This window comes from Carcharodon carcharias, chromosome 14 (assembly GCF_017639515.1).
Source record: "Carcharodon carcharias isolate sCarCar2 chromosome 14, sCarCar2.pri, whole genome shotgun sequence".
Lineage (NCBI taxonomy): Eukaryota > Metazoa > Chordata > Chondrichthyes > Lamniformes > Lamnidae > Carcharodon > Carcharodon carcharias.
The window spans coordinates 142,248,948-142,514,600 of record NC_054480.1 but is presented as its reverse complement, the minus strand read 5'-3'; the positions used below and the strand labels follow the sequence as shown (position 1 = coordinate 142,514,600).

The following is a 265,653-nucleotide window of genomic DNA, read 5'->3' as shown; positions in this document are numbered from 1 at the left end:
TTGTTCCCAGTCCGACCCTCCTGTCCTTGGCCTTGCTACAATTTTCCAATGGAGCTCAAGTCAAGCTCGAGGAACTCAGTACATTATCTTTCAACTGGGCACGTTACAGTCTTCTGGATACCACCACCCATAACAGTAACCTATATTTATGTAGCGTCTTTAGTGTAATGAAACACCCCAAGGCGCTTCACAGGAGCATTATAAACAAAGTTTGACACTGAGCCATGTAAAGCCATATCAGGTCAGGTGATCAAAAGGTTGGTCAACGGGATAGGTTTTAAGGAGCGTCTTAGAGGAGGAATGTGAGGTAGAGAGGCAGAGAGGTGTAGGGAGGGAATTCCAGATCTTAAGGTCTAGGCAACTAACACAGAGGTGATAGGTGAATGGGATAGTGTGAGTTAAGATACAGGCAGCAAATTTTTGGATGATGACCTCGAATGTGGAAGACCAGCCAGGAATGCACTGGAATAGTCACGTTTGGAGGTAACAAAAGTATGAATGAGAGTTTCAGCAGTAGATTGGCTGAGACGGGGCAAAGTGGGACGATATTGCGGGAGTGTGAGTAGGCATTATTAGTGATGGCATGAAAAGAAGTTGGAAGATCATCTCAGGGTCAAATGTGACACCAAGGTCGTGAACCGACTGGTTTCATTTCAGACTGTTGCCAGGGAGAGGGATGGAGTCAGTAGCTAGGGAATGGAGTTTGGAGCAGGGATTGAGAATAATGTGGTGTAGGTACACACACAGTCCTATTAGGAAGTGAGTTCTGGGATTTTGACCCATTGATAGTGAATGCACAATGATTTTGTTCTAAATCAGGGTGGTGTGTGGCTTGGAGGGGAACTTTTAAGTTCTGATTTGCCCATGCATCTGCTGCTGTTCTTCTTCTAGATGGTGTTAGGAAATAGAGATAGTTTTGTAAATCTGAACCTAAGCCAGTTTATGAAGTCTGTAACTAGACACGAATACTGTTCTTGACAATATGTCACAGAATGCGGCATTACAGATTTCTGCTTCCTACCCATTAACCCAGGCCCAGGTTTTCGCTCCCAGGATGCGTGTGCAGAGATGGGAGAATGGCCACCCACAGTTCTGAGTTTCATTCCAGGGGTATGGACTGGGTTGGAAGTCAGTCCTGCCACCTCTCTTTTGTGTGCAGAGGTTGTTGTCGGGTGCGGAGACGGACTAGTCAGAATGCCTGCCTCTGTACTCCAGTACTTTGTTTGCCATTTAAAAAATGATGAAAACAAAAAACAGCTCTCCAACCCTTGCCTTTCCCTCACCCCCCCACACACTCCCCATGCTCCATCCATGCCAACTTATAATATCCCATGCCCCACCCACCCTCCATGGCGCCTCATACCCACTATACCAGCCCATGCCCCTCTACCCAACTCCCATGGCTTCTCATACTGCCTATGCCCCCAACATCCCCATGGCCTTTTATAGCCCCTATGCCAACTTGGTGCCAACTCATGCCAACCCATGACCCCCACTCACAACCCTTTGCTTTTACCCGTACCCGTGCCAACTGCCGGGTACCCTTTGATAGTTCTTTGACAAATTTACAGTTCTTTGACAGATTTGACAGTTCCAATGCATTTGTGCACTTTTTATGCAAAAATCACGTTTACTTTTAAGAATCCAAAAGGGTGCCTTACCTCCCCCAAAGTATGCCCTACCTCTCCCAAAGGTGTCCTGGGGCCATATCCAAAGTGGTCCCTTACGTCTCCAAAGGGGTACCTTGGCTATCGAAATGAATCCACCATGTTCAGACTTCCTCTTACTTGGTCTAATCTGCACACCCCAGGTTTCACAGTCCTGGTCTAGCAAAATCATACTTCAGTGGAGGCAGCTAGTGATATAAATGGCCAGCTGCCTTCGTAAACCTCACGGACACAAACCCCAGCCTGACCCCAGTCCTGCCCCCACAAAATAGGAAATGGCATATTCAGGGCCAGCCACTTATGAGATTTTTGCCATGACAGAGAGCCTTTCCATTATAGTGAAAGCCTGGGCCCCAGTGTCAAAACAGTCTCTCTTTATAAGTGCTCTAAGCACCTAATTAAATAATGCCCTTCATGCATGTATCTTAACACTATATTTAACATAACATGAACATCCATTTCTTGGTGATTATGCAGATGTGCAATATTGTTTAATTAATGAGTTCTCAGCAATGAATCAGACTTCATAACATAAATGATTAATCTGAAAATTATTTATTAGTGATCACATCATATCATAGTGAATAAAGCATGTGCTGTTGTCTCTACAGTGCAATGCAAAGCAACAAGCTGCAACCGAAGAGGTACATGTGTTGAATTGGCTGATGGTTTTAGGTGCACCTGTGACCATGGTTTCAGTGGCAACAATTGTGAAAATGGTAAGAGCTGGAGAAATCAACCGGCAGTAAGTATGTATTCCAAAAGAAAATCCAGGCACACTACATCTCTTGTTGTTTGCTGGAATGGGATTCCATATGTGCTGGTGGCTTTTCGGTACCTTGTTCAAGTAGATATTCACCATGAATTGATAGCAGATTGGCTGGCTGGCAGAAAGCAGAGAGCTTGCATAAATGGGCCTGTTTCTGATTGGCAGGGTGTGACGAGTGGAATCCGACACGGGTCTGTGCTGGGGCCTCAAATTTTTAAGATTTAGATCAATGACTTAGATGAGGGGAGTGAAGACATGGTAGCTAAACTTGCAGATGACACAAAGATAGGTAGGAAAGTATGTTGTGAAGAGGACATGAGGAGGTTGCAGATGGATATAGATAGGTTGAGTGAGTGGGCAAAGATCTGGCAAATGGAGTTTAATGTGGGAAAATGTGAAGTTGTTCACTTTGGCAGCAAGAACAAAAAAGCAGAATATTAGTTAAATGGAGAACAACTGCATAATTCTGAGGTGCAGAGGAGTTCAGGTGTTTTAATACATGAGTCACAAAAAGTTAGTATGCAGGTACAGCAAGTAATTAAGAAGGCTAATGGAATGATATCCTTTGTTACGAGAGAGATTAATTATAAAATTAAGGGCGTTATGGTTCAGTTGTACAGGGGCATTGGTGAGACCTCGAATACTGTGTGCAGTTTTGGTCTCCTTATTTAAGGAAGGATGTAAATGCGTTGGAGACGGTTCAGAAGAGGTTTACTAGATTGATACCTGGAATGAGTGGACTGTCTTATGAGGAAAGGTTGGACAGACTGGGCTTGTTTCCACTGGAGTTTAGAAGAGTGTGGGGTGATTTGAAGGATACAAGATCCTGAACGGACTTGACAAGGTGGATGTCGAAAGGATGTTTCCTCTTGTGGGTGGGTCCAGAGCTAGGGGGCACTGTTTTAAAATTAGGGGTCACCCTTTTAGGACAGAGATGAGGAGAAATTCTCTCTCAAAGGGTTGTGAGACTTTGGAACTCTGCCTCAGTAGGTGGTATAGGTGAGGTCATTGAATATTTTTAAGGCAGAGGTAGATGGATTCTTGTTAGGCAAGGGAATCAAAGGTTATCGGGGTTAGATGGGAATGTGGAAATCGAAACACAAGAAGATCAGCCATGATCTTATTGAATGGTGGAGCAGGCTCAAGGGGCTGAATGGTCTACTCCTGTTCCTACTTCTTATGTTCTTATAAAAAACTTTCTTGATATTGACAATCTCTTGGACTATGAGCAGTTTGGTGGTCGAGCCTTATCCTATCTTCTTTGACATCCACATAAGCACATTCTCCAACAAGGCCTGGAATCTCTGGCTGATTTTTCCTTTCCCGAGCCTGGGAAATCCCCTGATGAAATGCTGCCATTGATTTCTATCCGTATTATATTAATAGTAACGCTTAACATTTGCCTGTCGTGTAAGGAAGTGTAAGTCAATTTCGAGGCAGTGACTGCTGAGCTGCTGAACCACGACTGACCTTAAGCAACAGTCAGCTGCCGTTTTCCAACTGTTGCTCTGGCTAACTCAGCACAGCCCCCTGAACGAAATGGATGCTTTTGATCTCCGTAGCTCAGTTTCACAGGGACAGAGTCTTTGCTCATTGAGGTAGTGCATCTCTTTTAGGTGAATCTCGATCACAAATCCAAAATTATTTTCCATTTGCAACTATTGCAGTCTTTCCTGCTTTTTAAAAAAAATATTCCTTCACAGGATGTGGATGTGGCTGACTCTGCCAGCAATTATTGCCCATCCCTAACTGCCCTTGAATTGCCCTTTAGTTAATAATGTTAGCTGTTATATATTTTCTCAGGCTTCTAATTATGTAAAATAGCTTTCCAAAGTCCGAGGGGTCCAGAAAGGGTCCCAGAGAAGTCACAAAGTCCCCAAAGTTTCTGTTCCTATGTCATTAGATTTTTGCATTTCCTCATGTTAGTTCATTTGCCTGTATATTAATGAATATTTTCTGGAACAATAGCATGATTTTCCTTTAAGTAATTAGCACTGTCATTCAGAAGTTACAGTAATTGTGATATGTGAGCTGGTAAGGCTGCAGACCAGGAGAAGGAGGTTAAAGTTCATGAAAAGCTGAAAATTCATAATTAGTGCTGCAACACTGAAAAGATAGTGAGCGGAGTGTGAGGCTGTACAATCATGACAATTAAATAGAAAAACAGAAGCATGATACTTACCCTACACAATACTTCACTTTCGCTATATTTAGAAGACTGAATGGTCTCCTCACATAGTGCAGGGCTCTGGAGGGCTAACGTTAATACCAAGTCTCGGTTTTACCAGGACAGCCTCAATGCTGGGTCATTGTTCATTACAGTAATGAAACCTCCAAGACCAGAAGTTTTCACCTGGCATACAGGCGTGCACCCTACACGCTCGAGTGTAAAACGAGGCACGATGATGTCGGTCAAGTGTCCTGATGTCACGCGCAGTCGCGCGGTATTTCGGTTGGTGGGTGTGTTTGGGAGTCGGCAGTGCGCCCACCAACCATTAACAGGCCTATTAAGGCCATTAAAGTAATAATCAAATGCAATTTTTCACTGCCCGTCCAACCTTACGGTTGATGGGCACACAAATCGACAAGGATTTTTTTGTGAAACCTCATCCGCAGGCGGGAGGAGGTTTTCAACAGGAATTTAAAACAAATTAAAATTCTTGGAAGTAATTTTTAATACGGCCCTGTTCATTTGACTGAGTCACACGTGGGGACATGTTTTTAACATTTTTAAATTCTTTATTTATGTTTCTGAAATTCTTCAGCTCTGTGCCTTTGGGGAGCTGTCACAGCCCACATCGGCACACATGCACAAACTTCCCCGCTCGCCTCCTCTGCCCTCACCCCAGCAGCACTCAGCATCAGCACACGATGCTCACTGGCACCCGCCCGGTGAGGTAAAAATTTTGCCCCAAGAGAATATGATTGAGCTCTTTAAATTAATGTAGGAAGTACATTCTGTTCAGATGAACTGATTATTGAAGCTGGTCAGATGGGGAGTGTGGTGCTGGTTGGGAGAAGATGGGGCCGTGGGAAAACTCGAGGCATCAGAATCAGAAGAGAGTTAAGTTAAACACCAGGAAGTTTCCTTTTCACATTGAATAATTAAACTCTAGAACACATTGTAACAACCCTTCCTCGCAAGTTCTGTCGAAGGGTCACGAGGACTCGAAACGTCAACTCTTTTCTTCTCCGCCGATGCTGCCAGACCTGCTGAGTTTTTCCAGGTAATTCTGTTTTTGTATTGAGTAAGGTTTTGTTTGATGCCTTCAAACGAGATCTGGATGAGTTTCTGTGAGTGGAAGATATCTTGAATTATAGCAGGTAAACTGTGCCAAAGGTGACCAGTTGTTAAGGTCTACTGGAACTTGTCTGATTTTCTTGGGGATCAGAGAGGAATTTCTCAGAATCCTTTCTCTTCCCCTGAAGTGACTTAGGGTTTTTACTCCCCTGAGCATGACTGGGGTTTGGGTTGATGTGTAATTGGCTGCACCATATCCGGACAGAACAGGATGGAATTTTCTTGTCCTACATTTCTTGTGAACATATTGGTAGCTTGGGCATGGTAACATTTTCTATTTAAATTACTATTCTGGAAAGCTGCTGGAAGATAGAATTCTACAGAGGTTCATCCCTACTGACCAGTGAATTAGATTGTGAAAAGATTGAATATCTGGTAATGGATGCACTACACCTTATTTCCAACCGGCATCTCATTGACTGGAGTCAGAATAAATTCACACTTTGGCAATTGGAATTGACTGCAAGGCTTTATCAATGAATGGACTTCCTCCCCTACGAAGATTTTGAAACTTAAAATGAGATTCCATGGGATAAAGAATATTGGCATGTGGTGAGGGTTGAGCAGTGGAATTCTTCCACTTACAGGAGAGGCCATTGACTTCATGGGCATGTTGAAAGAATACATCTGAGTGAACTTGAAGTTTTAATGCAGCTACATAAAGTATTGAAAGCTTTGTTGTTGCACATACAGTGTATACTATGCAGCATACACTATACAGTGTTGTAATGTTGTTTGTTGTCTCATGAAGAGGTCTAGAGGCTTCTATGGTTGAACAATAACTATTATTAATAACACATAACTATATACATATATATATATATATATATGCAGGATACAGTCTTGACTAGGTGCTATCATGCCAAATTCTACCAAGCTCATCGCTACACTCTACTACTCCTCATTGCTACACTCTACTACTCCCATGTGACTCCCTGCATCATAATGTGGGTGGTACTGCTTCTCCCTTCCCACATTAACCCTTACAATCCCAAACACCCTAATACTGCATACAACATACAAGGTGCACATGCAGCATTTATTTCTTGGAATCATAGAATGGTAACAGCACAGAAGGTGGCTATTTGATCCTGTGTGCCTGTGCTGGTTTTCCGCAAAAGCAACTCAGCCAGTCCCACTCTCCCACAATATTTATTTCCTGTAATACATTTTCTGCCACTGTTACGCTTGTAACATGCTATACCTGTCAAACTTAAATTTTTCTGTTGTGTCTTCATCATTGAACCTCCTCGCTAGATAGTTCTGTAGTACATATTTTGCTTTGTACTTACCTGTGATTGGCTGGAGAAGGTCATATGGAACATAACGAAAATGACAGACAGCAAAACAGTAGCTGGTTTACCAAGCTGCCCCCTTCAATTATGTTGTATCTGAACATCATAACTTTTACTTCTTCCCACCAAACAGAAGTCAATGTGAGGGGAAAAATCCCTAGCTAATTCAAGAAAGGTGGGGGAGGGGTTGTCACAGAAAGGATTCTGGGAACCTAGAAGACGTGAGTTCCTGAAGTGCTCAGTGACCTTGAGGCACCATTACCCAATGCACAGGAGTTCATCCGTTCTGAAAATCTGTGGTGAGTCCACATTGTACAAACAATTTGTTCCAAAGTCCTCTGTGAAAAATCCTCCTAACAAACTGATTTGAATGTTTATGTAATGTGCATGTTCTCCCGATCCTATCAAATCCAAAGAGTCATTCCACACGGTCAAAGCCTAGTTCCTTCATTCTAGTAAATATCTCAATTGAAATTCCCCAGGGTAAAGGATGAGATGGCCAAGCCTATCACGATAACCCAGGCTTTTAAACTATATTTTAAGACCCCAGTGTGAACATTTTCCAGGATCTCTTTATCAGCCATCTTGTAGGGGGACCAAAACTGGACACAAATTTTAAACAAGGGGCTCAATTCTTTTGGCCCATTAGCAACAGGCTGGAAGGAGGGAGGGCTGGCAAAATGGTGGGGGAGAAATCGAGAGGGGGGCGCAGCATCATGCCATATTTCCTTAAATGGCCAAAAAAGGGCCACTTGGTGCCTCCATGGGCATTTTGCCTGCGATGGGAGGGTCTGCTGCCACTTGGGGAGCCTACCAGTTAAACCCTGGCAACCTCCTAGGGGTTCCGGGTGGTGCCCACCTCTATGGGCACTTCATGGCCCATGGAGGGTCCCACTGGTGGCAAACATGGCAAAGGCACCACCGGTGCACCAGGAAACCCCCTCCGGAGCACCTGGGCCTGCCTGTCTAGCTAGCTTTCCCCAGCCACATTACCTTTCTTTGAGGCACCCTCTCCCTAGAACTGCAGCCTTTGCAATGACCACAGCTAGGAGTGGAGTTGCTGAGTCATCAGATCTCTGATTGGGTGGGCAGCTCTTGGGAAAGGTTTGCTGTCCTTATTTGGAAGGTAGCCTCGTTGGCAGCCTCCCAATTGACCAGTAGTGGGAAAATGCTGCCCAAGGTCCCACTGCTCACTGAAGCAGAGTCACCATCTGCTTTTGGCCCTGGCGGTGAGTCTTCCAGGTAAGTGACAATATTCAGCCTAAGGAGGGCTATAGTGCATATTGGCTTACATTCAATTATGTGAGATTTATAGTCTAACGTTCTATTTGTTTTTGTTACAGCCCTTAGTCACTAATCCTCAACATTCATAATCATAGTAAAGATTTATTTACTCATATAACACCTGGAACTACCCATCACAAAATGTTGGAACTCTTGATATTGTAAACATGCTCAGCAGAAGCCACACCCACTTGCATTACACTACGCATATCCATGTTAAATGCCATCTGGCAGACTCAAAGTTAATGCTTGTGCTAATGTCTCTACAGAGAAATGCAAAGCAACAGCATGTTACAGAAGAGGTACATGTGTTGAATTGGCTGATGGTTTTCGGTGTATATGTGACCAAGGTTTCTATGGGAACAATTGTGAAAATGGTAAGAGCTGGAGGAAAAGCTGGCAAAAGATTGTAACGTCCTGAGGACACTGAGACTTACTGAAGTAGAATGCTGTATGTGACTGTGCCCTTCTGCCTCCTTGTTCAAACGGAGATTCTTCATGAGTGATTTATTGATATTGGCAAATTACTGTGAATAGTTAGTTCCACAGTTAAGCAATGTCCTGCCTTTATCTATCCACAGGTATACGTTCTGCAGCAGAACCTGGAACCCGGTTGATTTTTCCCTTCTCTAGTCCAGACGTGTGTCAGGAGTGTACACATCTGACATGCTGTATCTGTCAAACTTGAATGTTTCTGTTCAGTCCTCCTCGTTGAGCCTCCCAGCTAGGTGGTCCTGTGATACCAATGTTGCATTGCACTTTGCTGTGATTGTCTAGAGAGGATCACATGAGCATAATGAAAATGACAGCCAGCAAAAAAGCTGGTCTAGCAAACCTGTCCCATTCAATTACATTGTAACTGAGTGTCATGACTTTCTGCTCCCCACTTACCAGAATCATAAGATCATGGAATAGAATCAGAGCGGTTATAGAACACAAGGAGACCATTCAGTCTGTTGTCGTATAGTCATAGAGTTTTACAGCACAGACACAGGCCCTTCAGCCCATCATGTCCATGCCAGCCATCAAGCACCTATCTATTCTAATCCCATTTTCCAGCCCTTGCCCTGTAGCCCTATATGCTATGGCATTTCAAGTGCTCATCTAAATATTTCTTAAATGTGGGTTCCTGCTTCTACCACCCCCTCGGTCAGTGTGTTCCAGATTTCAAACACCCTCTGGGTGAAAAAAATTTTCCTCAAATCCCCTCTAAATTTCCTGCCCCTTACCTTAAATCTATGTGCCCTGGTTATTGACACCTCCGCTAAGGGGAAATGTTTCTTCTTATCCAACCTATCTATGCCCCTCATAATTTTGTATATCTCTATCAGGTCCTCCCTCAGCCTTCTCTGCTTTAAGGAAAATAATCCCAGCCTATCCAGTATCTCTTCGTAGCTGAAAAGTTTCAGCCCAGGCAACATTCTGGTGAATCTCCTCTGCACCCTCTCCAGTGCAATCATATCCTTCCTATAATGTGGTGGACCAGAACTACACACAGTATTCCAGCTGTGGCCTAACTAAAGTTTTATACATCACATACATAACCCCCCTGCTCTTCTATCCTTTGCCTCGGCTAATAAAGGCAAGTATCCCATATGCTTTCTTAACCACCTTATCTACCTGTGCTGCTGCCTTCAGGGATTTATGGACATATACACCAATGTGCCTCCGATCTTCTGTACTTCCCAGGGTCCTACCATTCATTGTGTATTCCCCTGCCGTGTTTGTTCTCCCAAAATTCATCACCTCACACTTCTTAAGATTAAATTCCATTTGCCACTGCTCTGCCCATCTTACCAGTCCATCTATATGGTCCTGTAATCTAAGGTTTTCCTCCTCACTATTTACGACACCACCAATTTTCATGTCATTTGCGAACTTACTGATCGTACCTCCTATATTCACATCTAAATCATTAATGTACACTACAAACAGCGAGGGTCCCAGCACCGAACCCTGCGGTTCACCACTCGTCAAAGGCTTCCAATCACAAAAAAACTTTGACCATCACCCTTTGCCTCCTGCCACTAAGCCAATTTTGGATCCAATTTGCCAAATTACCCTGGGCTCTTAACTTCCTGACCATTCTCCCATGCAGGACCTTTTCAAAAGCCTTGTTGTGTCTGTGCTGGCTCTCTGAAGGTTGCAATTCCCTAAGTGCACTCCCCCCTCTTCTCTCCATAACCCTGCCCATTCTTCTTTTTCAGATAACAATCCAATTCCCCCTTGAATGTCTCAATTAAACCTGCCTCCATCACAGTCACAGGCAGTGCGTTACAGACTCTAACCACTCACTGCATGAACATTTTCCTCAGGTCACCATTGCTTCCTTTGCCAATTACCTTAAATCCGTGCCCTCATTCCAACAATGGGCATAGTTTCTCCTGATCGCTTCTGTCTCGTTCTCCTCATGATTTTGAAAACCTCTCTCAAATCTCCTCTCAACTTCCTCATCTCCAAGGATAACAGCCTCAACTTCTCCAACCTATCTACAAACTAGGAACTGAAGCTTCTCATCTCTGAAACCATTCCCATGAATCTTTTCTGCACCCTCTCTAATGACTTCACATCTTTCCTAAAGTGTAGTGCCATCCATTCTGGATGCTATACTCCAGTTGAAGCCAAATCAGCTTAACTTCCTTGCTTTTGTACTCTATGCCGCTATTGATAAGCCCAGGATGCCTTATCCTTTATTAATTGCTCCCTCAACCTGTTCTACCACGTTCCATGATTTATGCACATAAACACCCGGAACCCTCTGCTCCTGCACCCCCTTTAGAATTATACCCTTTATTTCATATTGTCTCTCCATATTCTTCCTACTAAAATGAATTATTTTACACATCGCTGCATTAAATTTCATCTGCCACTTGTCCGCCTATTCCACCAACCTGTCCAAGTCCTTTTGAAGATCTACACTATCCTTCTCATGGTTCACGATACTTCCAAGTTTTGTATCATCCACAAATTGTGAAATTGTGCCCTGCACACCAAGGTTTAGGTCATTAATATATATCAGGAAGAACAAGAATCCTAATACCAATCCCTGGGAAAGTCCCCTATAAACCTTCCTCCAGTCCAAAAGCCTTAACCAGTATTTTGCTTCCTATCACTCACTTGATTCCATCTCCATGTTGACACTGTTCCTTTTATTCCATGAATTTATTCCATTTATTCTTTTCTCACATGTCTGTTGTGTGGCACTTCATCCAATGCCTTTTGCGAGTTGATACACATGATATCAACTGCATTACCCTCATCAGCCTTCTCTGTTACCTGATCAAAAAACCCACGCATGTTAGTTAAACATGATTTTCCCTTAACAACTTGGTGCTTTTCCTTAATTAATCTGCATTTGCGCAAGTGATTAGTAATTTTATCCAGAATTCTTGTTACTGGAAGCTGAGGTCAATCTGACTGGGTTGCTGGGCTTATCTTTACACCCTTTTTTGAACAAGGGTGTAAGATTTGCAATTCTCTAGTCTATGGCACCACCCCTGAGTCTAAGGCAGACTGGAAAAATATGGCCAGTGCCTCTGCAATCTCCACTCTCACTTCTGTCCGTATCCTTAGAAATTTCTCATCTGGCCCTGATGCCCTATCAACTTTAAGTCCAATTCTTGCTCCTTATCAATTTTAAACCCTTGAAGTGTCTGAACTACCTCATGTGATCTCCTGTGAGGGAAAAATCTAAGCCAATTCAGGGAGGTGAGTGATGGGGAGGGTCAGATGCCAAGGCGAAGTTTCTGGAAAGTTCCCCTCTGACGCAGAAGGGGATCAAAATGAGTTTCAGAAGCTAACAGTGACCTTGAGACGTTTTAGTTAAGCCACAGAGATGTGAGCCTCAACCAGGATTCCATCCATTTCGAAAATCCACGCACACTGCACAAACAATTTGTTCCACAGGTCCCCTGTGGAACAAAGCCTCCTGATACTCAACCTAGTTTTTTGCTTTTGTAGCAATAAGTATGTCCTTGGCTAGTGTTTGGAATTCTCTTCCACACAGAGAGCAGTGGAGGCTGGGTCATTCGATATATTCAAGGCTGAGTTAGACAGATTTTTGCTTTATAAGGAAGTCAAAGTTTATTGGGGGGCGAGCAGGAAAGTGGAGTTAAGGCCACAATCAAATCAGCCTCGATATTATTGAATTGTGCAACAGCCTTGATGGACTGAATGACTTACTCCTGCTCCTATTGCTTATGTCCTTAAGGCTTTCCCTAACAGTCGATCCAGATGCTCACAGTCTAGATTCTTCCAGTGAATATCTCATTCAGAATCTCCCCCCAAAGTGTACATTTTTCCAGAGTGAATGTCCAAGCTCTCCAAGCATACCAGGGCCTTTAAACCTGGTGTCAATCTAATCATTGTAGGGCTTATTTCTCACTCATCGTATAAAGGGGCCAAAACTGAACACAGTTTTCTAGATGAGGCGTAACTAAGGTATTGAACAAAGACACAATGGGCTGGATTATACACTGATGGGTGGGCCCTGCACCCCTGGGTAAATGCCAGTGGCAGGTCAGCCTCCACTTTGTGCGGTCACCCTGCTTTAATTTATCAGGCAATGGCAGGTCATCCATCCAACTCATGGCCTCATGGAGCTGCCGACCAATCAGAGGCCAGCAGCTCTGCACCACACCAGGATCGGTGGCCACTGCAGGTATTGCAGGAGGCTGGGGAGGAAGGGAAACCATGGTTGCCACGAAACCCTTGATCTCACTGGGGATGGATTGGCAGACCTGACCAGGGGGGGTGGGGTGGTGTGTTGAACTTGGGGGAGAGGTGGGAGGGGGAACAAGAGGAGGCAAAACTGTGGGTGTGGGGTGTGGAGGTATGGGTGTTGGGGTAGGGGGGGTTCTTCCAATTGGGACAGGGGGCCAGGGAAGGAGGCACACCGCCTCCCTCCACCCACTCTTTTCACTGATCAGCAGCGGGCAGGGTTAAACCCACTGGGCTACACATTGGGCATAGATCTCTCCAACTCTCCTTCCGCCCATCAAATGAGGGTGCCCTGCTGCGCACTTCAATTTACAGGCCCACTCACCTGTTTCCCACCCACAAGTGGCTCAGTGAAATTCAGCCCTTATGGTGCTTTTTTTTCCCCCATTGGATTATCTGAGCTACACATCTTAATGCTCTATTTGTGTTTGCTATAGACTTTCACCACAGATCGCAAACACTTATCATCATAATAAAGCTTTATTTAAATACTGATTATAAGACCAGGGACTATTTTCCACCCTAAATATTTTGGTTAGCAACTCTGTATGGAGAGCTTCTTTAGTAGAAGCCCTACAAACACTCATTATACTACCCTTGTCCATGGGCAGCATTTTATGTCCCCTCACAGGCGGATTTGTAACTGGGGGGTAAAGGTAAAATTTCTCAGATGGCCTTCCCACCATGTTTCCCCCCCCCGCCCACTTCAATCTCTCTGCAATTTTACACTTGGGCGGGCGAGGCCTAGGCCAGCAAGACCCCCCCTTGCATCAGTTAAGGCCCTTAAGTGGCCAATTATTGATCACTTAAGAGCCATTTCCTGTCCAGCCTCAATTTTCAGATTGATGGGAGGAGTTCAGGAGCTGGGGAGATGCCCGAAAATGTGTTTAGGCCTTGGGCAGGAAGTAGAGGGTGGTGGGGAAGAGGGGGCATCCATCCATCAAAAGGTCTGACCTGCGGGGACACCCTTTCCCCCCTCCAGCCCCCGCTCCTCCCACCCCATCCTCTCTAACAACACCCCCAAGCCCCTCTTGCCTGTTCTCCTGGGGCCTCACTTCCCCTCCCTGTCCTGAGACCCCTCACTTACCTGGTCCTCAACTCCCAGGGCTTAGGATCCGGGCCTGCACGCAGTGCCAGTCTTGTTGACTGCAGCCTCTGGCGCTGTAGGGATTCGAGATGGCCGGCAGCACTCTGAGGCGAGACTTCCTCCCGAGCGAGGAGCGGAAGTCCAGTCTCCAGCCAATTAACATTCGTTTGGAGCCTGAAAAATGCTGCAGGGTGGGCAGCATTGGCAGAAATGTGTTCTCTGCCGAATTTCCAGATTGCAGGAAGGGAAACCTCGCCATCCTGAGAATCCTAGCCTGTGTTAAATGTCTTCTGGCAGGTGTGGGCCCAGTGTTAATAATTGCACTAATGACTCTACAGAGAAATGCTAAACAACAAGCTGCAACAGAAGAGGTACATGTGTTGAATTGGTTAATGGTTTTCGTTGCATCTGTGACCAAGGCTTTTATGGAAATAATTGTGAAAATGTTAAGATTCAGCAAAAAAAAACCATACAAAAACAAATGTTACTCAAGAATATAATCTCCCGAGGTTACTGACATTTTCTGGAGTTGCACTCCATATGTGCTTGTCGTTTTCTACTTCTTGTTCAAGTGGACAGTTCTTCATGAATGACCCTATTGGTTGATATTGACAAATGTTTGTAATACAAACAGTTTCACAGTTGAGCTGAATCCTGCCTTTATCTGTTTCCAGATTTACATTCCCCAGCAGCTCCAGGAACTCTGGCTGACTTTTCCCCTCTCAAGCCCAGGAACCCTTGAGCTCAGTTGCAGTGTCCAACTATTGTTCTGTAAACTCAGCACAGCCCATAAATAAATGGGATCTTTTAGCCTCCCTAGCTCAGTATCACACTGGGCAGAGTTTTTGCTCATTAAGACAGTGAATTAAAGTAATTTTAATACGTGTAGATCACAAATCCAAAATTATTTCCCTTTTGCAAACATTTCATTTATTCTGGTTAAGCTAATAATTTTAGTTTTTATATTAAGATATAGGAAAACACGACAAAACCCCTTGAGCCTGTTCTGCCATTCAATATGATCATTACTGATCTGTGACCTACCTTTGCCCCATATCCCTCAATCCCCTTGGTTAATGAAGGTGTTGTACATATGCCTGTTTGCTGATTAAGGCAAATAGGTTTCCAAATTCCCTATGAATCCAAAATGGATCCCAGAGGAGCCACAATGTCCTCAAATATCTATATTCATATATCATCCAACTTTTGAATTTATATTAGCTCATTTGCCATATAGTAGTAAATATTTTCAGCAATAACAGGATATTGATTAACGTAGCTAACAGTGTTATTCCGAAGTTACAATAATTCTAGGCATGGTAGAGGCTACCCTCTAAAGACTGCAGACCAAGAGAAGGGAGGGGGGACAGTTGAAATTCAAAAAACACTGAAAATCCACAAACAGTGCAGCAAGGCTTTGGAGAAAGTGAACATGTTGTGAAGATGCACAGCACAGTTATTCCCTTCAACACTTCTGTCACATTCACGCATTGGACATATTGGGAAAGATTTTCACCGCAGGCCTCTGGACCCTGCTGCAAGGGTCAAATGGGGATCAGAAGCCCACACTGTGTGTGAAAACAGAAACCCTGTGGTGATGTTCCCTGTATGGGCCAATTAGTGGCCAGAGGGCCGGCTCGGTGTCCAATTAAGGGCAGTGCGCAGGCTTTGAAAACTGGATGGTAGGAGGTTTGGGGTGTCAAAGCCCACCTGTTGCCAGGAAGCCACCTCCAGGCAGCTGGGCTGTTCCCAGATGCATCTGAGTGCCTGGAGGTTGACTGGAATTTCAATGGGCCTTGACTGGCCTTTAACTATCACTAAGTGGCTACGCGCTGCTTGTAAGCAAGTAGCCCGGCTGTTCCCACACCCCACCTCCAGAAAAATTGCTCGGGGTCAGGATGGAGCCAGCAAGTGCTAGCTGGGAGAATGAACTTTTGTACTGCCACCTCCGTGCTCACCCTTATCGGGGGCTAAAAAATCCTGCCCCCTATCTCTGTCAGACTTGAATTTTTCTAGTCAATACTCCTTGTTGAAGCTCTGAGCTCAGTGCCTAGATCTGTGGTACGTATATTGCTTTGTACTTGCCTGTGATTGCCTAGAGAGGATCATGTGTAAAATGACAAGCAGCAAACAAGTAGCTGGTCTATCAGGCCTGACCCATGTTGAGGATGAGCATCATGACATTTTACTGTTCCCCATCCAGCAGAAGTCATGTAAGCTTCTGGAAGGGGAAAAAAAAATCCCTAAGCCAATTCTGGATGGAGGAGCAGGGGAAATGTTGGAGGGGAGATTCTGAAAAATTCCTTTCCCACACAGAAGGGATCTAGTGACCTTGAGACAGATTAGCCAACAGACTGATCTGAGCCTTAGCCAGGAAGTCATCCATATGCCTTTTCAAAATTTGTAGTGAATCGCCACACACTTTACAAACTATTTATTCCAAAGGTCCTCTTGCAAGGGAAAAAAGTCTCCTGACATGAACCTAGTTCAATGCTTTCATAGCTAATGTGCACGTCCCTGCTTTTCCCTACCCATCTCATTCAAAGAGTTGATCCACATGGTCATTGTCTGTTCCTTCATTCTAGTAAGTATCTCATTTGAAATTCCCCTGTGGTGTACCCTTTTCCAGGTGAAAGGACTGAGATCTTAGCCTGATAATCTAGGCCATTTAAACTATGTATCAATCTAATGACCCCATTTTGAACCTTTTCCAAAGACTACCACCCACCATCTTATGGGACCAGAACTGAAGACTTAATCAGTATCTTGATCAAGGCCTTTATAGTGCATTTTTATACTGAGTTATACACTCTATTTGCTTTGGCTATAGCTTTTCACCATTAATCATGAGCATTTATGATCATGACAAAGATTTATTTAAGACCCATATCATAACCCACAGGACACTTCCCCTTCCAAAAAAATCTTTAGTTATGAATCTTGCACAGTGTGAACATGTTTGGCAAAAGCCTTACCAGTATGTATTACACCAGACTTGTTAAATGTTAAATGCCATCTGGCAAATGTGGACCCAGTGTTAATGCTCATGTTGCCTCCACAGAGAAATGCAAAGCGGGAAGCTGCAACAAGAGAGGTACTTGTATTGAATTGGCTGATGGTTTTAGGTGTATCTGTGACCATGGCTTCTATGGAAACAAATGTGAAAATGGTAAGTGCTGAAATGTATATGTTCAAGAATGTAATCTCCTAAGGACTGACCTTTGCTGAAGTAACATTCCATATGTGCTTATAGTCTTCTGTTTCCTTGTCCAATTGGACATTCTTCATGAAAAACCTTGATATTGGCAAATTATTGCACTGTGAAGAGTTTCACAGCTGAGCTGTATCCTGCCTTTACCCAGCATCCACTGATATGGATCCTCCAGGACATCCTGGAACCTTGGCTGATTTTTCATTCCTTTAGCCCAGGCACATTGAGATCAGTTGCGGTTTCCAACTATTGCTTCATATGAGATCAGCTTATGCACAAAATGGGATCTTTTGGCCTCCATAGCTTGGTATCATAGAGGCCTGGATTTTCACAAGGACAGAAAGCCTCCACTCATGTCTAATTTGGTGATCCAGGTGTGTGAAACATGATGTGTGCTGGTTAGACCTGGTAGGAGCAAGTCTGAACTTTGTGGAGTCCTTTGGAGAGGTGGGGTACCTATTGAAGAGGTAGGGTACTCCTTTGGATATGGTCTCAGCACATCCTTTGGGGAGGTCAAGCACCCCTTGGGATTGTTAAAATTAGGCATGAACGTGCATAAAAAGTGCATAAAATCATTTGCTGTCAACCTCACTGGGGCTGTCAAAAGTGTCAAGATGAACTGTCAAAGGCAACTGTAAAGCTGTCAAGTCATTTAAAACTCCTGCCTTTTAAAACTTGAAAAAAATGTTTTAGTATGTTTAAAAAAAGTAATTGCTTGCTATTTCACTCTGTCTGTTGACATAAGACTGAAAGGTACCAGTAGCGGATTAGTGCTGCATGACTGATTTTGAAACCTTCTGTTATCACAGTAGAGTATCTTCCATTTCACAGTTTGATTAACAGCTCCAAGTGGTTATAGAATCTTTGAAGTGGGGCTATGCATTCCAATGCTTGTTTTTCATAAGGGATTATGCCCTTGAATGAAATGTTTGTTTTTATAAGGATGTTGCTGAAGGAAAGTAAATGTAGTAAATCATTTTTTTATGAATGAGTTTTTAAAAATAAAGTCTGCAATAGACACCCAGAACTTTATTCTATTTACTGTCAGCATGGGTCCAGAGGTCTGCCCATGGTGGATACCGGTTGAGTTGGCATGGTAGTTGTAAGGGCAAAGGGTGATGGGTGAGGGATTGGCATGAGTGGGCACTAAGTTGGCAAAGGGGCTATAAAGAGTCGTGGGAATGGGTAGAGGGGAATGGGTTGGCATGGAGGGTATGAGGGCCATGGGAGGTTGGGTAGAGGGCATGAAGTGGCATGGGTTGGCATGAATGGAACATGGGAAGCATGTGGGCGAGCGAGGAGGTGTGAGGGGGGTGGAGGTCTGTAGGACTGTTCTTTGTTTTGTTGCTTTTTAAAAAGCCTTGCACACAACACCAGAGCACAGAGCATTCCACCCAGACCGCCTTCCCAGTTGGCAGCTGCTGCACTCATTCCGGGAGCAACATGCCTGGCTCCCAGAGAACCCTGTCTTAAAAATCCCAATTTCTGGGGCACTTTCTCCCAAGTCAGATTTGTGGAACTGGAAAATGTCCTGACTCTACGCCCCTGACTTGGAGTGAAAATCCAAGCCAGATTCTTTACTCATTAAGACATAGAGAATTATGTGATTTAAGTGAGTGTGGATCACAAATCCAAAAATATTTCCCATTTTCAACCATTGCATTCATTCCCACTTAAGCCAATAATTTTAGTTTTTATATATTTTCCCAGGATTACTGATTACAACAGATAGGTGTTCAACCTCTCTAGGTGGTTCAGAAGGTGTCTCAGAGTGTGTAGAAATGTCCTCAGGTTTCTATTCATGTGTCATTAGACAATCAGTCGGGTATTTATTGACTTCCTTATGCATCTCTTTCAAAGCTGTATACTAATAAATATTTTCTGCTACTGTAATTTCATTTACCTTTGGCTGGCTAAAACTGAAAAGTATTACTCAGCTCAGAGGTTGATAGATTTTTGGACACTATGGAGATCACAGGGTATGAGAAAAGTGGGGGAAGGTGTAACTGAGGTAAAAGATCTTATTGAATGTCGGAAGGGAATGGCCTATTCCTGCTTCTAATTCTTAAGTGTTTTTAGATGTTAAGAGTGGATTTCCTGGTATGTCTCAAATTTTAACGGTGGCCGCATAGTTTGAAACTCATTTATTTACAACACAAATTCTAATGCATTACAAAACAAACCTTTATTACACAAAACACTCTGCATTCAACTCTTTGCTTTTCAGTTAGATCATGCCCAGTCATTGCAAAACCGGACTATAGCTCAGTTAAGTGCGAAGGATTACGTGGAAAGAACCATTTCCGATCCGTGTGCACATTTACTTGTGATCAAGGGTTTATTCTAAATGGGAGCATTTCAACAACCTGCCAAGCATCTGGCTCCTGGACAACATACAATACGAGCTGCCAAGGTCAATGTGCTAGTTTATTAAAAGCAAATTTGATAGAGCTTATCGTTAAACGTTTTTGAATAAGTTCCTGGTTCTTTCAAAGTGAATTTTTGTACAAGCTCTGCCATTTTTGACGCAATATTGTTAGCAATTTTGGCACTGTGTAAGGGTACCATTTCTTAAATTGAGGCCCGAATGCGTATTGAATTCAGAGCTTTATACAGCAATAGTGATATCGTACCATTGCAGTTTCTGAATATTAGGTGATCTCCCATGGAGATGCACCTGAGGAAATGAGTCCAAGTGCAGTAATCAAGTCAAGGGATAGTGGATGGGGTTGGAGGAAGAAGGCAGATGAGAGGAGAGAGAAGGGAGAAAGTGGGAGAAAGAGGGCTCTTAAACCTACAATTTTTTGACTCAGAGGCTAGAACGTTACAAACTAAGCCAGAGTTTTGAACCCTTTTTGGTGAGGATATCTTCACTGCTCTTGATGTCCAGTGCCCGGGATGTTATTAAAACCTTACCTTAGCATGAACTAAGTCCTAGTTCATTGGCTGTCATGTGCCTGCATACGATCCATGTCACTGAATCTTTCGAACGTGCTTACTCAATTATTTGATCAGCTCACACTCAAACATTTCCCAGCAGTTATAAAGTTGAATACATTTGTCAGCTTAATTTATAAGTAACTAGCAAATCACAAATTACACAAATCATTGTTTGCATGTGCTTTCTTTCGCTTATCACGTCAGGATGAACAGAGACAATTAAACAGATTTGCTATTTGTAACAAGTTTTGCTTCTGCCACAACAACAGCTGCATCTAGCATCTTACCCCATCATCACATCTGTAACTCAGGCAAAAACAACTTATGAACGTATGAATTAGGAGCAGGAGTAGGCCACTCGGCCCTTCGACCCTGCTTCCCCATTCAATGAGAGCACGGCTGATCTGATAGTAACCTCAACTCCACATTCCCGCCTACCATCAATACCCTTTCAACCCCTTGCTAACTACCTCTGCCTCTTCCCAGCAGCCGCAATGGCAGCTTCTCACGCTGTATCGTTCTAAACCCACCATATTAATTGTGCACTCTCGAGAAACCTGCCATTTCAATGGCAAGTGGGCTCTGATTCACCTGCCATGCTGTCACCATGCCATTTCATCACACCAGGCACCATATTTAAATCACAGTTGTGCTCAGTGCTTCCAGCCCACGACTGCAGCAAAGAAGACATGGCCTCGAAAGGCAAGAAGACTGCAGCCCTCAAGCACCTTTTGGATGCCATGGAGGCCCCCTGTGATGCCCTCTACCCCCGCTCTGGCTGCAGGAGGGGCAGCTACATTACCATTCCGGCTTAGTAGGCAATGGCAGTGGCGAATCAATGCCAATGCTGCACAGAAGACGTTGGCCATCCAATGCAGGTAGAGGATGAATGATCTCATCTGTGCAGCCAGGGTATGGCAGCCATCTCACCACTTTAAACTCACACACTCAAACCCATCACACATTCACTGGCATCTCACTCACTGCCAGCTCAAGGGACATCACCACTCACTCTCTCACACACACTCTCACATGTCCATCTGGCCTCATCTTCTCTGGTGACTGCCCCTTCAGCCCTTACCATCTTGAGGCCTCTTGCACAGATCAACATGTGCCCCCCCACCCCACACATCCTGGGATACCCTCCTTCCCCAGTACATCTCTTGTCCTGCAGCCCCTTCCCTTGCCTGAGGCCACTTCTTCCCCTTCCTCGGGCAAACCCTAGCCCTGCTGCTGTTGGATATCCACCCAGACATGGCTGATCTGGTAGGTAGACACCTACCCGTGAACCCCCCTAAAAGTGATGTGGTGCTGTGTGTGAAGCCTGGCGCTGATGACTGTGAGTGCTGCCCGAAGCAAGGTAGGCAAACAAACCTTGAAGTCCCGAGCGAAGTGCAGCTCGCCAGGTGCACGACTTATACATGCTCATCTGAAACACATCGCCGTGTTTCCCACTGAGGTGGGCAGGCGATCCAGAGGGGAGAGGAGGGTGGGGGGTGGGGGGGGGTGGGGGATAAGTCAGGCAGGCAGGCCTTATAATGATATGCTGATTTATTACAATGAGGTTCCCGGCGCTCGATGATAAGGAACACAGCCTGCCATTGGCTAGCTGGCTGAGCGGACAATCGCAAACTGGTTTCACAATGTCATGAAACCGATTTTTGGCCTTCTCACCATATTGTCCGCTCACCCCATCGGACACACCCAATGCCAGTGGTCACGGAAAATCCTGGCCCTTATTTTTAACTAGTGGCCTCTAGTACTAGATTTGCCCACAAGAGGAAACATCCTCTCCCCACATCTACCCTGTGAAAACCCCTCAAGATCTTATATGTTCCAATTAAGTCACCTCTTACTCTTCTAAACTCCAGTGGATACAAGTCTAGCTTGTCCAACCCTTCCTTGGATATTAGTCTGGTAAACCTTCTCTGAACTGCTTCCAAGGCATTTACATCCTTTCTTAAATAAATAATACCTATACATTACCTAAATGAACTAACTAAATAAACTAGATTGCATAATATTTTTATATTGTCCTTGTCCAACTTCGCTGCTGCCACCTTGAATTCAAGGACTTTGTCTTCATTTTCAAATCTCTTTAGGGTCATAACTCTACTACATGTGTGAGGCTCTGGATGTCTGTTTCCCTTATTTTCCCAGCTCTGTTATCAGAGATCAACCATTCTTTATTACATGCTGCCCACAGGAATGCTTGTGTTAAACCACTGTCACATCATCTCTCTCAACTCCTTCAGAAGCTTCTTAAAAACATCTGTTTTAATCCAGCACGCCAAGCAACAAGGGATAGAACTGGAGCCTAATCTTTAGAAGCCTTTATTTACAGAGTTGCACATTATAATCATGCACCTCCAAACCCAGCCCAACACAGTTTCAGCCTGCTCCTATATATATATAGAAGCACCAGCGAATCCTCAGTTAATGCCAGTCACCTGAATATAATTAAACACTCACTTAATATATTATTAAAATTTTTCACTATATTTGTGGTTTCCTCACCTTACTTGATCTCTATAGCAGTTTGGTTCAGTGGTAATATGCACACCTGAGAAAGCAGTTTGAACGTTCAAGTCTCTTACCCGGACTGGAGCACACAATCTAGCCTGACACTACATAGCATTAGATAGGATACAGCACAGAAACAGGACCTTCAACCCATAGCCGGTATTTATGCTCTCCTTGAGTCTCTTCCAGCCTTTCCTCATCCAACTCTATCAGCATAGACCCTTGTCCCCTTCTCCTTCATATACATGTCTGGTCTCCCCTTAAATGCATCTATACTATTTGCTTCAATCGCTCCTCGTGGCACTGATCTCCAGATTCCCACTATTCCCTGGGCAAGGAATTCTCTTCTACATTCCTTATTTGATTTCTTGGTGACTACCTTATACTGATGGCCTTCCAACAAGTGGAAACATTCTCTTTGTGTCCACTCTATCAGAACCTTTCATTATTGTAAAGACCTCCTGGTTGGTCACCCTTCAGCCTTCTCCTTTCAGCCTGTTCACCCTCTCCTGTTAGGCGTACCCTGCCCCCCACCAACCCCCTGTTCCTGGTATCAATCTTGTAAAACATTTTTTCATCCTCTTCAGTGCCTCTATCTTTGTTTATAATACTGTGACCAGAGTTATACACAACAATGCAGGGGTAGTCTGACGAAGGTCTGATTACAGTACAGTGGTGAAGTGTAACATTGTCAGATGAAATATGAACCGAAATTATGGACGAAAAAATCCTTCAGTGCTATTCAAAGAAGAGCAGGGATTTATCCTGGTAAGCAGGCCAGCGTTCATCCTTCAAACAAGAGTACCCAAAACAGATTAACTAGATATTTATCAAATTTGCTGTTTAGGCACAAATTGGCTACAGCATTTTACTGCAAAATGCCAGTGACAACATTTCAAGATTATTTTGTTGGCTGTAAAACACTTTAGGACGTCCAGATGATGTGAGATAAATTGAAATTCCTTTCTTTGTGACCGCTAGATATTCTCTTTCTCCTCCTTGCTAAATGCCACAAGATATTCTCCCAAGTGAGGGAAGCTATACCAGTATAAGTTGTTGAGGAGACAACGGTGACATGAATGAAATGGTTACCTTGTCATCAATCCTGGGCATTCATTGTCGCCTTTATCTTGCTGAATGCTCCAACTCTGTTGATTTACATAATTTTGTCTTTTTAAAAGAAAAAAATGGACTCTTATTGAAAATAGTTAGTGAAACAACATGAGATTCTTGTGAGAACACTGTGCAAGCTTGCTGCAGATAAACTTTGATTGTTTTAAAAGCGACCAGATTCTCAAAGCCTTTAAACTGTCTCACCCAAATTTCTGAAATAGCCAGGACCTGCTGAACACTTTTTGAACTGGGCTTGACACTGCACAGGAGTTATACTGCAGATGCTAACCCAGCTAATGCCACATTAAATTTATGTTTCATACAATGTCAAGCTGAAGAGGCAAACCTTCCAGGGAATCTCTCACACACACGTCTCTCCGGAGCCCAGATCAGAACCCAACTTCAGAGTTATACTATCATTCTTGTGTTGATGCTAATTTATCTTCATGCTGTCAGGAATGTAACTCAATAGCTGCCTCTGAGGATAACTGTGCAATCAGCTTGTCACTGGAGTCTTTAAAAAAGTCTTTAATGAACTACGAATTAAAGAAGTAGGGCAGGATTTTCAGGTCGTCGGGCAGGCCTAGGAGTGGCCGAGAAATGGTCCCTCTCCCCAATCAGCCCCTGACCACAATTTCATGCTGGCTGGCCAAATTAACAGGGAGCTGCCTCAGGGAGCTTGAAGGATATTAAAATCAAAAATAAAGATTCTGAAGATGTGCAAAATGTCTTCCCACACAGGACTCACTGACATGAACATAAACGTCATAAAAATGATGTCCAGAAATTTTTTTTTTAACATTAGTATTGGAAGCCTCATCCCGCCTGTGGATGAGGTTTCCTAAAAAATCCAAAGGCCGCCTGGTCAATTCGCCCGCCCACCGCCAACCATAAGGTTGGATAGACAGCGAAAAATAGGTTTAAATTAATTGATTAATGGCCTTAATAGGCCTCCTAATTGTCGGCGGGCATGCTGCCGACCAAAATATTGTGCGCTGTTTTACACCCGATTGGGTTGGGCGTGTGTCCACCTGCAGAATGTAAAATCCTGCCCGTAGTGTTTATTAAAGTTTCATCGAAGGAAAACATCGCAAAGTAGTTAGACTCGGCTGCCTCTCGGAATTCTTACAAAAAACAACTCTCTGATGTGACCACCACCTCTTCTCCAATACAGACTACGCAAACAATACCAAGAGTTCTATACGTACGCACTTCTGGAAGCACCCAGCTTCCTCAAATTTCACTACACGGGGCTAAAAAAAAATTGTGCTAGTTCCCGTTTGCTTCACTTTTTTATAGAGCAGAAAGAATGTGGTTGCTAGCTAGAAACAGTTCAGATTTTCCACCTGATACCAAGAACCACATTGCACCAAGACTCCCAAAGTATTAAGAACTGAAACATGAAGCAATACAATTTATTAAAGGAGGTTCCTTGAACAGATGCTTGGCTCCCACATAACCACTAATGCATATCATTAGAGCTTTACTAATGAGAATATTACCATTAGCACCAAAATATTATCTGTACACTGTATTAAGCAAATAGTATTAAAACATAGGTATTCATCAATGCAACAGCACAAAATCCCTACCCTGGTGATCCCATGTAACGAAGGCCTTTGGCAAGAAAGAGTAGAATTAACATGTCCTGTGCTTGAGAAAAGCCTTCATCGGCAGAAACGCTCCATTTGCAGCCTACATTGTTGATGTGCTTGCTGACCTACATTGGCTTCTTGCTTTGGCAGCATCTCAATTTTAAAATTCTCATCCTTGTTATCAAATCCTTCCATGGCTTCTCCCGTCTTAATCTCTAATCTATTCCAGCTCTACAACCCTCCGAGATCTCTGCTCCCCAGCCTCTTGCGTGTCCACAATTTCACTCATGACATCATCGGTGGCTGTACTGCCTTCCCCTAACTAGGTCCCAAGCTCTGGAACTCCCTCCATAAAACTCTCCACCTCTTTACATCTCTCTCCTCTTTTAAGATGCTCCTTAAAACCTACCACTTTGACCAAGCTTTGGATACCTGCTCTAATAACATCTTATTTGGCTTGGTATCAAATTTTGTTTAATGACACTCCTATGAAGCGCTTTGGGTATTGCTGTGTTAAAGTTGTTTTTGTGTGCAGCAGTTGTTGCCACTCATCCATGTTCCGCCATTCTTTATATAAAAGTTTCATTCAACAGTTTCAAGATCTGGGAACATTGGTAATGAGTTTGCAGACACAGTGTGAACAAAATTACTCATATGTAAGCATTTATCTAAAGTTATGAGGGTTTTACAATATAATTTTAAAATAAAATGGTGCCACTTAGCAGCAATGAGAAAATATGAATACATAGCTCACATTCAGTTCTTTTAGTTAGTTGCATGTGGACATCAATGGGGTAATGTTAGCATCCCAAAATGGGTAGATTTGGGCTGGATGAGAAATCAACATGCAAAATACTTTAAATCTGAACCAAACGCACGTTGAACCCACATATTTATAGTTTTAATGGAGTCAAGATAGGGGGTTGGAAGACCATCCATCTCCTGGGAGGCAGATCGCTCATTTTAATGTTTTAATGAAACTGCACGCCTCTTTAACACTTGTTGTCTGGATTTCATGGGCCTTGAGAAACCTGGCAGCTGAAGGGTGGGTGGATGGAAGAATTAACTGTTTGTGGACCAGGAGGAGCAGGAGTGCTTCATCCCTGCCCCAACCCACCAGAGAAAGCTGTTAACCTCCAAAAACAACAATCGATGCCCACCCCCTTTGCAACCTGGTGCCACCCTGATGTCCTCCATGGCCTGTGATCTCATGCCCCCTTACTCCATGTCCTCCCCAGCTTGTGCTCCCTTCTGTTTCCCCCCACTCTGATCTCCTCCATGGGCCCTTGCAACCTTCTCCCTTCCTCCAATGATCTTCTCCAAAGGCCCCACCCCCCCCATCACTGACCCCTAATCTTACTGTGCATCCCAATTAAGCACTAACCTCCAACCCATGGCCTCTCCCTCCCTCCCCTGCGGCCTAATGCCATCTGATTGGCTGCGGCTGGGAAACGGATTCCAAACATGGTAATCAGATTAACCTGAGCATAACCTGACCAAAACCCACCTGACGACAAAACGGCTCGCAAGCCCACCCCACCCACTCATAAATATCGGGGCCTAAGCAAGTACCATTTTAGTGGCGTTTTATTTTCTTCAGTTTCAATATGATTTATTTCATATAAGCTGTAACACATACCAGAAAGAGTTGTTTTTAATTGATATTTACTGACTAACTTGTTCCTTCATAGCAATTACCTGTACACCCTTGAAGAAACCAGAACACAGCAGTGTCAATTGCTCTGGACCCTATGGCGAGAAGCATTACAATGCATCTTGTTATTTTTCATGTGATGATGGCTACACTCTGGAGGGGGATCCTAAAACCATCTGTAGGGAATCGGGAAACTGGAACACGCATGATATACAATGTAAGTATTATTTAAACGTTGATACTTGCCATTTATGCTCATTGGAAGCTGGAATAACCTTACCTACCGGTTGTACTTGTGTACATTCTTTAGCAAACCAGTAAAGAATCAGACGAGGAATAGGACTAAGTTCAACTTTCTTCAGCATATCAGGGCCAGGCCTGCATTAGTTCCATAGAGACACTTGGAACAAGAGGTGTGCCAAGAACTACTGGTGAAGAGGAGGTTGACCACAAATGGCCTTGGGCCATGCTCTGAAGACCAGCTAACTTCAGACATGAAGCCATCAACAAACACCATTCCCCTCACACAGATACAATCTCACATTTATTAAAGACAAAAATAAATGAGAAATATTGGTGTAATTTAGCTACAAACGCAAAATATAAAGTCTCTGGAATGAACACTTTTGAAACATAACATTTGATACAATGAATAGCAAAAAATCTGTAGATGCAAGTTTAATTGCAGCTAAACCACCAGCCCCCCCCCACCCCACCACCCCCACACCCCCACACCAGACCCCAACCCCCCTTCTATTTATCTCATTTTTTAGTTGCTTAGGAGTTGCATCAACATTCCCTGAATGAGAGAGTGGTAAAGGTGACTTATTACCAGTGGCACCGTTGCCTTGTTCACATGGAGCTTAGCAAGACCACTGTAGCACAACATGGGTGTCAGTATTTCCTGTTCACATGAAGAGATGTCAAGTCTCTAGTGTTTACATTGCCAGTCAGTTCTTACCATGAATTTACTGAATGGGGAATCACAGGCACTAACCCAACATGTTTCGTATAATTTTCCAAATATGGAAACATCCCATATTTGAAAAATTTGGGCAACACTTCCTTAGAAAATTAACCCACTGTACCATTGCCTGACCTAGTTCATCATATGTAACAATTCATTCATCTAAGACTCTCATTTTCTGTGTTGTGTCTCTCTAGGCACCGTTAATCACCGCAAACTAATCCTAATCATTGTTCCCGTGGGAGCAGTAGCAGCAGTTCTTTCAGCCCTGGCAGTGATCTATCGGTGCCTGAAGAGAAACCATCAAGGTAACACTCTGATACAGTAATCGTCATATAACCATTATCATAACACTTAACATATCGCCTTTTATTCCAAGACTTTATACATTAAAAACTGACCGTTACAGCAGAAAATACTGGAACTCCAGAACAGACTGATCGTCATCGGGAAAAGAGACGTTAATGTGGATAATTTAAACCTAACTCCCAATGGGTGAGATCAGGTGGAACTCTGGAATTCCCCCCTCACTCCCCACCCACCCAGCCCCAGCCAAAGTTATTTACTTTAACACAAGATAAAACCACAAGGTAAAGCCAAATGTTGTTGGCTTCCCGACAGACAGCCTGGGTTAAAATTCTCCCCAGTATTTCAGACATGCTGGCCTGACACATTAAACTTCATTCATTTAGATGCTAGCTGACTTTGTCTGTACGCATATCAAATATTCTCTGTTTTTCCTTTTAGATTTCAAGAATTTTTTTAACTCAAGTTATTATTGCAAGTTTGTGGAGAGAAGCAAAGCTATGTTTTTTTTTAAATCGGGCATTTAGCTCAGCGAGCTTCTCAATGTGGTGATTATAATGAAGCCAACCTTCTGTGAGCAGAGGAAACCTAATTTGTAGCTGACTTTCTGTTGGTGACATTCTACTGCATTTGGGTTAATTATTTTGGGGAAAGATCCAATAAATCCAGCATTGATGCTAAGCAAAGAATCGGTTTGGAAATTTACCTTTTATTTATGCATTTGATTTATTTTAATTTTTAATTTATTCATTCACGGGTTGTGGCCACTTGTGAGAAAGCTAGCACTGCCCGTTTAATGGCTTTTGAGAAGGTGATGGTGAGCTGCCTTCTTGAACTGCTTAAGTCCTCATGGTGAAGGTATGATCACGTTGCTAGTTGCAGGAGCTGCGATATAGCTCCAAGTTAGGATGGTTTGTGACTTGGAGGGAGCTTGGGGGGGGCGATGGTGTTCCCATGCACATCCTGCTGTTGTCCTTCTAGGTGGTAGAGGTCATAGGTTTGGGGGGGTGCTGTCAAAGAAGATTTGACGAGTTGCTGCAGTGCAAATTGTAGATGGTACAGACCTCTGTCGCGTTGTGTCAGGGGTGGAGGGAGTGAATATTTAAGGTGGCATATGGAGCACTGGTCAAATAGGCTACTTTGCCCCAGATGATATCAATCTCCTTGAGTGTTGGAGGTGCACTCATCCTGGAAAGTAGAATTAGCGTAACATGAGAGCCTTGATTTTACTGATTATCAGTCAGTCAGGCATAAAGTTTAAATTTTATGTGAAATCATAAGTAGCAGCAATGGAGGAGGATCTGTGATATACCGGTATGTGCCTGTAGTGATCAGCTGATCAACCGTCCCCTACCCCCCCATTGCTGTTTACGGGTTATGAAGTTAGGTGTGTGAGATGGAGCCAATTAAAACCAGAAGGTTTGTGAGACAGTGGAACAATAAAATAAAAATAAATGTTTGCAATCAAGACAGAAATAGAAAAGGGAAGAAAAAGAAGCAAGGTGACAACAAAGAGATAAAAATAGGTAAATGATGAAATAGCGAAGTTTAAAAAAAGCTGTTACAGACAGCCCTAGCTTAAGGTGAAAGGGGAAGAGAAAGGTACATCTGTCGATGGACAGGTGCTCACTTAGCTTGAGAAGTGCAAACCTCATAATTGATTGTTATTAGTTAAACCCGAGGAAAAAAGAGTCAAACCATTATGGTCAAGCACCAACATAGTTGAGAAGAAGACACTTGGACTGCCCTTCCATCTGGTTTTACACAATAAGAGACAGATGGTGTCATATGTGCAACTAATGGGCAGATTAGATTAATCTAATCGATTAGATTAATTGAGGCTGCTTTGTAATTTACCTCTTTGTATATTTCTATTTCCTCTATCTCAGTCCATGCTTAGTCCTCCTTCCTAGGGGAAACACGTTTGAATTCAGCCTTTGAATTCTGCACAGTTGCTTTTAATGTCAGGTAAGGTATTTTACCACCGTAGCAGCAGCAATGTGTACCATCTATAAGGCGCACTGCAGGAATTCACCAAGGCTCCTTAGACAGCACCTTCCAAACCCACGACCACTATCATCTATAAGGACAAGGGCACAGATATATGGGAACACCACCACCTGGAGGTTCCCCTCCAAGTCACTCACCATCCTGACTTGGAAATATATCGTCATTCCCTCACTGTCGCTGGGCCAAAACCCTGGAACTCCCTTCCTAACAACACTGTGGGTGTACCTACACCACTTGGACTGCAGTGTTTCAAGAAGGCAGCTCACCACAACCTTCTCAAGAACGATTAGGGATGGGCAATAAATGCTGGCCCAGCCAGCGAGGCCCACATTCCGTGAATGAATTTTAAAAATTCTACCACCATGACATGCCTCATTTAGCAGTCTAGCCACCAGTGGCATCCTCGGAGGATAATGCCTTTTAATGTTGTTTGTGATAGGAAATTTGAACTCAGGCTACCTGACCTCAGAGGCATATAGCTTTCAGAGCTATTGTAGCCTAATTGCTTTGCACTGGATTAGCCAGCGACAGGTATGCTCAAATCCTATCATGGAATGTTTTGTGATATTAAATTGAGAAACCTTGTCATTTCTGGGGTCTAATCGGAAAATTGTCATGAAAGTTGTGAACACACCTAATTCTCATACTCCTGCCATCACTAAGATTGTCTATTTCTAAATCCATGACTTTGCCTGTCTCGGCACACCTGCTGATGAAAACCTCTTCATCTCCAGACTTCACTATTCCAATCCACTCCTGGCTGGTTTCCCACATTCTACCCTCCGTAAACTCGAGGTCATTCAAAACTCTGCTTCCCATCACCTTAACTGAAAGCAAGTCCCTTTCCCATATTACCCCTGTGCTCGCTGATGTACATTGGCTCCTGGTCAAGCAACATCTTTATTTTAAAAGTCTCATCTTCATTTTCAAATCCCTCCAGGGCCTCACCCCAGCCTGTCTCTGTAAGTTCTCCCTGCCCCACAACCCTCAGAGATAACTGAGTCCCTCCAACTCTGGCCACTCGAGCATCCCTGATTTTAATTGCTCCATTATTGGTGGTTGTGCCTCAGTTAACTAGGCCCTTAGCAGTGGAATGCTCTCCCTACATCTCTCCACCTGTCTACCTTTCTTTCCTCCTTTAAGACCATCCCTTAAAAACTACCTCTTTGATCAAGCTCTTGATTATCTTACCTAATTTCCCCATATAAGAACGTTGGACCATAGGCCATTCAGCCCTTTGAGCCTTCTCTGCCATTCAATAATATCATGGCTGATCTGGTTGTGGTCTCAACCCCTCCTTTCTGTCTGTGCCCCCATAACCCTTGACTCCCCTTGTCTATCAAAATTCTATTTAATTTTTCCTCCAATAAATTCAATTACCCAGCTTCCACTGCTTTCTGGGGAAGAGAATTCTACAGACTAACAGCCCTCTGAGAGAAAAAAAATTATCTTCATCTCCATCTTAAAAGGGAGACCTCTTATTCTTAAACTGTGTCCCCCTAACCCTAGTCTCTCCTACAAGTGGAAACATCCTGGTATCCAGCCTAACAAGCCCCCTCAGGATCTTATATGTTTCAATAAGACCACCTCTCATTCTTCTAAACTCCAGTGGGTTATAGCCCCAACCTGTGCAACCTTTCTTCATAGGATAAGCCCTTCATCCCAGGAATGAGTCGAGTGAACCTTCCCTGTGCTGCTCCTAATGCAATGATGGGCAAAATTTTTACCTCAGTGGGTGGGCGCGCACCCAACCCGCTCTAGCGTGAAACGTCGTGTGTTGGCATCGGGCGAGGGTCCTGACGTCAACATGCAGTCACGCGATACTTCGGTCTGCGGGCGTGCGCCAGAGTCAGCAGCGCGTCTGCCAACAATTAAAAGGCCTATTAAGGCCATTAACAAGGTAATTAAAAGAAATGTTTCACTGCACGAGCAATCTTACAGTGGGCGGGGCAGGCGAAAAGACCAAGTGGCCTTTGCATCTTTTAGGAAACCTCATCCATGGGCGGGATGAGGTTTCCAACAGCAAATCAAAATAAAATAAAAATGTTAAAACTAAATTTATAACATGCCCTTGCTCATGTGATAGGGTCACATGAGGGGGTATGTTTTATAACACTTTTAATTTCTTTATTTTTTGTTCTAAATTCTTCATCTCCCTGAAGCATCTCTCTGTGCCTCAAGGAGAATCGGAAGCATGTCTAAATTCGCGCTCTCCCCCGCTCACACTCCTCGCCCCACTTGCACAGGCAGTGCTGGGCACTGCCGCTTGCGTTTCACACTGGGCAGGCCTTAACCAGTGTGGAATCCCCAGCCGAGCCTGCCCGAAAAGGGCTAAATTCCATCCCATTTAAATATTCAGGAAGGCGGGCGGACAGCGAAATCAGCTGTCCGCCCGCCAACCTGCCAATGGCCAATTGAGGCTATTGACAGGATCATTAAGCCAATTAAAGACCCTGCCGTCCAACCTTAAGGTTTCATGTCGGTTTTTAAAAAGCTTAATAAAGTTTTAGTCACAATTATTAACATGTCCCATCTCATGAGGGGGACATGTTAATAATTTTTTTATTATTCTATTTTTGAAGTTTGAAACACTGTCAGCAATCTCCCCGAGACAGCACTTAGCCTCAGGGAGGTGTGTGCTCTTTCTCACGTATGCGCGAAAGACCACACTCTGACAGTTGGGGAATCCCTCCCCCCCCCCAGAACAGGGACCACTTCCTGTTGTGCGGCCCGCTGGGTGGGCCTTACTTGGCCCGCCCATTTAAAATGGCAGCGGAGCCTGTTTCGGCTGCGGCAATCGGTTGCCTGCCCAACGCCAAGCCGGTGGGGCCCACATAGGGCAAGATTCTGCCCTATGTCTTTTTACAAATCAGGAGACCAAAACTGTACACAGTACTCCAGATGAGGTCTCACCAATCCCCTGATAGCTGCAGTAAAACTTCCCTACTTTGATACTCCATTCCCCTTGCAATAAATGCCAACATTCCATTTGCCTTCTTAATCACTTGCTGTGCCTGCATACTAACATTTTGTTATTCGTGTACCAGGACACCCAGATTCCTCTGTACCACTGAGTTTTGCAATCCCTCTCCATTTAAATAGTACACTGCTTTTCTATTCTTCCTACCAAAGTGGACAAGTTCACATTTACCCACATTATAATCCATCTGCCAGGTTTTTCCCCACTCACTTAACCTGTCCATATCCCTTTGCAGATCCTCTACCTCTTCTTGGCAACTTACCTTCCTACTTATCTTTGTGCCATGGACAAATTTAGCTACCATACATTTGCTTCCTTTATCTAAGTCATTGAAGTAGATTCCATAGCAAATAGTTGAAACCCCAGCACTGATCCCTGTGGCACACCACTTGCCACAGATCACCAACCCGAAAAAGAACCATTTATCCCTACTCTCATTTATCCTCTATCCGTGCTGACACGTTACCCCCTACACCAAGTAATCTTACCTTGTGTAGTACCCTCTGATGTGGCACCTTATCTGGAAACCCAAGTACACCACATTTACAGGTTCTACTTTATCCACCTTACCTCTTCAAAAACTCTAATCAAATAGTAAAACGTGAATTCCCTTTCACAAACCCATGTTGACTCTGTCTGATCGAATTACGATTTTAGATGTCTTAGTGCCATATTTTATCTCATATTGTTCCTGTGAAGTACCTTGGGACGTTACATCACGTTAAAGTCACTATACATCCTTGATGATGTTGTTCACAAATGCCCTTAAGAGATGGGAACCTGTCACCTCTTACTGTTCTTACAGTTGATTCCAGTCTCATACTATGTGAATGACTCTAACGCCCTTAAGTTAAAAATTCTGCATTGTCATTCACAGCTCAAGAGTAATTATCTTAAAAATTAGGCTTCTAAATAATGTATCACATTCAGTTCATGTGGAATGTTGTCAGGTTTTATGTTCTACTCTGCCTCCTTCAGGTGCCATGCCCTAAGTGAGCATTGGTAACCATAGATAACCATGATTGTGCTTGGCAACGTACTGCAGTGGTTTGCCATTGCTTTCTGCAGTGCAGCTGACCAGAAGACTCACCCACTCTTACCACCTACCATCAGGCATATTGGAAAGATTTACAGGCTGATAATCTAGCTTTGTGGCCGCATTATGAAAGCACCTTCCACGACCATCAAGTCCTGAAGTGAGTGTTGAACCTGGAGCTTCTAGGCCAGAGGGAGGGACACTACCCACTGCACCACAAGACCTCCCTTCATGTGCTCCAGAGATAAAAAAAAGCAAATGTTCAAAATCTGAAATAAAAGTCGATAAGTCTGGGGGTCTACAGATAATCAGTGTTTGAAAGGCTAATGTTTTGTATGGGACACTTTATCTGTCTACGTAGTCCTGCTGTTTGCAAAGAGTTTTAAGCAACAAATTTAACAACCTCCAGTTATATTGTGACTTAAATACTGAAAAAGGTGTTTCACCGGTGTGTGAGGAATATGGATGGTGAATCAACAGAGAACATATGAGGAGGGGCGGCCAAGGCTTGGTTGAAGAATGGGTTTTAAAGGCTTTAATGAAGGAGAGATAAGATTGGAAAGATGGACCTGAATCTTGCGCTTGTCGGACGGGTGTGATCAGAGGGCCTGGAGGAGGACACGATAGGAGCTTTCGCCTGCGATCAGCCCTTGAACGCGATTTCACACTGGCTGGCCAATTTACCGGCTCAGCGCTGCCGAGGGGGCGGGTGGGCAGAGGGCCGGTGTCAAGAAGAGTGAGGGTGCGGGCGGGCGCTCCCTGAAGGCTGACAGCTGCTGTGGAGTGGCCTGAGGGAGCTGCGGTACTGTAAGAGTGAAATGAGGTCAACAAACTGCTGCAAACTGGGTCAATTCAAGCGCCTGGCAGCAGACCACACATCCCTCAAACATCTTCTTTTTATTTTAGTTAACCCCGGACGTTTTATCCCACCCTGGGTGGTGTTTGAGGCGAAGACGTGAGGGTCGCCTGACCGATTGGCCTGTCCAACCCACGTAAAATCGCTTGACAGTTGGGCTCCTTAATGGGCTTGATTGCCTGGTTACTGACCAGTGGGAGTGCTTCTGACTCCCGCCCGCGCCAACAGGATGCATGCCCACCATCTCCTCGTGCGATTTCAGGCGATCCCAGGTTGGGCACGTGGAATTGTTTAGGGAGAGAAACTTGACAGTGGGGGCTCAGGAGGCTGAAGGAAAGGGGGGAAATGCATAGAAAGTCAACCAGGGTCATGGTGAGTTTGCGGGGGAGATTCTAAGATCGAAGGAGATTACAGGGTTAGTGAAAGGAGACCTCGTGGAGGAACCTAGAAGCAAAGGCAAGAGTTTTAAACATGAGGGAGGAGGGTTCCTGGTAGATCACTGAGGATGAGGGCAATGAGTGAGTAGGATTTGTTGTGAAATAGGATATAGGCAGCAACATGTTACAGGTTATAGGCAAATCCACTACGATAATCTTTTTCTACTTTTTCATTTTCTTTAGAACAAAGTACTGGTGATGACCTGTGAGTATTGAAACTATGAATATCCTTCAGTACCTTACTTTTGGCCCACAGTTCCAGACAGAGCTATTTTATAAGTGCTCACGACATTTTGTGGGATAATTGTGGATGCTGAAATGGTGGTCGTTTTTGTAGCAGAATTATGGTGATATAATTCAATCACAAGCACAATTGATGTAACTGGGGCTGAAGAAAATCATAGAAATGTTGCCCTGTTCTGTAAACTGAAGAAATGATGTGCTCTGAAAATGCTGATACAAATCTAACTAACAAGTTATGAATTTGCATTTCCAGCAATTTCGGACAAAAATATATTGCAACCTGGAGGGTGAGGTACATGACGCTCCAACACGTATGGCTCCAATAACCTTTGGGCCATTGTATTAAAAAACATGTTGTTTTGTAATTCCAGCGGATTTAGTCAATAATTCGTGAGTCTGTAACCAAATGTGTGTGACTAAGTGGCTGGGGAGCAGAAGGCAGTGGCAAACCACTGACAAAACTGCCAAGAGAAGAGGGCATCAGCAGACAATGCCTGAACACTGACAGAAGTTTAATTTCACCAGTCACTGTGATCCAATGCAGATTAAACCTGTCAGATGTTAGTCATGAGAAATGTGAACCCAATAAGGGCGATTCCAAATTGGGCGCTACCAACGCAGGGAGCCCTTCCCAGGAATCCCCTGTCATGTATCCCCTGAGTATCTGGGCATTAAAACGAATCAATGGAAAATTATGGGCCGTGTGCCTGCAGTTTTCTGCTATATATTCTCTTCTGCGAGTACCAAATTGCAGAATCACTCTTTATATCATTACCAAGATGTCTGACCTCAATTCCCTAAGAACTTATAAATTCCTGTCGGTGAACAAAGGCCTCAACCAATGATTTTAAGCAGCAGAGAAAATAAACGAGCGAATTGAGCAGCCCTATGATAGCACTAACAGCAATCTTCAACAGATAATATGCACATGCATACACAACCTAATATGAAAAGGAAATTAAGATTTCAGTAGTTGCTCCCATATGAAAATCTCTGCCAATTGAATGGACCCAACGTGTCTCAGAGATATCCAATCAGCATCCTTGTGTCGTTCATTAATGTGGGGATATCGCTTCATTCCCCTCTTGCCATGGAGTTTGGATCATGATATGTGGCATATTAATTTCCACAAAATATTGGACTCTCAGAAAACTAATAAGTCCAAGGGTTTTATGGCATAGTTACAAATCCCCAATGATTTAATTCTATCCAAGGAAAAGCAAAGGTAATGAAAAACTGCCCCATTACAAGTGGAATTTCTTCAACAGCATGACAGCTGTCATAAAAATGGCTGGTTTCTACGCAGCTAAAGTATTGGAGGCTGCAGTTTTGGATAGGATACTGTGCTCCATTCAGCACTCCGTCTGCAAACGTTTCTTCATTTCCCTTCCACAATAAGAATTCATAAGTAAATCTTTATATGTCCAGATTTTAATTCTAAAATTAGAATACATTTCTGGTTTATTTTGAGAATTTTGAAACTGTCCTATGTATTTATTTTAAAAATGATATCAAATAATGTAAGATTAAATAATCCTAGCAGCCCTGTACAATTACAGCAAAAATCACTGAAAATACTGCTCTGAAAGTTACGTAGGACTCACAAAGTTAAACAATTTGTTACAGCCCTGGAACCCCACCTTAGGTTTACTTTCGTATATTCAGCCTGATCTCTGGTACCTTGGGCTACGTTTCTTTAAGAGCCTGAATAGTGAACAGTAGCGGGCTATTTAACTGTGAAGCCATCAGAACCAATTCTTGTAATGATGTCTGAAAGCATGTATGTTAGGATAGTGGTCAGAAGCGGGAACTCTAGCTGATTGTTCTCTTGAACAAAAACTAAAGTACCTGGAAAAACTCAGCAAGTCTGACAGCATCTGCGGAGAGAGATACGGTTAAATTTTCGAGTCTGAATGACTCTTCATCAGAACTAAGGAAAAATAGAAAAGAGGTGAAATATAAACTGGTTTAAGGAGGGGTGGGGTGGTGGTTGGGACAAGAGAGCTGGATAAGAAGGCCAGTGATAGGTGGAGATAGCCAAAAGATGTCACAGACAAAAGGACAAAGAGTTGTTGACGGTGATGATATTAGCTAAGAAATGTGCTAATGGGGTCATTAAGGGTGAAAAGCAGCACAAGCAAGGTACAGATAGCCCTAGTGGGGGTGGGGTGGGGGGAAGCGATCAAATAGGCTAAAAGGTAGAGATAAAACAATGGATGGAAATACATTTAAAAATAATGGAAATAGGTGGGAAAAGAAAAATCCATATAAATTATTGGAAAAAGGGGGGATTGGAAAGGGGGTGGGGAAGGAGGAGAGAGTTCATGATCTAAAGTTGTTGAACTCAATATTCAGTCTGGAAGTGCCTCACACCTTCCTCTCCCTTCCAGAACCATGATAGGGTCCCCCTTGTCTCACTTATCATCCCACCAGCCTCCGCATTCAAAGGATCATCCTCCTCCATTTCCGCCAGCATGATGCCACCACCAAACACATCTTCCCTTCACCACCCCCAACGGCATTTCGCAGGGATCGTTCCCTCCGAGACACCCTGGTCCACTCCTCCATCACCCCCTACACCTCAACCCTCTCCCATGGCACCTTCCCATGCAACCTCAGAAAGTGCAACACCTGCCCCTTTACTTCCCCTCTCCTCACTGTCCAAGGGCCCAAACACTCCTTTCAAGTGAAGCAGCATTTCATTTGCACTTCCCTCAATTTAGTCTACTGCATTCGCTGCTCCCAATGTGGTTTCCTCTACATTGGAGAGATCAAATGCAGACTGGGTGACCGCTTTGCAGAACACCTTCGGTCTGTCCGCAAGCATGACCCAATCCTCCCTGTCACTTGCCGTTTCAACACTCCACCCTGCTCTCATGTCTGTCCTTGGCCTGCTGCATTGTTCCAGTGAAGCCCAACGCAAACTGGAGGAACAGCACCTCATCTTCCGACTATGCACTTTATAGCCTTCCAGACTGAATACTGAGTTCAACAATTTTAGATAATGAACTCTCTCCTCCTTCCCCACCCCCTTTGCGATCCCCCTTTTTCCAATAATTTATATATATTTTTCTTTTCCCACCTATTTCCACTATGTTTAAATGTATTTCCATCCATTGTTTTATCTCTACCTTTTAGCCTGTTTCGATTTCCCCCCCACCCCACCCCCACTAGGGCTATCTGTCCCTTGCCCATCCTGCTTTCCACCCATAATGTCGCCATTAGCATATTTCTTAGATAATATCACCACCGTCAACACCTCTTTGTCCTTTTGTCTATGACATCTTTTGTCAATCTCCACCTACCACTGGCCCTCTATCCAACTTTACCTGCCCCTCCCCCCCACCTTAAACCAGCATATATTTCACCTCTTTTCTATTTTTCCTTAGTTCTGATGAAGCATCTTTCGGACTCGAAACGTTAACTGTATTTCTCTCCGCAGATGCTGTCAGACCTGCTGAGTTTTTTCCAGGTATTTTTGTTTTTGTTCTAGATTTCCAGCATCCGCAGTATTTTGCTTCTATCTGATTGTTCTCTTCTCTTGTCTCAGGCTTTGAGAGGTTATAATCACTGCCACTGCCCTGGCTGGGACCAGTTAATTCAATACAGACTGGGGGATCAGAACTGGTACTTTTTCAGAAAGTCCCATTCTTAATTGTAAATAAACAAAAAGCAAAACATTTATTTCATGGAACTTTTTACTACAGAACAGTTGTTATTACTGATTCTGTGCACTGTACAAGGGTGGAAATGAGGCCTTTGCTGAAATCTGCAAAGCAGTTGACAACAGCTACTTATATTATCGTTGTCAAAACTTATGCTGGTGCCATCTCCTGACATGTTAAGGTTTGCTAGGACCACTAGCCGAGAAAACCCATTTTAGACAGGTTTTCCTTCATATACCTGTTTGTGAACTCCAAAGTCTTCCTTGGGCTCCACCTAAATCCATGAGACCCAGATGTTGGAAGGCAATGCCACTAATACAGGTTTTGCACAATGTAAAAAACATCTTGCCACAATCAACTGAAGTTATATACCAACTTTAACATGATAACATGTCCCAACACACTTCAAGCAGTAGGAAGTGGCAACCAACCAGGAGCATCAGACTTGGCAGAGATGTATACTCGATTATGTAGGTTTTCAGGAGATTCGTAAAGGCAGATAGATAAGTAGCAAGGGTGCGAGTCCCTGAAAATCAAACTGAGGTGACTGAAAATTCTGGTATTGTGAGAAGAGGAGACGCACAAATGCCATCTCTAAAATCGCTTTGTTTGCTCTACTGTTCAGTTTGGAGAAAGCTCTGGCCTATCCTTGACTTGGAATGAGATAGGCAACCTGACAGCCCAGAGTCTGTTGTGAAATTAAGGGTGATGGTGGAGAGGCAGTAGTGGCTATTAACATGCGTATGGATACTGACCCCAAACCTGTAGATTATGTCTCCCGGAGACTGTATATAAATTAGGGGAGGTCAGGGCTGAAGATAAAACCTGGCTGACTCCAGAGGTGACCATATCGGCTGAGAGCAAAAGCGATTGCTGGAGATGTGTTGTCTGTATAGGCATCGGCAGGAGTGGGATCACTGGGGACAGGTGATCAGTGATGGTGAATTTAAAGAAGTAAAGGAGGGACAACGCGTCATGCTAATAATCACAGGAGATGCCTGGTGATTTTGACCAGGATAGTATTGGAGCCATGAGCAGCACAGAAACAGGAATTCCCAAAAGGGAGATTTTTTTTTTTAAAAAACGGGACATGAGTATCACTGGCTAGGCCAGCAATTTTTGCCCATCCCTAATTGTACTTGTTCAAAGGGCATTTAAGAGTCAACCACATTGCTGTGAGGTTGGAGTCATACTTAGGCCAGACCAGGTAAGGATGGTAGATTTCCCATTAGTGAGCCAGATGGTTTTTACAACAACAATCATTTCATGGTCATCATCACACCTTTAATTCCAGATTTTTTAATACTTTGGATTCATATTTCACCATCTGCCATAGATAGAATTTGAACCCAGGTCCCCAGAGCATTACATGGGGTCTCTGGAATACTAGTCCAGTGACAATACCACAATCTCCCTATGTGCTGTATTATGATGCATTTAAGGACCTGGCAAAGAAGATATGCAAGAGGACCAAGTGTTTCCTTTGATGATATAAGTGATGATGACTGTTTTGAAACGATGTCTATTTAGAAGAAGCCATTGATGATATTAATGAACATCAGGCCATGGAGAGGCAGGGAAATGGTCAGCAGTAGGATGCAGGGCAGATTGAAAGAGTAGCTGGTGGCTCGCAAACAGAATATGTCTGCTGAAGCTGGGGAAAGATAAAACAGGTGATGTGTGATCAGGTCTGGGGTGAGGGAAAAACTGTGAGTGTGGGTGGGGGGGGATGCTAGTGGGGTTATGAATAGGCAGAAGTCTTGATCATTGAAACCAAAACATCCATAAGGTTCTCATATGCCTCTAGAGATGAGATTGGAGAGGGTGGGGAGGGTGAAAAGGGTTTGAAGAAATAGAACCATAGAACCATAGAAAAGTTACAGCACAGAAGGAGGCCATTCGACCCATCTTGTCCATGCCAGCCCGAGGACACCCAAGTACCTTTTCTAATCCCACCTTCCTGTACCCAGTCCATAGCCCTGCAGTTTACAGCACTTAAGGTGCAGATTAAAATGAGTTTAGAGTTTCTGCCTCTACCACCAACTTGGGCAGCAAATTCCAGACAACCACTACCCTCTGCGTAAAAAAAGTTCTTCCTCATGTCCCCCCTACACCTTCTGCCACTTATCTTGAATCTGTGTCCCCTGGTTCTAGAATTCTCCACCAAGGGAAACAATTTTATCCTGTCCACTCTATCTATTCCCCTCATAATTTTGTACACCTCAATCAAGTCACCTCTCAGCCTTCCTTGTTCTAAGGAAAATAACCCCAACCTATCCAATCTCTCCTCGTAGCTACACTTTTCAAATAATTGGTCATTGAAAAAAAAGGGAGTCTAGTATTGTCTTTCTCCTCAAAGATGATATTGAATTAATAGGAGGAATTTTCATGTGACCGAAATGCCTACACAAGATTGGAGGAAATTCTTAAACTTGAATTTTGTGTGCATTTATTAGAGAAAAAAATAATTAAACTTCACAATCCTTTTTTCTAGCTCAATGCAACAAAAGACTTTGGCGTATGAAAATCAAGGCATATATGCGCTACCAACTCTGTGTCTGAATAATGAAACCCCACGAGATGAAATGTATGTCAACAATCTCAGCGTGGATCAGGATATGTATAAGAACTTAGAGTAGGTCACAATTAATGATACAATTAAACAGAAAACCTTTTCCTTTGTTGAAATGTGTGACATTAAGTTAGTCTTTTCACAACAATAGTGAGCTACAAATTAGTGTTGCATTTGCAGATGCTTAATGTATTCAAATGACATTTCGCCCACTGTACTTAGTGGAGACATTAACCCATTTAAAGCAAATAATGGCTCTACACCTTTGTTAAAATAACAAACTGAGGAACGTGCCATGAACGTGTTAAGTATTTGAGTGCCAATATCAACTCGTAGTAATCTAGGCTATCACATGCAATTAAACTGAAAAGACATTGGGAAGAAAAACAGAGAAACAGAAGCAAGAGATACTCTGTAGCAGCTGGCATTTTATTTTAAAACTAAATACATTTTCTCTCTCCGCCGATGCTGCCAGACCTGCTGAGTTTTTCCAGGTAATTCTGTTTTTGTTTAAGGTTTTACAATAGCTCATCACAGCACTGTTGGTGTGTTGATATAATTCTGGATGCATTATTACAGATACATCATAAAACCAAAGTCCAGTTCCTGAAGGTGATACAGTTCTATATGTATCATAGGTCAGGATTGAAGATTCCCAGTCTTACTAGAGATTTCACATCATGAGATATGGGAACAAAAAAAATGGGATATGATTGCTGCTTCTCCTATTGGCTCAGTTGCATACTGCAGTGAAAAATTACACCTTACAGTGAAAGGAAGTCCCAGATTCAATCCTTAGTCTACTCTGGGGACAGTACAATTGAGCTCACTGCCTTGCTTTCAGGATTTCAAATTTGACTCATGCACCAGAGAGAAAAAGAAACTCACATTTACACAGCACTTTTCACAACCACCTGATGTCTCAAAGCCTTGTACAGCAAATGAAGTACAGCCACTGTCATAATGTAGAAAGTACAGCAGCCAATTTACACACGACAAACTCCCACAAACAGCAATATGCCAATGATCAGATAACCTGTTTTGTGATATTGATTGAAGGATAAGTATTAGACAGGGCACCCGCTCTTCTTTGAAACAGAACTACAGGATCCTTTTCCTCACCCAAGAAACAGCACCTGCAACTGTGCAGCATTCCCTCAGTGCTACACTGAAGTGTCAGCCTTTATTGTTATGGTCAAGCCCCGAATCAGAGCATTATGACTCCGAGACAAGATTGCTACCAGCTGAACCTGAACTGGACTGAAAGAGAAGGTAATCAGCTTCCCATCTAGTCATTCATATAGGAAAGTGCACATGTTGGGTCAGCAGCTGAGTTAGACTGTTAGCCCTTTCTGAGCTCATGAAGGATGAATATTCACCTCGATGAGATGTTGGAGGGTGCCTCAGTTCCCTGTCGAATTTAGTCAGGCTCCTTTAGAAGAAAAGAAATGGAGGGTGGAACATGGGCATAAAAGGAGGAGAAAAATAACCCAGCTGCATCTAAATAAATGGAGGGAGGGAACAACTAACTCAATCATTTTAGGATTTTTACCGTGTCAGGCGGGTGGTCCTGGGAGAGGTCACAAAGCCGACCTCAGCCTGCGATCGGACCCCGACATCAATTTCACGCTGGCTGGGCAATCAACGGGCAGCTAGTGTAAAACACACGCCGCAACTGTCAAATGAATCACCTTTGGCATCCAACGCAAAGAGTGCCTCGAATTCATCCTGACTCACTTGGGCCACTGCATCATCATAAGGGTTCCACTCTGGGTCAGATGTAACGCTTTCAGTTACAGAATCATCTCTCCACAACAAATCGTCTTCCGGATTCACTGATAGTCCTAATTATTGAATTTATTGAAAAATGAGGGATTGACTTATACCCTGGGTATCAGCCTGAACATCCGTTTTAGCCCCCCAAAAATGGGGTTGTCTAGCATGTTGGATCGACTTCGAATCCACAATCTATGGTACATTTCTTATTACCTCATTAATCACATTTGAATCTTGTTGAAGTTTGGAAAGGGCTATTCCAAGTATCACTGCCTCATTGGTGAACGTATCCAAAATTGGTACACCAAGATCTGTTAGTATCTGCAAAATGATACATATACAATGCAATAGGAATATGAATTTTTTATTTAAATGTAGGCATCAAGGTTCCAATGTACAGATCTACACACCCTATCAGGACGGATTGTTTGGACACCTCTAACTTAACCTACTTTCTCACATCCTGGTTTCAAACTGTGTTCCTTTAAAATTTATCATCTAAAAATCACCCTTCTATAAAATTGTCTGCACAATTGATCATATGTCTCATTTCCTGTTTTGTGTGACCTATCTCATGTGTACAAAATTGACTGCTGCATTCGCCTGCAGAACAATAGTTATGCCAACACCAGCATAATTCTGAGGATCATCCCACCGCATTAAGATGCAGTCAGTAAAGAAAAAGGTGTAGTACTGAACTGTAATAAGAATACATATAATGCTGAAAACATTATTTTAAAATGACTAATATTGTAACAAATATAATAGAAATTGAAACTGGGGCTGTGAAAAGCTGATTTAAGTCAATGTGGGGTCCCCAAATGTCATTTTGTTTTATATATTATCACATCAGGATCTTACTGTGCTGTGCCCTCCAGTGATTAATTGTAGTATGATTGAATTGGCAATTTATTGTTAGTGTGGCTTTGATTTTATATTGCTTATTAATGCTGTAAGAAGAGTGTTCTTTGCAATTAGCAACGACAATCTATTTGGCACAAAGTAGTGGGGTGAAATTTTACGGCAGTGGGATTATACTGTCCTGCCGAAGTCAATGGACTTTTGAGCGGCTTGCTGCATTTTACTGTCCCCCCCACCCCCCCCCCCCCACAACTGTGACAGGGCCAGAAAACTCATGGCTCATTTTATTTGCTGTAGTTTTCTATCTTTGTACAAACCTTTCTAATAACATTTCTGGAAAATCCTGTGACTCTCTTTGCCACTGTGACCAGTTATCAGTTTTTGCTTAAGCTGTTTTTCCTCACCCGATAGGTTAGACAACTGGCGTTTTCTCCTTTTTAATTGGCCGCCTTCATAGCTCAGCAATTGTTTTTTGCAAAATCTTTCTCCCGTTGTATTCCACCAAAATACCTCTCCCCGCTCACAAGGGCCAAAACAAAATCCTGTCAGATTACATTATAGTCCCTGTCTACACACTCCAGTGTGCTTCATATATTCCAGGCTTGTCAGTTCTCTTTCATACCCGTTGAAGACTGAGTTTAACTCAATTTGTGACAAGTAAATGCAAGTGATAGCAGGTTTTAAGTTAGGAGGACATGTGTATAGACTAGGCTCGCAATCCCTTAAACACAGAAGATTAAGGAGTGATGTGATTGAGTTTTTTTAAGATGATCAAAGGAATTAATAGGATACATAGGGAGAAGCTATTTCCTCTGAACAACGAGGTATAAATTAGAATTAGAGCTAGGATGTTCAGGGATGATGTTTGAAAACACCTCTTCACAAAAGGTATAGTTGAAATCTAGGACACTCTTACCTCCCAAAAATTTGAGGCTAGATCAATTGAAAATTTCAAAACTGATGTTGGCAGATTTTGGTGAGCTGATGACATTAGGCTTGTGGAACTAAGGCAAGTAGGTTGGATCAAGATGGCCTAATTGCCATGGTTTAAATTGCATGACAAAGGCTCGAGGGCTGAATGGCCTCTTACTGTTTCTACATTTCTAAAACTGTAAATGTATAATTTGATCAAACTGCAGGATGTATTAATGACAAAGATTGTTCCGGTTAAAACTCAGAAGTATTTAAAAAAGCTGTCAATTGCCCAGTTCCAACCATTAACTACCCAAACCATACTTAATGCCTTAAATTTATCATCCATCCCACTTCCCCCATAGCTTGCCTGTGACCAACTGTATAAAACAATCGATATATCTTTGACTAACAGCTTAATCTTGATGCGTTATTTTACATGAACTCAAAACAGATTTTTGTTTTACATTCTTTTCCTGTCAAATTTACTTCTTCCTCTCCTGAAAACATTAACATCTTGCTGGGTGTGATTTCATGGGTAACAGAGATCCTCCAACTACTCAGCAGGCCAGCTGTTTCTGTATTTATACCAGGAGGGAAGCTGAGTCTGTAAGACACACTAGCAACGTAATCACTTGCACGGATGGGGCCATGTGATATGACCATGAGGTGTCAACAACAAAAGTACGATGAGGTTTTTCACTTAATTTCCTCTGTACTGATTGTTGGTGCAGCTACTTCATACCCCTAATCTGAGAAAAAGAAAGAATTAGGCTGGAACTTCCATTAATTGCATTGAGACAACGTCCATCCCAAGTCTGCATCAATAAGTGTCCATCAGCAGCACTGGCTGGTTCCATCGAGATTGTCAAAAGTAACATCACCCAGGCGGCTGGGACACACTGGAATATGACAAAAGACCCGTGGATTGATCGTTCAATTTATTTCAATTAATTTTGGGAGATGGTAAAGGGTTTTACTTTCTGAAACAGGTATATTCACTCCTTTTTAACCCCTTTGTTCATTCAGGGTTGTGCTGTGCTGTATTTTCCTGTGTGTGTTTCTTGTTGCTTTGATTGTTCATCATTATTTGAAAATAAATCCATTGCTTTAGTGGAGCCTGTACCCCACCAAGTGGTCTTTTATAACATCTGATGTGGCAGAAGATGGTAGCGGGCACCTTCTGGATAAACAGTTTAGGGTACTGTGTTGCTGATAATCCAGCAAACGACCATATATCATCAGTGTTCTGACTGAGCACCGACTATTGTGCTGCCAAAACATCTCTGGACCTTTCATTCATTACTGAAACCAGTCATTATCACAAGGTTGTTAGAATTCCCAATTGCTCAGCCTTGTAAGAAAACAGGCTGTTTGGCAGAAAAATGTCCTGCTGCTCCAGGTGCACTGCCCATGATGGAACTGCCAGTGCTGGCATACTCGATACTGGCAAAGGATGAAGCCTGTTCGGTGTTGGCTGATTTTCTATCTTACGGCAAATGGCACAGAGCACTTCATGGGACAGCCTATTTATTATAATTGGACCTGATGCTTGCACACAGCTTGTGTACAGGCATCGAGCACCTAGTTCACTGGCTGTCCTCACAGGGGCACGATTTGTGCCCGAAGCCTCTGTACCTGATAATATGGGCAGCAGGTATTCGGTGCCACCACATTATCTGTCCGTGTGTGTTTCAAAGAATCTGGCGAGATGCAAGAATCATGAGTGCTCCCTTTGGTTCAAACAATGAGATCAGATTTTATAAACTGTAAATATGATTCTTGTCCTGTCAGTTTCTGATCAACCTTGGCTTCTATGTTTTATTTTATCTGCACATAAATTTGGACTCCTTTTTTGTACATCTTCTGCAGTATGTGATTTACTGTAATTCGGGGATATTTGTTAGTGGACAATGTTCACCAGAACATAGTGATAGTAAAGAAGGAGGCTTTAGTTCTTAAGATGCTGTCAAGTGGCCATTTACATGAGGAAATGTTTTGGGGGAAATTCTCTAACAGTAACTCTTACTGATGCTATAAAGGCAATTGGCAATTCTATGATAATGACTAGCTTCAAGGCAGAAGCTGTACAATAATGAGCGAGAAGCCCAGCGATGTGGTGGCAGTATATTAGTCTGTGCTCAGTTAGATCACTGATGATACATATTCATTTGGCATCTGATACAGGGAATGACGGGAGTAGAACAGAGCTGGGCTCATACTTTGCTGCTGATTTCACTTCAGAAACGGTGACAAGATATCATCTTGCAAGTATGCTGCATTCCCACAATGAGCATATCACAACTCGGTATTGTTGCTGATTCAGGCCTGCACAGGGCAGTAGTTGGCTATCTGAATGCCAAGTCACGTGCAAGGTCACCACAGGATCTTCAGTCATATTTAATTGTTCAATTAGGGATCACCCTGGGGGAGCTACACGAGTTTTAGAACAATGCATTAGCTCACACAGCAGATGGCTTACACTGCATGCACCAGTATGCCAATAAAATAGAGCACTTCAGTTATTAGTTAAAGCCAATCATTACTCTCAAGCCACATACCCTAGGTGTAGAAATGCAACTATGCACATAGCAACAACAACACATTCCATTTCTATTGTGCCTTTAATACATTAAAATGTCCCAAGGCGCTTTACAGGAGTGTTATCAGAATTTGATACCGAGCCATACAGGGACACTGTCATAAAAGTAGAGAGACAGAGGTAGAGAGGCAGAGTAACTTAGGGAGGGAATTCCAAAGCGTAGGGGCCTAGACAGCTGAAGGCATGGCCAAAATTGGGACGAAGGAAATTGGAGAGGTGCAGGAGGCCTGTGTTGTACCAAAGCAGAGTTCTTGCTGGATAGCAGGGCTGGAGCTGATTACAGACATTGGGTGGGGTGAGGCCGTGAAGAGATTTGAACACAAGGAGAGAATTTCGGAATCAAGGTGGTGCTGCAGTGAGAGCCGATGTAGGGTCTGAGAGCTTGGCCGTGCTGGGGAACTTGGGTGCAAATTAGGATACGAGCAGCTAAATTTTGGATGAGCTCAAGTTTATCGAAGGTGAAAGACGGGAGAATATCCAGGAGACTATTGGAATAGTTGAGCCTGGAGGTAGCAAAGGCAAGGATAAGGGTTTTACCAGCAGATGGGTGGCATTACAGAGGTGGAAACGGGTGGTCTTAGTGGTGGTGTCAGAAGCTCAGGTCAGGGTCAAATGAAGTTGCAAACAACTATTAAACTGTTCATTATTTAAAATAAAAGATGAAATAAATGAGTGATAGAAGGGAGAATAGGTGTTTCCCTCTCACGCTGCAGAGGAAATGGGGTAAATATTTTACAGAGAAAATGATTGAAGGATGTTAGGGATGGAGCAGGGTAAAGTGTTTTTTTTAAAGTTTGGAACCAGTTAAATGAACACTTTTCTTTTAAATAAAAACAAAAAATAAAAACAAAAAAACTGCGGATGCTGGAAATTCAAAACAAAAACAGAATTACCTGGAAAAACTCAGCAGGTCTGGCAGCATCGGAGGAGAAGAAAAGAGTTGACGTTTCGAGTCCTCATGACCCTGCGACAGAAGTAGTTCTGTCGCAGGGTCGTGAGGACTCGAAACGTCAACTCTTTTCTTCTGCACTTTTCTTTTAAAGTTTGGAACCAGCTAGGTAAATACTTCAATCCTTGCACGTTCTACATTGTTACAATCCAACAGATGTCTCGAGTCAGCTTTGACTGCAGGTTGCAATGCCATCACCTGGTAGAAAAGAGAAATCCTGTTAATTATATATTTCCTAATAATTCTATTTTACAAGGAACTTTCCATTTTGACCAGTGACAAGGCTCTCATCACTTTTATCTATAAGCAGCTTGAAGCTTTGAAAAACACCTGACTCTTGACCCCATTTTAAATGCCCATCCTCAACCTCACTCTGTTGATAATACTGACATTAAATCCATCTCCTGAGCAATGTAGATTTCATCTCTGAAAAATGTCCTAAAAACGTGAGTTAAAATTAGTAACCATTTGCGCAATAGAATTTTCTCACATACCAAAAGATTTTTAAAATTTCTAAATTTGGGCAAAAGGTGATTTTCAAGGCTCTAGGGTAGATCGTCTTCCTCTGTAAATTAAATCTGATTCTTTCTTGAACGAAAACTGAAATTAATATTCAGAATTTTATTTTCATTTAAGAAAACTTAAGCATTTTAATAATTACTGGGATTTTTTAACAAAACACTAATGAGTTCTTTTATAACATTATATTCTGTGATGAGAATAGATTTAATTTTCTAGACATTCATGGCTCTTGAAACCTGGAATTATCCTTATTTTCTATTTTGGAACCTTTTCTGTTATTTTCTCCTATAAGTAGGATGTTAGTATGTGATCGCAATTATCCATAAGCCGGTCCTGCTCACCCTTTATAACTTGTCTCTGACTTCCATGGACATGCTTGATTGCTGTACTTAGAGCTCCCCCCGGTGGTTTTGTTTGTTAAGGCAGAATCACAGAATTGTTAAGAGCACCAGAGGATTGTTAGAATTGTCGGAAGCACAGAATTTGGTCCATCTTTTTTGTGCTGGCTCTCCATAGGAGCAATTCAGCGAGTGTCACTCCCCTGCCTCCTCACTGTAACCCTGCGCATTCTTCCTTTTCAGGTAATATTCCAATTCACTTTCGAATGCCTCAACATCACCACACTCTCAGGTAGCGCATTCCACCCACTATCTGGAAACGTTTTCCACATGTCGCCATTGTTTCTTTTGCCAATTACCTTAAATCCGTGCCCTCTTGTTCTCGATCGTTGGGCCAAAGGGGACCGTTTTGCCCTATCTTATCTGCCCAGACCCCGCATGGGGCAGGATTTTGAGGTCATCGGGCGGGGGGGGGGGGTGGGGGAGCGCTCAGAGAAAGCTCCCTGAAGACAGAGAGATGCCTCGGGAAGCTGAAGAGCTCTCAAAACAAAAATAAAGATTGTTAAATTCTGAAAAAAAACATGTCCCCCCAGAGGACTCACCTGCCTGAACATAGAGATAATAAAAATTGTGTCAGGACATTTTTATTTTTAAATTAATGTCGGAAACCTCAAAAATCCAAAGGCTACCTGGCCAATTCGCCTGCCCGCCAACTGTAAGGTTGGATGGGCAGTGAAAAACTGATCTTAATTTAATACATTAATGGCCTTAATAGGTCTCCTAACTGTCAGCAGGCGCGCTGCTGACTCTCACATGCAACCGCCGACTGAAATATCGCGCAAGTGCATGATGACAGGGGGACGTTCGCCCCAAGTCACTAAGTGGTATTTTACGCCTGATCGGGTTGGGCGTGTGTCCACCCACGGGAGGTAAAATTCTGCCCACGATTTTGAATTCCTCCATCAAATCTCCTCTCAACCTTCTCTTCTCCAAGGAGAACAGTCCCAGCTTCTCCCAATCCGTCTACATAACTGGAGTCCCCCATCCTGGAACCATCCTCGTGAAACTTTTCTGCACTCTCTCCAATGCTTTCACATCCTTCGTAAAGTGTGGCACCCAGAACTGGAGGCAGTACTCCAGTTGATGCTGAACATACAAGTTTCACAAAACTTTCTTGCTTTTGTACTCTATTCCTCTATTAACAATGCCTAGGATGCTGAATGTTTTATTAAACGTGCTCTCAACCTATCCTGCCATCTTCAAAGACAGTGAATAATTGTGTAAGGCCCACTGTGGATTGACTGCCTCTGCACTGAGTTAACTGTTCTGGGCTGGATTTGAGGTGGCAATTCTACAATTACCTCAGTACCTTGGACTGGGAAGGGGGAAAAAAACATCAGCCTGGGTTCAGTTCCTGATTGCTACCCAGTGACTCTTGTAACAAGTGCATGAGTGTGGATACTGAGAACGGGACCCTGTTATATAATCCTGTTGACGTTGTTTAGACTTCCACATGTAGCATGGCTACTCCTTCAAAGAGTTAATATCCTTCAAAGAGTTAAACCTTCAGTAGGAGAGAAAAAAAAAGAGAATTAATGGAACAAGAAGGAAGGAATTCAGCCAAATACTGGGGTATCTTTTTATTCAATGTGTGGCCAATGATTACATTTAAATTAGTTACTTTCTTCTTTCTGTAATCACATTAAATACCAATATATAATATGTATAAATACCAATATATAATATATATAAATATCAATATATAATATATATAATATATAACTACCAATATATAATATATATAATATATATAAATACCTATATATAATGTATATAATATATATAAATACCAATATATAATATATATAATATATAATAACTTTTAAATCTCAATGTGAATTCCTCTTACATTTCACCTCAATTCATGGATCTCTTTTAATGTTAACCCCATCCCCTGAATGCTCCTTGTTCCCTTACAATTATATAATTATATAATATTCAATCAGTTCTATTGAAGGGTCATGAGGACTCGAAACGTCAACTGTTTTCTTCTCCGCCGATGCTGCCAGACCTGCTGAGTTTTTCCAGGTAATTCTGTTTTTGTTTTGTATATAATTGCACGTTCTGTTTTTAACGGCTTTACCAAGATCATTTGTAATTGTTGCAAAAAGCGGGGATCTCAGGATAAAAGCCTCAGGTAATCTTCTGATGACAACTTCATGAACTAATCATTAATAAATATTAGAGTCCATTTTTCTATATAAATACAGAAAATGCTGGAATCTTTGCTCAGCGAGCTGGAACATTAACTCTGTCTACACACACATGCTGCCTGACCTGTTCAGCTTTTCCAGCGTCTTCTCTTTTTAAGTTCAGACATACAGCATCTGGAATATTTAGCTTTTCCATTTCTCACACTACCAGCATATCTCCTGAGCACTTGCTGAATTTGAGTCAGGGAATACAGCATCATGCCATACAACGCAGCGGTGTATTATTACCAGGGCCACAGATTGTGACTGAACAAATCCAGTTCTTTTCCATCAAATCAATAATCTGTGATGGGGAACTTGCTGCAAGAAATCGATTTTGTGACACAGGAAGGAAGTACGCACAAGACTGTTAATCTAACAAAGAACATTTACATAAGGACTTTCCATGCTCCAGGAATATGGTGAAACTTAGTTGGGCAAGAAGAATAAGTCATGAGGGCGGGGCCCTTGGGTTGTCACAAGAAAAGAGAGAAGTAAGTGGCACATTCCAGTCTCATTACTCAGGAGGCACATAGAACGTTGGTGTGGCTGCTGCCATTTGGATAAAGGTGATGGTGTTAGATTAAATGTTGGAATGGCCATATATCTAACATCCGGGACTGGTACCATCTCGAGGGCAATTAGGGATGGACAATCAATGCTGGCCTAGCCAGCGATGCCCACATCCCACGAATGAGTAAGAAAAAAATCTGAGCGTAGATACTGGGGGAAATATAGAGTGAAATGGGAGCCCGCACGCCAGAACACGGAGCCACAGAGAAAAGAAGGTAAATGCTGAAAACGAGTCAACACGAAGCACATTTTTTTTCTCAGTAAAACTATTGGCTCCTGCCAGCTGGTCCCATCGAACTCCAAGGTGAGAATTTTTCTCCCCGTCGGGTAGGCCGATTGGGTGTGGGCGTGTGCGGGCACGGAGCTGATCGCTGCCCGCTATTGGCTGCGCGCTGCCATTTTACGTGGGTGGGCCAATGAAGGCCCCCGGATGTGCTCAGCGCTCCCTGTGACGGACAGTCGGGGGTGGGGGTGGGGGTGGGGTGGTGGGGTGGGGGTTGGGGAGGTGGGGGGGGGAGACAGTCGGGGCCTGCGCTCTCTCTCTCTCACACACGCACGGGAAAGAGCGTAGAAATCTCCCTGAGGCTCGGAGCTGCATCGGGGAGACTAATATGCACGTGAGTAAGTGAAAAAAAAATTAAAAATATTATTCAGACAAGACCCCTCATGTGACAGTGTCACATGAGCTGGGACATACCTATGAATTTTAATTACAAATTTTATTAAAGTAATAAACCCTTCGTGAAGCCTCATCCCGCCCGTGGATGAGGTTCCATGAAAAGTTTGAAGGCCGCCTGGGCTCTTCACCTGCCCCCTCGCCAACCTTCAGGTTGGACAAGCAGCCCCAACAAGTACTTTAATGAGTTGATAAATGGCCTTAACAGGCCTTTGACAGTTCGGCGGGCTCGCAGCATCGTTTTATGCGTCGATGTGCGGGTCCCACCATCACACGCCGACCAGAAGATTCTGCCCCAAGTTCCGTTGTCACGTGGTGAACCGTCTGCCTAATGGAATGGCGGTGAGAAATGATACAACGCCTGTTTATGTTCAAGGAATAAATTATACTCAGAACATGTTTCTGTCCCTTTTGTGATGTTCTTTACCGGATTTTGGCCTGAATTTAATGTTTGTCGTGTGGGCGGGGGACAGTCACGATGTGTCACTGGAAAAAAAGTACCAGGGAAACTAATGGGGCTAAAGGTCGATAAGTCCCCTGGACCTGATGGGTTGCATCCTGGGATATTAAAGGAAGTAGCGACAGAGGTAGTGGATGCACTGGTAGTGATCTTCCAAGAATCCTTAGTTTCTGGCAAAGTCCCAGAGGATTGGAAAACTGCTAATTTAATGTCCTCATTTGAAAAAGGAGGGAGACAAAAAAACAAGTAACTAGAGGCCACTTAGCTTAACATCTGTCTTTAGGAAAATGTTAGAGTCTATTACAAAGGATGTCACAGTAGAGCATTTGGAAACGTACGATGGCCAGGATTTTGGTGGGCTAGGCACACTGATGTGTAAAATGACGCCTGGTGATGTCAGGCCTCTGTCCCGATGTCACCGAGCATCATTTAGACCTTTCATCCGGCCGGCATGCTCCAGAGGTGGCTGTGCACCTGCTGAACTGTCAAAGGCCTGTTAAGGCTTTTAGGGAACTAATTTAAATAATTAACAGGGCTGTCCGTCCATCCTTAAGGTCGGGGAGGGGCAGGTGAAGAGCCCAAGTGGCCTTTGCATTTTTCAGGAAACCTCATCCATGGGGGTGATGAGGTTTCCTGAAAGTTTTATTAAATAAATGCATTTTTTTTTCACCGTTCATAAACATGTCCCAGCTCATGTGACACGGTCACATGAGGGGACATGTCTGAATAATTTGAACCTTTCTTTATTTAAACCTTTCAGTACGAACTTAATCTCCCTGAGAAAGAGCGCAGGCCCCAACTCTCCCTCCGCCTCCCACCCACACAGGTAGCACTCAGCGCTACCGGGCCCTGCGTCACGCTGGGAGGGCCTTAATTGGCCCGCCCACGTAAAATGGCGGCGCACCGTCGATTGCGGGCAGCGATCAGCTCCGCAGCTGCCCACGCCCACTCCCAATGGGCCCGCCTACCCAATATAATTAAGTAGAGTCAGCAAGGCTTCAGGAAGGGCATGGAGATTGTGTACCCTGCTGGAGGGACCACCTCAGAAGAGGAGGAGAGGGCAAGAAGGGAGAGGAGGTCAGTGGCCCGCAGGCGCTAGCTGGGGTCTGCTCTCAGGGTCGAGGGGCACAGCCCACAGTCGGGGTTAAGGGCCCGACAGGCGTTGCAAAGGAGAAGGGGTCAGGAGAAGGCGCCAGTACCCAGCTGGTGGGGTTTACAGGCAGTGATCCAGCTGCCTGGACATGACAGAGGTTCAGTGCCAAAGGAGGCGCCGCCCCTCCCAGGAAACAGTCCCCTCTCCGTCCGACCCCGGGATAGCCTTAAACTGTGTAGGCAGCCACCCAATGCCAGTGGCTCTGAAGGTGACAGTAGCCCTGAACGTTTATGCCTCGGTTTCATCCCTGGGGAGTCTGTGGGAGATCCATGCGGAGTGTTGAGCACACAGCTGCATCACACAGCTGGATTAACTGGAGGTGTGGCCTTCCCTCCTGCCTATCGGGGGGGGGGGGGTCAGGCGATTGTTCTTGGAGATGCCGACCAATGAGATCTCAGCGTGGCTAATCCAAGGGGGCGTGTCTTCCTAGCCAAGGACGAGGTTCAAACACGTAACAGCTGAGAAGCTCTCTGGAATAAAGTTATCTGTCTCATGTTGTCCGGGACATCAGATTTGGCGATGAGGGTAAAATAACTCCAATGCTGCCCCTCACCTTGTACATGTGAGGACATCAGATCCTAAGAAAAGAAAGGAAATTACACTCACCATTCGTGCCTCCCTTCAGCAGGATCGACCTTAACGATGCGACTAGGGGAGGCTGGAGCCAGTGTGTAGAGCACTTTGGTTTTTATTTTGTGGCGAACGAAATGACCACAGAGGAGAATCAGAAGGCAACCCTTTTGCGGGTATGTTATAGTGAGACAGACAATCTCACACACAGCCTGACAGCCCTGAACACGCCCAATGCTAAGTCCTTTAATGAATTAGTGGACCTCGTGAAGACGCATTTTCAGTTGAAGTGATCTGTAATAATGCAAAGGTTTAAGTTTAACTCCAGACTAAGGGCCCCGGGAGAGTCCATCGCAACCTATATAGTGCAGCTGAAGCAGTTGTCTGAGAACTGCGACTTCGGAGACACACTCAGTGATATGTCACAGGACCGGTTAGTTTATGGAGTTCACCATCACGCCATTCAGCGCTGTTTATTGCAGAGGTCAACATCGATTTGAAACGCGTCCTGGAAATAGCACTCACCACGGAAAGTGCTGCAAGAGACTCGCAGGCTTTACAACAGGTACAACATGGCGCTGTTCATCATGTGGGGGCGGGAACCTACCACCAGGCGTAGTGCAAAAACCAGAGACGCAGCAGCGAAGTGAGAGACAATCTCTACTGCTGGAAAGATGAAACGACCCAGTGGCGACTCTGAGGTTAATCTGTTATAGATGTGGGGGTAACCACACACCGGACACCTGCAGATTCAAGGAGGCAGAATGCCATTACTGCCATAGGAAAGGCCATGTCACAGCAGTAAAAACTGAACCTAATCCCATCACAATCCAAGTGAACGGAAAGGCACTAATAATGGAGGCAGATACGGGACCCTCAGCCACAGCGGTGGGAGAGCATACATTTAAATACCTAAATGAAGGTACCCAGCCACTGAATCTGGAGCGAACAACGACTCAATTGAAGACATACACTGGAGAATCCATACAGGTAAAGGGCATCGGCACATTACCTGTGTCCTATAGGCAACAGGGAGCAGTGGATCATAGTGACAGGTGAAGGACCTCGTCTTCCGGGCCAAGACTGGTTACAAAGAAATGAGCTCAACCAGTCTGAAATATTTCACTTGAGAGCAGGAGGAGTTCCTGAACAGTTAAGTAAATACAACAGTGTATTTCGGGATGAATTAGGAAAGTTAAAAGGTTTGCAAGCAAAAAATATATGCGGATTCTCAGGCAACGCCCTGTTTCTTTAAGACCAGACCTGTGTTTTATACCCTAAAGGAGAAGGTGGATGCAGTACTGTGCCGGTTAGAAAAGCTGCTGTGTCTCTGGTTTTTGTGCTACGCCTGGCGATAGGCTCCTGCCCCACATGATGAACAGCACCATGCTGTACTTGTTGTAAAGCCTGAGAGTCTCTTGCAGCACTTTCCGTGGTGAGTGCTATTTCCAGGACGCACTTCAAATCAACGTTGGCTTCTGCGAGTAAACAGTGCCGAATGGCGTGATGGTGAACTCCACAAACTAATCCAACCTGTCCAATTCTCGGAATGGGAAGTGCCCATAGTCCCTCTGGTGAAACCTGACCAAACTATATGCATTTGTGGGGACTAAAAATTGACCGTGAACGAGGCAGCCAAACTAGATAACTATCCTATCCTGAGGACAGATGACTTGTACACAAAGTTAGCTGGAGGCAAATCCTATACCAAACTGGACATGAGCCATGCTTACCAACAGTTAGAGCTGGATAGCACATCTAGAGGGTATGTAACCATCGACACACACAAGGGTCTGTATCAATATATTCGCCCACCCTTCATCTGCGTGTGCAACCTTCCAAAGGACAATTGAGAGTCTTTTGCAAGGGCTTCCCCAAGTAGTACTATACTTAGCTGATGTTCTGATCACAGTGTCAACTGAAGCCGAACACTTGGCCAACCTGGAGGAGATGCTAAGAAGATTGTTGGAAGCCGCTGTATTATTAAAGAAGGAGAAATGTACATTCCAAGTGCAGGAAGGTAATTACCTGGGTCACCAGGTGGATGCCATGGGTTTGCATCTGGTAGAAGAGAAAGTTAGGGAAATTCTTTGTCCTCTCCGTCCAGTGTAACTGAAATCAAGACTTTGCTGGGCATGATGAAATATTATAGCCGCTTCTTACCAAACTTGTCAACCGTGTTAGCACTGTTCCATTTGTTGTTAAAAAAGAATCTCGTTGGTCATGGGATTCACAACAAGAAGCAGCCTTTGTGAAAGTTATGAAGCTATTACAGTCATCACGTTTACAGGTACATTACAACCCATCAAAAGAATTGGTATTAACATGTGATGCGATTCCTTATGGTGTGGGAGCTGTGTTGTCACACAGAATGGAAGATGGATCAGGAAGGCCAATTGGCTATGTCCCCAGAACCCCCTTTACAGCCGAGAAAGGTTATTCACAATTAGAAAAGGAAGGTTTATCAGTGACATTTGGAGTGAAGAAATTCCACCAGTATCTGCATGGACGACATTTCACCATAGTGTCAGAAATAAACCATAAATGGGTTTATTCAGTGAGGATAAGGCCATTCTACCAATAGCCTCAGCAAGAATTCAACATTGGGCTTTGATATTATCTGTGTATGGGTATACCTTTATGCACCGTCCTAACTTACATGTTGCAAGTGCGGATGCTCTCAGTCACCTTCCGTTACCAGGTCGCATTGTACATGCTCCAGTGCCACAAGAAGATGTGCTTGTGCTGAATTTCTTGGATTCTTCGCCTATACGTGTGAAGCAAATTAGGAATTGGACAAACAAAGATCCAATTTTGTCGAAAGTCCGAGACCTTGTATTGCAAGGGTGGTCAAATTCACCGGTGTCTGATGAGATGAGACCATTCCAATGCCTGAAAAAACGGAGTTAAGCTGTCAAGTTGGGATCTGGTTGTGGGGATCAAGGATTGTCGTTCCTTCACAAAATAGAGAACCACTCTAGACAAAACTTCACAATGCGCACCCAGACATGTTGAAGATGAAAATGCTTGCGCGAAGCTATGTCTGGCGGCCAGGCGTTGACAATGACATTGAAAGCATGGTCAATGTCTCCATTGTCAGCAATAACAGAAGTTACCTGTTTCAGCTCCACTGCATCCGTGGGAGTAGCCTGGTTGACCCTGGGTTAGACTACATATTGATTATGTAGGACCATTCTTAGGTATGTTTCTATTGATCGTAGATACGCGTTCTAAATGGATGAATGTGTATTAAGCCAGATCTCCGGCATCAAGCGCAACTATTGAAAAGCTATGTCATTGAAAAGCTATATGGCCTACTGGAGGTCATCGTTTTGGATAATGGTACAGTCTTTACCAGTACAGAGTTTCAGAGATTCATGAGTTTAAATGGAATCAGACATATAAAAACAGCACCATATTATCCCTCATCAAATGGTTTAGCTGAAAGAATTCAGCAAACTTTCAAATCTGAAATGAAGAGGTTATCCAAATGTACTCTAGAAATTCGACTTTCCCACTTTCTTCTCAATTATTGTAAGATGCCTCATTCAATTACAGGTTCAACACTGTCAGAATTATTGATGAAACGCTGCCTACGTTCAAATTTAAGTTTGGTGTTTCCAAACTTAGAGGGGAAGGTAAAGAAGAATCAGGGTAATCTAAAATTGAATCACGATGTTCATGGAAAAGCTTGATCAGCCTTCCCTACAGCCTGTCAGGAGTCATGTGATTGTTCTTGGAGACTCTGACCAATGAGCCCTAAGCATGGATAATCCAGGGGGGTGTGGCCTCTAGTTGAGGACCTGGTTCAAGCATGTAGCTTCTGAAAAGCTCTCTGTAATAAAGTTATCTGATTCAAGCAGAAACCTGTCTTACTTTAGGAGATACAGTTTTCGTGAGGAATTTTGGAAGTGGGCCTTGCTGGGTTCCTGGTACAACTGTCTCAGAAACTGGTCCCTTGTCCTTCCAGTTAGAGGTGGAAGACTGTATTGTTCAAAAACATGTGGATCATTTTAGGATTGGAGACGCATTCCAAAAACCAATTATTCTGCCTGTGATTAACGTTGAACCATTAATGCCTGAGGTGCTAGATCGACTAAGAATAGACATGCCTGATGTCTTTGTAGAGTTGTCTAACCCTGAAATGTCACTTTCTAATGATCATCTGGTGCTGCAGTTCCTGATCATGTCGATCTAGTGGAAGAACCTCAAGAAGTAGAGTTACGCCGCTCTAACTGAATAAGGAAGCCACCTCAGAGACTTAATCTTTAATCGCCTGACTTTTGTTGTGGGTTATTCAAATGTTCTCTGTTAATAGGAAATGTAAAAAAAACTAAAGGGGAAAGAAATGTAGTATTGAAGGTATAGCCTTTACTACTGACGTGATTGTTCTTGGAGAATCTGACCAATGAGCCCTAAGCGTGGGTAATCCTGGGGGTGGGGCCATGGGGCCAAAGGAGGCGTGGCTTTCTAGTTGAGGACCTGGTTCATGCATGTAGCTTCTGAAAAGCTCTCTGTAATAAAGTTATCTGATTCAAGTAGAAACCAGTCCAGTACATCGTCATTACAGCTGATGATTAAAGCATTATTCCAGAGGGTGAACACCTTCATTCAATAAAAAGCAGATGATGTCAGCCAGGCAAAGCGAGCCAGAGGATTTGCTGTAATAGCAGGATTTCCAAGACTCCAGGGAGCCATTGACTGCGCCTCTAGGGGAGCTGGGTGGCTTTGTAAATAGAAAGGGATTTCAAGCTCTGAACTTTCAGATTGTGTGCGACCACAAGCACGAGATCCTGCAGGTTCGTGCTAGGAATCCTGCAAGCTCTCACGACATATACTTCTTGCATCACTCCCAGCTGCCAAGGCTCTTCATAGCCCCGGCATGGTTGGATGGCTGGCTACTTGGTGGGGGGGGCAAAGGGTACCCACCCAAAAGGTGGCCGATGACATCACTCAGACATCCAAGGATGCCTGCTGAGGGGAGCTAGAACCACAATCATGCCTCCACAAGGGCAATCATTGAGAGGACATTGGCCTACTCAAAATGCAGTTCCACAGATGAATCCAGCACTGAACCGAAGGAGGAACCTGATCAGCCACAGGGTGTTGAATAGGATCCAGAAATGAGGATGCTTATGGGAGCCAGGGAGGCCTGAATTGAAAGACTTTCCAGTAGGATACAAAGCTAGGAGTCAAAATGATGGCAGACAGATGCATGGAGCTGCATAGTTGTATTGTCAGAGGCCTAGGGTAATGCTCTGGGGACCAAGGTTTGAATCCCTCCACGGCAGATGGCGAAATTTGAATTCAATTAAAAAAAGTCTGATGGTGACCATAAAATCATTGTCGATTATTGTAAAAACCCATCTGGTTCACAAATGTCCTTTAGGGAAGGAAATCTGCTGTCCTTACCTGGTCTGGCCTACATGTGACTCCAGACCTACAGCAATGTGGTTGACGCTTAAAAATGCCCTCTGAACAAGGGCAATTATGGATGGGCAATAAACGCTGGCCTAGCCAGTGACACCCACATCCCATGAATGAATAAAAAAAACATGAGGCTTATTTGAACATCTCTGCTCCCCAGAAATGTATGGGATACCAGCAGAATCACGAGGTACCTCATCCACCTCTCAGATTGGCAGTGACCTGCTGAGATCACTGCCAGTGTGTGAGCTCGCAGGTCTGAATGCAACCCCAGAAACCCCTGATTGAGCTCCTGGAGCTGGTGTCCCATGAGAGTTGCCATTCTCTCCTTGGAAGATGCTGTGCCTTCAGAGGTCTGGGTTAACGCAGTGCTCGCACTCCACATGGACTCCCCCAAAACAGAGACCATGGCACACCGACCCTCAGAGATCTCTGCCGGATCTTCACGTGCATTCCCCTGAACATCCAACATCTGCAGCCTGATGGACGGCTCCAAAGGATCATCATCTGCCTCGGACTCAGCATCGTCCTGGTCTCCAGCAATTCTCCTGCAGCTACCCGAGTGTGACATGCCTTCCCGTGTGCACTCCCATCTGATCCAGAATGCTCATGCCCACCAAGGTGCCTGTATCTACGCTGGTGCATGGTGCAGAGAGAGGATGTGACGCAGTTGCATCTGGCTGCAGGTCATCCTCTGATGTCAAGGGAGGGTCCTCCGGGTCCTTCTCCAGTCTGGAGGCTGAACATCTGGAGGGAGAGAGAACATATGTAAGTCTCGAGCAGCATTAATGATTTAGAGTGCATGCAATCTGGTTGCTTCTCACAATGGACATCTTGTTCAGCAAAGACTTCTGAATGGACGAGCATTAGGGATTAGTGGATTTCATCTGTCAGGCTTACAACCACTGCCCCACGTATCTCATACCCTCCCTCAATCTCTTCCTTGTCCACTGGACTCTTATCGTCCTCCGACACTCCTGCCTCTCCACGACCAGTGCACCTGGTTCCATGTTCAGGAGCCATCTCCAGGGTCTGCTCCTCTGCCTGACTTAGCAACGCAGATCAGGGACACCACCACCTGTCCATCCTCGCTCCTGTGCATTGTGATTCCTTTTCTCCTGTAAGGGCAATAGTGCTTTCAATAGTTCCCCCCTCCACATGCCAGATCATTCCATCCTCCCCCCATCCCCCATAGTCGCAGGATTAGGTGCCCATCACATTGCGGCACTTCACCCTTACATACCTGCCAGCCATCCTGTCTACTCACATGCAGTCTTTGAGGGGACAGGAAGGTGTGCCAAATTATGCTCGGGTCTTCACGCCCAGGAGCCCCAACAAGTGCTGTCACACACAAACGCATCTCTCCATGGTTATATGAGGACTCAATACCCACACAGGCAGAGCGCAGAAGGTCATTGAACCTCTTCCTGCACTGCATCCAGGTCCTTCTGACTACATCACGGCCACTGAGCAGAGTTACCACCTCTGTCCATGTCTTCTTAGTTATGTGTGGCGGCCTCCTCTTTCTGTCTCATGCAGCAATATCTCCTGATGTGCACTCAAGCCTCCAGTAGAACCCACAGGCACTCATCCGGAAAGCAGGGGTCCGATTGGCTCAGGCCATTTCCAACGTGCCTGGGTCCAGAAGATATTGCTAATGTTTCAGCCACACTTTCCTGCACAGTTTATCAATACAGTTGTCTGTCCCTTTAACGGCCTCTCTCAGTACACTTTTCATGCTGGCCAGCAGTGAATTGGCCACCCAGCATGAAATCGCTGTTGGGAGCCGATCGTGGACAGGAGCAGATTTCACATCCGCTTCTGGTCCCATTGATCGTGCTCATCCAACAATCCTAAAATTCAGGCCATTATTATTATATTCTTTTTATCATGATCAGAAGGTAGGAAGGAAAATATATAGATCTATGTCATTCTGGCTACTTTATTACCCAGCCATTTGTCCATTTTTAAAAAGTAACGTTTATAAAGTGGCTACAGATGACTATATGATGGTAGTTCTGGAAGTTTCTGGGCAATTTAAAAACGGGCAAAGGCTAACTCATCAAACTCCTGGAGCGTAACACTCCTAGCATTGTATAAACATTTCAGCCAAGCCAACACAAGGGATTAGTAGATGAGGCGTCTCCACCAGCCAGTGCTGGACAAAGGCAGAGCTATTGGGACTTCTCATCGCCAACATTGTGCTAATGGTTCTACAGTTACTTGCTCAAAACACAATAGGTTTTAACAAGGGGACCTTGTTAGCTGAATAGCTTGACCTGAAACCATCCTGTCACCTGACCAAGACTTGAGCTGTTTGAATTGCCTTAATTATGCAGCTTTTGGGCTCCATCTTCAGTCACTGTTTAGCCTCAGAAGAGGAGCAGGGCTCCAGGCTGGTAGCCTGCCTCATTCTACCAGTTACCACCTCACAGGTAGCAACAGAATGAGCTCTGCCCAGGTTTAAATTGCCTCGCCCTCATCTACACTGTGTTCTACTGGAACATTTGAACTTCTGTATCTGTGCCTATAAGATGAATTCATCTCCATGTGCCTTCTTCTATTGTGGAAGTCATCACTTCTGGAAAAGGCGGATCACCCTACAATTTATGTCAGTCTGCTAACCTCTGAAGGAATACACCATCGCATTTTTTGATACTAGACTCACATGAAACCAGAATTCTTATTTTTGCCTGTGGTCTTTGTCCTCAAGCCCTTTCTTTCCCTTATCCCTTTTTTATTGTGCGAGTGCAAAAAGGGTGGCATTGCTAACCCCCTCCCTGCATTTTGAGTGTGTGTGAAATAAGCTCACCCTCTGATTTTACCCTGTCTTGAGTTTGCTGTGGGGTTATTAATAGAGGATTGGATCATGCCAAAACTGAAGGGGGAAATCAAAAATCAAAAACTCCTTTCTGTTTACGGACGGGTAGTGGATGGAGAAAGCAGGATTGTTCTAAATTAAGTCCCCTCCTGTCTATAACACTTTACTAATATCCTCCTGTTGTTTCACAACTGGCCACTAGGAGATGTTTACAAATCCTCCTCAGTAAATGGCCACTGAACCTGTCCTCATCGCATGCCTTCCATTGTGATGTAGTTGGGAATGTATTCATCCACCTGAGACAGCAGACAGGGCTTTAGTTTAATGTTGTAACAGAAAGACAGCATCTCAGAACATGAGCCCAGATTTTTCTGCTCAAGACTCTAGAGTGGGGCTGAATCTAAAATTTTCTGAGTCAGAATCAGAGACAAGATTGCTACCAACTGAGTCACAGCTAACCCATTTTTTTGTAAAGGACATTAGTGAACCAGATTAATTTTTAAAACAACTGATGATAGCTTTATATTCCAGGTTTATCAATTGAATTTGAGCCCCACCAGGTGCCATGGTGGGATTCTGAGCCAAAGCTCCCTAAACATTGGCCTGAGCCTCTGGATTACTAGCCCCAGTGACATTACCACCTCCCACATGCCATAGTTGGGATAAGAACTTCCCATTTTAGTACAACCTCAAATTCAGAATTAGTGGTGCATTGTGCTGTTGCTACAGTGTCCTCTATCATTGTGATACACCATTTAGGGCCCTGTACAAGACTGCAATTCTTACCAGAACATTTTTAAAAAACATTTTGCTGACCTTACTGATATGTGTAATGTGGCTATAGGGTTAATAAATCTACAGGACATAACTGGAGAGGAGCAAGGCTCAAATGATGTGTTCACAGCATTGAAAAGGATTGGCTGCAGTGTCTCCAATGGTTTAATGATGTAGGCATAAGCTAGCGATGCTAATTTCCTTATATGGGACCAACATAGACCAGAAGGTCTCAGGTTCAATAGCTGGTCTAAATGGAGTTACCTAGTTACTCCGAAGTCTTCATTGCCAGCCTGATGGTAGCATAATGGTACAGTTACTGAGCAAATAATCCAGTAATAAAAACAGAAAATGCTGGAAACGCTCAGCAGCATCTGTGGAGAGAGAAGCAGAGATAACGTTTCAGGTTGTGACCTGTTATCATAAGTTTCATTAGTAATCCTATCGCCTGGACTAATGCCCTGAAGTCCTGAGTTCAAATAGCACCTGGAGGAATTTAAGTTCAATTAATCAATAAATCTGGACTAAAATATTCATCTGGTTATTAATACCGGATTGTCATAAAAATCCCTCTGGTTCACTGATGTCCTGTAAAGGAGGAAATCTAACTTTATCTGGCCTGGCCTACACATGACTCCAGACCCACACCAGTGTGGTAGACTATTAACTGCCCTCTGAAAGGCTGAGCAAGCCACTCAGTTTTAGGTGGCTCACCACCACCTGCTTGAGGGCATTTAAGGGTGGACAATAAATACCGGCCTCACCAATGACACTCACATCCCAAGAAACAATTGAAGAAAAGTAAGCGAACCCAGAGTCATTGTGGTCACCGACCGTAATGAGATTAATGAGCAGTTAATCTGTTTATTTGAGTAGTGGCGATGAGGGAGGAATGTTAGCCAAGACCCTGGGAGAACTCTCTATTCTTCATTTAATATTGCCATGGAATCTTTAAGGTTCATCAGAAATTTGGCTTAATACCTGAATATCTGAAGGGTGGCTTTTAAGCAAAGCAGCACCGCCTCAGTTCTGCTTCGAAATGTCAGACAAAATTATCTGCTAGGGTCCTGAAGTGGAGCTTGAACCCATAAACGTTTGAGGTGAGAGCTTGACCAACTGATAACGCTAAGTAAATAATGTTGTTGTCACTGTCTTGTGCCATTGTAGCTAAATTGTTACAACAGAATTGTTACAGCGCAGAAGGAGGCCATTCAGCCCATCATGCTCTCCAAAGGAGCACTTCAGCCATTCCCCCAACCTTTCCCCATAACCCTGCAGATCATTCATTTTCAAACAATTATCTAGTACCCTCTTGAATGCCTCGATTGAATGATTATGCCAGTGCATTGCAGGTAAAATAGATTGAAGTGAATCACGCCCTTCAAAAGTAATCTGCTCAGTTAATAGTTATAACATGGAGAGGCGGGGTTCATAAGATAGGTCTTTTAGTTTCTGGACACAGCTGAGCTGCAGTTGGTGTTATGGTGAACAGACCAAGAGGTTTCCGCTGAATTTGAACTGCAGTGATATTTAATTTTTCTGCACAGTAAAAGAATTTATCATAATACAACTCCGCAATCTGATATTGAAATTGTAGAGCCCAGTAAACATTACATATTGGACTGTCATTGCATTACATGGTAGTGCTCCCAAGGTACATATTCAGAAGCCACAGCACTGCCTCTTGGACTTGTCCTTCTGCCCTTAATTATCTGACTGCTATCTAGTTTTGATATTCTACATGTAAGGTTTTGCTATTTCTTCTCTCTGCTCCTGAAGGCACTGATACCTGCTGGGCTAATTATATACACGTAGCGACAGTCATTTGGCATCTCGCGGAAGTGCCTGGACAGTGAGTTTCAGCAGGACATTCGACACAGGAGGGCATCACGATGAGGCTGATTCTGCCCTTACTCCATGTCCACACATCCAGTAGGGGGAGTTGCTGGATTTGCTGTGAAGAGGAGATACTTTAGCTGAGCTTTTCCTGTGCCTGACCAAGGGACTCTGATGCTTGCTGCAGGACTCCTACCATTCTGCTTGCCGCGAGCAGCTAGCTAACTCAACAGAGACTGGGGAATCAGCACTTGGGATCTTTCTCAGTCTCAGTTGCTTTTCAGCCAAACCTTTGGGGCAAGATGTTAAACTGTGTGGTCGGAAATTGTGACACGAGGGATGTGAGGTAGCGATCCACAGGAAATTGGATATAAAGAGAAAACACCGCAGGGCTGTGGGCAAAGAGCAAGGGGAGTGGGATTAACCGGATAGCTCATCCAAGGAGCCAGCGCAGCGGCGATGGGCCGAGTGGCCTCCTACCGTGCTGTGCGCTGGGCTACTGAACGTAGCTTTCTGCTAGCCTCCGTGATATCCACTGCAAGACGGTGGTGACTGCAAGTGGAATGAATGTGTCTGTGTGTGTGTGTGTGTGTGTGCAGCTCCCCGGGTACCTGACAGCACCAAACATGAGGTGGAGTGCAATGCACAGAAATATGACATGTTACATGCATGTCTCAGTTTGGAAACCAATGAGATGAGTGGCTGGGCGTCACATGGGTGCTCGGAGAGGAGAGAACAAAGTAACGGAATGTGGTCACTGTCACCCAGCTCCTCTCGCTCTCTGCACGTTGACTGATCGCTGCGGTTTTCAGTGCGACGCGAGCGAGCAGCGAAGTTTCCATGGAATAAAACCAGCGGGACAGTTTGTCAGAATCGCTGGTGGTGAGTGGAAAGTGGTGGTGCTGGGGGGGGTGGGGTGGCTTGGGGGGGGGGGTCTGCTGCATCGGACCGTCCTGGAAGGGGAGGCGAGGAAGCATTTTATTTTGTGATTGTTTTTTTTCTTTTTAAAAAGAAAGAGAGAGAGAGAGAGAGAGATACCTCTTGCTGTTCACAGGGGGACAAAAAATGTTCTCTCGTAAGAAAAGGGAATTGATGAAAACGCCTTCAATATCTAAGAAGAACAGAACAGGAAGTCCTGTACCGCACAACACATCTGTAAGTGGCAAGCATCCTCTCTGGTTCAGAAGCATGTATTTAAATGATCTTCGGGAGGTTGCAAAATACACAGCGCTTGCAGTTATTTAGCTGTCAGGGCAGGACAGGTCCTGAGCGGAAAGTCATGAATTGGCTGAACTGAAAACCTTTCCACTCGGGTTAACGCAGATAGCAAACGTTTGAATATTGAGCCTCCTCTTATGTATTTGTCTGTCTGCCCGTGAGAGAGGAAATTCTGTCGAGCTGCTTTTTAGTAAGACTTTTTTTTCGCATCACGTATGTGTATGTAAATATATGAGCGAGACAAGTTTAAGAGGAGGATGCTGAGTAAGCGAAGCGCTGGGAAAAGCAGTTACAGTCCTTATACTATTGGACTGAGGGGAAAGAAAGCGAGATCAAAGTCTGGCCTGGATGTGCTTCCCAATCGCCCAAAGGTATGGCTGACGGTAGGTTGAAAAAAAAATTTGGGAAGATAAATTTATTTTTGAACAAGAAACTTAGTAAAGTTGCCTCTCCCCTCCCCAACCCCACTCTATGTGATCCCTCACAAGTAACTGTAACTGTAACTCGCAGCATGTGGCGCTTGCATGATAATCTCACTGTGAATATCGACAATTAAATACTGCGCCTCTTTAGTTGCCAATGATGTTCCATTAACATTTGAAGCTGCCTACAAGCAGCTCCTGTCATATTGCCAACGTTCTCACCACTCCACAACTATTAGCTGGTAGAGTGGACCGGGTGTGCGCTCAGAGGCTTGGACCAGACGTTCAATCTTCGGTGGCACTGCCTATAAATCGGCCAATTAATCACCAGGAAAGATTTCCGACCCATCAGGTGATGCTTCAAGCAGTACCAGCAGCCAATGGCACGTAGCATCTGGCACTGACAGACCACCAGAACGTTCATTTTAGGTAACACAAAAAAAATAGGTGGAGTCAGTTCATAAATTGCATTAAAAAATTTTTTTTTACATTTTATCTATATTCTGTACTGATGGCAAGGGTTACAATGCAAGTGTTGTGGGTGATGGCATAACCAGTTTAATAAGTTTATAAAGTAGATTAAAACTGTGAAATTTCAATTCAGATACTTGAACGTTGTGGTGATGTAATATTTATATTTTAAAAAAACTTTCAAAGAGTAAATGGAAACGGTGTCAGGAATCTTTACTCTTACAGTTCATCTGTTTATCGTGTACTTTATGTTTATTTCTTTAAGCAGTTATGATATATAATATTTACCAAAAGGGAAGGAAACAAGGCCAAGATATGAACTGTGGGAGGAAATAGATTCATGCTGTCATCATACTGCCATCTCAACATATGTCCTTGGTCTAACCATAAGTTAACAAAAGACATCAGAGGAATTGTGACAAAAGAATTATTATTCACATAAGCAGACTTTATGACATTGTTTTTTTTCTTATTCTATGTAATAGTTGCAATTTTATCAAATACGTGTAAAGGGGTATTGTGTGCCAATGGCTTGGCAGGAAGATGCACTGCTTGTATGCCACTAATTACTTTAGTTTTATATTCTTGCTTTGCTGAATTAAGACTGAAGTCAGGCTGTATTACCATTCACCTCAGCACCTCTGGGCTAAGGGAGGGAAAATTTAGATAGGATTCTTCCTATTGAGTCCTAGCCTTACTGGAAAGTGTACGTGGTTGAACATTGAGGATTGGTTTGGGCCCACCTCTGGCATCTACACATTCTTACTGAAACAGCTTTATAAAGAACAAGTGTATGACAAATCTTGATCCAGTTCCTAAAGCACAAATTTAATTCAGCATTGACAGGCACAGCATTAGAAATTCCATTTAAGACCAACCACAGTGTACTAGCATAGAGAATGTAAAGATGCCAGAATGGTTCACCAGATGATGCTACTTTGATTTGGAGGCTAAGGTACATTGTTAGGACAGTATGTTGGGGGCTTTACTCTTCACCTAACAGTGCTGCATCATATCTCAAATTGTTTGAAGGTGACACTTGATGCCCTAAATCCTCCAGCACTAACATTCCCCTCTCGGGTTATAATTTGAAGAAAAACAATTATCTCTGATATTGATTGAATTTGTTAATATGGTGATGAATATCAAAGATAGCAAACATTTGCATGTACGTAGAAACAAAATATCAATGGATACAAAACTGGGAAAATAAACATAACAATGGCAGTAGACATAGTTGAATGTTCAATAGAAACTGGCACATGCATTGGGACATTCAACTGCTTTAAAGAAGCTTTCAAATAAATTCCATTTCTTTTATGTATATCAATGGGAATTCATTTAGGAAGGGGGAGGATCAGCCACAGCTCTGGCTCCTGATCACTGTCACCTGACTTCTGCTGGAAAGGGCGAATGAGGTGTAGATCACATTAGAACAGAGTCAGGCTTTTCTCTGATTAGCTCTTCTTCGTATCCAAAACAACAACCAACACGCATTGTGTAGCCACATGCATGAAAAGAATAGTTACTGGGATGAGGTAAGGAGAGATCGCTGGCATTTGTAGCATGAGGAAAGTGAAGAAGAATGTGGGGCTGGGGGCAGAATTATTTTGTTTACCTCAGTTGCCTGACCATTTCATTCCCAGGCAATTTGCCTTAGCTTGAACATACTCTTTTCCATATTCTTGCACAGTTCTTAGCCAGATTGTTGGAGTAGCATTTGGGGAGGGAGCAACTACCATCCTAATTTTTGCCTCCCTTGAATAATTCTTCTTAACCTAGGTCACAGGACCTCACTTGCGGGTGTTAAGGAGGCCCTCAGCCTTCAAAGGCAGAAGCAGGAGCCACATTTGCCCAGTTGGAATCCAGTGCAAATGTTCAGTTTTGGACTCCTACATTTTACGAGATAAGAATACTAAATGCTACCAAATTGACATGATCCTACTCTCTTCAGTGCTGTTCCTCATGCCCTGCTCATGGAGGAATTCTGGCCACTGTACAGAACTCCTACCTGAACGGGACAATGTGCAGTGCCTGGAATTCCTCCAATTTGCAGTAGGACTGGGGTTACAGTAGCACTGAAGGGAAAGAGTAGAGGGGAAATTTGTGGCAATGAAGAGTAGAGGAAGGGAAAATGAAGTATGAGGCAGTGAGGAAGTGATAGTAGAGAGGAATTGATGGCAATGAAGAGGAAAGGAAAGAAGGAAACAACAACGAAGAGAAGATGGAGGGAGGAGAAAATCCTCAAGAAAAGGAGATGGAATGGAGAAAGGAAGTGAGGGAAGGCTGAAGCTGGGGTTGGTGTTTGGGGTAGGGGGATGGGGAAAGGAGAGAAGCTGGGAGCAGCACTTTGGAATTTTAGGAGCTGGAAGAGTGTCGTCATTAATTGGGAGGGAATAGGTAGGGAGATTGCCAGCATGACTTGGAAGAAGAATAGTATCAAAATGTGATAGAATGGCAAGGTGGAGAGGAACTGGGCCTGGATAGGGTAGAATGCCTCTGTGATCTGAGGCAGTGGAGAAAGTTGAATGTGGAAAACTGATTGTTGAGGGAAATTTTGGGATGATCTGGTTTGCCCGATTTAAGTTGCAAATAGGAACATAGGAAATGGGAGCAGGAGGAGGCCACTTGGCCCCTCGAATCTGCTCTACCATTCAACTAGATCATGGCTCATCTTCTACCTCAACACAATTTTACCCCACCAACTTCATAGCCCTTGATATCTTCAATGTCTAAATATCTAGATATCTAAATGTTACTTGGTTTTTCCTTTCTAACAAATATAAAGTATATGGGTGCTTAAAATAGCCAGAATGTACAATTTCTTCTGTAAGGGGTTATTTGATGAGAGTATGAAGATGAGTGCTAATAGGATACACCTGTTTGAAAAGCTGGTTTTAACACACAATTCTGACCCTAATTGCCAATTACCATCACTTGATCTGCCAGAATGTACTAAAGCAAATGCTGATCAGAAGCTATTTTCATTGAGGAGTTAAAACTGAAGGTGTGCCATGTGCTGTCTGACCATAGCAGCAGGTTTAAGGCTGGTTCAGGGACCTAGTGAGAGGCTGCATGTGTTTTCAGATGGTAGTGGAGGTACTGGTGGAGGAGTTCCAGAGAGGATGTGCTCTACCCACAGTGGGGAACAGGTTCACTTCACCTTCCTGTCTCTCCTATGACTTTCTGCTGTAGCACTTGATGTTGCTGTGCCTGGACTCATGTCCTCCTCCCATCCCCGCTGCAGACCATGAAGTAGGGGGTGGGGGGAACTCCCAGAAAATTTCCCATGACCAAGCACTCCCTTTCTCCTAGTGACTCACAGCAGTCGTGCCTTTTAAGTGAAATTCTCAGAGAAACTTCCGGAATAAATGTTGATGGAGTGCAGGTGAAGTTTTGGCAAGGTGTCCCAGAAAGACAGCCAATGATTTCAAAAGTTGTCTTCAAACCTTCAGCCGCAGGCAAATGGTAATAGATGATTTACCTTTAAGTAGCACTAGGAATTCTCAGCATTAATTTGTTTACTCTCAATCAGCTGATTGCTGTTGGGAGAGGGTCTTTTTTTGCCCTAATAATGGCTTTATTTAATTTGAAATATTATTCATTCATTTACAATGGAATGCTGGTCCAACACAGGGTAGAGTTCAGACATTATATCCAATCAGGCTTCTTTGGCCATTGACCTCACCAACATAAAACCACATCACAATTTCCATGGCCACAAGAGTTTTCCTCAGGGCATCCTTTACAGTTGTTTGTTTGTAGCTCCCAGCCTTAAATGATGCCACAAAACCCTTGAAGCTTTCAACAGCCACTGGCATTTCTCTAGGAGTTGGAGGAGTCAGCTCCACCTGAGCGTATTTCCAGAAGGTAGCCAGACGTGGTGTAGAGTCATTAGCAGCAGCCAGTCGGTCACCGTGTTCTGCACCAGCCACCACGTTCTCTCCGCCAGAGCTATCCACCCAAACGCCTCGCAGCTTGTTAATGAGGGCGAGTGGGCACTTGAAGTGGCAATCAGCCTCTTAACATTTCTCCAGGCAGCCTTTCTTACAGCAAGCCTCAAGTCCTTTACTAAGGTGGCATCTTACACTAAATGTGGGTTTAACTGGTGTTACGGCTGACACTCCCATTTTGGCACCTCAAAGGTTCTTTACTGCCTGAAGAAGCCACCAAAATTCACCCACTCAAACTTTCTGAGAGAACTTGCCTCCTGGTTCCTCTTTCCGAAATGCATCACCAGTTTAATCCCTTCAACATTTGATATTTTTCCCCTTCCCACTTTCATACCTTATGCTGATTTGCCCTCTATTACAAGCGAAGGCATGTTGGCTACACCTGCCCCCTTAACTGAAAAGTAGTAACTCGTCTTTACTTTTTATAGGTTTATAAAAAGAACTGATCTTCTCTTGTTAACCATTTGAGGGTTGTGTAGCAAGTTATTGAAGCTATCGCAAGTTTTCGAGGTTGGCATGTGTGTAATTGTACCCAGTAGTATTCTTGTGTTCTCTGCTACAAAGTGCAATAAAATGAAATACAAAAAGCCAATGTTACAGCAAGGTACACAGAGACAGGAAATCAAGATCACTGAAGTATGCTGGGTTTGATATACCAAAGCAAAGTTGACACCTTTTAAGGGAATAAACTTTGCCACTTGGCTTATCATGAGATGACAAAGAAATTACATTTAAAAATTAGTGGAATTTTCCAACAAAACTGCAATCTTAGGAGGAATTGCTGTTATGAGTAATTCACATTTTCAGCACCTGCTGTGATGTAAAATTTTGTCCCCTTTCGATGTGAAGTAGATTTGGATCTTCAAATGGAAGCATCATCCTGGATAAACACTTTTAATAAATGATAATGAGTTTCTTCTCAAAAGAACTGCAGAAAATATATTTATGATCTATTTTGCCTGAGACAGGTATGAGTTTACTGTGCTGGCAAAGCAACCAGCGAAAAGTAATGGCAACAAGTCTCGAACACAAAGAGGCATGGTGTATATGGTAGGGTGCATCTGCGACTGACCCTCATTATATTGAACAAGGATCAGAAAATTCCTCATTTTTGGGTGTGAATCCCAGTGACACGTGGCAGTTTGAAAAGTTAAGCGCTAGGGGAGCTTGCACCTGCACTTAAAATTTTTCTCTCCTAGGTATCATTATCTTTTAAAGGCAATTCAATGTTATTAAAACAAAAGGGAGAAAGGTTTATTCACAGAACAAGTTTTATCATAGAAGTGTGCTTGCATGAGACTTCTTTAAGCAGCAATATTAGGTGTAGATCAGTTAAAGATCATTAACTTATGTTACCGTATTATATAGTTGTGGATAATTTGAAGATACTCAATGTCTCTTTGTGAAATATACACCCTGGGTCGATATTTGAAGTGAACTTGGCAACTGGTGCTGATTAGTAGGGGTGCATTACTCAGTGTCATGAGTGGGTTTCAGACAATAATGTGTCGATGTCAAAAGGCACCAAATATTTGGACTACCAGGCTCTTGTGTCTTAGTTAGCTTTCAAACTTTATACTTTAAAATGTTTTTCTACGCTTTTGAAAACAGGAACAGAGGAGAAAACCGTTGCTAAGGCATTGCGACATTACAGCTGTGGAAATATGAAAAACATTGCCACAGCTGCCAACTCACATGAGGATGAAAATACAAAAATACAGAGCACACGCACGGCAATGGGAAAGTGATAGTGAAATGGAACTGGGTGTAACTTAAAATACAAACTCTGTAAGATAATGGGATCTGCAGCTCTCCAGTGGTTCAGTGAGTAAGAGAATCATCAGCTGGAATCTAATGGCTCTGTTGTGGCGGGGTCGAGACTGTAAAATGCTGTGAGCCACCCTAAACTCCATTGACTTCGGCGAGACCATAAAATCCCGCTCGCGTAAAATTACGCTCATCAGCTCTGGTTCTGAGCCATATGGGACCAGGCAGGTTCTATGTTCAGTCCCTCTGTGCTGAGTTAGCTGAAAATTGTTGAGATAACAATAGGGGCATCAAAACTGGGCTCAATGCCTACCGACTAGGGGGGGAGACAATGCACTACTGTCTCGATCATTACCTAAAGATCCATGCTGCATGGGTATTCGATGAGGACAAGATTGGGCTCTACTTTGATGGGTGGCTCTCACGATCTGCACTCATGCGTAAAGAGTTTCTTTTTGGGCGAGTTCCAGAGGCTGCTGACACTCCTGGAATTATTCACCAGCATGAGCCACTGCCCTCAAGAGAGGTGGGAGGAATATTGGAAAGAAGGATGCTCTCATTTACAAGACGTTCTACCTATCAGCTAGGTCTTTAGGGTTTGAGAGCCATTAACAGAAATACTTACTTACTGGGAATGCAAATGAAACTTGAAGACCCCATAATAGGCCTGACACCAACAGGCAATGAGCATACAATTCACACATTCGACATCACCTGACAACAGGAATTTTTAAGCTTCTATAGGAGAGCTTCGACCATTATGATATATAGAATTACCTGTCATTAATCCTGTGACTGTGGATTCTGACCACCAAAAGAGAAGACTTTTCATTGCAGAATTAATGTTAAAATCCAGCTGGTAAATCACTGCACTATTTAGAGTCCTCCACCTTTTCAGAAAGAATGACAGTGTGGGACTATAAACCGAACTGCAAACAAGCTTGGCAAATGAACTCCTTTCGCTCTCTTTCTTTAATAAAGCTGGCCGGAGGTTTAGCTGATTTTAGGCCCTCTGAACCCACCAAAGGTGTGTATAATGAGCCACCTAGCAGTTACAATGAAGGTACATTTTTGCTATTTAAGTCAGTGCTGGATACTCATAATCAAGTCGCAATTTTAAGAGCCCAGTATGATTCTACATTTGGCCACTAATTACCCAATAAACCTTATATGATTTGGAAACATCCTGCAAGACATTTAAAAAAAAAGTATAGAAATCATTTTTGATCATCCAACATTTGGATAAGGATTTCTAGAATAACGCAAGTACAAAGAATCAGTTGAAAGGAGTTGATCTAGGAATCAACAATGAAGCATGTGTATATGTGGGGGCATTTGAGTTTGATTTGAGGTCATCTATTCCTCTACAAACTCATTAGATTATTTTGCCTACTGGGTCTGACACAATATTGTCGTTTTTTATTGCTTAATTTAGTTCCATCAGTCTGCAATCTAAAAGTACCATATTCTGTATTTACTTCTCCTCACAGTGCTTTCCTGGTGCAATTTTAGTCCAACTGTGCAAGTTCAAGGTTTATTACCTGTTTAAGACAGGTTTCACTGAGTTAGCACAAACCCAGGAGTATAGCACAAAACTGCATTTTCTCTGCCCTATGTGTAATAGTCACGAAGATTTGCAATGGCTCCACCTTTATTCTGAGTAGTATCAATTGTCAGTTCCTCTTTCTACCAAACACTGTGTATTACCGAATTAAAAATCCCAAGAAACTTTAGTTGCTGTTTACGTTTTGCGACAGGGACTAACATGCGCTGCCTGTTGGCAGTGACTCAGGACGCCTTCTGAGCAACCAACCTTTAACCCCTTCACTGATGGGACATCCAGCAAGATTCCAGTTTCTCAAGCTGCTTATTTTAAATGATGTAATTTAGTTCACACACATTGTGGTGATGAAACCTAATATACAATAGTGAAGCCACTGATATGCAGGAGTAACCTCATTATTTTAATATTAACCCTAAATGACAAAAATAAACACTAAGCAAGTTTAATTAAATATAAATGATTCTACATCTGTCTTCCCTTTCTCCATGTTTTGTTTCCAATTTCTATTATTTTAGGGTAGTCCAAGTCACTGTTGACAATTGACCAGTCAACCTGGTTTCTATTATTTTATTATTTGATATTTAGTCTAGGCTAATTTGTATATACTAACAATTTTCTTTTTAAAAATAAATATTGAATCCTTTGCTTGTCTTTCTCCCCTCTTAGCTCTCAGCATCCATTTTGCAGGTAGAGGCAATCTTCTGAAAATTGGGCTATAATTGGCTACAAAACAGTTACAAAGGCAGCCAGTTAAAAAAACTGACAATCTAAAGATTGGTTTAGTCATTTTAAAACACGGAGCTGATGGTGGCACCCGCCACCTAGGCATGGCCAGACAAATAAACTAGTCTACAGTCCGCTAAGAATTAAATACTGCCTATGCACATATAAGAAAAGAAGGTTATGCCACCATTTGAGGTTTTAAAGTGGATGGCAGGGTCACCTTAGATCAGGATTGTTTGTGTTCTCTTTCTTGTTGACTTCACTCTTATTTGAGGAATTTCTTCAAAAAGTTGAAAAAGAATCTGCACTTGATGATTTTTTTTTCCCCCTTGGTAAATTCAGGTAGCATCTTGAGCACTGTCCCAATGAAGACCAATGGGTTTTACACTCCGCGTGGTGGATATGTGGAATAGTTGGCACCAGTTAAAAAACTTAACACTGTGTTGCTAAGAATGAGTAGGGTAAATGTTTTGGCCAGAACGAAATTGGGAGACTATAAGAAAAGGTGCGGACAGAAGTAGTTGATTGAAAGTGATGGCTCCTGGCCCACTGAGACTACAAGTATCTATATGTCACATGCCAAAAGATTAGCTGCAATTCTGGAATTTTGCTTGATTTAGCTTCAGGGACAGTGAGAAACCTGGTGAGATATTTTCTCTGGAGATCGGTTGAGTTGCATTGAGTCTGTTATAGAACAGTTTGCACGTGGTCTTTCAAAATATCCAGACAGCTGTGGGAAGTTGGCAGAGGGGAGAGTGAAATGGCAAGATCTTAAGGTGCCTATTGCCAAACTATTCATGGTGTCTGACTTGGAAGAAATTAGTTTGACAACTCAATGACTTTGTTCCATCTTTTGTTATGCTGTTATGCTTTATATATATTAAAATTATGAACTGATTGTGTCCATTAGTTGACATTATGGGCAGAATTTTTCCGTTGGTGAGTTGGGGGTGGGGCTCGCTCACCGATGCAGAAATGACACGGGATGACATTGGGGTGAACCCCCGACATCATCCCGCCCCATTTAAATATTCAGGAAGGTGGGCGGACAGCTCAATCGGCTGTCCGGCTACCGACCTGTCAATGGCCAATTCAGGCCATTGACAGGGTAGTTAAATCAATTAAAGGCCCTGCCCGTCCAACCTTAAGGCTGGCGGGCAGGCCAGGAGCTCCGGCCGGCTTCTGATAAAACATGAAGCCTCCTCCACCAGGTTTCATGTCGGTTTTAAAAAACTTTAATAAAGTTTCTGTGATATTTATTAACATGTCCCATCTCGTGTGACATTGTCACATGAGGGGGACATGTTAATAATTTTTTTATTTTTCTATTTTTAAACTTTCAAAAACTTTCAGCGATCTCCCTGAGGCTGCACTTAGCCTCAGAGACATCTGCACTCTTTCGTGCGCATGCGTGAAAGAGCGCACTCTGGCAGTTGGGAATCCTCCCCCCGCCCGCACAGGAAGTGCATAGCGCTTCCTGTCGGGCGTCACGCTGGGCGGGCCTTGATTGGCCCGCCCACTCAAAATGGTGGCGGGGCCCCTTTCGGCAGCGGCAATCGGCTGCTTGCCCGCCGCTGAGTCGGTGGGGCCCACTTGCCCATCAAGGGCAAAATTCTGCTCTATATTTCAGGATTAAGAAAGAGGTCCAAAAGGAAAACTAGATACAGTATTATGTAAATATTGGCTGAAGAATATGCTTTATTGTAGGCAATAAAAATATAAAGGTCGGTCATTTGTTTTGGTATTTTTGGTATAAAATAGTGAATGTAGCTCCTTTATTCAAAAAGGGAGGGAGACAGAAAGCAGGAAACTACAGGCTAGTTAGCTTAACACCGGTCATTGGGAAAATTTTAGAAACTATTATCAAAGAGCATATCAAAGAGTTATAGCAGGGCACTCAGATAAATTCATGGTTTTGTGGAAGGGCAATCATGTTTAACCAATTTATTGGAGTCCTTTGAAGAAGTAACAGAAGTGTGCTGTGGGTAAAGGGAAACCAGTGGATGTGCTGTACTTAGATTTCCAGAAGGCATTTGATAAGGTGCCACATCAAAGTTTACTGCAGAAAATAAAAGCTCATGGTGTAGGGAGTAACATATTGGCATGGATAGAAGATTAGTTAGCTAACAAGAGACAGAGAGTAGGCATAAATGGGTCATTTTCTGTTTGGCAAGATTTAATGAGTTTTGTGCCACAGGGATCAGTGCTGGGGCCTCAACTTTTTACAATTTATGTAAATGACTTGACTGAAGGGAACAGCGGTATGGTTGCTAAGTTTGCTGATCATCGAAAGATAGGTAGGAAAGTAAATTGTGAAGAGGACATAAAAAGGCCACAAAGGCATATAGATAGGTTAAGTGAGTGGGCAAAGATCTGTCAAATGGAGTTTAATGTGGAAAAATGTGAAATTCCCCATTTTGGCAGGAAGAATAAAAAAGGAAACAAAATATCTATATAGTGAGAGATTGCAGAGCTCTGAGATGCAGAGGGACTTGAATGTCCTAGCGCATGAATCGCAAAAGGTAGTATGTAGCTACAGCAAGTAATTAGGAAAGCTAATAGAATGGCATCATTTATTATGAGAGGAAATGAAAACAAAAGTAGAGAGGTTATGCTTCAGTTATACAGGGCATTGGTGAGACCACATCAGGAGTACTGTGTATTTGGAGTATTGGTTTCCTTATTTAAGGAAGGATGTAAATGCCATTAGAAGCAGTTCGGAAAATGTTTACTAGACTAATACCTGGAATGGACGGGTTGTCTTATGTGGAAAGGTTGGGCAGGCTAGGCTTGTATCCATTGGAGTTTAAAAGAGTAGGAGGTGACTTAATTGAAACATAAAAGTTCCTGAGGGGCCTTGATAGGGTGGATGTGGAAAGGATGTTTATTTTTGTGGGAGAATCTAGAACTAGGGGGTCACTGTTTAAAAATAAGGAGTCATCCATTTAAGACAGAGATGAGGAGATTTTTTTTCTCTCAGAGGGTTTTGAGTATTTGGAACTCTCTTCCTCAGAAGGCGGTGGAAACAAACTGAATATTTTTATGGCAGAGCTAGATAGATTCTTGATTAGCAAGGGGTTGAAAGGTTATAGGGGTAGGTGGGAATTTGGAAGTTGAGGTTACAGTCAGATCAGCCATGACCTTATTGAATGATGAAACAGGCTCAAGGGGCTGAGTGGCCTACTCCTGCTCCTAGTTTGTATGTTTGTATGTTTTCAATTATTTTTAACATAATTAACATAAAGAGGAACATTCATATCAAGTTTATATGATGCACAAGGCTGCTTCTATTCATAGTTCTGGATCCCAGTACTGTGGATCCATCCTGTTTATAATGTGGAGCAGACTTCAGCAGTAGAAATGCCAAGGCCACCAGCTTGTACAGGTGGACTGAATGTCCGCAGCCAAAACAAACGGTGGATGGCACCACCAGTAGGAGTCATTTACATTGCCAGACTTTAACCATGCCATTATTGTGCATTTACCTGCATCATTCATCTAATTCCTTACACACTGAATGCTTAGCGTCCTGCCATTAGTGACGGCAGGGAAGTGGAGATGGAAGTCACATGTACAAGGAAGTAAAGATGGAAAATTACAGTAACGTGAATTTTCCAGATAAAAAGAGGAATGCAGATTGGGAAGTGTGGGTTTACATCAAAACATGCCTCCCAGCTGTCCTTGTTTGTGCTTAATCGGATTCCTGTCTTTCAAATATCATAGTTTACAATTCTTTCCTATTCCTTTTTTAGGAGCTGCCTCGTAAAGATGCTATTGAGATACCTGCCTTGCAGACCAGCACCTTATCTGAACTATCTGCTGGGAACACCTCCATGACAAAGCTCAGTAGTAGCCCGAGTGCTGTCAACACTCTCAAGCGGCCAACCACACTGAGTAGACACTCCAGTGCTGCTGGTTTCTCAGTAGTAGGCTCTGGGACATGGGGATACAGCAAAGGGTATAAATCCTCTCCAGCGTACAGTACCAACTCAGAAACCTATGAGGGACCAGAGGTGGAGGAGATCACGCAGTTGCTATATGACGTGGCTAGGTTTGCTGAAACCGTGGAGAAACTGAAGGACATTGTGTTAGAAGGTAAGTGGAGACCTTCAGAAATCGGAAGAGTACATGAACACTGGGCCTTGGCAAAAGGCAACAATAACACATGTAGTGCAGTTAGAGAATGGAAGCCGAAGATAAACCGACTCATTTTTGAAGACGGAATTTTAATCAGGAAATATTATCAATGCTCAGCATCTACAATATCTGCTAAGAGGTGGGGAGGAAGTAAGCAAATTGCCTATTTGCTGGAGTTAGTTCTGTGATCTTTATAAACACATTTTGGATAATTTTGATTTTAAAAGATAGTGTAAAATAGGCAAGATCATCTGTTAAACACCTTTCCCTATTTTCACTCCATTGAACGCAGTCTTGCATTTATCAAGATTACTGGGATTGTCTGTTTCACTGGCCATTCTATTGTCATTTCACCCATTCTACTGTCCAGATAAGCATTAACCACTACGAATTATTCTTACTGATTAATATGGACATCCTTAATGTTTAAATGTATAGATTTCGATCTGATTGAATTGTCCTTCTTTCCATGTCCAATGGTGCTGCAAGGCCGGCTAAAAATTGGCAATAAAAACAAGCTACAATTACACTTCTTTCCTCTTTTTCTCTCTATCCCTGTTTGTGTCTCCTGCATTCACATAAATACCATCTGTACCACTCGTGGTTTGGCCTCTGTAATGCTGGTTTTGAAGATAAAAGCACAATCGCCAAAGTAATGAGATTAGTAAAGAATAGAAGCCTAGAGAACGGAAGGGAGATGTGGCTGCTTGAATATGAATCCATTTTGACAGGTTTTGAAATTCAGTAAATTCAGAATCTCACTGCACTGGAGAAAAAGGGGGCGAGGTTGTGTGTGTGTGTGTGTGTGTGTGTGTGTGTGTGTGGGTGGGGTGGGGGTTGTCAGTGTGGGCCAGGGTGGTTCTCTTACCCAGAATCATGCTTTAACTTACTTCTATACTTGGCCTGCTGGCCTGCCCCAGTTTGGCAGCATACCTGGGTATGAAAGTCAACTAAGGTTTAAATTCCAATTGAAATCTCCCAAATTAATTTCCATAATATTTAGCTGAAATTTATTGTGGAGTAATGATGAGGCTCTTGCCCCAGGGGTGGTTTACTGAATCTGAAAACTCAAAAACTACATTAAATCACTTTCAGGGACATCTTCCTTTCAGCATTGACGTCACAGTTCCCCAAACTTCTGCTCTTTACTCATCTCCTTACTCTATGAAGAGTTGTGGTTTGTTTAAAAACTCTCCCTCCTCCAACCATCTCTTAGATAGAAAGGCATGTCATTCCAACTTGAACTGTGAATATGCTGCATTGTCATAAAGCAGAGCCCAATTTTGTACTTCTTCTTGAGCCCACACATTCTTTATGGCATTTGAATTCACTGATTCACTGCTGACACAAACAGAATCTCCCTAAGATGGATTAGTAGTTCTCAACTAATACTGGTATATAGTAGAACCAATGTCATCCAGAGGAGAATTTAGAGAGTGGCCTCTATAGAGGCTACCCTTCAGTACAAAGTGTACTACAGTATAAATAAAACATACTGCATAGTTTCTCCATTGGAATGGGCCTTATAAGCCCAGTGAAATATGATACAAAGTCCACAGAAAGTTTGCCTTTGCTTGTCTCTAGTCCTTTTCCTATGAACTGCATTTGAGCATAGTGGAAAGTAAGGTGCCTAATGATGTGTTCCTACATAAGGAACACATACAATAGGTATTTCTGAGTGTTCAGAAAATGGACTATACAATTTTTACATTTCTAATCACTTTTAACTTTCACAGCATCAAGGTAACCACGTCCTAATTATAATTTATGCATACTTCAAACAGTGAGGCTTAATATGTAAATCATGTGCATGCTTATAATTGGGTAGTCACAGACTGCAGGAGAATGTCTGGTCCTGTAGTTATTTATGTCTCTCACTAGGCAAAGACAAGTATAATAGGACTTGTACCATGTAGTTAACTTCAGTAAGACTAGTTGCTAGTTCCATATGGTCACAAGAATAATTAATACTCTACTATACTATAGAGTGGCTTTCCTCTTCAAATTTGATGGCATGACTTATATTTATAGAAGCTAATAGTGGAAAATAGTCCTACGTATAATTACAGTGTAAATATCTTAAATAGATTTTGCCTAGTTAATTTCATTTTTGAGAGCCTTTGCAACTGAATTCTGACAGACACATAGGGAAAAATATTCCCGTCTGCGAGGTGGGGTGGGGCCTGCTCGCCGACAGGTAAAATGACGCGGGGTGAGGTCAGGCGAGCGTCCCAATGTCACCACCGTATGTCAATTGGATTTTCAGTTCGGTGGGCGCACAGCCAAACTTTCAAAGGCCTATTAAGGCCATTTAAAACCTAATTAAATCAATGCAATGAGCTGCTTAAGGTTGTCGGGCAAGGGAAGAGCGCAGGCGGCCTTCGCATTTCTCCTGAAACCTCATCCACGGGCGGGACGAGGTTTCACCAAGTGTTGTAAAATCTAATAAAAATTTAGACATTTATTTTTTGACATGTCCCAGCTCATGTGATAGTGTCACATGAGGGGACATGTTTTAAAAGCGTTAAAAACCTTAATTTAAAACCTTAGCACTGAAAGAAATCTCCCTGAGGCACCTCCACACCTCGGGGAGAGCTCTGCGCTATTTCACGCTCATGCGCAAAGGAGCACAGGGAACCTCTCAGGGAATTCCCCCCTCCCCCACCCGCACAGGGAGTGCTCAGCGCTTCCAGGCGAGCGTCACGCTGGGCGGGCCTTAATTGGCTTGCCCACGTAAAATGGCGGCACGTCCCTGATCGGGGGCGCCGATCGGGGTCGCGCCCACCCTGGCACAACCCACCCCCCACCCCCCAACCGACGGAGGTAAATTTCTGGCCATAGGCCCAAAAATTTCTGGCCTGGATAAAGGGCAGAGAGCATGTGGATCAGCTGTCTGTGGCTAGAATTTGGGATGGAACATGGTTACACTATGTTATTTCTGAACTCCAGCCATTTTCTGGTAAAGAGAAGCAGGTGGTGAATCCATATGCACACCCCCATGTCAAGAGGTTCCCAGGCTATCATGGAACTGCCATCCTTTACACCCTTAACAGGGTTCGATCAGCAGAATTTATGCCTTTTGAGGCCTTTTCGAAGATCCCAAACCCTGCGGACAATGTTCCACTTTCTAGAGCCAACTGCTCCTAAATTTATTTTTGCCTTTGTCCTAGAAATGCCGGAGGGCACCTCAGGCAAAGGGGCTGTGGTAATAAAAGCAGAAAATGCTAGAAAGACTCAGCAAGTCTGGCAGCATCTTTGGCAATCAAACAGTGTTAACTTTTCAAGTACAATATGACTCTTCGTCAGAAGTGGCTGTGGTCTGTTTTCTTTATAAAATTAGATCGAGGTAAGTGCTGCTGAAGGGCCCGTGCTGGCAGTCAACTCCAACCATACAAATGACCCCCTTCCCTGCAGTTTGGGTCCATAGGCTCTTCCAAGAGCGGACTGGAAATCCTGTTTGCTGCTCTTGTGCCATGGAGTGACCTGCTCCAAAGAGTTTCAGGCACGTTATATGTGCTTCAAAGTGTATTTGAGTGGAAAGAAATACTTGGTTTGGTGATACCTGATTATGTCTCAAAGTCTTTCATATGCTGTGATCATTTTGAATTGGAATGAGTGTATAGCATTGTGCACAGGAAGGAACAATAGATGAAATAAATACTCCATGGACTTTGCCGGAATGGCTAAACAAGGCTGCTTCACACTCAAGATATCTAACCCACTGTGAAGCAACGGCCAACAGAATCCTTAACTCCATTGCAAAGACAGACTGAAAGTTGGAAACAGTCATGCTGAAACAGAATAGTGCTGTGGTCAGGCCATGTCTTGACTAGTGTGTCTATTTCTAGTCAACAATTAATATTTAAATTCTGGAACTAGGAAACTAAACCTCAGCATCGTAGGGTTGAGGTGTGAGAAACCATTGAAAAAACATTTCAGTCTTGGAAACAGTGATCAGATGTGATCTTGTGTAAGAGAGTGAACAGTACAGAAAAAGTAGAGCAAAAAGTAACTTCAAAGTTAACGGTGGGAATAGGACAAAAAGACATATGTTCAGACAGGCCCTAATAGCAGGAACTTCTTTTTCATACAAATGATGGACTTCTAGCTGCTGAAAAGCAAGTAATCTCATTCCTTTGTGTTGCTTGAACGAGGATTGTTCATCAAGGCGCCATTAAAATTCCCTGGCTTCTTCACCTAATTCCATAGACTTTTCAGTGTCCAATGTGCAAAGAGGGAGTCAGTTTGACATCTCATCCAAAGGAAAACACCTTAACGACGTCGCTCTTGCTCAATACTCCATTGGTGTCAGTCAGTATCATGTGCCCAAGTCCTGGAGTGAGACTTCAATCCATGACCTTCACCTCCAAGGTGAGAGTGCTAACAGCTGGTGATGTTAAAAAGCAACTTTTAAGATTCCTTCGACCGCAACTCATTTAATCCCCCATTCACCCACCCAGTGTGAACAGTAATGATGGAGAACAATAGATAGAAAATGCTACTTTAATGCAAAAGTGTCTCCAGGTAAGGCCTAGCAATGCAGGGTGTCCATTTGCTAATTGAACGCCAAAGTTAAAGTGCCCAAAATTTTGTGTGTGTCATTTTTTTTGTCCTCTGTATTACACATCAATCGCTGGCTACTGGTGGCTCAGTACACAGGGAGCTGCCATTGTTGCCAGCTATCACTGTTGCCAACTCTGGTTGGACATATTCCTCAGGGGGATTTAAAACATGACCTCCCAACTCCAATAGCCCCGCCCACTTAGGCTTTCTTCCCCAATTTGCCAGTATTTTTTATCATTCATAAATGAAAGTGTTCAGAGAAAATGGAAAATAATATTTAATTTCTTTTACTAGCAGCATGATTTTTCTCCTGAACTTCTCACAGCAATGTCCAAGATATTAATTTTTAATTCCTGGAGACTCCAGGACAATCCTAGAAGGTTGGCAACTCTTCTATATGGATTCAGAGAATGTTATAGCCTCCTTCAGAAGGAGGCCAATTGACTTATCGTACCTGTGCCAGTTCTTTGCAAAAGCCACCCAATTAATCCCACTGCCCTGCTCTTTCCATAAAGCCCTGTAACTTTTATTACCTTCAACTATTTAGCCAATTCTCTTTTGAAAGTCGCTGTTATACCTGCTTCCAACACTTGTTCAAGCATCACATTCCAGGTTACAACAACTCTCCGCTTAAAAAGAAAACAGTATCCTCATGATGCCTCTGGTTCTTGTGTCAATCACCATACATCTCTGTGTGCTGTGCATAGTAAGATCCCAGTTGATTAAACCACATATTAGTGGCCACAGAGTTGACTTCCTCCCGGTGTTAAGACTACATGTATCACAATAAAAGACTCGTTCATCTACTTAACAGGTGGGTCTTTATACTAAAATGGATGACCCCAAATGTGCCAACTAACTGACAGTTTTCCTTCTTCATCAGTTCTTTCTGCAACAGAACAGGACTTATTGGTGTAAGAGAGCTCCTGTTAATATACCGGGTCTAAATGTAGGTTTTTGTACAATGTGTTCAGGATTTTCATCATCAAACTAACCCTTTGTCTGCTGCTCTTATTTGCATATTCCTTCTTTGAATATTGGGGAGTATTTCTGCTACTCAGGAGATGTAGTGGATTGATAAAGTCCAGTGAAGCATTTCTTGAAAAGAAACTAGTAGAATTTAAGAGTTAGACTTTTCTTTTACCATCAGAAATAGGAAGGGTGATGGCTGTCCATGAAGCGTTTGCTTATTGTGGCTCTCTGCTGGGGCGAGGACTCAATGATAAGCCTCTCCTCAGGCCCCTTAGCTCAGTACAAGGTCTAAAAATCTAAAGCCCTGTTTTGGGGACCTTTCTGCCTCTAGACCAACATCCTGTGTCACTGAACTGCCCTTTTTCTTTTAAAAAAAAGTTTTAATCTATAAGTGATGATTTACATTTTTAATGGCTTAATAGTGAAGTGTTTTCGATGATTATGAAAATGCTTGGATCTCGAGCAATGGCAAATGAGTACCCATTAGCAGCAGTAATTTAGAATTTCAGCACTGTTCTTGGTGACGCTGGTGAAAATCTGTCCGCAGGAGGCTGTCACATCATGACTGGAAGGTCATGCCTCACTCCACAAGGGGCACCTAACCTAAATCTGCACTAAGTGCACATTGAAGGCAGCAAGGGGCTTCACAATTGAGGTCGGTCCTGGGAGCTTAGAGCGCTCTAAAAAGTGATCAGATTGCCCAAGGTAAGATTTTTAAAGCAGGGAATTGTTACTAGGAAAATCATGGTGCATCCTGAAGATAATTGAAGTGAGATATATCGACTGCAAAAAATTCTGGGATAATTTCTAGCACTTTCAGTCCAAAGTGTCCTCTCTTCCCTTAAATGATGTTTTTCTACTTGTGACAGCATTAACTTGCACAATGGTGACCTTCAGCTTCCTTTCAGCAAACTCTGTGGTATGCCACAATGAAACAGGAAATTCTCCTTTCTTCACCCAGTCTGTTAGCTATACAATAACCAGTTCTGAAGCAAACATCTTACCTAAATGTTCTCGAACTCTGATAGCTATTTAAAAATTCTAGATCACACTGGTGTATCTTGAGTATTTTGGCCTGGAACATTCTACTGGGGAAGGGAAGACTATGTGCCACAAGATGATAATATTCTTGTGGAGAGTTGTCTTCGTTAAGACAGTTGAGACATAAAGTATACTGATTTTTGATTGGGTTTTGTTGCACTTTCACTTCAGGGCCTAATGCAGATCAGAATGGTGAGTTGAGCTCTCTGCGGACTGTAAGAGTGCAAAGTGAAATGCGTTCAACCTGGTTCCTAGTGTGTGTTTAACCAGCTGCGCAATTGGAGACTTCCTAAATTTGAAGCTGCAGTCAGTGATGGCAAAAGAATGGCTGGTGTGAGAATTGGAAATGCCAGCCTGACGATGGAGGGAACTTTTCTGAGATTGGGCCTTAGATGTACTGTTGGGGTTAGTTTGGAGACAGCACGTTATTATTATTTTTTAAATTCATTCATGATGTGGGAGTCGCTGGCCAGGCCAGCATTTATTACCCATCCCTAGTTGCCCTAGTTCAGAGGGCATTTAATAGTCAACCACATTGGTGTGCCACATGTAGGCCAGACCAGGTAAGGACAGCAGATTTCCTTCCCTAAAGGACATCAGTGAACCAAATGGGTTTTTACAACAATTGCCAATGGTTTCATGGTCATCATTAGACTTTTAATTCCAGATTTTTATTGAATTCAAATTCCACCATCTGCCGTGGTGGGATATGAACCCGGGTCCCCAGGGGGTCTGGATTACTAGTCCAGCGACAATACTTAATGATGCCTCCCAATGTACTTCATATAAACTTTAGACAAAAGTTGGAGAGCAGCCAAGTGGTTTTAGCAGCCCCAGTTTTCACAAAACAAGCATCTCCGTTTTGAGAACTTGTACATTTAAAAACTATATTTTTGATCGATCTTTAACAGCCCTTTAACTCTCAAATATCAATAAATCCTACTGAGTGATTTCCCGTCACTATTGTTCATTACGCCACACCTCCGGTTACTTTATTGGAAGATTGGCATCTGCACAGTCAATGCAGATTAAGTTGTAATGTTGGTCTGAAATTTCCCGGTTGGATGGGAATTCTGACATCGGCCTTAATTCAAGGTCGTGAACCTGGAATTGGCCATGGTTGGGTGTCTCCCTGGATCTTCCTGGAAGTGGCCAATTAAGAAGCTGCCTATGGGGGACACATCCAATTAAGGATGGCAGGCAGATCAGGGAAACAGCAGGCCAAACATGAGGGCCACAGCAACCCCACCAGGGATTATGAAGCGGAGAAGAAAGCTGTCTGACCATCATTGTAGAGGGGTGTCTCCTCCACAGGGATGATTTACAGCCACGACTAAGGATTGCTGATTCCTGTGGCTTCAGGTTTCTAATTTAGCAGGGAGTAATAGTTTTTAAAGATTCATTCATGGACTATGGGTGTCGCTGGCAAGGCCGGATTTTCATTGTCCATTCCTAATTGCCCATGAGAAGGTTGTGGTGAGTCGCCTTCTTAAACTGCGTTAATCCATGTGGCATTGGCACTCCCTCAATACCGTAGGATATTGACCACATGACGATGAACGAATGGTGAAATGGGACAGAATTTTGAGCCCCTCCACCCTTCCCTTGCAGCTAGTTTGGCAGCAGGGGGCATTTAATCAGGCAGGACGGTTGTGGGACCCTGCCTCCACCCCGATTAAGTCCTGGGCGGGCAGGCCCCTGGCTGCCCTCCTACCCCGTCGCCAACTGACGCCCTTAAGGAGGCAATTAATGCTGGTGGTGGGTGGGATCTCCCCATGTGGAGAGCATGACAAGCAGACTGCAAACCCTTGTTCCCCAAATTTGGAGGCACTCAGTACCTGATCAAGGGACCCACATTGGGGAGGGGCAGGGGGTAATGCAGAAAGCCACCCACCCTACCCTTGCTGCTGGCCCCCTCTCCCGCCTGCCCCTTAACCACCCCCCCCCCCCCAATGCCCCCCACAACCTGCCATCAGTCACTTGTGGCCTGGGATCCAATGCTGATCCTAGGCCTGGGGTGGGTGTAGTACTGGCAGCAGCCACTGCCTCCCTGGTGGCACCACTGAGTTCAGAAGATACAAAACCAGCAAACCTGGGGTGCAATTTTATGGCCCTGTTACAGTGGGGTGGGGTGGTGGGGGTGGGGGGGGGTGGTGGGGTGGGATGTTGGTGGCGGGGGGGGGCCATAAAATGGGGCAGGATCCCACTGGCAAAAAATTCTGCCCCTGTAGTTAGTTGCTGGGATGATAAAATACCAGGTTTGTGCTGTATTCTGCTCACATGGCACTCCCATTGGAATTCATTAACCACACACAGGTAAATAAGATATTGACAGATGATGTTGATATGGGGGCTTTTGGAAATCCTATTACTGAGATCTCATTAGCCATCAAGTTACTGTAGGTTTTTAATTGGCAACTTTTTTTTGTATCCCGTGGCAACGATTTCCTTTCTTCTATGAGACTGTACACTCCCACAAGTCATCAGTTCGGTGGAAGCTTGTGGTATTTGTGCCTTATCTAACTAGTTTGGTTTTAGATGTCACTTTCTGCTGGCACAGTTGTTATAGAGTGGAGCAACAACTGTTACTTAGATGTTCCTAGTTTCGCTGCAAACTCCTGGTGTAAATTTACTGCACAGTGGCAGAGACTGAAGTAGCATAAATGATGGAAAGTTATTTCCTGTAATCTGAGGGAAACTCCCATGTCTTCTCATTATTTTTTTCATTGATATAGACTGGCAAGAGAGCCCTGATGTGAAGCCGTATTGTATTTCTCTCCAACAATGTTCTCACCTCCTCTTCTCAAGGTACTGGGTACTGCTTGTTGCCGTCCTACAGTTGTCAGGCACCAGCAGCTCCCCCCTCTAGTTGGACTATCTTTATGTATGAGCACAACCAATAAGAATCAACAGGGCCATTTGACCATGGATATTAAGAAAGCTGAGCTCAATCTAGCTCTGACTGACATTCCCATGGATATGAGGACAGATTCCATCTCCCACTCCATATGCTTTTGTACAGAGCTGGGATAGGCAGGAAGGAAGAGTCAGCCATTCCACCAATTCCCCATCACCCAGTGCTGTATCCATATTTAAAGTTCCAAACTGCCCTCTTGGAGCAGCTTGGTCACCCAGCCAACTCCCTTCCTCAGTTAAAGCTGAAATGGGCAGATTGGAGGCAAGCTTGGAGGCTTTAACTTACTCGACCCAAACCCAGCTATTAAGTTAAATTTCAACCCAGAGATGGGAATGGAAATTAAACAACAGATTATCTGTGGCTGGAGTAATTGGAAGAAATGCAGTGGAGCGTTGTGTGATGGAGAAGTATCACTGAAACGGAAAAGAGGAATCTACAAAACAGTTGTGAAATCAGCCTTGTTGTATAGTGTAGAAACTTGGGGTACCATCAAGAAGAGAGGAACAATGAATGGATACTAAAGAGATGCAGATGCTAAGATGGATGTGTGGTGTAATGAGAAAGGACAAGATCAGGAACCAGTACAACAGGGGGTCAATGAAGAGTGTGGCGAATGGGCCAAGGTGACCTTTGCATTTTTTACGAAACCTCATCCACAGGGAGGATGAGGCTTCCAATGGTAAGAAAAAACTCAAAGAAATTTTTCTACTTCATTTTAAACATGTTCCCCCTTCATGTGACTGAGTCACATGTGGGAGTATCAGAGGAAGTAGCCGAGAAGAGATTGAGCTGATATGGTCATCCGTTGCTGGGAGAGGACGTGTGGTGAGGCCTTGAGAGAGCTCACCTCATTAAAACCTCTAAAATCCCTCAGCAGAACCTCCTGCCAGGTAAGTGAGAGACCTTGGGAATGACCTTTTCAAGGTTTCCTCTCTGTTCTTGGCTGTTGTAGTCTCCAAAATCCATATGCGGCTGAGCCTTTCTGACCCAGGCTGTGGTCCCTAACATTAGAAATGCTCCCTTTGACAGATGCGACACTTGACACTACCTGCCATACCTGACTGACTGGGGAACCTGAAAGTGGGGTGCTAATGCCATAGCTCAGTAAAAGACACAAGGCAAAGCCCACTGCAGCTGTCAGTCGGTTCCTGGCTAGGTTTGGCAGGGACTAAGAATCGAAAATTCCACCCAATGTGTTTTTGATGCAACTTGATTGCCTGGAAACCCGATTATCAGCAGGGTAGAGGCTGGTTGGCCCCATTTGAAAGGTGTGTCACAGAAATGTTTGAATGTGTGTTATTAATTTTATAAAAAGTTAAATGCACAAAATTAAAAGGTAAGACATGAAAATATAAGATGGCAGGATGAGGGAATGTATCTATATATTCACCAACTAAATTTCTTATTGTGTATGTTGATAGTTTAGGATTTATTTTTACAATAATAAGCTTGTCCTGATGCTGCAGTAACTTTATTAGAATATGTTTGTAACTGTACACTATCGTATGGCGTGAACTGAAAATATATAACAAAATGACTAGAGCAGAGATACCAAATTTCTCTAGGCCATTTCTCTTATGGCCTCAGAGCAAAGGATATTGAGTGGGTCCGGTGAGCTGCTGCTATTTTAAACAGCAAATGCTCAAGATAGCCTCAAAATACTGTCAAACACTCACAAGTTCACTGAAGCATTCAAATAAAATCAAAAGAAATCCAACAAAAAGATAGCAACGTTGTTATGCCCTTTCTCGCTAATTATTTGAATGGAACCCTGACTGCAAGACATTGGGACTAAATTAGATAGTCCCAAAAATGCGTGTGGGATTGCAATGTGCCATTAATAAATGCTGGTGAATTGCAATTCCTCACTGTATTTCTGCTGAGAACATTTCTTTCCCTCCTCCTCCTCCCTCTTTGAGAAGCTTGTCCTACTCTGCTCATTCTCCCAATCATACTGTATTCCAAGAGAATGCCTACTAGTAATCCATGTCTTGGGGCAACTGGTTTGTACAGAAGCTTTGAACTCAGCAAAAAGTCCTTCAGTACTTGCCACACCATTCCCAGTAGACTTTTGCAACTCGAAGCAACAAACACTTATAGCATTTGTAGCAACAGCCAAAACAAGTCAACCAGCAGATGACCTGTAAGTAGTTGATGATCCCTTTAAACAGTATTGGCAGGGTTCCTCTGGCTGCCTAACACATGTTCTGCTGTGTGGGTTTAAGAGAGGTTGTTGGCTGGAGTGTTGAGTTCCAAAATGGCAGCACTGGCATCAAATCAGTGTTGTCTACTCTGCATACTTCTGGTGGATGTTCACTATTTGCTTGCTAATACCTACACCAACATGGTGCCCAGTGAGACTTGTCTCACACATGTGCATGCGTGCCGCTGACACCATTTTACAGCTCTAAGGACATTTATATAGCGTTAACTGTATCCCTCTCCGCAGATGCTGTCAGACCCGCTGAGTTTTTCCAGGTGTTTTTGTTTTTGTTCTAGATTTCCAGCATCCGCAGTATTTTGCTTTTACTTAAGTTCAATTTCCAGCCCTGTCCCTTTAATTTCACCGTAAGTCTACAATCCTCCTCATTGGGAAAGTCACAGGTTCTTTTCAAATAGGAATGAGTTGCAAAATGCAGCAGAATTACAGAACTGTCTGTTCCAATAGGGGATTTGAAATTATTATGACTGAAACAACCATACATGAAGCGTCCACAAAAATAGAGACAGGATGAAGAACTCGCTGCTTTAGATCAAAGAGCCACTGCCACCTTTTCTCAAGAATGCTGTGGGATGGTGTGAGGTAAATGGAAAATTAAAAAATCCCGGTGATATCTAGAATAGTTTTCAAATCCTTTTAAATATATATATATATATATATATATAATTGGAGGAAGAATTGGATCTGGTTTTACCCATTTTCTGAGTGTTAAGTGGGGGCAACCATGAAATTTTTGTGGAGTTTGTGCTGTATATCCCAAGGTGGCCTGAAATATGTCCTATTCTAAACTTGCCTCAGGTAATCCCTGCAGCTACCTTTAAAATGCACTAGACCCTTTGCATATGAAGAAAAAGAAATAAGAGCTTGCACTTACATAACGCCATTCACAACCCCAAGATGTCCCAGAGTGCTTTTTGGCTGATCAAGTACCTTACGAGTGTGGTTACTGTTGTAATATAAGGAAACACAACAGCCAGTTTGCGCACAGCAAGACCCCACAAACACCGATGGAGAAATGAATCTGTTTTTGGTGATGTTGGCTGAGAGGCGCATGTTGGCCAGGCCACTTGGACAATGCCCTGTTCTTGTTCAGAAATACCATGGGATCTTTTACACCGGCTTGAGAGGCCAGTCAGTCCCTCAGTTTAACATCCGACCTGAATACGCTGAATAGAGTTGTCACATGTTCTAGGGCTTGCTCTGAAATTAATCAAAAACTAGGTGGAGTTTGCACCACACATTCGCCAACTAGTTTTTCATGTTCTACAGCAGTTTTTCCAGCAGTCCAGTAAAGCTGTCTGGTCCTGCTGTGGGACTGGCAGGTAAGTTTCATTGGGAAGCATAATCACGGTCTGCAGCTCACCAGTGTCATGGTTATGAGCCCCGAGGGCCAGTTTCAGGAGGTCGTTGTCCCAGGTCATACTGGCACACCTTGCAGTCACGCTGTCAATCTCCCATCTGTAGTCGAACACTAACCAATTACTCCTCCCTGACTTGCCATGAACAATCCTACAGGACATGCTGGTGTAATGTAGAAAATGATAGCTGGGAATTAACACAAAACTAAAGGTTCAGACGCTAGTTTTAAAATACTCAAGTATCACTTTTGCAGCTGAAGAGGCCACCTAATACCACCATTATGATTACATTTGCGGGTATGCATTGCGCTCTCTCAAAGGGTGTTGCTAGATTTAATGTTGAATTTTTCATTTTTTTTTAAAGTGTCAGCTTTTTTCCCTTCAAATTCATATTCAAATTTAGCAATGTTTTTGTCAGTAATAATTCTGCCAATATTTTATCCTGATCAATTTTGTTTCACACTTTTTCAAATAATTTTTAATCAAATAATCTGCTTTGCAAAAAAATTAAATGGCACAAACTCAGGTACTTTATTAGTTGCATTTGATTGGGATTGCTAACATGACATGGAATAGACTGGTTTTTCAGAGTTTATTGTAAGGATATTTATAACAATAATCCAGGCTGAATTTATTTTAACAATGCAAAAGACAGCAGAAATCTGAAATAAAAACAGAAAATGTATTCAGTGTTAGTGAAGGAAACAGTTAACTCACAAGGAGTTCAATTGCTAATTATCAGTTAACAATCTAAGTACCAAGTTGGATGTATAAAAGGGATAACATTCCCTTTAAGGGCAGCTTTTTAATTTAGTTTATTTGGTTTAAATCAAAAGAGTAAAAGAGATAACAGGTGAGGCAAGTTCTCTCTATAGAGAGTTCTATGCACCAGAAATAAAGTTCTCTCTGAAGGAGTCTGTCTTGGTCTCGGTCTTTATTGCCACTGGAGCTTAGAAGTGGTAGCAGAGTATGGCTGCTGCTTGTATGTAAAAAGATTGGAAACTCTTTTTGGACAAAAGTCTGTATTTGGAGTTAACTTTGAGAAGAGTAGTTTGGAGTAACTTTGGAGAATGGCTGAATCAAAATGTAGAGTTTCTGGGTATGATTAGCCACCAATGTTTTCTGAGATGAACCGTATGAGCAACGGAGGAATGAAGTAACTATGTGGACACTGGTTACGTCCTTGCCAAAGGAAAAGCTAGGAATGGCCTTGGCACCTTCGTTGCCATACAAAAGCAAAATAAGATGCAAAGTATTTTCGGAGTTGGCGTTTGAGCATTTTGACACAGATTAATGTTTGGAAACATTAGGTTTTATGGATAAGACCTAGCAGAAGGATGACTTATTAAGTTCTTATGAAGTGTGGTCAGATCTTGACAAATTCAGAAGGTTGGAGGATAATTCCATAGAAGATTACACAATGGAATTCAGTAGACCATATGCAGATTGCAAAAATTCCATCTAGAAATTCCCCAATCAATGCTGGCATTTAAGTTACTAGACTGTGCCAGAGTATCAAATATGGACAGACTTCTAGTTTTGACAGGAGTTAAATTTGCAGAAAGACACACACTGCTAGAACAGATGTCAGAAGCTCTAAAAAAAAATTCCTAGGAAAACATTCCTTTCTGCAGTGTTCATGGTGCAAATGGGTCATTTGGCGGTAAGACAGACAATGGAGGATACAGTGTTAACGGGATGGCAATATCGTTTAGAAACAGGACACAGGCATCAGTATGAAAGGAGATTTCTAACTAGAAACAATGGGGACAGAAATACCTGGGACAATTATGGTAGGAGAAAAGAATTGGGGAATGACAACAAAAGAATGAATCCCTGAAATGCCCAGGGTGTAGTCAATCTGTGTTTCCGATGCGATTCAAGATACCATAATGCAATGAACTGTCCTAAATGATACAATAAGATGTTCAAAATTAAAGATGAGACAGAAGACTCAGAAGAAGATGGAGATATTGACCAAAGGGAGGGCATTGTATTAGTTACAAGTAGTTTCAGCTCAGTGATAAATGTCTTGGTGGCAGAGCCCTTTAACTGTGCGGTGCTAGATAGTGATGCATGTCTACAGTCTGTGGAATAGAGTGGATAAAATGCTACCCGGACTCTTTAAATGACAAGGATTGGAATAAGGTTAAAGAATTTGAGAGTTCCACCAGTTTTAGAGTTGGAGATGATAATACCCTAAAATATTTTAAAAGGGTAGTGATGTCCTGTAAGATAGCTGGAGTCTATCATTTCATCAGCACGGATGTAGTGTCTAGTGAAATACTGTAACTGTTGAGCAGACCATCAATGAAGAAAGCGCAAATGAAGCTGGACATGGAAAATGACAAGGCTAATGTATTTGGAAAACCTGTGGTTTTACAATTTATGCAATCTGGACACTATTGAATTCCTTTTATGAAGCCTAATTTTTCTACTAAGGAAATTAAGGAAGTGCTAATAGCATCGGGGGATAAGAATTTGCAGGACAAAAAGCTAATTGTGTTAAAATTGCATTAGCAGTTTGCCAACCCTTCTTCCCAAACATTAAAAATTTTGCTAGTGGATGCAGGAATAATGGATGGAGAGTACACTAAACTTATATCACATCTATTGCTTATCTCCTCTACATGTAAGAAATGCAGGACACCGTCGTGGCCGATAGTGAATCTACCCTTAGTGAGGGATTTAAAGGTGTAGGATATTTTATAGATTTGGCAACAAGGTTTAGCCAGTCAACAATCATATACAGCAAAGAAAAGAAAATAAGGGGACCACCGCAAAATTCGTCACTGATAATGGGGGTGGACTTTGCTAACAATGAGTTTTGGGATATGTGCAACAACATGAATATAATAGATATGAATACAGCAGCAGAAGACCCTTTTAGGAATGGAGTGTATGAAAGGAATCATGTGGAGATGCTTCGTAAAATATTGGCAACTAGACCAATCTGTAAATTAACATCAGCTGTAGCATAGGCTGTCCATGCCAAGAATTCACTGTAGATGGTTGGGGGCTTTAGTCCATATCGGTTGGTTTTTGGTAGAAACCCAAAAATTCCTTCAGTCCTGAGTGATCATCCCTTAGCTTCGGAGGGAACTATGATTTAGTTTTACCTTTTCTGAGCATTAAAACGCACTACATGCAAGTAGAAGAGTGTTCCTTAAAAGGGCTTAACAATTGGAAAGGCCCGGGTAGATGGTAAAACAGTCATTTTACAGTATGAGAACCAGACTATTCTGGTACACTCATCGAGGTTAGTTGGCATGGATTAAAAATATGTGGGTCTGAAGAAGGGTTAAAGGAAGGGATGAGGAACCATATACTTCTCATATCCGTATGTTGCATGATTGTGAGGACCAGGTTGCTGAGGTTGACAGGGTATCTGAAGATGGACACAGTGATTCAGATGAACATGATGAGGCGATTTGTTCCAAAGCACAACTACCAAAAACCGGCACTAAAGTTACATACTTGCCTGAAGGGACTAGCCAATGGAGGGGTGTGACGATTGTAGGTAGAGCAGGGGAGGCCACTGGAAAATATAAAGACTGGTTAAATGTATGAGATAAAGGACAGGAGGTTAGGCCTATTTATTGGGAACACGAAGTACAAAAATGGAAGGCATGAAAACGCAGTATCAGTTCAGACATTGGGCCTGGGAGTGAACATGCCTCTAGGAAGAGATCACGAACTGTTGAAAGAACATCTATAAATGGGAGAAGGAGATCAAAAAATAACAGTCCAGAATGTGATAGAGGCCATAGCTTAACGAGGTCAAGGAATATGGCACAGTCTGGTAACGCTACTAGGAGCAGAAGCCCATATGATCACAAAGTCTTAGTGGCTTCAAACAAATTAGATGATAAACTAATAAAGGATACCAAACAGCAAGAACTCAATTGGCCAGGCAAACAAACAAGTCCAGACATCAGTTTTGATGTTTTAGAATTGAGCACGAAAATTAATGATCCCAAGGTTGATTCAAGCAAATAATGGAGCAGTATATATGTTTTGAAATTCCCACCTTTGGGTGATGTTAGGAAAATGAAACTTATGTTTAGTAACACGTCTTATGCAAACCTTTGTGATGGATTTCTGAGTGCGGGAGGATTTATAATATTTCCCATGGTTGGAGGGGGGTGAAAGTAAATGTTGCCATTTGGCAAGGAGAGTTGTAAAAAGTACATTGGCAGCAGAGAAGCAGAGACTTTCGTCCTTGTTGAGGCAGTAGATATGGCATTCTTTATATGAAAGAGACTGGCAGAAATTTTAAATGAAAAAGAGTATTCAGGAATGGTACCTATTGAATGTCTTATAGACAATAAATCACTTTTTGGGAAAACGTTCACTCTACAAAGTCCATTTCATGAAAAGAGATTGCGAATTGACCTTGCAAGCTTAAAACAGATGCTAGAGAATAAGGAGATTGTCAAGATCAAATGGATTGTCAGCAGCCACCAATTGACCGGCTGCTTCATCAAAAGAGGAGCGAGCTCTAAAAAGTTACTGGAGATCCTCAAGGAGGGATGTCTTTTCCTTTGAGAAGACAAAACAGGAATATTCTTTTTGAGTGGACATTTCTATCCATGTGGTTTTGTTAAGGAGGGGGGAATAAGGTGGGTTTATTGAATGAAAAATGTATATTGATGTTTGTGTTATGGAAGAGAAGATCCATCTTTATTTTTTTTTTGTGATTATATAAATTTAAGGGTTACTTTCTTCATAAGAGGGGAAGCTGTTGGGGAATGAAACAGTTAACTCACAAGGAGCTCAACTGGTAATTATCAGTTAACAACCCAAATACCCATTTGAATGTATAAAAGGGATAACAGGATAACCTTCTCTCTGGAGAGAGTTTTATATACCAGAAATAAAAAAAAGGAGTTTGTCTTGGTCTCAGTCTTTATTGCCGAACAGCTATTGGAACTTAACACTCAGGAGGTCAGGCAGCATCTGTGGAGAGAGAAAAACAGAGTCAAAAGCCCAAATCTATTTTGTTTTGTTGTCATCTTTTAAAACACAAGGGGAAGAAAAGTTGAGTGTACTTGTGGTTCAAAGTACTCCTTGTTATTGTAGCCGAAAATAATAGTTTCCCCATAAATTTATTTGATGTACTGGTAAAAATGTTCGATATATTGATGATATAGAGAACTTTTTGGGAAAATGTTCACTCTACAAAGTGCGTTTAATGAAAAGAGATTGTGAATTGACATAGTGGTATCTCCCTCCCTGCACAGTGTCTGGGCAATGTCACGGTAAGTAGAACTTCCTAGGCATCCTGGAATGGTTCCATAACAAACAGTGGGAGTGCGGCATTGAACCAGTCTAAAAGCCACGGAAGCTGGTTTTGAAGTCTCTTTTCTCCCCCTCATATTTGCTATTTGCTCTGGAGCTGGTACGCAACGCTCCCCTACCAGGCATGGTATTTACAAAAATTTCAAAGACCTTCACAGGGAGTCTATAATTTTGCTGAACACAAAGCATTCTGCTTTGACATTGCCCAATATTCATTTTAACCCTTCGAGTGCCACAGTTGAATTTCTCTGAGCTCTGTTGGAGGTTAAGACGATTAACAAGTTTATTCAACAGCAGCTTCACGTTTAAGAATGGGTTTTCTCATGAGACCTGATCAATCTTTAGAATCAATCCTGTTGATTGGATGAAAAACTGACCTCCAAAGTTAGGTTTCAGCCAATGAAAGCTCCTTTTAGGTAAAGGTGGGGAGCAGGAAGATGGAAACAATTTAGAATGAAATGAAATATGAAAGGCAGTTTATAATAAGTAGAATATGGTATTTCGGTTGGAAATAAAGCCAAATTAAAGTTTTAAAATTAGGGAACAAAACAGAGCAATTAAACTTTGTTACTGTAATATTAACACTTTTGCAGCTTCTTGGTATATGGGCTAAAAATCAAACAAAATAAAACAATGTAAGAATATCCCTGAAAGTGCCAGTAGCCTAAGGGTTAGTAGCAAAACAGAGGTACATAAACAGGAAAATACGCAAGTTAATTATGAGACCCTTTACTTTTAAGAATTTCAGTTACTTACAATGGGAATGGCCCAGCTGGTTCGGTGGGATCCAAATAGCGAGTGTAATTTTTAATAGAACTTGTGTCAATGAATAGAATCAATATTAGTGCATCGGCTTAAAAATGAATCATTGAGATCTTTCTTATTGTTGCTGCATTTCACTCCAGGGAGCAGACAAGGGATGTTTGTCTTTCAGATCAGTGCTTAAATATGGTTAAAATAAATGGGAATCCAGCAGTTCTATGGATTTTAAGTTCATATTTCTGTTTCAGCAGGATTTAAGGTGGCCATGAGAAACAGAATGCTCTGTTGTTTAATCACTCATAACTGATTTTATTTTTCTGATTCTGGTCACCTTTCCCCTCTTCTCTTGAAGGAGTTGCATTGCGCTGAGATTGGCTTTCATAGCTTCTGGCAACCTCTCAGCACACTGCCGAAGTTTCTATTTTCACGTGCAAATGTAGACAAAGGTTGCGGTATTTAACGCAAGTGACGGGGGACTCCCCCCCCCCCCCCCCCCCCCCCCCCCCCCCCCCCCGCCGGCTGGAGAGCCGGCAAGATCCCTGCTTCGTCTCCTCCAAGAAGGCCTGCTGAGTTAGGTGCCCATCAGTCACTTAAGTGGGCAGCGGCAAACCTTCCCTGGGATCAAGGATCTCAAGTGTGGCTCTCAGCAGACCACCTCTTTCCCAATGCCAAGTCCTTAAACAAGCCTGGGAGCCTGAAAGCAACCCCAACAGATCCAAGGGCCTCAATTGGCAGCAAGGTGAGAAGGCCACCCACCAGCATTCCTGCCCCACACTTAATCTGGGCAGAGACAGGAAGGTGGTGGGGTCCCCACCAGGCATCCTCCCAGCCAATTAAATGCCGCCCCCCCCACCTCCAAACTCACCTTGGGGGAGGGCCTTAAATTCCACCCAGAATATCAGCTGGCTATTTAATTGTGGGAGGCATCACACTCCATCCCAATCCCACCCACACTTTTGCATCATTTGGTCATAGATTAATTGAATGTTACACACAGAAACATGTCATTCAGCAAAGCAAATTTGGGCAGTTATTTTCTAACCTACATAGGTCACTCACTGTAAACTTATTCACTCTCCATTAGCTTTAATGTTCCTCTTTTTCAACTATGTAGTTCCCTTTTTAAAGCACTTAAGGTTTCTCTTTCAGCAATGGTTTGTGGCAGAGAATTCCACATCCTATGAACCCCCTGATAAAGAATTATTTTATCACCTCCCCTTTAATTCATTGTCTTAAGCTTGTGTCCTCACATTTACCATCTGATCAGACAGTGGAAATGATTTATTACTGCTAAGTGTACCTTCTATACCTTGAGGACCTCCCAGCAGGTGACCTGGAGCTGCAATATAAGATTTTATTCCTTTCACTCATCCAACCCAGTGGTTGCTACAGCTGAGATCAGGCAATGTAGTGGAGATTGGGAATGAACCAGATCTTTATATGCCACCACCACTCTGGCGAGTGGTATAATTGACACTGAAACATTAATCCTGTTCCTAGGAAATGCCCTACCATAGGGTCTAACATGTTTGACATTTCTAATTTCCCATTATATAGTGAAGTGACACCATCCAGAAAGAGAAGGCTGCTCATGATGCTTCCAAATGCAGCCATGATGTAATGGCTGATGTTAATACGTTGAAATCACTCATGGAATGACCTGATTAATTAGTGCTAGGAGTGAAAGACGTCCAATGTTATAAAGATAAGTTGTTTACGAACTGTCTTTTAATATGGGGAGTATGAGAGGAGAGCTGGTATGTGATTTTTATCATGAGTGGACAGAACTGATTACTCATTCATCTCTTCATTTCTTATTATCTTTGCATAACATAGGTACCAAAATCATAAAGTCATTTACAAATAATGGGTATGAAATGTCGATGCCCTGTATACACACTGGATATTTTCTTCCCTCACAGTTGCAATGATTAAAAATAAATTGAAGGGCAAGTTGTCTCGAGGGATAGATTGAATAGCAGTTCGATTAAATCACCTGATGTTGCCATTTTGACTGTATTTTCCCATCAAATATGTCTTAAAAGCTATAATATTAATCACAACATCAGAAAAAAAAAATTGCTGTTCTCCTCATAAACATTTTTCTCAGTCTGCTTGTACTCCTTGCCTGGGTTAATAATGGTGCCATCCATTTACCATAATCTGAACACTCTGTTGGCAGCTTGGGGCAGCTGTGGGTTGTGGCACAATAAGGACACAGAAAGAATCTTGTAACTCATCCGAGATGGATCCATCGAGTCTTTTGAAGTTCTCAGAGTTGAAGACCAACTTAACTATGTTCCACTGTTCACAAGTTGAACAAGTGACAGACATATGCCTGTGCATTCATAACATTATGAATCTTCTGAGCCTTCTAACGCAACAACTTGAAATTCTATAGCACCTTTAGCGTAGCACAAGATCCCAAATCGCTTCATAGGATTGTTGTCAATCAAAACTTAATGCTGAGCCGCAGAGGGCGATACTATGATAGATGAAACCCTCATCCATGCCTTTTTACTATTAGGTTTAACTAGAATTAGTATTTATGAAAAAAGAGACTTTTTGTCTTGCACTCATCAGGACAGATTAACAAGAATACCAAATTTAGAGGGAACAACAATTTTTACTGCATGAGCTCCAGTAGATCTCATGCAGTATAAATTGTTGTCCTTTCTAGATTTGGTATTCTTACGAATCTGGCCTGATGAGTGCAAGACGAAAAGCTTCAACAACCTGTCTCTCTTTTCAGCAATACTCAACTTCTGTACCACCAAATGACTATTAGCTAGAATTAACCCAACAAAGTTAATTACGGGGATGTACTATCTTAGAAGAAATCCACTGAAGGATGTGAAATGAGTCAACACTTTGACGAAAATAGCAAAGGATTTCGTGCAAGTTTCTTAAAGCATCCATCACATGGAGTGATTGTAACCTAACTGTCCACTCAATCTGTTACTTGGTGGAATGAATCGTCCAAGAAAAGGAAAGCAATCCAGATTTAGTAATGGCATTTAAGATTCAGAACTAGGATTTTTGAACTGTTGAACTCTGGGTTTTCATCCAGTTAAAGATTATAATTAAGAATTGAAAATGTGCACTTGGTGTCCAAGGTTAACTTTAAGAAATAGTGCGCCAATGGTTCATGTATAGAACAGGTTTGTGTTTCTAATGCAGTGAGCCACGTGCAGATTCTATATTCATTTGATATAATAAATAACCCCTAAACTCAAGAAGGGAGCGAGGCAGAAAACAGGAAACTATAGGCCAGTTAGTTTGACGCCCGTCGTGGGGAAGTTATTAGATTCAATCATTAAGGAGGTTATTGCTGGGCACTTAAAAGAGATCAAGAAAATGGGGAAGAGTCAGCATAGTTTTATGAAAGGAAAATCATGTTTAACCAATTTATTGGAGTTTTTTGAAGGAGTAACATGCACAGTGGATAAAGGGGAGCCTGTAGACGTACTGCACTTGGATTTCCAGAAGGCATTTGATAAGGTGCCACATCAAAGATTATTACAGAAAATAAAAGCACATGATATAGTGGATAACATATTAGCAAGCATAGAAATGGCTGGCTGGCTGGCAGAAAGCAAACAGTATGCATGAATGGGTTTTTTCCGATTGGCAGGATGTGACGAGTGGCGTCCCACAGGTGTCTGTACTGGGGCCTCAACTTTTTACAATTTACATCAATGACTTAGATGAGGGGAGTGGAGACATGGTAGCTAAATTTGCAGGTGACACAATGACAGGTAGGAAAGTATGTTGTGAAGAGGACATGAGGAGGTTGCAGATGGATGTAGATAGGTTGAATGATGGGCAAAGATCTGGAAAATGGAGTTTAAGGTGGGAAAGTGTGAAATTGTTCACTTTGGCAGGAAGAACAAAAAGCATAATACTACTTAAATGGAGAACGGCTGCATAATTCTGAGTGTAGAGGGATCTAGGTGTTCTAGTACATGAGTCACAGAAAGTTGGTATGCAGGTACAGCAAGTAACTAGGAAGGCTAATGGAATGCTATCCTTTATTATGAGAGGGATTGAACATAAAAATAAGGGTATTATGCTTCAGTTATACAGGGGTATTGGTGAGACCTCGAATACCGTGTGCAGTTTTGGTCTCCTTATTTAAGGAAGGTTGTAAATGCATTGGAGGCGGTTCAGAGGAGGTTTACTAGATTGATACCTGGAATGAGTGGGCTGTCTTATGAGGAAAGGTTAGACAGACTGGGCTTGTTTGCAGTGGACTTTTAGAAGAGTGAGGGGTGATTTGATTGAAGTATACAAGATCCTGAACAGCCTTGACAAGGTGGACATTGAAAGGATGTTTCCTCTTGTAGGTGAGTCCAGCACTAGGGGGCACTGTTTTAAAGTTAGGGGTTGCCCTTGTAGGACAGAGATGAGGAGAAATATTTCTCTGAGGGTTGTGTGATATCGGAACTCTCTGCCTCAGAAGGTGGTGGAAGTGGGGTCATTGATTCTTTTAAGGCAGAGGTAGATAGATTCTTAGGCAAGGGAATCAAAGGTTAGATGGGAACGTGGAAATCGAAACACAAGAAGATCAGCCATGAAAAAAGTGCTGGAAAACTCAGCAGGTCTGACAGCATCTGTGGAGAGAAAGACAGAGTTAACGTTTCGAGAACTGTTCTGATCATACGGACTCGAAACATTAACTCTCTCTTTCTCTCCACAGATGCTGTCAGACCTGCTGAGTTTTTCTAGCCCTTTTTGTTTTTGTTTCAGATTTCCAGCATCTGCAGTATTTTGCCTTTAAGATCTGCCATGATCTTATTGAATGGCTGGACTGGCCAAATGGTCTACTCCTGTTCCTACTTCTTATGTTCTTATTCCTTTCAAACTCTGCTGAAAATTCAGAACCGGAATTGTCATCATTAAGCTGCTAAAGGTCCAAGCAAAGCAAAGGGGGAAGAGGTGAAAACAAAGCAGTCAGTGTTGCTGGTGAACAAAGTGGCCAAAAAATAGGCTTGGCTGTTTGAGGAGCCAGTTAGTAAATGTTCTTCTGACAGGTTGTACTTTGGTTATTGACTTCAGCTGCCAATATTTTGGCATGTTTCCTCACTTAATATCACTGCGCTGAAGCATAACCGTGGACTGGGAGAGAGTCTGGTCAAGATGACAACATTTCCTGTTTCTGCACTATTTTTGCAAGCACCGTTTCCTGTTTACCCTCTTATAGAGTGTTGCGCATCGACAGTTGTCAGCACATAGATAAGCATTTACAGTTACTGCTGAAGAAGAAAATGCTTAAAGAAGCTTCATTGATGAAACATTGTTTAATGAGAATTATTTTCAATGCATTTCACACCTAATGAAGTAGAATTATCAATGCTAAGGTAGTAATTTAGTTCACACCAATATAAACAGGAAGTCACTCCCTTCCTTTCTAAATTTGAATTTTAAACTTTCATCGCATTGTAGCTAGCAAGACGAGGGATGTCATTGCTGCCGATGGCCCTTGGAACAATGTCCAATCTTTTACACTTGTAAAATTCTTCTGTCCAAATATGTACTTGGTGTGGATTTGATTTATAAGAAAGATTTCTTGGCATCTCATCAATAGGTTTAAGAGAGCATGAGTCTGACATCTTAAGCTTGTTTTAAACAGGTCATGATGGTACTCAAATGGGACGTGAAGATTGAATGCATTACTCTACTAAAGAATGTTACCACTGAGTGAGATTGGCAGTTTAACAAATTGTACCCAGTGTTATGTTTTAATCTTGTGTTTCCAGCAGGTTTGTGAGAGACTTGAGCTAACTGTGGTTAAAACAACCAAGAGCACCTATGTGGAAGTGGCCAATTGGCCCTCCAAATAAACACCTTCTTGTGGAAATATAGCTGAACCAACATTGCATTCAAGAACGTTCATAAACCATTATATAAGTTATTTGATTTCTAAATTTGTTTTAATGTTATACCAATTAGGAGTCAATACAGAAAGATACTTTTATTTCTTTTTAAAATTCAGTTATAAATTCAGACATGCATTCCACTATGATAAATTCCACTATAATAAATAATAATTCCACTATAATAAATTCAGACATGCATTCCACTACAATAAATTCCACTATAATAAATAATAATTCCACTCTAATAAATTCAGACATGCATTCCACTATATGTATTTCTGAATTTGGGTCATTGCTCAAAATTAGTTTTCGGAGTTACTTCATTTAAAAGAATTCAGCAATGGAAAAAACTTGCAATTTAATTTAACATGCAAGAACATTGACCAATCATCTCAGGGCCATTGGCTTTCATTGGAACAGGATGCACTGAACAAAAACATGCAGAGGACAATTTTCAGAGTAAAAGGCAGATCCTTGCTCACCCTGGTCACATGTTTCTGGTGATCACAGGCCCACTGATACTGAAATTTCCATTGTTTATTGTCAGTTGATGGAAAATCATGGGTAGCATCCTTGAGATTTGTCCTTTAGTATGGTCAGTTGAAGGAGTTCCATGCTGGCAGTGCAGAAAATTGGCCAGAGTGTTTTGCATAATGCATTTGGAAAATAGGAAGAAGTGTATTGGGAGGGTGAATTACTAAATGTGCTACAGGCTCTCTTTAGAAACAAACCCCAACCTACATAAACTTCAGAGTTTTTTCACCAATTCATAAGCAACAGACATGTTCAAGTGATGTTGAACTTTCTTTCCTATGCTTGTACTGGTGATTCAGGTGTCCTTAGGTTCCTACACTCCAATTGGATTAAGGACGTTGATGTTCAATATGATGCCATCAAGTTATTGGGCTTGCTTTTCCCTTCCCTTTCAAATTTTCACATAACTTGTCCCCACATTGTATTCTATATATAACATATATAACGTATTTGAAGAGAACTGTGAGAGACTAATTTTGTGAAGTGCTTTTAAAGAGCCAATACAGACATGATGGACTGAATGTCCTTCTTCTGCGCTGTAAGATTCTATGATTTAAAAACTGGCCTTATGTGGGCTTTGGGGTAAGATAAGGATCAACACATGATACAATTTCTATGCAGAATTCTACAATATTCCAGTATTTTTTCTACTCTAGTTTACAACAAGTTGTCCTTATAATATCCAGGGAGTTTATAATGGAGCTAAAAAAATAATAGTAGTTAAAGTCCATCAACAACAATACGGCAAATTATCCTGTTAGGTTGTAAGGTATGTTGACAATTGAAATATTTCAGAATACTAAAAGAATCCAAGAGGTAGGAAAGAAATATAACTTATAGTGCAAGACACAAACTAATGCCCTGAAAGTTGCACAAATGAAAGGAAGGGGTTAGGCATCCTCCAGTAATCCTCCAATGCCTAATGAACAAAGATTTACTGCCATCTGGAATCACTGATAGAATGGCGTCAGTGTTACTAAAACATATACGTAATATAATGTTATGTTAGCACAACATAAGACAACAGCTCTTTATATTGATGAGTTACGCCATACTGGAGCTGCTCACTAGCTCACTTTGCAGGAAACTATTCTTTGTTTTCAATAGCTTTATGTACAACGAGGATTCAAATCAGGCAAGTTACCCCAAGCCTTTGAATAAACACAGTAGCCCCTTATTAGGACATGCTGGGATATGTTGCGACTCTGACCACAACTCGCATACGGCATCCAGTTCCAGTCACCACACTGTAGGAAGGATGTGAGGGCCCATGAGAGGGCACAGAGGAGATTTACCAGAATGGTTCCAGGGACGAAAGAATTTAGATACAAGATTAGGGTGGAGACCTGGGTTGTTCTCCTCGGAGCATCAGAGATTTAGGGGATATTTGATAGACATGTACAGGATTAAAACAGGTTTATATAAAGTGAACAAAGAAAAGCTGTTCCCATTAGCTGATGGCACAAGGACAAGGTGACACAGATTTAAGGCTTTGGTCAAGAAGTGCAGGGGAATGTGGGGAAGAATGTTTTTACGCAGTGAGTGGTCATGCCTGAAACTCACTACCTATGAGGCTGGTGGAAGTGGAGACGATCAATAATTTCAAAAGAAAATTGGATGGGCATTGAGGGAAGTAAGCTTGCAGGACTATGGGGGTAGAGTGGAAGGATGAGACTGGATGGCTCTACAGAAAGGCAGCATGGACTTGATGGGCCAAAGAGCCTCCTTCTGTGCGGTAATGACGAGGATAATATGTATACTTTAAGGCTCACTCACTACCAAATGTGAAGTGCCCTGAACAAAATTCTTGCCTAGGCTGACTTTCACTGCAAGGTTAACTAAGGTACCGATTGCACAGCTGGAAAAAAAACTTTTGTTCTGCTTGAAGAACCACATTGGAATTAAAGATATGGAAAAAGCTGTCATGCAAAATGCCCGACCATTTATGAAAGGAAAATAATATCTTGACTCCCTTTCCTTCTAAGGACTGCAGTCACAAAATATATATGAAGGATGAAATTGTTTGGCCCAGCCTAGTTCATAAATCCTGAAATTGCCAGTTTCTCCCCCCAGATTATTGTATCAGGCGATCTTTCAAATGATTCAAGGTTTTTTTCTCCTCTAACAGTCAATCAGGAGCCCTGTCCACCTGTTGTTTTTAGAGTGTAAAGCTGTTCCTGATGTCAAACCTAAATTTGTTATTCAGTGGTTTAAACCTGTGGCCTTTTCCCCCATTGTTATAGTTTAAATTTTCACGTTTACCATTCCATGCATTCATATACATACATTTATTACAATGTGCCATTGTGTGCCAACCAGAGTGCTCCACACTTTCAGTAGTAGTGGGTACAAGGAGCCCACATCTATTGCTTCACAAAAATTGCATCTAATCAGCACTTGATTACATTTGGTAGTGAGTGAGCCTTAAAGTATTCATATTATCTCGTCATTACAGCACAAAAGGAGGCTATCTGGCCCATCAATCCATGCTGCCTCTCTATAGAGCAATCCAGTCTCATTCCTCCACTCTACTCCCATAGTCCTGCAAGTTTACTTCCCTCAATGCTCATCCAATTTTCTTTTGAAATTATTGATCATCTCACTTCCACCAGGTGTCTCTGTTTTAACACCTCTAGACAGCTTAAATTATGGTCACCAGCGATTAGGACCATAATTGCATGCAAAATCTATGCATGTCTTATTAGCACTGCACCCATTTTGTGCCTATTTTCACCCTTTGGTCTCCTATGATTTTTTTAAAGGGAGAAGACATAACATCTTTTCCATATTCCATAGCATTTCCTCCATTATGAAGTATTTTTCTATGACTCCCAAAGACACCATTATAAGAGGGATTACTGGATCAACAAACCTAAGGCAGCAGGTTGTCTATCTATTAGCATTCTTAATGCTTGCACAATTGTAATGCAAGCAAGAGCCCTGCAGTGATACATGGTATGTGACGAAGATGCTTGACTGATGACCTTTCATCCAGGCAGAATATGAGACATGATGTAACATCCTTGCATATTTGGAAACACATGTTGAACTGGTGACGGACAATCAATATTCTTGCATGTCAGCATCTGGGTAAGGACAAGATGGTGGAGAATATTTCTTTCACTAATTTTAGCAAAAAAGCATAAACCAGCACCTTTACCACTATCAATATTGAATGGAGAAAATTCTAAAATATATAGATCTGAAAGGACAAGGAACAGTTCCTAGTATTTCATAATTTTGAGAAATAATTTATTTTGACATGCAGTTATCTGGAGTGATCTTTATATTAATGGAGTTAATAAGACAGCCTCAGTTTTTGGTGGTGAACTTCTCACCTCATGAAAAGAAGTCTTTTTGGAAAAGTAGAATTGCTTAAATTGCTTATTTTCTGTGGGTAAAGAAATGAAGGGAAAGCCAGCCTCCTGTGGACAAAGCATTTTCCTTTCGATTGTCTCATGGGGAGCTTGTAAAATTGAACTGCAACAATTGACCATTCCGATGATCTTATTACTGTAAGGACTGCTGTGAAACTCCTCACTAAATCCAGAGTCCTGCAAAGAAAAACTGTCATAGAATCAGAGCTTCATACCTCACAGGAGGAGGCCATTTGGCCTGTTGTGCTGTGACTGCGTCATAATAGGAAAACTTCACTAGTTGAAAAAATACACATCAATCAATATATCAGATTTGCTGACTTCAACTAAAGTTGCTGCTTATAGTAACAGGAAACACAAATCGGGAGAAACTAAACCACAGCAGTTACCAAATGAGAGGAAAATTACTTAAAAACCCTTCTTATGATATGCTTCAAAGGTTTATATTGACCTATGTGGCATTTGTGGTCAAAAAGATTTCACATATTAAGAGCATCAAGTGCCTCGACCATAAATAGAGCTCTTGTACTGGTCAAATATTTCAGTAATATTTTTTCATCCTTGCTTATAAATCTGTCTCCAGACGGAGACACATCCTAAACTTCAAATTTCTGTTCCAGTGACACATTGTGAGTATAGTTCTTACCATGGCTGACACTACCATCACTATTCAAGATGCTCCTTCCTGTGTATAGTGAAGTGTCCTTCATTCTGTGGAAAATGTTCCTTTGGGGCAAATCATAACCTGTACTAAAACTCACCAGGCTTCTGAACAAGCTTCTGAAGCTTAGAAATTCAGGGAAGGTTCAGGTTTCTGACTAGGTCCTGATGGGCTTTAATTTGATTTCATACTGAGCCCAATGCATAAGTTTGAACTTTCCTATTGCTCTATGGTCATATACTGTTGACAGACACATGGTGCTGTCAGTACCTGGTGATACGATCAAACTAGGAATGAAGGAGACTGGATGTTGTAATGGATTGGAAAATTGTCCTGAGTGCCTGTAGGATGCAATAGTTCACCTTTTTTTCCCCAGGGTTAGGGAAAGAAAATTCAGCTGTAGCAACTTTGTTTATAAGATATTAAGGGGAACAGATAGGGTAAATATCGAGAAACTGTTGCCACTGGTTGGGGAGTCTGGGGCTAGGGGGCATTGTCTAAAAATTAAAACCATCCTTTTCAGGAATGAAATTAGGAAACATGCAAAATTATATCACTGCCACTTCACTGTTGCTAGGTCAAAATCCTGGAACTCCCGCCCCCCCCCCAAAACAGCAACATTGGTATACCTACACCTCATGGACTGCAGTGGTTCAAGAAGGCAGTTCAAAGGCATCTAAGGATGGACAATAAATGATGGCCGTTCTAGCGATGCCCACATCCCATGGACAAATAAAAAAATGTTTGAAAGTCTCTTTGCAAAGGTATTAGATCAATTGTTAATTTTAAATCTGAGATTAACAGATTTTTGTAAACCAGAATGATTAAGGGATATGAGACAAAGATATAAATATATATGGAATTAGGTTGCAGATCAACCATGATCTCATTGAATGGTGTTTCAAGTTGAATATTCTACTCCTATTCCAATGTTCCTATGCTCCCGATTGCTACCAGAGATTCCTAAAGGAAAGTGCAAATATAGAGATGTCAAGTGACAAGATGATCCCCATAAAACTTAATGGTGGGGATTTTCAGGTCCTGCTCTTTCATGTCTTGAGTCTATGGCCAGGATTTCCCAGTTGGCAAGCGGGGAGTGGGGCCCGCTCACTGATGCGTAAACTGACGCAGGATGATGTCGGGCAGAACTCCCAACGTCACCCCACCCCATTTCAATTTTCAGGTTGGCAGGGGCTCAGCACAATCAGCTGAGGCTATTGACAAAGTAATTAAAGTACTTAGCTTTTAAAATTTTTAATATAAGTGTTAATGAAAGTGGTGGACATGTCCCAACTCGTGTGACAGTGTCACATGAGGGAACATGTCAGGGGAATTTTTTTTTCTGTTGTTAACATTTTAAAATTCGGTGCTGATCAGAGGTGCACATCCATGCGCCTGCTCCTAAACTTCCACCCCAACGGGGGGAAAATTCTGCCTTATGAGTTCACTAGTCAAGTAAACTCGAATCGCACACCTTCATATACACTTGTTAGTTGATGCTTGCTATCAGCAATGGAGAGAGACCAACATAAGAACAAACTGTGATTGTTTATTGCAACAGAAGGCAAAGCACTAAATCCTTGTGTACGCCCACAACCACCTCTAGCTCTAGACTTAGTTAACCAGTAGCCTGCACTGTACAGTGATTGGTCGGTACTATCACATGCTTAGTCCACTTGCATTCTCTTAAACCTACATGGTAGTCCACTTTACCACACACTCGAAGTTCTTGGACTTTTGGCTGGTCTGTTGCGTGTGGGACCGGAAAATCCTGGCTTACTGAAACTGACTCATATGGAAAAGGGACAATTGGCGTAAATGAAATTGTAACCGAGCTGGAGAGAGAGAGGGAGGAAAACTGGCAAAATATAATTTTTTAAAAATGTAATATTTCCATTTCAGTTCTGAAACCTGAGTTTGAACTCAACTCAAACAGCTGAGCAATAAACTTTACATCTCTTGAATCTTAGGCCAATTCCTGACAAGTATATGTCCCACAATGCAGTTTGATACTAATTGAAACTAAATTAACAGTTTTATTTATAGACAGGTCTCCCCCATGGCTCAGCTGGTTGAAATAGTAACTGAGCCATTCAGTTCCAAAAGGTTCCAGATTCTATCCTTGATCTGTGGTTGGGATTCCAAAATTAGGGAATGGAAAATGGACAACCAGGTGTCTTGCTCCTGACCACTATTCCATGATTGCTGGTGGAACTTTGCATGAGAACAGGAGTAGGCTCAGCCATGATACACCCTGCAGTTCCATACTCCTAACACTATCTTGGCACATGTCACATGGGTAAGGTATTGGGGAGAACTGAATCCAGAAGGAACTCAGGGCTGAATTTTCATTTGTGGATCCTGAGTCTCCTTCTTTTTCTTCGGCTGTCCCTTGGAGTCGTGTACAACTTGCCTCCATGCTAAAAATGAGTTTTCAGATGACTGAAGAGTCCAATGCACAACCTACATTCTCTGTTGCAGATGGGGCAGACGGTGGTAGGGGGAATGGGTGGGGCTAGGGTGCCTGGGTTGCCATGCGCTCCTTTCACTGTCGACGCTTGGCTTCAGCTAGCTCTTGGCGATGAGACCGTGGAGTTCAACTCCTTCCCGGATGCTTTCCCTCCACTTTGGACGGTCTTGGGCCAGGGATTCCCAGATATCAGTGGGGATTTGCTGTTTTTCAAGGAGATTTTGAGGGTGTCCTTGAAGTGTTTCCTTTGCCCTCCTGGGGCTCACTTACCATGTTGAAGTTCCAAGTAGAGCGCTTGTTTCAGGAATCTCGTGTCAGGCATGCAGACGATGTGGCCGCCCAGCGGAGCTGATTGAACATGGTCAATGCTTCGATGTTGGGGATTTTAACCTGAGTGAGAACACTGATGTTGGTGTGCCTATCCTGCCAATGGATTTGCGGGATCTTGCAGAGGCAGCGCTGGTGTTACTTCTCCAGAGTTTTGAGGTGCCTGCTGTACATTGTCCATGTTTCTGAGCCATATAGGAGGACGGGCATCACCACTCTGTAGACCATGATCTTGGTGCCTAGTTTGAGGGCCTGATCTTCAAACACTGTTCCTCAGGCGACCGAAGGCAGCCCTGGCACACTGAAGGCAGTGTTGAACCTCGTTGTTGATGACCACCCTTGTTGACAGTAGGCTTCCAAGGTGTGGACAGTGGTCCACGTTGTCCAAGGCCTCATCATGGATTTTGGGGGGCAGTGCAGGTGGAGGGGTCAGGCTGGTAGAGGACCTTTCCTATTGCCAGGGGGAAAGGCAGGTTTGGAAACTCTCTCATGCCGGCAGCAGGACTGAGGGGATGATTTTTGAGGAAGTGGCCAATTAAGGGACTGCCACTAATTAAGGACAGAAGGTGGGCTCCCAAGACTTGTGGACTAATTGGAGCTAATGACAAAGTGGCAGCCCACCAGCAGAGGTGGGAACTGGTGATGTAGGTATGCGTTATCATTTGTTATCAAGTGTTACCGTTTATTGCGAGGGGAATTGAATACAAAAGTAGGGAGGTTATGCTTCAGTTATATAGGGCATTGGTGAGACCACATCGAAGTACTGTGTACAGGATTGGTCTCTGATTTAAGGAAAGATTTAAATGTATTGGAAGAAGCTCAGAGAAGATGTACTAGACTAAAACCTGGAATGGGTGGGTTGTCATATGAGAAAACATTGGACAGACTAGGCTTGTATGTGCTGGAGTTTAACAGAGTAAGAGGTGACTTGATTGAAACATATAAGATCCTGAGGAGTCTTGACAGGGTGGATGTGGAGAGGAGTTTCCTGTTGTGGGAGAATCTGGAACTAGGGGTCACTGTTTGAAAACAAGGGGTCGCCTGTTTAAAAGAGAGCTGAAGAGAAATGCTTTCTCTCAGAGGGTTGTGAATCTTTGGACCGGTCTTTCTCAAAAGGCAGTGGAAGCAAATCTTTAATATTTTTAAGGCAGATGCAGATAGATTCTTGATAAGCAAGGGGGTGAAGGGTTATCGGGGGTAGGCAGGAATGTGGGGTTGAAGTTACAATTAGGTCAGCCATGATCTTATTGAATGGCAGGACAGGCTTGAGGGGGCCATGTGGCCTACTCCTGCTCCTAATTCAGATGTTTGTTTGTGAAAGAGAAGGCACCTCAAGGTAAAGGCACCATCTGAAGACTTTATTAAAAAGTCTACAAACCAAAATGGCCACAGCTGCCAAGCCGTCAATGTGGTGGGGGGAATGTTGTTTGTGGGAGGGGTGGTGTGAGCCTTTAAAATTACGCTGGAGCATTGGGACACCACCTCCGTTCATTCGATAGGCCTTAATAGGCCCTTTGATTGCCCCAATAGCTTCACCACTGCCTGTTGGGAGGTAACTGTCAGCCCACCCTCCCTGAACCTGCCTCGACCAAAATAGCCAGAGGCAGAAGCATGGTAACAAAATGGCACTCTGCTCTTCAATGCCAATTTCCTGGCCCTCCCACCTCTGGACCCGCCTCTGATGCAATTCGAAAATTCTGCCGCCAGCATCTTCAAACTCAAGGCGTGAAGGAAAACAATTAAGAGAGAAACTGGGGAAAAAGAACATTTTTTAAAAATTATGCGATGAGTGGGGTCCAACAGGGGTCCGTGCTGGGGGCTCGACTTTTTACAATTTACATCAATGACTTAGATGAGGGGAGTGAAGACTTGGTGGGTAAATTTGCAGATGACACAAAGATAGGTAGGAAAGAATGTTGTGAAGAAGACATAAGGGGCCGAATTTTGAAGGGGGCGGGGCCCGCTCGCCGACGTATAAACTGATGCGGGATGATGTTGGGCGGAACTCCCGACATCATCCCACCCCTTTTAAATTTTCAGGAAGGCGGGGGTGCAGCAAAATCAGCTGTGGGCCCGCTAACCTGTCAATGGCCAATTGAGGCCATTGACAGGATCATTTAAACAATTAAAGGACCTGCCCGTCCAACCTTAAGGTTGACGAGTTGGCTAGGACCCTCGGCGGGAATTAGAAAAAATATGAAACCTCATCCAGTGGCGGGATGACGTTTCATGCAGGGTTTTAAAATTTTTAATAAAGTTACTCTGTAAATTATGAACATGTCACATGATGGGGGGACATGTTAGGGAATTTCTTTTTTTCTATTTTTAATATTTTTCCAAGTGGAAGCGATCTCCCTGAGGCTGCACTTAGCCTCAGGGAGATATGCGCTTTATCGTGTGCATGAGTGAAAGAGCGCACTCTCGCTTTTAGGGATCCCCCCCCCCCCCCCAGCTCATACAGGGAGTACATAGCACTTCCCGTCGGGCTTCACGCTGGGTGTGCCTTCATTGGCCCACCCATGTAAAGTGGTGGTGGGGTCTGCTTCGCTGGCAGGGATTGGCTCCCTGCCCGCTGGAGATTGGGTCAGGACAACCCACCCACACACCCAACAGGCAGAAAATTCTACCCAAGGAGTTTGCAAATGGAATATAGACAGGTTGAGTGAGTGGGCAAAAATCTGGCAGATGGAGTATAAAGCGGGAAAAAGTGAAGTTGCTCACTTTGGTAAGAAGAATGAAAAATCGGAGTATTACTAAACGGAGTACGACTGCAGAATTCCATAGTGCAGAGGGATCTAGGAGTTCTTGTGAATGAATCACAAAAAGTTAGTATGCAGGTACAGCATGTAATAAAGAAGGCTAATGGAATGCTATCCTCTATGAAGAGAGGAATTAAACATAAAAGTAAGGATGTTAAGCTTCAGATATACAGATGAAACCACACCTCGAATACTGTGTGCAGTTTTTGAGTCTCCTTATTTAAGGAAGGATGTAAATGCGTTGGAGGCATTTCAGGCATTTCAATTACTAGATTGATACTTGGAATGAGTGGGCTGTCTTATGAGGAAAGGTTGGACAGACTGGGTTTGTTTCCACTGGAGTTTAGAAGAGTGATTGAAGGATACAAGATCCTGAATGTTCTTGATAAGGTGGATGTGGAAAGGATGTTTCCTCTTGTGGATGAGTCCAGAGCTAGGGGGCACTGTTTTAAAATTAGGGGTTGCCCTTAGAGGAGGGAAATAAGGAGGAATTTTTTTCTAAGGATTGTGTGACTTTGGAACTCTCTGCCTCAGAAGGTGGTGGAGACGGGGTTATTAAATATTTTTAAGGCAGAGGTAGATAGATTCTTGTTAGGCAAGATTATCGGGGTTAGATGGGAATGTGGAAATCGAAACACCAACAGATCAGCCATTACCTTATTGAATGGCGGAGCAGGCTTTAGGGACTGAATGGCCTATGTCTGCTCCTATTTCGTATGTTCATGATGATTAGTGTGGTCAGGGGAAGAAAAACAGTCTGCTGTATCATGAGCTGCCTGGTCGATGGGAGAGTGAGTACATCGTCAGTCAGAGTAGAGGGAGCTGTACTTTGCATTTAGCCTTCCTATATCTAATGTGGGAGCGCTAGTTGCTCACATGGGGCTTCCCTAAGTGGGAAAAAGTTCTATTTTCCGGCACTGACGTCGTTTAAGTGAACTAACTATTCTTCTAAAAATATTTATAAATTTAAAAAAGGAAGGTTTGGGTAGGGACTTTCAGAATAATCAGGTGCCGACTATTTATTGTTCTACAGATACATTTCCTATTTAGTCAGGAAATGTCAATTATTGCTTGGTTATAATAAAAATATATAGTGTGAAGGAGGAAATAGTCTAATGTTACTATTGAGTTTAGAGCTGGACCTGTTCAAAGAAACAGAATTCTGTCTATCTTTATAGCTTGTCCCTGATATATGACCATGTTAATAAAATATTATTGAGCTATACTTGTTAAGTTTTAAGGATATATCCTTCAAGAATAATGTCTGAAACTGATATTCAGTAACTATTTCCATGCACTTCTTGCCAAATTCAGCACTTAGCTAATCTTTGTCATTTTGGAGCCTAATAGAACCAGTTTTATTGATGTTCTTTTGCTTTTTAACTGTTGGGAAAATGTATTTCTAATTGTAGCTCATGAATGAGCTAAAACCTGGGTTCTAATGCACTGTATGGGTGTGCATGTATATGTTTCAATTTTTCTTGGGTGGACTAATGTTGGATTGGACTGACCTGTAAAGATATGGGTTCCACTGTGACTTGCAGAGGAAGCTGTAAAGGGAAGTCCCATCAGGTATCTCCTTGCTGATTATTCATTTTGATGGAAGCCTCAGAGGGGTTTGACATGTGTTATGTGGAATGAAACTGTGCAGTGAGGCTAAAACACGATTATTTCCTGCAGTCACTCTTATTAATCTACTGAATCATATTTTTTGCTAGGCAATAAGTCACATTTTTGTGGAGGAGACATTCATCAGTCAGGTAAATAATGTCCCTCCAGGAGGAACTCACATTGGTTTCAGGAATGGAATTTTCCTCCCTTTCATGACAAATGAAGGTGAAATTCCATCCAGGAGCCAAACATTGGAAAGTTGAATTGATCCCAGGTCAGGGAATTACTGACCCTGACGACAAGCATCACTTTACTGCAGAATTGGAGATGCTGATAGGACCTGTACAGGTCTTCAACAAACCTCTTCACTTCCAATGATAGAAGCTGCTATCAATTGTAGCACAAGTAACTCCCTGTTTAACAAAGATGTGACTGAGAAATCCATGTACTCTGCATGTTCCAGCAATTATCTGGAAAAAGAATCCCTTGTAAAACTAAAACTAAAATATTGTACACTCCTGTTTATGAACAATTTAGTTTGAAATCAAAAGAAGCTTGAGTCTAGTTTTGAAGTGATTAAACAATGTGATTGATGGTGGATTAGCCCTTTCAAGTTTCAGCAATATTTTCTGCCTTAGCCATTGTACTAAACTAATGAGTTACGTACAGTACATTAAAGTAAGTAGTCTCCAAAATGTAACACGTATTTTAAGCACACGGAACACACAAAGGTTAAATAAAGAAGGTTCCTTTATTCCATCAAAACTGTAAACTGTCAAGGGAAAGCACAATTCCAAGAAACAACTATTTGCAGAGAATATTCACCGCGATGCTCCAGCTCTCTTTCCTAGTCGGGGCTGTGCTCCTCAGCGCAGCACTTGCCAGGCGTGTTCAGGTTTGCCCTGCTGCCCAGCTTCTGGCTGCAGCCCTGCTTCCTGCTCTCTCCATGAGCAGACTCGGGGATGCTGCCAGTCAGTCTGACCAGGCCTCGAATCCCCTTCCTGGCTCTTCAGTCACCCTCAAAGGCTCCAAGCTGCCCTAGGCTCCTGCCAAACCGCCACTCCCAAGTTCTGGCTGTTTTCTCCCTCACCTCACGCCCTCTGGCTCCGCCTCTCTTGTTAAAGAGACTGCTCATTGCCCCAGATGGGGTGGACCAGTTCCCCTGGCCGGTGCTGTCCCCCACCATCACCACCTGCTGCCAGAGGTCCCACTACAAAAGTGATCAGGAAGTTTGGAAACAAAATTGATACGTTTCACTATTTTTACTCTACATAGTTCAGTGATAATTTTGCAAGATTACCCTCCCGGTGTTAATCATGGAATTTACCCCATAGCATTATGGCCCAATCTCACATTTCTGTCTAGCTAGCCTTCATGCAGCCCTTCATTTTCACTGTGGTGGCTAGAAATCCTCCCGTGCAGCAACAACATTATCAAGTGGCAACCCACACTTGGATACTAATTTTAATGTAAAACAAGATCTAAACAGACAGGGAAGCCAACGCTGGACCATAGAGAAATAGGTTCAGTCTGAGGTCCAAAAGACTGGCTGAAAATTTGTTTTTTAAAAAAAAGAAAGATTTTAAAGGTAGAGGAGAGGAAAGTGGAAGAACAGAGGCGCCTTTCAGTGGCTTAGACCAAGGTGACAGAGAGGTTCCTCCACCAGTGGCGGGGTGAAGGAGGTGGGTGGGGTGGGGATGATGTACAAAACGATATAGATGGGTTGGTGGAGTGGGCGGTAAAGTGGCAGGTGGATTTTAACATAGAGAAGTGTGAGGCCACACACTTAGGGAGGTCAAACAGTTACATGGATTATAAAATAAATGGGAATATACTAAGAGCGGTAGATGAAGTGAGGTACAAGGACACAGGTCCCTGAAGGCAGCAGCTCAAGTAGACAACGTTGTAAAGAAGGCATATGGGATGCTCTCCTTCGTTGGCAGAGGTATAGAGTATAAAAGTAAGGATATAATGTTGGGATTGTATAAAAAACTGGTGAGGCCACAACTGGAGTATTGTGTGCAGTTCTGGTCACCACATTACAGGAAGGACGTAATAGAGAGCGCAGAGGAGGTTTACAAGAATGTTGCCAGGGTTAGAAAAGTGTAGCTACGAGGAGAGATTGGATAGGTTGGGGTTATTTTCCTTAGAACAAAGAAGGCTGAGAGGTGGCTTGATTGAGGTGTACAAAATTATGAGGGGAATGGATAGAGTGCACAGGATAAAATTATTTCCCTTCATGGAGAATTCTAGAACCAGGGGACATAGATTCAAGATAAGTGGCAGAAGGTGTAGGGGGGACATGAGGAAGAACTTTTTTATGCAGAGGGTAGTGGGTGTCTGGAATTCACTGCCCAAGTTGGTGGTAGAGGCAGAAACTCTAAACTCTTTTAAAGAGTACCTGGATCTGCACCTAAAGTGCTGTAAGCTGCAGGGCTATGGGCCGGGTGCAGGGAGGTGGGATTAGAAAGGGCACCTGGGTGTCCTCGGGCTGGCATGGACAAGATGGGCCGAATGGCCTCCTTCTGTGCTGTAACATTTCTATGGTTCTACGGTTCTAAAAGACCAGAGTTGGCAGACCAAAGGATGCAGAGGGTGAGATAAAAGGTTGGATCACCTTGCTGGCCTTGATGGAGGAGCTAACGTTTAAGACTTAAATTTAAAAACAGGCAGTTAGTGTATGTCGACGAAGATGTTGGTGATGGGCCAGCAGGATTTAGTGTAAGACCAGAGTAGGCATTTTGGACAAATTGGAGTTTGTAAAGGGTGGTAGATAAGGGAGCATTGGAACAACGGACCTGTAATGTTAAAAGGGGTGTGTTATGTAGGCGGGGGGGGGGGGTGCAGAGTTTCGGGTAGGAAACATAGATGTCAGGGTTTCCCCCACACGCCATGAAATTTTAACTCCACAGCATGTGCCTTTTGTCCTTGACAGATTGTTCACCCCGTGATCCCATGACATACCCTGATTGACAGGCTGTCCTTCCATTCTAGTACGGAGGAACGCAGAGCAGGCTGTTAAGGGCAGGCAGGCCCCATCCATCAACCAAAGGTGGGGGCTTGGGGGTGGGGAGTTGGCAGGGGGCCAGGTGTGTGCCTGATCCTGGAGTTGGGGTGGTGGTCCAACCCCTACTGCAGGGGTCTTGGTATGGGGTTGAAGCCTGGCTGCGAGGCTCTTCAGCTCCACTTGACCCACAAGAAGTGCCGTTTAAAAAATCTGTCCTCACCGCCCTTCAGCTGCTGAATTTCCCTGGGTTGGGGAAATGCAGCTGGCCATTATTGAACCTGCAAATTAACTCAGAGGCTGCCAGCCTCATTAAAACGTTTAAATTGTCAACTTGCTGCCTGGGAACAGGTTGCTCCTCCTTGTCCTGCCTCCAAATAGCCAAAAAAATATTTTGTGGTCAGGTTTCAAATTATTACAATACTAACATCTGACCTAAACCCAACTCACCTGTTTTTGGCTGTTAAAATCCACCCCCCATGGTGTCTAGATATGATTTTCAAAATGGTAAGGGTTTTAGCTGCAGAGGAAGTGCGATAATTTGTGCTTATGGAAATAGGTGGTCGTGCTAATGGATAGGATGTGGGGTTTAAATTACAGCTCAGAGCTAAAGGGACACCAAGGTTATGAACTGTATAATTCTATCTGAGTGAGTAATTTAGGAGGGAGATGGAATTAGCAGCAAGAGAATTCATGGCTTTTTTTATTGGGAACCAGAAATTATTGCTTTGATCTTCCCAATGTTAATTAGGAGGAAGTTGTGGCTTACCCAAAACTTGACATTGGTCAGACAGCCTGACAGCACACGTATGATAATGGTGATGGAGAGATTCAGATGCTGTTGCTAAGAGATAGCATGTAGATGATGGAAAGGAGGGGGCCAAAGATAGAACCTTGTGGAACTTCTGGATGTGGGAAGAGAAGCCATTTCTGGGTATGAAATGGCTGCATTCAGAAAAAATATGAGTGAAATAATACAAAGGCAATCCCATGGAGCTGGGCGAAGATGATAGAGGATACTGGTGTGATCCAGCGTATTAATGTAGTCAAGGAGGACAAAGGAGGACAATGAGCGCAGCCTTACAAGATGTTTGTAACGTTGACTAAGATCCATGTGGTAATTGCGAGCAGGGTGGAAATTAGACAGGAGGGGCTTAATTTTCATGCCTCCATCCATGGCAGGATGGAGGCAGTGGGTTTAAAAATGATGGGTGGGACCTGATTCCTGCCAATCAAAGTCAGCATCTGCTGAGCCAGATGGTCATCTGATCAACCTGCTTCAAAGATTTCAATGTATTCAGCCCTAGAGCCTTTGTTTGCACAGTTGTGATATGGATCCCATTTTGAATGTTTGACGGAGCTCCAAACCTCACTAACGGATTCTGTAAGGGTTGTTTACACAGCTGTGAGGGGACTTCGAGCTTTGTTTTATTGCTGGTTTGATGAGCTGTGGAAAAAATTATGTTCATTTGAAGTGCTTTTTGAATGCCTGCTTGTTTATTTTGATAGTTTTATGAGCTCTTAATGGATTTAGGCCTTTTTAACAATGGGAGTTTGAATAGATGCTTTTTTATTTGGACAGTTTCGTGAACATTTCAAAGCCTTCCAAGTGTTATTATAGGGCTCATGAGTTCCGCCCATACTGGGTGAGTGGGTACGGAGTATGCATGGTGGGGGGGTTGCATGGAGGAGCTTGGGGATATGAGGGATATTGGAGATACGAGGGGTTATGGGGGTGGGTGGGGGAGTGAAGTGTTGAGGAACAAGGCCTAGGGTGCTCAAGATTAATTTACAGGACTGGGACAATATCCCAGTGAATGGAGGCAGGCTTCTAACCTGCCAGCCTCAGTATCTGTTCATCTCTGATGCCACCTCTGGCCTGCTTTAGGAGGCAGTTGTATGGACTCCAGCCCGTCCTGGCTACCCCACTATGAAAAAAGCGTGGACAGGCATTGTCGGGCAGGAGGCAAGATAATGACTTCGAGAAATGGCCTGACTCATGATCCCCACTTCATGGATGAAAATCCGGGTCGAGGAGGGAGAGATAGGGCAGGATTATCCCCTCCCCCGAGAGAGGCAGAAAGGTTTAGGTAGGGTATCCCAGAGTTTAGGGCCTTGGTAGCTGAAGGCATGGCTACTAATAGTCGGGCGGTTAAAATTGGGGATGCTCCAGAGTCATAAATTAGAGGAATGCAGTTATTTCAGAGGGCTGTGGGGGGGTGGCTTGAAGAGACTACAGAGTATCTAGGTGTTGCTTAACTGGGACTAGCATGGGGGATGATGAGTAAACAGGAATTGGTATGAGTTAGGACACAGGCAGCAGAGTTTTGGATGACCTCGAGTTTATGGAGGGTAGATTGTGGCAGACTGCCCAGGGGTGTGTTGGAATAGTCAAGTAAAGACATGGATGAGGGTTTCAACTGCATTCACTTGGAATCGCGTGTAATGATTGAAGCTGAAAATAACACTGACATCTGAGAAGACTGACTCATTGTACATCACAATGAGATCTCTTCAATGCTTGGCAAAGAAGTTGTCATAAAACAAAACAGTCTTGTTTTGATATGGAATCATTTTTTGAAACCTTTTTTTGGTTTAAAGTGAACATATTCCATATGAACAGTTTATATAAAGTTCAGCAGTGTGGTATTGAATGCTTTTATTTGTCATTATGTGAATGATTCAATCCGATTCAATCCAAGGGTAACATACTGTGGTCATGTCCAACTGTATTATCTGCATTGACATCATCGTGACTTGCACTACTCACTGCTGGTCAATTACGGTAATGAGGAAGCCTTTTCATAAGCAAGATACATAACAATGACTTTAGATAGTGACTGGCTCCAAATCACCATTAGTATATAATATGGAATATGATTTTGTGGTTCTCACAGGCTTAAGTATCTCCTCCAAATGGACATTCTTCATATATGAGCCCAAATGGTGAATGTCAGCAGAAAATTCACCTTTGGGAAGCGTCAAAGTAGAGCCTGCTTCTGTCTTCAACTCACACCCATACACACAAGCCCTTCTCAGGAATGGGTCCGTGGATAGATTTCTTTCCTAACTGTCCTAGGGAAATTGAGACCATTTGTAAATTCCCACCCCTCTCACTTGCCAAAACCAGCCAGGTCACTGCAGGTTTGGGAACAAACGTTCTGTTCCCCAGGGTATTGTACCAAACCATTTAACCACTGAAGCCTTGAATTTCTCAATTAAAGACAAAAAATGCCGGAAACGCTCAGCAGTCAGGCCACATCTGCGGCAAGAAACAAAGTTAACATTTCAGGTGGAGGATCCTTCATCAGAATCAAAATGGCCCATCATCGAGCTGAAGTGGTAACTCTGTTTCTCTCTGTCACAGATGCTGCCTGACCTGCTGAGTATTTCCAGTATTTGCCATTTTCCATTTTAGATTTCCACCATTGGCAGTATGTTGCTTTTGCATTAACCTTGAATTTTGGTTTGCAATTTTAACCGATTAAAAATCTTAAGTTTAAGTCCTGAACACATGAAAAATATATTCCACAAACAGCTGTGGTCAGGAGATTGGTGGCAATGCCCTGACGCATTTCAAGGTGAGTTATACTGCTCACTGCGCCACTGACTAGGAGCTCCTCATGTCTGCTGCCTGCGAGGGCTCAAATCTGTCTTTGTCAGTTGTCTTGGTGGCTAACCAGTGACCATCCTCAATGGCAATGTTGAGTGAGGTTGGTGGGGGGTGGGGAATGGTGGGTGGTTGACTCAGTCAAGTTGACTCCATGAGAATGATGTTGGGTGTTCAGAACCAAGTCATCCCTCTGTTGAAAAATGTGTAATGCAGGTAGGCCAGCTGTACTCCAGAGATCTGTTGATATTGAGCCAGCCAGGTCCATTAATAGTAAAAGCAAAATACGGCGGATGCTAGAAATCTGAAACAAAAACAGGAAAAGCTGGGAAAGCTCAGCAGGTCTGACAGCATCTCTGAAGAGGGAAAGAGAGTTGACATTTCGAGTGCGTATGACTCTTCTTCATTAATGATCTTGGGTAGGCCTGTCACTGGTTGCGGGATTATTCCCACTTTGCTCCAGATAATCTTGCAGATTAAAGTCTAACAGTTAGACAGGTCCTGGTTTGACAAGCTGCAGGAACTTTACCGCTGCTTTGCTCTAGTAAGCTGCATGGTTTTGGCTGGTCGTGCTCAAGCAGTACCCCTTTGCACACTTGGCGGTTCCTAAATATTGGCCACTGTGAACCAAAATTCTTTGGGCTGGTCATCTCCCTACAGAGAAGGGGGTGTGCCCACCATATTGTCAGCAGAAGACCATCAGTTTGGTATTGACGTTTCTCAATATCCACAATTGCAGACACTGAAACAAAACAATTGGTTTTCACATGTCAGACACCTGTCCGATCAAACTAAAAAGCCAATAAAAAAGACATACGAAAGAAGATACAGATTATGAAAATATAATTTTGATATTGTGTAATTTTTTTCATTCATTCATGGGATGTGGGCTTCGCTGGCTGGGCCAGCATTTATTGCCCATCCCTAGTTGCCCTTGAGAAGGTGGTGGTGAGCTGCCTTCTTGAACCGCTGCAGTCCATGTGGCGTAGGTACACCCACGGTGCTGTTAGAGAGGGAGCTCCAGGATTTTGACGCAGCAACAGTGAAGGAATGGTGATACATTTCCAGGTCAGGATAGTGAGTGGCTTGGAGGGGAACTTACGGGTGGTGGTGTTCCCACCTACCTGCTGTCCTTGTCCTTCTAGATGGTAGTGGTCATGGGTTTGAAAGGTGCTAACTAAGGAGTCTTGGTGAATTCCTGCAATGCATCTTGTAAATGGTACACACTACTACTACTGAGCATCAGTGGTGGAGGGAGTGAATGTTTGTGGATGTAGTGCCAATCGAGTGGGCTGTTTTGTCCTGGATGGTGTCAAGCTCCTTCAGTGTTGTGGGAGCTGCACTCATCCAGGCAAGTGGAGCGTATTTCATCACACTCCTGACTTGTGCCTTGTAGATGGTGGACAGGCTTTGGGGAGTCAGGAGGTAAGTTACTCATCACACAATTCCTAGCCTCTGACCTGCTCTTATAGCCACAGTATTTATATGGCTAGTCCAGTTCAGTTTCTGATCAATGGTAACCCCCAGGATGTTGATAGTGGGGGAGTCAGTGATGGTAATGCCATTGAACATCAAGGGGCGATGGTTGGTCATTGCCTGACACTTGTGTGATGCGAAAGTTACTTGCCTCTTGTCAGCCCAAGCCTGGATATTGCCCATATCACGCTGCATTTGGACATGGGCTGATTCAGTATCTGAGGAGTCGTGAATGGTGCTGAACATTGTGCAATCATCAGTGGACATCCCCATTTCTGACCTTATGATGGAAGGAAGATCATTGATGGAGCAGCTGAAGATGGCTGGGCCCAGGACACTACCCTGAGGAACTCCTGCAGTGATGTCCTGGAGCTGAGATGACTGACCTCCAACAACCACAACCATCTTCCTTTGTGCTGGGTATGACTCCAACCAGTGGAGAGTTTGTCCCCTGATTCCCATTGAGCCCAGTTTTGCTAGGGCTCCTTGATGCCACAATCAGTCAAATGCTGCCTTGATGTCAAGCGCAGTCACTCTCATTCCACCTCTGGAGTTCAGCCCTTTTGCCTATGTTTGAACCAAGGCTATAATGAGGTCAGGAGCTGAGTGGCCTGGCGGGACCCAAACTGGGCATCAGTGAGCAGGTTATTGATAAGCAGGTTCTGCTTGATAGCACTGTTGATAACCCCTTCCATTACCTTACTGATGATCGAGAGTAGACTGAAGGGGTGGTAATTGGCCGGGTTGGATTTGTCCTGCTTTTTGTGCACAGGACATACCTGTGCAAATTACCACATAGCTGGGTAGATGCCAGTGTTGTCATTGTACTGGACCAGCTTGGCTAGGGGTGCGGAAAGTTCTGGAGCACAGGTCTTCAGTACTGTTGCTGGAATATTGTCAGGGCCCATAGTCTTTGCAATATCCAGTGCCTTCAGCCGTTTCTTGATTTCACGTGGAGTGAACCGAATTGACTGAAGACCGGCATCTGTGATACTGGGGACCTCCGGAGGGGGCTGAGATGGATCATCCACTCAGCACTTCTGCTGAAGATTGTAGCAACTGCTTCAGCCTTATCATTTCCACTGATGTACTCATTGAGGATGGGGATATTTGTGGAGCCTCCTCTTCCAGTGAGCTGTTTCATCATCCACCACCATTCGCAAGTGGATGTGGCAGGACTGCAAAGCTTAGATCTGATCCATTGCCTGTGGGACAGTTTAGCTCCGTCTTATCACTTGCTGCTTATGCTGTTTGGCATGCAAGTAGCCCTGTGTTATAGCTTCACCAGGTTGTCATGTTTTTTAATATCATGTAGTTAGTGTTTTTTTTTGTTAAAAGTACCTCATTGTTCGATCCTCAACTTGGACATGAACAAGAAATGCTCCATGTTCCCGTTTTCCTCCACTTTCACAAGGTTGTGTTCCACCAGACCTTCTTCCCCCTGACAGCAGGTATCACTGACATAGTATCCTCTTTCAATTCTCCTTATCACAGGAAGTAAGAGCTCAGTGCTATAAATTGGTCTTAGGCTAAATATAAGGGCGTAGTCTTATTTTCGTGCCACTTAAAAAAGAAACTTGAATATAAACATGAAATATTCTGGGGGATAAAGAGCCGCTCTCGTGTCTTTAAAGAAAACAGAATATCCAAAACACAGTGGTGGAGTTGGTTGTGCTCTCTTTGCAAAAACAAGACAGTTTCCTCTTTTTAATTGTTAGATCCCTCCTACTTTAACGATATCAGTGTAATTTCTTCCTGTAAAACCAGATTGAACGTCATTAAATGAAATGGTGCTGTCCCATTTTAGTGTCTCTACACCTTACACATTTGTTATGAAATGTCTTTGCATATTACTTTTAAAATTTAAAACAAATGGTTTAACATCTCTGACAAAATAGCGGGCAAAAGAATTTCCCAGTAACAAAACACTCAAGAATGGTTTTGACTCCTAGTGGACTCCAGAATATAAATGCAGAGAGTCAAACAGGCTTCAATGCCTGGATGAAGTTTAAATGCATTGAGTGTAGACTGGGGAAAAGAACGTGACATGTTGTGGCAGCAGTAGGGTTGGGGTTCATCTGCAGAAGATGCCAGTGCATTCCACCGATATGACCAATGCGATTAGTATTGTAACAGGGACTTCAAATTATTAAAGATAAAAATAAACCGCATTTGCCAGACATTTGAATGGAGACTGAAAATGCTGGAAATACATAGCACATCCTTCAGCCTGAGGGTCTCCACCCAACAGAGGAATGTTAACTGTTCATCTGTCCTGATCACAAATCATAATTTCAGCCTTTGTTATAGCATCACAAGGCAGATGTTAATTGAAATCCAGAGGGTTATAAATCACTGTTGACTGGAATTCTCTGTAGCTGGCACCATAACCTGCTTCCTTCATCAGAACTGCACGTTACCCTGTTGTTTCCCTTTTATAGATGTTTTTGGGCCAGCTGTGTATATGGCGCATGTTGCACTTTTATTTCAAATTTCCAGTTTTTTTTCCAAAAAAAATTCTTTTAATTCCTTCATAAACAGCTGGACAACTATCTGAGGAAAATAAAAATATATTGCATTTATATAGTGCCTTCCACGACCACAACATCCCAAGGTGCATTAAAGCCAATGAAATATTTTTGACTGTGGTGACTGTTTTAATGTAGGAAAGGTTAAAATTATGGAGCAAGTGTTGAAGTAATTCAAGAGTATGATTGTTCCTATGCTCTTGGCTGTCAATGGGGTAGTCCGGAGACATAGAAATTGATAGATTGCCTGGAGTTGTGACAGATTATCTCTTTTCAGTATCAAATATTTTGTTAAGAATTTTCCCTTTGGAGGTTATACTGGCAAGGTAGAATTCCAGACAAATTGTACATGGCTTGTGGAAGGAACAGGTTTGATTGACTTTTTGAACTTTCTTATTCCATACTTTAGATAGTCTAAGAAACAGAAAGTCTTCAAACTATTTCACGGGAGTTCCTATTTCTGACAGATTGAGGATTTATGAGGAGTTGCCTATGTGATCTCAGCATGCAATAAATAATGAAGTCTGGAAATTGTAATTCTTGAATAAAATACATAAAGTTCAGCTCTCTTGATAGGTTAATTCATTTGTCAGTGGGGAACAGAGCCATAAGAATTATGTTATGTCCAGAGGTCTAGCCCTAGTCTATGCCAAGTTACTGACGTTAGCCACAATAGTGATAGGGGTGCTACAATTGGCCAGCCTTAGAACCCCAGTTCTAGAAATGGGAGGCCAACCAGAGTTCATATTCCAGAGACTGCTGTCCAGTGACTCCTTTTGGCAAGTAGATGTGTTGGACATTTGGCGAATCCAGGTTTCGGCTTGCACCCCATAAAGTAATGCTTGTTGCTGTCTATTTTGCTGGGCTGACTCTTGAAGAGTGCAGCTGATGTGTATGGAATCCAGCTTGAGTCACCACCTTTGAGACAGGAGGGCTGAAGGGATAAAGATAGAGCAACATCAGAGGTCTGCAGCGTGTTAGTCTGATGTTCCAAACACAAATATAGTTCACTCTAGTGCAGCAGTTGAGATACTATTTGGACTGCCATTAGTCTACCCTTGTCAATCAGGTATTCATAAAGAGCTGTTACGTTATGTGACAGAAAATATTAGCTGTATTTATACTTTTATTGAAGCTCAATAGGGAACTAATAGTCGACACTTATTCTAACTGATCCATACTTTACAACATTGCTCTTCAAAAGTACTACATGAAATGTTACAGGCCTTGTGAAGTTCTGAGGTTGTCAAAGACACGATATAAATTTAAATCCTTTCCTTCTTTCTTAAGCAGACAATCTTACCCTGGCGCACTGCATTTGTGCAGAGTATAATGTTTCCAGGCAAGTATAGCTTCCATCAAATGTCCAGTTTGTCAAGTTTTAAGGTACTGGAATGACCTATAATGCTGCCACCTAGTGTCACTGCTCCAGCCTGAGCAGAGCAAAGGCAGCAACTAGAGAGACTCCAGTGAATGAGAATCATGTATTCTCACTCCAGGCCATGCTAGGTTTATGTTATAGCGCTTGCTGTCAAGAGCAGCCTTGACATTGGCAGAAAATCTGTAATACAAGTGAGGAGGAGTGAATTTCTTCTGTGTAGCACAGTGTTCACATGAAGAGATGTTTCTTCCACACAATGACCATTGCTTCCAGTGGCGCGAGTAGCCATTTTCCCTGAAGTATGGCTTTGGCCTCCTTATGCAGGTGAACACAGGGTTTCTTGTATTGTTGTCTACACAGATCTTCCTGATATTGGGTAAAGGTCCACAGCCAGATACGTCTCAACCATTGCAGGGAGGAGAATTAGCAAAGGAAGACTGCTTCAATTCTGTTGAGAACGAGTGTAAATAAAACTAACTGTGATCTTAGACTGATAGCAGTCCAGGCAGCAGCAGGTGCATTATAACCGCTGAGTTAGGGAAGTGGTGGGAAATCAGGGGACTCTTGCTCCTCATTGCTAGTCAGCAATTCACCCGACAAACTATGCATGGCTATTGAGTTCAGGACAGATTGAGTTTAAATAGTTTGCTGACGGACCTTGCCACAGCCAGCACGAGAACACAGCCACTTGCACAAAGTAGTATAGGATTGCCCATGGAACCCCTGGGAGCCAAATCCCAGCAAACCGTTTAAATGTCTTTGGGAGAGGAGGGGAGAAAATTGGTGGAAAAGGTTAGTAAGAACATTTCTTTTAATCACTAAAAAAAGCAATCGGCAGGGTTCATCTCGGTTTATCAGGCCTTCAGAAAGGCAAATGGAGTGCAACCTTTGCTGGGCACTAAGTAGAGGAAATGCAGGAAGGAAATAATGGATTAAAAAACTTTTGCATAAAAATTGTTGGGTGTTGATTGCTGCAATAGCTTTTTACAGAAGCCAAGCTGTCAGGAGGTGGTGGTTAGATTGTGGCATCCTCCAATTAGTGACGCATGAACCTAGGCTGCTACTACTGCTGAACCTGTGAAAACAACACATGTGTGTCTCTGAGACTTAACAGTAAAAAAAGTTGCCATTTCACAAAATGGGTGGGGGCATGGGGGATAAAATTCTTAATGCTGTACTGCTGGTTTTGAAGACCCCTTCAAAGTACCCTCTGACCCTAAACTTCTCATGGGTGTTTTTTTTTGAATTTTGATTAATGGAATTGTTCAAAAAAATCAGGTCATAATGGACACATGGTGGGAAGGAAGTGGGATTGGTTGGGACGGTTGGGGGGGTGGGGGGGTGGGGGGAGGGCGGTGGGGGGGGCGAGGGGGTGTGGTTGGTGGGGTGTTTTGGGGTAGGTTGGAAGGGTGGGGAAAGGGTAAGTGATTCCTGTTGTTGTAACTGCCCACACTGCCTGGGTTCCACCAGGTTGGGCCAGTTCACATTGGAGCCTTTCAACCAGCGATTAACAAACAGCGAGCTGATCACTTGCATCAATATGCTGACAGTATGACACTATTTTTGAATCATGATACACGTACTGACAGGTTGCATCGGTCTAACAGGCCTCATGAAGTCAAGGGTCTTTGAAGATGAAAATCCAGCTTCAGGTTGATTGTTAATGATTGAAGGCTGACAGGAAAAGTCCATTTTTTTTTTGAATGGCTAATTTAAAGATCCCCAGCCTGTGGTGTTTATGGAATATATCATTGCCTGTCATGGTTAATGGTGAATGTTAACTGGCAGTTACTATTCCTTAGCTGATATAAATCATCAGTGCCTTCACTGCAGGTGATCCCAACATTTCTGCTGCACATTCCAATCAGTAATTTACAAAGAACAGTATCGTCCAGTTAGATTCAGAGTGATGACTTTTGAACGGTGAGGGATTATAACTACACCATTTCCTCTTCAACCTATCTCATCCTGTACATCTCATTTCCTGTAGCCGACCTTGCTTAAGAGAAAAAGTCAGCTATACAGCAGGAATATTCAATTGTACGTTGTGTTTGGAGAAGACTTTCATTACAGTTTAATTAGTAAAAATTCCAGAACAACAGTGGGGATTTTTGAAGTTATATATATGATAAAACATTTTATTTATTTATATAATATAACTATCTACCCACATTTACAAAAGTGTACATAATATTTACAATATTAAAAATATGTGCTATCTTTACATTATATACAAATGCTGACAAGTTTTGTCTGTCAACTGTAGTTCAGCTGCTAACACTCATCTCAGGGTCAGAAAGTTGTGGGTTCAAGTCCCACTCCAGGACTTGAGCAGAAAAATCAAGGCTGATGCTCCAGTGCAGTACTGAGGGAGTGCTGCACTGTTGGAGGTGCTGTCTTTTGAATGCAATGTTAAACTGAAGCCCTGTCTGCCTTCTTAGGTGGGCATAAAAGATCCCATGGCACCAATTTGAAGAGAACGTGAGTTATCCCTGGTGTCCGGGCCATTATTTATCCTAAATTGACATCACAAAAACAGATTATGTGGTCATTATCACATTGCTGTTTGTTGGAGTTTGCTTTGTGTAAATAATGTTTCCTACATTACAACAGTGACTACACTTCAATGGCTGTAAAGTGCTTTCAGATGCCTGGTGGCCATGAAAAGCATTATATAACTGCAAGCCTTTGGCCTTTCCTTTTTATGAGTGCAATCCCCACCCCACAGGAAACAAACCCGGGCTACTTTATCCTGATTGTGTGTTAAACCCTTGGAAAAAAATGGATATACAATTCCCCATTGGGTTATGGGATTTTAGGTCCTTAAAAATGATGAGGCCGCCACATTGTGTTGTTCTCTGTGGGGCTGAAGAAGGAGCTGAGACCATGTCATGGCAACGGATCACAGCCCAAATTACTTATGGACATACTGAACTTCTTGAGGAAGATGTGTTTTTTTTTAAAAAGGACATACAATCAAAAGCTGGCTGAGACTGTAAAGTAACCACTTTCTGGAAAATTCCTATATGGATTATGTTTGGCTGACTAGTCCAGAGAGACCCTGAAATGTCGCACCTAAACCGATGTCAAGGCCCGCTTCAGACAGACACTTGTGAAGGAGAGAGACAATGAAAAGTACTGAACTGTGATTGCCTGTGGTTGCAAAGACACTAGAGGCTTGTTACCACCTCAGCAAAACCATCTCCTGTTGAGTTATCTCTCAGAATGTGGACGTGATCTGAGTTGAAAGAAAGCAGATTCTGGGCAAAGGGTATGTTTGTTTTTTTTCCCTGTCAGGAATATACAAGAAAAGAGGTTTAAAAAGCCAGCTGCAAACATGACCTGTGTGCTCTAGTGTTCTAGTTCTGGTGTGCCAGTGTGTGCTGTGAAGATCACAAAGAAGAACAGCAACTAGGCATCCCCACAGCTTGCAGGTAGAAGTCTGTATCTGTCCCCTCTCCCTCTCTCTCTCTGTGCTGGAGGCAAGTCACAAGTCAGCAAAGCCCAGTCAAAAAGGAAGCAGGACAACTCCTTCAGCTAACCTGTAGAACCAAGTGTTTCCAAACCAGCTGCTCAACTGCCAAAGTCAGCTCTACTGGAATCACCCAACTTAACAGCCACAATGTTTCACCATCTACTCCTCATGGATAAGCCAAAGACTGATTTGTATATCTTTCTAACTCTTGTTTTTGGACTCAACATCTCATTTCTAATCTGTGTGTATGCGTGTTGCACTTTTATTATATTTTTCTGTTGGGTTTAGTGACTAATAAACATACTCTTTTTTTCAACTGAAGAAAGTTTGATTAAATTGGCTCCTTCCAAAATACAAATACATTTGAACTGGGGAAAAGTATCCACACGGGAAGGGATCCTTATTCAAATTAACCTTGTTGTGACCAGCCAAGGAGATTGAATAAAGAAGGGGAGCCAGCTCAATCCTCCTCACCTGGGAGCACAACAAAATTGAGGTCCCGTTTGGGAAGTTAATAATTTAGGGTATCTCATCCAGAATCATAACAAACTGGGGGGACCTCGCCCTTGGACCGGACTTGGAAAAATATTGCCATGGTTTTTAATTTCGAACCAAGGTGACAGTGAGACTAGGAAACATGTCTCCAGAAAGAGTTTGAACTATTGTTCTGTGAACTTCAATGGAAAGAAAAACTGGCACAGTGAAAAGTCAGCTGCAGATTCAGTATGAGCCCGTTTTGTGCTGCCGCTGCAGACAATTTCATCCTCAAAATACTTGTAACTTTTATCCCTTTGAAGATTAGACCTCGATAAACAGTAACAAAATGGCTGTTTAAAACAGAGAGAAGGCATTCAGTGTGTATTGCGAAAGCATCTTGCACTCTCTCGTTGCTCGTTCGTGTGACAGTTCGTCAGCCCACACTCACAGGTGTGTGCTGGAATATGCGGGTGTGTGTAACAGCTGCCGGCGCTGTTCAATCCTCCAGAGCGCTTGTGGTTTTCTGTTTTCTGAGGGCCTTCAGTGTGCTCTGATAGCGGCTTTGCCAGTCAAGTTTCAGAGACGAGCAGGAGGAAGCTTTCGCAAGCGACTATATCAAGGAACTGGGAGCACATTATTAACGAGGAAAGCTCAGTGGAGAAATGTTCCCATGCTTTTCCCAGGAGGGAAATATTCAATTGAAAGTGAAAGATAAATGAGCGTGCCAGTCCTGCTATTCACAGTACCACCGGGGATTTGGAAAATGGGGCTGTTGACAGAAAAGAAAGTTTTTTTATATATTAAAGGAAAAATTCATGACCCAGGGCCAGGCTGGAATTTTTAGCTTTTTTTCTGTTCCATATTTGTACACAACAAATGTTATTTTTTCCACTCGTGTGCTCTCATTATCCCAGATTAAACTCGGCCCTAAAGAAAATTGTGGCTGAAAGAAGGTGGGAGGTGAGTAAAGGCTTTAATATTAGTTGACACCTCTCCCCATCGCTTCCTTTGCTGGTAACAAGTATTTGAGGAAAGGAGACCTGCGATAAATCGGAAAGTAGAATGACTTACTTAGCGAATACTTGAGGGACAGTGAGCATGTGCTTCAGAATGACACAAGCAGCTCAGGATTTGATTCCTGTTCCAGCTGAGGTAGACTTGGGACCTGCTTCATAAGAATTAACTAGGAGCAGGAGTAGGCCATTCAGTCCCTCAAATGTGGTCGCCAGTCTGTAAAATCATGGCTGATCTGATTGTGGTCTTAACTCCACTTTCCTGCCTGTCTCCCATAACCTATGACTCCCTTGTCAATCAAAGGTCTGTCTAATTCAGCCTTGAACATATTCAATGACCCAGCCTCCACTGTTTGCTGGGAGACTACATTCCTCCTCACCTCCACCTTAAATGGAGCCCGCTTATTTTGAAACGAGGGAAATCATCGTCCCAGCATCCACCTTGTCAAGCCCCCTCAGATTCTTATGTTTCAAAAATATCACGTCTCATTCTTCTAAACTCCAATGAGTATAGCCCCAGCCTGCTCAACCATTCCTCATAAGACAACCCCATCATCCCAGGAATCAGCTGAGTGAGCCTTCTCTGAATTACTCCCAATGCAGGTATATCACTCCTCACCCAGCCCATAGTAAAATCACAGCCTAAGCTATGGTTAGTGACCTTCGAATAGTCGGGGACGCTATTGACGGTGAATAATTATGCCACTCAATGTAGCACTGGCCATACAGAACTTGAGTTGCCAAGGGTCACTCCCTTGTCCAGGTTGAGGTTAGTAGTTCCCAGTCAGGGAATAGAGGGAGGGAAGTTGGCTGGAACATTATAATTGACTTTTGCACCCCTGGGAAAAGTCACCCGGGGCTCCCTGACCCTACTCAGTGAACCCTACTGGAAAGTGTAGTGAAGTGGACGTCAGATAGAAAAAAAAAATTTGAGCTCACCTGTGATGCTTCCAATAGAGGAATAACCCATTCGTTCTCATTGCTTCAGCTTGCATGCGAAATATTGAAGCGTTGCTTACATTTGTTCAACCCTACTGCAGGCTGTGTCCAGAACCTTTCTGGGGACTAAGTTGCCCCATTACTGCCACTGGTTCACCTGCACACCACCCCCACCCCCCCCAACCCCGCTGCTTCCCCTCTTCACGGCTTCTCTGCAATTCCCTATGGATCAGACTGAACAAATTCACAGCTGTCCAGCTCATCCATGTCACAATTCTGGCTGAGCCTAATGGATCTTTGTCTCTGTTACCACAGTCGGAATCTGTGAGCTGTTAGCCCTTACAGCCAATCGACAGTTAACTTGTTCACACACCAGGGAATGGCAATAACTGACACGCCTCTCCTCGAGGCATGGAAATTATGAATTGACTGGCATAATTGGCTGCAGTAAACAAGCTCTTCCTGACATAGGAGGACCTGACAATGAGTCATTTATGGCACAGAAGAAGGCCAATCAGCCCATTGAGTTCATGCCGGCCGGTACATCCAGACAGAAGCAGAGGAAACTCTCTCAACATTGTGCCCTCAATATTAACAGCAGTGGAACCATTTCTCTTTCTACTCCACACGCGATCCCCTCCCCCCACTTCCCCCAACAACAAATTGACCCTTATAGCTTCAGGAAATGAGGAGAGAAAATTGCAAAAAAGACTGGCGAAGATTAAAGAAGAAAAATATCTTTTGCAAGAAACACCTAATATATATTATAATTTATTGAACAGTATTATAGCACCTCAGGGTGTAACCAAAAATTGGATTGTTCCATTTATAATACAAGGTAATATTCTGTGATGAGCAAAACTATGGACACTTATCTGCAGTATACTCATTGCCTGCTAATCTTAGCTAGGCGATTGTTAAACCGCATTAATCATACATATACAATCACGACCAGTCAGGGAATGGACAACCCACAGTTTTGAACTCCAGTCAGTGGCACGTGACAGTGCTCAGCCTCACTTAAGCTGTCACTTGTTCTCTCCTTGCTGCCTCCCATTCAGAGGGGAAGCAGACTAGTTGTGAACTCCAATTAGAAACAGAAATTTTCGCTCGGTGGGCAGGCGCACGCCCGACCTGCTCGAGCGGGAAATGACGCGGGTTGACGTCGGCTGAGCGCGGTGATGTCAACGCGCAGTCGCGCGATCGTTTGGTTGGTGGGCGCCTGCCGGAACCACAGCACACCCGCCGACAATTAACTGGCCTGTTAAGACCATTAAATGATCAATTAACGTCAAGTTTTTGCTGCCAGTCCGTAAAACGCCGAGCGGCCTTTGCGTTTTTTTGGAAACCTCATCCACGGGCAGGATGAGGTTTCCAAAAGCAAATAAAAACTTTAATTTTTCATTAATCACATGTCCCTGCTCATGTGACAGAGACACACGAGGGGACATGTTTTATGACATATTAATTTTTAAAAAAAAGTTTTTTATACCCCTTTAACTCCTGGAGGCAGCCCACTCGCACCGCTCGCCCTCCTCCTCCACCCGTACAGGCAGCGCTGAGTGCTCAGCGCTGCCATTCGAGTCTCACGCTGGGTGGGCCTTAATTGGCCGGCCAGCATGAAATCACCGTCCAGCCTCGATCGCGGGCGGTGGTCAGCTTCCCAACCACTCCCGCCCGCCCCTGCTGAGCACCCCTGCCAAATGCAAAATTCTGCCCAATGGGAATTCTCAAATACCTTGATAGAAAAGTAAAATATTCCTGTCTGGAGCTCAACTGGGAAACTTCCCCTAGGTTATTGAGATTTCCATTATCATCTGAGTTTATTCAAAGCTGTAACGAGTGGGAAAGGGTCTTCCGTTAGATAGGAAGTAGGTTAATTCTGACAGTGAATGAGAGGTGCACGGTGCCATAATCCAACCTTGACAGTGAGTCTAAAAACAAAAAAACTGTGGATGCTGGAAATCCAAAACAAAAACAGAATTACCTGGAAAAACTCAGCAGGTCTGGCAGCATCGGCGGAGAAGAAAAGAGTTGACGTTTCGAGTCCTCATGACCCTTCGACAGAACTTGAAGTTCATTGAACTTGCAATTCATTGGCTTCCTGTCAATTTCTCATCCCGTGCCACTTAAAACATTTTAGGCAGCAGGGGAAGACCCCATTAACATGCAAAATGGGTCTGATGCCATTCAGATTCTGACATATTAACCACAGGCCTCGTGACCTGCACACAGGGATGGTTACATTTGAAGGAGCTGGTACGAGGAGGCTGCAGGACCAAAGGAGAGTCCAAGGGGCTGAGACTGAGCTGTCCACACACAGGGATCTCTGGATAATGGTACCGAGCCCATTTTGCCCTGCCTTACGCAGCAGTTGGGGTGTGGGGCATTTTTGGGGCAGTGGGAGAGGGTGGGCTTGATTGAAGCTAATGGTACAATTCCTCCAATCACTCCAGACTGAGGCCTAACTGGTCGTTATCACTCATTTATACTGACTGGATAAAACCTCACCACCGTGGGTGGAATTTTATGGCCCTTCCTCCTGGTGGGATCTTCCGGTCCCGCTGAAGTCAATGGAGTTTTGGACGGCTCATCGCATTTTCTGGCCCCCATCCCTGCCATGATGGGGCTGTAAAATTCCACCAGCTGGGAGCTCTGCTGTGCTGAGGTATGATTCTAGCGTCGCTAAAAAAGAGTGAATCCTGTCCATTGATCCAGGTATTATTGAGTATAAGTGAACTTGGGGAAATAAGGAAATATTTCATGAGAAAGGCTGTTCGTCATTCCTGGTTTGAATCCCCTTTACCTGTGCAGAGCTATAATATCCCTGTTGTTGTGAGCTCCAACCTGCAGCATGTGCTACCCAATTGGAAGATTATGGCAGCGTCCTCATATGGGTGTAGACTAAAGGGCAAGGGCTACTGGTGGAGTTAGACAGAGTGATGCACAACGACTTGTATTGATATAGCACCTATAACATAGTAAAATATCCCAAGGTGCTTCACAGGAGTGTTATCAGACAATATTTGACACCGAGCCACATAAGTGGATATTAGGGCAAGTGACCAAATGCTCGGTCAATGAAAGGTTTGAAGGAGTGTCTTAAAGGAGGTAGAGAGACTGGGAAGTCTAGGGAGAGATGTCCAAGCTTAGAGCCTTGGCAGCCAAAGACCCAGGTGCCAATGGTGGAGCGTGGCAAATTGGGAATGGGCAGAACACCAGGTTTGGAGGGGTTTGGGGATTGTAGGGCTGGAGGAGATTACAGGGACAGGGAGATAGCAAAATGAAATGCTGTTCCTGTCTGCCACACAGGAGCTTTTTCCTGGGAACCAATTAAGTGAGAACAATAGGCTATTGTTATATGGTTATATTATTCCAATATGTTCATGCACATTTATACAAAAGTGTCCAGGCTGCCAAATCACTCACTGCTGCACTACAATCTGTGATCAGACTAATAATGTATCAGTCCACAATACTTGGTGAGATCTGAGAAATACACTTCAGTATTTGAGTCTAGGAGTATAATTATTTCAAATTTCTGGGAACATAGGAACTGGAGTAGGCTATTCGGCCCCTTGACCCTGCTATGTCATTCAATTAGATCATGGTTGATCACCTACCTCAATGCCACTTTCCCACACTATCTCCATATCCTTGATGTCATCAGTCTCCAGAAATCTATCAATTCCGTTCTTGAACATGCTCAATGATTGAGCTTCCACAGCTCCCTGGGGTAGAGAATTGCAAAAGATGTAACAGCTATTTCAGTAGAAATCTGTTCCTATATGTGCATTTTAGATTGAGGGAGCCCTCCCTCAAGTGAAGGGAGAATAGATTTAACCATTAAGATAAAAGCAAAAAATTGTGGATGCTGGAAATCCAAAATAAAAATACAAATACCAGGAAAAACTCAGCAGGTCTGACAGCATCTGCGAAGAGGAACACAGTTAACGTTTTGAGTCCGTATGACTCTTCAACAGAACTAAGTAAAAATAGAAGAGAGGTTAATTATAAGCTGGTTTAAAGGGGGGGGGGGTGGGACAAGAAGAGCTGGATAGAGGGCCAGTGATAGGTGGAGATAACCAAAAGATGTCATAGACAAAAGGACAAAGAGGTGTTGAAGGTGGTGATATTATCTAAGGAATGTGCTAATTAAGGGTAGAAAGCAGGACAAGCAAGGTACAGATAGCCCTAGTGGGGGTGGGATGGGGTGAAGGAATCGAAATAGGCTAAAAGGTAGAGATAAAACAATGGATGGAAATACATTTAAAAATAGTGGAAATAGGTGGGAAAAGAAAAATCTATATAAATTATTGGGGAAAAAAAAGGGGGGGGGATTGGAAAAGGGGTGGGGATGGAGGAGAGAGTTCATGATCTAAAATTGTTGAACTCAATATTCAGTCCAGAAGGCTGTAAAGTGCCTAGTCGGAAGATGAGGCTGTTCCTCCAGTTTGCGTTGAGCTTCACTGGAACATTGCAGCAGGCCAAGGATGGACATGTGGGCATGAGAGCAGGGTGGAGTGTTGAAATGGCAAGCGACAGGGAGGTCTGGGTCATGCTTGCGGACAGACCGAGGATGTTCTGCAAAGCGGTCTCCCAGTCTGCTTTTGGTCTCTCCAATGTAGAGGAAACTGCATTGGGAGCAGCGAATGCAGTAGACTAAATTGAGGGAACTGCAAGTGAAATTGCTGCTTCACTTGAAAGGAGTGTTTGGGCCCTTGGACGGTGAGGAGAGGGGAAGTAAAGGGGCAGGTATTGCACCTTCTGCGGTTGCATGGGAGGGTGCCGTGGGAGGGGGTTGAGGTGTAGGGGGTGATGAAGGAGTGGACCAGGGTGTCCCAGAGGATAGTTTTATTTATTTATTTATTTATTTATTTTTCCCAATAATTTATATAGGTTATATTTTCAGACGCAGGCCTGACATCACCGTGCGTCATTTTACATGTCAGTGTGCAGGGTCCGACCCCTCTCGCTGACAGGAAACTTCCCCCCATAGTGAGTAATAAAAATTGTAGACAACGCCATACTGTTATAAAATATTAGGCCCAATGCCAGCCTCTGCCACTATAAACCTTGTGAAATATTTTAGCTTAATTGAATTTGTAATCTGGCATTTAAAGGGACGTATATCTTTTAAAGGGATATATCTTTTCAAACAGTTTTAATTTTCCCTCAAGGCATTCTCCCCCCACTCCCTTTCCACGAAGGTTTTAGACATTTGCTGTTGTATGGTTCTATAGAGAATCGTAGACACTGGCCAGGATTTACTGGCCTTGTTGTGGCAGGACCCGCTGCTGGAGATTCGGCAGCCCAGCCAAAGTTCCATACTGACATGGATAGCGACTCCCCACTTTTAAACTGGCCCCATTGTAGCTGCCTGGTTATGATCAACAATTGGAATCAAAGCTGGGACCACCCTGGCTGTGAAGTGCTTTGGGACATCCTGAAGTCATGGTTAGACTTTGAATAAATCTTTTCCTTCAATAAGATTTACACAGAAGCATAGCAACAGGGAGTTGACCATTTTGCCCCCTTGAGCCTGGAGTTTCGTCATTCAATGAAATCATGACTGTTCTGTGGCCTAACTCCTTACACCTGTCTTTCCCCATATCCCTTAATATCTTCGGTTAACAAAAATCTATCAACCTCAGATATAAATTAACGATTGATCTAACATCAATTGCCATTTGTGGAAGTGAGTTCCAAACTTCCGCCGCTCTTTGGGCAGAGTTTAATGCCCTCCCCTCAGGTGAGTTTAGTGGTGGAGGACATTTAATCAGGCAGGAGGGTGCCAGATGTGAATCCTGCCATCTTCCAAGCTCTGCCCCAATTAAGCCTGGGCGACAAGTTTGTGGCTGGCCTTCCCGCTCTGATGTCAGTTGAGGCCTGTAAGTGTGTGACTAATGCCCACTTAAAGGGGGTTGTGGACGGTAGGGTGGGCTGGGGGGGGGGGGGGGGTGTGGGGTGTGACCCTCGTTGTTAGGCACCCAGTGCTTGATTGAGGAACCTGGCATCTGGGATGGGGAGGGGGAGGCCCACTGAGAGCCACACCCTGCCCCTTTTTTCTGAGCCCTCAGGAATCCCCAGCCAGTGACCTCCTCCCTGTAAACCATCCTGCCCTCACTTGTCTGTGGCCTGTGTCCCCCGCTGATCCTGGGCTTCTGTTGGATACTTTGCCGGCAGCTACGGCCACACCCCCAGTAGCGCTGATGGCAGTGAGGAACTGCTGGCCTCTGATTGATCATCAACTCTTGGGGGAGGGGGGCAGGATTTCCACTCCTGGCATCCTTGATCCCAGGGAAGGCCCACTGTTGGACACTGAAGTGCCTGACCTGCACTCAATATGGTGGACCTTCCCCAAAGAAGGTAACGCAGGTGTCTTGCCAGCCCTCCAGCCAGTGGACGAGACCCCCGTTGCCTGGATTAAAGTCCACCCTTTGTGTGTGAAAGCGTTTCCTAATTAAACTCCTGAAAGGTTTGAGTCTAATTTTTAGACAATGCCTCCTAGTCCTAGACTCCCAGTGGAAACAGTTTCACTCTATATACCCTATCTAGAAAACTTCAATCAAGTCACCCCTAACCTTCTAACTTGCAGGGAATGCAACCCTGGTTTGTGTATATAATGTCTCTGCATAGCTTAATCCTTGGAGCCCAGCTCTCATTCTGATAAATCAACGTTGCAGTTACTCCCCGTGGCCGTCTAACCTTCCTGCACAGAACTAGAGTCACAGTTCTCCACGTATGGTCTATCTGGAGTTTGTGCTGCTGAAGCATGGTTTCTACTCCTTGTATTGGAGTCCTTTAGATATAAAGGCCACAATCCCAAAAGCTGGTTTGATTATTTTCTGTACCTGATACGTATTATAAAATTAAACAATTTTTTTGTACGTTTTGTGAAGATGCTGCCTCCTTAACATTGCTTTGGTTTTGCTTCCCGGGAACGAGTTCACACGTTTATGCGTAGATATGTTTCCCATTTAAAACTAGTGGATTTGAACCCTTAAATGGGTTCATACCACTTCCAAAAAAAGTAGTTCTATTAACACGTGGACTCATTAGTTTACCTCATGACCAACAGCTCTCGTTCTGTTCCATCTCAAGAGAAACACATAGCTTGTTTATCACTGAAACAATGGGTCTTTTTGTACTTTGATGGTTTTGTGTAAAATGCAAACATAGCAGCTTACATGGTTCCCCACGTGTCACTCAACTGCACCTTAACTTTGCTGCTCCACAGAGAATAGGTTTCTTCCAAAAAAAAAGGCACCATTTTCCCCCTTCACCTTAGGTAACTTTGCAAGTTTTCCTGAGACTGTTACAATGTACTCTCCATCTTTAGAAGCTTCAGGTAGTAGATTAATGGTTACACCAGACCTTCCAATCTGTCTTCTTTTTCAGCCTATGACCCAAGACAGCTGTGGCTCAGTTGGTAGCACTCTCAACACTAAAGTCAGAAGGTTATGGGTTAGTCCCACTCCAGATACTTGAGCGTAAAATCTAGGCTGAAACTCCAGTGCAATACTGCGGGAGTATTGCACTGCTGCAGATGCTGTCCTTGGGATGAGATGTTAAACCGAGGCCCTGTCTGCCCCATGAGGTGGATGTTAAAGATCCCATGACAGTGTTCTGAAGAAGAGCAGGGGAGTTATCTCTGGTATCCTGGTCTTATTCCTCAACTGACATCACAAAAAAGGATTAGCTGGTCATTATCACGTTGCTATTTGGTGGAGCTTGTTGTGTACAAATCGACGTTGTGTTCCTTACATTACAACAGTGACTAGACTTCATTGGCAGTAAAGTGCTTTGGGACATCCGGTGATCCTGAAAAATGCTATTTAAATCCAAGCCTTTCTTTTCAAGTAGCCTTCTTTGTGAGACTGAAAATGAGTGTACATGAATATTTGGAAGTGGTGAGGATGGGCTTCAGAGCCAAGCCTCATCCTGTTCTCAGCTAATGTCCCTGTACACGATTTTGAGCAGGAATTACTGGACGGTATCCAGAAGTAAGAAGCATGGCAGAAATGACCTCTTCCCGAGTTCAAAGCTGTTGAGGTCAGTCACAGTTATCATGACTACAGATTGAATTCAGTAGAGACTGGAATGCAGCCTGGGGACTTCTGGGTCTATGTGGCCTAGTTCCAAACTGGGCCATGTAATGACATAATGAGCTATCACTGGAGGCTCTCATAAACCTGACTTTGAATTGCGCTGAGGCTGAAAGCTGTTCCCATCTCCATGTAGATCGTGAGAAACATTTTGGGCTTATGAAGCCTGAAAGTACTCAGGAGCAGCAAAGTAGAAGACCAACATGATAGTTCTGATCGCAGCACTCAATACTTAAGGAAGCATAAAAACGCTTGGATTTTTCAGCTGAATAATAATTGCTTGGCCTGTTTGTGAAGCGTGCATTCAATGATAACACGTTGAACTCCTGCCTGCTGCAGCAATCTTCACAGGCAGGACAGACTATCTGACAGACCAGCTAAAGGTCAGTTGACTTTGGGCAAGAAATTGCATTTCTGCGATGGACTGGAAAACCCCATCCATATTCATTGTGATGGTACAAAAGATACAGTACATGCAAAGCAACGTTGGGCAGATTTGATATTCGAAAGTTGTTCGGTATAAGTAGTGCTACATGTCTACCTGGACTTAATTCACAATAAACACATTCATACAGAAACTCTGGTTGGGAGCTTTTAGTTCGGAGACTATATTGGTGATAATGAGTCTAGATTTTCATCCCTAGTCTGGGTTGATCATGCAAAACACATTTGACTTAATGTCTCCCATCTGGGAAGGAGAAAAACACTTAGTATTTTCTCTAATTGTTTTTTAACGGCTTCTATAGTGCAAAGTGCATGAGTGGATATTGGGTAAGGAGAGAATCTAGTGTTTTCAATGGTTGAATACCCTGCTGATCGTGATTAGACTGAGAGTAGCCAAAGTGCATGGAGGCTATTGCTGCCTGCAGGGTTGTACCACAGCATGAGCACTTTAGGAAAGCCGTGGAGGTACCAGATAGAGTGCAGAAATGATTCATGAGAATGGTTCCAGGAATGAGGAACTTCAGTTCTGAAGATAGATTGGAGAGGTTGGGATTTGGAGATGAGAAGGTTGAAAGGAGACTTGATACAGGTATTAAAAATCATGAGGGTTCAGGACAGAGTAGATGAGAAGAAACTGTTCCGACTAGTGAAAGGATCGAGAATGGAAAAGTAATTGGCAAAACAAGCAAAAGCGACATGAGAAAAAACTTTCTCCTGGTTAAGGTCTGGGGGAGTGCCCTGCCTGAGAATGTGGTGGAGGAGGGTTCAAAACTGAAGCACTCAAAAGGGAATTAGACTGTTAACTAAAAAGGGAGAATGTGCTGGGTTACAGAGTAAAGGTGGAGAAATGGCACCAGGTGAGTTGCTTATTCGGAGAGCCGGTGCAGACATGATGTGCTGAATGGCCTTTCTCTGCAATGTGACAATACTGTGAGTCAGTGCCTCAGGGATAGAGGGAAAAACAGGGGGAAAGAGTCTCTGATTTGACCAGGAGAGAAATTTGTTCATATATCTCCCACTTTGAGTCATGAATTACAAAAGGGTAATGTCTTTATCATTTGAAACATTTTAAGGTCTACCATGTTTGGTCAGGGGCTATTAACACAATCATGATGTTTTCAAAGTTGTTACAAGCCCTGACAGTATTCTTGCTAACAATTCAGTACTCAAGTGTCAAGGCTTTTTAAAAATTTTCTTGTGATCCTCAAAATTTTGTCTGCTCTTCCTATACTGGGTACAGTTCCATAGGCACCAGCATCCCTGGGGTATTTCTTTTAAGGGCCTTTCATGTGTGTATCTGCACAGTATCTGTTAGTAGACTATCTGATTATGAAGTGCATCACAGCTGAATCTCACTATATCCACATGTGTACTTTCCAGAAAAGAGAAGGGGCGAGTCATTTGAGAATTAGGAACTGGACCATGACTCCAAGAATCATAGAAGCACAGGAGAAGGCCATTTGGCCCATCATACCTGTGCTGGCTCTTTGAAAGAGCAATCTAATTAGCCCCATTGCCCTGCACTTTTCCTAAAGCCCTGCAATTTTTTCCTATTCAGGTATATGTCCAATTCCCTATCAAATCTGCTTCCACCACGCATTTAGTTATTGCATTCCAGGCCATAACAAGCCTCTGCATAAAAAAAGACTCTTGTCTTCCCAGTTCTTTTGCCAATTATTTAATTCTAAATCTAGTTACTGACCCTTCTGCCAGCGGAAACAATAGGCGGGATTTTCTGGTTCCCCCCCCCACCCCCTCACTGCCCCCCTCCCACCATGAGACTGGAAATTCCCACTCGCAGTCAAGGGACCTTGTGCTAGTCTGGCAAATTTAACCTCCAGCCTGTGAAAATTCCCGCGGGACCGGAAAATTTAGGCCGGTTTCTTTTAACAAAACCCCTCAGAATTTTGAGCATCTCTATTCAACCTCCTGAACCTTCCCTGCTTGAAGGAGAACAATCCCAGCTTCTATAGGCTCTCCACATAACGGAAGTTCCTCATCCCTGGCATCGTTCTAGCTCATTGTGATAATGCCATCCCTATAGAGTCCAGCTGCTGCCTTGACTGAGACAGGTAACCTCAGCACAGACCTGAGAGCAAAATCTGAGAACTTTGAATCCTACAGAACAACAGCATATAAAATAAGGTTAATAAAAAGGAAATAAAATGCAAAGAGGATAGAAGAAAAATGGGGTAACACAAGTTGTACATATTTTATTTTTACATAAATTATGCTTAATCTAGTTTAAAATTAGTATCACAATAACCCTGAGGTTTGAGTAACTTTGAGTAAGTTATTGTTCATCACAGTGCAGGAACTGAGAATAAGGGAGCTCTCTGCAACTGGCAGGAATCTGCAGGAGAAAATGATGCAGATTTTAAATGTGTCTCATAATGCTACAATGCTAAAGAAACAAAAAACAAATTACATTTATAAGTTGCCTTTTCATGACCATTGGACATTCGAAGTGCTTTACAACCGATGCAGTACATTTGTGAAGTGTAGTCACTGTTGTAGGAAAAGCAGCAGCCAATTTACTCGCAGGAAACTCCCACAAACAGCGATGTGCTCATGACCAGGTAATTTAGCCTTTTGTGATGTTGATTGAAGGATAGATGTTGGCCAGGACACCAGGGATAACCCCCTTGCCCTTCTCTGAGATAGTGCCATGGGTTCTTTTACACCCACTTGAACAGGCAGATGGGCCCTTGGCTTAATGCATCATCCAAAAGAAAGCATCTCTGACAGTGTAGCACTCTCGCCATAGTGTAGTTCAGAGACAAGAGTGCTTCTCGCTGAGCCACAGCTAGCCTCCCTTTCTCAGGTAACCAAACAGGAAAAATGAGGAAAATACTGCACTTTGAAAAAAAGGTCAGCATCTGTGGAGAGAAAAGACAAGTGATGGGGTCTTTTTGGTGTGTATCCATTACCAGAACAACCAGTTCTAATGAAAGGTGCTTACCCCAAACATCCTAACCCATCACTTTATTTCACAGATGCTGACTGACCTGTTGGATATTTCTATTACCTTGTTTTATCCCAGCACTTGCAGTTTTTCTTTTCATTATAAAGAAAGGGTTGTTCATTTATTCACTTTATGTTTAATAAAGCAGTCAGGTGTCTATTTATGTTTATTAAATCAGTATTTACTGTTTCACAGAGGAGCTGCTCTCCCCATTCACCCTCTTCACTCCGTTCTCAGGAATATTACTCCAGTGTGGCACAGCTTTTAGCCTATGTCACCAGGTGACTCCACATCCTTCCTAAAGTTGACCAGCAATTCAATATATCATCACCATGCTTCTGTCCTTTATATGACTCCACAGGTCAGTGTAGTGTTCAATTGTTCTGTGTTTGAGTATCTGAGTCTAATTACAATTGATGCTCACTGTGCTTGATTAGTTAAACCTGGGTGTGGTCTCAGAGAAAAGTAAACAAGCTTAAAAAGAGCTGGAGGTCAGACCTGAAGCATGGAGTAGACATTTTAAAATACTGTGAATACAATCCAAACCGTTACCCATGTAGAAACTAGTGCCATCTCCACATAGATCCAAGATCCAAAATATACAACTGTCAAAACAATGACTTAGTCACAATAGCTGAGGCTTGAGTTGCCTGCCTCTCCCACATCATGTACACATTATTTATTTGCGTAATAGTGACATGGGCGGAGTGCAAATCGATTTCTTCACTTGACGTGGGGAAGTAAAGCAAAATTTATCTATTTTCAGGAACCTTTAGAAATGCTTCATTGCTTCTGAAGAAATCGCTCACAAATTTCTTTCTAAATTCCTCTAGCGACAATATAGACAGGCCCCCTCCCCACGCCAGCACCCACCCCTTGCATCCGTTTAACCTCTGATTCACTATGAGGAATACTATGAGAGCTGGTTACTTTTAAAAACCTTCGTCTACCCACAACACTGTTGCAGTTAAATCTATGGGCATTGGTTTTGGGCTGGGACATCAAGGTTAAATGGGGGTTACGACCCTGCACTGCAACAGTCACCCACCTGTGATTTTCTCTGAACTGGCCAAAGGGCAGAATTTCCACCCAATTATAGATGGCGGGTGAGCTCCGGAAGCTGGAGGGCCAAGTAGGAAGCGCACCAGCTCTGAAGGACCTGCAGCCTTCAGCTCAGGTAAGAGAGGGAGAGGGTGCCTCCATTTTGAGGTGCCCTCTCTGGAACTTTTATAAGCTTTAAATTGAACAATGGCCTCATCAGCTGCAGCCAGGCAGACAGAGAGGGCCTCATGGCCTGCCTGGAACGCTGGTTCTATGGTCTGCTACCAGGAGGTCACCTCCAGGCCACTGGCCTAGTTCCTTCCTGATGCCAAGAGGCATCCACAAGCATGCGGGCAGATTGGCCTTCCATCAATCATTCTGCCTCAGGTCAAGTGGCCCCGGGGGGTTGGGGGGGGAGGGGGGTGGGGTGGGGTGAATGGTGCTGGCAAAATGGCACATCGGCCAGCCGTGCGACTCTTCATGCCTGCCTGCTTCAGTACTCACCACCAAATATGGGGGCAAAAATCCTGCCCCCCTCTTTGTCTTCCGATCTTGTGAGTGAAGACGGATAGGAGAACAATAGGTGATAATCTGCTGTGACAGGCATCATTGTCTCAGCAGCCTGGTTAACCCCGGGGGTGATTTTACGGACAGCAGGTCTCACACAAGTTGTCCTGCAAAAGTGGAAAACTCCTGAGTTGTGCCCGGTGCTCTTGATGTGGCAACATTACTCACAGCCATCTGTCACAACTGAGATCCACATAGACACTAAACTGCTAGGCACAAACCATTATGAGAATCCCTTTGGTGGGAGGAAGTTTGCGTGTAGCTAAGAGCCAAAACATTTTCTCGAGGCTGAGAGGAAGAGGAAGTGGGTGATGTTAACATGAAAGCGTCCGCAGATACACTGTTAGTAGTTACTAGCAGAAATATAAGTGCCCTAGTCCTGGGCAATGCTGATTTAAAACTGCATGATCTCGATTCCATTCTGGCTTAAGGTACTTCATAATTAATTCTTATTCAATTTAGAATTGGAGGTGGATCTCCAGTGATCCAGTTGGTAAAGATACAGTTCAGTGGGTGAACCCTGTCCCGCCTCGTTTCTCAGTCAGCAGAGCAGTAGGGTGCTGCAGTTCTGGACTAGGGGTCCGTGCCTGGTCACTATTCACTCGCGAATGTTGGATGTGTGTGTTTTTTTGCCAGCATCCATATCGGGAATGGAGGCAGGCTGAAAGGAAAATTGGTGTACAGGGTCCAGATACAGAAGAGCCAGCCCCGTTTCCAGCTTTGCATATTTTTGTCTGTATGGGAAACAGAGCTTTGCACTCGAGTTTGGAGAGAAGTCGGAGGAGCCAATACCTGTGGTGGAAAAAGTTCTCAGAACCTATTTTCATTGTTCCCTACAGTGCAGTGGAGGACTTTGGAAGCACGTCGTTAGCGAGGAATTGTGAACAACTCTTGGATCATGGGCTAAAGATGTGGAAACTTTATTCAAAGCTATCCCAAACTACTATTAGTTTGTTAAAGTCACCTAGCTGAATATTACTGTTCAAAGCCCTGGCCTTACATGTGGAAGGCACTTCCTCCATTGAAGGTTTCCTCATGAACATTCAGGCATAGGAACAAACAAAGCACATAGGTCATTATGTGTGCTCACCTTGTGTGAAAAGTCACAATCCTTGGGTCCGGTTGTATAATGGGGCGACACTATCAGATGCACGGCAGGAACTCACCAAGTCTCCTTAGATAGCACCTTCCAAACCCACCGCCACTACCATCTAGAAGGACAAGGGCAGCAGGCACATGGGAACACCACCACCTGGAATTTCCCCTCCAAGCCACTCACCATCCTGACTTGGAAATATATTGGCCGTTCCTTCACTGTCGCTGGGTAAAAACCCTGGAACTCCCTCCCTAACAGCACTGTGGGTGTACCTACACCACAGGGGCTGCAGCAGTTCAAGAAGGCAGCTCAGCACCACCTTCTCAAGGACAATTTGGGATGGGCAATAAAATGCTGGCCTAGCTAGCAATGCGCACATCCCATAAATGAATTTTAAAAATTAGTGAGGTGGTTTTGCTGACAACTGGTGCTGGGCTATCTGTGTGTCTGCTGGCTATCTGCCAACATGGTAGGACCGATTAATGAGTGGCCGAGACCAGGGATCCATTGGACCATGAGACACGCAGGAGTTTGACAATGCTGTGAGGAGACAGGGGGCTTAGATGTGCCCTGCCTTGGCATGTTTGTTTCACACCACTAGCAACCTGCTGAGATTAGAGGTCTTACAACTGGAGGCTGCGTGGAGAGATCAGACCCTAACATTTCTGATCACAATTGCTGCAGAGTGCAGACACTTGATAGGACAGGGGTTCAGGTGTCAGCAGTGGGTCAATGCTGTGTGCAGCAGTCGCATGAGAAATGGAGGCATCCAGCAGAGGATTTGCAGCTTTCATGGGGTAGGTTCACACTGGGCTGAGTTTACCACAGTTAAAAACCTACTGGTCATCACATACAGTCAGAAAATAGTTCACTACTCTCATGACAAGGGTCAGAGATGACTTCACGGTACTGGATCAGCTGTCTTCTCGTCAGTCCCATCTCCAACTTTGGCATCGGGGGCAGGCCTTTATATTTGGGCCACAGTGCAGTTTGCAACCCCCGCCCCCCCCCCCCCCAACCCCCCACCCCACATCGGGCCAGTTTACAGCTCTGGAGCTTTTACAGTCAGCGAGCGCACCTCCCCAACATAGAAAAAGGGCAGGCGGGCACCTCCACAACAGGGATGGGGATCACAGGATTGGGAAAATTCCAACTCCCAATACCTGTCCCAGAGCTGAATGTCCAGCCGCAGGTGATGGAGGATTGTGATCAGCGACAATGTCCTGTACATTCAACTAGCCATCCCACAGTGTCATGCATGAAGAAATTGATGGAGGTACCATAGGATGGCTGGAACCAGTGCAGATATACGCTCAGCCCCTTCATTTCAATGCAGGGTACATTCTGTGAGTGCAGAAAGAAGATTAGGGGAGAGAAGTACAGGAAGGAGCAAGGGGAAGGAATAGGGACAGGAACCAGATCGTACACAGTGGTTAAAGTGGTGGACTAGACTCTTTAACACAGAATTCCACCATTTTAAAGAAACAGATTCTAATTGTGCTCTAAAAGTCGCCAGTTAAATTTAAGGCTGCCTAGACCTGGCTTAAAGCTCCCCTAATATGATTACACAACCCTTTTCATCTTCTTTACAGCCAATAAAGTCTTTTTTGAAGTACGGTCACCGTTGTAATGTAGAAAGCACAGCAGCCAATTTACAAGCAGCAAACCCCCAAAACCAGCAATATGATCATGAACAAATAATCTGTGATTTTGATAGAGGTATAAATATTGGACAGGACACCAGGCATAGCTCCCCTCCCCATCTTCGAAATTGGCCCATGGGACCTTTTTCACCCACCCAAGCAGACAGATGGGGCCTCAGTTTAACACCTCACCTGAAAGGCAGCACCTCCAACAGTGCAGCACTCTCTCCATACCGAGTTTTGACATCAAGCCTCCAGAGTGAGATGAGACTCAGAGGTGAGTGCGCTACCCCTTGACTTGAGCCGCAGCTAACACCAGGGGCTTACATTGTGTTAAAATGTTTGTTGCAAAATTCCAGATTTTAAAAATAATGAATTCCAATTGTCTCGATGCACTAAGAATTTTTCCGCTGGAATTTCTCTAATTGAACGTGATGGCTGAACATTGGAAAAATTCCAGGAAAGAAGTAATTTTCAAACTTTCAAGAAACCAGCACCAGCTACCTGAAAAGAGACAACTCTACCGTTAAGGCATGTGTTATTACTATACAGCAACAAAAATATCTATACCTGTGAATCTAAAAAATTCAGAAACCTCATGAAGGTAGGACAGAACTCTAATGGTCCCATGTATCTCCTAGAGTCTCCTTGCAGATCTCATGGAGGAATGACTGTTCATTTGAAAACTCATGCAGTGAGGAGAATATGTTAGTGGGGTTAGATATTTTTCTTTCAATCGTTCATCTAAAATTAGACATGGGAGGACAATGCAGAAATTATAATACCCTACGGGACAGTCTTCCATTATCCTCACTCCCAGCTGGGTCAGACTGATTGCTGCTTGCTGTTCCTGTATGATACCACATTGGATTAGCCATAAATCTTCGTGCATTTTTGTTCATAACCCCAAAACGGCTAAGTAGATCACGTGTCATGTGCAGAAGGCCCCAGGTCTGAACATCAATCTATGCTGTTAGCTGAACTCGCTTAGTTCTGTCTATCGCATGTTGCTTCCAATGTTTGGCACGCACGTAGTCCTGTGTTGTAGCTTCACCGGGTTGACACCACATTTTTAGGTATGCCTGGTGCTGCTCCTGGCATGACCTCCTGAAATCTTCATTGAACCAATTACTGCAAGTGTTAATCTAGTTATGTTTACACTGGTTAATAGGATGAATAAGAATAGAGAGGAGTTTATTCTGTGGACGATAATGCTGGGCAGAAAATAAAACTCATTGATTGCTAAATATAACACACTGAATGTGACTAATCATAGATTGGATGAAATACAGCTAAAGAATACCCAGCTGATGATCATGGGATTTGTGGTCAGTCTTGGCTCATTATGTAATCACAAAGTAGCCACAGTCGCACTGGTGCAGTTTTCTTGCTGCACCAGTGTATCGACGAATGCATAGATGTAACAAGTCCTGATTTATGGAAGTATCCCATAGTGTGATGTAAGGCTGAAAAACCCATGAGTTTCACATGTACAGAAAACTTGTGATATCTACGTCATAAGTGAACCCATTTTATATAACACTCTATGGAATGTCTATTCTGTTCATGCGCACCTGTCTCGAGAAGAATATTTTGATTCGTTTTTCACCAGTAATGCAGGTTATCAACTTGTCATGAGCATTAACATGAGCTGAACCATATGAAGCAGGTCCTTTGGTTGGCCTCTCCTGATACGTCACGCCTGCGCAAGGAGACTGAACCCTATTGTTCTTTTCAAAGTGGCTTTTCTTTGGGGTACCGGCACTTGTCTAGCCCTGGATCCCTTCCTAGTGGGCCCCACATCTCCCCTTGTGGAAGCCGGTACCCCCGTTACCAGCCTCCTGGCAGATACACCTGGCCCTGACTGAGCCTACGGATGCGGGGACAGAGGCTCCAGCACTTGCAGGGTAACCAGAAACGACCCCACCATCCCCCCAGAAATGGGGCCTCCACCTGTTTCCGGCCTGAATCGTGGTGGGACGTCAGTGGCACTTCTGAGTAACTTTGGGACCCAGGTCAGTATGGGACATGGTGAAGCGCCTCTGCCAAGTAAGGAATTCAGTTTTTAACCCAGACGTCTGAGATGATTTAAACTCGCCGCTCACAAAACTTTTTTAGTGGGGCATTAGTGGGGAAAACCATTGAGAGTAACTGACAAAGGCCACATGCTCTGATTCAGGCCTAAGGCCTTGATTCAATCTCCCTCATCTCACAAAAAAGAAGGGATTTCTAACGGTTGTTTATATTTCTACCAAAACCATCCTGCAAACAAATCCAAATTGAGACCTTAGAGGCACTCTCCATCACCCCAGGCACCAATTACTGACATATTACACAGCCAACATTTTTTAAATGAATCAAGAAATGTGCACAAAATATATTTGTTTAAAATAAGAGTGTTAATATATTCCCTTTCAGTTACTTTAAAAAAATCCATTAATTCATTTAAAATAAATGGCTAATGCCTCTGTTAATATACAAAGGATTTTTTTTTTTACGAATGTGTTAAATGTTTTTACAATAATTTCCAGTTGAATTTCAAAGCCTTTTTTTAAAAGCCTAATCGTTTTTAAAAGGATAATTTTTCACAGATCTGAACTTTTGAGTGGAGAATAAATGAAAACAGGATGTCTGAAATAAATATTTGACATTTTTTGCTTAATTATGAACTTAAATATCTTGCCTGGCGTGTATTGTGTTTTGAAACATAAAAGACAAAATTGTTCTAACAAATAGTGCTGCCCGAAATCATTGGGGTTAGGCATTTTCTCAGTTTTGAAAAAAAATTGCTATTGAAAATTGCGAGGGATTCAATTAAAATGCAGATTAAATGCAATTTAAGTTCCAAATAGAAGCAGCGGGAAAAGCAGTGGCAAAAGGTCACGCTTCAGAGTCCTTAATAATTGATGCCCCCTTGTGGAAAGAAGGTGTTGTGAAAAGCTGTGTGTAAAAAAAAAAAATTAGTGAAGTGACTGGGAGGTAAAGTGGGACCTGTGATCACTTCACAAGATAACTCCGGGTGAGGAAGGTTTTTCAACACGCCCTCGATTACCCACCCAAATAAAAACCTTGCGGCATGCTAACCAATTGCATCTTGCTCAGGGCAAGCTTCTTACCCAGGATCTTTGTCTCCACTAACATTCTAAATATCGAGCACTCTTTTGAGGGAATTAATCCTTCCTGACATAGGTATTAAATTGTTTTTTTCTTCACTTTTATCTCTCCCGAGTTCCAGTGTCTCATCTTGCTTTGAAATAGTGAAATGATATGACTTTTACCATCTTATAAACTATACTCATAAATTTAGCTCCTTAAAGAGCCCCGGTTTATTTAGTCTTTCCCTGTAACTCAGTTCTTCGGTGCCTCGACTTTGCCTTGGTGGCTGTTCTCTTGCATCATCGCCCTGGATTAGTGACTAAAATTGAATATGGTACTCAAGGTGTCATCTGACCAGGACAAGGTACAGTTTTAGTATCTCATTTTCCAACCTACACTCTACTTGTCCAGCAATAAAGTGTGATGGACTATCCATTGTGTTTATTGCCCACATGGTGATCTGAAATTATGAGATAAATGTACAATCAGCCCCAGAACTTTTTCAACTTCACCATTAGCTGTTTCTGTACTAGCCCAGCAGACAACACTTAGGACATATTCCTTTAACATGTAAATCCCTTAAGCTTGACTGTATTGAGATATAGATCTTTTTTCTTTAACTTTGAACAAAATAAAAGGGAACTTATAAAACTTAGTTATAATGTTATTCCTGTTATCCACAAAAGAATCCAGTCTTTGTGGTGCTCACCGGTTCTGGAAAGCCTCAAGCAAACAGGCAGACTCTGCATGTTCCTTCTCTAGGCTCACCCCGGGCATGGACGACACTGTGTGGAAGACCACAGGTAGACAGAGCAATATCTTCCCTGGACCATCCCCAACGCATGGATGGCCACCTTGGCCAGGCCCAGGAGCAGACCCACAAGGAGGTCCTCCTTCTTCTGGGGAGAGTGCATTGGAGAGCCCACACTCTCTCCAAAGGGTGGCCAAAGATCAGCTCTTTTAGCAGGTTCTTGACTGCTTTGTCAAACTCCACCTCTCCGCCCGCTCAGTAATATCTGCAAATTTGACCACTTTGACTTTTTGACTCCCAAGTCATTAATATATATTATGACTACAGGGCTCCAGCACTTAGTACTTGCCTCAAATGCATTCCAATTTCAGCCAATTCCTGTTCCATGACCATTGCTTTAGGTAATAATAGCAGTCTTTCTTGAAGAACTTTTATCAAATGGTTTTTGGAAATCTAAGTACACCATAGCATCTGATTTTTTTTAATCGTCTACTCTGGATGTCACTTCTTCAAAAAAATAAATCATGGCAGTTGGTTAGTCAGGATTTTCTCCTTCATCAACAATCTGCTAAAATAAATGACAACACTGGAAATGCATTCATGTTCAGAATCTTAGGGTTATGTTGCCATGGCCACACCTGTTTAAGGTTCGCACTCGAGATCTCTTCAAGAAGTACATACCGCTTTAGATCGCAGCATATAAATACCCCTTTGAAGCGCGAAAATCCCCTCCAAAAACGGGGGTCAACTTATATGCCGAGTATAAAATGTGAACTGCGAGTGTTGGTGCACGTGGTCGCCATTTTGAAATATGAAAAAACATAACACTGGTAATTCAAATTCAATCAACGTTGAATGAATTAATTCTACAAGAATACATTTAGCCACAATCATCAAATTCACTGTCTTCGGCATCCAACACAAAGAGCTCTTCAAATTCATTCTGAGTCACTTTGGCGATGGCATCATCATAAGGATCCCACACTGGATCAGATTTGGCACTCTTGGTTCAGGATCATCCCTCCACAACAAATCATCTTCCTCTCCATCCATTGAATTGGATAGTCTGCATGTTTTAATGCTCTACTGACAACTGGTGCATTAATAGCATTCCACAATTTGATGACACAACCACACAAAACATCAAGCGAAGTAGCGTGTGTATTTCCTCTCTTTGTGAAGCTTTTTTCTCCATCAGCCATCCACCTGTTCCATTCGGTGTGAACGTGATCCTTGAATGGCTTGTTGAGGCACAGATCCAAAGGTTGAAGTGTGGACCTTAGTCTGCCTGGTAAACTGCAATGTGGGTGGGAATTCTTTTCGTGATCTCATTGGTTATATGGGATCTGAACATGTCCCACATTAATAAGCTGTGTCCTTTGGCATAGGCCACCAGGACACCTATTCACCACACTGTCAATCCACAACTTCAGTTCATCCTCCTCCATCCAACTGCTGTCATGGGCATACACAAAAACTCCTGCCGGGAACTTGATTTTCAACATGGGGAAGAATTTTCCCCTTGTTGGTGGGGGGAGTGCAGGAGCGGGCGCATGCAGGCATGCCTCCGATTGGCGCCCCCCAATCGGGGCGTGCGGCCATTTTATGTGGGTGGGCCAATTAAGGCCCGCCCAGCATGATGACCACCAGGAAGCGCTATGCTTCCCGGTGCAGGGGGTGGGGGTGGGGGGGGGGGGTGGGGGGGATTCCCTCAGCCGGGAGTACGCTCTTTCATGCATGCGCGTGGGAGAGTGCACTCATCCCCTTGAGGCTAAGTGCTGCCTCAGGGAGATCGGCTCCAAATGGAAAAATGGTCAAGGTGCAAAAATGAAATTTTCCTGACATGTCCCCTCATGTGACACTGTCACATGAGTTGAGACATGTCCATCACTTTAAATCAAGCATTCATTAAATTTTTAAAAACCCTCATAAAACCTCATCCCACCCGTGGATGAGGTTTCAGGCTTTTTCTGAAGCCCGCCAGGGCTCCCGGCCATAGTTTTTAATTTTGTTCTGTTGGCCATACAGGGCAGCAGCAACATGAATCTCGTCTTCTCTTGTTCTGTGGGTTTTCACTACAATTGTTTTTAAACCTTTCCACTTCTGAGCGTATCAATATTCATGTTGCCTGTGTTACATAATGGGTATTTGTGTTCTTGCCCCTGTCTGATAATCATTCGCTGGAAACTGGTAATTTTGGCATTTGGTAGCCTGAGTGATATTTTTGGCCTTTTGCCACAAGACCACATCAATTAGTTTTTGCTTTGAAATCTTTGCTGGACTCTTCATTTCAGTTGGCCCGTTTAAGTGTGTATATACCTACTACGTTTCGGGTGACGATGTAACCATTCTGACGGTTTTCGAGGACCCATTCTGATACATGCTTCTCAAGACCAGGCCAGTGGCTGGTCCCCGTTCTTATGGCGCATTTGGCTCTTGGCCATCTTCTTCAGGACAGTGTCCGTCTTCTTCCATTCTCGCACCAGCTTCTCACGAACACCCGATTCCCTCGCTGCAGCCCAGATATTTGCTGAGTTAGCAAATGTTACAGCTTTTAGCTTGAAACCAGCTTTGTACCTCATTCTTTTTGCCAGGGGTACCACTCCTGTTTGTCTTTCTTCATGGGCAGGTCTCCTCCATGTGGTCCTGCCTTAAACACCCGTGCATCTTCTTGGCAACACGGCCCGTATCGCCTGCATGATCCCATGGACCAGCTGAGTAAAACATGCATTGCTCAGGTGAAAAATTGAGACCAGCTCCTAATGTGAGTATAGCTTGTCTTGGTAGAAAACGGGGTCAACGAATGTGCCAAGTGTAGGCCTAAATACGATTTTTGGCGCCAAAAAAATGGGGTCATCTTATAGGCCATGATCTACGGTAACTACAAGTCTTTTGTAGAACTCGTTGCATTTGTAATAGCGTCAAATAACTTAGACAGAACAAGAATGTGTCACGATGCTTTAACTTTGCTGCACAGGCAACTTGGAGAACAACACTGTAGCGGAACCACATGGGGCGGGGTTTTTAGCCCAGATGGGGGTGAGCATGCAGGCAGGTGGGCACACCATTTGTGGGCGTGCCAGCTCCACAACCCCCCCCACCAGGACATTTTCCCGGAGGCATGATGAGGTGGGAGTGGCAGGGCTACCCCCACCAGCAAGCGGCTGGTAGCTAGCTGAAGAGTATTTAAAGTTCTGTAAGGCCTGTTGTCAGAAGCCGACTGGGATTTTCCCCGGTCCCGGAGGCTTTGGGGACTAGGCCAGCTGCCTCAAGGCAGCCTCCCGGCAGCAGAATGGGAAGGGGACCAGCACTCGGGCTTTGCGGTACCTTCCCACCTGCCTGGTTACAGCTGTGGCCACAGCCTGTCCTGTGGAGGGGTTCCCTCCATTTTGTGACACCCCTTCTTTCTGTTACCTGAAGATTGGCCCTCCAGCTTTGAGAGCCCACCCACCATCCTTAAGTGGATGGTGAGCATGCCCTCTGGCAATTTGGGGAAAATCGCTGCTGGGTGACTGTCTCCAACACAGTGACCTCCCCCCTATTTGACCCTGATGTCAGAGTCTCGAAGCCTGTGGGAGAAATCTTGCCCGTGATCCATGAGCTCTGTTATTTCATCTTGCAGTGCGTCATTCATCGTCACTGCAACAGTTAAAGAGGCGGAGGGAGGGGTTGGGGGGCTTTGTTCTGTGAAAAAAATGACTAAATCTCAGAAGTAAGGTGCCAATGGAGGTGCCGAGCTTGTGCAGTTTATACTGAGGAGGTGTGTTGGCAGTAGAAATAGTGTAGAATTGTTAGCCACGGCGAATTGCCGGTGGAGAGATAGGGTCCATTATAGAGCAAAATGAAAACAGAGAATGTCTGTAAACTGGCAAGTCTACCAGCATCTGTAAGAATAAAAGACAGGTAAATGTCTAAAGTGTTGATCCTTTTTATGGTCACCTTCCTTAAAAGTAAACTTTTTTTCCCTCGTGCCTCTGTTTAGTAGGTTTTTCTACATTAAACCTGTTATATAATTGGAAGCTTTTGTTATTATTAGAACTGAATAGATCTACACCCGAAATTTTAATCTATCTTTTCCCTTTGGGGAAGTTTATGGACCTACTGCCTATTTGTGGCACTTAGCATTTTAATACAGATTTCCCAATTTTGCACTTTTTTATTTCGTCTTATCTCACCATGGAATGGTCCATCCATGAAGAGGTGTGTGAAGTTTCAGACCTGTTCTGGTCAATGGAACTGTTGAAGCAGAGCTCATGGTGGTTTGGCCCAAGCCCAGTTTGTGTTTTACACACACAGATTACACACAGAGTATCATTTCCTCCAAATGCCAGCCACCCCAGCTGGATACAGATTCAGCTTCTTCTGTACTGCTCCAACGTTGCTGTGTTTTGGAGCTAGGTACGCTTTTAGTAAAAGTTACATGAGTAGGTTATTATTTCCTGGAAAGACCACGAGAAATGTATGAAACTTGCTATGCATTCCATGAACCCATTTCTTTCACAAATTAAAAAAAAGACTTGCAATTATATAGTGCTTTTCAAGACCACTGGATGTCTCAAAGTTCTTTACAACCAACGAAGTATTTTTGAGGTGTTGTAACTATTGTAATGTAGGAAACACAGCAGCCAATTTGCACACAGCAAGCTCCCATAAACAGCAATGTGGTAATGATCAGATAATCTGTTTTAGGACTTTCTAGGATAGCAGGGATAATTCCCCTGCTCTTCTTTGAAACAGTGCAATGGGATCTTTTGCATCCACTCAAATAAGCACATAGGGCCTTAATTTAACCTTTCATTTAACATTTCATCCAATAGCACCTCTGACAGTGTAACACTGGAGTGTCAGCCTTGATTTTTTGTGTTCAAGCCCTGGAGTGGGTCTTGAATCCAGAACCCTGTGACTCTGTTACCAACTGGCACAAAAAGAACATAAAAATCCTTTCTATAAAGCCTTAAATTTAGAAGAAGGAGGGTAACAGGACCGTTTAGACTGAACTTTACGCAGAGGGTGCTGGATAGAACAGGCTGTGAATAAAGGCTTGAGAACTAATCATATCAAAACAAATTCAAGAGAGTTGTGAAACATTTGGGACATCATGTAGTGGACAGCATGAGCTTCCCTTTGCTAAACATTTGAGAGAGGAGAATGTGCAATATTGTGTGGGGTGTAATATTTCTAATTTGTTACATGAACCCATTGTACATAAACATATGGTTGGCTTATATTGATTCCTCCCATTTCCACCTCTGGGCACCCACCCCCTGTGCTTCACAGCTCCTCTCCATCTTGTTGGGTGGACTGTTAGGACTTTAATGAAGGTCCAAGGTAGGCTCCAAGCTAACTCTCATCTACCAGTCTCAATGACTTCTGCATTTACTCCAGATGTAACATGCAAATTGAGGCACTGTCGCTGCCTTGATATATTTCAGTAATATGAGGTGTGCGCAGTTGATAATGTTAAAGGGAAGTTTCCATTTAGGGCCTAGTTGTTGTTTTTAAAAAATCCACTGCCTATTTGAAGCCACATCACTCAGCTTGTGATGAGTCACAAGTCCTGAGCTCTCAGATCAACGTCTGAACAACAGGAAACCTTCAGAGAGTTTCAGATTCAATCTGTTTGAAATGTTCAGCGATTATGAGAATATTTAGACATTGCTTTTACTCCCTGTAAGGTGGCTTATCATTTTGCAGTGTTTCCAAGGCTCTGAACCTGTGGAACAAAACCATTTGGGTGTCAGCGGTTCACTCAATTGATAATACTCTGAGCTCTGGGTCAGAATTTTGTGGGTTCAAGTCCCATTACAGAGGTTTGAGCGCAAAATCTAGGCTGACACTCCAGTGCAGCACTGAGGGAGTGCTGCACTGTTGGAGGAGCTGTCTTTCAAATGAGACATTAAACCCAGAACCCAATCTTGTGCTCTCGGATAGATATAAACGATCCCACCGCACTATTCAAAGAAGAGCACCGGAATTTTACACAATGTTCTGGTCAATATTTACCCCTCAACCAACATTTGGTTAAACAGGTGGGATTTAAGGGGATGATGGTGGAGAGGCAGTGGGATTTAAAGAAGGAATTTGAATGCGTGGGACCTAGACAGCTGGGGCCTAATTGTCTATGCTCACAGAATAGACAATAGCAGAAGGGTAGCCAGCACACATGAACTCCACCCCAAAGTCAGGCCCCTAATGAGAGGAAGGAGAATTTTTAAAATTGTATTCTAAAGTTACAAAAGTTCACTTCCTCTGGTTGCAGCTTAAAACATACTCTTGCGGATGACTCAGGCTGGTACATAAAGTCTCTGCTCACTTTACCACATGGGCTACCTTAGGATCTGATGTAAGCATCAGATATCTATGTTTATACTATCGAAATGATGTCCTGCATGAACCATGGACCAGGATCTAAACTGAATCCAGTTGATAGAGTTAGTGGTGAGACTGCGCTGATTGAAGTGTGCCATTGAAGTAAACGTTGACTGCCCTGCAGTGTCTAAGGCTCACTTAATGCACCAGAGGCTGCCTTTGGATTATTTGTTCTGGCACCATCTCAGCTCCAGCAGTGTGCTTTTCAAACCACAAGGGGGACCACCCACAAATATTGATACATCCCAGGGGGAACTGTGTGTCCTAAACCCCTAAAACAGAATTCGTTACCCAAAGAAAATAGTGCAACCATTGGAGAATTTTTCTTTTAAACCTGAGCAACAGCAATATTGAGCCTAGTAAGTTCATAAAGTAGAGAAATGTGGAAACAGATGGACAGAACCTCATCTTGTAGTGGACGCTATGGGCTTTCCTTATGGTTTCTGAAGTTTGAAAACTCCTGAGATATAATGCAGTTCACAATTTTATTACAATTTTTGCTTTGTCACCAAATTTTTAGAAGCTCACTGTCGTATGGAACCATTGATAACTGGGACCTGCCTGGATGAGTGCAACTCCAACAGCAGTCAAGAAACTTGACACCATCCAGGACAAAGCAGCCCACTTGACTGGCATCCCTTCTACAAACATTCACTCCCTCCACACAGTAGCAGCAGTGTGTGTACCATCCACAAGATGCACTGCAGCAATTCACCGAGGCTCCTTTGACAGCGCCTTCCAAACCCTGTGACTTTTACCACCTAGAAGGACAGGGGCAGCAGATGCGTGAGAACACCACCACCTGCAAGTTCACCTCCAAACCACACACCATCCCGACTTGGAAATATATCGTCATTCCTTCAATGTCGTTCCCGCCCTAACAGCACTGTGGGTGTACCTACACCACATGGACTGCAGGGGTTCAAGAAGGTGGTTCACCACCACCTTCTCAAGGACATTAGGGATGGGCAGTAAATGCTGGCCTCACTGGTGATGCTGGTGAAAGAATTTTTAAAAAATCTAATTTAATAGTGGTAGTAAAACCATGAGCAGTATACCATTGAGCTGTTTGAATTCAGTGTTCAGTGTGCTAAACTCCTCACTTACTTTCTCCGGGTGACTTCTTACTCGAGTGCAACTCTACAAGCACAAGCGCCCTCTGGAACAGCACCTACGTAGCCATTATTCATGCATGACCCTTGACATTAAGGTTTTCAACAGCCGTTGGTATGGGGTACAGTCGGCCACATAGCGCAGGATCTTCTGTTCAGTGAGCGGGGGGGCCCACTTGCCGGGATGAGGTTTCATGAGGGTATTAAAGATTTTATTAAACGTTTAAATAAAAGAAATTGACATGTCCCAGCTCATGTGACAGTGGCACATGAGTGGACATGTCAGTAATATTTTTCCCCTTCTTTATTGAAACCTTTCAAACCTGAGCCAATCTCCCTGAGGCAGCACTTAGCCTCAGGGAGATGAGTGCACTTTTTCGTGCGTATGCGTGAAAAAGCACATTCTTGGCTTAGGGAATACCCCCCCCCCCCCCCCCCCCGCCCCCACCGCACAGGGAGTGCGTAGCTGGGGGACGTCACGCTGGGTGGACCTTAATTGGCCCGCCCATGTAAAATGATGGCGCGGCCCTGATTGGGAGTTTCGATCAGGAACCTGCCTGCTCACGCCTGCTCCTGCGCATCCCCCACCCCAATGTGGGGGGCAAGGTCCTGCCCATAGTGGTTATGTTCCTGGACTTGTAATCCAGCAGACTTGGATTAATGATCCCAAAATATGAGTATAAATCCCACCAGGACACCTGTGGAATTTAAATTCAGTTGATTCACTAATTCTTGGAATAAAAATCTAGTATCAGTAATGGTGAGCATGAAACTACCAGATTGCAGTAAAAACCCACCTGGTTCAGTAATGTCCTTCAGGGAAGAAAATCTGCCATCCTTACCTGGTTTGGCGTGTATGTAACTCCAGACCCACACCAATGTGATTCGCTATTAACTGCCCTCTCAAATGGCCTGGGAAGCCATTATTGAACAAGTGATGGGCAATAAACGCTGGCCTTGCTGCATTCTGTGAATGATTTTTTAAAAAATCACAATTGAGCCTAATCCTGTCCTGTAATACAACACACACACACTTCCAGTAGGAGGTCACTGGATGATGATCAGAAGCAGAAATCTTGTTTGATTGTCCTATCCTTGACCAGTGAGTACTGATGTCATTTGTAGCGCCCCTACCACAACCTCACTGAGATAAGCTAACAGGGGGACCACCTGAATGAAATTTAAAACCTTCCTGTCTGTAGCTGTTCACTGGGGAAACCTTCTGTGCCATGAACGGGGGGCTGTAGGCAACTTTTTAAAGAACTTCTTGAAATATTTTCTCCCCGCCACCCCTCTTATTTTTAGCTCCTAGAACAGCCTATTGGCTGTATTGTATGTTTTATATCACAGAGCTATGCAGAGATGACACACCAGTTTATATATCCATAACAGGAACTTTTTCACAGTGCTTTAAAATGTCTACTCTCGCATGCCACCACCAGCTTCCAGCAGGTAGCTTCCAGCTTTGTTTACTTCTGAGTCCACACCCAGGATCAAGCACAGTGAGCATCAATTGTAAACAGACTCCCATAGTCAAACAGAACAATTGAACACTACAGGCTGCTATTCAGTTCGTAAGCAGACTGCCCCCACAGAATGTAGGAACATAAGACTTAGGAGCAGGTATAGGTCAGTTGGTCCTTTGAGTCTGCACTGCCATTCAATAAGATCATGGCTGATCTAGTAGTGGTCTCAACTCCACATTCCTCTCTACCCCCCATAACCCTTGACTCCCTTGACTATCAAAAATCTGTCTAATCTAACTCTGCCTTGAATAAATTCAATGACCCAGCTTCCACTGCTCTCTGGGGAAGAGAATTCCATAGACTAAGAACCCTTTGAGAGAAAAAAATTTCTCCTCATCTCAGTCTTAAAAGGGAGACTTCTTATCCTTAAACTGTGCCCCCTAGTTCTAGCCTCCCCAACAAGTGGAAACACCGTCCCATTATCCACCCTGTCAAGTCCCCTCAGGATCTTATGTTTCAATAGAAACACCTCTCATTCTTCTAAACTCCAATGGGCATAGGCCCAACCTGTTCAAACTTTCTTCAATGGATAAGCCCCTCATCCCAGGAATGAGTCGTGTGAACCTTCTCTGTACTGCTTCTAACCCAATTATATCTTGTTTCAAATGAGGAGACCAAAATTGTACACAGTATTCCAGATGTGGTCTCACCAATACCTTGTACTGGAACAGTAAAACTTCCCTACTTTCATATTCCATTCCCCTTGCAATAAGCACCAAGATTCCATTTGCCTTCCTAATCACTTTGCTGTACCTGCATACTAACTTTTTCTAATTCATTTACCAGGACACCCAGATCCCTCTGTTCCACCGAGTTCTGCAATCTCTCTTCATTTCGATCATGCAAGGCTGATGTTTGATCCCCAGTCTGTGCTGATATAGCTGATCTCAGCCCAGGTGCCAGTAAGAGTTCTATCAATCACCTCAATGTCACTGCACCAGGGAGGACAAATTGGCTCTCAATCCAGATTGCTTTCCTGCTGTAAAATGTGTGGATGTTTAAGGGGGGAGAGGGTGAAGGGAAAAATCTCAGCTGTGATAAAATCTCAGCTGGTGATACTCAACACTCTACCAACATTCGATATGTGCACAGGCTCGTGAATAATGGCCATCTTGGCCTGGTACCAGAGAACTACTGACTCCCCTGGAATTGTTTCTGGTTGGAATTTTTTGGGAGAAGGAAGCAGGAAATTTAAGGGGGAAGCAGGGAACATATGAAGACTTTGCAGCATCAATCAGCCATATGATGATGTCATTATATTTTTATATACTCTTTCAGGTAGGGGTAAGGTATCCCCACATAACTTGAAGCACCCTTTAAAACAGCACGAGACTGATGAGTTTTCATTGCTGGATTGCACGATCTGAAAATTGCAGTAAACATGACCACAATTAGGAATAAGAAGCCGGCAGCATCGACCTTTCTCTGGCCTTATACTTACACCATTGTTTCATATCAATTGGAAACCTCTCCACTTTCAAATTGGTCTAAGATGGTCCCTCTGGACACCAAACATTTCTCTCCCAGCAACAGGAGTATGCAGTGGAGTGCCATTCATTCTCCATGCCTGCATTCATGATTCCCAAGGTGGCAGGAGTTTCAGGCTCAGGTCTCATCAACACCGCAGTGCAAGTGATGCTACAATGTCACCTGGTGCTTAGCAGAAGGGTTGACAACCAAAGCTCACAAAATAATTGACATGTTGTGAGTTAGGCATAGAAGGTTGATCTCTTCCTGCGCACATGCCGTTCCTCTAAACCAAACACCTACGTTTCTCAGCATCCTGCCTGAATCTAATTTAAATGCAGTTCTGTAGTGAGCCGGACATGACAAACAAGTGTTTATATAAGAATCAGGCTGGATTTCCAACTGAGTGATAGATAATGAATTTGTCTAGAAAAAGTTGGACTTCACATGCCAATAGGGTGAACAAATATTGACAGAAGCTCATGTGGTCTAATAAAAACCATGTCATTTATGCACATAAACTGGAGTTTTGTTCATTCTCTGAAGTCTTCCGTTAAGTCACAAGTTTAAAAGTTCAAGCACTTTGTATTAATTTTTTTTTACCATCCACTTCTCCTGAAGTTGCTGATTCATCTTTAGGGTATATGGGATGCAGCATCCCTTTAGCACATCACACTGTGACCTTTCTTCGTACATGAGCTCATACAGGAAGCGTTGGATGGCTAGTTGACTGTGGAAGGCATCGCAGCTGAGTCCAATCCTGCATTAACCCAGTCTCTCCACTTTCCAGCAGTAGTCCTCAGATAGCATTTGGGAGCTGGGACCCTAACTGATTATCTTCCTCTCCCTAGTCTAGTGAGTTAAGGTTGAACATAATATTCCTATCACCACTCTCGCTAAGATCCATTAACTCAGCATAGATGCTGGATTGAATCTAGGAGCTCCATGTTTTGTATGGATCAGTTCCAAATGAAACATTACAACAGTACTCACCAATGGTGCCCTATATTTTAAACCTTCCTGATATATGCAGGTCAAAATAATTATCTCAGAAGTTCCTTTCATGGAATTTGCCTACTAATTACATGAACTCATTCTGGTTTCTAAACCAGCCACAAACAGAGAGAAAACCAACATGAATTCTTTCAGGATTTCCCAGGTCACAAATTCTTATGAATCTTCTGGGAGGCAGTAGGTGTCAAATGAGAACAAAAACAAAAATAGCTGGAAAAACTCAGCAGGTCTGACAGCATCTGCGGAGAGGGATACAGTCAACGTTTCGAGTCTGAATGACTCGTCAAATGAGTCTGATTTAAGTGCAATGGTGGATGTTAATTGGATTCTTCAAATGCCAACTCCAAGAGGAACTTAAGAACAGGATTAAGCCATTTGGCCCCTTGAGCATGTTCTGCCACTTAATGACATCATGGCTGATCTGAGTCTTAACGCCATGTATCTGCCTTTGTCCCTTAATATCTTTGGCTATCAATCTCAGATTTAAAATTAATAATTGATCTAACATTGATTGCTGTTTGCGAAAGAGATTTCCAAATTTAAATTCTACCATTTATGTGAAGAAGTGTTTCCTAATTTTGCTTCTGAAATTTTTCTAACTTTTTCTAATTTTAATTTCTTCAAAGTCTAATTTTTTGATTATGTCCCTTAGTCTTAAACTGTCCAACGGGCAGAAATGATTTGCCTCTATCTACCCTATCCATTCCCCTTAATACCTTGAAAACTTTAACCAAATCGTGCTTTCTTAATTACGAGGAATACAACCCTAGTTTGTTTAATGTCTCCTCGAGGTTTTAACCCTTAGAGTTCAGGTACCATTCTAGGGTTGCCAACTCTGGCTGGACATATTCCGGGAGACACTGTGGAAATTACATCACACAAAGCTGGCATGAGCAGGTTCTAAGGAAATGCGAGAGAGGAAAACAAATCAACTTTGATTTGGCAAGTGGGATAAATTTGCAGGGAGGGTGAATAATAATTAAAGTTTAGAGGGAAAAATGGTTTTAAGGGGATCTTAAGGGGCTTGATGCAAGATCTGACGCCATGCTTTCTAACAGGGAAATTAAAAACTGCTGAAACTGAGGAGAAAATAATTTATTTCTCTCCCTCCATCACTGTGTTTTTAATGAAATGAAGTGATCTGAAGATCACTTAGGCTCGCGCCCATCACACATGGACTAATGCTCCTTGCTCATGCCTGATCCCTCAATGCAACTCAAAAGCCATCAATCCCATCGCAGTCCGCTAAAATCCCACCCTATTGGTGTCCTCCTGGCTTCTTTTTTGGTTTGAAATTTGATTGGCTGGCGCTGCACCAGATGTCATGTCACCATAAAGCAATGCCTCACAATGGGAGTTGTAGTTTATTCCCCTTCTTGGTGGTTGCTGATGATAAATGATGGGACTGATTTGTTTAAAATATTGATTTAAAATCTCATAGATTTTTTTCTTCGGCCAGCAGGAGATTGATGCCGATTCCAATAGACTCCTGGCCATTTCAGTAGGGTTGGCAACCCTATATCATTCTAATAAATTTACACTGTGCTCCCTCCAACACCAGTACTTTCCTAAACTCTGATGCCCAAGACTGTTCACAGTACTCCATTGTTGTCTAACTAGTTTTTTCTATACCTGAAGCCTGGTTCTTCGTAAAAGCATGTTCTTGGACAGCTCTTTGTACAGTAAGACCAACAGGTTTCAACACTGTTGATGGCCCTCCTGCTGCAGTTGATGTTTGTCTTGGCGTATGTCCCTGAGAACAGCCTGTCGAGCAGAGTCCTGCGTCGTGGAGCTACTTGGGATGAACCTCGACAAAAGCCACTCCGTCTCTTTCCTAATCTTCTTTGTAAAGGCACATCCCAGAAGGAGGTGGGCGATGGTTTTATCCTCGCTACAGCTGCCTGAGTGACAATGTGTGGAGGCACTGTGACTCTGGGCATGTAGGAAAGATCCACCCCAGAGGGTTCTTCTCATCACCAGCCAAGCTATGTCCTGGTGCTGGTTTGAAAGTTCTGGCGATGCGGTATTCTGACTTTGGTAGGCAGCTCAGGGAATCTTCTGACAGGATTTTCTTTTCCCACAGGGCCCAAAGGTCAATGTGTGCAGACCACTGATTGGTGGACTTACAGTGAAAAGTGTTTTTCTGCGCAAACCTTTCCACAAGGGACAGGTGGAATGGCACAGTCCAACTGAATGGAGTGTTCAGCAGCAAGGTGGCCAGACCCATCCTTCACAACTCTGGGGATTGAACCTCAGCACATAGTGACACTTGGGGAAGAAATTTCCCGTCGGCGAGTGGGTCACGCTCACCGACGCGTGAAATGATGCGCGGTGAAGTCGGGCAGGGGGGAACGCTCAGCGCTCCCGGGCAAGCGTCACACTGGGCGGGCCTTAATTGGCTGGCCCGCGTAAAATGGCGGCACATCCCCGACCGGGAACGCCGATCGGGTTCGTGCTCGCCCCCACCTGCCCCTGCACAACCCCCGCCCCCCCTAATGGGGGGAAATTTCTGGCCTTGGTTTTTGCGTACTGAGGGTTTACACACAGCTTGATGCAGCTGCACACAAAGGTGGCCACCAGGAAGAGGACAACATTGGGGATGTTTCTTGCCATTTTATCTAGAGTGTTGTACATGGTGTCCCTGTGGACATAGTCCATTTTTGACATTTTAATGACCCCTAATAGTGCAGTGTAAATTAGTAACCCCAAACTACCAGTGGCTTTGAGCCAAGATGAACCTTTGTCAGAGTAGAGACCCTGGTAATACAGAAACTTAGCCCTTCCAGAAATGTGTATCATACCTGTGCAGCTGTGCAGACACTGCAGAGCAAGCAATGTCCCGATGTGAAGCTGCTGTTTAGACTGTGAGACTTAATTACCCGCATCACATCACAAATCAGCAGCATCTTTGTCGAGACAAACTAGGCCAGAGGTTTGGATACATATTGACTGGAGGAGTACACTGAGGGATGATTTCGACTGAATAATTCAAGCTAAAGCTTGTGTCAGAATTTGCAAACCTTATTCACAACACAACTTCAAAAGTTGAGCGGAATTTTCTGGATTGTTCAGAAACAGAGACAAAAGGACAGATTCGCTCGGCACGGGTCTTAGGAATGTCATCATATTTAGAGTTGTCTTTAATTTAAAAGCAAAAAAACTGCGGATGCCGGAAATCCAAAACAAAAACAAAAATACCTGGAAAAACTCAGCAGGTCTGGCAGCATCTGTGGAGAGAAACACAGTTAACGTTTCGAGTCCGTATGACTCTTCAACAGAACTGTCTTTAAAGTTGTGTTGGTCAATTGAGTTGTCTCACATATTTAGCAATACTATTGCTCTGTTTAAAAGTCTCCTGGCCAAAGCAAGCTATTGAGAGATCTATGGAATTTTTAAATATTCATTTGTGGGACGTGAGCATCACCGGCTAGGCCAGCATTTATTGCCCATCCCTGATTGCCTTTGTTCAGAAGGCATTTGAGAGTCAACCACATTGCTCTTGTCAACTTGCTGTTAATTGTCTGGGCTTAGCTAATTGGCTGTGTCCCGATGGGCAGTCAGTGTGCACCTCTTATGGGGAGGCAGTGGCATAGTGGTATTGTCACTGGACGGGTAAACCAGGGTAATCTGGGACCGAGGTTCGAATCCACTATGGCAGATGGTGGAATTTGAATTCAATAAAAAACCTAGAATTAAAAGTCTGATGATGATCATTGTTGATTGTCACAAAAACCCATCTGGTTCACTAATGTCCCTTTCGGGAAAAATCTGACATCCTTACCTGGTCTGGCCTACATGTGACTCCAGGCCCACAGCAATGTGGTTGACTCTCAAATGCCTGGTACCCACACACCCAGCAGATCAAGAAGGTGGCTCACCACCACCTTCTCAAGGGCAATTAGGGATGGGCCAGCCAACAACGCCCACATCCCATGAATGAACTTTTAAAAAGTTTGCACCATACCCCTGGAGTGGCTGCATTATAATGTCGCTCTCGAGCGCCCGACCTGCTCGAGCATGAAATGATGCGCGTTGACGTCGGCTGAGCTATTAAGGCCATTGAGTAATCAATTGATGCAAATTTCTTGCTGCCCGTCCAAACTAGTGGCTGATGGGCAGGCGAAAATGCCAATTGTTTGGAAACCTCATCCACAGGCGGTGAAATCGCGGTGCGGTGCCGATCGCTGGCGGGGGGCGGCTTCCCACCTGCCCTCACACATCCTGCCGAGGGCAAAATTCTGCCGTTGCAGTGCAGGTGACAGCATGCAGATTCACCACATACGTTACCTATGCTGGTTATTTCCCTGTGCTGGTTATTTCCCTGTGCTGGTTATTTCCCTGTGCGGGTTATTTGCCTGTGCTGGTTATTTGCCTGTGCTGGTTATTTTCCTGTGCTGGTTATTTCCCTGTGCTGGTTATTTGCCTGTGCTGGTTATTTCCCCGTGCTGGTTATTTCCCCGTGCTGGTTATTTCCCCGTGCTGGTTATTTTCCCCGTGCTGGTTATTTCCCCGTGCTGGTTATTTTCCTGTGCTGGTTATTTCCCTGTGCTGGTTATTTCCCTGTGCTGGTTATTTCCCCGTGCTGGTTATTTCCCCGTGCTGGTTATTTTCCCCATGCTGGTTATTTTCCTGTGCTGGTTATTTGCCTGTGCTGGTTATTTTCCTGTGCTGGTTATTTCCCTGTGCAGGTTATTTTCCTGTGCTGGTTATTTTCCTGTGCTGGTTATTTGCCTGTGCTGGTTATTTCCCTGTGCTGGTTATTTTCCTGTGCGGGTTATTTCCCCGTGCGGGTTATTTTCCTGTGCAGGTTATTTTCCTGTGCTGGTTATTTTCCTGTACTGGTTATTTTCCTGTGCTGGTTATTTTCCTGTGCGGGTTATTTCCCCGTGCGGGTTATTTCCCTGTGCTGGTTATTTCCCTGTGCGGGTTATTTGCCTGTGCTGGTTATTTGCCTGTGCTGGTTATTTTCCTGTGCTGGTTATTTCCCTGTGCTGGTTATTTGCCTGTGCTGGTTATTTTCCTGTGCATCCCATGGGATTAGAAACCGGACGCTTGACCTCCTCCGGGGTAGCTAACGGAATTTATCCAGTCAGTGGCTCCACTTTATAGGGAGGATTCAGGTTTGATTCCTGTTGAGTCAGCTGATCTGAGCCCAGGCAGTTGCAGGTGTTGTCATAGGAATATATAGGGCCAGGAGGAGGCCATTCAGCCCCTCAGTCATGTTCCAGTTGACCATGGTTGATCTGTATTTTAATTCCAAACACCCTGGCTTGGATCCATATCCTTAATACAATTGCCTCATAAGAATTTATCTATTTCTTTTGTTAACATTTTCAGTGGACCTGGCCCCAAAATCTTTTTCAGGGGGAGAGTTAGTTTTCCACGATACCCCTCATACATGCAGACATCCTGACCATCCTAGCTCTAATTTTAAGGTCATGCCTCCTTGTTTTGGAATCCCTCACCAAGAGGGAATCATTTCAAATCCTGTCAAATCAAATCCTTTAATCATCTTCAACTCCTCAATGAGAGCACCCTTTAATCCTTTATACCCGAGAGAATACACGCCTGGCCTACGCACCGAATCTTTAGAATTTATCCCCTCTAGCCCTAGTAGCACTCTGGTGAATTCACGCTGCACCCCTCCAAAGCCAATATACCCTTCTTGAAGTGTGGTCCCCAAAACAGAAAGCAGTGCTCCAGTGGTCTCCATACCCCTCACCACCATGATGGAAGCATTGCTCACTGCTGAAGGGAGGTCTGAAGTCACTTGTGCAGGCCCCCCCCCCCCCCCACCCCGGTGGTTTAGAAAATTTAATTAGGGAGCTATTGTTAACCCCAGGTCGGTGCTAAGCTATACCGGAGTGGGAGTCGGAACGTTACAATTAGTGTCAGCACCACTGGGTCAGGGAGTGAGAAACAAAAAGCCGCTTCCATTTCTGACCTCTCCCCTGCCCACCACTGCAAGTGCTTGCGTTTCAGCCAAGCGCAGATGACACTTGGTTGTGATGCACCACGTGGAAAAATAGCCAGTTGGACTCACTTGGCTGAGGTACTGGAGTGTGGTCAAATCAGACCCCAATGAGGAGTTGGGAGAGCAGAGAGAAAAGAGTTGGCAAGAAACAAAAACTTAATTCAATGAAACAGAGGTGAAATTCAACTTGGACTACAGCGCAAGATGAGTAAAAGTGCATTGGCCGCCCCAGTTTACACTAACCTGATTTTCCATTTACTGCCGCCCATGTCAATTTTCACTCCAAGTGACTTACATTCACCAGAGCTGCTACCAGAAAGAACCCTGTTTAAAAAAAAATCATTTCTCCTATTATTGCATCTGGCAAGTTTATTATCGTGTTAACAGTGACTGCGTTTAAGGCCTGGATATTGGGAGCTGTGGCTTTAAACTAGTATAAAAACCACCAAAGATCTGCCATTTTTGTACAGTACAACAGTAACAACCCTGAAAGGAGTACTTCATTGGGATGTCTGGTGGCTGCGAAAGGTACTTTATAAATGCAAGTCCTTGTCTTCTGAGTGTTCTGATTAATCAGTTTATCAGCTCCTGTTCCTTCAATCACCAGTTACTGTTTGTGTACTAGTTACTTTACTGTCCCTGCATTTTAATGAGGTGAACCCTTAAAAGTCAGGAGCTTTTTATCTTCTTCCTGCCCTCATTATTCACGACATGTTATCCTGCAGTGTGCATAGCCCCAGGCAAGGCCCTGGATTGCAAGGCTTGACCTCTCCCAAACTGTTCCAGTGAAAATTGAACAAAGAGTGGAGACTTCAATCTTCTGTAGGCACTTGGTCTCAGTTTTGGCTACATTACTGGCATTGATTTCAATCACTGTGCAGACTGTACAGCAGCAGGCTAACAGCAGCAGCGAAGATGTGCTTGTGTGACGCGATGAATTTGTTACTGAGTGATCTGGAGGGAAAGAAACAGCCTTCTTGGCTTCATGATGTGCTGGGTAAGGTTTCATGGTTACACTTCTTGCAGAGAACTCTTATAGCACAGTCATGCAGACCTCCTGATGCTGGTCACTATGCTGAAGGTTTGAAATTTTGTCAGGAGGTACAGTTGATCAATGGGCAGTAACATTGGATGTAAGGCCACCTGCCTGTTTCATTTTAACATTATTAGTTAACATTGATCTACCCTTTCAAATTTCAAAATTGTACCTATTTGCTTCAATTTAAGATCAGTAAACATGTTTCAATGTAAACAGCTGTCAATAAGATTATAAATTGGACTCAAAAGAAATTTAGAGAACTAAACGTGGCTCAGCTGTTTGTATTCGCAGAGTAAGTATAGATGCAGAAATGTCTTCAGTAAAGGGTTAAAACCATGTCTATGTGTGCTTGCATGTGAATATGCAGATATATTTGCCCGTGAATGAGTATTCATGTATGTACATGTCTGTGTGTCATTAATGTCCCCATTGCTAATTGCTTTCAAGTTGGTTGAGATGCTTTCCTTGAGAAACTAGAAAATAAATGAACAGAAGTAATGGAGATAAACCAACCTGAGATTGGCATGAATTGCATCTAAACTCATGTCTTCTTTGTTTGTAGTTATTGTGATTAGATCAGTTTGTTGTCTTCTGTGTGCAAAGATATTACTACTTGACAGCGTGGTGATGGAGATTGGGACACGTTCTAGGCTGACGCTCAGTGCATTACTGAAGGAATGCTGCATGGTGCTGTCTTTCAGACGAGAAGTAAAACTGAAACCCCATCTGCTTTTTCAGGTGGATGTTAAATATCCATGGTACTATTTGAGGAAGAACAAGGGAGCTCTCACAAACCAACAATTATCTCTCAACCACTATGTTAAAACAGATCTGGGAGACGGGTGGGATTTGGGGTCATTTATTGCATTGCTGTTTGTGAGAGCTTGCTGTGCACAAATTGGCTGCCATATCTACATTACAACAGTGACTAGTTCAAAACATAAACTTCATTGTGAAGCATTTTGGGATGATGTTCTGAGTTTGTGAAAAGCCCTATGTAGATGAAAAGCTTTATTTAATGTACCTCCTGTGTGAAATTCTTGTAAATGTTGTGGCACAGTTTCAGTTGCGTCATGTTACTTAGTTGGCTTGGTACAGTATTGAGAAGTGCAGCTGAAATGTACTGAATCACTAAGAGTGAGCATCTGTATTTCTTGTGAATTCCCCTTGCTCTCTGAAAATGTTCACGTGTGAGAGGAAGCCCAGCTTGGGCAATGCAGTTAAAGCTGTTGAGATCTTTCTGCCCTTCAATGTTAACCCATTAGGCAACAACCTTCTTGAGAGGCTCTTAAACTATTTCTCAGATTTAATAATAAATACAAAGCCTCATTATTTTAGTACCTTTACCCCATTTATAGTGTTATGTAAATGTAACTTGTTGTCATTTAAACATCTCTATCAGTGGAAATGTGTCTCTAGAATTTATTTTTGCATTGGGATCAATAGCCAGAATATTTTGAAGGAAAATGAGTGATTTCACTTTAAATGAATATTTAAGCTTTGTTTATATGAAATACATTTTAACAACATCTTTCCCATTAGTTTGTGTAAGTTTAATCTACGCTCTAAACTTTTCAGGGGTGAAATTGGTTATTACATAAAAGGAAAGCTTAACAAACCTTTGGGTGGTACATTGTGATTCCTTGAAATGTTTGACAAGTAAATAGCTGTAACATTTCAGTGCTGAGTGAGTTGAAATCAGTTGGGTAGCTGTAGGAAGCACTACATTAGCTGTAACACCTCGGGGTTAGGGAGGGGTAATCAGTTGGTGGTCTTAGGCTGCTCTTGATCACTATCAAGTTACCTTGAGTTGAAATGAATGATTGCGGGCATTAGTTGGGGGCCTGGGTGAAGTGAAGCAGCTCCAATATAAACTGCTTTTGTACTGCATCTGTGCCACCTTTGACAATGACTAGAGCTGACTCAATCAACCACTGTCGGAAAATAAACTTGTCAGGATTCTAACAGGGCACAGGTCGAGCTAAGGGAGCCTTTCCAAATTTTGGTCAACTTACTTCCAGTTTGTACAGCGCAAGGACACACATATTTGGAGCCAGCGGGGGGCCTCCAGTATGTGTCTGAGCACTATAGAAGAGCAAGAAAATGTCATTGGCGCTGAAACACACTGCAAAGTGACTGCAACTCTGCGAACACTTCAAAGCCTTCACTCCCATGGCTGGTTTCAGCACCTGGAAGCAGCTGAACTCCTTCAGGGCCACCGAGTCAATATTGAACATAATGATTGAAAAAAGAGTTTTCAAGGCAGGTTCCCTCAGAAAGACCATTTGCTTTTTTTTTTTGCGCTGTAAAGCTCCCAGCCCCATGTGAATGACAGTGATTGTGCTGAACATCCACCCCGTTCATTTTATCTTAAAATGAGTGATTGAAATGGTAATGAGAACCGGATCTGGGATACAGCTCACATAAGTGTAAAATAATTGTGTTAAATTGACCACAAGCAGATCAATGTAGCTATATTTAAATAACAGCTTGGTGTGGTGCCTAGAGGGCAAAATCCTTTTCGAGGTTATTAGCAGCTGAATGGAGAATGTGTCACTGGGCCATCCAATAATTACAAATTGTTAGTGCCCTGCGGTGTACATCCAACAGGTGTGACTTCTTCTGAAGACTTCCACCTGAGAAAGTACGAAGGACAAGAGAATATAACGTGAACGTATTCAGGATCCGTCTGCTAAGGTGTCACTGGCAGTAACTGCAAAGCAATGTTTTACTATTATCTCAGGGGGGAAAGCAACAGAAACTTAACAAAAACAAAAAGAGCTGGAAAAACTCAGCAGGTCTGACGGCATCTTTGCCACCTGTGCGATCATTACAATTGCACGATTTGTTAAAGGTCAGCATTGTCAGTTATTTATTGCGAGTAGTAGCTGTTTCTGACTGGGAGGCTGTGGGGGCAGATTGCCTGAGGGCTCCTCCCTCGATTGAATGTTGTGAAGAAAATTGTTTTGACCAGTCTCAAAAAGGGCTGTCGTTTAGTGGGATAGATTGGGGCGGGGGGCGGGGGATGGTGGCCCAGTGCTAATATCACTGGACTAATAAAACAGAAACCTAAGGGCCTAAGGGAGGAATTGTCCAAGATTCGCACTAAGTGCAGTAGCCGGCAGGTAAACAACGTTTTACCCGCCGGCCGCAATGGTGACTTCTCACGCCGTACCATCCCAAACCCGCCACGTTAATTATGCATTCCTGGGAAACATCTGGTTTCCATGGCGGGCGGACTCCAATTCGCATTACCTCTCCGCTTCATTACACCAAGCACCACGTTTAAAGTACAGCTGCGCACCCACCTCTCAGTGCTTCCAGCCCAGGACCACTGCAGATTAGAAATGGCCCCAAAAGGCAAGGAGACTGCAGCCCCCCAGGGTTAGTGATGTGTCCCTCAAGCACCTTTTAGATACTGTGGAGGCCTGCTGGGATGTCCTCTACTCCCGCCCTGGCCACAGGAGGGGCAGGAACATCACCACTCCAGCTTGGTAGGCGATAGCAGTAGTGATCAGTGCCAGTGCTGCACACAAGAGGTTGGCCATCCAATGCAGATAGAGGATGAATGATTCATCCCTGCCGCCAGGGTATGGAAACCATCTCATCACTCTAAACTCACACACTCACAAGCCCATCACACATTCACTGGCATCTCACTCACTGCCAGCTCAAGGGACATCACTCACTCTCTCACACACACCTTCACATCTCCATCTGGCCTCATCTCCTCTGGAGACTGCCTCCTCAGCCCTCACCATCTTGCGGCTACTTGCAAAGATCAACATGTGCCCCCCACACACACACCCTGGGATATCCCCCTTCCCCAGTACAGCTCCCATCCTGCAGCCTCTTCCCTTGCCTGAGGCCACTTCTCCCCCTTCGCCAAGTAAGCCCTAGCCCTGCAGCCATTGAAAAGCCACCCCCGCCTTATGGCTGGTCTGTTAGGTTGATACCTGCCTGTGAGCCCCCTTAAAAGTGATTTGGTGTCGTCTGGGAACCTGGTGCCGATGACTGTGAGTGCTGCCTGAAGCAAGACAGGCAAACAAACCTTGAAGTCCCGAGCGAATTGCAGCTCACCAGATGCACGTCACTTATATGCAGTTGCGAAACACGTCAGCGTGGGTGGACGATCCAGTGTGTGGGGGTGGGGGGGTTGAGTCCAGCGGGCTGGCCTTATATGATATGCAGATATATTGCAATGAGATTCCCAAAGTCTGATGGCAGGAAATGTGGCCCGCCTTCGATGGGCTGAGCAGGCGATTGCAAACTGGTTTCACGATGCTGTGAAACCGATTTTTGGCCTTCTTGCCATATTGTCCACTCACGCCACCGAGCATGCCCGATGTCAGCGGGCACGGATGGGGGGACGTGGGTTCAAATCCCACCATGGGACTTAAATACAATGAATCACTAAGTCTGGAATTAAAAGCCTCAGTAACGGTGACCATAAAACCACACCGATACCCTTTTGGGAAGGAAATCTGCCATCCTTACCCAGTCTAAGCTAAATCTGTCGGCACACCCTCAGAATGTTGACTCTTAAATACCCTCTGAAATGGCCTGGCAAGCCACTCAGCTGCACCAATCTGATACAGAAATGTCAAGATAGTTGTCCAAGAAGACAGCTCCCCATCACCTTCTCAAGCACAATTAGGGATGAGCAACAGTGCTGGCCTTGTCAGCAATGCTCATATACCACGAAAGAATATTTTTAAAAAATTGCACTTTTTTTGATAGCTTGGGTTGAAATGCAGATCAGGTCACTGCAGAAAACAGCTTTTATGTCGCTCTTTTAGTTTGTATCTGGCATCTTGTGAGTCAACTCCCTGTCTCTATGTTGCCAAATCTGTTTTCTGTAGCCCTGAGCCAGAAGCGAGTAAAGCTGCTATTCACTGGGTGCCAGTCTTGAATTCAAATTAATAGAACAATGCAAGAGCAGTTAGAGGGGTTGTTAGCTCATTTGCACCCTCTTAAAATGTACCTGCTAATCATGGATATGAACTACAAGTCTTCTGACAGTCTGCAGACACCAGTAATTAACTAATGGGCATTGGGTTTCTTGTAACTAAAGTGAGAGGTTGATAGAAAAGCAGTTGGTGTATAATGAGCCCCGCTGCAAAATACGTGCATTTAGATTTTAGTTTTGGTTTCAGACTCCACCTCCCTCTCCGTGGCAACAGTCTGAGATTAAGCCAGTCTGTTCACAACCCTGGTGTCACATCTGACCCTGAGATGAGCTACCAGCTACCCACTACATATTTACAACATCACCTGACTGAATTGTCCATGTCTCAGCTCATCTGCTGCCTGAAACCCTCATTTATGCCTTTATTACTCTAGACTTAACTATTCCAGCACATTCCTGGCTGATCTCCCACTTTCTACCCTCTTGAGGTCATCAAAATCTCTTGCTGCCTAGTGTCTTAACTCGCACCAAGTCCCGTTCCCCTGTCGCCCACTGAGATACTTTGGCTGCCGGTCAAGCAACATATTCTTTTTAAAATTCTCATTCTTGTTTTCAAATTTGTCCATGGCCTCATCCCTCATTATCTCTGTAATCTCATCCAGTTCCACAAAGCTCTGAGATAGGTATGCTGCCCTCTAATTCTGGCTTCCTGAGCACCGCCCAATCTTGATCACTCCATTATTGGCGGCTGCGCTTTCAATTGCCTGGGCCTTAAGGAATAAAGCTCTCCACCTTTCTACCTCACTTTCCTTCTTTAAAACAGTCCTTTAGGCAAGCGTTTGGTCATCAGACCTGAAATCTCCTTATTTGTGGCTCAGTCTCATACTTTGTTTTATAGTGCTTCTGTGAAGTGCCTTACATTTTATAACTTTAAAAGCTGTAAAGAGCCCCATTAAGGCTCGGCCTTGGCCAATTTTCCACAGCCTGCATCTGGAGAGGCTTACACATGAAGAATGACCAGGTGGGCTCCCATTGCAACTAGACACTTTATGTAGAGGAGGAAGGAATACAATTGGGTTAGGGGTCAGGGCAAAAGCAAATATTTGTCTATAACAGATGGCCAAATAATTAAAACAATTGTGCAGTATGGTTACTTGGCCGAAAGGAGTCAGTATAACTGGATAGCTTCTCTCATCCATCCACTTGTGTAGCATGTGCTCAGTGTTAATTGTGGCACAAGCTTTCTGTGTCTGCTTGCTCATCTTTATCAGACAGGGTGTGGCCATGGGTGTGCAGGGAGGGGAGCTCTCAGGCTATGAGGTTCCACATCCCCAGCCTAGGAGCTACCAGTAGGCCATACACCAGGTAAAAGCTAATGTGCTGGCCTGCTACCAAGCGGGAGTGATGCCCAGGCCCTGTCTCTGAGCCTGAAGCTCTGGTTTCAAGTCCCATACCAGGACTTGTTGGCCCGCAGAAGCATTCATGATAAGGTTCAAATAGATTGATTAGTCAGCCTGCTAATCCTTCCAGCATTTTCCCCACTGTTCCCCAGAGGGGAAAGAAAGTGCGTGAAGATACCAAACAAACCTAAAACATTAACTCTGGGTGGAATGTGACACCAGCGGGCATGAACGCAGACGGGAACGTTTGGAGAGCTCCTGCCTGGGATGATGCCCACACACTGCTGGGCCCGGAAAATCCAGCCTCTGTTTCTCTCCACAGACCTGCCGACTATTTCCAGCATTTTCTGTTTCTCTTGCAGAGTTCCAGTATCTGCCGTGTTTTCCTTTGTAAAAGACTTGCATTTACAAAGCGCTTCTTATGACCATCTCAAAGTACAGCCAATGAAGTACTTTTGAAGTGTCGTCACTGTTGTATTTCAGAAAGTGTGGCATGGCAGCCATCTCCCACAAACTTCAATGTGACAAGGAGCAAATAATCTGTTTGTTGTTGATTGAGGGGTAACTATTAACCAGGATACTGGGCATAACTCTCCTGCAAAATAATGCCATAGGATCTTATACATCCTGGCAGATAGGGCCTTGTTTTAACATCTTATTGGAAAGACAGCACTTCCAACAATGCAGGGCACCCTCTTTACCTCACTGGAGCATCAACTTTGATTTTTGTGCTCAGGCCCAGGGGTAAGATTTGAACTTAGAACCTTGTGCTTCAGAGGCAAGACTGCTACCAATTAAGCCACAGCTGACACTTAAAGAAATCTTTGAATAAAACAAATCCTTTGGTCTGAAGTTTTATTACATGTATATATTTTGAGTTCCTTTTGCCTGTTAATAGATCAATAGACTAAAACAAGCTCTTGAGAAATGCTGAAATTGGAGATCTATTGAGTAGGTCCATCAGCACCTGGCAATACATTTTTATTGGCCACCAAATGTCTGATATGTATGGAAATTGATCAATGCTTGTGAATCTCCAAATTAAACAAGTGTGTAAGTGTTTCTCTTTATCCACTGCACGCTCTCTGCCCATTGGCAACACCTCACTCATCCAAATTCAGAGTGTTTAGACACAAGTTGACAAGTGGAGCTGAGGCTTAGGGACCTCCATTAGTGGAACTGGAGTTTAACCACCTAAAACTGCACAGGATACCAGCTTCTGTGCTGCTACTCCAGCTGGGGCTGCTTTAGGTTGCAAGGTTATCTGGAATCAAGTGGGAAGAATTTGAGGCCCAAGAGTGACAGGTTCATCCCTACAGGGTCCAAACTGGCAGATCAATCAGCTATAGCGCCCTGGAGGAGCACACACCTGCCCATCTCAGCTATCAGAGTCTGTCTGTCACGAGGGGCAGACTCGGCTCCAGTCTCCAATCTCCAGTCTATCATTTTGCAGCGAATTCAAGCCTCAGAGACTCCATATTTACCACCACATCAAAGATATGAAAAACTAATCTATCTTTCCTCCTAACAGATACTGACAGCCCTGCCACGTGCCTGCAACATTTTACTTTCTTTATATTTCAAATTTTCAAAAATTGCAGTTTTTTTCTTTTGTTAGAGCATGGATTCAATGTGTGTGAGTGGCTGCTGCAAGTGCAATCAACAAAAACAAAAATACCTGGAGTCTGACAGCGTCTGCTGATGAGTTCTAATGAAGAGTCATTCGGACTCGAAACGTTAACTGTGTCCCTCTCCGCAGATGCTGTCAGACCTGCTGAGTTTTTCCAGGTATTTTTGCTTTTGTTCCAGATTTCCAGCATCCGCAGTATTTTGCTTTTATCTGAGTGTTAAAAGAGATACTAGGCACTATTGATACACTAAGCACTCATGCCACTATAGTAACGCACATATATAAATAGGAACAGGCAGATAACATTATTAACATCTTTAGTTAAATTACTAGAGTGCATTACCAGGGCACAACGATGGTGATATCATTTTACATACCAAGGGATTTACATTGTGTCTTAAAAAGATTGACGCACACTTTAATTTCTAATTATACTAGCTTTATTCTACGGCTACATTTATCTGTAACAAAGTCTAGTGCCCATCTGTAAATGGTGAAACATGCACAATAAGTTGAGACTGTGAGTGAGTTGCAGGTAGTTAAGGTAATTACAGGTTATTAATGCTCATTTGGTTTACAATGCTGTCTGGAGCTCAAGATTTAGCTTGTAAACATTATGTAGAATAGATCAAGTTTTGTTTAAAAACGTTACCTCCCACCATTAATTATTCACCTTTAGTCAAGGTATGCAAGTGCTAAGATAAAAGCAAAAAACTGCGGATGCTGGAAATCCAAAACAAAAAACAAAAATACCTGGAAAAACTCAGCAGGTCTGGCAGCATCTGTGGATAGGAGCACAGTTTACTGTGCTCCTATCCACAGATGCTGCCAGACCTGCTCAGTTTTTCCAGGTATTTTTGTTTTTGATTTGCAAGTGCTGCCTTTACATCGTTGTGCGTTGTTGTTTATACCTCCTTAACTTGATGGGGTTTTCTCACTTACCGGTGGTTTTCTTGGGCCTGGGTTCGTAGCCATTATATTTACACCTTTAACGTAGAAAGGCAATTTTGGAGATAAAAGTGGGGGGAGGGGGAAGGAAAGGGTATTGAGACACAGTAGAAGCGGTGACCAAATAATTGGCAGGGTTGGGTGGGGGTGGGGTTTGGGTCTTGAAGGAAGCTTAGAGAGATAGAAAGGCAGAGAGCATTTAGAGAAGAAATTCCAGAGAGTGGGGCCTAACCAGCTGACACAGTTGCTAATAGTGAACAAAGGGAGAGGGGGATGCACAAGTGGTTATAACCAGAGGAACACAGACTTGGGCTGCACTGTTAACACCAAAGGAGGCTACAGTGGTGGTGGTGGTGGGGGGGGGGGTGTTTGGAATATGCTGGGAATATTAATTTTAAGACTTTGGTAGGTCAGAGATATGTAAGCAGAATTTAGTGTGGGTTAGGATATAACAGCAGAGTTTTAGACGAGCTGCAGTTTACGGAGGGTGGATGATGGTAGCTGTGAGGGAGAACATTGGAGAAATTTAGTCTGGAGGGGACAAGATGATTAAGCATTTCAGCAGGAGATGGGCTATGGCGGGTAATGTTATAGAGGTTGAAGTAAGTAGTCTTTAGTGACAGAAAGGTGCAAAGTTTGGAACACGCTGTCTCCAACACAGCTCAATCCCCATGGTGATGTTTAGGTGTAAGCACGTACATGCACGTGACAATTCACTGCAGTGATGTCATTCAATCAGTACTATCTGAATGAGTTAAGTTATCACAGTCAGTCTGTGTTTCAGAGTCTACTCTGAAGTTGGTCTCTTATCAAAACTGCCTGCATTTCAAACTCAACTGTGGTGGGGCAACATTCTGAGGTTACTCTCCTGAGACTTCACCAGTAACGTAGAAGCATCTAAAAGCACAAATGTCACCAGGGTTATTTTCTGCTGGGTTGAGGCTGTGTCTGCCCTCTGTGTGGTGGGAATTGGCCTGGCCACTCATATTTCCTAAAGTGGAACCGACCCTACTGGGCGGTGCACTCACTGCCTTCATTTTAATAGTCATTCTACTTTTAACTCATTTCAGCTGGGTTTCCCAGGCTTGGTAACCTGGCATTTATAAGGATGCAATGAATTCATAAGGTAAACCGCCTTTACAGCATTGCGTGTGGGCCAGGAGGAGCATGATTGTTCCCTGCAGGCCCAACAAATTACCCAGGAAACCACCCGCTCACTCTCCTGCTTCCCCAAACACCACTGGAGCCCCAGACAATCGGCCTTACTCTCTCAATTCACCTACCTACCCGCTCTCCAAGGCTTTGGCCCTGCGAAGCAGAACTTCCCACCTGATAAGAGACTCCAGCCCGTCAGTCAGGCTGTCTGTGGGCAGGAACTCCTTAAGAGAGAAAGGAAAACCAAAGGAGACCCGCAGTTATTAATTCAGGAAACCTGTTCTCCTGAGTCTCCCAACCTCACAACAAACACAACCCACCCCCCCCCCCCACCCCCACCACCCCCACCACCCCTTTCCCCACCTGCTGTGCTGAACTCAGCTCCAAGATAAAATCCAGGCCTGTGTGTCCATCTCCTTGTCTGCTTTCAAAGCTTGTCTTTTTGACTGTGCTTTCCCACTACGGCCCACTCCCCAATACAATTCTTCTGCCTATTTTTTTTCCTTCGGCCCTTCATTTTGTAAGATGTTTCCATATCTGAAGTGGACAATGGAAATCTAAGCAGCCATTTCAGTACAACATCGTAACCAGTACCAAAGCCTGGCTGACCTGTCCACAACAAACACTGTGATGCAAAATTTCATAGTACTTCATACATCACCACAGTACGGCTCTGTAGAAAATAGGTATTTTGTTTAAAGTTGCTGCTAGTTGCACAAGTTTTAACCTGTATTACAGGGACTATGTTTTGTTCTAAGCGTTCTGCAATTGGTATTGTAAAAGAAGTTAGCTACTGTATTGCCAGTGAAAGTTGGGGAGTGTAAAAAGGCAGCAATTTCAACTTGATCTGTGTAAAATAAAATCACAGCCAGGCAGCAACCCCAGCAGCATCACTTGCATTTTAAGCCGCTTACTCATAGAATTTTATCTTTACACGTGTAATATTCCTACATGCTGTATTCCTTCATTAGCTGTGAAGTGCTTTGAGTTTTCTGGTAGTTGTGAAAGGCGCTATATAAATGCAAGTCTTTCTTTTTTAATAGCACTGTTTTCAGAAGAAAGTTACTGAGGTGACTAGAAGTAATGGTGACCCTGCCTAGTTTTGTGAACAACTTTAGCATTTAATCCCTAGGGCAAGGAAAAATCAAGAGTGAATCAGACCGAGAGCAAAATAGAATCAAGCAGGGCAAGTCTCTTGAGTTTGAGGCTGCATTCCAAATCGGTGGACTGCCTCTTCAGTTTAATGGTTGGAGTAAAGAATGTATTCTGTTAGCATGACCTGCAATCTGTTATTTACACTGTCCAACCTTATAATTCAGAGGTGTTAGCTGGATCAACAGAAGCCTGCTGGGTGGTTTCAGCTTTGAGCTGGAGGAGTTCAGCTCTGGAAGTTATGTTTATTGAGCGCTGGAATCAACTGAGGAGATCCTCTTAATTCTTTCAGCCAGTAAAATTTCAGTTAGAATCAAATTAGCTACCTATTGTAGTTCACGCACTTTCCTGTGACTTTTCTCAGGTTAATAAACATCAGCGAAGAAGATATTTAGATGTGGGATAAAACTGATTGCCAATTCACTAAACGCACATTTCCACTACTAGCAGAGATCAATTTCACCTCCATGTATAAGAACGTAAGAACAAAAGAAATAGGAGCAGGAGTAGGCCATTCAGCCCTTCGAGTCCACTCCACCATTCACTGACATCACGGCTGATCTACTTCAACAGCATTCCCCGGCACTATCCCCGTATCTCTTGATGTTTTTAATATGTAGAAATCTATTGATCTCAGTCTTGAGCAGACCCAACGACTGAGCCTCCACAGCCCTCAGGGGTAGAGAATTCCAAAGATTCACCACCCTCTGAGTGAAGAAATTCCCCCTCATCCCAATCCTAAATAGTCCTGTCCCTTATGTCTTTACATTTCTTCGTCGTTTTAGTAATTTTCCCTTTTTAAGGTGCCTTCTGACTGCTCTACTCTTCAAATGCTGCCCTTGAACTGGCTTTCAGTGTGACCAAGGGTGGTAATGGGCTCTTTCCTTTCCTGTTTCTGACTTTCTCCTGACTGCATGCTGAAGCACTTTATCCTTCGATGCACTGACCCAGAAACTCGAGCTAAGATCGGGAAAGCACCTAATGAGAAATTACAAATGATCGTATCTACACCCCACCACCGACACAGTAGCTTAGCACACCGGCTCACTGGGCTGTAGAGCACTAAGTGTAGGCAGAGACATCAACGTTCTGTACCTTTAAGTGGTAAAAGATAGACTATTAAGTGAACAACGCCACAAAGTTTGCAAGCATCTTACATTCTGTTGGCTGACCGGCAGCAGTTGAAAACGACAGCTTAACTTTACATGGAGCCCTTAAGATAGTAAAATATCCTAAATTACTTCACAGGAGCATCACAGACAAAATTTGATGCCAAGCCACACAACGCAATGTTCGGATAGGCGGCCAAAACTTTGGGTCAAGAGGTAGATTCTAAGGAGAAACTTAGAGCAGGGGAATAGAGAGGTGGGGATGTTTATAAGGAGAGAATTTCAAGAGTTAATGAGCTGAACAGTGGTGGAGCGACAGAAGTCAGAGATGCACAGGAGACCAGAATTAGATGTAAAAAGCTGGAAACACAAGACTGGTCAAATCGAGGAGGGAATAGATGAGATGGCGCATCAGCGGAGGAGCGTGTCATTTTTGCCCTTGAAAACTTGTTAATGATTCGCCAGGGTTAGCATCAAAATTTTTTTTGGGCGGTGTTAACGTTGGATTTTTATTTCTTCTCCTGCAGATAAAACAGAAACGCGCCGGCCGATCGCTCATGAGTGCCTCGGGGAAGTGTTGAGGATCCTGCGACAAGTCATCAGCAAATACCCACTCCTCAATACCGTGGAAACACTGACTGCTGCAGGCACCCTGATCTCAAAAGTGAAAGGTACAAGAGGAGAAATGCTCAAGCGGTGTTAACCTAATAATATTCACAAAGTAACCCATTGATCTTAAAAAGATAATGTGAATCCTTAAAAGGGGGAGAAAGAGTCAGGGGACATCCTAGTGGGGGGCATGGGTGGGGCCGGGGGGCGGGGGGGTGGGTGGTGCGGGGGGGGGGAGGGGTGCCTTCATTGTTTGGGAGCTGCCAAAACAAATCATGTCAACCCTTCCAGCTGTTTCTTATACCTCAGGACAGGACACATATGGTGCACAGGTGGCACCTTTTTATAGGCTAAGGTCAAGAGTTCAAATGCCACTGAATGAAAGGTTACAAGATTATTAGCTTACTGCAGGATTGAGGGCTATGTTTGCTGTATGAATCAGGTTAGTTAGCAACCTGACAATTACATTAGAGACACAGTGAGAGTGTTCAGGAACTCCTTGATTTTAATGGGAACCCCACCTTCCACTGTGCCCGGAGTGTCGCTTTGGACGATCACACCGTTTTGTACTCAGCTGTAACTTTGACAGATCACGACACTCTGCGAGATGCTGTGACTCCTTAACCCCACCAAATCAGGAATGGGGTGCGATCTGTGGAAATAATCCTGTTGCTGACAACATTTCAGAGCTTCTTTAAAGAATTTAAGTACTTAATCCCGACTTGCTCAATTTCTCAACAGTCATTCATTTCATTGTGTCTAGATATAACACCGTACTGAGCAAAGGCAGTGTCATGCATAAATTGATTCAAGCAGAGCTAAATCCTGATAAAAACACTAATAATGCATTTCCCAAGAAAGCTTTGCAAAGCGCTTAGTAAGAAAATGACATTTTATAATTCCTGCACCTCAGTCCATTTATGTAAGTGAACGTGTGCAACTGTGTGAAAACTTAGGTATATTATGAAATTGTTAGTGATACTTTGCTGGACTAGCAATATTCCGAATACGGTGCATTCAGTGGCTGTCCCATATTTAGATGTTTGTGCCCGGGATCGGGAATCCTATAACGTAATGAGACTGAGCACAAATGGAATGCCGTGCTGCAGTCAGAGTTGTGCGTCTCAAATATGAGGGGCAGAATTTTGCAGCTGGTGGGCGGGCGCGTGCCCAACCCGATCGGGCGTAAAATAGTGTGGCCAGACGCAGGGCGAGCGACCCAACCCGTCTCGACCTCACCCCGCACACGCGCAACCTTCAGAGCACGTGCGGGTGTCGGAGCTGCGCCCGCCATCAATTAAGAGACCGCTTAAGGCCCTCGCAAACCCGATCTTACGTTGCTCCGTGCCATTTCGCACTCATCGCACGGGGCAAAACAGACAGGCGGGCAGCCCATATTTTGCAAAACCTCATCCAAGGGCGGGATGTAAACGGTCAGCAGCATCACCAGTGTGTGAGCGGTGAGGAGTTTAGGAGATAGTTTGCTGCTGGTTGCTTATTTGAACATGACAGCTTCATCTCAGTTCTCAGCTTCATCCTTAGCGTTTCCAGGCTTCAGTTCAGGACTCATTGGCGTCTCCAAGGAGGATTCAGCCAGTGTGGACCCTTCCGGGTATCAGACAGTCTTCCGTTACTCTGGTAATGGGGATTGTGCTCTCCACTGGAGACACCTCCTCTGAGGAGGAAGAGAGGGGCAGAGGGGCAGGAGACCAGGTGTCCCAATGCAGCATCCAGGGGAGGGACCTGTGGGAGGAGAGACGCAGGCACAAGGGGGGGCAGGGCCAGTAGGTAGTCCAAGGCGGAAGAGGCCGCAGAAGATGCCACTATCCTGCTGCCAGGGTTTACAGGCGGCGATGCAACTACCTCTATATGTCCGAGGTGCAATGCTGAAGGAGGCTCCAACTCTACAGGGAGACAGTGACCTCCATTTGTCAGATGACTGGGCCTGAGATCAGCTCCAACTGTGTGGGTGGACACCCCATGCCAGCGGCTCTGAAGGTCACAGTGACCCTCAACTTCTACACCTCCGGCTCTTTCCAGGGGTCAGTGGGGGATCTGTGTGGAGTCTCCCAATCAGCTGTCCACAGTTGTGTCAAGCTGGTGACAGGAGCTCTGTTCAGGTGGGTACTGATCTTTATTCTTTACCAGACAGACAAGGCCAGCCAGGCTGAGCGAGCCAGAGGCTTCGTAGCGACTGCTGGGTTCCCCTGCGTCCAGGGTGCAATAGACTGTACACATGTGGCCTTCAAGGCGCCAGCGGGTGAACCCGGTGCCTTTGTTAAGAGGAAGGGGTTTCACTCCATGAACGTGCAGATAGTGTGTGACCACAGGATGCTGATTCTGCAAGCCTATGCAAGGTACCCAGGCAGCTCCCACGACGCTTATATCCTGAGACACTCCCAGGTGCTGAGGCTCTTCAGTGCTCCAGCCTGACTAGATGGATGGCTGCTGGGTGACAAGGGCTATCTGTTGAAGAGGTGGCTCATGACACCTCTCCGCCAGCCAATAACAGAGAGGAGAGCAGCGTTATAATAGGAGTCATGCCTTCACAAGGGTGGTGAGAGAGACCACCATAGCTCTTCTCGAGATGAGCTTTCGATGCCTGGACTGTTCAGGGGGAGCAATACAGTATCCCCCAGAGTGGGTCTCACTGACAGTGGTTGCATGCTGTGCTCTCCACAATCTGGCACTGGCAAGGGGGGACCCACTGGAGGAAGAGGATCTTGACACAGCTCTACAGGCCACAGAAGATGAATCCAGTAGTGAGTCAAAAGAGGAGCACTGTGAGGAGAACGTTGAGGGTGTGGAGGCAGACCACTGTAACCTCCAGGGAGGCAGGGTCATCAGGAACGCCTTGATCCAACGCTCCTTCAGCTAAGATGCCAAAGATCTGCTTCCATCTCATGCCAGGGCTGCTGCCTCCATCCTGGATGTCTGAAATGACCCTTTCATTTGAACCCAAAGTCCACTCAGTGCCTGCGCAATAAAGTTTAGAGTCACTCACGTCCAACATTACACACTGGCGTACCCTGCACCAAAATAATATAAAGGTCAAGCATACTCAGCTCATTGCAACAAAAAACAAAACTTATCTCATTTTCACAATCCAAACAAACTAACATTACCTTTTCTGGTCTTCATTCCCTGACCAGTAAACATAAACAAAACATTACACAACAGAAGATCACCCGTGACCAGTCCCTCTTGTGTTCATGGTATCTTAAACTTACATTTGCGGGTGCTACATCTTGGTGCTCCCCCCTCACTGGCAGCAGCTGCTGACTCTGCTGTCCTGTTGGCCTTGATGACCTTGGAGGTCGTCCTCTGGCCAGTGGAGCCTGTGCTGGCCCCGCCTGGGAGGGAGCGGCCGGTGCCACAGCTGGTATCTCCCCAGTCATCACAGCCTCATCAGCTGCCACAGTCACAGGCAGAGGGGAGGAAGAGCTGCTGTCATCACCCAGAGCACCCTGAGAGGAACCCGCAGAGACAACAGGCAGCTCGTGCACCAGCATGAAGTTGCTCTGGACCTCCCTGCTCACCATAGATGGAGGGGCACCTAGCTGGGATAGTGGATGCTTCATCCATCTCCCACGCTGGCACTGACCACCTGAGGCCATTACCTCTGTGAGGGCTTGCTGGTCCGAGCGCTACCTCAGGAACCCCTGACTCTGCCCCTGGAGGTGCCTCTCCATGAGAATCGTCACTCTCTCCATGGAGGAGGCAGTGTGCTCGGCATGGACTCCTCCACAACAGAGACTATGGCATGCATACTCTCATGGATCTCCACCACATGCTGCTGGACCTCCAGCGTCTGCCACCTAATGGATGACCCCAGAGGCTCATCATCTGCCTTCGACTGAGCATTGTCCTGGTTTCCAGCAGTTCTCCAATTGCCAGGGCCCTGGGCACTCTCTGCCTCCGCCTGTACCTCAAGTGAGTGTGAAGTGCCCTCACCGCTGTGTTCCAACATTCTAGCCGAGGATCTAACACCCACCGAGGTGCTGGTATCTTCACTGGTGCCTGGCTCAGAGAGCGATTGTGTTGCAAGTGCATGTGAAGCCTAGGGTCCTCTGGTGTCAGGGGTGGTTCTGCGGGGTCCTACGATTGAGTGCGCGCTAGTTAGTCCTAAGGGAGAACAACAACATGTCATTAGTTTAAGTCATCACACTGTCACTGCGCATGCCAGGCACCCTGGTGAGACATTAGAGATCTGTATCATAGTTCCATCGTCATTCAAGAATCAATAGGGAATCCAATTTTGAGTCCCTTCAATGATAAGACTACAGAAGAATGTACATCAGAACTACAGAAGACCACTGTAACCTCCAGGGAGGCAGGGTCATCAGGAACGCCTTGATCCAACGCTCCTTCAGCTAAGATGCCAAAGATCTGCTTCCATCTCATGCCAGGGCTGCTGCCTCCATCCTGGATGTCTGAAATGACCCTTTCATTTGAACCCAAAGTCCACTCAGTGCCTGCGCAATAAAGTTTAGAGTCACTCACGTCCAACATTACACACTGGCGTACCCTGCACCAAAATAATATAAAGGTCAAGCATACTCAGCTCATTGCAACAAAAAACAAAACTTATCTCATTTTCACAATCCATCAGAAACTCTGACCTCTGTGCACCTTGGCCTGACACCCCAGCCTCTCCGCGGCCAGTTGACCAAAGTGCTGGTGCCTCTCCAGCTCCAAGGTGCCCTGCTCGAATATGGATAGGATTAGGAGGTTTGGGGGGGGGTACCTCCACTTGTCCACAACCTTTCAGTGTTGTTATGGCTCATCTTCTCCTGAAAGGACAGAGGAACATTGATGAGTCCACTCTCTACCTGCAGCATCATTGCAGCCTAGCCAACCCCAACCGAGGGGCAGCTTGCAGGGCACATCTGAGTCGTGACCTTTGAACCGCAAGGCACTCAGTCTAAGCAGCCAGGACTCACCCCCTTGACCAGCTCCGGTATCATTAACAGTTGGCACTCAGACTCTAACGCCCCTGATCTCCATGGGGGGATGGCCAGGCCTTTAACACTTCAACACACTGACCCATGCCAACACGATACTCACCCTTCCCGATCACAGCAGGTCATTAAACCTTTTGTGGCACTGCACCCATGTGCGCCGCACAACGTTGTGGCTGCTGACCTGTGCTGCCACCTCTTCCCAAGCTCTTTTTCAGGTATGGAGGCCTCCTCCTTCCATCTCTGGGGACAAGGGTGTCCCTGCTGGCAGCCACCTCCTCCAGGAGGACAGCGAGACACTCATCCAAAAACCGGGGGCCGAGTGCCCGCCCAACCTGCCCTCCCGTCTGGCCTCTCCAGCCCCACTTGATGCCATAACTTCAACGTTCACAGTGCCAATGATATGTTCTTCCCTGGCAGCCTTCAAGAAGCTGCCTGGGCTGTTTTTTAACCGGCCACCGGGTCACCATTGGACCCAACGGCCAACAGGCCCCCGGCCCCCGCTCGCCCCTTCCCAACCATTGGGAGGATGGGTTTCATGCTGGGCAGGCCGTAATGGGTCAGCCACCGTGAAACCTGCAGCCGTTTCCTGACTGGTTGTGGACCCGCCGATCACGCCCGCCCACCAGGGGTAAAATTCAGGCCAAAGCTTCTTTTACCTTGAATACTGCCCAGCACAGGATCCATTGCTTCAGTTGGATATAAGAACACATCCATCCCACAGCAAGTCCCAGTCACTCATTTCCCCAGTTGGCCCTTGCTGACCAACATTGGCTCCATGTACCCCCAGCACTGCCAGTTTAAGATTCTCACCTCCAATTTGAAATCCTTCATTGACCTTGCCCCTCTCAATCTCTGCAACCCCCTCCAGCTTTAAAACTCTCCACAGAACACTCCAACTCTGCCCTCTTGTCCATTCCCCGCTTCTTTGCCTCATCCTTAGTGGGGGCGCATTCAGTTGTCCAGACCCCATGCTCTGAACTGCTGTCCCTAAGCCCCTCATCTTTCCACCTCCCTCTCCCTCCATTTAACACCCTCCTGAATATCCACCTTTTTGTGCAAGTTATCGCCTTTGTTCGTATCTCCTTTGGCTTGCTGTCCATTTTTGACCGGTTATCGAGTGTTTTGTTTTAGAACTTCTTTCTACATTAAAGGCAGTGTATAAATACAGGTTTATTGCGCTGCTGGTACATGCTGCCACATGAGCAGGCACATGTTAAAACTGTTAGTTTTAATAGTTTTTATTTTTTTTAAATCACTGGTCGAAACCTCATCCCGCCCGTGGATGAGGTTTTGCGAGAAATGCAAAATTCACCCGCCTGCCAACGGGCAAGGAAAAATTCAATTTAAGTCATTAATCGATGGGTTTAACAGCCCTCTTAATTGTCAGCGGGCACGCTGTGAAATACCACACGGGTATGCAATGATGTTGGGGACTCTCGCCTGGCATCATCGCACACTATTTTCCTCCTGTTCGGGTCTGGCGCGCGAAGAGAGAAATTCTGTCCATAAATAGTTGTGGCACCTCAACTAATCCTCACTGAGGAATAGTGTATATTCTACAGCCATACATTAGTCTAATTGTAGGCACAGCCTCAACATGCAGGGGTGAATTTTCCCACTGGGGGCAGGAGGCAGATACCAGATTTGTTTCCAGGTCCCAATCCCACCATGGGGGTTGCTGACCTGGGGTTTTCTCACAGGCATGGAGACAAGTTCCCTACGTGGTTAATGGAGACGGGTGGGCTCTCACAGCTCAAGGGCCCATCGGAGGTCTTCCCGCTTGAGGAGAACAGCAGGCTGAAGTAAAGGGTCAGTAACTGCTTCAACATATAGTCCTCTAGTCAACCTTTGAAAAAAAGCAGAAAAGGCAGCAGCCCCACTGTGCTGTTGGGGATTGGGGAGGGCGGGGGTAGGGAGGCTGGGTAATCCCTCTATACAGTAACCTTTGTCTGCGCCCACACCCAGGCAGGTGAGGAGGGTCTGCAGGAGCACTGGCACTGGCACCCTGGCCAGCTACTGGGTGCCTGCCTCCAGGTAGTTAAACTGCCGCCCGTCATGTCTGGAAACTGGGGGCCAACTGGAAGCTCCCAGTCAACCTCCTTGCTGTGCCCTTCACAAGTCTCGTAATGAGTCTAACTGACTATACACTGGGTCCCGAAGCCTTCATTGGGAACAGGGACAGGCATGCAAGTATTTCCAGGCCTTGTCCACCTCCATTCCAATACTCAGAGGGATACAGAAATTCTTCCCCACAGGGTTAGTCCAGAATGAACCCAGTTTCTACTCCGCCCTGAAACCAGTGCACCAGTGAGAAGCCATGTATGTCCTACCCAAATGAATTTTACAGACCATGAAAACCTTCTTCCAGCTGTGCTGGTGCCACAGTTTCGGGGTCTAATCTGACACTGGAGGGAAACTTTAGGTGCTTTCCTTTGCATGAGACACACACTGATGCTGCGCAAACCCTGAAGCAAAGACCTCACACAGCCAGTTCCAGGGAAAATGGATAAGTACCGAGATTCACATCGATGCTTGGTCTCCCAGGATAATGACCTCCTCCAGGAGCTTTGTCAGTCGGCTGTGCATCGGCCTCAGCTCCCTCAACCCAGCAGCACAAGCGGAATAAAAGAACAGCTCTCGATCCATTCACGTGTTGCTAGGCAGCTGGAATCTCCAATCACACATTCAAACTTTGGTAGATTTTTGTTCGGCCAGGATTGTGGAGCCAACATGGGTGGATGGAGTTGAGATGCGGAACAGCCATTATCGACTGGATTGGAAGAACAGGCCTGAGGGGTTGAAGGGCCTAATCCTGTTCCCATTCGCAATCCGGAAAGCATTGTAAACACCAGGATCTGGAATACCCTGGCAAACCATTCTGAAGAACATTTTCAATAAAACAAGGAGATTGCTTAATTGAATAAACATATGAACATACGAGTTAGGAGCAGGAGTAAGGCCACTCAGCCCTTTGATCCTGCTTCACCATTCAATAAGATTATGGCTGATCTGACTAAGTTCCCACCTGCCCTCAATAACCCTTCACCCCCTTGCTTATCAAGAATCTATTTACCTCTGCGTTGAAAATATTCAAATGCTCTGCTTCCATTGCCTTTTGAGGAAGGGAGTCCCAAAGACTACCCTCTGAGAGAAAATATTTCCTCTTATCTCTGTCTTAAATGGGCATCCCCTTATTTTTAAACAGTGATCCCTAGTTCTACAACTATTAAAATGAAGCTTATTTGGAGGATCCATCGTCATTAGATTCAGCTTCGCTGCTGTCTGCTTCTCCTAGTGTGATTTGATGTTAGTTATTCGACAGAGAACCAGCCCATGGTGTGAAAACTTTCCCTGGGCTACAATCAGTGACCAGCACCCAATGTGTAGCCTTGGAACAAGCCTGATTTAACACAGGAGGGAGAAGATTACAGGGTGGAACCTGATCATTCGAAGAGAGGCTAGAGCCCTACAGGCCCCTCTGGGGTTCTCAGTTTCAGAGACAGGATTGATGATGAGGTTACTGTGCTTATCTCAGTGTCTAACTGTGTGGAAATATCATGTGGTCAGGCATATCCAAACACGCCTCACCAGATTCGTTATAGAGGATTTTTTAAGTCGTTACCAGTTAGCAAAATTGAGAATAGTGGAATAGTTACCTTGAGGATTTTGGCCACCAAAATTCTGTGGGGGCAGGGGGGGTTTGGGGGCGTGAGACGGGGTTCCGTTACTCTTGTGTTGTAGCCCCAGTAGGAGACCAGCAGAATGACACCACCTCAACCCCACCCACCACACCCCACCCCCAGCCCCACCTTTCCACCTTCCCCGCCACAGGCATTTCAGGGCCAGTTTCATTTTATCTTTTTAAAAACACAAAAATGTTAGATACATTAATCCTGGGAGGAAAGTTTTAGGTTCCAGGACCTCTTGCAACACGGGTCACTCTTCGAGGCAGACCCCAGTAAACCTATCTCATTAGCCTAGCTGACACTATTGCCTGGGCAGTGTGTACATTGGTAATTATGGTCATCAGCCTGGGATGCTTCATCATTTGTGCTAATTCAATCTGCAGGTTAACTCAACCCCTTGCATCAAGATTCTCACTTCATTCCAGCAGGTTTCCACAAACTAATGGTCCTCACCCTTCAAATAAAAATACCCTGAAAATTAATAGGATTAGGCAAATAAAAGGGAAACAAGGAGAATTACTTTCTAGTCAAAGTACTCGGCAACAGATGGGTGTAATCCTCAATCTGTGCTTAATTAACTGAATTTGGAATAAGTATAAAGGGGATGTTAAAACTCCCCCTGCTAATAAACAATCTATCATTCACTGGTCTGATGGTGTCAACAGATTTCTTTGAAGCCAATGTAACAGCCTTTTATGAATTGAGGTGTGTACAAGTCCACAGAGGCTGAAGGACTGAGCTCTTTCCTTGTTGCAATGATTCTCTAATCCAACTGTTTTGCAGCAGTATTGGTCTCAGCAGCAGCAGCAGTTCTGCTGATTTGTAAATGGGTTAAAATTGCGCAGACTCATTGAATTTAGGATCCTTTTTCATTTGGAGTTAGGGAGAAGTGATCCCATCGTCCTGAGTTGGATTAAAACCTGGTCCAGGGGGTGATAGTTTGACGTTCTAACTCGGTAATAGCTCTCCCAACAGTTTAGATTCACGTTTTATCATGTTTTTCATCTTGCTTTTTTTATATTCTTTCATGAGATGTGGATGTTAATGGCAAGGCCAGCATTTGTTGTCCATCCCTAATTGCCCTTGAACTGAGTTGGTTTGCTAGGCCATCTCAGAGGGCAGTTAAGAGTCAACCACACTGCTGGTGGGTCTGGAGTCACATGTAGGCCAGACCAGGTAAAGACAGCAGATTTCCTTCCCTAAAGGTCACCAGTGAAACAGATGGGTTTTTACAACAGTCAATGATATAGTTTCATGGCCACCATCACTGAGGCTAGCTTTATATTCCAGATTTATTAACTGAATTTAAAATACAGCAGCTGCCAGGGTGGGATTTGAACCTGGGTCCCCAGAACTAGTCCAGTGTTATTACCATCACACCACCGTCTCCCCCACCATCTAATGTATATTTGCTGTGTTTTCTTTAAAGGGACGTTCCTTCCAGATATGTTTGGAGCAAATAGCTTCTTGAAATTTTTGAAAACGTAGTTAATATTGAAACGCAGAATTGCATTGCTCACTTGTGACATCATCATGATGCACAGGCAGACTGTTCACTCGCTGTCCCCAAACTGGCACCATCAATATAACTGTTAACATTTTTTTTTTACTGAGAAGCTGCGTCCATTAACACATTTGCCTCTTCTTCCCACAGGTTTCCATTATGAATCTAACAATGAGAATGATAAAAAGGAATTTGAGAAGGCAATTGAGACAATGGCAGTGGCATTTAGTAGCAAGTAAGTAAATCACGGATCGGCAAAAGTCAAGGAAGAGTCAACAGGGAGAGATTAACACATCTACTGTAAAGAGGTGGAAAGGAGTCATGAAGCAATAAAAATCAAATCTTTTATGGTTATTAAGACTTTACTGCTTAAACCCTAAGATTGTGTGACTCCTTCATGCCAGCATTTTTTCAAAACCAATTGCAGAATTGTTGTGGAGTGACAGCGAGCCAAGCCTGTCTAAGTTGGGCATCCTGTGCTCCCACTGTCAGCAATATCCTGATTGCAAAGTACCTGGGAATGAGTTGAGGGAATATGTAGGAAGAAGGCGGGTCTGGGGAAACAGACTGGACTCCGTGCATTTCAAGGAGGAGGGAGGCTGTGGTGTAATGGTGTAGTGGTATTGTCACTGGTAATCCAGAGACCCAGAGTAAGCCTCTAGGGACCCAGGTTTCAATCCCACCACAGCAGATGGTGGAATTTGAATTCAATAAGAATCTGGAATTAAAAGTCTGATGACCATCAAACCATTGTCAATTGTTGTAAAAACCCATCTGGCTCACTAATGCCCTTTAGGAAAGGAAATCTGCTGTTCTCTTCTGCTTCCTGTAAAGACTCCATCCCATTCTCTCAGTTCCTTCGCCTCCATCGCATCTGTTCCGATGATGCCACTTTCCAAAACAGTTCCTCTGACATGTCCTCCTTCTTCTTTAACCGAGGTTTTCCACCCACGGTCGTTGACAGGGCCTTCAACCGTGTCCAGCCCATCTCCCGCGTATCCGCCCTCACACCTTCTCCTCCCTCCCAGAAACATGATAGGATCCCCCTTGTCCTCACTTATCACCCCACCAGCCTCCACATTCAAAGGATCATCCTCCGCCATTTCCGCCAACTCCAGCATGATGCCACCACCAAACACATCTTCCCTTCACCCCCCCCGTCGGCATTCCGTACGGATTGTTCCCTCCGGGACACCTTGGTCCACTCCTCCATCAGCCTCTACACCTCAACCCCCTCCCACGGCACCTTCCCATGCAACAGCAGAAGTTGCAACACCTGCCCCTTTACTTCCCCTCTCCTCACCGTCCAAGGGCCCAAACACTCCTTTCAAGTGAAGCAGCATTTCACTTGCACTTCCCTCAATTTAGCCTACTGCATTCTTTGCTCCCAGTGCAGTCTCCTCTACATTGGAGAGACCAAACGCAGACTGGGTGACCGCTTTGTTGAACACCTTCGGTCTGTCCACAAGCATGACCCAGACCTTCCTGTCGCTTGCCATTTCAACACCCAACCCTGCTCTCATGCCCACATGTCCGTCCTTGGCCTGCTGCAATGTTCCAGTGAAGCTCAACGCAAACTGGAACAGCACCTCATCTTTCGATTAGGCACGTTACAGCCTTCCGGACTTAACATTGAGTTCAACAACTTCAGACCATGAACTCTTTCCTCCATCCTCACCCCCTTTTTGATCCCCTCTTTTCTAATAATTATTTTTTAATTTTTTTTTTCTTTTCCCACCTATTTCTATTATCTTTTAAATTTATTTCCATCCATTGTTTTACCTGCATCTTTTAGCCTATTTTGATCCCTTCTCCCCACTCTACCACTACTAGGGCCATCTGTCACTTGCTTATCCTGATTTCTACCCTTAATGTCACCATTAGCAGATCCTTTAGCTAATATCACCACTGTCAACACCCCTTTGATCTTTTGTTTATAACATCTTTGGCAATCTCTCCTTTGCCTCCTCCAGTCACTGGCCCTCTATCCAGCTCCACCTGTCCCACCCCCCTTAAACAGCTTATATTTCGCCACATTTCTATTTCTCTTTAGTTCTGATGAAGAGTCATATGGACTTGAAATGTTAACTCTGTCTTCCTCTCCAAAGATGCTGTCAGACCTGCTAGGTTTTTCCAGCTAATTTTGTTTTTGTTTCAGATTTCCAGCATCTGCAGTATTTTGCTTTTAATGTGCTATTCTCACCTGGTCTGGCCTACATGTGACTCCAGACCCACAGTAACGTGGTTGACTCTGAAATGGCCTAGCGAACAACTCAGTTGTATCTGACTGTTTAAAAAGTCAGTAAAAAGGAATAGCATTGTGGGTGTACCTACACCATAGGGACCTGCAGCGGTTCAAGAAAGCAGCTCAGCACCACCTTCTCAAGGGCAATTAGGGATGGGAAATAAATGCCCACACCCTGTAAATGTATATATAAAAAAAAAAACGAGATGAGTTGTGAAAAATGCACACAGAATTAAACTATGTGGAAACCACCTTTACTCATACAGTGGTTTGAATGTGGAACTCGCTCTCAATACATGGGATGAATAGTGCAATGCCACTTAAGGGAAATTTCTATCAGCATATGAAAGGAAGGGTATCCGGACAAGATTAGATGAACTAGAGTGGGGGAACATAGACCTGTTGGACCAAATGGCCTGTTTCTCTGCTTTGAACTGTAGATCCCACATCCTTTATTTTGTTTTGTTTCTGCTTTTGGTTTTGCATTCTGATTGGTTACTGCTAGCCACATGACCCAGTAATACCATCTGCTCAGCATCAATCAATCAGAGGAAAAGAAGGATACCATGTGATACACTCATGTATTTATTAAAAGGAAACAAAACTTTTAGGTATTTAGATTTTTGCTCGTGGAAGTTGTAAGTCTAAATGATATTGCAAATGTTTCTTATGTCATTTTTTTTATGTCAATATCCAGAACTACTTTATACTGTATCGAGGGCACACAGGATCTGTTGTCCACACTTTGTACTTGAAGCTAATACCTGTGGTTTGTGGAATCCCTCTGTTTAGATATTGAGGCAGCTCCACTGAAACGGGAGCTATTTGGAGAATTGCTGTGTGTGGTTGCAGCCCAGTAACAAGTCAATCTTATTTATCTTTTTTCCATTGGATTCCACCAATGTCAGCCTGGAGCAACCTGCATGCTTTGGTATTCTTGCCATTTCAGTTCTGCAGGTTAATTAAGCTCATTACCTCAAGATTCTGAATTTTTTTTTTTATATATTGTTCTTCCATGGGATGTGGGCGTTGCTGGCTAGGTAGCATTTTTATTGCCCATCTTTAATTGCCCATGAAAAGGTGGTAGTGAGCCGCCTTCTTGAACTGTTGCTGTACATGTGGTGTAGGTTCACCCACAGTGCTGTTTGGGAGTGAGTGCCAGGATTTTGACCCAGCGACAGTTAAAGGAACAGTGGTAGAGGATGGTGTGTGGCTTGGAGGGGAATTTTCAGATGGTGGTGTTTCCATGCATCTGCTGCCCTTGTCCTTCTAGGTGGTAGAGTTTGCGGGTTTTGAAGGTGCTGTTGAGGGAACCTTTGTGAGTTGCTGCAGTGCATCTTGAGGAAGGCACATACTGCTGCCACTGTACGTTGGTGGTGCATGGAATGGATGTTGGAGGTATTGAATGGGGTGCCAGTCAAGCGGGCTGCTTTGTCCTGGATGGTGTCGGGCTTCTTGTGTGTTGATGGAGTTACACTCATCCAGGCAAATGGAGAATATTCCATCACACTTCTGATTTGTGCCTTGTAGATGGTGGACAGCTGTGGGGAGTTCAGAGTTGAGTTACTTGCTGCAGAATTTCCAGCCTCTGACCTGCTCTTGTAGCCACAGTATTTATATGGCTGTTTCCACACATCAATTGCACTTACTATTTAAATAAAAATATTCAGAGAATCAAACAGGAGTAAGCAGAAGAAAGGTAAACAATGGGAAGTACTTTTTGGTCAAAGGGAGGTGAATATTAATGCGAAAGTATGGATTTGTTCTACTACCAGGTCCATCTGCAATGAGGCAAGAGGTGAGCCTGCCAGGTTTTGCTTTTGCTGTTCAGAGTGGTTAAGCCTCATTGACACTTACAGGGTTAGCCTAATTAAGACTAAGGCCGCATGCTCCCAAGCCATATTGAACATGACGTTGAGCTCACCAGTTTGGTGAGAGGTGGTAAATCACTCATCAACCACGCTTAAAAGGTTGCTGGGAGGGGGCTGAAATCATTTAAAGGCAAGTGACCACAGATGAGAACGTGCTTTTTATTGAGGTTTAAAACGAATATTTCAGTCTTTTTGACAAGGTGATTTGGAGCAGAGAAATGGATGGCATATGGAAGCAGGAAGTCGAGTTTATTGGCAAGTAATGGAGTGACAGAGGACGCGAAACCCCTGCTCTGTAACACCTGAGATGGTGCATCAATGGGAGCTGCCAAACACTTTCTAAAGGAGGCAGACTTCCAAATAAATTCACATTCCCTTTATTGCTTGTAGGAGTTGCAACATCATCAAATCAATTAGCTTCACGTTATTGCCCTGGAGCACTGAGCTCCTGGGTAAGTTCCACACCAGTATTAGGAAGAATGACCTACTCTAATACAGCAGATTGATCTGATCAAATCATAAGGTCCAATTTTAACTCATTCCAAACCTCTTTACTTTTGCGTTAAACTCGTGTCCATTGAGGTTTGAGCACAGAGGAATGCGGTTCTGAGAAGCTGATTTTCTTCTCACAGCTCTCTATTCAAATCCCATTTTCTTGCCCTCTCCCTGTTCTAATGGGTATGTTTCTCTTTCACCTGATTACCTCATTCCTTTTTAAATGTGATTGAATTGAATTCGGTTTTAATCATCGCTGAAGGCGAAGCTGTCACAGTGTGAAAAGGTTGATACTAACTGATAATTCCTAATCCTTCCTAAGATCTTCAAATCCACTTTACAGCTCACTCAGACATATTTGCTTCACCTTTATCACATGGATGCATCGAGATCCCATGTTTCAATCCAGATGGTTTCAAATTTAGTTTATTTGCATCTCTAGGTTGGACGAACGAATGGGCAGCTGAGAGAAGTATGCTGACAGCATGCTGGAGATGTATGTGTTTTGGTGTGAGGACAGAATAAAGAACGGCTTTGGTGGCTCACTGTTCACGGGGAATGGTCATTCGGAATGTACTAGAGAGCTCTCTATTACTGTTCATAATATAGTACACTACTGAGATGGGGAGAAGGGTGGAAGTGAAGATGATTTATTTACACATAAATTCGCCCTGTAATGGGCAATTAATGGTGTTTGAGTTCCTTTTTAAAAAAGCAAACAAAGGGAGAATAATGCCTCTTTAAGTCATAAAAATGATCAGAATTAAATTCTATAGAATATTTGGCAGTGGAGGCAGTTTTAGAGCTTTATTGCACTGCATCATAGAATCTTGATACTGACCAACAATTCAATTATGAGAAATATCACTGCTGAGTCTAATTCTGTCCCTGCCTCTTGTCCATACATGTGCAATTCCATTAGAGGCCACTGTATAGCACTCAGAGGAGTCGCTGGGTCAAAATCCTGGAATTCCCTCCCTAACAGCACAGTGGGTGTACCTACACCACAGCGACCTGCAGCGGTTCAAGAAGGCAGCTCACCACCACCTTCTCAAGGGCAATTAGGGATGGGCAATAAATGCTGGCCCAGGCAGTGATGCCCACATCCTGTAACTGGAATTTTTTTGAAAATTGTTCGCTTGTATGATAGTGTAAGATGGGTCAATTGATAAAAATGGGTAGAACTGTAAAACAGGCTGCTGATTTTCTATTGCCTGTATTATATCACAAAGTTGCCCCCCCCCCCCCCCCCCCCCCCCCCCCAAAAGGTGTGGAAACCATGGCTGCCTTTTCCCCCTTCTTAGCCAAGAAGAACAGAAGGCAATTATCATACCTCTTCTTGTTGCCCTGGGAGACCGGTTAACTCCGTACAGATAAGAGAGCAGGTCTGAGGTCATTTTGATTTTGAGCCTCACAAATGCAAAGTTAGCCTGTGTTCTATCTTGACAGTTAGAGCAGTCTGTTACGTTGGTCTGGATTTTCATCCATTGAGGCAGGTAGAGGGAGTCAGGAAAATTCCTTGCTTGCCCAGCCTGCCTTGGCTATTCAAAGGTCCCGCCTTGGTGCTGTGGGACTTTATCCCAGTTAAAATAAAAATAAGCCCTCCAGCCTTCCCCACCTCAAACCTCCTCATCCCCCATACACTCCCCATGCGTCACATGCCCCTCACCCATCTCCTATGGTTTCTTAGGCCCTCCATGCCACGCCATGCCCCCCACCCCAAACAATCCCTATAGCCCCTCAAGCCCCCCTCCCCCCATGCCAAGCTGTGGCACTTCCATGCCCATTTCACAAGCTCAGTTCTTTTAATACTTTAATGGATGTCAGGGCTCTCAGCCAAGAATACATAATGAGGCTTAGCTGTGAGCCCAGAAATCCATTAGCCTGTTGAAACACCTGAGCCTCAGAGAAAACATTGATTAACAGTTCTGACTCTGATCTCTCTGTCAATTTCACAATGTCTATTTACACAAGTTAGAGGTTTCAAGTGCTTTCAGTTTCTGGTATTGAAACTTTAAAGGATATGGATGATTGACACTTTTATTGTCGTATGAATTATAGTTTTTTTTGAAAGCTTTTTTACACATCCAATGCCACCGGAGGGTTCATTGCTTCTCTACAGTGTATAGTGGGTGAATAGGCATGGAAGTGCCATAGCTTGGCATGGGGGCATAGGGGTTATTTGGGGGGCATACCTTGGCATAGGGACATGAGCTCCATGGGGTTTGTTTGGGGGGCATACCTTGGCATAGGAGACATGAGGAGGAACCTTTGAACTTATCTTTCAATGGGTCTGTCATCCAGACTATGGTCCACGACACCTTTGAGGAGCTGTGAACTCCGACTCTTTGAAATGCTGACCCGACTCCATGAAAATTGTGGAGGACTAGGACATGCCTGTCTCCAATATGGAGTCTGCCAGGTCAGGAGTGCAGGGTGTGGGCTAGCCCGCATACTTAAAAGGCTCTTCTGAACATTGGGAACCCCTGGAATGGGATCGGGAATCCCAGAATCAGGACCCGCCTGGCATTTTTAAAGGCTCCTGAGTCTTCCAGACTTGGTGAAAATCCAGGCCGTTGTTACTGTTGTCTGTGTGACGGCTGGAGCGAGTGAACACTTGCCTGTGGCTTTAGCTTTGAAGGCTGTGGTGTGTTTCAACATGGAGCCCCAGAGACCCTGTACCACAATGGTGAAATGTTGAATCAAGTTGCTATGAAGAGAGATCACCTTTTCTGGGAGAGGTGCTGGGCGAAGGGCAGGCTCATCAAAATGGGGAGGAAAGATTCAGAGAGTGAGTTGGCCTGATCTGTTCTTGTTTATCTTCTTGTAACTGGGTATAAAACAGCATTTATGGGTCTAGGAGATACGTGTCTGCTTGATATTCTGGCCGGAGTCTTGTTGAAGGGAAGTGAATCTAACAATGTGTAGGAGGAGATTTTTTTTTAAGCAAATAGAAATGTATAGGTTGAGTTTTTTGGTTGCTATAATCATTATTTCCTCTTTGGCAGTGTCTCGGAATTCCTCATGGGAGAGGTGGACAGCAGCACTTTGTTATCATTACCACCAACAGATAAATGCAGGGTGAGTTCATGGAATGAACCAGTGTACTGGAAAGACCTTTGCGTGTACGCGCTAACCACATATGAAAGGTTCTTTGTCTAATTTTCCTAAATTAATTTCTGGACAAGCTTTGTAAACTCTGGCCCTTGCGGCCTTTATTCTTGCTGAAGAGTCTTGAATCACCAGAATGGTAAGTGACCTCTCTGCAGATGGCATTCAGCTTTAATCAGATCGATCTAATCTGAGTGCCATCTCCCAAGGTTTATACATACAGATGTTGTACATTAAAGGGATTTACTTCTGATGCATTGTCTTTAGTTTCCAAGCTCAGTGACCTTCTAATGTCCCTGTGCAAATTTTTTAATGTCCATGAAGTAATTAAATAACAACATGATTTATCTGGGAACGTCTGGGTCAATGCAGGGTCACATTTTACAAAGAAAATCAGTTCTTGCTTTGACAGAACTGTTACCTTTTTAATTTTGGTCCTGGGGTGGTGGGATTGTCCTGTGAGGAGAGATTGAGGAGAGTGGGCCAGTATTCTCCAGACTTTAGAAGAATGAGCGGTGATCTTATTGAAATATGCAAAATTCTTACAGGGCTCAGCAGGGTAGATGCAGGAAGGATGTTTCCGCTGGCTGGGCTGGGGTCTAGAACCAGGGTCACAGTCTCAGAAGAAGGGGTAGCCATTTAGGAAAAAGATGAGGAAGAATTTCTTCACTCAGGGGGTGGTGGATCTCTGGAATCCTCTACCCCAGACGGTTGTGGAGGCTCAAGCATCGACTATGTTCAGGACATAAATTTCTAAATATTAAAGATATCAAAGGATATGGGGATAATGCAGGAAAATGATTTTGAGGAGATCAGCCATGACCTAGTTGAATGGCAGAACAGGCTTGAGGGGTCAAATGGCCTACTCCTGCTCCTAAGTTTATATGTAATACATATTGCTGGTAAAATATAATTTTATCTTCCTTTGCTTCATACGGTTAATTATTGTCAAATAATGATAGCTGACAAGGATGGAAACTAAATTAGGCCCCAATTAAATCACCAAGCCAATATTGACCCTGAGGCCATGTCACCATGGCAAGACAATAGCAGATGCATTTCAGATGTTTATACTAGCCTGGTGCAAATCCTGTTACTTGGCCAAGGTAAGATCCAGCATGAAGAGTTGGGGGTTTCTGTTCAGGATTATGCTTGGAAAGAACAACTTCACATCTTATACAGCTAAGGTTGCCAACCCTCCAGTTTTGGCCTCGAGGCTCCAAATTGAAGATCAAACTCCTGGACATTGCTGTGTACAATCCTGGGGAAAAATTATTGGGACATTGAAAAAGATTTTATTTTTGTCATTTTGTTTGAACATTTCTCTTTACCAGATATAAAATTGAAAATGGGGGTAAAACAGCCCGCTTGGCTGACAGTCAAGCATCGTCCAATTCAGTAATGATTCTTTTTGCTTTCCAATTGGCAGAGGAAGGCAGTACATCACTAGGATGGATGTGTTGGCCAACTAATGGCAAGTGCGTGAGGGCAAGTCATGTGATGAAACGTCCGGAATTAGCTTTAATCACAGTTGGAAACCCTATTAACAGCTGAACATCCGCTTTGTAATATGAAATTCTCTTCATGACCTATTTACCCTTGCTGCACCCACCAGCCCTATACCGTCCCCATCTTCCCAGTCCCCTGACTCTGACTTCTTATGCACCTCCCACCTGGCCCACATTCTGGAATTCGCTCCTGCCTTCTATATCTCTCCCTTTAAGTCCACTCTTAAAACCAACCCCTTTGTCCAAACTTTTCATCAGCCCACCTAATATCTTTGATTCTGCCTCTGTGAAGCACCTAGAGATGTTTGTGCTATGTTCAAGGATGTTATACAAATGCCTGTTCTTGTTGAGTTCACATTTTATCCACTGGAAATGTGAATTTTCACGTGCAGTGTAAAAGGGCTTTTAAAAGCAATGATATTGCAGATTAACTGAAGCTATATTGGTAGCAAATGATTACATTTACTCTTCCCATGGCACTGTGCCTGCAAATGTGCCATTAGCTTTAAGTGCTGAAATACGACTCTGATTTTAAGTCTGGGTGGGACCTGAGACAGGCAAACTGTCCTGACCCCAGCTGTCTGAGGCTCAGGAGACTAACTCCTGCATGGCTCCCCTGGTCAGCTTCCACACTTGAAACTGGCTGCAAGTGGCAGCTGATCGGCAGGCAGGAGGTACCATGTCATGAAGGAACTGTCCTCATCACTTGGGCGAGTGGCTCCGGGGGGGGTGGTGGGGGAGGGTTGTGAGACCGGATATAAAGACTTGCCTTCTTGGGGCTCTTCCAGCTCCAACTCCTCTCCCTGTGAGATTAGCCTAGCAGTAAAGCCCAAATATTTTGTCACAAGTCACATGCTCAGGATGAGTGGTAAAGTCATTGTCAATTCGCAGAGTTGGACTTATTCTTAAGTAGCGAGGCAGAAGCACCCACTGGAACACAGTTGCAGTTGGGGATGTTGGTTCCCTTGGTCCGGTTTTGTTTACTGCCCCAAGGGTGGAGGGACAAAACACAGGAGCCAATGTCAAATGGTTGAGGCAGGGACACAAGGAGTAGGATGTTTGACTACTCATGTATGTCTGAGAAGAAATCATTGGAGATTGCTTTGAGATTTGAGGCAGTCGAGTGGCAACAACATTATCACATTACACCAATTGCTTTACAGCCCTGTCAAAAATATATTTTCATTTTGAATGATGTTCCTGCCCTTCTAATGTTGAATGTGACCCTAATGTTTCCAAAAGCCTGAGTGTTTTCAGTAAGTTAGAAGTGAAACAAACCTTTGTTTTTAAGAAGTTAATACTGTCATCAGCAAACTACCCTATTTAACTGAGTAAATAATGCAATTCCATAGCCACATTTAACTAACAGTTCAGGCACGGGGTGTCCTTTCATAGTCCTTCAGACTACAGCAACATCAAGTAACCTACAGTCTGATTTGGCCAAGATGTTCTTCAAGTGTTTTACATTATTACAAAGATGGTGACACCCTTGTTGCTTCACTTCACTTTTTTCCCTTCTCTCTTCCAAAAGTGATAACTCCTAGCAGAGGCGCAGCTCCACAAGTGTCAGTCGCCTTCCATAGGGACCAAAACAGTAATTGGGTGACCGTGCGGTGGTGGCACTGAGTAGGGAGCAGGAGCAGGTGATTTTTTTGCTTTCTCTTCCTCCTTAACTCGGGGAGGCTGAGATTAATTTGAGTAATTTGACAACCACCCCGACTGCGATCGGCTAACAGATAGTGGTTGTCACCACAGGCGTGCATAGCTCCAATACAGAGGGAGCCTTTACCTCGGGATGACCCCTCTTACTGCTTCCTAAGGTGAGGAAAGTTTTTAGAGTCCACAAGGCGTTGTTGTCAGTGCTAGATACTGGTATGTTTCGTTACTGCACATTGACTTGTATATGAGCGAACTTATCTATTGAGGTATATTAAAATGCAGGTTGTGCTGTATTTTGTATTGTTGCGTGAAAGGTGCAAAATGCCTGATCTTTCTGGCCCTCAGCCCTTCTTTTTAATAGCATCAACCTTGTTCTTAACCATTTTATTTAACCACAAAACATCAGACTATTTGAATACATCTAGCAGACAGGACATTTGTCAGGGAGCAAATGGCCCTATTTACCGAACTAAAGATTCAAACGTTATTTCTTTTCTGCGTGAAAGATTGAGGAGCTGTTTATTTCTTGTGAAAGCCATTTTTGTCAGTTGCCGTCTACGCAAGTTCATTTTATTTTATTTTTGTATTTTTGCTTGATTTGCCAAACTTGATCCCCATGAATTGAGGTCACCTAGATATTCCAAGAGCCCCTAAAAAGCTCCTCCAAAGGATGATGTACTCTGTGTGACCGTCAGTGGCAGATCATTACCAACAGCCTCTAGAGTGTAATCTAGTAGCTCTGTAGAGTTCAAAGGCAGGAGGAAAAGAGTGGGAGAAGAGAAGTAACATCTGTACCACAAGGCACAAGATAGATCCTCTAAATAACATTGATCATTATTATCTGCCTGTTTCTTAACCCAATGCATTATCTACTTGCAGGTAAGGCTAAGTATAGTTCTGACAAAACAGGGGAAACTTCCTGACCTTAGAAAGATCTCCTTGTGCATGTGTATATCTGTGTGTGTGCGTGTGTGTGTGTGTGTGTGTGTGTGTGTGTGCGTGTATATCAATGTGCACGTATGCCGCTGAGTGCATATTTCTGTGCACGAATATATCTGTGTGTGTGTATCTGAGTGTATGTGTGTGTATGTGTATAATGAAGAATTTTTACCTAACCTAAGCTTGTAGCTCAGCCAGTTTAGGCTTGAACTACAATAAGGAAAGCTGCAAATGCTGGGAATCTCAAAATGATGCAAAAAATACAATAGCTTCACCAGCATCTCGGAGAGAAAGAAAGTTTCACAGTTCAGAGGAAACCTTCATTGAAAGAGTTAAACTTGACTGGGTAATCTGAGGTTAAAATCACTTTGAACCTTTGAGCTCAACTCAAATTAACTTGACCTGAATGTAGAAACTAAAGAAGGATCTCACATCCCTACCAACAAGCCATTTATTCAGAGAGCCCAGGATTTTACCACTTAAATTACCTCGATCCAGTGGAGAATCATTGATGCCTGTAATAGCAACCTATGATTCCAATGAACTGTACAAAATGTAACTTCTTGCTGCGCTACTTGTCCTGGGTAATTATATTTTTGGACTTTCTTTGAGTATTTACAATACAAAAAGTTTTATCTATTGCTGGCTTGAGTATTGATACTGTTTACAAAGATAAATTAGTTACTGTCTGTCAGAATGCTGGAATGTTCAAGTTAAGCTAAAGTAAAACAGAAATTGAAATTTTACCAAAATTGCTGCTTTGTTAATTTTTCAAAAAAAGATGCATCAGCAGTCTGGGCAGAGCCTGAACAAAGTACTGGACTAAAAGGCATTCTTACGGCTTTGCATTTTCTAAAGGGCTGTGATGAATATCTTAGCTGGATGAAACCTTAGGCTCAACATAATGGAACGCCTTGGAATGTTCCTCTTTGATGTTCGCAGATGTTCTAAGAAGTTGAGCTGGAAGTATACCTTGATCACTTGTCTTGGCCACTTGGTTTGTTCATCTATGTATGAGTCTAATTTCCTTTGTATGTGTTTGCAGTCAATGGAGAATCTGTGTGGTGGAATTGCTGTACAAGGCGATATGGTACAGGCAAAGGATGAGTTCAGTGATTCAGGTAATGTAGGCTCAGTAGCTTTTAGTCAGCATAGATTAAGCACTGAATCATTTTTCTGAAAGCATAAAGCAATGCGTGACATATATGGATGAGACAAATTACATCCTGTACAAATTTGACCAGGATGCACTATGCGACCTTATCTTTCTGGACCTGTTTGCATCCTCTGCTGATATCTCTCACCTGCTGTTTAGCTGAATATGACGACCCCCTTGTACCTATCCGGTCATAGCCAGAGAATCTCCTATAATGGTTTCTCTTCCCACCCCTGCACCATTAATTCTGATGTCCCCAAAAGATCTATCCTTGGCCCCATCCCATTTCTCATCTCCATGCTGCCCTTCAGAAACATTATCGAAAACCATGTGTACGCTGATGACACCAAGCTCCACACACTGCCATTCCTCTTGACCTCTCCACTCTCTGTGCGGTCAGACTGTTTGTCCAACAAGGGTGAGCTGAAATTTCCTGCAGCTGAATGTTGGGAAGGCTGAAGTCGTGGTCTTTGCTCCCCATCAGAAGCTCAATTCCTTTGATACCAACTCCACCCCCCTCACTGGCCACTGTATCGAGCAGAATTAACTTGTTTGCTACCTCAGCATCCTATTTAACCCTGAGCTGAGCTTCTAATCTCATTTTCACTCGGTCAGCAAAATAATCTCCTGCCACTTTTGTAATATTGTCTGTCTTCACTCAGGGTTGCGTCCATCTGCTCCTGAAACCCTCACCAATGTCTTTATTACCTTCTGACTCAACTATTCCAATGGTCTCTTGCCCACCCTTCCACCTTCTTAACTAGGAGCAATGGAAGTCCAAAGAGGTTTTAGGGTCCTTGTATGCAGATCACTAAAATGTAATCATCAAGTACAAACAAAATCAAGAGGGTTAATTGAATGTTGGCCCTTATAACTAGATAGCTAGACCAGAAAGGGGAGGGAGTTTTGTCATAGCTATACAAAGTCCTACTCCCACCTGGAGTACTGTTCTGGGTATCGTACCTTAGAAATGATACATTGGCTGGGGAAGGAGTGCACCGCAGAATCACCAGGATATTTCAGCGTTCCAAGGACTCAGTTTTTAAAATTCCATCCTCATGTTCAAAGTCCTCAAATATGGTATTGCCACAACCCTATCTCCATAACCTCCTCCAGCTTCATAAGCCTCCAAGAATTTGTATTCCTCCAATTCTGGCTTCTTGCCCATCATTTCCTTCACTTTAGTGGGAGATGCCGGCATAGTGGTGATATCACTGGACCAATAATCTAAGAGGCCCAGGCTAATCTAATAATCTAATAATAATAATAATACTAATCTAATAATAATAATAATAATCTAATAATCTAAGAGGCCCAGGCTAATGCTCTGGGGACACACAGGTTCAAATCTCACCATGGCAGCTGGTGGAATTCAAATTCAACTGATAAAATCTGGAATTTGAAACTAGTTTGAGTAATGGTGACCATGAAGCTATCATCAATTGTTATATTAAAAACTCACCTGCTTCACTAACGCCCTTTAGGGAAGGAAATCTATTGGTCTACATGTGACTCCAGACCCACGGCATTGTGGTTGTCTCTTAACTGCCCTCTGAAATGGCCTAGCAAGCCACTCATTTCAAGGGCAGTTAAGGTCAAGGGCAACAAATACTAGCTTTGCCAGTGATACCCACATCCCATGAAAGAATAAAGAAAAGAAAAGCTCCACCATTGGTGACTGTGCCTTCAACCATCTAGGTCTTAAGCTCTGGAATTTCATCTCTCCTCCTTTAAGACGCTCCTTAAAACCTATCTCTGCTTTTGGTCACCGGTCGAAGTCTCCTTTCTTGGCCAGGTGTCTGATTACACACTTGTGAACTGCCTTGGGGCATTTTGCCATATTAAAGGTGCTTTACCAATGTAAGATGTTGTTGGAACACTGCAGTTAAGAAAAGTTATTGTTGGGGGATGCAGTCAAACCAACAAAACAAGACTATCGTCTACACTGACGTTAGAAGTCAAATATTTAGAAAATGGATTTCCACCTTCCCAATGGACCCTCTTCATTAGACAAAACTGTTGCATAACATCAGCCCATAGGAACCTGCAGCAGGTGGTACTGTGAGGGCCATTTTGAAATGACTGAAAGAGGGTAGTTTTAATTTCTACCTCTCATTAGGCACCTTAAGCTGTGCTGCTTCTGTAAGAATAGCTGCAACCAAGTTTCTTGTCCCAGGAAACACCTGCTTCATGCTGTATATTTTAATATCTCAGAACTATGCAGATATGACACTAGTTTCAATGCATGTAACAGGTTTTAGTCACAGTGCTTTGAAATGCCTGCTACATGCTTCTAGTTGTGCCTTCCAGCTCTTTCTACAGCATTGTTTACTTGTCTCTGAGTCCACCAGCATGCTTAACCAGCCAAGCACAGTGAACATCAATAGGAAACAAACTCACATAATCAAACACAGAACAATTAAACCATTTAACGCTACACTTCCTGTTTGTGTTTACACTGGGATCCTAAGGCAGCACTAAGAGCTTAGCTGCAGGCCTCAAAGGTGAGCTTCTGGCCACTGATGTTGGGGTTTCTGGAAAGCGGTAGCCAAAAGACCTTGAAGATCATTGAGGCCTGATTGAAATGACTAAAAACAAACTTTTCCTGCAAAATCTTTGGGTGTTTGCTGACGCACAGGGGTCACAGTGCAACTCCCAAGTCTTGTTTCTATGGGTCCTCCCTTCACTAGATCCAATGGAAAGCAAACTGTGGCATCTAGCTGGAAATTCATCTTCGTAACTCATCTAAATTCTTAGACGAGGTCTGACTACTTCAGGCAAAGCTCAAGCCTTGTCTATCTGGAAATTCTGGCAGAGAATAGTTGGAGGGGAGATCTGATCCTACAAGTGTCCATCCTTTATCCTCTCCACTGCATTTAGGAACTGAGCAATTCCTGGACAGTGAGAAAGGCAGAAATGGCCCTGATATTTTAAGAAAACAAATATTCCACACAATCTACATGAAACCTGTTAGAAATTGAGCCCTTTTCCCCGAAGGACTATAAGTAATATATGTCTTGTTTCTCACTTTCTCTCTTATATCTGATTACAGGCAGTCTCTCTGCAGAAGAAGTGGACATAATACTTCAGAGGTCTGAGGGTGGTGTTGAAGCTGCTTTGCAATATGCCAAAACCGTTTCCAAATACATGAAAGATCTGATCAGCTATCTGGAAAAAAGAACAGCTTTGGGTGAGGCAATATAGAGTTTGTCATAGTCATTGTCGCCTTTAGACCAAGAGATATATAGGACTGAAGTCATGTCATTCCATGGTTGGTACTTGCTGTTCGGCATGTCTGGATTCCATGATGTTATTGGTCACTGTCATTCCAATAGTTATCAGTCACTTGTAACCTTAGTCAACGCCTAAAGCTAACCAAACAGTTGGATTTGGTAGATGTTGGAGATTTTACACTAATGCAACCAATATCCTGGATTGTTTCAAAGGTTCACACCAGTAAGGAATATTGAAGTTCCTTCCAACACCAGCTTTCATTTCTGTAGCATCTTTGTAAGATAGGAAAATGCCCCAAAGTGTCAAAAAAAGGAGGTGCTAGGAGGGGGTGTGTCCAAAAGCTTAGTCAAAGAGTTAGGATTTAAGAAGCGTCTTAAAGGTGAAGAAGTTGAGAGAGAGAATTCAACATCTTGTGGCCTGGATGCCTTTGCCATTGATGCTGGAAAGACATGGGGGAGGATAGCATGAGGGGCTCATGCCAGTGCAACAGGGAGTTCATGGCAGGAAAGTTACATCATTGGTTACAGGAATGGGATGGGGTAAGGTTTGTAAGCACAAAGCTGAGAACTTAATATTTTAGCCATTGGTAGACCAGGAGCCAGTGGATAGGGGTGATAAGTTGATGAGACTTGGCACCAAATAGATTACGGGGAGCAAAGCTTTCTTTGATCTGATGTATATGGAGGCTGGAGGAAGGGAGTGGGGAGTAAGCAGAACATTGGAATAGATGAACCTGGAGATGACAAAGATGTGGATAAGTGTTTCACCAGCAGATGGGCTGAGGTAGAAACCCAAGAGGGATTGTCTTCCTTTTACCTGGTGGGCTGAATGAGATCTGATAAATCTCAACTGATTGTTACAGGCAAATTTCGACTGTAGATCGCCCGGTCATTCCTACTGTTCTTCCTCACTGCCTCATTGTTTCCCTCCAGTTATTTGTGGCCATTAGTATTTGACTATGAATGAATTCAATCAGAAACTGTCCATGTAAAGTGATAGAAAATATGAAAAATGTTATGTGATTAAGCACATTCTGTTTATGACAGGAGTATTTTATGGTTTTCTGCAGAAATGGACTTTGCCAAAGGGTTGACAAAGCTGATCCATACCTGTAGACACACTATTACACAAGAGGTAAGGAAATGGTATGCAAATGAATGATGGAGCTGTACGTAAAGCGGGACAGTGCTTACCGCTGAATTTTAAATTGCACTAAAGACGCTGATTTAGAATTTAATAAAAAATCAGGATTTGTTCACACGCAGCAGCTGTACATATTGACAAATAGGGTAGTGTATGAGTTTCATTATGTCGTGTCTCTAACTCTGCTCCACACAATTGCCGTGTGATTCACGTTGAGGCTTTTACTTCTGAGGCGAATCCAATTGGGGTGAATAGTAAATACTGTGGGTCACCAGAGCAGGTCAGTGGCTGGATATTCTGTGCCAGCAACTCACCTCCTGACTCCCCAAAGCTTTTCCACCATCTTGACAGCACAAGTCAGGAGTGTGATGGGATACCCTTCACTTGCCTGGATGAGTGCAGCTCCAACAACGCTGAAGGAGTTCGACACCATCCAGGAGAAAGTAGCTTGCTTGATTGTGGTGTAGGGTAGGGTGAGGTGGAGGGACTGTGACATAGTGATAATGCCACTGAACATTAGTAATCCAGAAGCCCAGGCTAATCATCTGGGAGCAGGGATTCAAATCCCACCATGGCAGTTGGTGGAATTTAAATTCAATTAATAAAATCTGTAATATAAAGCTAGGCTCAGTGATGGTGACCAGGAAACTATCACTGATTGTCATAAAAACCCATCCGGTTCACTAATGTCCTTTAGGGAAGGAAATCTTCCAGCATTACCTACATGTGACTCCAGGCCCACAGCAATGTGGTTGCCTCTTAAATGCCCTCTGAAATGGCCTAGCAAGCCACTCAGTTAAAGGGCAAGTAGGGATGGGCAACAAATGCTAGCTAGCGATGCCCACATCCCATGAAAGAATCAGTTTTAAAAAACACCTCCTTAAACATCCACCACTGGCGCATCTTTGCAGCGTGTACCATCTACAAGATGCATCACAGTAACTCGCCAAGGCATCTCCAACAATGCCTTTCAAACCTGATCGGCACTGCCTAAAATTCCAAGAGAACAATATTAACTGCAAGTTCCCCTCCAAGTCACCCTCCATCCTGACTTTGGAAATATATTACGATTCCTTTCTCGTCACTGGGGCAAATTCCTGGAGCGCCCTCCCTAACAGCACTGTGCGTGCACATACCCCACACAGACTGCAGCGGTTCAAGAAGGCGGCTCACCACCACCTTCTCAAGGGCAGTTAGGCCTGAGCAATAAACGTTGGCCCTGACAGCGATGTCCGCATCCCATGAACAAATTTTTCAAAAAGAAGGCTGTGCTCGCTGCCAATGCAGTGCGTGCGCAGTTGTACCAATGTAACGTCGTTGCGAGTGATGGAGTTCAGAACTCAACTCATATGGGGAGAAAAGAATCCTTAGTTTTATTTTATGATGTATCATAGGAAAACCTGTGTGAAAATCTGCAGAGGAATTACTGCTCCAAAACGGCAAGACTGCTCCTGGCACTTTGTTTTAATGGAACAGAAAATCGGGCACTCTGACATCCACCCTTAATTTTTCGATCTGCGTTGTCATCCCAACAAGACTGTACCATGAGCAGAGTTTTCTCGGGGCTCTTGTTTTCTTCAAGTGTGTTCTTTTACCATGTTTTTAAAAAGGGCTTAAAAAATTGAAAAGTTGGGTTTTTGCGCAATATTTGTTTTCTACACATGCGTGGACAAGTGCCCATGTGCAGGCGCTTATCGGCAGCCATCTTGCATTGGCGGGAGACACAGTGTAAAAAAAGTGTATTTTAGGGGAAGCTTGATAAGTACGTGGAGAAAGGAGTAGGTGTGTTTTGGACAGGTGAGAGTCTCGTTCAGATACGATAGTCTAATCGCGCCATTCAGAACCCTGCCTTATGTCGGCATTCGCCACCTAGTTTTGGCTTTACCACAAATGCTAGGAGCCAAGGAGCAGCAGACAGAGGGGGCTTAGGGGTCCTTATTTTTTTTCAAAGTTTTCCTTGTGGAGGAATAGGAGGCCTTTCCTGCCAAGCTTTTGCAGTCCCTCATCACAGCATCATGCTTCACTCAGTGTTTCCCTCTTGAGTGACTTCTATTTCAACGTTTATACCTTTTTATTGTGTCTCTTTAGTATCATGTGCCCTTCCTGTCAATCTACTCACTGGCTTTGGAACAGGACCTGGAATTTGGACAAAGCACGATACAAGGAGTCAACGTCCTCCAGAACCAAACCTTCTTCCAGGTAACAAGATACAGTTAGGACCAGAGCCCACAAATTAGAATAGATCCATTATTACATCACGGTCAAATAACTGGTGTTCTTAGAGGAAATTAAAGCCTATTTACATTTTTAAAAATTTCACATATTTCATATTGGGCTGTTATAAACATGTAAAGTTAACATTTATTTTATACTAGTCCAAATCCTGCAGCATCACACACAAGGAATTAAGACCAAGTGCACCATTCAGGTCAAGCAGGACGAAAGGGTGCAGAGTGACCTGAAAGAACAGGGGGAAGGAAGTCAATAGTGAAGAGGTCTGCAACCAATCACAGCAGGACATTAATAAACGTGCAGAGGAGGCAAATAATTGGCAAATGAAATTCAACACAGACAAATGTGAGATAGTACATTTTGATAGGGAGGTCACTTATTGGAAGGTGCAAGTCTAGGTGGGGTACAGGAACAAAGGGATATCGGAGCAGCAATACATCAATCACTAAAAGCTGTACTGAGGTTGGAAAGGCCATGAAACAAAAGCAAAGCAAGCACCAGCTTTTGTTGCTAGCAGGACAGGATAGAATTGAAAAGTAGGGAAGCTATGCTAAACCTGTATCACGCCTTGGTTACACTTAGAGGTCTGCGTGCACTTCCAGTCACCATGTTATAAGCAGGATATAGAAGCACTGGAGAGGGAGTAGGAAGGTTTGCAACGATGACACCAGAAATGCATGTGTATAAAAATCAGGAAATGATTGACAGGCTGGGTCTCTTCTTTCTTGAAAAAAGAAAGCTGAGGCGTGATCTAATAGAGGTCTTTAAAATTATGAAAGGTGTTGGTAGAGTGGATAAAGAGAGAACATTTCCACTTGTGGGAAAGAGTGTAAATTGAGGCCATCGATGTAAGATTGTCACCGAGAAATCCAATAGGGAATTTGGAAGAAATTTGTTCACCCAAAGAGAGGTAAGAATGCTACCGCAGGTTGAAACAAATAGTTCAGATGCCTTTAAGGGGAAACTAGACAAGCATTTGAGGCAAAAGGGGATAGATGTTTATGTTGGTAGATTTAGATGAGAAAAGATAGGAGGACGCTCAAGTTGAAGCATAAACACCAGCAAAAACTGGTTGAGCCAAAGGGCTTGTTTCTGTGCCATATATGCTATGTAATCCTATGTATATAATAGAGAAGGAAGGAGGTAGTAGGTGGGAAGCAAAAAAACAGCGGAGAGGAGTGAGATGAGAGGTGGGGTGATGGAGAGAGGTAAGGAGGGGGAAATGGTGTGAGAAAGGAGTGGCTGGGAAAGGGGATGTGGAAAAGGTGTTAGAAGAATGGGGGAATGTCATGGAATGTCAAACAGTGGTTCCACCTATGGGTGGTTCAGAGTTTGAGAAGCAGTTACTTATTCCTCTGTGACCCCATTACGATAATTGTTGGATCCTGGACAAATTAGTACATGTTTTCATACTATGTTTCCAGGAAACAATTTGCAGCAGCTGTCACTCCACATTTGAATGTTTCCTCATCAGCTTTTGATGGGGAAATGTGTGGAAAAACAGTTGATGATGTGTCAGCATAATTAATGCTCTAGATATCCAAATCCAGTATTATAAAACAGGCTTACTCTTCACAAGCTGCTTAATCCAGCTTGCTCGGTGAGGGGTTTTTGCAAAGAGACCATGCCTGTGATAAGGCTTCAGATTGCTCAGTGATTGGTTTCTGTCATCACAGCCATTTCCTAACTTGCCACAAATCTGTACTTCAGCTTCTCAGGTTCTGGATCCAACACATGGGCCAGAAGGAGCCTTTCGCCAAATGTCGTAGGCTTATTTGCGTTAAGAGTTATGGAATATTTTGTAATATTTGATCAGTCATGTCAATGCTTAGCACAATAGCCCCTCAATCTGCATTTTAGACAAGTAGTTATCTAACTCTTTTTGAAGGGTCTTTCTGCTAGTTGGCTTAGCAGTTAGTTGCTTTCTCTGTTCCAAATATTCAGCTGTCTGTGACACAGCTTCTAATCATTACTGGTGCTTGAAACTCATTAAGTTTGTACGCGCATTCTAAAAGAGTTATTTAATTTGTCCCCACCTATGGGTGTATTTCATAATTTTCCTATCAGGAATGAACTAATGATTTTTGGATCAGTCAGTTCAGACCAAACCCAAAAGTCAACAAAAGCAATACCCCTCGTACCTGATGAGAATGGGGTACACATCATAGAAGTGTGCAACACATTGCCTGCCTTGTGCCACACACCTCCTTAATAGTTGTGTTTTGCACAGGCAAGAGTCTCGTTCAGATACAATAGTCTAATGGCGCCATTCAGAACCCTGCCTTACCCCTGCATTTGTCACCTAGTTTTGGCTTCACCACTAACGCCAGGAGCCAAGGAGCAGCCGACCCAGCAGAAGACTGAAGGGGCTCAGGGATCCTTATTTTTTTTCAAAGTTTTCCTTGTGGAGGAATAGGAGGCCTTTCCTGCACCAGGCCCCTGCAGTCCCTTATCCGCAATTGTGTTGCCTCCCCCTTGTCCCTGAGCCAGTCCTATGACTGCTGGGACCATCCCCAACCAGGGATTCCAGCTGCACTGACCCAACTTCTGTTTTCCATCTGTGATCTCCGCCCACCAGGAAGTGACGGGACAGAAGAAACGAGGCAGAATCCCGGCACCTCTGTGTCTCGCCCTCACTTTCTATTCATTTGATTTCCAGATCCCTTGGGTTTCCACTTTGACCCTGACTGGCAATCAGCCTGATAACTTTCCACTGACAGCGTTTTTTAAAAATTATTCATTCATGGGACGTGGGCTGCGCTGGCTGGGCCCAGCATTTATTGCCCTTCCCTAACTGCCCTTGAGAAGGTGTTGGTGAGCTGCCGCCTTGAACCGCTGCAGCTCATGTGGTGTAGGTACACCCACGGTGCTCTTTGGGATGGAGCTCCAGAATTTTGACCCAGACACAGTGTGTGCAAGTGCTATTCCTACTGATTTTGTGCAATTGTTTTCTCTAACACAGCCATTAACTGGAAGAAGACTGGATCATGAAAAGCGCAGGAAAGAAATTAAGGAACAGTGGCACCGAGCGCAGAGAAAACTGGTACGAGAAACTACTGTGTACTGGATGACTAGTGTTTCAAAATTTCCTCAGTGATGAAATATAATTGTACATTTTAAGTGGAGGGGATCTCTCTCCCTGTCGCTCTAGCCCTTTTACAGTCCACTAGTTTCATCCCACTCATCACAGATATTATGCTTTAGAGGCTGGAGGAAATCCAGTGATAACTGAATCCACCTCATCCATTGTTGGTTTCCTGAATTGGACGTCACATGTAAAAATTTCCTGTGTCTTCAGTGTACTTCACGATGGTTCAATCTCAAATACATTTCATTTAGATTTTTTTTTAAAATGCTGTAAATCAACAAGTTACTAATTGACCCATTTCCTGTCTGTGAAGGTTTGGATCCTGCTCAATAATAGAAATACAATGTGGACACTGACTTGCAAAATAATTTTCAGTTTTATATTAGTTTGATTCTCCCCTTATTATATTTTACTTTGTAGTTAGGTTATTTTCCCAATGTTAGTGTTCTCCCTTCCCCCTTCTCTCTGGCTGTTTGCCACAATAAAGCCATGAAGAGCTAATTATACTTCTGTAACTTGTCCCAGAAACTGTTATTCATTGTGTGACCCTTGATAATGAAAGTTGGCAGGCTGTATTTCTAAAAGAAATCTGAAAGTCAAGTAAGGTTCCACCCTCACTCAGGCTTCATGTTGGCTCACTAAGATAAAAGCAAAAAACTGCGGATGCTGGAAATCCAAAACAAAAACAAAAACAAAAATACCTGGAAAAAACTCAGCAGGTCTGAACATAGAGAAATGGAAAGCCTGAATGATATTTTCTTTCTTCAGAAACTCAGGGGTACTGAGGCCAACTGCAGTGACCTACCACGTAAGATCACCAGGAAGCAAACCCGGATCTTTCTTAGTCTGAACCGCCTGGTTATTCACTGGATAAACTTGATGAGCCACCAGGGAAACCCTAATTCTAGCTAATTCTTCTTAAAGGGATATAGCTCTGATGTCAATTTTAGCAATGGGTCCTCAGATTTCAGCAGTTGTGCTGTAAAGTATTTGAGTTAGACATATAGAAGCCGGCGTGGGCCATTCAATCTCTCAAGTCTGTTCCGGAGTTCAGTTAGATGGCTAATTGGTGCTTCAACTCCAATGACCTACTTTTGTTCCATATCCCTCGATACCTGTTACTCACCAATTTCAGTCTCAAAAATCTCCAATTGTCCCAGTCTCCGGGTCTGTGTGAAAGAGTGCTTCCTGCATGATTTCCCCCCAGAATAGCCTAGCCCACAAATTTTAAGACTCAATGGCCATTCTTTCTCATTTCCCTCGGAAATAATTTTTCCCTATCTATTCTGTCATCACTTTAACGTTCCAAACACCTCATCCCTCAACCTCCTGTACTGAAGGAAATAGGAGACAAGCTTATTCTTATAATTTAACCCACTAGGCCCTAGAAGCATCAGGCCTACTGTAAGAGGTGGGTGTACCAGCACCTACCTCAGCACTGTTGCTCCAACAGCAATATAAACTTCACCACTAGAGGGAAGTTCAAGAGAGAAAATATGTTGTATGAGCTTATGTTTCAAAATAGTTATTAAAAAGAGAAACAAAGGCGACATGTAGTGAAGGCTTTCATCGTTTAAAATTGACCATCAGCAACCAGAGAGGGAACAGTGGAGCTTTGAAGCTGCCATTTTCCTCTGCTGATCAGCTACACTAACAGTAGGTATCAGATAAAACAACTGCAGGAAATGGGTTCCTTATGAAACTGTGCTGTAGACAGAGGAAGTGCACAGGAAATACTTAGGCTGCTGGCAGATGAGCCTGCACTTGCAATGACCCAAGCTGAAAGTATCTACACTTCACAACATGAGCCACCATTTTACAGTCGGGATCTTGATCAAGCTGCAACTCCGCGCTCTTTTCTGAAATTTGGAAAAGCAAAGCCGAGCTTGTACACTGGGCAGTGGTTTGCAAAACTAGACCATAATGTCCCCCAAACAATTCTTCATATACAGTCAGGCAGCTTCCTTTTGCTCTCGCTCTGTGGCTCCCCACTGCTGAAGGCACTCTCTTGCTGCAATATGGTTTCACCAGCAACTATTGCCCTCCATTACCCAAGTGGTCATTGTAGCATGGGAGTGTTGATGAGGAACGCCTGCAGGCTAAATAAATGCGGGGTACATCTTAGCCAAGCCTATTGTGCACACGCCAACAGAGATATCGTTGGAATAGTGACCAGGAGTGGAAAGCCTGGATAGTCTTCCCTTCCTGATCCTTGGAAGGTGGCGACCAATTTAGGCACCATTACCACCCTCCTAGCTGAGATCAGCATGAATTTAACCAGTGGTATTCCTGATCTGATTGAGTCAGATCGAGAACTATCTGTCAATCAATGGGAGAGCCAAGAGGGGGGAGTAATTTGTGTTATTGAGCAAGAGGTGCAGGAGCCACAGTTGGGACTGGAAGGGGAGTTTGACTGAAAAAATGGTGTAAAACTTCAAAAATAATCAGGGAGTGAATTTGCAACAAAAGAGTTGGTCTGCTGGATCCCATGAGTTAAAAAATAAATGAGAAAAACAAGTTACAGTTTTTGATGTCACATTGTGATTGTTGCTCATATCAAAGGAAGCGTAAGGAATTCCACAATATCAATCTGCAGCCGAATGATAACCTCTTGAAGTTAAATCCTGACTTTAAAGGGAAAGTCCTTTGATAAGATTTATTTCAATTGATTTTGCCTTATTTTTGCTCATTTGCGTGTGAGTTTATACAAAGGTCAGCCTCCTTTGAAAGAAATGCAAACTCGCGTTAAAATCTATCATGTAGCAAGAAAATGTTGGGTGCCTGTTTCTCCTTTGAAAGCAGCTGTTGGAAGGATTTAAAAAAAACCAAAATCATGTGTCTCAAAGATCCACAATACAGTCAAGGTGCTCAAGTTAAGGTACTTAGGTCAATGTGAAGCCATCTTTAGAACCATAGAAAAGTTACAGTGCAGGAAGAGGCCTTTCAGCCCATCATCTCTGCACCGGCCAAAAAGAGAAAAAAGAAACTTAGCCAGTCATTTTAATCCCACTTTCCAGCACCTGGTCCGTAGCCTTGCAGGTTACAGAATTTCAGATGCAGATCCAGGTCCCTTTTAAATGAGTTGAGCATTTCAGCCTCAACCACCAACTTTGGCAGTGAATTATAGAACCATAGAAAATTTTATCTCCTCGCTTAATTTCATCTCACTGGGCAAACATGCTGTTTTAATGCGCACATTTTGCTGTTCAGTAGTAGTAACAAATGCCTCGACAATTTTGGTAAAATATCATGAGTTTCATCTGACCTATTCTGACCTGGACCAACAATATCTGGCCTCTGTCCAGTAAACCAATCTGACTTTCTGTTATCACCTCACAGCAAGAGGCTGAGACAAACCTTAAAAAGGCAAAGCAGGCTTACATGCAACGTTCTGAGGAGCATGAGAAGGCCAAGTACCTGACGGTGAAAGCAGAAGAGGACCAGCAGAGCACAAGCAGCAGCAACACCAGCAAAACTCTGGACAAGAAGAGGAGAACGGAGGAGGATGCACGCAATAAGGTGAGTGAACAGGGCAAATGCCCCAGTATTGGCTCTAAGAGCATTTATATGCACTTGCTCCCATGTTTAAATATGTTATAATGTTTTAAAACTGGACTTCTCTGTTAATCTAATTATTTTCTTAAAAATAGCCCCTGGGCCTTTCTATGCACCCTTTCACACCCCTCTGCTAATCTTTTAGGCTCTTATAGTCGTTTGGTAGTACAGAAGTTGAGTATTGCTGAAAGAAAAGATATTGTTTTGTCAAAGTTTTTCATCTTGCATTCATCAATTTGCAAGAATGCCAAATGTAAAGGGAACAACAATTTGTACTGTATGGGAAGGGAGTGCTGATTGGTTGGCAAGTGGACTCTGATTGTCCAAATGAGTGCGAGATGAAAAGCTTCGACAAAAAATGACCCTTCCTTTCAGCAATAGTTTGAGACACTCGGGTGCAGCTCACTATTCCACAGCTGCTTTCAGGTTGATAGGTAACTTATTTGCAGAACTTTACTTGCATTTATTTAACATCCTCCAGATCCACATAATGCTCCAAAGAATTTCACAACTGATGAGTTCCAAAGAAGAGTCATATTGGACTCAAAACCTTAACTCTGTTTTCCCCCCTCCACAGATGCTGCCAGACCTGCTGAGTTTTTCCAGCACTTCTTTTTATTTCAGATCTCCTGCATCTTCAGTGTTTTGCTTTTATTCGCAACTGATGAGTTAACTTTCAAAGAATAGCCATTGATGTTTTGTAGGAAAACATGGTAGCCAATTTAGGCACAGCAAGCTCCCACAGACGGTAACTATTTGGTTGGTTTTCCTGAAAGTTAGTTGAAAGAGAAATGTTGGCTAGGACACAAGGAAAGCTTCCTTCTCTTCCTTATTTGATTGCATTAGTACACCTAGCTGTAACGCTACACTATCGAAAGGTTATCTCAAAAGCTTGTGCCTCAGAAGTAACATATTAATCACAATATGGCATCCTGCACTTCCTAATGTATGCAATAATATTTGGGAAGATCAAAGTCTGTCCTGTCAGTCACAGTGTCTTTGACAGCTGCTCATATCCTATCCTGAACAAAGTAATCTGGGAGCATGTTTGTGTGAAAATGGGCTTACTCAATGAGACAGCTGTGATATACAAAATCAAAAATTTAATTTCTCCAGTTGCTTAAGGTGACTATTTGAGTTCAGGTTCAAATTGTACAGGGTATGTGGACAGGCGTATCCCTGGCTCTCTAGTTGAATGAGATTGTTTCGATTGTCGATGTGTGGTGGGACTACTGTAATGGAAGGAGGTTGAGCTCAATCATGTACTTTTGTGAGAAAATGGCAAAATCAATTTTAATCTGTTTCAGAGGATTATTGCAGCAAAGTACTGGATTTATTTGCATTGATTTATTTTTTAGCAAAAGGAAAGAATTGGCCGATATTGCCTATACAAGGGAGAGGAAAATATATCTCCATGGACATTAATTTTGATTTATCATTTAAAAAGATTTTACTTGTCAAATTACAGAATCATCTTGAAGTGGCCAGGATCTGAAAGGCACCAGGACAGTGAAGATGGTATTTAAAATGCACAGATAAAAATCCTGAGATCATTCCGTCCACAAACCAGATAAAAACCCTTATCTCGTTGAACAGAAAACAGACAACTGTAAACAAGTCAAAGTGATTTACAACATGCATGCACTTGTCTTGAATTCAAGATGATCTGGTGCTACTGGAAATAGGTTGCACTGTTCCATCAGTGAGATGACAAATGCAGAAACACTGTGGAATATTACACTGCCACTAGCACAAAATCAAGATGAAGAATCAGTGATTTTGCAAGCTTCTAATGGCATGTTAATATTGCAGAACTGCTTCAATAGGTCATCCTGTTTCAGATGGAAACCTGTGCACTTAATGATTATGTCTAGCAGCCACATCTTATTCCTTTGTTCTCTAACTGAGCAGAGATTTTAACCTGTTTCAAATGGGGGATTCCCTGAGCAGGTCTGTGTGCTCTTTCATGCATGCGCATGGAAGAGCGCACAGATCTCCCTGTGCGGGCTAAGTGCTGCCTCAAGGAGATGGGTTGAACTTTTAAAAAATTTATTAAAGCTAAGAAAAAATTTCCCTGACATGTCCCCTCCTGTGACACTGTCACATGAGCTGGGACATACCCCATTACTTTTATTTAAAAAATTTTTCCAAGCATTTTAAGTCCCCCCCGTGAAACCCCATCCCGCCCGTGGACGAGGTTTCATGCTTTTTCAGGAGGCTGCCTGGGCTCTTCCGCCTGCCCCCCCACCCCCCACCAAATTACTTTTCTAATGGCCTTAACAGGCTGTTGACAGGTCGGCGGGCACACAGCCAACTCGGCCGCGCGCCCACCGAGCTGAAAATCTAAATGGCGCATGCCCGCCGTTACCCTGCGTCATTTTACGTGTCGCGAACGGGCCCCGCCCCCGCTCGCCGACCGGAAAATGCTGCCCACGATGTAATTCTGTACACCCGTATGACTATGAATTAAATGTTCACATAGGTGTGAATTTATACCATAATATACAGTGGTGTCACACAAAATATATGAGCAAGATCTTTGCATATGTAATGCCTTCTTAGGATATATGCGTGAATGTACATAAGTGGAATAGATACATAAAATACACGTGAATGCATTTACATTGAGAACTCAAACTTTGAAACAATTATTTTGCATCGTAAGCATGATAAAGAGACAACACTCAATTGTCGCTGTATTTAAATTGACTGTAGAGAATAAGAGATCACAGTTGTACTTTGCTTTTTCCCTATAATCCTGTGTGTTTTTGGTCATTCACTGGCTGTTATAAAATTTTTATTGAAGGCCTAAAACCTAATGGGGGAAACCTTTTTGTTTGTGAGTCTTTGAAGTAAATAGCTTAATGTCTGCCTTAGGGTCACGCTGCCAGGAATTTGGTACACACACCACAAGCCAAAAAAGACCACCCATTGGAAATTTCTCCTAACAGAGTTGTGCAGATAGAATTAGATGAGGTGTGACAGAGGAAACTTCAGAATTAGATAAGGAAGAATGAGAAGAAGCTCAAGTGAGGCATTAGTTCCATAACAGACTGGCTGGGCCAAATAGCCTGTTTCTGTGCTGCATATTCCTTGAAATCTTAAATACTTCATAAGATACAATTGCCTCATTGAAGATCAATGTAAGATTCCATAGATCACATTCAAAAGCAGTGGAGCAACACATTTCTCATATTTCTCATGCATACCTTACATTGCGATACTGAAAGATTCTTTACTCTAACAGCTGCTACTGCAAGAGGTAACAGCCAACACCGGTATCTACTGAAGGAAGTCTCCTTTTAATGTTAAAAACTGCAGACCTTTTGTCCTATAATTTGAAAATCTTCTTGAAAAGTTAAACTAATTTTGTACTTTGATATCAATGGATTGAATGTCAATTGACTGGGTTCATTACATTCTGGCATCTTGTTAGTAACCTGTAAACTTTTATATCTAATTATTCACAATACAATGTTAATATAGTTATGGGATTGTGTAATGCCCCTTTTAAACTATTTCACATGAAGCTACCTGTTTTTTGCCATAGCTCTGGCAGGAGTTGCCTGGCTAAAGTTAGTCAGTTACCCCCTTACCTGGTAATTCCACTGGTCCCTTGTTGGAATTACAGTGGGGGAGTTTCTGGAGCCCCACCGAGTTTCAGGGTCATTGTTTACAGCACCATGTAATTTCTCATTTTCTTCAAAAACTATTTGGTTTTATCCTTTTCTTGACAAAATTGAGCATGAGATCAGTAGTGGTTGGTGAACAGAATCATGTTTAGCCTTTTGGAATTTTCCAGCAGTAGAGTATTTTTCTCTGAAGAAGAATCATATGGACTCGAAATGTTAACTTTTTTTTTCTCTCCACAGATGCTGTTAGTTAGACCTACTGAGTTATTCCAGCATTTTCTGTTCTCGTTTCAGTTTTTTTTTAATGCTATTTGTCCCTCTATGTATCTCCCTTAGCTTGCCTGAGCTCTCTCAGATGCCCTTTTTATTTATTTCAGTTTACCGTCCTGTTCCTGCTACTCTATTGCAGAGTCCCTTTAATTCATGGTACCCTTAATTAGCCTTTTAACAAGTTTCACTATTACTTCTTCAGATACTTAGGAAGAATTCTGGGGGAAGTGCAAGGCTCAGTCAAACAGTGGGCTAGTGAACACTGTGCAATTTCTTCAGTTAACACTACACCCAACACCCATGGGTAAATGTAATACATACAAAAAACAACTTCCTAAGTCATAATTTATATCGACAGGGCTCTTAGCACAACTCATTTCAGAATTTCTCATTTTCTTCAATAACAATTTGGTTTTATCCTTTTCTTGACAAAATTGAGTATGAGATCAGTAGTGGTTCGTGAACAAAATCATGTTTAGTCTTTTGGTAGTACAGACCTTGAGTATTGCCGAAAAAAGAGACAGGTTGAAGCTTTTTGGTTTGTATTGTTTGAAATTTGAAATTATTTGAAATTGTCAGGGTCAAGCTGCCTGGTTTAAATTCAAACGATGCTTGGCAGTTAACTGTCAGTCACCATCACTAATGCATTCTCCATGGCAATGCCTCTACCAATCGGAGTCTACTTACCAATCAGCACTCTCTTCTCATACAGCATAAATTGTTGCTTCCCCCTAATATTGGTATTCTCACGAAGTTTCCTGGTGAGTGCAAGATGAAAAGCATCAACGTGTATTTGTTTTCAGCAAGAATCACGTTTTGTTCTAGCATATGGGAGCAGGAGGATGCCATTTAGCCACTTGAACTGTTTTGTTGTTCATTTAAATCATGGATGATCTATATCTTAATTCCATCTACCTGCCTTGGTTCCTTAACCCTAGTACACTAGCTTAACAAAAATCTTATCAACCTCAGTTTCAAAACTTGCAATTGACCTAACCTCAACAGCTTTTGGGCAGAGAAAGTTCAACTCTTGGTGTGAAGAAGTGCTTTCTGACGTTTCTGATACCTAATTACTTCAGATCCTGTTGAAATTGTTATTTTATAATGCTTGTATTCTTTAGGCTGATGAAGCTGAGGCAACTTACAGAACATGCATTGCAGATGCCAAGACACAAAAACAAGAGCTGGAAGATGTGAAAGTGAATGTACTACGACAAATCCAGGAAATCGTCAAACAGAGTGACCAGACATTGAAATCAGTGCGTACACCTTCACTCACTTAAGTTTTAATATTGTTTATTTCTGTTTGGGCTGAAAGAGGAAGCCAGACTAGAGAGACAGCAAACACTCACAGGAAGGATGAGGGCTGGTAAGCGTTCACCACTCAGGTTGGAACATTCACTTTACACTGCCATGGCCAAAGGTTTAACTCCTGGCAATAGCTGGCTCGTCACACACGTATTCATCAACTTCTGCAGTTCCTGTGCAGTCTGCTTTGTCACTCGCTGCCTCATGACCTTACAGTCAGTGGTCCTCCTAGTGACTTGAGGAGAATCAATGAGGATACATCCAAATATAAATTTTACCCAGGTCAAGTGGTTGACAGCCAAGACCAGGTACACATTTTCAGGAATATCTTTGGGAAGTGAGAGATATCAACACAGTGTGGCGGGGGAGGTGGGGTGTGATTAGCTTAGCCACTTATTCCATGCTACAGCTCAGTTGGTTGCACACTCACCTCTGAATCACAAGATCCTGGGTTCAAGTCCCACTCCAGGGTTTGAACAAAAAAACCATCAAGGCTGACACTCCAGTGCAGAACTGAGGGAGCACTGCGCTGTTGGAGGTGCTGTCTTTCAGATGAGATGTTAAACTGAGGTCACATCTGCCTGCTCAGGTGGATATAAAAGATTGCATGGCACTATTTCGAAGAAGAGCAGGGGAGTTATCCCCAGTTCCCTGGCCAATATTTATCCCTCAATCAACATCACAAAAAACAGATTTTCTGGTCGTCATCACATCGCTGTTTGTGTTAGTTTGCTGGGTGCATATTGGCTTGATAAGAAATAACATGTCAGCAACCGTCTGCAAGTAAGTATTCTGATTCTTAATACTAATTCTTTTAGATAAAATCCAAAGTCAATTTATTTTATTTAAGTCTCTTTGTTGGAACTTGCAGGCCACCATCTCCTACTACCAGAGAATGCACGTGCAAACAGCGCCACTCCCAGTGCATTTCCAGACACTGTGTGAGAGCAGCAAGTTGTATGACCCAGGCCAGCAGTACGCATCTTACGTCAAAGACCTCCAGATGGAGGCTGAAACAGAAGCACATTATGATTTTGAGTCATATTCACCTCAGATGGCGTGGTATGTCCCTGTTTTATTAGCTCTTGGCCCATTACCTCGTTGCTTCTATTTTAGCTGGAGGCACGTGTGTGTGTGTGTGTGTGTGTGTGTGTGTGTGTGTGTGTGTGCGTGTGTGCGTGTGTGTGTGCGTGTGTGCGTGTGTGCGTGTGTGCGTGTGTGCGTGTGTGCGTGTGTGCGTGTGTGCGTGTGTGCGTGCGTGTGTGCGTGTGTGCGTGTGTGCGTGTGTGCGTGTGTGCGTGTGTGCGTGTGTGCGTGTGTGCGTGTGTGCGTGCGTGTGTGCGTGTGTGCGTGTGTGCGCGCGTTCTTTTTCTTTGATTCATTTTCAGGATGTGGCTGTCGTTGGCTTGGCTGGCATCTTTGCCCATTCCCAGTCGCCTCTGGGAAGATGATAGAGGGCCTTCAGTCTTGTAGTTCAACATCAATTTGATGGCAGGCTACATCAAGTAAAGTGTGATATTGAGTCATGTTTCAAATTGACACCAGGACAGAGATGGCCAAGTGAGCTTGTGATCACTTGTTTATCTGTTCCTGAGAATTTGCCTTATCACAGAAGAGGTGGAGGAGCAGCGAGCCCCATCCCCTGTTAGCACTCTGGGTTTTAAGGAAAGAAAAACAATATAGCAGGAAACGCAACCAATATCCTGATGGGGTGACATGTTACAGATCTACATATGTGACTATTGTTGCGTTCCGTGTAGAGACCAATAACTTTTAAAATGAGATATGAATTTCCCAGCGACCAGCAGTAATAATCATATGACAAAATTTCATGTTTTAAGACTTTTACTGTAATAAACAAATTAACATCAACATAGACTTCATTACTTAATAGGCAACTAATACATCAAACTACAGAAAAGGTACTTCCCCCATAAACTAATTAACACAAATGAAAATATTTTATGACCCATTTGTATTTAGCGCCACTTTCCCAGCAGGTTTGTAGCCTTGAACGTTCAATGCATAACTTCTCCTGGTTTTTCAGTAGACTCCCTTCTTCTCCTTGCCACGCCAGGGTGAATCTTCCAGTGTCCTTCACTCAGTCTTCTGAGTATCCCCAAACTGATTTCCAGCAGCAAGACGTCCCCTGGTGACTCCTTAGTCCTTAACTCTCCTGTCTCTTTGAACAGAAAATCAGTTCTGTTCAGGATCCTGTTCCGTGGCTAACACAAAAACAGTCTTTTTTTTCCTCTACTTTGCACAGCAGTAGCTGTTTCAGTCTTCCTCTCAGGGTTTCTTGGTCTGACTGCCTGAGTCCAGAAGACCAGGTGTCCCTCTTTTGTGTCAAAATGTGAAAACAGACAGTTTTCCTTACATAGGTTTTGGCCAGGGCCTCTTTCCCAATGTTAACCAGATTGCATGGACCTGTCTCCAGGCAGAGTTAAGATGATCTCACCATCCTCTATTCACAATATTCTATTTCATTTTAAATTAAAGGAAACATTCTAAAACATGATTCTTTTATCAAGTCTTGCATTCATAACAATATGAATATTATATACATTATAAAGTGTATATTCCCTTGTAGATCAAGAACATTTATGTAAGAAGAATTTTCCCAAGACTCTTCTCATCCTGTATGGTGAGCTGAGGCTCACTTAAAAGGAAATTGTCCTGCATTTCAGTAATGCTATCTTAGCTGAAGAATGTCTCTTAGGGCTGGATGTTCAATATCAAAGTTGATAGCTCGAGTTGGGAAATTTCCGGACTCGGCATTTAGAAAGCCCACCTCAGTTCTCTGGAGCTTCATCCTAGTTGTTTTAGAAGCTGTTAGGCCCTCTATCCCTCACCCATAAGATCCCCATATGCCCCCTCATACCCCCATGCCAACTCATCCCCCCACCCACACCCATGCCCCCTCATAGCCCCTCATTCACCTCCATAACCATTCACCAAGTATCTACCATGGGTAGCTCTCAGGAGCCATGTGGAGATGAAGAAAAAAACTTCTAACAATCTAATGCAGTGCTCACTCATAAACACGATAGTGAAAATATTCCATTCATTAAACACATTCAAATATTTTTAAATCTCAAGTGGTTAATTTCCTAATTAAAAAAAAAACTTCTATTTCACCACACATCAAAGGCATCTAGCTTCTTTAAACTGTCAATCAAACTGTGAACTCAGAGACTTTTGCCAAGATAACTGTAGCTTTTGAAATTCAGCTAAGGATTAATAATGACATAATAACAGCCCTTGGGGACTGCCAACAAAGACCTCCATTGAAACTGCACAAACAGGTGGTAATCTTTATTCCTGACTTACACCAGATGGACTGTCAATCAAAGCAGTCCAGCAGATGTTTATTTTAACTCTTGCTGACAGCTTCAGCCTGTTTTTTTTTTGTCTTTTGAAAATGGGGGCTTTAAAAAACTTCAGATTATGACATTAAAACAGACTTTATCCACCTTTCAAGGGCGTTTACATCTACTCCAATTCATGACTGCCACACTGTGCATTAACGCACCTGGAACAGCCAAAGTGGTGTCTGATTGAACTCAGCACTAATGTCAAATGGCCCTGCTGAGGTAAAGCTTCCCTCCTGTGTGATTTATGCCCTGCTCCTTTCCCCTACCAGCAAAATGGGATCAGAAATGGGGGCAGGACTTCTGCATCCAGGTTCTGCCCATCATTTATAAAGGTCTGCATCTGTGAAAATGTGGCCAATGGTGTTCCATAAAATATATTATTCTTTTGGGGTGCAGTTGTTATGTAGGCAAACACAGGCCTCCATTTGACAAATTAATGTCAGTTTTGGGCAAAGTTTGTACACTGCATTTATTTCAACTGGACCTCACCAGCATTAAAGCAGCCACTCATTATTCCAAAATGACACCATACAGCAACTTGCTCTTGAAGACTTTTTGCACGATTAAGACAATCACAAAAGCTGTGTAATTGTAAAACCATTCCTGTTAAACACGAGTCTAGTTTCCAGGAAGATGGGCCAAATGAAAGCTTATCAATCACAGGTGCCAGTAAGTCAGGCTCCACTTCTGTTTATGTCTGTTTATTCAATGACATCCTATCAGCTGTTCAGCTAATCCACTCTAACTACCTACTAGAGGCTGGCACCATTGAACTATGTGATGCTAAAAAGAGAGCTTGAGGTAATCCATGCTACTGCTGGATGAGGTCCTCAAGCATTCCAAAGTCCTGGAAAAAGATAAACAGTTGGATTAATAATACAGGTCGTGAACCTTGGAGAAATGCTTCTTCCATTCTCAAAACTTCTTATTTCAGGACAGTCTAACAGCAGTGTGAAACGAAAAGTTATTCAGTTGGCAGCATGCATCACTTTTGCTACTGTATTAGATAAGAACAGAAGAATGTTTCAGAACAGGTAAAGGCTGTTGGACCCTACAACCCCTCTCTTTCTCAGAGATCCAACCCTGCCTTCCCACTCTATCCATCAATCCCTCCCTTCTCCAGAAATATATCCATCGTGTCCCCCAAGATGCTTTCTGCTTTACAGAGAAAATAATGCAGGCACATAACCAGTGTGTCAGCAACTGAAAGGAGAAAGATAGTTTGTGTTTTGGGTTTAGACCCAATGAAAGATCTATACCTAAAACATGAACCTGTTTTTACATCATTTCAGATGCTGATGCACTACAGATCTCGGGCATTTCTATCTTTTCCTTTTTATCTACCTTTTCTGTTTCCGTTGCCTTCCAAGTCCAGTATCATTTGGATGGAACTATTTCATATGTCTGCCTTGGTCACTTCGTACTTCCTAATTATTAAGAAAGAAAGAAAAATCTTGCATTAATGTAGTGCCTTTCACAACCTCAGGATATCCCAAATTGCTTTACAATGAAGCACTTTCGAAGCATTGTCACTGATGTCACCCATGAAACACTGCAGCCAATTTGTACATAGCCAAGATGAACATAGGGCAGGACACTGGAGTGAGCTCCTTTGCTCTTCTATGAAGTAGCACCATGGAAATTTTCTTGTCCAACTGAAAGGACAATTTAATGTCTCAAATGAAAGGTGGCACTGGTAGTAGTGCAGCACTCCCTCAGTACTGCACCGAATGTCACTCAGGTCTCTGAAGTGGAACCCAAACCCACAACCCTGTGACTCAGATGGGAGTGCTACCAACTGAGCCACAGTTGACACACCTTAAGTTTATGCTGTATTATGAATATGCAGCAATGCAGGCGGAACACACTATATGAACACAAGGTCAGGAAAACACAGAAAAAACAACTTTGTACCACAAAGATTTCACTAATCTTATTAACAATGTGTTATGACCCAAAAGCATTGTGAGAATGGTAAGCCTCTCAATCTTCTCTATTGTTAACGTCCTGTCAGATTACATTGCTATGATTTGTTAATTAGATTGTTAGGGTTAAGAGAAACAGGTGTGGGGTTTTAATTGCGCACGTAGGGGATAGCTGGGACACTGGTTGAGTGGGAGGAGAGCTGTGAGACTGCCCAAGTCAGTAAACTCTCTCAGTGAAGAAAAGCTCCGTGCCTTGGCTTCTGCTTGACCAACTGGCTTGGATCCTGTTAGCATCCCATTAATGATCCCACTGCAGCTGCTTCAATAAAAGTGAGCACTAACCCTGAGAAAGAAGAAATCTAGAAGATGAACGAATGAAATTATTTGCTGCTATGCACCTCCTTGCAGTTGATTTGAGAAGGGCTTCTCCAGGTTTAACTAGTCTTTATAACCAAAAGAATGCCTAAGCTGGACTGGGTTAGGTCTTGCCAAGTTTGAAATAAATTTAAATATTTGTAGATTCCTAAGCATTTTTTTGCAACTTCTTTACCTTTCAAATAGGGAAGGACAGACTTTAATGGAAGTGAATTAGTAACACTTTGTCACTTAGCTGACTTTCTAAGCTGTAAAAGATAGTGAAAATAAACACTCCATATACATTGCTCTTAATTTTATGTGTCTATCAACATTCCAATACTTGCATGATTTAAAGAATAGCTGAGAACTGGCTGCACTGTAAGCACGCAAGTGCTTAATACATTTGAATGACATTCCTCTGTCCATTAATCCAATGCAGGCATTGACATGTTTGAAATCATTTTATTTGATCAGAGACAAGGATTTGGTGTGAGCGCATTAAGCATTTCTGCAATAAAATTGTTGACTGCTGTAATGCGTAGGTTATGATACGAAGAGCAAGTTTGATGATAATAGGTGAAGACTTACATTGGTAACCAAGTGGTGCACCTATACATCCTTTTACTGCTACAAATATTTCAATTTCACTTCATAGGTTGAGCTATGTTTTATGGCAATTTAGGGTGTTCCCTGTATATATTTGTTGGGTTGCAATGAATCAGTGCAAAGGGCAAAGCTGTTTGCACCCATCTTCAGCTTGGAGTGCTGAGTGGATGAACCATCTCAGCCTCGTACTACGATTCCCAGCATCCCTGATGCCAGGCTTCAGCCAATTCAATTCGCTCCATATGACATCAAGAAATGAATGAACACACTGAACATAGCAAAGGAAGTGGGCCCTGACAATATCCCAGCAGTATTACTAAAGACTTGCATTCCAGAATTAGTTGCACCTCTGGCCAAGCTGTTCCAATACAGCTACAACACTGGCAGCTACCCAACAAAGTGGAAAATTGCCAGATAAGTGCTATCCACATAAAGCAGGACAGATCCAATCTGGCTAATTATTGCTCTATCAGAAAACTCTCAGTCATTAGAAAAGTGATGCAAGGTGTTGTCAATAGTGCTATCAAGTGGAATTTACTCACCGATGCTCAGTTTGGGTTCTGCCAGGGCCACTCGATTCTGGACCTCATTACAGTCTTGGTTCAAACATAGATAACACAGCTGAATTCCAGAGGTGAGGTGAAAGTAATGGCCCTTGAAATCAAGACAGCATTTGACTGCAGCATCAAGGAGCTCTAGCAGAACTGAAATTACATATATGCTGGTGAATCTCAAACATGTTTAAAAGAATAGACGTGTAGCATTGACAGAAGCTATAGCTTAGCAATATGTAGTTTGGGTTCAAATTCCATTACAGATGTAAGCATGTAATCTAGGATGACAAGACAGTGCAGTGCTGAGAGTATACCTTTGTAATTACTGTCAAACTTCACTCCTTAAATCTAAAAGTAAGTCTGATTTTTATTTAATCTGATTTTTCTCTTTTACAGGTCTCCCAATGTAAGGGCTCGTAAGGGTAGCTTCAATGCGAACGAGTTTGCTTCTAATACTGCAAACGAGATGCAGTCCCAGTCCTCCATGGATGAGCCAGGCAGTCCAGAGGGAGGGTCGACTCAGAAGGAAGCACGAGGTGGAGGTATCACCGAGAGACGAGGTAAACCTTAACACTTGGTTATATTGTCCAGTCATATTGATTTGTGGTGAAATGTTTACAACTAAAGTTCTACGCTAACCCTTCACATCACTTACAGTTTAAGCATAAGTCAGCAATCCAGATTGCAAAAATAATAATATTGTTTAGTAGTTTATGTCCATGTTTGATTGTAGGATTAGATTTTTATTAGTTGAATAGAAAGACCTCTCTAACAGAGTAACGCAAATCAAGATTTCACAGTATAACTCTACAGGGGGAAAAAAAAAAGCAGAAAGGAACATTTTCTCTTAGTTCACAGAAAGTCCCACTGCAGTTTAGTTGTTTGTGTCAGTCACTGACTGTGCTTAGTATATTTTGAACTTAATGATGTGGGGTAGCTGTTGGAGTTTTAGTTTAACTACAATGTTAACTATGATGGGGGCCAGTTAGCCAGATGGCTAGCATGTGGTTCAGAATAATGCCAACAGCGCAGGTTGAATTCCCATTGCGGCTGAGATGGACTTGGAACCTGTCCCTCACCCTGTCCTTGCGAATGGAAGGCAATGGCAAACCACCAATGAAAAAGAGCTAAGAAGACAGCTCAGTATTACAGGACACCAATGAACCTGGTGGGTTTTTACAACAATGGTCATCATCAGACTTTTAATTCCAGATCTTTATTGGATTCATATTTCACCGTCAGCCGTGGTGGGATTCAAACCCGAGTATTACCCTGGGTCTCTGGAAGGCTAGTCCAGTGACAATATCCACAGTGCCACCACCTCCCCATTTTCCTGCACTATCCTCGTATCCCTTGATGTTTTTAATTATAGAAATGTATCAATTAAATAAATAATTTATCTGATGCTATAGTCAGGTTCTAGGATATTCCTCTCAAAGTGTTCAGCTAATATCTTACTGTTTGAGAAGGGAAAGTAACCAGAAGAGAGAACACATTATATGTCATTTAAATTCCAAAGAGTAACTTCAAAGGTCATCTTGCTGAAGTTGCAGTTACTATAAGGGAACATTGGTGTAAAGAATTCATTTATATTGTATATATAAATAGAAAGCAATGGAAAACTATCAGTGTCTCCACACACTGCAAAAATGGGAGTTCTGTGAATTGACATCAATCAAACTGACGTTGTGACATGACAGGGCTATTGTTGACCTATAATTCTGAGATATCCTGGCATTAACCTTCTGTCAGATGCTACGCAGCTGATGATCATGGAAAACTTTGATGTAGCAAAGTATCCAAAGCATTGCCCACATACAGGCAGGGTGATGAGCCATCAGTCCATTAGTAAACTAGTCAATATCTTTGTACATGACTGTGGACTTCTCATCTTGAGTATGAAATATACTGTCTTGTTTGCCTATTGCCACCCCAGTGCTTAGTTTTCCTTGAACCAATGGACTTGAAAAATAATGTGTAATAAAAACGGGAAATTTTGGAACAGTACAGCAGTTTATTTGGGATCTGAACAAGAAATATTTATATTTTGGGTGGGGTCCCTCATGAGTTCTCAATGATGGCCCCCTCAATGCTACCAATCTTTCAGATAATGCAGAATGTATTATATTTTACATTTTTTTTTCAGGTCTTTCTTATTAATTAATACATTCTAATACAATATCTTGTATAGAACTGTAATTAATGAAAGAGACTATAGGTTGAAGAATTAATCTAAAGCTAGATCAGATGCAAAACATTTCTCATGCAATTGAAGTTTGTGCTGTAGAAATGAAGAGGGAATTGTTCCATATGAACCTGTGCAAAGCAGGACGGGCAAAGACCCTTAGACTCATCAAGAAACATCATAATCATGTGCAACATTTGCCCACCCCTTCAATATTCAGCTTCTCTGAAAAAAAAACTTAGGGCCAATTTAGGAAAAACTCTTGAGAAATTCTTCTCCAACTCCCTGAGGCAAACAAGCAAAACTCTCAGGAAGACCATGAAAGTTCAATACTCAGGGTCATCCCAGCTAACTGACAACGTGTCTTCTATAACTGGAAATTTCCTCTTCACTCAGGAATTTGGCTAGCAGATGCATACTATATGTTTCAGTAGTCTGCTGCAGTGGGTGATGATACTCTGAAGTGAAATACTTCCTGGCATTCAACGCAACTTATTTCCTGAGGACTTTACGAGCCTCCCATCCCTATCTATCTCAAATAGTGACCTACTGTAACTGAATTCAGCCACTTCAACATTGTAAAATTCCTATTCATAATCCCTCTAAAACATTACATTGATTAGTCTTAACTCTTGGAGCCTGTCCTTATAACTAATAAGAGTGCTAATGTTAGGTAGCAATTTAATAGCCTGCTCCAGATCAAGTACCTTGAGAGCAACATGGAAAAAATTTGGTCTTAAGCGCAATTCTGCTTATGTGATGTCATGCTAAAAGCTATTGTAGACATTCCTGCTAAACTATTAATTAAAGTGTATATAAGTGAAGCATTTAGTTTAAATAAAATTTACTGTCCTTGTATAAACATTCATAAACTTAGAACACATGTAAACAAATTGTAAGTTGCAGTTATATCATACTGAAGTGTATTAAGCACCTTGGTTATTCTTCAACTAAACACCGAATGAATGGAGAAAATGGATACCCAGGAAGGATTGAGCCAGTGCTCATATTGAAGGGTGTCCCCATGAGGTTATAGGAGTGAAGATCAAACATTATATAACAGTCAAACCCTGAGTCAGATTACTTCCTTGTAATCTTTGCTTTGTATCCATTTTTTAATACCTGTTTCATAAAACTTTAGAGAAGAGCAGGTTTTTTTCTTTAGTTCATGAATATGAGAGTCATTCTGGAGATTGAGAACCGTGCTAATGCTCTTATTGAAGGAGCTCTGACCTGCAGTTGTTAACGGAACAGTACAATCAGAATATATGAGGTTGAATTAAAGTTAAGCGTTTTAAAAGTGTACCTCATTGCTTGTATCTTGAAAGAGTAAAAAGCAGGAGGTGAGAGTTAAGGACAAGTTTTCTGTGTATGAGAATTCTAACTAATACGTGAATCTGCTTCTAAATTATTTCTCCTCAGGAGTCCGCAGTCACCAGGTGCACAAATCCTGGCCCACTACTATGAGTGATGCAGACAGTGTTGGAGGAGGCAGTGGCCTGGATTCTCCTTCTTCTACAACAGGTAGGATTACCAATCTTTGACTGAAAATACTTTTAAAAATGAATTGAAATGATATAGAAGTAGACTGGGTTTACATAATCCAGTTCATTTTACTTTAATTTATTCAGTTTTACACCTTCGCTTCCCATTGCCCCTTTCAGCACATTATTCTCTTCCTGCCAAGAGGTTGGTCCATGGGCATTTAATGGTCCATAAAAGTGTCCATTAGTCATGCGTATTCCTGGTGCAGGACAGACCCCTGCTAGTGTCTCCTGTGATCCAGAGCACAGTGCCTCATAATCTTGGAACCTCTCAAAAACTTGCCAAAACTCAGCTGTCGAAGGAAGCCAAACTTTAGCGACACTGAAGATCAAAGTTTACACATGGGCTGCCCAAATAGGAGTTCAGTGCTTTGCTACTTCACCCATCGCATACTATTTAGGCCCCAGCTTGTAGTCATCTAGACAAAAGAAATACTTTAGGATGCAAATTGTATTAACATGTTTGTTTTCCAAGCAACCTAACACAGAGGTATGGTATTCAAATATGCTTTGTGTTTAGTTCATTCTCACGTGGGGAATTCGACTGCATTTCTGTGTTATGATTCCTGTACAGATGAATAACTTTTTTTTTAAAAAAAAAAAGAGAATTTCCCAGTGACCAACAGAAAGAATCACAGGACAGGATCTCACTTTTTAAGGCTTTTACTGTAGAAACAAACTAAAATCAACATAGACTAAACATACAGGCAACTAATACCACCAAGCTAAAGTAAAGGGAACTGTGCATTAATTAAATTATGACAAGTTTTAACTTCACGCCAAGCTTTCGATAGAAATGTGGCCTTAAAGATTAAGTAACAAATTCTTCCCAGCTTTCCAGAAGGCTCCCTTCTGCCTGCCATGTCAGGTCAAGCCTTCCAGTATCCTTCGAAAATTGCTCCACTCAGCCTTCCGAGTATCTCCAACTGGCTTCCACCAGTTGGGCTCAATTAGGTGACTCCTTGTTCCTTAAACCTGCAGCGTTCCCTTTCTTCAAACAGAGATCCAGATCTCGGCAGCATCTTTGCTTGGTTGCTAATACAAAAACAGTCTTTTCCTCTGTCTTTCACAGCTGTAGCTGTTTCTGCCTCTCTCTCTCTCTCTCTCTCTCTCTCTCTCTCTCTCTCTCTCTCTCTCTCTCTCTCTCTCTCTCTCTCTCTCTCTTTCTCCATGTTTCTATGTCTCCGTGTTTCACAAAGCATCTGTCCCAGGTGTGAAACCTGTCACTTGGGCCTTATCCATCCTGCCAGCTGAAACAGGCATAAATAGGCAGCTGGCCAGCTGTTGGCTGGAAAAGATCACATGGCCAAAAGCCTGTCCACTGGCACTTGGGTAAATTGCTGGGAGGGGCGGGGAAGGGGTTGTGGGGGGAGCCTGGGCCAGCAGAGGCCCATAAAACCCTGGTGGAGCCCAAAGAAGCACCCCCACCCTACCTGGCCCTGCCACTATGGGCAGAATTTTGCCCTCGGTTGGCGGGTGGGCTACACCAGCTTGGCGGTGGGCGGGCAGCTGAACTCCTGCTGCTGAAACGGGGCCCGCCGCCATTTTGAGTGGGCGGGCCGATTAAGGCCCACCTAGCGGCCTGCCCGAGGGGAAGCGCTAAGCGCTTCCTGTGCAGGGGGTGGAGGGATTCCCCATCTGTTACTGCTCCCTGAGACGAAGTGCTGTCTCAGGGAGATTAGTGACAACTTAAAAATCATGGAAAATAGAAAAATATAAAAATCGTTAACATGTCCCCTCATGTGACAATGTCACACGAAATGGGACATGTTTATAAATCTCACAGAAACTTTATTAAAGTTTTTAAAAACGGACATGAAACTTCATCCCGCCAGTGGATGAGGTTTCATGTATTATCAGAAGCTGCTGGGGCTCCTGGCCTGTCCGCCAGCCTTGAGTTTGGAAGGGCAGGTCATTAATTCGCTTAATGATCCTGTCAATGGCCTCAATTGGCCATTGACAGGTCGGCGGGCGGACAGCTGATCTTGCCGTGCCCCCACCTTCCTGAAAATTTAAAGGTTTCTCCCAACGTCATCCCGCGTCATTTTCCCGTCGGCAAGTGGGCCCCACCCCCATATCGCCGATGGTAAAATTCTGGCCTATAAGTTTAAAACTTACCTTACAGGGCCTGCACCTCTCCCCTGGTGGGTTGTACTGGGTGGGGCAGCAGTGATTGGCTCCATCTTCAATCAGCAGTTAAAATGCCAACAGGGTCCAAATGACGTTATTGAACCCTGATTTGCATTTATTAACCAACTTAACATTTCAGTCAGGCAGGCACCTCTGTTGTCCAAATAAAGGGCTCCTTTACAGCGGGCATGGGTAGGTAAGTTTTCATGGGCGCCATTAAGAGGTGCCACTCTGGGACAGGTGGTCAGCAGCAGCTAGAGGGGAGAGCAAGAGGAGGACTCTGGGACAGGTGGTCAGCAGCAGCTAGAGGGGAGAGCAAGAGGAGGACTCTGGGACAGGTGGTCAGCAGCAGCTAGAGGGGAGAGCAAGAGGAGGACTCTGGGACAGGTGGTCAGCAGCAGCTAGAGGGGAGAGCAAGAGGAGGACTCTGGGACAGGTGGTCAGCAGCAGCTAGAGGGGAGAGCAAGAGGAGGACTCTGGGACAGGTGGTCAGCAGCAGCTAGAGGGGAGAGCAAGAGGAGGACTCTGGGACAGGTGGTCAGCAGCAGCTAGAGGGGAGAGCAAGAGGAGGACTCTGGGACAGGTGGTCAGCAGCAGCTAGAGGGGAGAGCAAGAGGAGGACTCTGGGACAGGTGGTCAGCAGCAGCTAGAGGGGAGAGCAAGCGGAGGACTCTGGGACAGGTGGTCAGCAGCAGCTAGAGGGGAGAGCAAGAGGAGGACTCTGGGACAGGTGGTCAGCAGCACCTAGATTAGAGTGTGAGAGATGGACTGTGGGACAGGTGGTCAGCAGCAGCTAGAGGAGCTGGGAGTCGAAGAGGAGTTGGGAGAGCAGGGGTGACTGAGGGAGTTTGGTAAGGAGAGAACGAGTTGATCCTTTGAGTACGGCTGGGTAAGCATTTATTACTTTTATTGCTTATAGTTTTTAAGGTCCCATTTTGTGGTTCATCATTTGTAGGGGCTATATTCTGTAACAACGAGGAGCAGGGAAGAAGGGCCCGAGAGTAAATGATATTAAGTATCTTCTAAAAGGTTTAATTTAATTTAAAGGGGCAAGTTATGGCAGGAGCGCCATGGTGTGCTCCTCCTGCTCTGTGGGAAGCCGGGCACATTTCCAGTGCCCGGGACCAGCATGTGTGCGGCAAGTGTCTCCAGCTGCAGCTCCTGGAAGCCCGGGTTTTAGAGCTGGAGTGGCAGCTGGGGACACTGTGGAACGTCTGCGAGGCGAAGAGTATCGTGGATAGGCATGTATAGAGAGGTGGTCACACCGCAGGCTAAGAGTCCACAGGCAGGAAGGGAATGGGTGACCACCAGGTAAAGCAAGAGGACTAGGCAGGCAGTGCAGGAATCTCCTGTGGCTATTCCCCTGCAAAACAGATATACCGCTTTGGATATTGTTGGGGGGAATGGCCTCTCAGGGGAAAGCAGCAGCAGCCAAATTCGTTGCACGGCAGTTGGCTCTGCTACACAGGCGAGTAAAAAGTGTGGGAATGCAATAGTTATAGGAGATTCAATTGTAAGGGGAATAGATAGGCGTTTCTGTGGTTGCAAATGAGACTCCAGGTTGTTTTGTTGCCTCCCTGGTGCTAGGGTCAAGGATGTCTCAGAGCAGCTAGAGGACATTCTGAAGGGGGAAGATGAACAGCCAGTGGTTGTGGTACACTTTGGTACAAAACAGGGAATTATAGACCAGTCAGCTTGACGTTGGTAGTGGGGCAAATTCTAGATCCATTATAAAAGATTTAATAGCTGAGCATTTGGAAAACAGTGGCAGAATCGGACAGAGTCAGCATGGATTTATGAAAGGGAGATCATGCTTGACAAATCTACTGGAATTTTTCGAGGATGTAACTAGTACAGTTGATGAGGGGGAGCCAGTGGATGTGGTTTATTTGTACTTTTTCAGAAGGCTTTCGACAAAGTCCCATATAAGAGATTGGCGTGTAAAATTAAAGCGTATGGGATTGGGGAAAGTGTATTGAGTTGGTAGAAAACTGGTTGGGAGACAGGAAACAAAGAGTAGGAATAAACGGGTCTTTTTCCGAATGGCAGGCAGTGACTAGTGAGATACCGTAGGGATCAGTGCTGGGACCCCAGTTATTCACAATATATATTAATGATTTAGATGAGGGAATTAAACGTATTATCTCCAAATTTGCAGATGACACAAAGCTGAGCGGGAGGGTGAGCTGTGAGGAGGATGCCGAGATGCTTCAGTGTGATTTGGACAAGCTGACTGAGTAGGCAAATGTATGGCAGATGCAGTATAATGTGGAGGTTATCCATTTCGGTAGCAAAAACAGGAAGGCAGATTATTATCTGAATGGCTATAAATTGAGAGATGGGAATGTGCAACGAGACCTGGGTGTCCTTGTACACCAGTTGCTGAAGGTAACCGTGCAGGTGCAGCAGGCGGTAAAGAAGGCAAATGTTATGTTGGCCTTCATAGCCAGAGGATTCGAGTACAGGAACAGGGATGTCCTGCTGCAATCGTACAGGGCCTTGGTGAGACCACACCTGGAATATTGTGTGCAGTTTTGGTCTCCTTATCTGAGGAAGGATGTATTTGCTATAGAGGGAGTGCAGCGAAGGTTTACCCGACTGATTCCTGGGATGGCAGGATTGACATATGAGGGGAGATTGAGTTGATTAGGATTATATTCACTGGAGTTCAGAAGAATGAGGAGGGATCTCATAGAAACCTATAAAATTCTAACAGGACTTGACAGGGTAGATACAGGAAGGATGTTCCTGTTGGTGGGAGAGTCCAGAACCAGGGGTCACAGTCTGAGGATATGGGGTAGACCATTTAGGACTGAGATGAGGAGAAATTTCTTCACCCAGAGGGTGGTGAGCCTGTGGAATTCATTACCACACAATGTTTTGGTCTCAACTACATTCTATGTTTTCAAACAGGAGTTAGATATAGCTCTTGGGGCGAAAGGGATCAAAGGGTATGGGGAGAAACTGGGAGCAGGCTATTGAGTTGGATGATCAGCCATGATCATAATGAATGGCGGAGCAGGCTCGAAGGGCTGAATGGCCTACTCCTGCTCCTAGTTTTTATGTTCCCACTGGGAGTGGTGAGTTAAAATTGCCCCCCTTCTTGCCTCCTTTTGTGTCATTCCAAAGTGGGCGCATTTCTTGTGTCTAAAGAATGAATTTCTACAGGTGTTGTCATAAACATGTCTTCCCATCAGGGGAGAGTGAACAGCAAAGGAAGGAAAATGGAGGTGTAATATAAAAAAGTAACACATTTTAAAAAGTGAAACAGCCAGCTGAAACCATCCTTCATACCTGAAACCAAAGAAGGACATCAAAGATTTGCAATTATAAAGCCCATATAGCCTCCTGTACCATCAATAGCTGAGCGACTGGAAAATTTTCACACATTAGGTTCAGTTATTTGAAAACACTTGCAAGAGCACAAACATCTGATATCTAGAAATGCACATTGGGCGCGTTTTCATGATTGAATTCCATTTCCTGTGTGTTTATCTGCTACTTGTGACTAAAATATTTTTAACAAATGACATCAACAAGATTTTTATCTCCCAATATCTCAATCCATAGGTGATTTTTCTAGAAAATTGCCCAGGATTCCGTCCTCAGGTGCCATATCTTCTACAGAGGATGTAGAGGATAAAGACGGCAGTACAAACTTTGAGCAAAGTAAGTTAACTGGAATTTGCTTCCGAAGACAGAATACAGAAGCTTAGATTATACTGTGTCTAGTATCAAGGGTGTAAGACAGCAACATTAGCACCCACTTGAACTACTGTAACTGTCCAGACACAACAGCTCCAACAATGAATCATTTGCCCAATACTGTACTGAAGTGTTAAGTTAGATTATGGCCCCAAAAATCCACAGGGGTTGATGTTCCAAAGTAGGTACCAGGAACCTCCTCTGCTGACCAGGGCGGAGGTTCCCTGATCCCAATACTAATGGTGGGCACCCACACCACTTGGGCTACATCTTGGGCATCCCCCCCCACCCCCCACCCCCGCCCCAACCACCACCACCAGTTGGGGAGCAAGTATTCCTGCTCTGGGACAGGAGGTGGGGAGCAGGGGATGGCCCTTTTATAAGGGACCTCAAAAAAATTGTGAAAAATATTCTCAGATTTATGGGGTTGTGGGCTGTTGAGACATACTGGCATCAGCCCGAAGAAGTTGGTGTGCCTCATTAAAGCCAGTTTATTGTTAATGCCGCTCACAGGCTTTGTATTGCCCCCAACCAAAATTAACAGCGGTGAAGCAATTTTACATAAAGGTAAGCACCAGCCTGATACAGAGCAACCAGTTTTGACTTTGGAAAAGAAATTTGTCTGATGCTTTTTTTTTAATGAGTAGTTGATTTATTTTTCCAATAGGCATCAACGGGATGGCTCCAGAAATTGCAGTATCCACCGGCCCTTTCAAAAACGTGGGCCTTTCAAAGGCTGCACAAACACATCGCCTCAGGAAACTTCGCACACCATCAAAATGCAGAGAGTGTGACAGCTATGTTTACTTTCAGGGGGCTGAGTGTGAGGAAGTAAGTAACGTGGAATCAAGGTACTAAAAGAAGCTCTGGAAACTGTTATTCAGTAGTGCATGTTAGAGCTAAAGTGAAACCTGTCATTGTCCCCACAATAAATATTCCTGTTAATCCTTTACACAAGTCACATTACACACTGGTGTAATGGGTTTTTAACCTTATTAGTGTTTTGCTTTATATTCATTCATGGGATGTGGGCGTCACTGGGTAGGCCAGCATTTATTCCCATCACTAATTGCCCTTGTTCAGGGTCAAACCACATTTAAGAGTCAACCACATTGCAGAGTTCTTTCCCTAAAGAGCATTAATGAGCCAGTTGTGATTTTACAACCAGCAATGGTTTCATGGTCATCATCATCATTCCAGATGTTTTTTTAAAATTGGATTCAAATTTCACCATCCACTGTGGTGGGATTTGAACCCTGGTCCCCAGAGCATTAACTGCTGGTTTAGTGACAATACCACTATGCCACCACCTCCCTTACAAGGGGCAGTTGACTGCCGTGTTGCTTTTTTCTTCATGAGGCCTCATCTGTCTGATCAGGTAAATACTAAAGGTCGCTTTGAACTGTTCATAGCTCCAAGCAGTTCTCCCCAAGTGCCAGTCAACATTCCTCCCTCCACCAACATCATCAAGACAGATTAATTGTCTCATCTGTCTCATTGCTGTTTGTGGAACCTGCTGGTGGAATTTAATTCAGTTAACACATCTGGAATATAAAGTCCGCTCAATAATAGCGACAATTGTAGCTGTCATCAGTTGCTGTAAAAACCCATCTAGTTGGCTTCTTTTAGGGGAGGAAATCTGCCAGCCTTACCTGGTCTGGCCTATCTGTGACTCCAGAGCAAAAACAATTTGGTTGACTCTTAACTGCCCTCTGAAATGGCCGACCGCTCAGCCCAAGGGCAATTAGGGATGAGCAACAAGGGCTGGCCTTACCATGATGCTCACACCTCATGAAAGAAGAAAGTAAAAGAACGAGTACCACAAGTTAATCCCCCTCAAGTGAATATAGTGCAAATTTTTTTTCCAGTTATTAACTGCGGTGTAATGTACCCTTGCAGTGCAACCTGGCTTGTCACAAGAAGTGTCTGGAGACATTGGCGATTAAGTGTGGACACAAGAAGTTACAACGGAAGCTGCAGCTGTTTGGCAGGGAGTTTGCCCAGGCTGCACGTGACAGTCATGATGGAATCCCATTCATCATCAAGACATGCATCTCCGAGATTGAGAGGAGGGCTTTGAGTATGAAAGTAAGTAAGTCCTCCGCAATCCAGGAGCTGACTGTGAAAACCAACCCCAAAACCACCATGTTATATCAATTCCAGAGGCGGTTTAACGCAGACTATGCATGGTATCACACCCAAAGCCCTAACTTGGTTCCTGGGATGTAGAACACATTGGAAATTAGTGCTTGCTCATTAGCCAGTAAGATTGAACTGTTTTAATAAACTATTACTCATCATTGCTGCCAATCCTCCTTCTGTCTCTAGGGATTAAAGGCCGGCCTTCAGGACACTTCTGCAAACAACCCAGGGAAAAGGGCTTATATGGGCAATAAAACACACATAATTAAAATAAAACATTTCTTTGCATTTATTTGTTTGAGTTATAAAAATATTGGACATGGGGAAAACAGCAGTTTGACCAACAGGCAAGAATTGCCCAGCCGGATGATGAGTCTATTTAAAGAAAACGTTGTTTGAGATGATTAACACACTTTATTCAAAGGGCCTTAAAATTACTCCATCGAGTTTGCACTTAAACCCGTAATTCTTCTGATTTGCTAGGAGACCTGGTAAGTTTATACCTCCACGAAAATAGCAGAGGAAAGTTTCCACTTATTAATAGTTCATACCTTAGTTATGCTAGGGCTATAGTCATTTTAAGGTATTTATACGATTGATGAGATTGTATTTTCCTACGTTGTGGCTGGGATTTTCTGGCCCCACCCGTAATGATTCCCGCCAAGTGTGAGACCGGAAAATCCTGGCCTGTGCTTCTTCCAGTATTCTGGCGTCTCGTTTTCTTGTCTTCAATCTCTTGTCACGCCACCCTTGTCCTTTTACTGAGCCCCCACCATCTTATCTCCAAGCTTTCATTCTCTGATTCCTGCTACAAAGGAGTTAAGGATGACTTGTGTTGCTGCACATCTAGAAAACCTTGGTAATCCTCTTATCTCTTTGACATTGTGTCTTCAGGGAATCTACCGTGTCAACGGTGTAAAGACCCGCGTTGAGAAACTGTGCCAGGCTTTCGAGAATGGAAAGGAACTGGTAGAACTCTCTCAAGCATCACCGCATGACATCAGCAACGTGCTCAAGCTATATCTGCGACAGGTAACAAAATGCCCTTTATTTCAAACAGCTGGTGCGCCTAGTCTCATTTAAGTGGGAATATCCCAAATATGTGAGAACATCTGAGGTTGGCCAACAGACTTATCAAAACTTCCCAATTTAATTTTTTCCTGAATATCTCTAAACGTTGAATACTATGGAAGCAACAATCTATCGGCAACACAGAAAGCAGCAATTAGCTTCACTAAGGCTCATGGCCTGGTATAAATCCTGAGTGCCAGGTCCCTGTTATTCTGAATCTCGTACAATTAGAAACAAAAACGGGAAGAAAGTGGGGGCTCCTGCCCCTGAAGTTGGTCCTTAACACAACCAATACGGCTTCTATGTGTCCACTTGCACCATTTTGTTATACAAATCAACACTTATCACAATGGCCATTTCTAGGTCCACATTAGATTGTTCAACACATTTTAATGCACAGAACCACATATGAAACTCTACCTTTATTCTTGGGATGTAGATCACATTGGGGCTTATTGGCCAGTAAGATTGAATTATTTTATAAACTTATTACTGGTTAGAGCTGCCAACCCTCCAGGTGTCTCCAGGAATTAGAGACTGATCCATCAGGACATTGCAGTGAGCAACCTGCGGAAAATATTCAGGCAATAAAACAAGCACGTTTTTTTTAAAAACATGTCTTTGAATATTTTTGTTTGTTCATTATGTAAATATCGACTGTCAAAAATCATCCAATCAGGAAATGGTGAATCGATTCACTCTTTTTGATTGGTGTGGGAAGGAAGGGCTTCACAATAATGGACATGTCAGACAACCAATGGTTAGAGGTTGGTGGGCTGGTTGGAAGCAGAAGGTCAAGTCATAGAAACATCCAGGAATATGTCCAAGCAAGAGTTGGCAACCCTATTAGTTGCAAATAAATTTTGTCCAAAAAAAGGCTATTAAAGTCAATGTAATCCATGTGAGCATCTAATGTTAGCTTCCAGAACCTATTATGCTGTTCCGCCTCTATAATGATTTGATGGGCCTGGCCAAAGAGAGCCTGCAGGGCACTGGAGATGCAGGAAGTAAAGACTTGACAATCGAAAAGGAGTTATTGCTACTTGTGACAAGGCTGAAGGAACTGCTGAAGGACCTGCCGTCTGCAAACAGGGCCACGCTGCAGTACATCGTCAGACATCTTAGCAGGTGAGTGTAAATGTGACGAGTACTCCAGGTAGTTCCTAAATGTACCCTTAGCCTTAGTTCTATTAGTGATGAGGGGCAAAGGAAGTCTGGGTTTTGTAATGTTATCTGTTTGAGAGATTTGTTGCTTTCATTGTTTTTCACTTTAAGCGGTATTGTGGTGTATTTTTAAAAATTTGTCCTTGGGATGTGAGTGCCGGCGCACCAGTTTTCCAGCCGTCACCGGTGCTGGGGGCAGGTTCAGGGTCCGGGAAGGCCTTCCACTCCAATGCGGGGAGCAGGCAATTTGGCTCATTAAGAGCCTTGTTAGACATAAGCAATGGAAGCCAACTGGGATTTTTCAGTCGGCCTCCAGTTTCCCAAAGCAACAGGGGAGGCAGATAAACTGCCTGGAGGCAGTCAGAGGTCTTTTCTGTCGTTTGATGATGTCATGGCTGATCTTTATCTTAATTCCGTTTACCCACCTTGGGTTCCGTAACTCTTAATGCCCTTAACTGACAAAAATCCTATGAAGTTTCAATTGACCTAGGGGAGAGAGTTCTAGATTTCCATGATCCTTCCTGACATCACTCCTGAATGACCTGGTTCTAATTTCAAGATTATTCCCCCAGGTTCTGGACTTCCCCAGCAGAAGGAGTTGTTTCTCTCATTTTGGGGCAGAGTTTCTGTCAGGTGGTTCCCCTTTCCCACACCAACTGCAACTCATTTTCCTACCTTGCAGTCATTGGGCATACATGGTGGTCTTGTGGTGGGATTCCCAGCGTCAAGAGAAGAGGAGGCTGTGGGAGCCAGTGCAGAATCGTACAGGTCCTGCCACAGGGACATCTCCGGCAGCACCGGAAGATCCAATGAGGGAACTTGAAAGGCGAGAAGTGAAGAAAAATTCAAAAGTTCCAGTTGAAGGTCAATAATGAGGCTTTCAGCAGCCAAGCCTGTGGGACTGTCTGGAGGCAGAGAAGGCCACTACAAAACCCCTTCTTTCCAATTGGGTATTTACTGCCTCTTCCTGTGATCTACTGTCATCTGCCAAATGGCAGCCTCAGGAATTGGTGGCGTACAGGATAAGCCACTCATTCCCAAGTCCCATATCAACTCCCATCTCCGCACCCCCCCTTTCCCCCCCACCCCCCCAGCCCATCACTGTGGGTAGCAGCAGGGGCTGCAAACCCCGGCTGGGCAGTGAAGCAACAGTCATAGCCCACAATTTCTGATACTGCCCATTATGATCCCATTCAATTTTAGGCAGGATCATGAAAGAGAATATCCTCCAGTATCTTGAGATTGGGCATGGAGTAATGCATATTTATTATGTTTAGAATTTCAGAACTTGAACAACATAATAAGATGTCTCCGAGTAATCTTGGGATTGTATTTGGACCCACGCTGATGAGACCCAGGCCCACAGAGGCAACCGTGTCCTTGTCATCACTTGTTGACTACCCTCATCAGGCTCGCATTGTGGAAACGTTAATTATCTTCTACACAGACATATTTGAAGCTAAAGCAGAGTTTAACATGCCTTCAGATGAAGATACTGTGGATGAAACATCGGCAGCCGATGAGGTAAGTAATTTCTCTAAAATGTGAAAGCTGCTGCGGTGAACAGTCTAATTTCGTGAGGGTGCTGCAGAACCTTTCATTTAAAAACTCTTTTATTTTCTTGGGCTATAAACTATTCTGGAATAGTGCATTGTTTCCCTAAGAATTACACAATACAAAATGGGGAAATTTCCATTCATTATAACTGCTTCTTAGATTTGCATGCAATCATGTAATTGTTTGTTGAATAAGTTGCACAAGTTTAATTGCTGTTAATTGATTCATGCGATGCAAGGCTTTTCAAGATGTGATGTACAACATTATATAGGTATGGCTGGACTGTGGAAATCCTTTTATGGACTATACACAGCCTTGTGCGCTCAACCTAGCAGAGTAACAGAGAATTGTTGGCAGATGTGAAGGGAGTAATTAAAGTTGTTTTTAGCCAGCAGTTATTCAATGAAGTCACTCTGCTATTAACACCAAGAGGAGACTGAGTAAAAATAGCTTTATAATGTATCCATGTCTAGCAAGCTTGTCCAAGTACACTGTAAAACAAATAATAAATTAGATAAATTTAGACAAACATTGCTGGTAGTGGCGGAGATAGGATTAACTTCTCTCACATGCTGAATGAATAGAACTGCCACCTAATACCTTGACATTCAGTGGCATTGCTGAGTTCCCCACCATCAACATCCTGAAGGGGTCACCATTGACCAGAAACTGAACCAGACCAGCCACATAAATGCCATGGCTACTGGAACAGAGGTCAGATGTTGATCATTCCGGGGCACAGTTCCTCTCCTAACTCCCCAAGACTTCTCTTTCATCTATAAGGCACAAGTCAGAAATGTGATGCAATACTGTCCACTTGCTTGGTTGGGTGCAGCTCCATCAACCTTAAGAACTTTAGCACTTAAGTCTCAGTTAAAATACCAGGACTAATGCTACTGCAACCAGGAAGGCTAAAATATTTGCGAACATACGAAATAGGAGCAGAAGTAGGCCATTCAGCCCCTCAAGCCTGCTCTGCTATTCAATAAGATCATGGCTGATCTGTTTGTGTTTCAAGTTTAATAGAAGTGTTTAAAATTAGGATGCGCTGGGAATAGAGAGACTATTTTCGCTAGTGAGGAAGGATCATCAATTTAAAATAGTTAGAATGAGAACAAGGGGAGAGATTAGGAGGATACAAATTATTAAGAGTTGTTCAAGCCTGGAGTGCTTTGGCAAAGATGATGGTTTGGAGTAGAAACCATTGCATCTTTGAAGAGAAAATTTGTCTCAAAAGTTGAAATAGATGAAGGGGGAGAGAGCGAGGCTAATGACATTTGTCTTAGATTACTATAGACAGTTGCCTGATGACACAATAGGACAAATGGCCTCCTTCTTTGTTTTAAATTTCTATGGTTCAATTTTATCATAAGTCACAACCCCTTTAAAATACTTTGAGCCCTGTACCGAAATATGGTCAGAGAATATCACTGGAGCACACTAAGCAACCATTCATTAATGTCTCCAGTCTCTAAGATATGTTTTTGTCTTAGACCTTAACAGAAGATATTTTAACTGGGATTTTATTAATTGAATCTGTGTTTCAGAGAGGGTCTTCTGCAGCAAGAATGGGATCAGGGAGTGATTTACCTGACCTTGATGAATCAGCAGAGTTTGACAGAGATAGGCTGTACTCCGATGCACTCTGTGGTAAGTAAACAACAAACAGTCGTGCTTCATGTCAGAAGAAGTCAAGAAGGTGACTCCAGTATTATATTCCTCCTTCCTAACTGACTGTGCAATCAGAGCTCTACCTGTGGCCTGGATCAATATCAGCTCCTTACACTATTTCCACCTAGGCAATTTCATCTAAAATGTAGTGCATTTAGTTGCATGAATTTCCTACCAGCTACCAGGCTAACTTCAGATTTACTGAACAGTATTATGTACATGCGATAATTAACATACGCGCATGTTTTGCACGTCATGTCTTTGGGGAGAAGTTTTTAAACATCTTGATTTTATTGCTAATGTCTCACTTAATGGATGTTGTTTGATTCAAGCTATTTTAAAGCCGATTTCTATATGCCCAGCTGGTGGCTCACTGGTTTTACCCCATGGTTAACTCAGGCACGGAGACTAGAAAGATGCTGAGTTCGATTCCTGAGTTAAAATGAACACCCAGGGTAACAGTGGGATCTCTACAACCGATCACAGTGCTTTGGATTAGGAAGGGGAAATAGGAATGGATTCCCACTTTTCAGATCTGTGCCTGGTGATCCCTGCTGGAAGTACACAGTGGGTGCTGTTGAGGACATAAACTGGCTTAACTGTGATGCCTCTCTGGATAAGTAGTCTGCTAACATTCACTGGCAAGGCTCACACACAAGTAATTGCTACTTGGGCGAGGTACTGGAAACTGTCACAAAGTGCTATTCCAACCAGAGGTCAACCCATTAAGGGGAGGGGAAAAGAGAGGCAGAAATTGGTGTGAGAAGGATAAATAAAGCTTGGACTCAGTTTGTAGCATCAAGCACTGCTGGAAGTTATTGATATGCTTTTCTGTGAATTAGGAGGTGTGGGTTCAAGCCTTGAGCACGTAAATAAGGTTGACTCTTCAGTTTGAGAGATTGCTGCATTGTTAAGGGTGACTTCCTTCATGAGATAACGTAACAGAATCCCATGGTGCGATTTGAAAAACAGTGTGGAATTCTCCTGGTGTTCCACCACTAACACCAAAAATAAAACCTCACAACTGACAATCCAGCTCAAATTGCTGTCAGTGGGATTATCCTATTCACAAATTGGCTGCGGCATTTCCCACTGTAAATAGTGACTGTACTTCAAGAGTAACTAGATGTGAAGCTCTTTGGGACTCTGAATGTCTGCCAAGGTTCTATATAATGCACATTCTTTCAGTGAACCACAAGAGTATAGTTCTAGCTGTACTGGTTCATGACCTTCATCCGAAGCCCAAGAATTGTCCTTGATTCACTTGTAGGTGCAACCACAAGTATACACCAGGAAGTAGATTGTTGAACAAAGTGGAATTTTGCTATTTATCGGGATTCATTTCTTTGTGGTGAAGGTTTACTCGGGTTTGTTTGAAGTTGGAGAGGTTACCATGTGATAAAGAGCAAAGTCTTTAATCATGTATAAGTGTTTATAATATTGACTTCATCTTATTGTATTAATAGAAATTATTGGCAGTACTTTTCACTGATTTTGCTATTCTACACTATCAGCAGAATATTAACAACCTACTTATGTCATGTTTCAGAAAACTCTTTAGGATCAGAGAAGTCTTCAGAATCTCGTGAGCGCTCACTGGATTCTGACTTTGAGCTGGAAGATGGGGCACCTGAATGTGGTACTGGACAGACGGGGTGTGAGGAAGGGGTCCAGAGAAATCGAAAGGGACGTTTGCCAAAACAGGAGAGCGTAGCTAGCGCTGACGAGCCTCCGTTCTACAATGACCATGCAGAAGAAGAGTGCAATAGAGTCTCAAAACGGACTGATAAAAATCAGGCTCAGGGTTCAGATGCTGACGTGTCACAGACTGAGGGATCAGTGCCCGAAATGGGTGTCGAATGCTCTCTGGCATCACCTGAACAGCTAAAGAAAGATGGGCAGGGAAACCCTGGTGACGAGGAACTGGACCACGCGAGGAATTCCAACAGAAGTCTGGCAGATTTTAATACAAACCAGTCAAATAATGTGGACGGAAATAATTGGTTGCCTGTCCATTTCAGCAGGCCACTACACGTGAGAGAGCAGCGCAGTAAGTTGCCATGGCTACGAATGCATCATGGGAAAATAGACATTGGGCGTGAAAACCGGGACCCGGAATTTGTCTAATCGTATTTTGTCATAAGTTTGCTTTTAGCGTATAGTTTTCCACAAATGCTAAGATGCTTTTTTGTGGGTTATGGAAAGGATTGTATTCATGGTGGCAGTATATACAATCCAATTTCATGATTCTTTAAAGTGTTTGCTGGTTCTTATTTTGAGGCAGAGACTGTACCAATGATACACCTAGAGGTTATCTTGATTAAAATGTGAATTAGTTTGGCGAATTCAAAAATTGAAATCATTCTTATAATTTGCAAAAGTAATGCCATAATACAGTACTAACATTCAGTAGCAATTTACTTCAGGAGCATAATAAACACTGAAAAACTCCAAAAAGAGGAGGAACAGAAGGCCATTTTGGACATAACATACATTCAGCTACTTGTCCAGTCATTAATTACAAGCATCTACATCTTACGACTCTTGGAAAGCAGTTATATAAGGATCCTTTGAAGAACAATCAAAACCTTTTGCCATGACTGAGATGCAGATATCGAATAGCTGAAGCCAGTGCATTGAGCACTAGGAATGGATTTATCTGTTCTTCAACTTATTAAAAAAAAAATTTCCTTACACCGCCCCCTTAAAATTCTAGATTCATGGAGGGCATTGGCAGTGCTTTTCATAGTCGTTCTCCTTATGAATCTAGGCTATTCTGTCACATGGGGGCATCACAGACATGCCCAGTCCTGTCCTCATCCAATGTCAACAGACATCTGCTTTCCAAATGGGGTCATTCGATGGTGTTCAGGAGCAGAAACATGACTGATTTTGTTCCCTCCTCCTAACCCAAGAGTACTGCGAGCAATTGTTGCAATCACGTCTACCAGTCCAAGATACGATGAGAGAACACAAACCAGGGACTGAACTTGGATCTTCAGAGTTTCTGTGACTTGCTATGACATTAGGTGGTGCATTTGAGCATTTAGTGTGATTTTGACCATTTATGTCCAGAGCTCACCACCCATTCTCTGTGCCCAAATGTATTTTTTTTATTTCTTCCCAGTATATGGGCATCACTGGAGAGGCTGGCATCCATTATCCAACCCTAGTGGCCCTTGTGAAAACGGTGGTGAGCCACCTTTTCGAACCAATGCAGTCCGTGTGGTGAATGTACTCCCCCAGCGCTGACAGGTAGTGAGCTTCATGTTTTTGCCCTGATAACAATGAAGGAATGGTGATATATCCAAGTCAGGATGGTGTATGACTTCGGTGGGAAATTTATAAATAATGATGTTTCCATTCTCCTGCTGCCCTTGTCCTTCAAGATAGTTGAGTGTGTGGATTTCAGAGTAGCTAATGAAGAAACCTTGGCAAGCTTTTGCAGTAAATCCTGTGTAGATAGTGCACTCTGCAGCCACGGTGCATCGATGGTTCAGGAAGTGAATGTTGAAGGTGGTGGATGGGGTTTTAATCAAGTGGACTGCTTTGTCCTGGATGATGTTGAGCTTCTCGAGTATGGTTGAAGCTTCACCAATCCAGGCAAATAGAGATTATGTCACTTGTAGATGGTGGACAGGCTTTGAAGAGTTTGAAAGTGAGCCACTCAGAGTTTGACAGAGTTAGGCTGTACTCCATTGCACTCTGTGGTAAGTAAACAGCAAACAGTTGTGCTTCATGTCAGAAGAAGTTGTGAAGGTGACTCCAGTATTATATTCCTCCATCCTGACTGACTGAGCTCTGTTATACCTTTGCTCTACCTGTGGCCTGGATCAGTGTAAGCTCCTTACACTATTCCCACCTAGGTGATTTCATCCAAAATACATATAGTCCAAACCCCATAATGCTGTAATAGCTATGTGGTTGGTTCAGTAAGTTGTGTTTTTTTTTTATTGATTCATGGGATGTGGATGTCACTGGCTAGGCCAGCATTTATTGCCCATCCTGCCCCTGACTGCACTTAATCAGAGGATATTTTTAAGAGTCAACCACATTGGACTCTTTAGCCCATGTAGACTAGGTAAGGATAGCAGATTTCTTCCCCTAAAGGGCCCTACAACAACTTCATGATCATCACCATTAGACTTTTAATTCCAGATTTTTATTGAATTAAAATTTCACCATCCTACATGATGGGATTTGAACCCTGGGTCTCTGGAATACTAGTCTAGTGACAGCACCACTATACCACAACTTACCCTTTGAGGATATTGAATGTGGGAGATGATTATGCCATTGAATGTCAAGGTGAGGTTATTAGACTCTATCTTGTTGGAAATATCTTTATCTGGAACTTGAGTGATAAAAATGTCATTTGGCACTTATTAGTCCAGGCCTGGATGTAGCCCAAGTCTTATTGCGTGTGAGTGTCGACTGCTTCATTATCTGAGGAATTGCAACTGGACCTGAACATTGTACAATCATTGCAAACATATCCACTTCTGCTGATATGATTCAAGGAAGATCATTGAAGCAGCAATCAATAATACAGGAATAAAAACTAGTCTCAGTAACCATGACCATGAAACTACCCTCAATTGTCATAAAAATCCGCCTGGTTTACAAATGTTCTTTAGGGAAGGATATCTGCTGTCCTTACCGGCTCTGGACCCACAGCATTGCTGTTGACTCTTAACTGCCCTCTAAAATGGCCTAGTTGTAGCAATTAGGGATGGAGAACAAAAGCTGGTCTTGCAAGGGGCACCCACATCTCATGAAAGAGTTTAAAAAAAAAAAAGCTGAAGCTGGTTGATCCTGGGATGCTGCGATGAGGAATTCCTGCAGTGACATCCCAGAACCACAACAACAACCATCTTCCACTGCTCTAGGTATGTTTCCCACCATTGGAGAGTTTTCTGTCTGATTCATATTGCTCTGGCTGACCATACCCAGTCAAATGCTGTCTTGATGTCAAGGGGAGTTACTTTCATCTCATCTGGAACTCCCCTGATTTGTCCATGTTTGAATTAAGGCTGTAGAACCTGGCAGTGTCCAAACCAAGTATCGATCAGCAGGTTATTGCTGAGTACATACCACTTGATAGAACTGTCAATGCCTCCTTCCATGACTTTGCTGATGACTAAGGATAGGTCCATAATTGGTCAGATTGGATTTATCCATACTGTGGGGTAGTTGCTCACCTTGTAGCTGTACTGGAACAGATTGCCTAGAGTGTGAAGTAAAGTGGTGTCCTTTATAAATGACTTGCTAATGCTAGTCTCAACCAAATTGAAGAAAATGAAGAAAATATATAACTGAAATCTTTATTGCCTACAATTAATCAGGCATGCTGGACTTAGCATAGCTGTGCCTCTCTAAATACATCCTAAGTACATGGGAACAAGTCAACAGGATACAACAGCCAAAACTGGGATTCTTAATACTGGAAAAGAGATTAAATTTACCAGTATCATGTTGTTGTAAAACAAATTAAATTAATGGCATTTAAATTTCACAGCTGTAACAACAATTTATGAATATATTGAAATTATGATGGAGGAAATCCATTCGATTTTTAACCAATCTGCTCTAGTTTAAGAATGTATAATGACAAGAGGTTCTTTCTGAAGATTGTGCAGTGGGAACATTATTATAAGGAACACTGATTCCCTCCCAAAGAAAGCAAATTTACTTTTTCTAAAATCCAACTTCGCTTTATCCCACATGTTAAGTCTCTAGGCTAATTCTTAGGACTTGGCAGGTGCATGAAAGGAGCCCAGGATGATTGACCTTTTTTTTTCCCACCTTGCACCAACAACTTGCATTGATATAGTGCCTTTCACATATGAAAGCATCACAGGGCTCTTCACAGGGGTGCAAGCAAACATAATTTTCACAAGTCATGTGAGCAGATATTAGGACAGTGAAGTAAGATTTGGAGCATTTTAAAGGAGAAAGAGAGCTGGGAAGGTTCAAGGAGGGAATTTCAGAGCTCAGGGTCCAGCTAAGGCACAGCCACCAATGGCAGAATGATTAAGACCAGGGATGCTCAAGAAGCCATGATTTAACACACCACCTTCCATTGACAGGCGAGATCCAGGACTTTCTGTTTGTTGAAAAACACACTTTGTGACACTGTGATTTGGAGTAACTGGGGTTTAATGTCCCAATTTTCTGATGAAGGTCTTTCCCAAAAGCAACAACATGTCTTCCCTCTTTTCAGATGCTGACACACCTGCTGTGCATTTTGAATATCTGCTTTGTTTTCACGTTTTGCAATTGCATTTCATTAGTTTTCTATTTGAAAAGAAACATCTTTTCAAAGGGTTAGTATATTTCAGACTTTCCCATCTCCTATATGAATCACCTTATTTCCGGTTATACCACCAGCTTATGATGTACACTTACTGCCGTTAGTGAAGACCCTGTGAAATCATTGTCTGGGTTGACAAGTTAATCAATTAAAACAACCCTCATCATCATATGACTACATTTGTTGTATGGTATAAGGTGATTCAACGTCTGATTTTAATATAGCCTTTGATGAGCTTTATTGGTATTATGTAATGTTACAGCACATGTGTTCTTAGTACTTTTTCATCAGGGTATTGAGCAACTCTTTGGCATTGGTGCGTTGTGACTACATTTATTTTTGTTAATTTGCTTCCAATTCAAAGATACTGTGTGCAGGCAAATGAGCAGTTATGCAATGACATGTAAGTGTGCGTGTATGTGTGTACAACCTTACAGCAGCACAGCTGTATAATATTCAGCAGGATAGGTAATGTCATGTGTGAAAGCTCAATGATAGAATACAGTTTAATTCCCAGTGTACAATCGGTAGATTTGTATATATACAATAGAGAAGAGGGAATGAATTCTTTATTTTGTTCGACTTTTAATGGAAAAGCAATTGTTCTGTATAACAGGGTCTGTTTTATACATTTTTACTTGATTATGTAAATATAGGAATTTTTTTCTTATATACTGTACTTGCATTCGTCTTGGATAAATGCTGAAATGGATTTATATTTCTTATTATATTTCAGTGTGATTAATAATGAATGTGTCCATCATTATTTATTCTCTGCCTGCATTGTTGTTACTGAATGTGTAAGACTCTAACCACAGAACCACATGAGGGTATTGCGCACAGCTATTGTAAGCATTGAATGCACCTTTCCAATACAGTCCACTGACATTTACAGAGTAAACTTACCAGCCTCTAATTCTGCCTTCTTTCCCATCCCAATTTTCATCGTTTCACCATTGTCAGCCATGTTTTCAGCTACCTAGGCCCAAGGCCTGGAATTCCCTACCTAAACCACTTCATCTCTCTTGTCCTTTAAGACACCATTTGAAACTTACCTATTTGGCCAATTTTTTTTTTTTGATGACCTATCTTCTAATGTTTGATAAACTGCCCTAAAATTTGCTTTAATAATTGTTTAAATACTGTGTTTTTTTTTTATTTGCTCTGATGCTAATTGAAATTTGGCATGTATTACTGTTGTGGTCCGTTCATCAAAGATACCACAGGAGACTCGGGTACAGGTTACGATCGTTTATTCGAGCAATTGCAAGGAGGGCACCATCTCAGTACAGCTTGAGACAGAACTCTGCTAAACTACGTGTTCATCATATTTATACATTATTGGTCACGTACAAGAACAGTTTCCAGATTTCGATCTTGTCAACATAGGTTTACATTAAACTTACAAGTCTGATGTCCCTATTTTGTTCTCACCCAGGCAGAGACCCTCCCTCATACCTAAACTAAGACAAGACCATCTGTTCTTTCCCTATCTGCTGTAAACAGGCTCAATCTTAGTTGTTTTCCAACCTAAGGCTCCAGTCTGACTCCCAATCTATCATATTTACATTCTGCTTCGTCCAATATGGCCTTGCTGATGCTTGCAAGCCCTGAGAATGTGAAAGGTTCAGCATTCTCTCTGTCACAGCCTGAACTTTAACTGTTAACTACTTAGCAATTGTGGTTTTGCATGCTGGGATATTTTAAGTCAAGTCACTTGACCATTACTGTATCCCTTTATTTCCCCCTTACAGTCCCCCCTGTTGGCCCTTGGCTTAGCCCAAGGTAGCCAACTACAGTGGTGTTGTCTGCTCCCCCACTTTACGCACCGCCACCCATTGATGCTGGCCAGTCATCCAGCTTTGGCACGTAAAGGGTACAGGTACTTGTCAAACCATCTGTGTCATCTGGTCCTTTAACTTGAACCTTTGGCTTACCAGATTCCTAGTTCACCTACTAAAATCCCCCCAATGCCACCTTTTTTGTGACCTCCGGGTGCGATGAATCAAGTATGTTCGATATATAATCAATATCAGCTGAAGTATGACTAGGGCCATGGGAGATAATCTGAATTCAGGAGTTTATCTGTACATTCGAGCCCCAATTCCACAGATCCTCCCACCAGGTGGAAGTATCTATTTGTTGAATATCTGTCTTTAAGGCTCTAACCTGTTGCTGCAGTGTATACTAAGTTCTGTATAACTGCTGAGCCTGTCGCCGAATCATGGTGAGATTCTCTGGTAATAGGAGAATTTCATAGAAGAACTGGTTCAAACACTGTGTCAGGTTATCCTTAAGGCTTTCCATGACCTGAATAGTAGTCGTTCCTCTCTTGTATATTTCAACCAGTTCCACCTTCCTTACCCTTGTTGGACCTGTGGGTGTAGGCACACTGATTATGGATGGAGCATATCCGGTTGTTCCCATACTGGATTCTTTCCTGCCACGTGGTGATACAATATCTCCCATTCCCTGCATATGCAACATGGGTCGTTTCTTTTGCAGCCCATATAGTTTCCATTGTACAGTTTGCTGCTGCTTTAAATCCAGTTAGCCTCATCTGTCTCATATATTGGGTGTGCATACTACTGTGGTGGCCTCTATCCTACACTCTCCTAATATGGTGCTAACTATATTCCCTTCTATGTCTACAGTATATGGTGGAATGACATGATACCTAATATAATAATCCTCCCATATAACTCCAATATTTTCTACGCTATATAATGTCCTGCTGGGCGTTGACATAGGTATGACAGGTATAATTAATATAATGCCTATTAGCATATTATTATTCACTATACATTCAACATTCATCCTATACAAAAACAGAATTACCTGGAAAAACTCAGCAGGTCTGGCAGCATCGGCGGAGAAGAAAAGAGTTGACGTTTCGAGTCCTCATGACCCTTTGACAGAACTTGAATGAGTGCAGTAAGTTCAGAGAAAGAGAGATTAGAATGGGTGAGAGGAGCAGAGAAATTGAGACGACTAATGTCGCGCCGACAGTTCTCAATGAAAAGATCAAGAGAAGGTAAGAATCCAGAGGGAGGGGCCCAGGTGGAGGGAGAATATTGGAGGTGGGTGAAAGGATCCGTTGAACGTGGAGAGGACTCCTGCCCAAAGAAGTGAGCCCGGAGACGAAGACGGCGGAAGAAGAGTTCAGCATCATGCCGAGCCCGAAATTCATTGAGGTGAGGGCATAAGGGTATGAAACTAAGTCCTTTGCTGAGCACTGAACGTTCAGCATCAGAGAGGGGAAGGTCAGGAGGTATAGTGAATACACGGCTGGGGTTGGGATTGGAAGATGGGGTGGGGACGGAGGGACAGGCAGGGGTGGAGGGTCCTGGATGGGTGTTGGTGTCGATGAGTTGTTGGAGCTTGCGTTCCTTAGCACTTGAGAGAAAGAGAAAAAGTTTCTTGTTGAGGCGTCGGATGAGCCGAAGAATAAAATGAAACTGGGTGCACGCGCAGCTTTGAAAAAGGGTATGGCGGTGCTGCTGGAGGGAGAGGTCGAGTGTGTTCATATGGCGGCGCATGGCACTGAGTGTGGATTTCAGAATGTGACGGGAACAGCAGTCCGAGAAACATTTTATGTCCCGGAGATACCTGTAATCCCGGGTGCGTTCAAAACATGAGGGGTGGAATTTCAGTTGAAATCCACGTGGGGTAAGTCGGAGACTGAGACAGTCACTGAGAAAGGAGATATGGCTGTGAAAGAGGGTTTTAGTAAACACCTTGTCAAACACTAGGAGAGAAATGGAAAGCAATGAAGGTGAGCAAGGCAAAAGAGAGATACGGAAATCTTGTCGCAGAGACGAACAGAACTTCTTCAAGGAGGTAGGCATTTCTTGAAGAGCAGTGGCAGTCAATTAAACAGAGATAAAAACAAAAAAACTGCGGAAGCTGGAAATCCAAAACAAAAACAGAATTACCTGGAAAAACTCAGCAGGTCTGGCAGCATCGGTGGAGAAGAAAAGAGTTGACGTCTCAAGTCCTCATGACCCTTCGATAGAACTTGATACATTCTATATACGCATGTTAAACCTCTGAGCTGGCAACAGGTCAAGTCATGATTCTTGTGTCGTGAGAGATTCAGTAAATGCTCGCTGGTTACCCATAAGGGAACTACCCCTTCATTAATCTGTCTTAAATTCTCTCAGGCTTGTTCCCACGCCTAAGATCCATAGGTGCTGCAAACATCATTTCTGCTCGCTTCGTCTGAAATATTTTTCCCTATTTCAATTAGTTTATTGATAGTCCCCACATGACTTTCGAGCACAGTAGCCAGGCTTTGAATTAACCGTGTCACGTCCTGGTCTGTATCTAATTGTGTATCCTGGATTCCCTGTCCCCGCCCTAAAATCTCCTTAAGCTTAAAGCTCAGGGTATGGACCTTCTGATCAACAGTTGCTAGGTCAATGGAATTAACTATTGATGTCCCTGTATTGAATAACGTGGCAGCGTCATTCATCAGGCTGCGCTTAGCTCAGTCCCCCTCTGGGCCTAATCGCATCCCGCCATTAAACTGGACCGCTTCAGACATCAACTGGTTCGTCAGAGCCATATAAAGTGCTTGGGTGTGGGTTGAGCACCACTGGGGCAGGACAATTCCGGATATGTTCAAGACTCCAGGTACCAGCTCATGGTGTACATTATCATACAAAACTTCTGATTAACCAGTACCAAACCATTCATCGGTCCTGGATGCATAGTCGGACAAGGTGGGTCAGTCGGTGTGGTTTGAGGGGCTTCAATTATCTCTACACGGACTGTGGAAGTAGATGTGGAAGGTGGCTGGGTAGTGGCAGACCTCCCACACCCGATCTGAAGCAAACCCTTACTACAATTCAAAAGCACTTGTTCTCCTACTGTTAAATTTATCATTCCCCTTTGGGTGTCGCATTTGGCACTGTCTGCGCTGTGCCAAAGTTCCTCCTGCGGTGCGGGATGAGCAGTGATGATCCCTGACCTTGTTCCCATTTTCCGGGTTACAGCTTGGTCAATTGTCATGTATCTTTAACTGTGTGTAATGCCTCCATTTACTTCCCATTCTCATATCTACAAGTGCGCATGTATCACCTGTCATCATTACCTCGTGTGTGACCATCACCTTATTCCCCACTTGGTCCGTTGTTGCTATTTGGATTTGCCTGTTTCTATATCCTTAATCACCTGTCGATCTCTGACTTCCTTCCTTAACTCATGCAATTGCTTACTTATTTCCCTCACATAATCTCGCATCCTTCCTTTTAGTGGTCCTACAACTCCCACTCCTACTATGATTCCCTCGGGTAACTGCATTGCTCTCCTTGTCATTATTTCAAATGGGGTGAACATGGTGGTCCTGCTTGGGGTAGTCCTAAGGGACATTAGAATATTGGGCTATTCCCTGTCTCTTGAATTGCTTTTGTTATTGATGTTTTTTTAAGTTCAGTTCATCCTTTCCACCATCCCCAAGCTCCGTGGCTGGTAGGGAATGTGGAATTTCTGTTTAAATTTAAATCTGTGGATTTCTTTTAATGACTCTTCCTGTGAAATGAGTTCCCTGATCTGAATCCATCTGGATAGGCACCTTCCACTCCTTCCAGTCTACTGTCTCCTGCTATTGTCCCATGTCGGACCTCAATTCCTTAAACTGCCGACACAATTCTACAATGCACCTTCTTATCCTATCTTTCAGTGTCTCAGTATCTTAACTCCCAGTGATGGTTCTCTCTGTGAGCTGCCTAACTGTCTGTAATCATAGTGTTAATCCTGTAGTCTTACTTTTTGTAGCTCGCAGGCACATTAATACAATCAGTAATACATCTATTTAGCCTTTTTCCAGCTTTCCCTTTACCTGTATCCATCTTGTGGTAAATTGTTTTTCAGTATTATTTCTTCTTACATTTCAATTCCTAAACTATAGATTCCACATAGTTTTACCTCTAAGATTTTTTTTTTCCTGACCATGATCATCTTAAGATTCTCTTAATTTCAGTTTCTCTACTGTCTTGATTGTTTATAATGTTTCTTTGCTCTTTAGGCCGTATTAACTATTCCGTGTCAATGAGGATCTCTGTCTCTAGATCTTTGCTTATCTCCCCCTGTGCGTTTCGAATGTCTCAGTTGATGGCCAGATTTATCAAATTCACTTCCCTTAAAAAAGTTTGTATATTGTGTTCCTTCTCCCTAACTCTTTCTCCTACTTGGCCTCATACTATTTTACACATGCAACAGCTACCATCTTATCTTGTTCAGGTTGCCTGGAGAGACTTTAAAATAAATAAAATATTCTCATAACAGTTTTAAAAACAGAAATCAGGCATTGACATGTTCCTTATCTTCTTCTCAAACAACATTTTATTGTCTAAATTGTGTGTGACCCGTTTCTTTTAGACTTAACCCAGATTCATTAACTTGGCCAAAAATTGGATTTCTGCCAATCCTTGTCAAGGTCTTGAGCTTAGCTTCATATTTTGGGAACAGAGTTACAAATACAGAAGCTTGCAGCATTTGAATTAGTGCCAATTGTTGTCAAACTTTTTAAAATGAAAATTCCCTTTTGAGAACTTTATCATGAACTAAACCTCAAATTTTAAACTTTGTAAGAAATGTAATTTACACTATCAAAATTAAAACTACCTCTTTCTTATGTGTATTGATTTGTATCCAAGTTATAATTCCCATATGTTTATTGACACATTCTTTATCTTAGATAGCATCCTAGTGATTCAAGAGTAATCTTCTAAACTACACTGTTCTTTACACCTCAAGCCTTGTCCCAACTTCAAATAACCGTGCCGTTGGGATGCAGATTTCCTTTCATATTTAATTCAGCTCTTCATAAGAAACCCCTTTTTATCCATTGGAACCACCTAGACCTTGTGTTTATGTCTTTTGGTTTTTTCCTAGAATCCCTTGAACTTCAGGTAATTTTTCCCCTCAGAATTTTAGGATACTAATTCTTATGTGTTAATATAACTCGTATGTATCAATCCCAATC

General features: G+C 43.4%; 2 protein-coding genes across 10 annotated transcripts; both read left to right on the top strand.

Annotated features, from left to right (window-relative positions):
* Positions 1–7,070: 7,070 nt before the first annotated feature.
* On the top strand, positions 7,071–45,010 carry LOC121287284 (L-selectin-like). 4 transcript variants are annotated; one of them, XM_041205016.1, is made up of 7 exons: positions 7,071–7,331; positions 8,586–8,693; positions 17,184–17,291; positions 27,196–27,375; positions 28,323–28,433; positions 35,934–35,955; positions 42,153–45,010. In XM_041205016.1, exons 1-7 carry the CDS (start codon positions 7,298–7,300, stop codon positions 42,295–42,297), a joined length of 708 nt encoding a protein of 235 aa, XP_041060950.1. In that variant the 5' UTR covers positions 7,071–7,297; the 3' UTR covers positions 42,298–45,010. The 4 variants fall into 4 exon arrangements, with proteins under 4 accessions (XP_041060950.1, XP_041060953.1, XP_041060952.1 ...); XM_041205019.1 differs by lacking the exon at positions 42,153–45,010 and adding an exon at positions 39,544–39,609; XM_041205018.1 differs by lacking the exon at positions 8,586–8,693.
* A 22,420-nt stretch (positions 45,011–67,430) lies between these two features.
* Positions 67,431–259,413, top strand: LOC121286884 (rho GTPase-activating protein 45-like). 6 transcript variants are annotated; one of them, XM_041204097.1, is made up of 24 exons: positions 67,431–67,614; positions 67,787–67,887; positions 80,603–80,945; positions 186,686–186,829; positions 197,072–197,156; positions 204,541–204,613; positions 209,795–209,870; positions 212,958–213,095; positions 214,209–214,273; positions 216,371–216,481; positions 219,477–219,557; positions 222,942–223,121; positions 228,181–228,318; positions 229,239–229,429; positions 235,580–235,743; positions 238,791–238,892; positions 244,613–244,711; positions 245,415–245,578; positions 246,647–246,835; positions 247,784–247,921; positions 248,880–249,088; positions 250,402–250,648; positions 252,229–252,331; positions 253,902–259,413. In XM_041204097.1, the coding sequence occupies exons 1-24, from the start codon at positions 67,446–67,448 to the stop codon at positions 254,477–254,479; spliced, it is 3,888 nt and encodes a 1,295-aa protein (XP_041060031.1). In that variant the 5' UTR covers positions 67,431–67,445; the 3' UTR covers positions 254,480–259,413. The 6 variants fall into 6 exon arrangements, with proteins under 6 accessions (XP_041060031.1, XP_041060030.1, XP_041060035.1 ...); XM_041204096.1 differs by having other exon boundaries at positions 67,745–67,887; XM_041204101.1 differs by lacking the exon at positions 67,787–67,887 and having other exon boundaries at positions 67,487–67,614.
* Positions 259,414–265,653: the final 6,240 nt, after the last annotated feature.

Bases quoted from the DNA above. Each gene is read 5' to 3' on its own strand.
- LOC121287284 (XM_041205016.1), top strand. From the start codon at position 7,298: ATGCACAGGAGTTCATCCGTTCTGAAAATCTGTG. The intron at 8,694-17,183 runs GTAAGAGCTGGA...TTGCCTCCACAG, and splicing joins TGGGAACAATTGTGAAAATG to AGAAATGCAAAGCGGGAAGC. The intron at 28,434-35,933 runs GTAACACTCTGA...CATTTTCTTTAG, and splicing joins CCTGAAGAGAAACCATCAAG to AACAAAGTACTGGTGATGAC.
- LOC121286884 (XM_041204096.1), top strand. From the start codon at position 67,446: ATGGGTGCTCGGAGAGGAGAGAACAAAGTAACGGAATGTGGTCACTGT. The intron at 245,579-246,646 runs GTAAGTAACGTG...GTACCCTTGCAG, and splicing joins AGGGGGCTGAGTGTGAGGAA to TGCAACCTGGCTTGTCACAA. The intron at 252,332-253,901 runs GTAAGTAAACAA...GTCATGTTTCAG, and splicing joins GTACTCCGATGCACTCTGTG to AAAACTCTTTAGGATCAGAG.